The 252,582-nt window shown below is 45.5% G+C and overlaps 3 protein-coding genes, 1 long non-coding RNA gene, 3 other non-coding genes and 1 pseudogene across 15 annotated transcripts; 2 read left to right on the top strand and 6 right to left on the bottom strand.

Annotated features, from left to right (window-relative positions):
* Positions 1-64,185: 64,185 nt before the first annotated feature.
* Positions 64,186-75,029, bottom strand: LOC129021680 (uncharacterized). Its single transcript, XR_008496115.2, has 5 exons — positions 74,706-75,029; positions 74,236-74,340; positions 72,894-72,971; positions 72,506-72,565; positions 64,186-64,404 (listed from the first exon to the last, which is right to left on the bottom strand). It is a non-coding gene; the product is annotated as an uncharacterized LOC129021680 (long non-coding RNA).
* Positions 72,693-72,782, bottom strand: LOC129022185 (small nucleolar SNORD12/SNORD106). Its single transcript, XR_008496274.1, has one exon. It is a non-coding gene; the product is annotated as a small nucleolar SNORD12/SNORD106 (small nucleolar RNA).
* On the bottom strand, positions 73,039-73,129 carry LOC129022186 (small nucleolar SNORD12/SNORD106). The gene has a single exon (XR_008496275.1). It is a non-coding gene; the product is annotated as a small nucleolar SNORD12/SNORD106 (small nucleolar RNA).
* On the bottom strand, positions 74,416-74,504 carry LOC129022188 (small nucleolar SNORD12/SNORD106). The gene has a single exon (XR_008496276.1). It is a non-coding gene; the product is annotated as a small nucleolar SNORD12/SNORD106 (small nucleolar RNA).
* On the top strand, positions 74,765-107,427 carry ZNFX1 (zinc finger NFX1-type containing 1). 3 transcript variants are annotated; one of them, XM_054467466.2, is made up of 14 exons: positions 74,765-75,421; positions 77,565-77,673; positions 81,375-83,183; positions 86,846-86,977; positions 88,238-88,386; positions 89,843-89,992; positions 92,738-92,852; positions 95,631-95,878; positions 97,343-97,482; positions 98,682-98,836; positions 99,519-99,664; positions 100,509-100,619; positions 101,722-101,817; positions 103,614-107,427. In XM_054467466.2, the coding sequence occupies exons 2-14, from the start codon at positions 77,613-77,615 to the stop codon at positions 106,056-106,058; spliced, it is 5,757 nt and encodes a 1,918-aa protein (XP_054323441.1). In that variant the 5' UTR covers positions 74,765-75,421; positions 77,565-77,612; the 3' UTR covers positions 106,059-107,427. The 3 variants fall into 3 exon arrangements, with proteins under 3 accessions (XP_054323441.1, XP_054323442.1, XP_063515401.1); XM_054467467.2 differs by having other exon boundaries at positions 74,918-75,421; positions 77,573-77,673; XM_063659331.1 differs by lacking the exon at positions 74,765-75,421 and adding an exon at positions 76,719-76,977 and having other exon boundaries at positions 77,573-77,673.
* Positions 107,428-109,243: 1,816 nt separating this feature from the next.
* DDX27 (DEAD-box helicase 27) lies at positions 109,244-161,812 on the bottom strand. Its single transcript, XM_054467463.2, has 23 exons — positions 161,534-161,812; positions 141,721-141,833; positions 134,405-134,833; positions 131,524-131,670; positions 129,970-130,029; positions 129,553-129,718; positions 128,011-128,057; positions 127,803-127,889; positions 126,467-126,572; positions 124,439-124,612; positions 122,982-123,132; positions 119,886-119,985; positions 119,584-119,725; positions 118,207-118,360; positions 117,068-117,149; positions 116,785-116,962; positions 114,258-114,364; positions 113,975-114,077; positions 111,323-111,417; positions 111,104-111,227; positions 110,627-110,714; positions 109,600-109,674; positions 109,244-109,487 (listed from the first exon to the last, which is right to left on the bottom strand). The coding sequence occupies exons 3-23, from the start codon at positions 134,495-134,497 to the stop codon at positions 109,469-109,471; spliced, it is 2,298 nt and encodes a 765-aa protein (XP_054323438.1). The 5' UTR covers positions 134,498-134,833; positions 141,721-141,833; positions 161,534-161,812; the 3' UTR covers positions 109,244-109,468.
* Positions 161,813-161,992: 180 nt separating this feature from the next.
* Positions 161,993-236,760, top strand: STAU1 (staufen double-stranded RNA binding protein 1). 7 transcript variants are annotated; one of them, XM_063659328.1, is made up of 14 exons: positions 162,024-162,285; positions 191,015-191,222; positions 191,661-191,721; positions 196,087-196,225; positions 198,368-198,533; positions 214,229-214,324; positions 225,490-225,720; positions 226,867-227,010; positions 229,966-230,112; positions 231,690-231,765; positions 232,002-232,321; positions 232,851-232,973; positions 234,230-234,315; positions 235,204-236,760. In XM_063659328.1, the coding sequence occupies exons 2-14, from the start codon at positions 191,127-191,129 to the stop codon at positions 235,217-235,219; spliced, it is 1,701 nt and encodes a 566-aa protein (XP_063515398.1). In that variant the 5' UTR covers positions 162,024-162,285; positions 191,015-191,126; the 3' UTR covers positions 235,220-236,760. The 7 variants fall into 7 exon arrangements, with proteins under 7 accessions (XP_054323437.1, XP_063515396.1, XP_054323436.1 ...); XM_063659329.1 differs by having other exon boundaries at positions 162,039-162,285; positions 225,508-225,720; XM_063659326.1 differs by lacking the exons at positions 191,015-191,222; positions 191,661-191,721 and adding an exon at positions 183,888-184,176 and having other exon boundaries at positions 161,999-162,285.
* Positions 214,912-215,668, bottom strand: LOC129021677 (actin-related protein 2/3 complex subunit 3-like; annotated as a pseudogene).
* Positions 236,761-252,582: the final 15,822 nt, after the last annotated feature.

Here is a 252,582-nt window from a genome sequence, read left to right as displayed (position 1 = left end):
GGGAGGCTGAGGCAGGAGAATCACTTGAACTCGGGAGGCGGAGGTTGCAGTGAGCCCAGATCATGCCATTGCACTCCAGCCTGGGTGACAAGAGCAAGACTCTGTCTCAGAAAAAAAGGGGGGAGGGGAATCTATTGTTCAGGCTCAGCATCTCACAGTGCCAGAAATAACAAAGAACATATAATCAAACCAGTTAACATTTACTCAGCATCTACTGGGTGCCAGACACTGCTCCAAGCACAAATTAGCATTTGCTAATTTCTTAGCAACAACCCTATGAAATACAACCTATGAAGTCATCATCAAAGCAGTCATCATGAAATTACCATCATCAATGACACTGTGAAATTACCACAATATTTAGTTTACAGATGAAGAACTGTATTCATTACCTATTGCTGTGTAACAAATTATCCCAACACTTAGTAGCTTAAAACAACAATTGTCACTTACACTTCACATGGTTTCTGTGGCTCAGGTATTTGAGAGTGGCTTAGCTGGATGGTTCCTACACAGACTCTCTTGTGAAGTTGCAGTCAAGACAGACGTCAGCCAGGGCCAGGCGCAGTGGCTCATGCCTGTAATCCCAGCACTTTGGGAGGCTGAGGCAGGAGGATCACTTGAGGCCAGGAGTTTGAGACCAACCTGGGCAACATAGTGAGACCCTGTCTCTACAAAAATAACACTAAAAATAGCCGGGCATGGTGGTACACGCCTGGAGTCCCAGCTACTTGGAAGGCAGAGGTGGAAGGATGGCTTGAGCCCAGGAGTTCAAACCTGCAGTGAGCTATGATCGTGCCACTGCACTCCAGCTTGGGCAACAGGGCAAGATCCCATCTCTTACAAAAAAAAAAAAAAGTCAGCCAGGGCTGACATCCTCTGGGGGCTTAGTGGTCTGCAGGGTCTGCCTGTAAGATGGCTCCCTCACATGCTGGCATATTGATGTGGAGCTACTGGCAGGAGGCCTCACTTCTTCAGCACATGAATCTCTCCATAGAGTTTCTTGAGTGTCCTTACAACGTAGGTGCTGGCTTCCCCCAGAATGAGTGATCCAAGAGAAAGGCAGAAGCCATAATGTCTTTTTTCCCCCAAATATTTTTATTGCAGTAAAATACACATAACATAAAATTTACCATTTTAACCACTTTTAACTGTACACTTCCATGATATTGAGTATGTTGACTTTTTTGTGCAACGAGCAGCACCATCTATTTCCAGAACTTTTTTATCTTCCCAAACTGAAACTTCATACCCATTAAACAGTAACTCTCCACTCCTCCCCCCAGCCCCTGGCAACCACTTCTCCATTTTCTGTTTCTATGAACTTGATTATTCTGGGTATCTCATATAAATGGAATCATATAATATGTAACCTTTTGTGTCTGGCTTATTTCACGGGGCACAATGTCCTCCAAGTTCATCTATGTTGTAGCATACTCCAGAATGTCCTTGTGAAGCTTCAGTCAAGACAGACGTCAGCCAGGGCCAGGCGCAGTGGCTCACGCCTGTAATCCCAGCATTTTGTGAGGCTGAGACAGGAGGATCACTTGACGCCAGGAGTTTGAGACCAACCTGGGCAACATAGTGAGACCTTGTCTCTACAAAAATAAAAATAAAACTAGCCGGGCATGGTGGTACACACCTGGAGTCCCAGCTACTTGGAAGGCTGAGGTGGGAGGATGGCTTGAGCCCAGGAGCTGAATAATATTCCATTGTTAGAATATCCTTTATTATCTAGCTGTGAAAGTCACACACACTGTCACTTCCAAAATACCCTGTTGGTCCCACAGGTCAGCCGTATTCACTGCCAAGGAGGGCCACACAAAAGAGTGAGCGCTGGAAGGTAAGAGTCACTGGAGCCATCTTGGAGCCCAGCTATCACAGAGCCAAGGCCCAAGAGGTTTTGTGATTTACCTAAGGTCATGCAGCAGGCCAGGGACAGCCCCAGGATTTGAGCCCAGATTGTGTAACACCGGTGTGACGTGTGACCACCCTACTGTAGGTGATGACTACAGAGGTATCATCGCCCCTCTGTGCACACCTCGGCATGGCTTCCGCTGGTAAAGGAAGAGGTACCTGGAGAAGTGGAGACCCCCTGGACAGGTCAGAAGGCCTGGAGTAGAGTCTCAATTCTTTTGTTTGTTTGGGATACAGTCTCGCTGTGTCACCCAGGCTGGAGTGCAGTGGCACGATCTCGGCTCACTGCAACCTCCGTCACCCAGATTCATGTGATTATCCTGCCTCAGCTTCCCAAGTAGCTGGGACTACAGATGCATGCCACCACATCTAGCTAACTGTTGTATTTTTTATTTTAGTAGAAACAGGGTCTCACCATGTTGCCCAGGCTGGTCTCAAACTCCTGGGCTCAAGCGATCTATCTGCCTCAGCCTCTCAAATTACTGAGATTATAGGCGTGGGCCACTGCACCCAGTGGAATCTCAGTTCTGGCACTAATTCACCATGTGACCTTGGGCAAGGCACAGCCCATCTCCAGTCCTCAGTTTTTTTGTTGTTGTTGTTGTCAGGCAGAGGCAATAATAGCTACTTCCCACATTTGAGGTAAATAAAGAGAATGAATGCATCATATAAAGCTTAGTCCACAGACTGATATGCAGAAATAATACATTAACTTCTTCTATGTTTTTTAAAAAAATTTTTTTTAACTCGGTAATAATTTCACATGGTGCCCAATGGGAAAGGTATAAAAGGATCTGCAAAGAAAATCTCTTTTTTTTTTTTTCTTTGAGACAGGGTCTCTGTCACCCAGGCTGGAGTGCAGTGGTGCAACTACAGCTCATTGGAGCCTCAAACTCTCAGGCTTAGGTTATCCTCCAACCTCAGCCTCCTAGGTAGCTGGGACTATAGGTATGCACCACCAGACCCAGCTAATTTTGAAGGGCTTTTTTGTAGAGACAGGATTTGGCCATGTTGTCCAGGCTGGTCTCGAACTCCTGGACTCAGTTCAAGGGATCCCCTCTCCTCAGCCTCCCAAAGTGCTGGGATTACAGGTGTGAGCCACCGCACCTGGCCCAAAAATTTCCCTCTTACCCCATCCTTTGGCCACCCAGTTTCCCTCTGCAGAGGCAACCGCTGTTCCTAGTGTCTTGTTGAAATATCACATTTCTTTATTTCCTTAAAACAACCTAATTTCCAAGGACCTGCTGAGCTGGAGATAATGTAAGCTCAGCCCTTCTTGGGGCAGAGGAGCCTGGATCTCACCTGGCATCAAGGCAAGGATGGTGGAGGGGGCAGGCACTTCTAGTTATCCATTATCTAGCCACGTTAGTGACTTTGGAGATGTCCCTTGTTCCAAGCAGGTAGAATCCTCAGAGCCAAGTAAAGGGAGGAGCCGAAACCTGAGCGCTACATTACTCCAGTAAGTCCGGGGTGTTGGTCCTCAAAGCATTAAAGAGAAACTCAAAATTGCAATATGAAACTCCCCAACAATGATGGATGGTGCTGCCTCTCACTGGAATAATATGCATTACTTAAAATTTTAACTGTGGACAGCATGGAGATGTTAAAAGTTCTTAAGCTATAATGTAAAGTTAAAAATAAATAAATTCTAGACACAGCTAAGGTACTGCATCTTTCAGGAGGCTTTGCTCATCTTTTCTCCTATGAAAAGCTATTAGGTTGTGAAAAGCAATTGCAGTTCTTGCCATCACTTTCAATGGCAAGAACCGCAATTACTTTTGCACCAACCTAATAGGTCAGGTGCTTTTTCTGGGCTCCCACAGCCTCCAGAGCCTCCCCCATCACAGGTTTCACAGCACAAGGCTTTAACTCCCAGTGGCTTCAGTGAGCTCATTAAACCAGCAGAGTGGGGAGCCGGATGGCCTGGCCACAATCTTGGCTCCTCTGTTTTCTAACTGTATGGCCTTGAGCAAGCTATTTCACCCCTCTGTGCCTCATGAACTGGTACAAATAATAGTTCCGAGGGCTGTAGTTAGGATTAAATGTGATGTCTCTTTGTAAAATCCTTGTCACACTCAATAAATGTTCGTTACTATGGTGTTTTCCTCTCTGCGCCAGACCACGAGTTCCATGCAGGCAACAGTCTTGTCTTGTTTTTTTTTTTTTTTTTAATTGAGACAGAGTCTCACTGTGTTGCCTAGGCTGGAGTGCGGTGGCACGATCTCGGCTCACTGTAACCTCCACCTCCCAGGTTCAAGCAATTCTTGTACCTCAGCCTCCTGAGTAGCTGGGATTACAGGCACATGCCACCACACCTGGCTAATTTTTGCATCCTTAGTAGAGACAGGGTTTCACCACGTTGGCCAGGCTGGTCTTGAACTTCTGACCTCAAGTGATCCACCCGCCTTGGCCTCCCAAATTGCTGGGATTACAGGCGTGAGCCACCATGCCCTGCCTCTTGTCTTTTTCTTAGCTGTGTTCCCAGCACCTAGAATAGAGCCTGGCACCAGGCAGGCACTCGGAAAGGGTTTGCTGAATGAGTGCAGGCATTCATTCCACAAATATTTATTAAGGTGCTTAAGAAATCTGTCTCTCTGAGCCAGATCCTAGGGGGACAAAGCTGAAGGAGACATGTAGTCTGTGCTCTAATGGGGTTTATACTCTCATGGGAAAGACAGCCAATAAATAAATAGGCAAATGAGTAAACAAGAAAATACAAACTATTGCTCAGTGTAATGGAGAAAATGAAATGGGTGTGATACAGAGTAACTGGAGAGTGTTTCTCCAGATGGGCAATCAAGGAAGGCCTCCCTGAGGTGGTGTCTCTGAGACAAGACATGGAAGGAGCTAGCCACGGGATGAACTAGGAGAACAACCTTTCAGGCAGAGAGCACGGCAAGTGCAAAGGCCCTGAGGCAGGAATGCTCTCAGGAGGCCAGCCAGACTGAAGAAGGATGAGGGAGGAGAGTGGTGGGCAGGAGCAGGGAGGTTAGCAGGGGTCCATCACGCAGCCCCTTGTCAAGCAGGATAAGCAGACTGGAGTTCCCTCTGAGAGAGTGAGCAGCCATTGGGAAGTTTCAGTGGGGGAGGGGTGCCAACACCACCCTTGCATCCAGGAGCCCCCCACACAATGGGAACGGTCCCAGCCTAAATCTGGAGGCATCTGCTTCTCGAGGCAGCGTCTGAGCTCAGCCTGGAGGGCTGGGCCTAGGAGATGCTGCCATCCATCCCTGTCTCTGCCACGTCTCAAGTCAGGCTCGAGTCCCCATTAATATAAATGAGGCCCTTTGCTGACTCGATTTCCAAATGAGTCCAGACGTTCAAGCTCTCTATTCCAGGAAATGTGAAATTTATGTAACGAAAATTAAAAGAGAAACCGGGGAAGCGCCTCCTTAAGTGCCTGCTTCCCGGGTAAGCGAGCCAGTTCTGTGTGTCTGGCAGAAGATGGATGAAGGTGCCATCAAGGGCTGCTGGGAGCCTGTGGCCATCAGGGAGGATGGGAGCAGGGTAGCCAGAGAGCCCCCTGGGTCCACTTTCTTCCCTCAAAGAGGGAGCTATGGTAGGAATGGAAAACCGACATTATCTTCTCACTCATAAGCGGGAGCTAAGCTATGAGGATGCAAAGGCATAAGAATGATACAATGAACTTTGGGAACCTGGGGGGACAAGGTGGGAAGTGGGTGAGGGATGGAAAACTATAAATTGGGTTCAGTGTATACTGCTCTGGTGAAGTGTATACCACCCGGGTGATGGGTGCACCAACATTTCACAAATCACCACTAAAGATGTAACCAAATACCACCTACTCCCCAAAAACCTATGAAATTTAAAAAAAAAAATTCTAAAAAAAAAAAGAGAGCCATGGTAATAATAGCTTACGTTCATTGCTGCATGTCTAGCCCTGTTCTGAGTACTTTACTTACATGGATCATCTCATGACAGCATGATGGGGTAAGCGCTACCATTTTTCCAGATGGGAAACTGAGGCTCATATTGGAGAAATGACTTGATCAAGGTCACAGAGCAAAACAGTGGCCATAACAGGACTCGGGTCTATGTCACTAATACTCACACAAACCCTCTTGTCCAGAGCTCAGACCATGTGGAATGGCAGAAAGGCTCAGGAGTAGAGACCTGGGCTTGAATTCAAGCTCCAACTACCAACCTGCTGTGTGACCTTGGATATGTCACCTCCCTCCCTGAGGATCAGTTCTTGTGCAATCAGAGTGCCTTCCCCACAGGATTCATCTCTGAATTAAAGGAGATAATGTACAAAGATGCCAAGCACAGGATTTCAGCTTCCCTCTCAAACTGGCTTTTAAAAGGAAAAACAAGTATAGGCTCATAGAATTGAAAAAATCTTAGGGTAACTGACTTCAGATGTGGCTGGATCCAGGGGCTCTAAAGATGTCATAAGGGATGAGTTTTTCCTCTCTCTCTCCATGTAGTAGACTCTCACTGGGAATTCCAGGGTTACAGAATTCTTACAGCTAGAAATCCTGATGGAAAGAGAGCTCTTTTTCCCAACAGGGCAGCAAAAATCCCAGGATTCACTCTGATTGGACCAACTTGGGTTAGATACTCATCCTATAACTAATCTCTAGAGCAAAAGGGATGGAGTATGCTGATTGGGTCGCCTGGATCACACCCCCACCCCTGGAGTCTGAGGGAGGGGTACAGAAAGCCCAGGTGAAACCACTTGGACATTAAAGGGAAGAGGGTAGGTTCCCTAAAGGAAAACTGGGGTGCTTTTACCAGAAAAATCGGGAGTGGCTGCCAGACCAGCACAAATGCCAGCTTATACTCTTGGCATATAGTATGCCCTAAGCAAATGTCTGTTCAATGGAATGAGCAAATATCTACCCCCAGAGATGGTGGTAAGGATAAAATAAAATAATGTATGCAGAGTCCCTGGCGCACAGTCAGCACTCAATAAATCTTGTTTTAAAGGAACAAAATGTGTTCAGATTAGGTTTGGATTCTAGTCATGTGCTGATGAGCCCAGATGCTGGAAGGAGCCAGAAGGAGAGGCTTCCCTTGCCTCATCCCTGCCTCCCGCACATTCATTGCCCAACTCCAAGGCAGGGCGAGGACCAGCATAAAGAGAATGAGGCACTTGCCTCTGATGCAAATGTAAGATGCACCCAAAAACTGAGTAATCAAGAGAAATAATATCTTAATGCAATATTTTTAAAAAATCAATACTCAAGCAAAATTCCATGAGGAATGAAATATCAACATCTTAAAGACATTCATATACACATATTTGCATATCATTATATTTAAATATCCAGAAACATACACATATGAACATTTTCACAGACATTTTACATTGATTTACTTATATATATGCTCAGGGCCACTGCGCTGCACAACACCAGGAGGTTCCATTTCATGGCAATCAGTGTGAATGCCACTCCCTGAATTGTGCAGGCACAGCCTCTATGACTGAACACAGCAGCTCTGTACATGAACAAACATGTATGTGCATTGCCACCCAAGTGGACAGGCATAACTATCTATATGCCACCAATGTGTGCCACATAACATCACACACACAGACATGCCAAGAGATATGACTACACGATACAGTCACATACATGTTCATGCTCCTGCCTCAGGGTCTTTGCACTTGCTGTTCCCTCTGCCCGGAATGCTCTTGCAAATAACCTGTGACTCCCTCTTTTACCTCCTTCAAGTTGTACTCAAAGGTTACTCTCTCAGTGAGGCCTTCCCTGACACACTCACATCCCCTTTCATCAATTTTTCTAAAATTGCAACAGTTCCCCTACAGTTGGAATCCTCTAGCCCTGCTTTCTTTTTCTTCTTATTGTCATCTGATATAATATCTATTTTCCTTTTTGTCATATTTAATGTCTATCTATCCCCACTAGAATGTTAGCTCTACTCTGCCAGGGATTTTTGTTTGCTTTGTTCACTGCTGTGGTCTCAGCCTCTAGAACAATACCTGGCATGCAGTAGGTGCTCAATAAGTATTTGTTGAATGAATGAAAAAAGCCAGGGAAGTGGGGATCCCTGAGGATGATTGAGACCAAATTTCCCACTACCACAGCAAGAAGGCAACCTAGAGTCAGATGTAGATTGATGTCAAGAATTAAGGAACAATGCAAGGTGCGTTGTAAGTGCTGTGAGAGTATTATCTCATTTAACCTCATAACAGTCCTATGAGGTACTACTGTCCACTTCATCTTACATTAGACGGAACTAAGGCACTGAGATGTTAACTCACTTGCCCAAAATGCCACGGCACAGAAGAGGCAAAGCTGAGACTCAAACCCAGGCAGCCTGGCTCCACACAGCCCAGACACTACACACACACACATACACACACACACACACATACACACACTTAGGTAGCATCACCAGGCCCTCCCAGGCTTCAAGCAACTCTCAGAAATGAGAACTCCCGGCCGGGCACGGTGGCTAATACCTGTAATCCCAGCACTTCGGGAGGCTGAGGTAGTCAGATCACTTGAGGTCAAGAGTTCCAGACCAGCCTGGGCAACATGGTGAAACCCCATCTCTACTACAACTACAAAAATTAGCCAGGCATGGTAGCACACGCCTGTAATTCCAGCTACTCAGGAGGCTGAGGCAGGAAAATCACTTGAACCCGGGAGGCGGAGGTTGCAGTGAGCCGAGATCACACCACTGCACTCCGGCTTGGGCAACAGAGCGAGACTCCATCTCAAAAAAAAAAAAAAAAACAACAACAGAAATGAGAACTGCCTCCCCTCAGACTGAGTGTTTAGGGTCCCCCCGTTTCCCAGCCCCCACTCCATTGTCCCCACTGCTTCCTAGCCAAGAGCAAACCTGCGTCCCTGGTGACGCAGGAAGCTGTAGGCTGTCCGGTTGTCATGGCGACAGCCGCTAGCCCCTGTAAACAGTCTTGCCTCCTGGCTGCCTGGGTGAATCGCTCTCACCACCCTCAGACGCTGTGCCCTGGGTCTTGCTGCACACTTGACCCGTTCTGGGTGGCTGGGTGAGCCAAAGATCCAAATGTCCCTGCTGCTTCCCACCTGGGGGGTTGGGGGGACAGTGGGTGTAGAAGCAGAAAACCTAGGTCCTCATCAGCCTTTCTGCCCCTTCTGGGCTGTGCGACCTTGAGGAGTCCCTTCTCTTCTCCATGACTCAGGTCTCTTGTCCCTGCTTTACAGGGTGGTCATGAGGAGTTGAGGAATTCTTTTCTTCCTTCCTTCATTCATTCAACAAATAATTATCAAACACCTACCATGAGCCAGGCAATGGCCTAAGTGGTAGGGATATAGCAGTGACCAAGGCAGACCTGGTCCTCTGGGAGATACACAACAAACCAGTTCTGGGAAGAAAATAATACAGGCGAATGTGTATGGTGGGGGAAAGAAGACAGGGCTACTTTTCTTAGGCGATCAGGAAAAGCCTCCCTGAGGAAGTACCATTTGAGCTAGACCAAAGTGAGAAGATGGCCAAGCAAAGCGATGGGAAAAGAAGTATTCTAGGAAGCAAGTGCAGCCTGTGCAAATGCCCTGAGGCAGAGATGACTCAGCCTATTTACAGGACAGAAGGCCCTTCCCTCAAAATAATGCTACGGGGACGGGGACGGGCCCAAGGTGTGAACTCTGGTGCTGCAGGTGGAGGCAGAGAAAGTGGACATTGACAAGGGCTGCTGCATGGGACAGCAGAAAGAGACGCTCTCATAGCCAGCTGCCACAGGTGCAGCTTCCAGCTCCTGGAGGGGCAGCCCTCAGACTGGGGGTCTGAGCTTCTGCACCAGGATAAAGCAGAAAAGTAGCAATAACAGTACAACATATTCCAGATGCTTTGCATATATTAACTAGTTTAATCCTTACTACCCTAAGAGAGAGGTTACTGTAATGATTAACAGTAAAGCTGAACACATACCTGGCTGCAAAGCCCATGATCCCAGCTATCGTGCTGGAAGCTCTATAGATGAGCAAAGAGACTCAGTCCAAAGCCTCCAGGAGTGGTGGGGACAGTGGCGGATGTGGCCTGTATAGAGGACTCCAGCTCCAGCCCATGTGGCAGTGTGTGGGAATGCAGACTCACAGTGGCAAGATGTTCTAATTTTCTAAAATAAGCCAAACTGTTGTGTGAACTCTCCTGATTTTAAAACGTTGACTCCATTGTTATTTTAAATATCAGACGGTCAAATAAGACATAGCATCTTTCTAGACCTCCAGATGAGACTGGCTACATAATTTGTGGGGTCCAGTACGAAATGAAAATACAGGGCCCCTTGTTCAAAAATCAAGAATGTCAAGCCAGCGACAGCAGAACACTAAACCAAGCTCAGCATGCTTGTGAGTGTGGGGCCCTGTGCAAATGGCTGTGCATGTGCATGATGCCAGCTCTGCCTAAAATGTGGGCACTTCCTAAGAACTTGTTGAATTAAATGGAAGGAAGGGGCCGGGCACGGTGGCTCACGCCTGTAATCCCAGCACTTTGGGAAGCCAAGGCTGATGGATCACTTGAGATCAGGAGTTCCCGACCAGCCTGGCCAACATGATGAAACCCCGTCTCTACCAAAAAAAAATACAAAAATTTAGTCAGGCGTGGTGGCGCATGCCTGTAGTTCCAGCTACTCAGGGAGCTGAAGTGGGAGAATTTCTTGAACCTGGGAGGTGAAGGCTGCAGTGAGCCGAGATCGCACCACTGTGCTCCAGCCTAGGCAACAGAGCGAGACCCTGTCTCTAAATAAATAAATAAAGGGAAGGGAAAAAGGAAGGAAAATGAACATGTGTCAGCACCTACTATGCATCAGACATAGCTTTATAAAATAGCAATACTTTATAAAGCACTCACCACGTGCCAGGCACCGTAGGCATTAATGCATTTAAACCTCACGAGATGGTGCTCTTGTGAATCCCACTTTCCAGATGAGGAAATTGGGACTCAGGGAAGTGAAGCCACTTGGTCACTGCTAATACTGGGGTAGCAAGGGGTGAGGGAGAACAAACAGAAAAAATAAGAGGAAGACCAAGGCAAGAGGAAGAGAAGCCACCCCAAGCCTGTCTCCCAAGCTGGGCTGCACTCAGGTCTCTGCCAAGACCGCGTGGAATTTGGGGAGGCCGCCACACCCCGGAGAAGGGCCCGTGGCATTTCTGAATCACGGTGCCATCCGCCCCGGTTTGGCTTCTCTCCGGCGATCCAATTACTAAATGTAGCCGCATTCTTTAAAAATGTCTTTCCTCTTATGTAATGCAATAGTGACAAACGCCAAACAGATGGTGCTGTGACAAGCTTTTTAAAAGTTGATTAGGAGCTCATCTTTCAAAATTCATGTATGGGCATTTAAACAAGCTTCAGCCGGCCACAAAACTCAACCGAGAATCCATATGGGACAAATCGCTTGATGGACTGGCTACGTTGACCACCTTCCCAGCCAGGGTTTGATGTGAAAAGTTTGGGGAATGGTAATAGCATGGGTCACGTTGACTTGTGAGCAATGGGCAAAAGATACCTGGTTTGGGCAGAGGGGAAAAATGCCTTGGGCCTCCCGAGAGCCCAGGAGGCTGAAGCCTCCTCAATCTATTTACCAAGACTTTTTTTTCAAAATTGTACATTGTCTTCGAGAGAGCGGACAGTCTCTCCCTGCCTCGGGAGGGAAGCGGGTTAGTCATAAACTATGTCAGATGCTGCCAGCGAGCAGCTTCACCCCCACCCTTTCTTCCTCAGTGTTCAGGGATGAGATCATTTCATTTGGAGCCAATTATAGACGGAGAATGCTGGGGATGTGCAAAGAAACCTCCTCAGAACCCTTCCCTCCCACATCACAGGCTGTACCCTGCCAGGATGGGCAAGAACAAGAGGCCAGGTGCCCAGTCCCAGGTTCGACTCTAGGGTTTCTGAAGGCCATGAATTCCTAAGCCTTAGCTTAGCTTGGACCTGTCAAGCTAGGATACCAGGCTGTTGGCTAGACAAAACCTGTTGGCCTCAGAAGTTCAGGGCTGTATGGGCCCTTAAAGATCATCGCTGTTCAGATGAGGAAACTGAGGCTCAGAGAAGGGAAGTGGCTTGCTCAAGGTCCCATGGCAAGTTGGCAGCAAAGCCACAGAGATAAATGGTGGCTTCTCTGCCACCCACGAGGAGGATGTCTGTGGCCTGCAACATTCCCAGCATCCATTCCCATTGCTTCTGATATAAGGGTCCCGAGTTTTCCTTCTTGGTTCACGTGGCTCAAGTAGGACTGACCATGCCTCCACTTCCAAGGATATGCACCTGACCCAGCACCGGCCAATCAAAACAGTGCATTCCCCCACCCTCCCCCAACCCATTGATTCAGGAATATGAACCAGGGGTGTGAGATGAGCCTGGTCAATAAGCAGCAACTCCAGAACTGTAGCTGAGACTGAGACTATTGGAAGTGAGATGCTGTCTTCACCTTCGTGATGCAGAACAGGGAGGAAGAAAGCCTAGAGCTGCTGGCAGCTGTTAGTGCCAACACAGGATGCCTACCTAAGTACAAAGTCAACAGAGAGGAGAGCAAGGCCAAAAGAAAGTGAGGCAGTGGCTTCAACCTTTAAACCCCTGGATCCAGCCATACCTGAAGGCAGTCTTATCCTGGATATTTTCTTTACATGAGTCAATAAATTAACCTTGCTCAAGCTGGTTGAGTTGAGTTCTTTCACTCATTTCCCAAAGGGCCTTGACTGATAGAAAGACTTGGAGGTCCTCAGGTGTAGGGCAAGGCTCCAAAACATAACACTGAGTATTCCTTGTCTCCATCCCCAACACATTGCTGGCCTCTTCCCCAGAAGATTTCCTAAGTCCCTGCACAAGTTCCAGCAACACACTCCAAAGGGAGTACTCAAGGTAAATGTCCCATTTTATGGTACGCAAAAAACGGCTCTGCCTTCTGGGTAACCATAACCAAGCTGCTCCCCACCACAGCCTCTGCCTTCCTATTTCGTCAAGAGCACAAGCTTTGCAGTCCAGTTCAAAGCCCAGCTCCAACGTTTCCTAATCATGAGACCTTGGACAAGTCATGTGACTATCCTGAGGCTCAGTTTCCCATCTGCGAATGGGGAAAAGATTACCTACTTTACACGATCCGTGAGGGGATTAAAACAGGCACCACCACTATTTAGAGGCTGAAAAAATGGGTAGCTACCAAGAGCTACAAAAAGTCTATCCTGCAGAGCTGGGGCAATTGTCGAGCACAGTGTGTTTGGGAAGACAGCACCTACACACATCAAACGATTTCCACCTAAAACAGCTTCCTGCAGCCAAAACAAGTGTACGGGTAGAGGCAGGGAATGCTGGCTGCGGGGTACGAGTCGGACAGCCCCTTGCTGGCCTCGTGGCCGTCTGCTTCTTTCTCCCCTCCGCTGCCCCTTGGCCCAGGATTCTCGCCCCAGAGCAACACACACAGGTGCTGCTGACATTCTCACCCAGTGATTCATTCACACTCCCAGAGAGCAGGAACAGTGATTCCCAGGAGTGTCCAGAGTCCTGATTTAGGAAGGAGGATAGAGTAGCAGTAACATTTGAACAAGCTCCTGCCCAGTCCCAAGGACAGCTGAAAGATAAACCTCCTGCTCCAACCCCACCGCAGGGAAGCCTGAACCTGCCCGCTTAGAACCAGGAAGAGATTGAGCTATGATTTCCCCCAGAATGTTCTTTATTCATTACAGCGGCGCTTCCTGAAGCGGGGGACTCACATTTTAGGTCGTTTTACCCGAACCCAGGATGCAGCATTAAATAACTGACTCCAGTACTGATCCAGGATACAAGATGGGAGAACCTTGAAAACATTCTGCCAAGTGAAAGCAGCTAGTCACGAAAGACCACATATTGTGTGATTCCATTTATATGAAATGTCCGGAATAGGCAAATCCATAAAGACAGAAAAAGATTAGTGATTGCTGAGGGCTAGAGGGGTCGGAGGAAGGAGAAGCTGCTAATGAGTACAGGGTTTCTTTCAGAGGGGGATAAAAATGCTCTAAACTGGACTGTGGCGATGGTTGTACAATTTTTTCTATATACTGAAAAGAATTGAACTGCACACTTTAAATGGGTGAATGGCATGGTATGTGAATTCTCTGTTAAAAATGTTTCTATCAACTGACTCCTAAAGGAAGAAAATTAGCCCCCTTTTAAGCCTTTTTTTAAATTAATTAATTAATTTATTTATTTATTTATTTTGAGACAGGGTTTCCCTCTATTGCTCAGGCTGGAGTGCAGTGGCCCGATCTCGGCTCACTGCAACCTCTGCCTCCCAGGCTCAGGTGATCCTCCCACCTCAGCCCCCTGAGTAGCTGAGACTATAGGCACCCACCACTATACCCAGTTAATTTTTGTATTATTTTTTTTTTTTTAGAGATGGGGTTTTGCCGTGTTGCCCAGGCTGGTCTCAAACTCCTGGGCTTAAGCAATCCTCCCATCTAGGCCTCCCAAAGTGCCAAGATTCCAGTATAATTTTTCTGATTTGTCAAGGAGCGAGTTTCCATTGGCTATGAGTGTGTTCTTCCTGTCACTCCACACTTGCTAATTTTTTGTTTGAATCAGGAGAGCAGGCTTCATGCTCAGCATCTTGAGCAGGCAACAGTGGACTTCTTTGGTTTCCATTGTATTTATTTTTGATTGTCTTTTTTTTTTTTTTTTTTTTTTTGGGACAGAGTCCCATGCTGTCACCCAGGCTGGAGTGCAGTGGTGCCATCTCGGCTCACTGCAACCTCCATCTCACGGGTGCAAGTGATTCTCCTGCCTCAGCCTCCCGAGTAGCTGGGATTACAGGTGCCCACAACCATGCCTGGCTCATTTTTGTATATTTAGTAGAGATGGAGTTTCAGCATGTTAGCCAGGCTGGTCTCAAACTCCTGACCTCAGGTGATCCACCTGCCTCGGCCTCCCAAAGTGCTGGGATTATTGGCATGAGCCACCGCGCCCAGCCTGATTATCTTCTTAGTATAGCAACTTATCATTCATTTATTCATTTGTTTTTATCAACAAGTATTTATTGAGCATTATTGTGTGTCAGGCACTATTTTAGGCCGAGGGACACAGAAACCAAAACCCTGCCCTCATGAGGCTGATATACTGTGCAGGGAACCTAAGCAGTAGGTGCAACTCCTGAGTTCGAATCCCCACTCTGCCACTCACTAATTGTGCAACTTCCAGCAAAGTGGCCAAACCTCTCTGAGCCTCAGTTTTCTCACATGTAAAATGGGGATAATCATTGCATCTAACTCAGAATGCAATGAGTCAGTATGTGTAAAAGGCTGAGACAGTGCTTGGCACTCTTATGGGTACTTAATAAATGTTTGCTATTATTGTTTATTTTCTTTTATAATTGTGATAAAATGTTTCCTCTTTAAACATATATTTAAGTAGAAGTTTTCTTTTAAAATAAATTTATTTAAGTAAAGAAAAGAAGGCTAGGCATGGTGGCTCATGCCTATCATCCCAGCACTTTGGGAGGCCAAGATGGGTGGATCACTTGAGGTCAGGAGTTCGAGACCAGCCTGGCCAACATTGTGAAACTCCATCTCTACTAAAAATACAAAAATTAGCTGGGCATGGTGGTGTGCACCTGTAGTCCCAGCTACTAGGGAGGCTGAGGTGAGAGAATCACTTGAACCTGGGAGGCTGAGGTTGCAGCAAGCAGAGATTGTGCCACTGCACTCCAGCCTGGGTGACAGAGGGAGATTCTGTCAAGAAGGAAGGAAGGAAGGAAGGAAGGAAGGAAGGAAGGAAGGAAGGAAGGACGGACGGACGGGAGGGAGGAAGGAAGGGAGGGGGGAGGGAGGGAGGGGCTGGGCGTGGTGGCTCATGCCGGTAATCCCAGCACTTTGGGAGGCCGAGGTGGGCACATTACCTGAGGTCAGGAGTTCAAGACCAGCCTGGTCAAATGGTGAAACCCCGTCTCTACTAAAAATACAAAAATTAGCCAGGCATGTTGGTGCACTCCCAGCTACTCGGGAGGCTGAGGCAGGAGAATCACTTGAACCCCAGGAGGTGAAGTTCCAGTGAGCTAAGATCGCGCCACTGTACTCCAACCTGGGTGACAAGAGTGAAACTCCATCCAAAAAAGAGAAAAGAAAGAAAGAGAGAGAGAGAGAGAGGGAAGGAAAGGGAAGGGAAAGGAGAGAGTTGATTAAAAATTTAAGCATACAATAAGGAGAATAGGGCAAAGGCCAGGAGAGTGTGTTTGGGAGATGAAATGTGGGAAGCCCTGAACGGGCAGGAGATGTCGGTAGGACTGTGACTCAGCTGGCACTGAGTGGAAGCATAAAGCTATTTTCAGTGTCAACATAACGACAAGGCTTGTTCCTTCAGTCTCAGAATTGCAGACTTCTCCCAACTCTTTGGTCCTGCGGGATCCCAAGCCCTGCAGTTTCCCTGCCATCCACGAGGCTTTGGAAAGAGGGGTTCTGGACAGTTAGGGGGTGCAGACGCTAGATGAAGACGAGTCTGTGGACCTCAGGGCAGGAACAATGCCGGAGCTGCCCTAGCTTCTCCCAGGTCCCTCAGCACCGGGGGTGGCCAGCCGCTTGCCACAGCAACATCTTGTTCCTGCAAGAGATGGGGCTGGCTCAGTCGAATGATGGCTTTCCTGGGCTCCAGGGATGTTTGCTTTCAGGGACCCTCCCTCTAGCTTGTGACTGCACTGTATAAAGACGAGTAAAATCCAGGCTGGATTTGTAATCCACTAATATTATTATTATATTATTATTATTATTATTATATCATCAGTTTTTTTCTTCTGGTTTTAAAAGAAATTAAAATTAAAATGTCTTTGTGGGCCCTAAAAGTGTATGGGCACTGGGCCCTCGTAAGTCACCCTGGGGATGGCCACAGAGCCAGCGACCCTCAGAGGCCACAAGGGCATTCCAGAGTCAGTTCTGAGGGTCTGGGGAGGTGGCTCGATCACGTCCCTGCTGGGAAAGGCTGGGCAAGTTGCTTAACTGCTCTGTGCCCCCTTTTCCTCCCCTGTTGAGGGGCCACACCGTGGAGTGGCTAAGAGCACAGGCTCTGGAATCAGGTGGAGTTTGGGACCTGGCTCCTAGGAGCCTCTCTCTCCTCAGTGGAAGACGGAGATATCAATAATCTTTGCCCCTCTGAGGTGTTGGCGGGGAGGTCATCTGAGATGCTGTGTGCAAAGAAAATAAAAATGATCATAATAATAGCTAACCGGCTGGGCATGGTGGCTCATGCCTGTAATCCCAGCACTTTGGGAGGCTGAGGTGGATAGATTGCTTGAGGTCAGGAGTTCAAGACCATCCTGGCCAACGTAGTGAAACCTCGCCTCTACTAAAAATACAAAAATTAGCTGGGCATGGTGGCACTTGCCTGTAATCCCAGCTACTCAGGAGGCTGAGGCATAAGAATCTCTTGAACCCGGGAGGTGGAGTTTGCAGTGAACTGAATCCGTGCCACTGCACTCCAACATGGGCGACAGAGCCAGACTCTGTCTCAAAATAATAATAATAATAGCTAACTATTTCAGCAACAAGAATGAACCAGCTAATGCTGCAAGTGCAACCACGTGGATGAACCTTGGAAACCTCATGTGGAACAAAGGCAGTCAAATTCCAAAGAGCACATCCTGCGTGGTTTCACTGATGTAAAGTTGGAAAGAAACAAAACAAAACGAAATGAAATGGAACTATAGTGTTGAGGGCTCCACATCAAGTTCCTAAAGCTGGCAAGGATGTCACAAAATGGATCACCAGAGAAGTCAGGGCAGAGGCCTCCTTTATGGGGAGGGAGGGACTGAGGGAGGGGGCAGGTCTGGGGGGCTGGCCAGGCTCTGTTCCTTGCCTGGGCAGTGTCTACCTAGGTGTGTGACCTTCCCAAATGTTTGTGAACCTGTTCATATATTTTTAAGCCAATTTTCTGTAGGTGTAATCCAAATCTTTAAAAAAAAATGCAAAATAATATCAATAATGAAAAACACTGGGCCTGGTGCAGTGGCTCACACCTGTAATCCCCACACTTTAAGCCAAGGCAGGCGGATCGCTTGAGCTCAGGAATTCCAGACCAGCCTGGGCAACATGGCAGAACCATGTTGCTACAAAAATACAAAAATTAACCCGGCATGGTGGCATGCACTGTAGTCCCAGCTACTTGGGAGGCTGAGGCAGGAGGATGGCTTGAACCCAGGAGGTGGAGGTTGCAGTGAGTCGAGATCGTGCCACTGCACTCCAGCCTGGGCAACAGAGCAAGACCTCCGTCAAAAAAATAGAAAGAAAACAAAACAAAACAAAAAAAACACTGATTGAACGCCTCCCACATGGTGCCAGGCACCGTTGTAAGCTTCTAAGCCCAGTACGTAGCAGATAATAGGTGTTTTACAAATGATAGCATTTAAAGTTACTATTATTATTGCCATCATCATTATATAAAATGGAGTCATGCCCCTTGTCTAAAAGTGCCCCTAAGGCCTAACTGTGAACACACGTATGAAGCACCTGCTTGGTGCGTGCCCAGCACGCAGTAGGTGAGTGGCTCATGGCAGGTGTTCCTTATGCTTGACCCAAACTCAGGGATACTTCTTAAGCTAAATAAACTCTCCAAAAATTCCCAACTGACAGGCTAATCCCTCTCCAGGCCCATGCCCTTGGCACGCCCGCTCTCACAGCTGCCCGTGGAAAGAATTCGGCTGACGGCTCATGCCTCTCCTCTCTTGGATCCCCCTCCTCTGCCAGTCCTTCCTGGTGAGCTCATGCCCCCATCAGACCTTCCGTCACCTGCTCTGCCAGCCTGGCTCCAGGTGGGGAGTGTGGAGAGATGCCTGTCTTGGACACAGCCCTGGCTCTCCTTTCTGTCCCTTCCCATTCCTGGTGGGGACTGTGGCCCCTGGGACCCACATCTCAGCCTTGCCAAAGTGCCATGTTTCACATCCCAGAGTATTTGTGTCCAAAAAGAGAAATTTGGGATTAATCAGAGTCTTAAGACTAGAAAGGGTTTCCAAAAATTGATGAATAAACTGAAGCTCTAAAAAGTGAGCGCCTATCCCAAAGAATGAATCTCTAACAGTGGAATCTCAGGTCTAGGACAGGTAAGCGGGAGGGAGGTTGGAAGGGAGGCTGGCAGGAAGGGCCACCCTATAGTGTGATAATATTGTTGGACATGTATTTACTGGGCACCTACTATGTGCCAGGTTCATCACATCCATTACATCTCATTTTCACAAAATAGGTCTTATTATATCCATTCTGCAGATTAGAGATAATGACAGCAGCCCCCACTAGTGGGTATCTACAAGGGGGCAGGTGCTGTGCAAAAGGCTCAGGATCCTCCCCACAATCATACGTGGTAGTGACTGTCAGAGTCACGTGCAGGCCTTGCCCAGAGTCACATAGCCAATCAGGGCCAGAGGTGGAATCTGAACCCAGATCTGTGTGATCCAATGCCTCCTGTCTAAATGTGTTTGTCTCTAACACCATAACTGGCCTTGGCATTCCATGTTCTAAGTTTACAGTGAGCAGGGCTGCTTAATTTTTAAAAGAAGGAAATTAACACCCTTGGAAATGGTAGAACTCCCTGTACAGACCCCAGAAAGAGCTCATGTTCCAACAGTGTAATAATCTCTGCACTGGAAAAGCATGTTCAGTAAGAAACAGTCTAGACTAGAGTTTAGAGCTTGGCTTGGGGGTCTGAGCAGTTCAGGGTCAAATCTCATTTCTGCAATTTGCTAGGTGTGTGACCTTGGACACCTCTTTGTATCTCAGTCAACTCATCTGGAAAGCAGAGATCCTAAAGTATCCATGTTAGATTCTTGCAATGTTTCATTGGCATACTGTGTGTGTGTGACTTCACCTCCTTCTAAGCTCTCCCTCACTCACTCTGCTCCTGCCCAATGGCCTCTGTTGCTCCTCAGTACAGCAGGCATGCTCTACCTCAGGGCTTTTGCACTCGCAGTCCCTCTGCCTGGAAAGCTGTTCCTCCAGAGATCCACATGGTTCCTCCCTAGATCCACATGGTTCCTCCCTCATTTCCTTTGGGTGTCCATCCAAATATCACCTCCTTTCAGTTACCCTCCTTGATCAGGCTTTTAAAAATAATGGCCGGTCACGGTGCCTCACACCCATAATCCCAGCACTTTGGGAGGTTGAGGCCAGCAGATCGCTTGAGCCAAGGTGTTCAAGACCAGCCTAGGTAACATGGCGAAACCCTGTCTCTACAAAAAATACAAAATTTAGCCAAGCATGGTGGCTCATCCTGTAGTCCCAGCTACTCGGGAGGCTGAGGTGAGAGGATCACCTGAGCCCGGGAGGTTGAGGCTGCAATGAGCTGGGATTATACCACTGTACTTCAGCCTGGGCAACAGGGCAAGACCCAGAAAAGAAAAAAAAATTAACAACCCCCAGGACATCATCCTCACTCTGCTTTCTCTCCTAACATTCATCTCCCATCTGACAAATTATAGATTTACTTGCCTAATGTCTACCTCCTCCCAGTAGAAGGGAAGGGACCTTACTGTCTGCATAAGGGAAGGGACCTCAGCTGTTTTGTTCACTGCAGAATCCCTAGTGCCCAGAACAATGCCTAGCACATGCTCAACACTGAGAGAATGAAGAAATACAAAGAGCTTGGAATAATTCTCAGCTCACAGGAAGCGCTCAATCAATGTAAGCCAGTATTATAATTAGTATGTGTGAAGTGCTTTCCAAGATACCCTGACCCCACGGGAGGCAGTCTAGAGGGATAACGTAAGCCAAATCTGGGTCAAACCCTGCTGTGTGACCTTGACTAAGTCACACTGCCTCTCTGAGTTGGTTTGCCCATCTATAAAATGAGAGTAACCAAATTTGGCCTTTAAGGGACTCATGAGGGTTCAACGACCATGCAAGCTCCCTTTTCTTGGATACTTTCTGGATGTCAGAAACTGTCCTAGGTCCTCACCTTGCACAATCTCACTGAGCCCCCACCCCTGTCTGATGGGGAAATCTTCTCATTATCTGTATCTTCAGATGAGGCAATTAGTGATCCAAGAGGTGATGAGATTTGCCCAAGTTTACACCACCGGAAGTGGCAGGAGCCCGGCTTCTAACTGGCTGGTCTCTTTGGACCCTGGGATTGGGACCCTGCTGGCCCCCCGCCTGGCCAGGAAGCGGCATCTCTCTCCCGGGGTGCTATCTCAGGCAGCAGAGATTCCCTGGGCTCTACAGCCACACCTGCCCATGCCCGAGTCCTGTCGCTCACCCTTTGGCCCCACCACCGTCCCCGTAGCAGCGCCGGCTCCTGGTGTCCTGGGCAGGCCATTCACACCTCACACAGACCGTGTGGCCCTGGCTCAGATACCTTGTCCACTGGGCATGGGGTGCCCTTGCCTGCCCACAGCTCCCTGGAATGGACCCCAACTGGAACTGGACACAGTACCCGCAGCTACACAGGGAGATACCACCCCAAGAACCCATGAGCATTTATGAAGCACCTACTGTACACCCAGCCCTATCTTAGGCCCAGGTTGGTACAATTTCTCTCTGATACAGGAATCTTTTCTGCAACCCAATTGGCCTCAACAGGTTGCATACAACAAGATTCAACTTCTGCTTTTCAAATTAACATTATTCAGGGTTTACCGTGTACAAGGCAGACCCTATTCTAAGCACTTTATCCAAAAGACTGAGTGTTTTATTTTTCATCTGTTTTCCCCATTAGAACGCTGGCTCCACAATGCCAGGAATGTTCATTTGTTTTGTTTACTGTTGGGTCCAACTCCTAGAATTATATCCAGCTCAATTTTTAAAATGTTAAATAAGTCACTGGGGCCGATGGAATATGGAACTCCTGCAAGGTAGGTGTTTCCCCTAGTTTACAGATAAGGAAACTGAAGATCAGAGAGAAAACTCGCCCAAGGCCACATAGCTAATAAGCAGTGGAACCTAAAATGGAACCATCTCTGCTGAAAATAAGCCTAAATGGATACTCTTAAGCACTCCACTGCGTTTTTTCTTTTCTTTTTGTTTGTTTATTTGTTTGTTTGAGACGGAGTTTTGCTGGTGTTGCCCGGGCTGGAGTGCAATGGCGCGATCTCGGCTCACCGCAACAAACTCCACCTCCCTGGTTCAAGTGATTCTCCTGCCTCAGCTTCCCGAGTAGCTGGATTTACAGGCATGCGCCACCACGCCTGGCTAATTTTGTATTTTTAGTAGAGACAGGGTTTCTCCATATTAGTCAGGCTGGTCTTGAACTCCCGATCTCAGGTGATCCACCCACCTCAGCCTCCCAAAGTGCTGGGATTACAAGCGTGAGCCACCGCGCCCGGCACGTTCTTTCAAAAGATCCTATTTTATTTAAAAGATTTGCCAAAAAAAAAAAGAAAGAAAAGAAAAGAAAAAGATTTGCCTCAAAAAAAAGAGAGGGGAAAAAAAAAAAAAAGGCCAGGCGCGGTGACTCACCGCAGTGGCCAACTTGATGAAACCCTGTCTCTACTAAAAATACAAAAATTAACCAGGCGTGGTGGCTCACGCCTGTAGTCCCAGCTACTTGGTAGGCTGAGACAGGAGAACGGCTTGAACCCCGGGGGCAGAGGTTGCAGTGAGCTGAGATGGCGCCACTGAACTCCAGCCTGGTCAACAGAGTGAGACTCGGTCTCAAAAAAAAAAAGAAAAAAAGATTTGCAATGAGAATTGTTTAAAAGGAAAGCCCCCCATTCAAGGGTATCTGAAATAAGACCCAGAATTTGCCAAATTTTACTTCTACCCAACTTTTTCTACAAGGAGCAGTAAATAGCACCCCCTGCTGGAGGAGACGCCGCGTGTCAAGGACTCGTGAGTGACTCTGTGTGAAGCTGCTGCCCCCTGGTGGTCAGAGGAGCACACGATTTTCTTTCAGGTGCAGCCAAAGCCCATCTCCAGTCCTTTCCTCTCTGATCTGCCCGTCATATCCCCTCGGGAATCTGTCCCCTACCAGAAGTCTGTGATAACTAGAAATTGCGTCTTCCCCATACAATTTCTCTTCCCCTTTTGGCAGTTTGTTTGGAAATTTCTTGCCCTCGCCTTATGGTCTTGGAGGGGCCATCACTCAGCCGGCCTGGCCGTGGCTCCCACAGCTGCCACTAAGGCAGGTGCGTGATTGGAGTTGACCGACCAGAGTTCCCCATCTTCCTGGCCACGAAGACTGGTTCCGGGATGGGCCCAGGATCCAAGCAGGCCCAATCGGGGTCTCCTCCAGATATGATCCACTGAGACTTCCAAGAGGACACCTTTGGGGTTACCGATCTGGGAGGATGTGGGGCTGCTGCTTATCCCCACAATCTCTGCAAGATGCCCATCTTGACCACCACAAGGAAAGAGTCTGCTTGAGAATAAAGCCAACCCATGGAGCGAGTGACAGAAAGAGAGGGGACGAGAGCCAGCCCTGATGGCCTTACACACACCGTTGGTGCCAGCTCTGCTTGAAGTAATGTTATTTCAGAACTTCCCTCCCGGTTATCTAAACCAATACTTCTCCTTTTCACTTGATGCAGTCTGAGCTAAGTTTCTGTCACTTGCGATCAAAAGAATCCTAAGTCTTTTAGTTCTCCTGTCCATCTCTATCGCCGCTGACTTAGTTCAGACCTTATTCTTTCAACTGATATTTACTGAGTACCTATCATGAGCCAGGCACTGTCCTGGAAGTTTGACCTCAGCTCTACGATCCTGCAACACGCTGATCTGTCGCCAGTCCCCACAATCCATCCTTCACAAGGTACGCCGAAACCACCCTGGTCCAAACCACCTTCTTCCCTCGCCTGGACCACTGCAATTGCCTCCTCATTGGTCTCCCGAGTTACCCCCTTGCTTCTCCTCTATCCATTCTCCAAGTAGGATCCCAAGGAATCCTGTGAAGACTTAAGTCAGATCATGTCACTCCTCTGCTAAAAACCCTACCATGACTCCCACCTCATGAGAGAAAGTGCCCAACTCCTCAACACAGCCTACCCCGTTATCTTTTCAACCTCATTTCCTACTCTCCCTGCACTCCAACTATACCTGCCTTCTTGCTGATCCTTGAACACACTAGGCATGCCCTGCCCCAGGACTTTTGCACTTGCTGTTTCCCTCTTCCAGGCATACTTTTCCCCCAGATCTCCTCCTCCAGATCTTAGTTCAAACGTTACCTTCTCAGGGCACCCCTACCCCCTTCCCTGCTTTATCTTCTCCATGGCACTTAGGCTCCAACATGTTGTTTGTTTGTTTGTTTGTTTGTCTCTCTCCTCCCTCTAGACTGTCCACTCAATGAGAACCAAGTATTTCTGTCTTTTTTGTTCCTTGCCATAACCCAAGGCCTAGCACAGTACCTGTCACATAGTAGGCACTCAATCAAAGTTGAATGAATGGGTGAATGAATGAAGTTGAATGGAGACCAATTATTGGGGACTTTTAAATCCATGTTAATGAGCTTGCAGGTGTAACAAGGTGAGAAACGGGGAGATATGGATGATGCCAAAGTAAGAGAAACACGTGATAAATGAAATTTTGGGCCAGGCACGGTGGCTCACGCCTGTAATCCCAGCAATCTGGGAGGCTGAGGCAGGCAGATCACCTGAGGTTAGGAGTTCGAGACCAGTCTGCCAACATGATGAAACCCCGTCTCTACTAAAAATACAAAAATTAGCTTGGCGTGGTGGTGTGTGCCTGTAATCCCAGCTACTCAAGAGGCTGAGGCACAAGAATGGCTTGAACCCGGGTGGCGGATGTTGCAGTGAGCTGAGATCACACCACTGAGCTCCAGCCTGAGCAACAGAGCAAGACTCCATCTCCAAAAAAAAAAGAAAAAGAAAAAGATAAAAAGAAACTTAGTTCAAGGAAACATGTTCACAAATTTTAGTTTGACTTTAGGTTCATTGGTTTTCACTTACCCTGCTGTTGCCTGTTTCTTGGGACTATCTCACTTTTCCCGCTCTTTCCCATAGCTGCCTGTGGTTATCAAAGCAAGGACTGTGGGTCAAGGAGAAAACAGAGTTAGGACGGACCGCATCCCAGGCTATGGCACCATAGGGACACTGAGCTTGGTACCTCTGGTATTCAAGTCACTTACAAGACAGCCCTAAGGAGACTGTAGGATCTTTGAACTGGGTAGATGATCCCTACCAGTGCCCTTTATAGTGCTGGAAGAAGGATCATAGTTATCTCTGAGACTCCAGGGCCTGGTGTATAATGGTCTCAAAAATTCTTTTTGAATGAATGATTTGCTGAATGAATAAGTGAATGATTTTTTTTAAATAGTAGATAAAATAGTTAGTTAGCCAGGAGCAATGTCTCATGCCTGTAATCCCAGCACTTTGGGAGGCCGAGGCAGGAGGATTGCCAGAGCCCAGAAATTCGAGACCAGCCTGGGCAACATGGTGAAACCTCATCCAGCAAAAATTAGCCAGATGTGATGACGTGCACCTGTAGTCTCAGCCACCTGGGAGGCTGAAAGGGGAGGATCACCCGAGCTCAGAAGATCAAGGCTGCAGGGAGCCATGATTGCATCACTGTTCTCCAGCCTGGGCAACAGAGCAAGACCTTTTCTCAAAAAAAAAAAAAAAAAAAAAAAGGAAAGAAAAAAGAGTCAATAACTATCAGCACCATAGGAAAGGCAAAAAATTAATTAAATAATTTTAAAAGAAGAAAATAAAATGTTTAAAGTCAATGACTACATGAATAAATGGATAGATAGCTGAAATGATGGCAGAAAGAAAGAATGGATGTATAATAGGTAGATAAATGGGAAGATGAGAGGCTGGAAGAAAAGGAGAGACAGAGAGATGAGTAGAAGGATGGATGGGCGGAAGAGAGGATGAATGGAAAGGATGGATGGAGAGTTGACAGGTGGATGGATAGGTGAATGAATAAAAAATGGATGGGTAGATGGATGGATGGATAGCTGGATGGATGGATGGATGGATGGATGGGAAGATAGAAGAATGGAAGAAGGGATATGCAGAGAGATGAGTGGAAATGGCTAGATGAACAAGTGGATGGATGGATGGATGGGAGAATAGATGAATGAGTGAATGGAACAATGGAAGGATGGAAGAAAGGAGGTATAGGGGGATGGATTGATAGAAAGACGAATGAATAAAATTATTTTACTTGGCCAGCTTCCAAGTTTCTTCCTTTCTAGATCAAACAGAGGAGAACATAGAAGAGAATTGATAATCAATTCACAAGAGGTTGGTGATTCCTTAGGAATCCCTAACACACAGCCTCCCTTCCCTCTTCCAACAGCTGTAGTTGTACTTTCGGTGTCACCTAGAGCAGTAAGGACAGCCCCAGCTAAGCCCAGGCTAGTCCCAACTCCCCTTGTTATAGCTGAGTGACCTTGGTCAAGTTACTGCACCTCTCTGAGCCTCATTCTTCTTAACAGCAAAATGGGGATAATATCAGTATCTACATCCTGGTGTTATTGTCAGAATGTAATGTAACATTGGTCGAGGGTCTGGCACAAGGCAGGTACTCAGTGAATGTTTCTTCCCTTTGTAATTTGCTTGACATTGTTAGCTACTGTGATGCAGCTGTTACTCTCATGCTATGGTGAAGGGACAAGCCCTCAAATACAGAGGTGAGATGTTTTGAAAGAAGATTCAAGGGATCAGTCATAAAGATCAGAGCCTCATGGCTGTAACGGTGAGCAAAGAAAATAATTCAGCTGCTGTTTATTGAGCACTTATGTCATAGGTGCTCATCATATATCATCTTATTACATTCTGACAGCATTTGGGGAGGCCGAGGCAGGTGGACCACCTGAGGTCAGGAGTTCGAGATCAGCCTGGCCAACATGGTGAAACCCCGTCTCTACAAAAAATACAAAAAATTAGCCAGGTGTGGTGGCGGGTGCCTGTAATCCCAGCTACTCGGGAGGCTGAGGCAGGAGAATGGCTTGGACCCAGGAGGAGGAGGTTGCAGTCAGCTGAGATTGCACCATTGCACTCCAGCCTGGGCAACAAGAGCAAAATCTTGTCTCAAAAAAAAAAACAGTACAATGAAAAGATTGTAGGTGGGTGATATCAAGGGTCAGAATGGGAGGGTCCTGGTCCTATAGTCAATAGCCATGTGACTTGGACAAGCTTTGTCGCCTCCTTGAGCCTTGGTTTCCCTGTCTGTAAGAAGAGAATAGTAACACTGACCTCACAGAGTCAGGTCATGTGGTGAGGCACTTGGCACATATTAGCAAGTCAAAATGATCTTCCCGATCTTCCTCAGGGAAACTGACATCTTTACAGGAAGTGATGACCCAGGAATGGCTGGATGGGGCTGGGCTGGGGGTAAGGAGAAGGATTTCAAGCAGAGGAAACAACACTCCCACTTTTCATCACCTCACTGCCACCTCCCTGGTCCAGCCACCATAGTTTCTTGCCTGAACCATTGCAGCCACCTCTTCCCTATGCTCCCTGATTCCCTCTGACCCCTCTCAGTCTGCTGTCCACATAACAGTCAGAACGACCTTTTGATTGATTGATTGATTGATTGATTGATTGATTTCTAGAGACAGGGTCTTGTAGTGCAATCAATTCACTACAACCTCAAACTTCTGGGCTCAAGTGATCCTCCCGCCTCAGCTTCCCGAGTAGCTGGGACTGCAGGTGTGCTCACCACCACAAATATCCTAGGATATTTGCTGGAACTATGGGGAAAGAGGCCTTCTCTTCAGCTGCTAGGCTGGTTGGAGGGAAGCCTGAAGCTGTCAAAGACCATTACGGGAAAAGCCTGCCTGAGAATGAGGCCAACTGAGCGGAAAACAGAGCTGAGACATGGAGAGAGATTCCTGGCAACATTGCTTGAGCTCCTGGATCCAGCCATGCCTGAATGCAGCCCCTGGAATTTTAGTTACAGGAGCCACACAGTTTTGCTCAGTTCAGGTTAAGTTGGGTCTCCTATCACCTGCATATAAAATCCTGACTGATTCACTCAGGGAGAGGAGCAGAAAGAAGACTGAGAAGCCCAGTGGAGTTCAGAGCTTCTGAACTCATTCGCAAGATGAGAAGGGGGATCAGGGCAAAGGAAGGCAAAGCCCCACTCCAAACTCAGACCCCACCCAAGAACTCACGGAGGGCCCTACAGTCCAGCCTGACTGTTCCCACTGAGAGCCACCCCTGGGGCCCACCCCCACTCATGCAAGGACTGCTGGCACTCCACTCCCTGGTGGCTCCAGTACTCCACACAGCCAGCCCGCTCTTCCAGCGGGGGGCAGGGGACACCCCCATTCCTCGGCTCCTGCAGGACACGCCTCTGGCGTATATGGCAGGAGACCTGGCAGGGCTTCACACAGCGACTGCAGCCACTCCACTGTGCCACAGTGCAGGAGACCGCTAGAAGAGAAGGTGGTGTCTGCAAGGGAGATCTCTGTGGGGTTTAGCTAGCCAGCATCCAGGTCTTCTCCACCTTCCCCAAAATCTGAACCCCCAAAACACCACACCAAGTGCTAGAACTCTTGCAAACCTCAGTCTATGCCTTCCTTGAAAGTTTCCCTATGACAACTGTTCGTATGTCCACCTAAACTTAGAATTCCACCTTTATCTAATCATCCTATTGATGATCACTTAGGTTGTCTCCATCACTCAATCCTTCAATAAACATTTCCTAAGCACTTAGGGCAACTGATGCCTCAATTTCTTCTTTTGTCAAATGGGAATAAGAACAGTATCTAATTGATAGGGTGGCCTTAAGGGTTCAACCAAATATGAAATATAAAGCATTTGCTCCCAGCACATAGCAGGTGTTTAATAAGCACTAACTATTCCTCTACATCAGTGAAAATGAGCCACAGCTACACTGTCAGTAACCTGAAGGGGAAATAAATTACTTGCAAAAGGATTCACATGTCTAATGTGATACTTTTTATATACAGTCTTGTTTGTTTGTTTGTTTGTTTGAGATGGTGTCTAGCTCTGTTGCCCAGGCTGAAGTGCAGTGGTGTGATCTCGGCTCACTGCTACGTCCGCCTCCCAGGTTCAAGCGATTCTCCTGTCTCAGCCTCCTGAGGAGCTGGGATTACAGACACCCACCACCAGGCCTGTCTAATTTTTTGTATTTTTAGCAGAGAAAGGGTTTCTCCATGCTAGCCAGACTGATCTCAAACTCCTCACCTCAAGTGATCTGCCCACCTCGGCCTCCCAAAGTGCTGGGATTACAGGCATGAGCCACCGCGCCTGGCCTGTATAGTTTTTTAAACCTGCAAAAGGGTACTATAAAGTATTTAGGCATTCATACAGGTATAGTAAATACATATATATGCAGCCAGTCCTCATGATTTACAGATTCTGTACTTGCTACTTTGCTTATTTGCTAAAATTATTTTTAACCCTAAAATCAATACTTGCAGCACATTTGTAGTTACTCACAGACAAGAGAAGATTAGTGAAAAATTTGAGTCACTCAATGTGCAGGTTCCAAGCTGAAGTCAAACAGGGCCCCACTCTGTCTTCTTGTTTCAGCTTCATACAGATGTTACCAGAGGACAGAGACGGTAGGGACAGGTCTATGTAGTGCAAGAAGCTCCAGCCCTGGGCCAGTTGTGTGGGGTTTGAATCCCAACTCCAGCAACTGTTAGGGAGGCAGCCTCAGGCGAGTCTCTTAACACTTCCTAACACTCTTTTGTAAAATGAAGAAAATGGAATTGACCAGGATGAGGTGTTTTTAGGATCTAAAGTATAAACTAAGTGAGATATGTGTGTACATATTTCCCCTAGGGGCCACTGGTTAATTCAGTATTGGTTAATTCAGTCTTTGTGGCAACTTTACAGAACATAACTAGTGTGAATCACAAGAATGTCCTGTAGCCAGGCGCCATTACTCACACCTGTAATCCCAGCACTTTGGGAGGCCAAGGCAGGAGGATCACTTGAGCCCAGGAGTTTCAGACCAGCCTGGGCAACATGGTGAAATCCCATCTCTACCAAAAAAGAAAAATACAAAGACAAGCCAGGCATGGTGGTGTACGCCTGTAGTCCCAGCTACTGGGGAAAGTGAGGCAGAAGGATCACTTGAGCCTGGGAGGTGGAGGTTGCAGTGAGCCAAGATTGCGCCACTGCATTCCAGCCTGGGCGACAGATCGAGATTCTGTTTCAAAAAAAAAAAAAAAAAAAGTACGGTGTATATTTATGTACATAAACACGCACACACACCCATATATGCATGGGAATTTTAAATGTCAAATTCAGCATTGTGATAATCTCTGGGGAGAGTGGGAAAGCAGGTGACTGCAGGAGGGAAACAGACACTGCGGTAGCAATTGTCAAGGTTTGTTTCTTAGCTTTTCCCGAGGGTTTGTTGTATTATCTCTCTACATTGGTGGTGTATGTCGGAAATATTTCATCATCACAAAAGGAATGTGCTGGGTTCCCCCGTCCTTGAGGTGCTTCACATGTCTACCACAGGTGGTATTTCTAATGATATCCTCCCAGGACCGACACTTCTTCATTCCAAGTCCACACTCCCAGATCAGGACCAGAGCAAATCAGACAGGGAAAGGCAGTCTAGCAGAAATGGAATCTGGGCACTTCCCCAGCGAGAGACTTTCTACGGATGTGCCAGCAAGTTTTGTCAGCGGCACACACAGATTTGCTGCACATGCAAGGCGGCTACCACTGTCAGAATTAATTCACTCATTCCCCAAATATTTACCGAGCATCTGCAGCGAGCCCAGAACTGCCTTGGGTGCTGGAGACACGGTGTTTAACAAGAAAGATGAGGTCGGTCTTCAGGAAAAGCCCTCCCAGCTATGAGACATGTCCTAATTCAGCAATGTGAAAATGTGAAGGGGGAAAAAAATCGTGTGCATCCTTGATGAAGGAATGGCGTTATTGTGCTGAAGACAAGCAGCAGTGCCTCTGGCAGGTCAGGAAGTCACATATTCTTTGCATAAATCTCAGAAGTTTAAAATTTTTTTCTTGGAGCAAACAATCCTTCAATCTGCCCATCTTAGCAGAGTTGAAAAGTTCAGAGGGAAGGAAGGAAAAAGAAAGAAAGGAAGGTAAACAAGAGAAGAAAGGAAACAGAAAGAGGGAGGGCAAGAAGGAGGAGGGAGGGGAGAAACCCGGTGTGACAACCTAAGACTGATCAAGTGCTTTCATCATTCATCTAATAACCCCGTTCATTGTGCTTTGGATGCTAAACCAAGCAAGTCCCATACATGAATTCATTTAATTCTCACAACATCCATCTAATAACCCCGTTCATTGTGCTTTGGATGCTAAACCAAGCAAGTCCCATACATGACTTCATTTAATTCTCACAACATCCATCTAATAACCCCGTTCATTGGGCTTTGGATGCTAAACCAAGCAAATCCCATACATGACTTCATTTAATTCTCAAAACAGTCTCCTGAAACTCTGTACTCCCTCTCCATACTCAGCCTCCAGCAAGCCTGTGCATCTCCCAGCCTCTCCCTGGCTGCCAGTAGAGTTGAACCAGCGGGGAACACCAGCAGAGATGAGAGGGGCAGGGGGCAGGAGGAGAGTGCACCCAAGATGTTTATTGTCCCCCATTTTGGGGAAAGGGGCCCTTGGCTGCGGATCCTACTCTTACAGGCTCCAATAACACCATTTCCTCCTGTCCTGTACTGCTGCCCCCACCTCTGTGAATAGAGCCCTTGTTTTCTATTATACCCTTCTGGGGGTACCATCTGTCACTTGCCAGGTCCCCAACTCCTAATGTGTTTGCACTATTGTCAAACCCAACTCAGGGATGAGGCCACTCGGGCTTAAGAGGCAGAATCCCTAAGTTGAGCCAAGGATGTAGAGTCAGACAAACCTGGATTTGAACCACAGTCTCGGGTTTGTTGCAATGGCAAATGCAAAGCACTGGCCATATTGTAAATGCCCAGTTCAAAGGTCTTTATGCATTCTTTCGGCAACAATTTAGGACCTAATGTGTGCAGAGCACTGGGCTGGGTGCTGGGAACACAGATGAGCAAAGCAGGTACAGCCCTGCTCTCGAGGAGCTGACGTTCAGTGGGGGAAACAGACAATGAACAAAAACACGCAACCGTGTAATTTCAACTAGTGATCTGTGCTTTGAGAAAAAACAGCAGGTCAAGAGTGGCCAGGGTTGGGGGAGACACAGGGAAAAAAAGAAAGAGTGCCAAGGGTGGTGTAACAAGAAACTATTTTAGGCAGGAGTCAAGGAAGTCCTCCAAGACAAGGACATCTGAACAGAGTCCCCAAGGAAGTGATGAAGGGAGCTGTGTAGGAATCTCGGGGAAAGTATTCCAGGCACAAAACAGGCAGTGCAAAGTCACTGCGGCAGGGTAAAGGTAGGATATCAGAGGGACAGTGAGGAGACCAGTGTCGCTGCAGGAAAATAAGCCAGAAGGAAAGTGGTAGGAGGTGACATCAGAGAGGGAGGGGACAAAGATAGCATATAGGGCCTTGAGGACAGTTGTAAGGAGTTCAGATTTTATTCTAGGCATATGAAAAGCCATTGCCGAGTTCTGAGCAGAGATGTGACGTGGTGACGCCGAAGGTTTCAAAAGGATGACTGCCCATCTCTCTGGGTGGCGGTGAGGGCAGAAGCATGATGGCTCCTGCGGTTTCCCAGGAGAGAAAGGATTCTCTACAGTAGAAGAAGCTACTAGAAGAATGAGTTTTGTGTCACTGAAAGTATTCACAACGTGGCTAAAAAACCAGGCAGGAAGACTGCAGACCAGATTCAGGCACTGGCTGGACAGCTGGACTAAGGGGGATCCCCAAAGTCCACCACAATCTCCTGCCCTGCCTGCCAGGCAGGTGAGAGATTTTGCAGAAAATTAGGCAGGCACCACCCTGCACATGTTCTACCCGTCTCGCTGGCAGCACACACACAAGAGGGAACCATCATCACCCCTCGCATAGGCTCAGGATCACAAACTCAGTACATCTGTGGTTATTCTCGTAGCGCCTGCCTCCTCCACTAGAGTGTCAGCTCCACAGCAATAGGGTCCTCATTTGTCATGTTCCCTGCTGTATCCCATCACCAAGCACAGGGCCTGGCACACAGCAACTCAGGAAGTGATGTGCCACTGAACACTGAGTGAGCAAATCTTGCCTTAGCAACAACAAAGGAAATACAACCACAGGCTGACATTGCAAAAAGGCACCACCAGATAGCGGTGTTTCTCAAAGCAAAGCCCAGCCCACTTTTCCTGACTAAAGGAGAAATTCTAGCTTCCCAGCCTTACAGAAAGGGGGAGGGCGGTGGTAAGGCTGCTCACTGAGTCCTGGATACCCAGATAACGTCGTGCCAGCTGAGCCTGCCATGGCCAGACCACATTTCCCACAGATCCCTTAGAATTGCTGCACCCCACCCTTACAGGCCCAGGCTCATGAAGGAACATCTTTTTTTTTTTTTAAGATGGAGTCTTGCTCTGTCGCCCAGGCTGGAGTGCAGTGGCGCCATCTCAGCTCCCTGCAACCTCCGCCTCCCAGGTTCAAACGATCCTCCTGCCTCAGCCTCCAGAGTAGCTGGGACTATAGGCACGTGCCACCACACCCAGCTAATTTTTGTATTTTTAGTAGAGACAGGGTTTCACTATGTTGGCCAGGCTGGTCTCAAACTCCTGACCTTGTGATCCACCCGCCTCAGCCTCTCAAAATGCTGGCATGAGCCACGGGGCCCAGCCAAGGAACGTCTTTCTGCATTATCCAAACCCCGCTTTCTCCGCTGAACCTCACTTCCCAGCCTCCTTACCATCTGCCCTCCTTATTGTCTACCAAAAGGATTTTCTAGAATACAGTTCTGACCTGTTCCCTGAAATCCCTCAGTGGTTCCCATCTCCTATTGAGGAGGTTCACGAAGGATCTTTTTTGACAGTGGATCATAGATGGAGACCCCCAAGCTCAGAGGCTAAAAATCTACATTTTCCTGCAACTCATCCACAGTCATTTACTGCGCCCTCCTCCTATTCAACATCTCAGCACACTTTACCCAAAGTTTCCCAAAGCATGTGGTCTCCCACAGCTGAGTAGTACCCTCCCAGCCTCCTTTCTCCCATCTTCTGGGAACACCACCTCAGTTTTCTTCTGAGAAACCAAAACTCCCCACTCTCAATCCACATGGTTTGGACAGGGCTGATCTCACCCTCTCGTTCCTGGTGTGAGGCAGGTGACCCCAACATGGCCAGTTGATATATTCCTTCTCCCTAGGCTCAGTGATTGATTGGGTCAGCAATGATCATTTAATCCAAACTGGGCCCCTGAGAACCAGCCCTGGGATTTTGGCTGGAACTGGGGAAAAATGGTCTCAATCCATTAAGGATGGCAGTTTACAGCTACTGTCTTTGACCACTACTTTGCTACCACTTGGTGACAGCATGCCTGTGAATGAAGTTAACACAAGAAAAGCCGAAGAATGGAAAGAGATAGAGTCCTGATAACATCCTTGGAGCCCCTGGATCCAGTCATGCCTGAAGCTCCAGAATCCCTGGGTTGTTCTTTAGTTACCTAAGCCAATAAATGTCCTTGTTAACTTAAGTTAAATTGTGTCACAACCCTAAGAGTACTAGCCCTACAGGAAACACATAAGTGTATATGCAGGGACATCAACCGATACAGGGTTGAGATGATATTTAAGAAGTATAGAATACATGGAAACATTCTGTAAATAACTTGGAAAATGTAGTGGTGTCTATCTGTCAAGGCCTTACTAATCACTCCGGCCCCACTCTCTCCCCGCCTCCACGCCATCCTCACCAATCATTTCCAAGCTTCACCTTGCTCAGACTGAAATTATTTATTCCTTTCCCAACTACCTTGTCTCTCAAAAATAGACAATAAGCTTGAGGGGTACCAGAACTCCAGCCTTGCTTCCATCCCCCAGTGCTTCTAGCTGAATTGGGCACATAGAAGGTGACCACCAATTTTAATTGAGGCTGGGTATGGAGGCTCACATTGGTAATTCCAGCACTTTGGGAGGCCAAGGCTGGAGGATAGCTTGAGCCCAGGAATTTGAGACCAGCCTGGAAAAGATGGTAAAACTCCATCTCTACAAAAAATACCAAAAAAAAAAAAAAAAAAAAAGCTGGGTGTGGTGGCCCACACCTGTAGTCCCAGCGACTCAGGAGACTGAGGTAGGAGGATCACTTGAGCCTGGGAGGCAGAGGTTGCAGTGAGCCATGATTGCACCACTGCACTCCAGCCTGGGTGACACAGTGAAACCCTGAAAAAAAAAAAAAAAGAAAGAAAGAAAGGAAGAAAGAGAGAGAGAAAAAGAAAAGAAAAGAGAGAAGGAAGGAAGGAAGGAAGGAAAGAAAGAAAGAAAAAGAAAGAAAGAAAGAGAAAGAAAGAAAGAAAGTAAAGAAAATTTTAATTGAACTAAATGGGGAAGATGTCAAGGGGTCTCCTTACACCTGTAGACTCAAGCTTCCCTCTCCTAACATTCTTAAGTCTCTGCCACCCTTGAGCTGCTATACAATATTGAGGTCTGGAGTCAGACTGCTGGAGTGCAAATCCCAGATCTGCTGTTTAAGAGCTGTGCAACCCAGAACACGTCACTTAACCTCTCTGTGCCTTAGTTCCTCATCTGTCAAACAGACATGATAACACTGTTCCATAGCGTTATTATGAGGCTTAAATGAGACAATTTACTTAAAGCACTTAAAATAGTACCTTCCTGACATTTGGTATTTAGTAAATGTTAGATTTGTTGTTAGGGGATTTTGTTTGTTTGTTTTTTAAGTCATCCTCAACATCTCCCTCTATTACAATCAATCACTTAAGGCAGTTGACTCTATCTCCTAAAAATAGCCCATGAAAAAAGCAAATACTTCTCTCCATCTTTTGCCTCCTAACTACTCCCCTCCTGCCTGCTCCCCTGGGAGGTGGAAAGCGAACTTTTCCCTGTGTCTCTTCACAAGACCCTGCCCCAGATAAGGAGGCAGATCCCAAAAGAGCAAAACAAAGGTGAAAGCAAAGCTTTGAGGCTCCTGGTTCCTCCAGCCCCCACTCCGTATAGAAAGGACATCTCTTGGGAGGGGCTAACATCGTGTGATTCTGTGGGCGTCGGTCAGACCATGAGAAAGTATCACTGATGCCTTTGCCTGGAGCCCTCCTGGGCCCCCACTCCTGCGCTGTGGCAGGGGAGCCCCTGTGGGTGGTGCTAACCTGGGACTTCAGCTCCAATCTGTACAGACCCGCAGCTGCATGAACTCTCTACATGGAAAGCCAACCAGTACAAAAGCACTCCCAGGCAGTCCTTCCCCAAATTTAATCTGGAAGGAGTTCTCATTTGCCTATGGCTTGAGAAGACACCACATCCAAAATTACTTTCTCATCTCACTGCTGCCTGAATTTCCAACCTTGGCCACTCCTGGCAGCAAGGAGCTAGAAGACTCAGAATCACACCCAGCTCCTCCACTGGCTGGGAATCCTTGACTGCCCAAAGCCCTCTCCTCTCTGAGCCTTGCTTTTCTTGACTGCTAAACAGGGACGTTATTCCATACCTGAACCCCAGAGGTCAGGGAGAATGTATTCAGGTTCAAGGGAGCATCCAGCCCAGCTCCTGGGCACAGAGGGATAGGTGCTGGGCTCCCTTCCTCCGCGCATCCCCCTCCCCAGCTCCCCTCCGCTCCGAGCGTTCCGCTAGTGCCTTGCCCTTCCCCGGGCGCACCTGGGCAGACCCGCGTGTAGTCTGCGCAGCAGTCCCGCGCCGTGCCGCACGCTTGCTTGGTCGCAGAAGCAGCGCGGGGGCCCGCGGGCGACGCACATCGGGTCACGGCCGGGACAGCAGCGGCCCAGCGCGGCTCAGCCCTGCCAGGGCAAGAACACGCCCAGCGGCCCCCGCTCCCAGGCCCCCGTGGCCACAGCGGCCAGGACCAGCGACAGGGACAGAGACAGGATCCGCGCCACGCCACGCAGGCCCATGGTCGGGCTCAAGCTAGGTACCGGGACGCCAGCGGGGACAGATCCTGTGCAGCCTGCCTTGAGTTGGGGGCGGAGGCTCCCAGACCCGACCCCTCCTCGGACCCACCTCCTACCTGTCACCAAACTGATAACCACCTCGATTCGTACCGTCCAAACTTTGCGCAGCTCTTTGTAGTGGTGAAATACCCAGATATGGTCATAATAACCTCAACAACTTTGCAGAGCTCCTCATTGCCTCCAGGTTCCAGGAAGACAGGGGCGATACAGCCCCTATGCCATTAATTATAATAGCAAAAATACCAACCATAACTGCTAATATTATTAAAATAGTAGTAACCACCATAATAATTGCCAGGGAACCAGGCTCTATGTGTCATCTGTATTGCCCAAACCTGAGTCTCTTGGGTGCCCTTTCATTTTTTCACCATACTCTACCACCTTTGCTATTACCTCCTGGGTGTTTCTCTTTAAATGGACTTGCTTTTTAAACTTAAAGTAATTTTATTTTTTTAAATGCCACATCACTCAAGAGAATGAGAAGACAAACCCACCAAACCCACAGAATGGGAAAAATTATTTGCAAAAGACACGCCTGATAAAGAACTGCCGTCCAAAATATATAAAGAACTTTTAGAACTCAATAACAAGAAGACAAAAGACCTCATTAAAAAATAGGCAAAGGAGACCAGGCACCATGGCTCGCATCTGTAATCTCAGCCTTTGAGAGGCCAAGGCGGGTGGATCACCTGAGGTCAGGAGTTCGAGATCAGCCTGACCAACATGGTGAAACCCCATCTCTACTAAAAATACAAAAAATTAGTCAGGTGTGGTGGCAGGTGCCTGTAATCCCAGCTACTCAGGAGGCTGAGGCAGGAGAATGGCTTGAACCCAGGAGGGGGAGGTAGCAGTGAGCCAAGATTGCACCATTGCACTCCAGCCTGGGCAACAAGAGCAAAACTCCGTCTCAAAAAAAAAAAATAGGCAAAAGAACTAAGCAGATACCTCAACCAAAGAAGATATACAGATGGCAAATAAACATGAAACGATGCTCAACATCACATGTCATTAGGAGACCGCAAATGAAAATACTAATGAGATACCACTACATGCCTATTCAAAGGATTAAAATCCTAAATGCTGGTGAGGACATGGAGCACCGGGAACTCTTATTCATTTCTGGTAGGAGAACAAAATGGTATAGCCATTGTGGGAGACAGTTTGGCAGTTTCTTACAAAATGAAATGTACTCTTACCATATGATCCAATATTCATGCTCCTTGGTATTTACCCAAATGAGCTGAAAATTTATGTCCATACAAAGACCTGCACACAGATGTTCCTAGAAGTTTTATTAATGATTCCCCAAACTTGGGAGCAACCATGATTTCCTTCAGGAGGTGAATGGATAAATATACTGTGGTAAATCCAGGCAATGGAATATTATTCAGCACTAAAAAGAAATAAGCTATCAAGCCACGAAAAGACGTGGAAGAAACTTAAGTGCATTTTATTAACTGAAGGAAGACAATCTGAAAAAGACTACATACTGTATGATTCCAACTACATGACATTGTGGAAAAAGCAAAACCATGAAGACGTAAAATTATCAGCGGTTTTCTGGGGTTAGGCTTGAGGGAGGGATGAATGGGTGGAGCACAGAGGATTTTTAGGGCAGTTAAACTATTCTGCGTGATACTATAATGGTGGATACATGTCATTGTACATTTGTCCAAACCCATAGAATGTGCAGCACCAAGAGTGAACCCTAAGGCAAACTATGGGCTTTGGATGGTAAGGATGTATCAGTGCAGGTTCATCGATTGTAACAAATGTACCACTGGTGTAGGACCTTGGTAGTGGGAAAAACTGAGGGGTGGGGGGAGCAGGGAATATATGAGAACTCTGTACTTTCTGTTCAATTTTGCTGTGAACCAAAAACTTCTCTAAAAAATAGTCTATTTTAATAAGAAAAGGAAAGAAAAAAATATATCACTACCATAAATGGAAAACCAGCAAAATTTTTCATAAAGAGAAGAGACCAGGCACGGTGGCTCACGCCTGTAATCCCAGCACTTTGGGAGGACGAAGTGGGTGCATCACCTGAGGTCAGGAGTTCAAGACCAGCCTGGCCAATGTGATGAAACCCCATCTTTACTAAAAATACAAAAATTAGCTGGGCTTGGCAGCGGGCGCCTGTAATCCCAACTACTTGGGAGGCTGTGGTAGGAGAATCGCTTGAACCTGGGAGGCAGAGGTTGCAGTGAACCAAGATTGCGCCACTGTACTCTTCCCTGGGCAGCAAGCAAGACTCTGTCTCAAAAAAAATGAAAATAAAAAAGAGAGAAGGAAGGAAGGGTAGAAAGATAGAGGAGGTGCAAGGATGACACTGTAAGTGAGCTAAATCCTCATGTATTGGAGCAAAAATCAATAGATAACGTCTAAAGCTGATAAATCAATGAATGGCTACATTCAAACATTATTTAGCTCTATGAAAATAAATAGCTAGAAGAAATCGCTACAAAGGCTAGAAGTGGTTGCCATGACAATTAAGCATATGAAGATGCTCAACCTTCTAACAATATATTTCAAATGTAAAAGTACAGAGATACATTTCTCACCAATTCTACAGCAGAGATAAAAAATGTTGATGTTTATTTGGATAGAATTGGGGAAGGTGTAGGGAAAGGGGCACTTAAATATGAAGTCTGCAAACAAGAACATCAATACAGTCTCATTTTGTCAATACCTATTAAAAGTACAAAAGCACAGCCTATAATCCCAGTATTTTGGGAGGCTGAGGCGGGAGGATTGCTTGAGCCCAGACGTTTGAGACCAGCCTGGGCAACATAGGAAGACCCTGTCTCTACTAAAAATAAAATTTAAATATTAGCCAGGCATGGTGGCACACACCTGTGGTCCCAGCTACTCGGGAGGCTGAGACAGGAGGATCACTTCAGCCCGGGAAGTCAAGCTACAGTGAGCCATGATCATGCCACTGCAATCCAGCCTGGGTGACAGAGCGAGACCCTGTCTCAAAAATAAATGAATAAATAAAAATTTAAAAAATGACAAAAGCACATATCTTTTGATTCAGGAATCTTTACTGAGAGAGGCATACATGTGCAAGAAAACATGAGTACAAGATTATTTGCTGTTTCACTGTAATATCAAAAGATTGGCATCAACCTCAGTGTCCCTCAGTAGGGGCTGGTTACATGAATTACGGTCCATCCCTACAGTGGAATATTGTGCAGTCCCCTAAAATAATAAAGCAGTTATTTACCTACTGATATGGAAGACCTCCAAAATATATTGTTAAGTGGAAAAGCAAGGTGCAGAACAATATTCGTAGCAAGTTGCCCTTTCTGGGTTGGTGGTGGTGGTGGTGGTTGTTTTTGAGACGGTGTTTCCCTCTTGTTGCCCAGGCTGGAGTGCAATGGCACAACCTCAGCTCCCTGCAACCTCCGCCTCCCAAGTTCAAGCAATTCTCCTGCCTCAGCCTCCCAAGTAGGTGGGATTACAGGCATAAGCCACCATGCCCAGCTAATTTTGTAGTTTTAGTAGAGACAAGGGTTTCATCATGTTGGTCAGGCTGGTCTTGAACTCCTGACCTCAGGTGATGCACCCACCTTGGCCTCCCAAAATGCTGGGATTACAGGCATGAACCACCATTCCCAGCCCTTTCTGTTTTATTTTTTAAGGCTGTTTATATTATATGCTGACATATGCATAGCATATCTCTGGAAGGAGATGTAATACACTGGTAAAAGTGGTTGTCTTTAGGGAGATGAGCTGGGTGGGGAGATGGAAGGAGGGGGACTTAATCTCTTTACCTTTTTTGTACCTTTTGAAATTTTTAGCACACACCTTGTATTACCTATTCCAATAAATGTGAAAGAAATGTTAAGCAATTGCCTCTGGGGAACTGAACAGGGAGTGGGAGAAAAGGACAGGTTTTTTTCTGTTGTTTTGTTTTGTTTTATTTAAGACGAGATCTCACTCTGTTACTCAGGCTGGAGTGTAGTGGCACAATCACGGCTCACTGCAGCCTGGACCTCCCAAGCTCAGGTGATCCTCCCACTTCAGCTTCTCCAGTAGCTGGGACTACAGGCATGTGCCACCATATCCAGCTAATTTTTGTATTTTTTGTAGAGATGGGGTTTCACCATGTTTGCCAGGCTGGTCTCGAACTCCTGGCCTCAAGTGATCTGCCCGCTTCAAACTCCCAAAGTGCTGGGATTACAGATGTGATCTCAGCTCACTGCAACCTCTTTCTCCTGGGTTCAAGTGATTATCCTGCCTCACCCTCCCGAGTAGCTGGGATTACAGATGCCCACCACCATGCCTGGCTAATTTTTCTATTTTTAGTAGAGATAAGGTTTCACCATGTTGGCCAAGCTGGTCTTGAACTCCTGACCTCAAGTGATCTGCCCGCCTCAGCCTCCCAAAGTGCTGGGATTAAACGCAGGAGCCATCGTGCCTGGCCTGATTAATGCGTACTTTCCAAAATGTTTACAAAGAAAGATTTACAAACATTTACAAAGAAAGAGAGAGCTCTCTAGAAGAGAGGAGGTCCCTATGGCATAAGGGTCCAGAGAGGGCAGGCAGCCACTCCCAACCACGGTGTGTCCCCATGAAAAGGACCAGCGGCTTCCTATGAAGTTCCCAGTCTCCTTTATCTGATGTTTCTCTGTTCTGCCAGGTTTGAAGCATCCAAGTAACCAGTGACCCAGTTCTCAGAAAAATCTCCCCTGCAGTCCTTTTGTAAGGGCCCTGGGGACAGCAGGGCACTTGGCAGTTGCCAGCTCTCTGGGCACAAAGAGAAAATTATTCTTCTTGCCACTAAGGCAGGAAAGGGGGAGCCTTCAGAGTGTGGAGGGCTGCCCAGCTGAGGTCTGCTCAGCCACCTCTCCATGGGTCTGAGTGAAGAGGGCTGTGCTCTGTTGCGGGCAGGGGACTGGTCAGTCTCCCTTTGCAATGAACTCCTGTCTCCATTATCCACTGTAGAATGAGCCACCCCAGAACGTAGAGCCTTAAAACAACAGTGCGTCACTATCTCTCCTAGTCCTGTGGGTTTCTCCCTCGGGGTTTCTTATGCTGGTGCAGCTGTAGCCAAAGTCATGGCAAGGTTTGATTGCACTGGATGTCTAAAACAAATTCCTCACTCTCGTGGCTGGTGCCTCAGCTGAAATGGCTGGAACAACCATGGCCCTGGTTGGCCATCTTTTCCCTCCATACTGGGCTTCCCACATGCTTAGCCTGGGCTTCCTCACATCGCAGTGGCTCAGAGTAGTCAAACTTCTTTGATGGCAACTGGCTTATCCCAGAGCAGCATTCAAAAACACTAAGGTAGAAGCTGCAAGGTTTCCTGTGACCTGGCCTCAGAAGGCAGGCTGCCACTTCTGCTGCTTTTTATTGGTTCTATGGTGCCAGCCCAGAGGAAAGTGGCTGGGGCCGAGCAAGAGTGTGAACCGCAGTGTGCAGTTCTTGGCGGGCCATTTCCCACGGCCAGCTACCATGATGCTGCTTGTCACTCAGCACTTTCTTCTCTTAGTTCTCTTCCTACCTCACTGTCCACAACTTCTTAGTCTTCTCAGGTGGTTCTTCCTCATCTTGTGGCTTTGAATTAATCAAGTGTCCAAAGCTCAGGCTTGGGCCTCTTCTCTCTCTCCCATCTCAACCAGACTCATGGCTCGAAACACTAATAAGCTGACAACTTCTGAGTTTACATCCCCAGCCTGGACCTCTCCCCTGAAGTCTAGACTCTAGTCTCCAACTGCCAACTTGGCACCTCTGCTCAGATGTCTCACAGGGACTTTGATGTTAGCAGCGCCAAAGCCACCTTTCAGCCGGGTGTGGTGGCTCACGCCTGTAATCCCAGCACTTTGGGAGGCCAAAATGGGAGGATCACTTCAAGCCAAGAGTTTGGGACCTGCCTGAGCAACATAGGGAGATCCTGCCTCTACAAAAAAATTTAAAAATTAGCCAGCTGTGGTGGCATGCATCTATAGTCCCAACTACTCAGGAGGCTAAGGGAGGTGGACCTCTTGAGCCTGGGAAGTCAAGGCTGCAGTGAACCATGATTGCGCCACCACACTCCAGCCTGGGTGACAGAGAAAGACCCTGTCTCAAAACAAAACAAAACAAACGACACACATACATGCACACACACACAAATAAAATAAAATAAAAATAAAATAAAATAAAGGGGACTTTCATCCTTTGCTCCCAGTCAATGTTTGCCTTACAAAGTTTCCCCAAATCAGTTACTAACAGCTCCATCTTTCCAGTTGTTCAGGTCGAATATCTTGGAGTTGGCCTGGATTCCTCTGTGTTGTCACCCTTAGCAAATTCTTCAAATATCCATCATGGCTCACTTGAACCAGGTAAAAAAAACCTCATAATTTGTTTTCTTTCACCTTTGTCTCCCAAGGTCTGTCTTCCAACCAGCAGCCAGGGACTCTATTAAATTTAAGTCAGATCACATCCCTTCTCTGCTCAAAAACCTCTAATGTTTTCTCATCTCACTCAGTGGCCCTACAAGAGCCTACATGACCCGACGCCCTGTTATCGCTTTTTTTTTTTTGAGACACAGTCTCTCTGTGTCACCCAGGCTGGAGTGTAGTGGTGCGATCTCAACTCAATGTAACCTCCGCCTTTTGGGTTCAAGCAATTCTCGTGCCTCAGCCTCCTGAGTAGCTGGGACTACAGGCACCCACCACCACACCCAGCTAATTTTTGTATTTTTAGTAAAGACCAGGTTTCACCGTGTTGGCCAGGCTGGTCTCGAACTCCTGACCTCGGCCTCCCAAAGTGGTGGGATTACAGGTGTGAGCCACCATGCCCAGCCGCCCTGTTATCTCTCTAACCCCGTGACTTGGTACTCCCTCTCTTGCCGTCATCACTGGAGCCATACTGACCTTGGCTGTTCTTAGAACACTTCAGGCAGGTTTATGCCGCGGGGCCTTTGCTCCTGCTGTTCTTGCTGCTGGAATGCTGTTTCCCGTATCCTCTTGGCTTGTTGTTTCATTTCCTTCAGCTCTCTATTCAGAGTCTCCCTCTCACCAAGGTCTCTACAGACCACCTGATATAAAGTAAGAATGCTTAGTCTCCTCCTGCCCCCAGCCCTCCATAACCTCCTCCACATGATTTTCTGCAAGCATTTTAGCATCATCTGATGTGTTATATTTTTATTTATTTGTTTGCTTTTTGTGCACTTCCCCTGACCAGAAGTCAAGCTACATGAGCAAGAGACTTAGTTTAAGTGGTAGGCAGGCTTCTCAGATGACTCCCACTGACCTGGGCATTCACACCCTTGTTTTCACTTATGTAATTTCCTTCCCTGAAGTGTGGATTGGACCTAGTGACTCACTTTCAATGAATAGAACAAGGCAAACATGATGGGATGTCACTTCCATGATGAGGCTACAAGATACCATGACTTCCTTTCTGCTCACTTTTTCCCACTCGCTTACTCCTTTGATAAAACCAGGTGCCATGCTGTGAGCTGCCCAAGAGAGAGGCCCATGTGGCAAGGAATGGACCTCAACCAAGAACCCTCAGAACTGAATCGCTCCAACAAAAAAGAGAGAGAGTTGGAAGCAAATCCTTCCCTAAGCAGATCCTTCCCCAGTCAAGCCTTAAGATGAGAATGCAGCCCCAGCCAACACCTGGACTGTGGCCTATGAGAGGGCCCAAAGCAGAGGACCTAGCTAAGCCACACCTGGATCCCAACCTACAGAAATCATGAGTTAATAAATGTTGTTTCAAGTCACTAAGATTGGGAAGTAATTTGTTGTGAAGCAATAGATAACTAACACAGTTTATTTCAGAGGTATCTGCCATGCCTAAGCAGTGTTTGTTGTGGAAAAGTTATGTTCAGTTTGCAAGGAAGCACTTAGGGTGGTGAGGAAGAGCACAAGCTCTGAAGTTGGACAGCCCCGAATTCACATTCCAGCTCTGCTCCTGACTTGCTGTGCGATTTGGGGAGAGTCATTTCACCTCTCTGGACCTCAGTTTTCTCATGTACAAATGTAGCTTCCCACATTCACTCAACAAGTATTTATTAAGTCTCAAGTTTCTATTTCTCCCACATCCAGCATGCATCCAATTCCTCAGCAAATCCTGTCATCTTCCCCTTCAAAATATACGGATAGGCTATACCAATGCTGGGGACTCAAGAGTGAACAAAAGAGATGCAGCCCCCAGTTTCATGGAGCTTGCAGTCTAGAGGGCAGAAATTTATTACACAGATAATCACACAAATATTTAGTTAATAGCTGTGATAAGTGCTGCGCATGAAAGATCAGCAAGCTAACTGAGCATATCAGAGGTGCCTCATCTCTTCTGCAAGTCAGGGAGGGCTTCTCTGAGGAGGTGCCTGAGGAAGGAGGTGGCTGAGGAGGAAGCTGAGACCAATACAAAGAGTCACTCCAGCAAAAGTCCAAAAGTTGAATCCCACTGGATCCGTCTGAGTTACATGCACATTATGGAGCCAGGAAGATGAAAATGCTGATTGGCCAGGCCAAAGTCATACCTCTCCCCAGGAGCCAGGGTTTAGGGTCAGCTTCACCCAAACCGCAGGTACTAAAAATGGTGGAAGAATGATTCTCCCTCAGAAACATTGGGGTGAGTTGTTATCAGAAAAGGTGTAAATGCTGGGCAGAAAGAAACAACAGCCATCCACAGCAGGACTTAAAATTTTATCTAGAGTTTTTATCTTACAGTTTGAACCTCACCTTCCCCATGGATGGGCTTCCAGAGCACAACTCCTCCCCTGACCATGATAAAATTAGATAAAATTCATCACTCCCACTTTGAGGACACCACTACATTAGAATGTGGCATTTTAGACATTTAACATATATAAAGAACCCTTATTACTCAACAGTAAGAAAACAGCCCAATAAAAGAAAGAGCAACAAAATTTTCAACAGACACTTCACAAAATAATACAGGCAAATGGCCAATAAGCGTATAAAAAGATACTCAATAGCGTTAGGCATTAGGGAAATGCATGTTACAATCATAATGAGATACCGCTTCACACTCATTAGAATGGCAAATATTAGAAAGACTGATCATCACAGGGTTGGTGAGGATGTGGAGCGCATAAAACTCTCACCCAGGGCTGGTGGGAACACAAAATGAGATAAACCACTTTGGAAAACAGTTCGGTAGTTTCTTGAAAAGTTAAATGTACCTACCATGTGACATGACTCAGTCATTCCACTCCTAGGTGTCTGCCCAAGAGAAGCTAAAATATCTGTCCACACAAAGATTTGTACACAAATGTTCAGAGCAGCTTTATTTGTAATCACCATAAATTAGAAGCAACTTAAAAAGTCCATCCACAGATGAATGGATAGACAAATTGTGATATATCCATACCATGGGATATACTCAGCAATAAAAAGTAACAAATTGTTGATTTCTACAACATAGATGAATCTCAAAATCATTATGTTGAGTGAAAGAAGCCAGGCAAAAGCATATATGCATGCCGCACAATTCCATTTCCATAAAATCTAGAAAATGCAAACTAATTTACAGTGACAGAAGTTGTTCAGTAGTGGAGGGGATGCAGGTAGGAAGGAATCTCAAAGGGACACATGGAAACTTTTGGGGGTGATGGATATGTGCTCTATCCTGGTTGGGGAGATGGTTTAATGGGTCTACGTCAAGAGTAATCAGGAGAGTGGCGTGAACCAGGGAGGTGGAGTTTGCAGTGAGCCAACATCGCGCCACTGCACTCCAGCCTGGGAGACAGCGAGACTCCATCTCAAAAAATAATAATAATAGGCCAGGCGCAGTGGCTCAACCCCAGCACTTTGAGAGGCCCAGGCAGGCAGATCATGAGGTCAGGAGATCGAGACCCTCCTGGCTAACACGGTGAAACCCCGTCTCTACTAAAAATATTAAAAAAGAAAAAAAAAAGTAGCCGGGCATGGTGGGCGCCTGTAGTCCCAGCTACTGAGGAGGCTGAGGCAGGAGAATGGCGTGAACCGGGGAGGCGGAGCTTGCAGTGAGCCAAGATCGCACCACCATACTCCAGCCTGGGCGACAGAGCGGGACTCCATCTCAAAAAAAAAAAAAAAGAGTAATCAAATTGGGGTTGGGCTTGGAGGTTCATGTCTATAATCCCAACACCTTGGGAGGCCAAGGCAGGAGGACTACTTGAGCCCAGGAGTTCCAGTCCAGCCCTAGGCAACAAAGTGAGGAAGGAAGATTGTTTTATTTATTAAGGAAGATTTATTATCTCTGCAAATAATAAAATAAAAAAATTTTAAAGACCAATCAAGTTATGTACTTTAAATATGTGCCACCATCCAGGCACAGTGTCTCAAGGCCTGTAATCCCAACACTTTGGGAGGCCGAGGAGGGCTGATCACTTGAGGTCAGGAGTTCAAGACCAGCCTGGCCAACATGGTGAAACATCATCTTTACTAAAAATACAAAAATTAGCCGGGCGTGGTGGCAGCTGCCTGTAATCCCAGCTACTCGGGAGGCTGAGTCAGGAGAATCACTTGAACCCAGCAGGTGAAGGTTGCAGTGAGCCAAGATTGTGCCACTGTGCTCCAGCCTGAGCGACAGAGTGACTCCATCTCAAATAAATAAATAAATAAATAAATGTACTATACTTTAATTATGCCCCAATAAAATTTTGGGGGGAAACTTTATCTGGAGAAGAAAACAAACAGAAAAATAAATATATTTGGAAGACTATACGCCAAAGAGTTAAGTATAATAGTTACCTTCAAAGAGTGGGAAAGGAGACAAGAGCTGTCACTTTAAGTTGTTTACAACAGGCACGTATTACTTAATGAGTTTAAGGAAACAAGCAATACTGGTTTTTCCAGCAAGCCTTGGCCCAGCCTTTAGGAGACCTGTCACATGCCCACAAACGACCAGGTTATTCTACCAAACAAAGATACTTCCCGAATTTGAGTCAAGGGTTTCTGGGGGCAAATTCCCATCTGAAGACAATGAGAAACGTCTTCCCTCAGAACCAGGACTTTATTTACACCTTATATCTACATTCCAGACTGGGGCCGGCATGGGATGATAGCCTAGGAAGATAATGGACTCATTAATCTCTGTCAAGGTTAGGCTCCACCTGCCAGCTTCCCATCTGGGTAATTAAACCAGCTGGCAGCCCTGTTATCAGTCTCCGTGGTATCTGCAGTGCAGAGGAGGAGGGCACCTCTGGACATGGCACTGGCTTCTCCAGAAAGACAGGTTCCCGAATAACCTCAGGAGAAGCAAACTAAGCCCATGCTGGGTATTCAGGCCTGACTCTGGCTAGGAAGTAGAGCCAAAACCTAGGCAAACATGGCCCTCCTGGCACATCAGGGAGTTGGGAACAGTTGTCTGAGCTTTTGCATTTGTGTGGTTGCCCAGGTGTAAGCTTCTAACTTCACCCTAACCTTTAATTCTTTGAATGCCACGGGAGTTGCCTACCCCACAGCTAGTCCCCAGTGAGCCCCACTTTCTTCCTTCCTCACTAAGACCACCAAGATGTTTCAGGGGCGCGCCCCTCTGCCTGCCCCAGCAGGTAAACGTTAACCAGGCCTGGCCCTCGCTCCCTAGAGCATGGTCCAGCATCAGCATCCCCTGGGAGTGTGGTGGAAATGCACAATTTCAGGCCCACCCAGACCTGCTGAATCGGAACCTTCACTTTAACTCCCTGGAGATTTGATCGTATTCATTCACAAATCTGGCTGAACGTGAGAAACGCCTGGAGAGTATTTCATGATACCAATGCCTGAGATCTTCTGCTAGAGATTTTGACTTAATCAATCTGGAATACAACCTGGACATCAGTATTTTTTTAAGTTGTGATGTACACTTAGTAGTATGTGTAAGGTGCACCAACTTTAAACAGATAGCTTGATTTTTTTTTTTAAAAAACAGTCTCACTCTGTTGTCCAGGCTGAAGCACAGTGGCACGATCATGGCTCACTGCAGCCTCTACTTCCTGGGCTCAAACGATCCTCCTGCCTCAGCCTCCCTAGTAGCTGGGACTACAGGCATACATCACCATGCCTGGCTAATGCTAAAGTTTTTTTTAAATTTATTTTTAGTACAGATGGGGTCTTGCCATGTTGCCCAGGCAGGCTGATCTCAAACTCCTGAGCTCAAACAATCCTCCTGCCTTGTCCTCCCAAAGTGCTGGGATTACAGGCTCGAGCCACAGTGCCCAGCTCAGCTTGATATTTTTTACACATGCGTACACACATGCGACCACCACCCAGATGATGGGATAGAACATTTTCAGCACCCCAGAAAGTTCCCTCTTGCTGCATCAAGGTAAGGTGACAAACCATCCTAATTTGCCCAGGATTGAGGGGATTATCCGAGACAGAGGACTTTCAGTACTAAAACCAAGAAACTCCCAAGCAAACCAAAAGTTGGTAGCACTATTTCAGGGTCTATACTCCAGTGCGGCCTGCAGAGGTAACCACCATTCTGACGTCTATCTAGCAGTAGCTTTAAGAGTTCCCTGGATAATTCCAATGCGCAGCCAGGGCCAATTCTAGTGTGTATCACAATTATCTGGAGCCCTTGTTAGAATCCATTGCTGGGCCTCACCCCTAGACTTTCTAATTCAGTAGCTCTGGGGTGCAGCCCCAAAATATGTTTATGTTTTTGTTTTTGTTTTGAGACAGAGTCTCACTCTGTTGCCCAGGCTGGAGTGCAGTGGCATGATCTTGGCTCGCCACAACCTCTGCCTCCCAGGTTCAAACAATTCTTCTGCCTCAGCCTCCCGAGTAGCTGAGACTACAGGCATGCATCACCATGCCCGGCTAACTTTTGTATTTTTAGTAGAGACAGGGTTTCACTATGTTGGCCAGGCTGGTCTTGAACTCCAGACCTTGTGATCCACCCGCCTCGGCCTCCCAAAGTGCTGGGATTACAGGCGTGAGCCACCATGCCCAGCCCAAAATATGTATTTCTAACAAGCTTCCCAGGCGATGTGATGCAGGTACAGCTGGTCCCAGCACCTCACTTTGAGACTTCTGGCCTGAGCCAGTCACAGTCATTCTACTCTCCTTGCCAATGACTGGCTTAAGCTTGAAGCACATGACACACATCTGGCCGATGAGATGTGAGGAGAAGGCTGCTACAACTTCTGGGACAACATTCCCAGAGAGTCTATTAAAATGGTACTCCTGGCTTGTGCCACACGGCAGCCATTGGCTGGGGTGAGGGGTGGGGGTCGGAAGAATGGGCTCCTGGGAAAGATTTCTCCACTGATAGAGAGATGCCTGGAAGGGTACGTTCTCCTCTTCCTTTGAAAGCTCAGTCATGTCTGGGTGTGGTCGCTGGCATTGTGTCCTTGACCTTGTGACCTTCATGCAACAAGCCTGGGGACAGCACACCAACCATCCAGGATGGCAGGGAGAAAAATGGGAGAGATCTTGGGCCCTTGAAGAACTTGTTGAAATGGTGGATCAGCCAATCCTAAATGGTCCTCCTTAGGAACATCTCTCAAGCTCCACCACAGACCTACTGAACCAGAATCTGCATTTTAGCTGAGAAGCATCCAAAAGCACTGCTCCAACTTATACAGCAGCACACATGCTTTGGATTTTCTGGGCCTTTCTATTTAGCCCCATGTACTTTTTTTTTTTTTTTTTTTTTTGAGACAGAGTCTCACTCTGTCCCCCAGGCTGGAGTGCAGTGGCGTGATCTCAGGTCACTGCAACCTCCACCTCTCAGGCACAAGCAATTCTCCTGCCTCAGCCTCCTGAGCAGCTGGGATTACAAGCATGTGCCACCATGCCCAGCTAATTTTTGTATTTTTAGTAGAAATGGGGTTTCACCATGTTGCCCAGGGTGGTCTTGAACTCCTGACCTCAGGTGATTCGCCTGCCTCGGCCTCTCAAAGTGCCAGGGTTACAGGCACGAGCCACCATGCCTGGCCCCATCTACTAATAGCTGCATGAAATCATATTATTAATCATGTGAAAACAAAAAATCACAGGCACTGCATACAGAAGCTCCCTAGACAATTTTTCCATGCATCTCATTGGCCAGAACTAGGCTGCATTCATCAGTTGCAGAGGAGGTTGGGAAGGTGAAGGTCTGGCCTCATCTGCTTCTGTCATGGGAGAAGGAAGCAAAGACCCAGGAGGGGAAAACAACTGTTGGGTAGAAACCATCAGTGTCTACCACAAATAAGTATTGTTAATGCCCATTTTCAGAGGTAAGACAAGGCTCGGAGGTGTGAACTCATTTGCCTAAGGTCACACAGCTAAAAAGTACCTGCCACTTTATAAGAAACTGGTGTAAATTTTTACAAATGAGAGGGCTGAGTCAGTTAGTGCATGAAATGGGCCTTGAACCCAGATTCTGTGAAGTTCAATATGGTGATCTAGCCACTTCCTCAAGTTGCCTTCCTTTTGCCTTTTGTGTGTGTTTATATCTTAAGAAAGATTTTTTTGGCCGAGCACAGTGGCTCATGCCTGTAATCCCAGCACTTTGGGAGGCCGAGGCGGGTGGATCACCTGAGGTCAGGAGTTCAAGACCAGCCTGGCCAACATGGTGAAACCCCACCTTTACTAAAAAAATACAAAAAATTAGCTGAGCATGGTGGTGGGTGCCTGTAGTCCCAGCTACTTGGGAAGCTGAGGCAGGAGAATCGCTTGAACCCGAGAGGCAGAGGTTGCAGTGAGCCAAGATGGCACCATCGCACTCCAGCCTGGGCAACAAGAGCAAGACTCCATCTCAAAAAAAAAAAAACCTTTTTATATATATTTTTAAAGACAGAGCTAAATCAAGGAGCAGTAAGGTACCCATGTGACTTCCTGAGTGGCTAGCCACAGAGAGAAGAGATGAATGCCTGATACAACTGGAATTTTCCCAGCTGCTTCTGGGCGCCACCCAACCCAAAATGCATATGGAACCATTAGACACACAGGCAAATGTTATTTTCACCGTTTTCTGCCAAATGTCTAGCTGGCTCCACTGATAAATGATAAAGCTCAGGGTGGAGCCGGGTGCTTAACTTTCTCTGATGGTTCACTTTCCAGCTCAATTTCCCTTCCTGGCAGAGAGTTTAGATTTAGAGATGAGGAAAATTCCTCCTAAGCAAATGAAGCATGTTCAGTGTTTATGGAAATGTCTGGAGTTTGACATTTTTATTCTACTTTAACATGAGTCCAGCTCTGATAAGTGTTTAACTGATGTCTGTTATATGTGTCTGGGGCCCAAGTTTATCATGAACAAGTTTTTCAGCAGCTGAAGAATGTTGGACACAATTCTGAGTAGTGTTGCCAAGTTCATTCTCGTCTCTGAGCCTTTGCACTTTCTGTCTCCGCTCCCAGAATGCTCTTCCCTTTCAGATTTTCTTGTGCCCAGCTCTTATTCATCCTTCAGATCTTGGCTCACATGTCACATCCTCAGAGAAACCTTCCCTGAATACTGTAATCAAAGTAACCCTCTAGTAATTTTCAGTTTTCTTTCCCATCCCTTTTTTTTTTTTTTTGAGACAGGATCTTGCTTTGTTGCCCAGGCTGGAGTGCATTGGTGCAATCTCAGCTCACTGCAACCTCTGCCTCCCAGGTCCAAGCGATTCTCATGCCTCAGCCTCCCACGTAGCTGGGATTACAGGTGTGTGTCACCACGCCCAGCTAATTTTTGTATTTTTCATAGAGATGAGCTTTCACCATATTGGCCAGGCTGGTCTCGAACTTCTGGCCTCAAGCGATCCACCCGCCTCGGCCTCCCAAAGTGCTGGGATTACAGGTGTGAGCCACTGTGCCTGGCCTGTAAATCTCTTTAATGTCTGGGAGGCTGAAACACAAGAATTGCTTGAACCCGGGAGGCAGAGGTTGCAGTGAGCTGAGATCACACCACCGCACTACAGCCTGGGCAACAGAGTGAGACTGTCTTAGAAACAGTCTCAGCCGAGCATGGTAGCTCACGCCTGAAATCCCAGCACTTTGGGAGGCCGAGGCAGGCGGAGATCACTTGAGCCCAGGAGTTCAAGATCAGCCTGGGCAACTTGGCAAAACCCATCTCTACAAAAAAATACAAAAATTAGCCAGGCGTAGTGGTGCATGCCTGTAGTCCCAGCTACTTGGGAGGCTGAAGTGGGAGGATCACCTGAGCCCAGGAGGCAGAATTGCAGTGAGCCGGGATCATCCTGGGCCACAGAGTAAGACTGTCTCCAAAAAAAAAAGGAAACAAACAAAACCAGAATCTCACTCTGTTGCCCAGGCTGGAAGATATCATTTCTATGTGGCATCTACACATATAAGTCAAAGTCATAGGAGAGAAGCAGAGAAAATTGTTTTCAGGAGATATTGATCAAAGGATACAAATTTCCAGTTAAACAAGAGGAATAACTTCAAGAGCTCTATTGTACATCATGGTGACTATAGTCAATAAGAATATACTGTACTTAAAAATTGCTCAAGAGATTTTGTGTTCTCATCACAAAAAATATGTGAAGTATCATGCCTGTAATCACAGCACTTTGGGAGGCCGAGGTGGGCAGATCACCTGAAGTCAGGAGTTTGAGACCAGCCTGAGCAAAATGGTGAAACCCGTCTTTACTAAATACAAAAAATTAGCCGGGCATGGTGGCAGATGTCTGTAATCCCAGCTACTTGGGAGGCTGAAGCAGAAGAATCGCTTGAACCCTGGAGGCAGAGGATGCAGTGAGCCGAGATCGCGCCACTGTACTCCAACCTGGGTAACAAGAGCAAAACTCTGTCTCTTAAAAAAAAAAAAAAGTGAAGTAATGCATATTTTAATTAGCTTGATTTAGCCATTTCACAATGTATACAAATTTCAAAACATCGTGTTGTATACCGGAAATATATACAACTTTTATTTGTCCATTAAATATAAAATGTGATGTCACCTGATGTGCCCAGCGTCATCATGTATGACGCTTTCTTGCCAAAATATTTAACTTGATCTTATCAAAACTTTAGATTGACTCTCCAATTTACAGGGGATGCAGGATACAGAGGAACAAATGAAATGACATCCCCAGAAGGCAACACTCAGATGAATCCAGAAGGTGAGACGTTCTCCAGGACAAGCCCCTATGGTAAAGGGGAAGAAAGGGTGGTGCTAGGCTGGAAGAACCTGAAGGACCTAATGGCCTCCAGTCACGCATATCCTCTGCCAGCTGTACAGGACTTTTGTGGACAAATGGGAAATTTATTGATGTGAAAAAATGGAGATGGTTAACTGACAGAGGTTACAAAACAGTATTATAGGCCGGGCATGGTGGCTCACACCTGTAATCCCAGCACTTTGGGAGGCCAAGGCAGGTGGATCACTTGAGGTTGGGAATTCGAGACCAGTGTGGCCAACATAGCGAAACCCCGTCCCTACCAAAAATACAAAAATTAGCTGGGCGTGGTGGTGGCCACTTGTAGTCCCAGCTACTCAGGAGGCTGAGGCAGGAGAATCACTTGAACCTGGGAGGCAGAGATTGCAGTGAGCCGAGATCACACCACTGCATTCCAGCCTGGGCCACAGAGTAAGACTGTCTTAAAAACAAAAACAAAAAACAAAACAACAACAAAAAACAGCATTATGGTATGATCCCACTTTGGTAAAGAATACATACAGTGTATATATAGACATGTAGAAAAAGACCTAGAAGTGGCCTGACGCAGTGGCTCACACCTGTAATCCCAGCACTTTGGGAGGCCAAGGCGGGCGAATCACCTGAATCAGGAGTTCGAGACCAGCCTGTACAACATGGTGAAACCCCGTCTCTACTAAAAATACAAAAATTAGCCAGGCATGGTGGCAGGCGCCTGTAATCCCAGCTACTCAGGAGGCTGAGGCAGAAGAATCGCTTGAAGCCGGGAGGCAGAGGTTGCAGTGAGCTGAGACTCTTCTCAAAAAAAAAAAAAAAAAAAACAAAGACCTAGAAGTATATAAAATAAAATAAGGTTCAACAGTGGAGTCTGAGTTGTGTCACTATTTTCTTGTTTTTATCCTTCTGTACTTCCATCAACAGTGCACCACATATTCTGCTTTGGTTTTTTGTTTGTTTGTTTTCTGATTTAGTAATAAAGTTTTTTTTAACATTTTATTTGGAAATAACTATTGATTCACAGAGAACTGCAAAAATAGTATGTAGAATATCAAGTACACTTCAACCAGCTTCCCCCAAGTGTGACATCTTTTTTTTTTCTGTTTTGTAATTTTAATTGAAGAAATTGCTTTTTGTGTTGTTGCTTTGTTTTTAACAGGGTCACCAGCCTGGCAGTCACAGAAAACGCATTTGGCAACTTCCTGCAGCTGTTGTGGAAATGACAGCAGACCACGGTCCAAGCCAAAATGGAGAAGCCGGGCCTGGCAGAAGAAACCAGCAGGCAGCTCTGGGAGGCCATTTGCACAGAGCTTATTTTGAAGTCCTGGGGTTCAAATCCCAACTCCGCCTCTGGATAGTCACAACCCACTGGATAGAGAATAGTTCAAGCAGAGTGTAATCTGAGAATAACAAAGGTGGGCCCAGGATATAAGGAAACCACATAAGTTAATGTTGACCCATGAAGCACCCCCTACACCTGACGGGGCGGGCAGGAAGCGGTTACCAGAGCCCAGAAAGTCAGGTGGGGAAGCACTTGAGGGCCTGTGGCCTTAGACAGAGGCAGCCAGGCTGAGGCATGTGCCTTAGGGGAACACACATCTCAGCCTCACCCTCCCTGCCTCCTGGGGAACCTTGAGGCCACCAAACAAGGAGCCATTAATGCAGTTCATGCTCCCAGGAGCATTGAGCAGAGAGAAGCAGAGAGGACAAGGGTGAGAAGGGGATCGGAGGCACTAAGGAAGACACTGGCAGAGCCATTTATTGTGCATCTGAGGCAAGTCACTTCCCCTGCCCAATCTGTTTCCTTATCTGTAAAATTGGGATGTTACCTCACTCACTTGAGGTGAGGAATAAATTATTTAAAACATATAATGGTGGCTCACACCAGTAATCCCAATACCTTGGGAGGTTGAGGCAGGAGGATCGCTTGAGCCCAGGAGAGATCAGCCTGGGCAACAAAGGGAGACACTGTCTCTACAAAAAAATAGAAAAATTAGCCGGGTGCAGTAGCACAAACCTGTAGCCCTAGCTATTCAGGAGGCTGAGGCAGGAGGCTCGCTTGAGCCCAGGAGTTTGAGGCCGCAGTGAGCTGCGTGGGGGACAGAGTGGGGGACAGAGTGAGACTCTGTCTCAAAAAATAAATAAATAAAAATAAAACGTGGAAAGTACCTAGCATGAAGCCCAGTAGGAAATTTTTTAAAAGGCAGTTGTTGTTATTATTATTATAACTCATGTGGGGAGAAATCAGGCTGAGAGAGGTACGTTAGAGTTGGCTGAAAGGTACAACAGCGAGGGATGTTTGAGGCAGCCTAACATACACTATGATAAATACCACCACACTCAACAAGCAGCCTCTCTCCCTGTAAAAACATCAGGTCAACCTGGGCAGAGGCAGAAGACTGCACATGCTGCCATTTTAACAACAAGGCAAAAAAAAAAATTCTCGCTCACTTGGCCCACTCCCACTCAACCCTTCCTACCCACACAGTGGGGCCAGTCTATTTTAGCAAAAGACCATTTAGTTAAAGGAGGCTGACAAGGAAAGGATCCAGATTTCTCCTTTTCTGTCTTTTAAAAAAATCCACAGATATAAATAAGCCCAAGACAGTCTGTTTCTGCCACCTTCTAAACAGACCTGTGATGAATTAATATCAGGACCATGGGAGACTGTGACCGAAGGATGGGTTAGGCTGGCCGCAGACCCAGCCAATTCCACAAGCCCAGGCTTTGAAGCCAGTTTGGAAACTAGCCATCAGGAAACTCCACAAACCTCAATTTCTCCCAGACAATTTTGGAGGAAAAACCCAAGTCAGCAAAGAATATGGAAATTACTGAGAAGGTATGAGGTCCATGGAGGCTCCATCTTAAAGAATGAATGCCATCGGCTGGGCACGGTGGTTCACACCTGTAATCCCAGCACTTTGGTAGGCCAAGGCAGGCAGATCATGAGGTTAGGAGATCAAGTCCATCCTGGCCAACATGGTGAAACTCTGCCTCTACTAAAAATACAAAAATTAGCTGGGTGTGGTGGTGCATGCCTGTAATCCCAGCTACTTGGGAGGCTGAGGCAGGAGAATCGCTTGAACTAGGGAGGTGGAGGTTGCAGTGAGCCGAGATCACGCCACTGCACTCCAGCCTGGCAACAGAGCAAGACTCCATTTCAAAGAAAAAAAAAAAAAGAAATTCAAATTTAACTGAGCATCCTATGTTTCAGCTGGCATCCCAGCTCAGGAATGACAAGAACAGTGCTGAAAGGGACACAGCTCAAGCTACAGAGGTCTCCAACTGGTGGCCTCCAGGCCATATGAGGCCCATGCATGTGTGTTGCTCAGTCTTCACAGTTTATAAAATTGGAACAGGCTACAAACATTTTCAAGAACTTTAAAGGATTTCTTGCCTCTTTAAAAATGGGAAGCTCCAACCATGCAGGTAGAAGCTGCCCCACTATGGGAACATAATGGGGACAGAAGGGAACGTGGAAAAGTGAAAACTGATCACGGACTTGTTAGGATGGAGAGATTGTGAATAAATCTGTTTAGGGGTTGTTTATTGCATGAGGAGTCTGGAAGTGACAGTGTCAATAGCCCATGCCTGGGGAACTGGCCCTCTGCAGGCTCCACTGCTGCGGTCCCAGAAGTGCTGGCTGCAGTGTCTGAAAAACCTGCCCATCTGCACCATCTCTGCCAGACGAACTTGTACTTCCCTCTTTCCAGGCACAAGATGAAGGCCTCTTGCCATGGGCTGGAGAAATCAGCCCCTACAGCACCCCCTGCAGACACAGGCTGGAGTTGCAAGTCCTGGGAGAGACCTGCTCTATCTTCTCTGGCAATTGTGGCCACTACTAGAGGAACTCAGGCAGGCAAAATCTAGGAAAAGAAAAAGAAGATTCAGCCAACGGCTAATACATAGCAGAGCCGGGATTTGAACCCAAGTCTAGCTCTAGAGCCTATGTTTGTTTTTAACATTTTTAAAAAGCACTTTCAGAGGGTGAGGCAGGAGGATCACTTGAGACCAGGAGCTTGAGATCAACTCCAGCAACATAGTGAGACCCCTATCTCTACAAAAAATTTAAAAATTAGATGAGTGTGGTAGCACGCACCTGTAGTCACAGCTACTCAGGAGGCTGAGGTGGGAGGATTGCTTGAACCTGGAAGGTGGAGGCTGCAGTGAGCTAAGATCGCACCATTGCACTCCAGCCTGGGTGACAGAGCAAGACCCTGTCTCAAAAATAAATAATAAAAAAATTGTCATACAATAAAACTATTTTTTTATTTTGCTGTACAGTTCTATAAATCTGGGTTTTTGTTTTGAGACGGAGTCTCACTCTATTGCCCAGGCTGGAGTGCAATGGTGCAATCTCAGCTCACTGCAGCCTCCACTTTCCAGGTTCAAGCGATTCTCCTGCCTCAGCCTCCCAAGTACCTGGGATTACAGGCACGCGCCACCACGCCCAGCTAATTTTTGTATTTTTAGTAGAGATGAGAGATGGGGTTTCACAATGTTGGCCAGGGTGGTCTCAAATTCCTAACCTCAGGTGATCCACCCACCTTGGCCTCCCAAAGTGCTGGGATTACAGGCATGAGCCACCATGCCTGGCTCAGTACTATGAATCTTAACACATGTACACATTCATGTAACCACTACCGTAATCATGAGACCCCAAACACTTCCTTGTGCGATCCCTTTACATCCACATCCGCCACCCATCCTAACTTCTGGCAACACCATCATCTCTTCCCTTCATCATACCTTTGTCTTTTCCAGAATGTCAAATAAAAGGAATCACACAGCATGTAACCATTTGAGGCTGGCTTCCCTCAGTCAGCACCACATCTCTGAGGTTCATCCAAGTTGTTGCACAATCACTAGTTTATTCCTTTTCACTCGGATGAAGATGACTATTACTTATCGGGGGACCTGCACCAATAATCACGTAGGTTCTTTTCTATTTTCCTAAGCGTCGGCTGGCTTGAGAAATAAAGCGACAGAGTACAAAAGAGAGACATTTTAAAGCTGGGCGTCCGGGGGAGATATTACACATTGGTAGGATCCGTGATGCCCCACAAGCCACAAAAACCAGCAAGTTTTTATTAGGGATTTTCAAAAGGGGGGGGAGTGTGCGAATAGGTGTGGGTGACAGACATCAAGTACTTAACAGGGTAATAGAATTCACAAGGCAAGTGGAGGCAGGGCGAGATCACAGGACCACAGGACCGAGGTGAAATTAAAATTGCTAATGAAGTTTCGGGCACCATTGTCATTGATAACGTCTTATCAGGAGACAGGGTTTTGAGATCAACCGGTCTGACCAAAATTTATTAGGCAGGAATTTCCTCTTCCTAATAAGCCTGGGAGCCCTATGGGAGACTGGAGTTTATCTCACCTCTGCAATCTCGACCATAAGAGACAGGTACGCCCCGGGGGGGGGGCCAGTTCAGAGACCTACCCCTAGGTGCGCATTCTTTCTCAGGGACGTTCCATGCTGAGAAAAAGAATTCAGCAATATTTCTCCCATTTGCTTTTGAAAGAAGAGAAATATGACTCTGTTCTGCCCGGCTCACCGGCGGTCAGAGTTTAAGGTTCTCTCTCTTATTCCCCGAACAACTGCTGTTATCCTGTTCTTTTTTCAGGGTGCCCACATTTCATACTGCTCAAACACACATGCTGTACAATTTTTGTAGTTAACGCAATTATTACAGGGTCCTGGAATGATATACATCCTCCTCAACTGACAGGATTAAGAGATTAAAGTAAAGACAGGCATAGGAAATCACAAGGGTATTGACTGGGGAAGTCCGTGAAATCTTTACAATTTATGTTTAGAGATTGCAGTAAAGACAGGTGTAAGAAATTATGAAAGTATTAATTTGGGGAACTAATAAATGTCCATAAAATCTTGACAATCCAAGTTCTTCTGTCATGGCTTCAGCCGGTCCCTCCGTTTGGGGTCCCTGACTTCCCGCAACAATTACTGACCTAACCCTGTGGCCAAGCATTTAGAGGACACATTGTCTCACTTGATCCTCACAGTAACTCCAGGAGGAAAGACATGTTATGCCTACTTTGTAGATAGGAGATCTGGGGAAGTTACTGCTGTCTGCCAGGAGCTGGGAATAAACCCAAGCTCCAAACCGTTTGTAAAACTGCTCTGTTCCCAGAAAATGAGTAGTGAGGTATGGGGGAGATAATACCACCACCTCTCAGCTAAAATTCTGGAAGACATTGTGAATCTCGTATTTTTTCCCACAGCTTCCCAGAAATGCTTGTGTGGGTTTTTCTTTGTTTTTGTTTTGTTTTTATTTTGAGATGGAGTCTCACTCCGTTGTCAGACTGGAGTGCAGTGGTGCAATCTCGGCTCACTGTAACCTCCACCTCCAGGGTTCAAGTGAGTCTCCTGCCTCAGCCTGCCAAGTAGCTGGGACTACAGGCGCGTGCCACCATACCCAGCTAATTTTTGTATTTTTAGTAGAGACGGGTTTTCACCATGTTGGCCAGGATGGTCTCGATCTCTTGACCTCGTGATCTGCCCGCCTCGGCCTCCCAAAGTGCTGGGATTACAGGCGTGAGCCACCACACCTGGCCATGCTTGTGCTTTTACCCATGCAGTTGGTGAGGGTCTTAAGCAAAGGCCCTTGGAAATTAGGGGCCTAGGATAGTACTGGTTCACATCCCAGCTTTCAAGAACCATCTTCAAGGTATATGAACTCACCAAACCTCCCTGAGCCTGTTTTGCTATCTATAAAATAGGGTAATAACAGAGTTGGGGTATAGATTAAATGAGATAATAGCACAATATCAGCACGTGGCAAGCACCCAATAAACCTCATTTCACAGATGAGGAAACTGAAGCTTATAGAAGGAAAGGACTCCTCAGTCAAGAAGACAAAGAGGTAAAACGAGACTGAAGCATCAAATGTTTGGTGGGGGCCGGGCGCGGTGGCTCATGCCTGTAATCCCAGCACTTTGGGAGGCCAAGGCGGGCGGATCACAAGGTCAGGAGATCGAGACCATCCTGGCTAACACGGTGAAACCCCGTCTCTCTAAAAAATACAAAAAATTAGCCGGGCGTCGTGGTGGGCGCCTGTAGTCCCAGCTGCTCGGGAGGCTGAGGCAGGAGAAGGGCGTGAACCTGGGAGGTGGAGCTGGCAGTCAGCCGAGATCGCGCCACTGCACTCCAGCCTGGGCGACAGACCGAGACGCTGTCTCAAAAAAAAAAAAAAAAAAAATCTTTGGTGGGACTGGTGGGAGCTAAAGCTAGAGACGGGTTGCAAATAGTTTGATCATTAAAGGCCTACAACTGCCTTGGAGCTCAGAGAAGCAACAGCAAAGCTGAGACTATGGGTGTGGCTGGGAGTTCTCCAGGAAGCTTCTCTGGCCCCTGGCTGGCAGGTATTTGGGGCCATTTCTGACCTCAGTGGTATCTCATCAACACAGAAGTCCAGCAAAAGCATTTGAGCTTCTAAGAGCCAGAAATTATCTCCTTCCTGTATCCATTAGACTGCATTTAAGTAACATGTTGCAATTAAGCCAAGGGTTACAAATACAAGTGCCAGGCCAGGCACAGTGGGTCATGCCTGTAATCCCAGCACTTTGGGAGGCCTACGCAGGTGGATCACTTGAGGTCAGGAGTTCGAGACCCCGCCTGGCCAACATGGTGAAACCCTACCTCTACTAAAAATACAAAAATTAAGGGGCACCGTGCAGGCATCTGTAATCCCGGCTACTCAGGAGGCTGAAACAGGAGAATCGCTCGAACCCAAGAGGCGAAGGTTGCAGGGAGCCGAGATTGCACTCCAGCCTGGGGGACACAGCAAGACTCCGTCTCAAAAAACAAAACAAAACAAAAACCCCACAAATACAAGAGCCAGACTGACAGAATCAAATGCATGCTCTGCCACTTACCAACTGTATGACACACTATATATATACATATACATAGATGTACATACACATGCATGTATATAGTATGCGCATAGGCAGTACCTGTTAGGCAGTAAGTAAAAACATGGCCAGGCATGGTGGCTCATGCCTGTAATTCTAGCACTTTGGGAGGCCAAATAGGGAGGATCCCTCAAGCCCAAGAGTTTGAGACCAGCCTGAGCAACATAGAGTTTCTATTTAAAAAAATAAAAAACAAGGTAAGGGAATAGAAAGTGATAGTGAAGATGATTAGATAGTTCCCCAGAGGGGATATGTGAGCAAATACCTGCATGACACAAGGCAGAGGGTCGTGCAAAGCTCTGGGGGTCTAGGGCTGGTCATTCCATGCAGTGGGAAAAACAAATGCTAAGATACTGAGGTTGGAGTAATCCTAAAGGAATGGAGAAGTCAGGGGGCCCATGTGGCTAAGATCGGAAGGGAAGAGATGAAGTTAGAGGTTAAGGGAAGGGGAAGATCATGTAGGCCCTGATGGACTTTGGCTTTTACTGTGTGAAGTGGGGAAGACACTGGAGGCTTCTGAGCAGAGAGCTCCATACCTAATTCCGGTTTTCACAGATCGCTCTGGTTGCATCTGAATTGACTGTAGGAAGCAAAGGTTGAAGTAGATACCAGTATATTCCAACCTTGTTTCATGGTTTGTACCAAGGTGGTAGCAATGAAGATGCTACGAGGGGGTGGGTTTCAGATGTATTTTGAAGGTAGAACCAATAGGATTTGTCAAGGGATTCACATGGTACATGAGGTTGATTCCACAGCTCCTAACCAACTGGACTGCTGGTGTTGCCAATACCTGGGAAGGGAAGATTGTAGGAAGCACAGACTTGCAGGGAATGGGGTTAGGGGAGTGAAGCATCAGGCATTTAGTTTTGGACGTGTTAAGTCAAATGCACAAATAAGTCTGAAAATGTAGGCTGGGGCCAGACATAAACGCTTCAAATGCTGTGCAGAGAAATTGAAGTAGCGTCAGTTGACTTAGGTAATGGAGATGCCCATGTCAGGACCTTTAGAGTGGGCATTATAGAGTTGTGAATTTACTGCTTTGTAGCAAGTTATCTCAAAACCTAGTGGCTTGAAATACATTTCCCATAGGTCAGAAATCCAAGCACAATCTGGGTGGGTCCTGTCTCAGGGTTTCTCACAAGCATCTCTGAGAGGTCTGCTGGGGTGGTAGTCAAGCCTCCACTGTAGAAAGACGTGCTTACAAACTCACATGGTTGTTGGGTAACTCCTCCCACACTAATGGTTCACCCTCAGTTGATTGCTACACTGGCCTCTCCCAACATGGCAGCTTATTTAAAAGTGAGCAAGCTACACCAGGCGTGGTGGCTCACGTCTATAATCCCAACACTTTGGGAGGCAGAGGTGGGCAGACCAATTGAGGTCAGGAGTTCAAGACCAGCCTGGCCAACATGGTGAACCCCCTCTACTAAATATACAAAAATTAGCCAGGCGTGGTAATCCAAGCTACTTGGGAGGGTGAGGCAGGAGAATTCGCTTAAACCCAGGGGATGGAGGTTGCAGTGAGCTGAGATCGCAAAAAAAAAAAAAAAAAAAAAAAAAGTGAGCAAGCCAAGGAGAATGAGAAAAAGAGCTAGCAAGTCTCAGAAGTTACACTAGGTCCAGCCTAGTCAAGGGGAGGGGATTCTGAGTCAATACCAGGAGCCATTTTAGAAATCTAGAGGTCCCAGGCTGGGCGCGGTGGCTCATGCCTGTAATCCCAGCACTTTGGGAGGCCGAGGCGGGCGGATCACAAGGTCAGGAGATCAAGACCATCCTGGCTAAAACGGTGAAAACCCGTCTCTACTAAAAATACAAAAAATTAGCCAGGCGTGGTGACAGGCACCTGTAGTCCCAGCTACTCGGGAGGCTGAGGCAGGAGAATATGAACCCAGGAGGCAGAGCTTGCAGTGAGCTGAGATCACGCCACTGCACTCCAGTCTGGGTGACACAGCGAGACTCCACCTCAGAAAAAAAAAAAAAAAAGAAAAGAAATCTAGGGGTCCCATCTTTGAGGTGAGATTTTAAGATACTTAAAAAATTATTCAGTGTGTATTTAAAAAGAAAAAAAAATTCATCACATTGATAAATGATGCAGCCTACTTTTGCAATTTTCTATGAAGTTTATAAACACAAATACCATAGCCCAAATCATCCTTACTCATCTCATGAAACCATTAAGGCCTAATACCCACGGTTTAACATACACAATCTTGTGCAGGTGTAAGCATACAAGTGATACCTCTGTACTGACCCTCTGCTTCAAACTCTGGCCCAAGTGTGCTTGCTTATTCTTAGGTTTCCAATGCAGAAGCCAATCACAAGGCACAATATCTGTGGAAAGCCATGCTTTGCCCACAGATACCAGCTGCCCACTAGGGTGATTCTCTCCTCAAAAAACTAAAACCAAATGAAACTGCAAATACCCAACTACTACTTGTTATCCCTGTTCAATGGTTATCTCCAGTGGCCAAACAAAACAGCATTTTGATTTAAAAGATTTTATTTTCTTTATCCAGGTAGGCAGTTAGAAATTTCACCAAAGTCTAACAATGACATTCTTCAAATGGGCACAGCCTTTTAAACTCAGGCTATGTATACAGTAACCTTGTGGAACTGGTTCAGCCAGATCTTCACTTTCATGAAAGCACAGGGTCTGTCCTTTTCTTTCCAGAGGGCTCCTCTCATATACCATCGCCAGTTTCTAAGAAAGAAGGTGGATTACAATCAGTGCTCCATTCTGGTCTATAGTGCTTCTTGTTTAGGGTATGAAAATACGTATGTGACTAAGACCTGGTCACTCCAAGTCCATCCCCTTTACCAGTACAGCCAAGTACCGATAAAGGGAGCTGGGAAACTTCCCAATCTCTCTAATAAGACAACTTTAATTCTGTACTTTTATTGAATCCCATATTGTACCTGTGTTGGCAAAATGTTTAACCTTCATCTAAAAATGACTTCATGTCACAGTAAACACAGAAGACAGAAACCCAGAATGAAGACACCAGTAAAAATCTTTTAAAGGATGAGAAGCTGAGCAGTGGGGGGTATGGCTGTAGTTGCAGCTACTAAGGATATTGAGGTGGGAGTTTCCCTTGAGGCCTTGAGTTTCAAGCAATCATGCCTGTGAATAGCTACTACACTCCAGCCTGGGTCACGTAGCAAGGCTGCAACTCTACAAAATATTAAAACATTAGCCAAGGATGGCAGTGTGTGCTTTTAGTCCCATCTTGGGAGGCTGAGGCAGGAGGATCATGGATGCAGTAAGCCATGATTGCACCACTGCACTCCAGCCTGGGTGACTGAGCAAGACCCCATTCTCTTAAAAAAAAAAGACATTGGGATACCTGTATGTTCATTCAAGAGACAACCCAAGTAATGTGTATTAAAGACATTTTAGGGGCAAATAAGGATACTTGAATAAAGTTGTATCAGGCTTAGGATCTATTTAACATCTTAGACATAAGGGTCATTGTTATATGCAAGATGTCTTATTACATGAATGTTGGACTTTAGGAACTATGCACATTCATACATCCATAAACAAAATACTTCTAAGATGAATCATCACTGACTGACATGAACTACAATTTTTGAGGTTTTGGTTTTTTTATATAAAAGTCGGAGAATTATCAGGAGCCACATCTATGATGGCAAGCAATAACACTATACTCAAAAGGTGTAAGAAAACTCAGTTTGCTTACTCCCTTCCCATTGATTAAGGACACTAGGCAAATTGCAGGATGATGCAACACACGTATTTGGTAAAAAAGCTTCCCCGTGTTAGCGCAATTTATTGAGGGATTGTAAAAGTCAGCGGAAGGAAAGCATACAATCATGGTCTCAGGCCATGGTATGCTTATCTGCTGTAAAGTCCAGCCATATGACCAGACATAGAGGTAGTGTCCCCAAAGGATACAGAAAAGGAGTGGTATTTATCTCTTTAAAGGGGGTGGAAGGTATAGACTTCAAACATCCGTCTCTGCTATGTCTGTCCCTCCTGGGTTTGCTCATTGACAAAGCTGCCATGTTAACAGGCCCATGTGACAAGTTGCTGAGGATGGCCCATGTGACAAGTTGCTGAGGATGGCTCATGGTAGTAGTATGATGAATCTTACACCTGAACCTCACAAGAATTAAGTAAAATCAATTGACTCCCAACTTAAATATAACTTGGAACTCTTTATCTTACTAAGTGAATTGGCCAAGGAAAATTAGCTCCACCCAATGTTCAATCACTTTGTCATCCTTTCTTACAAGACTGTTAGGTATGATGGGTTTCTCTTCAAAGTTTAACTTCCTTGTTGTTTGTTCTTAAGGTCAACTTCCTCATACCTTCCCACTCCTAATTACCCATTCTGTAAACATTTCTCCCACCAATCCCAATCTGCAACCCGCATCTGTTCCTTATTTGGAAAAGTCCCCCTCCCTCATAGCAACCTGCTCTGTAAACTGCTCTTCCCACCGCTGTAACCCACACCCCTCCTGTTTAAAATAGCCAATCAGGACTAGTTTAGATTGGACTCTAGCCAATGGGGATAGGACACAGAAGCAGGAACTAGCTGTGTTAGGAATAAAAATCCCTTCCCCTCCTTTGTTCGGGGTGCTTTCACTGTGACCAGGAGTGCAAGCAGCACCATTCTGCAGAAGTAAATCTGCCTTGCTGACAAATATTTTGGAGATCATTTTCTTTGCAACTCTGAGCTCTTATTGCCAACAATTTGGGAGCTCGTCTGGGATTACCATTCTCCTTCGGGATGAGCCCACAATCACCTCTCTTGAGAGGCATCCCACCGCCTCTTTGCGGTGGCCTCACAAACAAGATTGGGTCCCACCCAGAGTGACAAATAAACCCGGACTCTCAGCAACACAGGCGGAAAGGATCCTCACATACTGCGGCGACCAGGTAACTGCACAGACCAAGGTAGGAAAAGTCGCAGGGGCAACAAAGTATTTCCTTGGTGGACGGGGCATTTTGGAGGTTGAATGTGTCAATGAGACGCACAACTGAGTGCAAAGCGAGCAATGATTCCGGATCTGTGATTCCATGGTCACCTCATACAGCTTATGGTGGATTCTTGTCGTGGGGCTTATACTGACACATCAATGCTAAGGAGGACCTGAAATATTCCCTCCTGGGAAGCAGCCAGAGAAGGATGAAGCGAAAGGAGAAGAGTGCAAGAAATCTCCAGTAGCCAGGGGTTGACCCTCTAGAGAAAGGAATGGCAAGAAATCTCTCATTTTGGGCCTCACACCAAACCATTATGGGAAACATGTCAAGAAAGACAGTAAATAGAAAGGATCAAATTAATGACAGTAACATCCCCTCTGATAGTCCCCCAGGTTCTCATGCTAAAAGGAGGATAGTGAAAGGACTAAACTACAGGAAGCAAGCCAGAAGCCAACTCCTCTGAAAGGAGTAAGGTCCCTACCCCCGAACAGCCTACTAACATGGGACCCACTAGACCACCTGCCTCTGCCAAACCCCCTGCATCAAGCCGGTGCACAGGATCCCCCCACTCATCAGTCCCTCCCCCATATAATCCTGAATCAAAACCCCATGGTCCCCCTAGCCACACACTTGAGCCCTACAGCATGAAATAGAACAATGTAAAAAGGATACTCAGAACTTCCCTTTCCACCTCCAAAGAATCGCCCCAACTTTCTTCCCCTTGAAGGAAGTGCCCCTTGGGAGAGGAGCCATCAGCTTTGTAAATGCCCCCTTAACCAGCTCAGAAGTCCCAAATCTAAAAAAAAAAAACCTCAAACCCTTGTTAGATGACCCTTATGGGTTAGCAGATCAAATCATTTTTTAGGACCCCAGTTGTATGGGCCGAGCTTATGTCCATTTTAGGCATTCCCTTCTTGGGAGAAGAACCATGATCCATAGGGCTGCTATGGTAGTCTGGGAACATTAACACCCTACCGGTCAAAATGTTCTGTCAGTATCCCGAACTGAGAGTATTTCCCGAGCAATCAACATACAAGGCATGGATGAAGGACCCACGAATTCCTGAATAGGCTTAAAGAACAGATGAGAAAACATGCAGGTTTAGAAATGGAAGACCCACTGGGGCAAGGGATGCTAAAGCTTCATTTTGTTACTAAGACTTGGCCAAACACCTCTAAAAACAACTACAAAAGATAGAGAATTGGAAAGATTGTCCCAGAGACTAACTTCTTAGAGAAGCACATAAATAGGGATGAAGAGCAGCAGAAACAAAAGGCAAAAATCATGCTGTCTACCTTACAACAGCGAACTCTGCAATAGAAGACACAAGGAAGTAAAACTTATAAACCCTCTAGGCCACCAGCGACCAAACTGTATACAAGCAGTAAAGGAATAAAACCTGGAAGATACACTGCAGGACAGGGAAGAGGAGAAAACAAATGTTTCAAACGTGGAAGAGTAGGTCACTTCAAAAGAGAATGCCCCGAATGGGAAAAAGAGAAAAAATATCATTCCACTTATGGCCTTCCAGGAAAATATGGAGGTCAGGGGCTCTGTCTCTTTTACCTTGAGTCCCACCAAGAGCCCTTGATAAATTTAGAGGTGGGATCCAAATGTGAACTTAAAACCTTCTTACAGATTCAGCGGCAGCTCGCTCCTGTTCCCTCCCATCTGGTATCTATCACCTGTTCTTCAGAAGAACTTTCTATCTCAGGGATAAAAGATTTAAAGCAAAAATCTTAAAAGACAGAGGTCTAGTACAAAAATTGATCAGCCCATGTTAAATTCCTGTTAATCCCTGAGGCAGGAACGAACTTATTAGGAAGAGACTTACCACCGCAGAAGAAAAATACATTCATACTGATGTATGGGCAGGAAAAAGAAATCAGGGAGGCTGGGCGTGCTGGCTCACGCTTGAAATACCAGCACTTTGGGAGGCCAAGGTGGGTGGATCACAAGGTCAGGAGTTTGAGACCAGCCTGGCCAATATGGTGAAACCCCACCTCTACTAAAAATACCAAAATTAGCTGGGCGCAGTGGCAGGCGCCTGTAATCCCAGCTACTCAGGAGGCTGAGGCAGAAGAATTGTTTGAACCCAGGAGGCAGAGGTTGCAGTGGCTTAAGATCACACCATTGCACTCCAGCTTGGGTGACAGAGACTCCAACTCAAAAAAAAAAAAAAAATCAGGGAAGACTTCAAGTCACTCCAATCCATACAAAGTTAAAGACCCCAGGTGAAATAGTAAGAAAAAGGCAATATCCCATTTCCCCTAGAGGGCAGAATAGGCTTAAAGCCTGTAGTTGAAGTTCTCACTCAGGACTGATTCCCTGAACCCTGTTATGTCCGCCTATTAACAACCCGGTATTACCTGTAAAGAAATCAGACAGGTCTTATCAACTAGTACAAGATCTCCAGGCTATCAACCAAATAGTCCAGGCTACCCACCCTGTTGTCCCCAATCCTTATACCATCCTCAGCAGAATTCCATGACAATGGTTCAGAGTAACAGATTTAAAAGATGCCTTCTGGGCATGTCCCTTGGCTGAAGACAAGAGACGCATTTGCTTTTGAGTGGGAAAATCCTCATTCTGGATGGAAGCAGCAGTACCAATGGGGAGTCCTACCCCAAGGGTTTACAGATTCACCTAATTAAGTCAGGACTGCCCCTCAGAAAGATACTGGCCTATCTCTCTATGAGATGTTATGTGGACTGCCTTATTTACACTCTACTACTAACATTCCTACCTTTGAAACAAAGGATCAAATTATATACTTGGTCTATCTTTCACTTTCTCTTCCCTCAGAACTAAAGGTCTTTTAGCACAGATGCCACCCCTGCCGTTCCTGGTACATCAATACCAGCCTAGAGATCACATCCTTATCAAAAGCTGGAAGGAGGGAAAACTTGAGCCAGCTTGGGAAGGACCATACCTAGTACTCCTAACAACTGAAACAGCAGGCCGAACCGCCGAAAAGGGGTGGACCCATCATACCCTAGTCAAGAGCATCACCATCTTCAGAGTCATGGGCTATTGTTCCAGGGCCAATTTCTACCGTCAGCTACCTTATCATTAATATAACTACATCAAGCTCACCTCAATCATATTTGATGCCTGTCTTATCACACCCTGTGGGGATCTCCAAAACCAGAGGCAGCTGGCCTCCTCAGAAAAATATCTCTGCCCTTCCAAGATAAATTCTAAATCCTCACACAATGCTTGCCTAATCGAAATTAAATCCGTTACATTCTTTGCAGTTTGGGAATGAGAAGGGTTTGAGGAGAGGTTCTGCCCATCCTGGAATGATGTCCTATGGAATACCGATCCTCAAGGGCAGACTTCCCCCAAAAAATGCATCTCTCTACAACCCTACTTTCGTTTCAAAGGGGAGGCCCCCTCTAATTGCCAATATCACCAAAGTAACCCAGTGTAAATTCCTATTCTTACCTCTACCTCCATCAATCCTAATCCCACTTTGAGTAGCTTCTACGGCATGGGAGCCACAACATTAGGGATAGACCCTATAGGATCTTTCGAAATGTGCTTCATTGCTCCCCTACCCCCTTCATCCCCTTCTAAACAAACACCCAATGACAATACCAAAGTGACCATTGTAGAGGTTAAAGATCTAAAGCAAACTCTACCAATTGAAACAGGGTACCAACATGCAAATGCCTGGCTGGAATGGATTAAACATTCTGTCCACTCTCTAAACAAAGCGATTGTTATGCTTATGCACGTGGTAAGCCAGAGCCCCAGATTGTTCCCTTTCCACTCGGATCGTCCTCCAGCCGATCAGGCATGAGTTGTATGGTAGCTCTCTTCCAAGACCCCACAACCTGGGGCAATAAGCTATGCCAAACTCTCTCACTGCTGTTCCCTGAAGTCCGACACCCTGCGGGTCAGCCCCCGAGGGCCATCCAGCATCCATCTTCCAATGCCAATTGTACCTCGTGTCTCTCACAGGGGGAAAACTTGAATTTGCTTGGAGACCTAACGAGATGCAGTGAGCTTAAGCCCTTCCAGGAGCTTACCAATCAGTCGTCCCTTATTCATTCCCAAGCAGATGTATGGTGGTATTGTGGTGCACCATCACTAAATACTCTGCCAAGTGACTTGGAGTGGCACTTGAGCTCTAATCCAATTGGCTATCTCCCTTTCACCCTGGTATTTCATCCAGAAAACATAAAGCATAAAAACAAAACATCATAAAACAACAGATGCCCCTCGTGACTCTCATGTTTATATAGATGCCATTGGAGTCCCACGAGGAGTGCCAGATAGATTTAAGGCTCAAAATCAAATAGCTGTAAGTCTGAATCCATGTTGTTCTGGTGGTCAACTCTAAATAAAAATGTAAATTGGGCTGGGAGTGGTGGCACACGCCTGTAATCCCAGCACGTTAGGAGGCTGAGGCGGGTGGATCACAAAGTCAGGAGGAGTTTGAGACCAGCCTGACCAACATGGTGACACCCCATGTCTACTAAAAATACAAAAAATTAGCCAGGCGTGATGGCACATGCCTGTAGCCCAGCTACTCAGGAGGCTGAGGAAGGAGAGTAGGTTGAACCCAGGAGGTGGTGGTTGCAGTGCACCACTGCACCATTGCACTGCAGCCTGGGCGACAGAGTGAGTGAGACTCCATCTCAAAAAAAAAAAAAAAATGTAACCCAGCAACGATTTATTAATTATACTAGGGATGCTATTAAGGAAATAGTTTAACCATTAGGGCCCACCAGTCAAATGGCCTGGGAAAATACAATAGCATTAGACATGATACTAGCAGAGAAAGGTGTAGTTTGTGTCATGATTGGAACCCAGTGTTGTACTTTCATCCCTAATAATACTGCTCCCGATGGAACCGTAACAAAGGCCCAAGGACTTACTGCTTTATCCAATGAGCTAGCTAGAAATTCTGGAATAAACGACCCTTTCACGATTTTAATGGAAAAATAGTTCGGCAAACGGAAAGGACTTATGGCCACCATCATCACCTCTCTTGCCATCAGAATAGGTTTGCTCATTCTTGTAGGATGCTGTATCATACCCTGTATCTGAGGATTAATACAAAAGCTTATTTTAACAGCTCTCACCAAAATCTTCCTCAATCCTCCCTCGCATTATTCAGTTAAGCTTCTAATTTTAGAGGACCAAGAGGGACAAAGTCAAGACATGCTAAAAAAAAGTCTGAAGAGAAATAATTATAAAAATCAAAAGGGGGAAATTGTTAGATATAATGGATTTCTCCTCAAAGTTGTAACTTCCTTGTTCTTTGCTCTTAAGGTCAACTTCCTCATACCTTCCTGCTCCTAGTTATCCATTCTATAAACAACTTCTCTGGCCAATCTCAACCTGTAACCTGTTCCTTATTTGGAAAAGTCCCCCTCACTCCTAGCAAGCAGCTCTGTAAACAACTTTCCTGCCCTTCCCACAGCTGTAACCCACCCCCCTCCTGTTTAACATAGCCAATCGGGACTAGTTTAGATTGTGCCGGCAACTCCAGCCAATGGGGATAGGACACAGAAGCAGGGACTACTTTAGTAATAAAAACCCCTTCTCTCTTTTGTTTAAACCCCTTCTCTCGTTGGGTGTGCTCTTGCCAGGAATGCCAGCAGCAGCACCCTCCGGCATAAGTAAATTTGCCTTGCTGAGAAATCTTTTGTTCGAGTGCTCGTTTTCTTTGCGACTCCAAGCTCTTATTTCCAACAAAGACCTATCAATACCAACAGGCCAATGTCAGTCCTAATGACTGTCCAGTCCAGTTTTATACCCAACTTGGAAATGGGTCCTGAGGTTAGGCCCAGTTGGACAAATTTTGCTGTGGGGTTTGACAGCTAGAAAGCAGAAACCTCACCTGTTACTAGGCAGACTGAATCAAGCCAAGATCAACACACTGGTACACGTGGCTCCCAACCTATAGAAAGTTAACAGGTCAAAATAAGCCATCTGAATGCTGGAAAAAATAGAGTAAGCCCAGTTCCCATGAACAAGCAATAGTCTCTGATAAAGATAAGAAAACAAAGACAGGAGTTACTACTGGGGCCAATGCATCAGACAAAACTGGCCAATAGTGTAGAGATCAACAGGGTCGATCTGATGGGGAAAGAAGTTGTATCATCAGCTGCAAAGGCCACATTTGAGTCGTACAGAAGTAGGGTGACAAACTCACACTGAAAAGCAGCTACTACCCCCTCCAGAGCCTGTGTCTACTCAGCCAAGGAAGACGTGTTGGCACCACTTACCAATTTTATATGTATATATATATATATTCTACTTCCAACGCCCGCCTTCATCCTGGTTGGTTTTAGCCAACAATAAACCTGAAATGAAAAAAACAGAAAAATGAGCTCCCATCAGCTAGATGCCCAGGACAGCTGGGACAAAGGAGCTGGCATATCAGACAGAAACTGGCTTAGAAAAGTTAGATCAACATAGTCGATCTGTCGGGGAAAAAAGCTAAGTCATCACATATGCCAGCAGGAAGTTCTTGAGTGAGGAGTAAGATTTGAAAGCCATGAGGAGTAAGATTTGGTTGGTATGCTTCGTATTTGCAAATTTGCATTCAGTGTTTGAGCACTTCTGTATTGTATCCTGTAGCTGGCAATAATTTAGTGGCCAAACCAAACACCCCTGTCTTCGGTGCTTACTTCGGTGTACTCTGAGTACAGGCCCATGATAGAAGCCAGTGTGGCTGGAAGAGTTGAGGAAGTAGTTGGCATTTACTGAGTTGGGAAGTGAACAAGTACCAAGAGGTTGCATTTTAACACAAGTTACCTGACAAAAGAACAATCTGGAACAATAAGCTTCACATGTGTTCCCAATGAAGCCCAGACTTTATAAATGCCTCAGTCCTGGACTCTAGCAAAAATATTAGTTATGTAGTAGGGCACTGGTTTGAGTGGCTAGTTAAACAGAAAAACACATTTGGCTTTCCAAAATATGTCAACAAATCATCCCTCCACTTGGAAATTTAAGCGCCCAAACACACAGGAAGAATGGAATCCAAAAATATGTTTAAGTGGCATTAAAATGTTAAACGCCTCTTCACTAACAAGGTTCTTCCACTTTAGGCATTTCTCTTAAACCTGTTTCTTCATCAGAAACCTAGGTCCAATAGGTAAACTGTGAGAATAAAACATTCAGAACATGTGTTGTTTTTTTTTTTTTTGAGACGGAGTCTGGCTCTGTTGCCCCGGCTGTAGCGCAATGGCGCAATCTCGGCTCACTACAACCTCCGCCGCCCGGGTTCAGGCAATTCTCCTGCCTCAGCCTTTCGAGTTGCTGGGATTACAGGCGCGTACCACCACGCCCAGCTAATTTCTGTATTTTTAATAGAGTCAGAGTTTCACCATGTTGGCCAGGCTGGTCTCGAAATCTTGACCTCAGGTGACCCACCTGCCTTGGCCTCCCCAAGTGCTGGGGTTACAGGCGTGAGCCACAGCGCCCGGCCATCAGAACACTTTTTTAACTACCTGATAAATGCTCGATAGAAAGTGCTTTGTGAAATCCCACGTTTTCCTAGGAAACTAAAGCTTCTTAAAGCACGTGTTTTCTACAGTAGGCCCATAGGAGACAAAGGCTTACTCGTCAAGAGATCGAAGGTTGTAGATGTCTGCACGTGGCTTCCTTGGAGGTCCAGTGGTGACTCCCTCCTCCAAAATCCATTCTGTACCCGCTGGCTGCTCTAACCTGTGAACCAACAAATAAAGGGAGTCAACCGCCATCTTCCCACGGTCAGAAACGAACAAGGCCGGGCCTTTTGAGGCCGATGTATCAGAACTAACTGGCAAAATATAAGACGTCAGCATTGTCGATCTGATGGGGAAAAAAGCGAAGTCATCATTTACATCAACCAAGGGCTTCTCAGGCCCGTGCAGAAGGCACTGGCTTTTCCAGCTCTAGAAACTCATTTCTCCCACGCCCTTAAGGCCTATCTGGGGTCAGAGCCGGAGAAGCCACGAGAAAGAGATTAGAGCTGGCCGCAGAGACGACGGCACAAAGAACGGAAGGGAGGACCAGAGGTCTCCAACGAAGAACATGAAGTTTCCACTCACCACACACAAAACGGGAACTCACGGGAAGGACAACAGCGTACGAAGCCTGACTGCAACCTGCGGAACCACCACACTCACAGCGCCGCGGACGCGAAAGAACGAATGGCCTCCTGAACCTCCCTTATATAACCAAAGATGGCTTTCGCACCTGCGCACTGGACCCGAAACGCTCTCTTTTCCGCCCGCTCCGCGCGGGGCCCCCTGGGAAATGTAGTCTCGAGCCGCACAGCCCGAGGCGCTCTACTAGTTGTCAAGGCCGCGTCTAGTCCCGCCCCCTTCCCTGTAGACGCCAGGCCACCCGGCCTTGTCCGCTTCCCCGCCATGTCGCGCTTCACACGCACCGAACCGCTCGACGGGTCCCCCTTCCTCTGGGGCCGGCTGAGGCCCGCAAAGGCCTTGGGCGCAGTCATCCCGCCCCACGCGGTCCGCTCCCCTCAGCCGCGCCCGCCTGAGCCCACCGGCTCCGCCGCCGGGGGGAGCTGAGGTGACGCCCTCCTCGAGGGCTGAGGCGCCGGCCGTGCCTGGGCCAGGCCCTCGCGCTCTCCACTCTGGGCCCCCGCCTCCTCCTTCTCCTCCTCTGGGCCGCCCGCCCGGCTCCGCCCAGGGTCTGCGGGCAACGGAAACCGAAAGTGCGCGGCGCCGGGCGGGGCCACCGACCTGCCTGGGCCGAAGCCCCAGCACTCGCCGGCGGCAGTGAAAGGACGCGCCGGAGCCGGGTGAGTGGCCCCGCAACTGCCCCTGCCCCTGCCTCTTCCTTGCCTCGCCGCGAACCCCGGCGCCCGCGCCGCCCCGCCACTGCCTCTGCCCCGAAGACCTGTCACCCTCTCAAGCCCCCAGCGCACCCGTCACCCGCTCAGAGCCCCTGGCCCCTCAGCGCCCCGTCGCCCCCTCAACCCCCAGACCCCCATCACCCACTGAGAGCCTTGTCACCTCCTTGGCCCCCAGCGGCTTTAGCACCCACTCAGAGCGCCTCTCAGCACCCCGTCGCCCCCTCAGACCCCAGACCCCAGACCTCCATCACTCACTCAGCGCCCCGTCACCCACTCAGCCCCTGGCCCATCTCAGCGCCCCGTCGCCCCTTCGGCTCCCCTATACTCTCTTTAGTGTCCCCATCCCCTCAGCTGGCCCGTCGCTCTCCCCAGCACCCCCGACACTATCACCGCTTCTGCCCTCAGCACTTCGATCTCCTCTGCCCCTGCCCCTGTCTGTGCCCTCCCTTCTGCCACTCGCACCCCCCTCATTTCTCTGGCCTCACCTCCTGTCACCTTATCAATCCCCCTCTTCTACAAAGCACCTCGGCACCCCCTTCAGCCTGCTCCCTGCCCCACCCCCCGCCTCCGTCCTCAGCAAGCACCCCCAGATGCTCGCTGCCACCCTCTCCGGGAGGCCCCCATAACCCAGCCACCTCACAGCCTTGGCGCTCCCTGACCCCATAACATTTCCATCAGGGACAGTGGGCCCCCTGGGTCAGGGATTCCCCAGGACCCTGGAGACTTCCCCCAAACCCAGCTCTGCCTCCGGCCTCAGCCTCCTGCGTCCCACCCTGGTGATGACGAGCCCCTCTCATTCTGACTCCAGGCCAGCTTGATCATCACTGATTTTCTTCTTCGTGCCCTTTAGGCCTTGATTCCCCCCACCAAATAAAACACTTCAGTCTGTTTTCGATCCCAGCATTTCCTGTTCATGTCTACTCCTCCCTTCCTTTCCTTGCCTTTTTTTTTTTTTTAAACATCTTTTCTTGTTTTTTTCCGTTTCTTTTAAATGTTCTGGAGTTTCTATTTTAGCATTTGTCAACAAGGGGAAGAAGGAATTTTCCCCTCGGAGAATTGAAAATAAACAAACAAACTCTAAATACTGAGCCTGCGCCAGGAGGGCTGGGTTTGATAAGATGAGGGAGGGGACTCACTAGAGATATTCCCAGGGGGAAGAAAAGAGACTCCTTTTTCAGATGAGGAAAAAAGCTGCCCCTCATATAATGCCAAATGTAGTCACAGTTTCCAATTATGAATATTTTAAAACTCAGTGAAGACAGTCTCAAAAATCCCTTTGCTGAGGACTCTGAGTCACCCACTCTTTCCTTAGCCCCAGCCCACACAATGTGTATGAGTTGGGTTGAGAAGCTCCTTTAAAGGGGCTTCCTCTTCCTCTTACAGGACGAGTGTCAAAAATCATCAAGGTAGAAGAATGAGGAGGAAGAAAGAATATCAGATTTCTAACTGGTCCTGAGGAAACAGCACCTCGTAGTTGCCAAACCTCCTGGTTATTGAAACATGTAACTTCTTTCTCTTGATTCAGTAGAGCGGAGAGCTTAATCATTTGGCTCCATTCCAAAGAGTAGGCTAAGGGGATAACTGCTCACTAATTATTTATAAACTGTAGGGTACTGCAAGCTATTGGGTACTATGTAAGTGGCAGATATGTAAATGCCAGATAAGGTGGTGAGCACATGGTTTTGGATTAACAAAAATGTACTCCTTTTTGCCCTGGCAACAATATTGGCTGCTTCTTAGGAAACGAAAATGAAACCTAGCAACTGATTAAGTAACTTGGCTAAAGGCATAAACCAAACAGCAGTTTTGGATGGAAATTGATGACATTCCCTCTACCCCAAGAAAGTGCAAGGGTAAAAGAAAGGGGAATTCTATCCTTGAAATCAGCTAAATTGTGAATTTAATATTTTATATCATAATTGGGCATTCACAGAGTCGAGCACTTGTGCTCTAGATTAAAATCTGTATTTAACCCTTAGTTAACAAATCATTAAAATGTTAACAAAGGCAGAAGGACTGGCTTGATGGTGTTTGGGTTTTTGCTGCTAGATGCTATGTTTCGAGGACACTGATAACTCAACATGTGCAGTTTTCCAGATAACAGAAAGTAACGTGAAGGAGTTCAGGTGACTCAGACATGGAGGAGAGAAGACCTCATCTGGATGCCAGGCCCAGGAATTCCCATACCAACCACAGAGGTAAGCAAGGTTTCCTACCTAATGAGAAGGAAATTCTAGTAATAAGAGAAGGAAATAGGGCTCTCTATGAATGAGCAGGCCTACCTAAGATTGTCTGCATCTCTCAAGTAAAGAATGACTATGGCTGGATGCAGTGGCTCAAGCCTATAATCCTAGCACTTGGGAGCCCGAGGCGGGAGGATTGTTTATGCCCAGGAGATTGAGACCAGCCTGGGCAACATGGCAATAGCCTTTCTCTACAAAAAAATGTATAAATTAGCCGGGCGTGGTGCTGCATGCCTGTAGTCCCAGCTACTTAGGCTACTTGAGAGGCTGAAGTGGGAGGATCCCTTGAACCTCAGGAAGGGGTGGGTGCAGAAGGCAGAGGTTGCTCTGCACTGTTATCTGGCCCCTGCACTCCAGCCTGGGTGACAGAAAGACCTTGTCTCAAAAAAAAAAGAATAACTTATTTCTTAATTATGTCATGAATTACTCTGAAAAACAGCCAACCCTCCACTTTTCCTAAGAGAGCTGATGAATGGGTGAAGTTCACTTTAACAAAAACAGTGATAGAGTTTCAGAAAAGGAAATAACGTTTGGGGTAGAGTAGCATCCAATAGAAACAATGTAAGCCAAGAGCATAATTTTTTATTTTCTAGAAACATCATTTTAAAATGTAAGAAGAAACAGATGAAATTTATTTATTTATTTATTTATTTTGAGATGGAGTCTCGCTCTGTTGCCCAGGCTGGAGTGCCGTGGCACGATCTTGGCTCACTGCAACCTCCACCTCCCAGGTTCAAGCGATTCTCCTGCCTCAGCCTCCTGAGTAGCTGGGATTACAGGCGCCTGCCACCATGCCCAGCTAATTTTTGTATTTTTAGTAGAGACAGGGTTTCACTATGTTGGACCAGGATGGTCTCAAACTCCTAACCTCAGGTGATCCACCCGCCTTGGCCTCCCAAAGTGCTAGCATTACAGGCGTGAGCCACCGTGCCCGGCCTTGAAATTTATTTTTTCAATTTGATGACAATTTAATAAAATTTAGGAGTTTAATAATGTCTTATTTAACCCAGTATAACCAAAATGTTATTTGATTATAATAATTGACTATAGTTTATTATCATACTTTAATAATTCACATATATTTATTTCCCTCAAATACTCATTTTAAGATATTATCAACATAAAAATTTTTAACGTAATGCTTAACAGTCTTTGGTACTAGCCTTCAAAATTTCGTGTGTTTTACACGTCTTAATTGAAAGTAGTTACATTTCACAAACATAGCAGCCACATGTGGCTAATGGCTTTGTATTGGATAGTGCAGATCGTGAATCCTAGCCACCAAAGCTAAATTAGTTCCAAGAGCATCACTCTACTAAAGGAATTATTCTGCTTGCTCAGCACTTTCTAAAACTAAACAACCAAATGGATTCCTGCTTTTCCATAAGTTTGCAATGTGTCTTCCAAAGAGTTTTAGCTGTGGAACAAATGAGAAGAACTATGGGCTCTTATGAGCTATGTGAATGGTTTCTTTTTTGTTTTGAGATAGGGTCTTGCTCTGTTGCCCAGGCTGGAGTGCCATGGCATGATCTTGGCTTAATGTAGCCCCGACCTCCGGGGCTCAAGCAATCATCCCACCTCAGCCTCCCAAGTAGCTGGGACCACAGGCATGCACCATCACGTGTGGCTCATTTTTGTATTTTTAGTAGAGACAGGGTTTCTCCGTGTTGCCCAGGCTGGTCTGAAACTCCTGAGCTCAAGCGATCTGCCTGCCTTAGCCTCCCAAAGTGCTGGGATTACAGGCATGAGCCACCACACCCGGCCATGAGTGTTGAAAGAATACGAAATGATACGATTTTCCATTCTTCCAAGACATAGAGTCTTCTAATCAGATAAAAATATTAAAAGTAGTACTTTCTTCTGATTTCAGAGGTAGTTTGAAAAGTAAATATGTAAGTAACAATTATAAAAATTTAGAGTTCAGTTGTAGATCATTTATATTTTACCAAATGTGCCTTTATGTTGCCACATTAAAGTCTCGGCCGGGCACGGTGGCTCACACCTATAATCCCAGCACTTTGGGAGGCCGAGGCAGGCAGATTACGAGGTCAGGAGATTGAGACCATCCAGGCTAACACGGTAAAACCCCGTCTCTCCTAAAAATACAAAAAATTAGCCAGGTGTGGCAGCAGGTGCCTGTAGTCCCAGCTACTCAGGAGGCTGAGTCAGGAGAATTGCTTGAACCCGGGAGGCGGAGGTTGCAGTGAGCCAAGATCATGCCACTGGACTCCAGCCTGGGCGACAGAGCCAGACTCTCTCTCAAAAAATAAAAAATAAAAATTTTCTACAAAACGCAAAACAAGGAAAGGTGTGCATAAATGGATTTAGTATCTGATGTCAGGAAATGGTATAATCATCTCAAATATAACATGCATTTGAAGCTTTTACAACTTTTTTATCAAATCATTGTATACAGTCATAGTTTATTTGTTTTTAAAATCTTCATGTCATTCTGCTAAGTTAGATCAGCCCCAGAATCAGTTTTAGCAAAAAGGAAGTGAACAAAACTGGACTTTGGGTATGTTAGGCTTCCTGTATAAGGGTTGGTAATTGGTAAGTACTATGAGGGTGGAGTTCATGCTACAGAAAAGAGGAAAACTTGAGTTTCATTTTTCAGTTTCTTTCATAGTCTGTTAGCTCAAAAACATCTTGGTAAAGGAAACCCCACCTTTCTCTTTCCCATTCACTGCATTTGCTGATGCTGGACAGCATTTAGGTAGTACTTCCCTTTGTAATATTATTTCACTTGATGTCTCTGTTGGCTGTGATAATTGTTTAGTGGTAGAACCAGTGGCCCCCTTAGAATCAATAGGATATTCCCAATTACTGCTACTAGTAATAACTAACATTTATTGAGAGTTTTTAATGTGTCCAGTACTATACTAAGCACTTTATGAAAATTTAATCTTTATAAAAACCCCGCCAGGCACGGTGGCTTACGCCTACAATCCCAGCACTTCCAGCACTTTGGGAGGCCGAGGCGGGTGGATCACAATGTCAGGAGTTCAAGACCAGCCTGGCCAAGATGGTGAAACCCCATCTCTACTAAAAATATAAAAATTAGCCGGGCGCGGTGGCGGGCGTCTGTAATCCCAGCTGCTCAGGAGCCAAGGCAGGAGAATCACTTGAACCTGGGAGGCAGAGGTTGCAGTGAGCTGAGATCGCACCACTGCACTCCAGCCTGGGAGACAGAGCAAGACTCCATCTCAAAAAAAAAAAAAAAAAAAAACACGCAGAAACTGAGACTTAGAAAAATTATACAACTTGGCCAAGGTTATATAGTAAGGCAGTGGCCAGGCCAATGTTTGAACCAAGTCAGTTTGGCCTTTAAACTCATGTTCTGACTGTTATTTGGTACTGGCATGAGATTAGAAGCAATGAGACATACTGTATGTATTTATTCTCTAACACACATCAGGTACTCAACAAATGTTTATTCCTTTTCCCTTTTGCATCCTTTGGAAACATAATATTTTCCTAACCTCTACAGCAACAGTAATTATCTTTCATTTATCATATGACTTGGTAGAAACCATTTTTCTCATCATATAAAACCTGAGCTCTTTAGTTATTTTGGAAAATGAAAGCACGTTCATTGTTGTTCTGTTGGAACAGAACTTGGTTCTTGTGGTTACTCAGTATTTCATTGTGTTTAGGCCCTGTGGATGGAGAGTTACCACCAAGAGCTAGAAATCAGGCCAGTAACCCACCAGCCAATGCTCTCCGAGGAGGAGCCAGCCATCCTGGAAGGCATCCTAGGGCCAACAACCATCCTGCTGCTTACTGGCAGAGGGAAGAGAGATTTAGGGCCATGGGCAGGAACCCACATCAAGGAAGGAGGAACCAGGAGGGGCATGCCAGCGATGAAGCTAGAGACCAAAGACATGATCAGGAGAATGACACCAGGTGGAGAAATGGCAACCAGGACTGTAGGAACCGCAGACCACCATGGTCCAATGACAACTTCCAGCAGTGGCGGACTCCCCACCAGAAGCCTGCAGAACAGCCACAGCAGGCGAAGAAACTGGGCTACAAGTTCTTAGAAAGTCTTCTGCAGAAAGACCCTTCTGAGGTGGTCATCACACTTGCCACAAGTTTAGGGCTGAAAGAGCTCCTTTCTCATTCTTCCATGAAATCTAACTTCCTTGAGCTCATCTGTCAGGTTCTTCGGAAGGCTTGTAGCTCCAAAATGGATCGCCAGAGTGTTCTCCATGTACTGGGCATATTGAAAAACTCCAAATTTCTCAAAGTCTGCCTGCCTGCTTATGTGGTAGGGATGATCACTGAACCCATCCCTGACATCCGAAACCAGTATCCAGAACACATAAGCAACATCATCTCCCTCCTCCAGGACCTTGTAAGTGTCTTCCCTGCCAGCTCTGTGCAGGAAACTTCCATGCTGGTTTCCCTCCTGCCAACCTCTCTTAATGCTCTGAGAGCCTCTGGTGTTGACATAGAAGAGGAGATGGAGAAGAACCTGGAAAAGGTACAGACTATCATTGAACATCTGCAGGAAAAGAGGCGAGAGGGCACTTTGAGAGTGGATACCTACACTCTAGTGCAGCCTGAGGCAGAAGACCATGTTGAGAGCTACCGAACCATGCCCATTTACCCTACCTACAATGAAGTGCACTTGGATGAGAGGCCCTTCCTTCGCCCCAATATCATTTCTGGAAAATACGACAGCACTGCTGTCTATCTGGATACCCACTTCCGGCTCCTGCGAGAAGATTTTGTCAGACCTTTACGGGAAGGTATTTTGGAACTTCTCCAAAGCTTTGAAGACCAGGGCCTGAGGAAGAGAAAGTTCGATGACATCCGAATCTACTTTGACACCAGGATTATCACCCCCATGTGTTCATCATCAGGCATAGTCTACAAGGTGCAGTTTGACACAAAACCACTGAAGTTTGTTCGCTGGCAGAATTCCAAACGATTGCTCTATGGGTCTTTGGTATGCATGTCCAAGGACAACTTCGAGACATTTCTTTTTGCCACCGTATCTAACAGGGAGCAGGAAGATCTCTGCCGAGGAATTGTCCAGCTCTGCTTCAATGAGCAAAGCCAACAGCTGCTAGCAGAGGTCCAGCCCTCTGACTCTTTCCTCATGGTGGAGACAACTGCATACTTTGAGGCCTACAGGCACGTCCTGGAAGGACTCCAGGAGGTCCAGGAAGAAGATGTCCCCTTCCAGAGGAATATCGTGGAGTGTGACTCTCATGTGAAGGAGCCAAGGTACTTGCTAATGGGGGGCAGATATGACTTTACCCCCTTAATAGAGAATCCCTCAGCCACTGGGGAATTTCTAAGAAATGTCGAGGGCTTGAGACATCCCAGAATTAATGTCTTAGATCCTGGCCAGTGGCCCTCAAAAGAAGCCCTGAAGCTGGATGACTCCCAGATGGAAGCCTTGCAGTTTGCTCTCACAAGGGAACTGGCTATTATTCAAGGACCTCCTGGAACAGGTAAGACAAAATTTTTTAGAGTACATAAGATCTGCTTTGTAAGATAAGCAAGGGACGGAGCCTTGACTCTAGGTTTCTAGAATGTCTTCTTTATTTTCCAACTTTTATTTTAGGTTAGGGGTACATGTGCAGGTTTGTTACATGTGTAAATTGCATGTTGCAGAGGTTTGGTGTATAGATTATTTTATCATCCAGGTAATGAGCATAGTACCTGATAGGTAGTTTTTTGTTGTTGTTGTTTTTGGAGACAGAGTCTTACTCTGTCACCCAGGCTGGAGTGCAGTGGCACGATTCCGGCTCACTGCAACCTCTGTCTCCTGGGTTCAAGCAATTCTCCTGCCTCAGCCTCCCAAGTAGCTGGGATTAAAGCATGTGCCACCACGCCCAGCTAATTTTGTATTTTTAGTAGAGACAGGGTTTCACCATGTTAGGCAGGCTGATCTCGAACTCCCGACCTCAGGTGATCCACCCGCCTTGGCCTCCCAAAGTGCTGGGATTACAGGTGTGAGCCGCTGCACTCAGCCCTTGATAGGTAGTTTTTAGATCCTCACCCTCCTCGCACTCTCCTGAAGTAGGCCCTGGTGTCTGTTCCCTTTTTGTGTCCATGTGTACTCAATGTTTAGCTCCCACTTATGAGTTAGAACTTGTGGTATTTAGTTTTCTGTTCCTGCATTAATTTGCTTTGGATAATGGCCTCCAACTCCATCCACTTTGCTGCAAAGGACATGATTTTCTTTTTTTTCATAGCTGCATAGTATTGCGTGGTGTATATATGCCACATTTTCTTCATTCAGTCCACCATTGTTGGGCATCTAGATTGAGTCCATATCTTTGCTATTGTGAATAGTGCTACGATGAACATGCATATGCATGTGTCTTTATGGGAGAATGATTTATATTTCTTCCCGTTATATACCCAATAACGGGACTGCTAGGTCAACTGGCATTTCTGTTTTAAGCTGTTTGAGAAATCTCCGAACTACTTTCCACAGTGGCTGAACATTAATAATGTACATTCCCACCAACAGTGTATAAACTTTCCCTTTGCTCTGCAACCTCACCAGCATCTGTTATTTTTTGACTTTTTTTTGACTATGTATTAATAGCCATTCTGACTAGTGTGAGGTGGAATCTCATTGATTTGCATTTCTCTAATGATTAGTGATGTTGATGTTGGGCATTTTTTTCCTCTGCTTGTTGGCAATGTGTATGTCTTCTTCTGAGAAGTGTCTGTTCATGTCCTTTGCTCATTTTTTAATGGGGTTGTTTAATTGCAGATATTAGACCTTAGATGGATACAGAGTTTGCAAATATTTTCTCTCATTTTGTAGGTTGTCTGTTTATTCTGTTGATAGTTTCTTTTGCTGTGCAAAAGCTCTTTAGTTTAATTAGGTACCACTTGTCAATTTTTGGTTTTGTTGCAATAGAATGTTTAGTTAATAACATTCCTCCCGAAATGGGCATAAAAGTTGTTTATAAAGTAGCTGCTCATAGGGATTTTCCAATAGGAACCCATTGTCATGCATAGTAATAGATACAATATTGTTAGAGGTCAAATGTAGTGAGATGTGTGATTTCTGCTTTATATAATTGGTTCAATTTTATATTATTTTAAATTAACTAGTATCAAATATATAATAGCACTATGTGTGAAGCAACATTTTACTTACTTTACATACATTAATTAATTGCATCCTCACAACCTTGTGAAATAGAAACCATTACTAAAACCATTATACAGTTGGCTGCGCATGGTGGCTCATGCCTGTAATCTCAGCACTTTGGGAGGCTGAGGCGGTAGATCACAAGGTCAGGAGATCAAGACCATCCTGGCTAACACGACGAAACCCTGTCTCTGCTAAAAAATATTAAAAAATTAGCCGGGCGTGGTGGCAGGCGCCTGTAGTCCCAGCTACTCGGGAGGCTGAGGCAGGAGAATGGCGTGAACCCAGGAGGCGGAGCTTGCAGTGAGCTGAGATAGCTCCACTGCACTCCAGCCTGGGCAACAGAGCAAGAGTCCACCTCAAAAAAAAAAAAAAAAGAAAAAAAAAACCATTATACAGATGAAAAAAGCTAAAGCAAAGAAGGGTTAAATAACCTCTTAAGAGATGGGAAGTATGTACTGAAGCTCACACAGATGTTAAGTGACAAGTTTAGGAATTGAATTCAGGCAGTCTAGCTGTAGAATCCTGGCTCCTATCTGCCACATTGTACTTCTCGTGGAACTATACCTTCCTATACCCTTCTCCTCATGTGCCACTCTCTAATTCTACTCTGGGATCATAACTATTATTAGAAGTGGGAATTTACATTAACAGTTAAAATAGCTACTGCTAAATTACTCTCCGAAAGGAAGTACCAAAAAAAAAAAACAAAACCCCAAACAGGAAGAAGTCTTTAAAAGATACCAGTGAAGTAATGGCAACTCATGACTTAAAAAGAAAAAAAAAAAAACTTTATGTAACAAAGCTGGGCGTCTTGACGAGTACCTGTAGTACCAAGTACTTGGGAGGCTGAGATGGGAGGATCCCTTGAAAACAGATGTTCAGGCTGCAATACACATAGCCCCTGCACTCCAGTCTGGGCAACATAGGGCCTTAAAAAAGAAGGAAGAAGTTGTTACTTATCCTGCTATAGTGAAATCTTTGATTATCTTATATCACTCCCTCCCTCAACTTTGAGATTTTTGAGGACAGTGTCTACCTTACCAGCCTGACACAATGTAAGAATTTAGCAGGCCAGGCACGGTGGCTTACGCCTGTAATCCCCACACTTTGGGAGGCCAAGGCAGGCAGATCACAAGGGTCAAGAGATCAAGACCATCCTGCCCAACATGGTGAAACCCCATCTCTACTAAAAATACAAAAATTAGCTGGGCATGGTGGCGTGCACCTGTGGTCCCAGCTACTTGGGAGGCTAAGGCAGGAGAATCGCTTGAACCCAGGAGGCAGAGGTTGTGGTGAGCCAAGATCACACCATTGCATTCCAGGCTTGGCAACAAGAGCGAAACTCCATCTCAAAAAAAAAAAAAGAATTTAGCAGTTTTTAGCCTAATTAATTAATTAATTAATGGCCATTTACTAATGAGCCTATAACTCTTATTCCAATGTTGATTTCTACAAGTTTTCCCCTCCCATCACAAAAGCAAATCTACCATGTATATAAAAAGTATTTATAATTTGCCACAAGATTGGAAACAATATATATGGCATCAATAGAAAACTGGCTAAAAAATACCTTACAGCTGTAAAAAGAAAACGGGGCGGGGGGGGGATTCTCCTATGTATTGATAGAGAACGACCTTCAAGATACATTAAGTGAAAAAAAATCAAGATGTAGAATGGTAAAAAATAGTCTGTTACTATTCATATTTTAAGGAGAAAAGGGGAAGTCTAGAAAAAGAATATACATTTGTATTGTTTGTATATGCATGGATATACTGTCTCTGTAAAGTTACAAAAGAAACTGGTAACATTGGTTGCTTCCACCCAGAGAACTGGGTGACAGAGTGCAAGAGGGACTTTTCACAATATACCATGTATGCTTCTTAGATTTTAAACTATCTTAATGTATTATATTAAATTAAAAAAAAATTTTGCTCTAAGTAATTACTTTATTTAGAAAGTGTCTACATTGTTAATTCCTTTTTCCTTATTTTCTAGGCAAAACCTATGTGGGTCTAAAAATTGTTCAGGCCCTCCTAACCAACGAGTCTGTTTGGCAAATTAGCCTCCAGAAGTTCCCCATCTTGGTTGTGTGTTATACTAATCATGCTTTGGACCAGTTTCTGGAAGGTAATATTTATAGGCAAATTTGTTCTCTATCAAGATGTTGATGATTGAACCATCAGCAACTTCAGTAGCTTTCTATTGCTCTTTGAACAAAGTCGACAGTCCTTATCATTACTTCCATGGCCGTTTGTGATCTGTCCCAGCTGGACTGTGAACCGCAGCTCCTACTTCTTAACCTTGTTCTCCCTAACTCCAGCAACACTGGTTATCTTCAGTTCCTTGAAAGCCTCTACGTCCTCCATTGGCCCATGCCATCCTCTGGCCTGGAATAGTTTTTTCCCTCTCCATCTTGAGCTTATTCAACCTGGCTGGCCCTACTCATTCTTCTAGTCCCACTTTAAATCTCTCTTCTCAGGTGGACTTTTTCTATAGCCCCAAAGTGAAGTCTCTTTTGCATTTTTTATTTTTTTATAATCTATTTTATGTATCTCTACCCTAGATGAGGATTGGTCCTTTTCTTGCTGTATTCACATATCCTGGCACATATTAGGCACTCAAAAAATACTAAATAACGTTAATGGATGAATAAATATATGCTTTTCCTTTATTTTTCATTCTTCTATACCTCCCTTTCACCTAGATAAATCTTTATTCTTAGAGTCTGAGTTTAAATATTAGATTCTTAAAAATAGATCCCTACCCCACCCAGACTAGGTAATGTCCCCTGCTACCAGTACTCACTACATTTATTGCTGTCGTATTAATTATTTAATGAGTAACTTCCTGCCAGAGACAAAGAAATGATAACAAATCAGAAACTGGGCCTATGTTTCTACTGCTATATCTTCAGAACTTGGCACATGCCTAAAACATATGAGCAATCAGTAAATCTGCAGAGTGAAAAATATGTAACATCTCCTGGGTGCTTGCTTTGTGCTGGGCCCTAGCTAGGAGATTTAAAGATTTTCTTTCATTTATCCAGACTGTAGCCCTGTATGGGAGATATTGCCATCTCTAAATCACAGACAGAGAAACTGAGACTCAAGTCACTTGCCCCAGGTTACACAGCAATAAGTGGTAGAGCTAAGAGTTGGATCCCTAGTTGTCTGATTCCAGAACCTGTACTCTTTCAGTGCTACACATTACTGCTCTGCAGGTCACATCTTCTCAGGGACCTTCTCACTCATTAATGGGGTAAATTTCCTTTAAGCACAAGTTTATTCTCTAAGGGACCAGACTAGATCCCAAATACACACAGCTCTCACCTGAGAGAACCTAGCATAAGCTCCTCTCAACCCTGCCATGCTCCACTGTGCTCCACAGGCATCTACAATTGTCAGAAGACCAGCATTGTGCGGGTGGGTGGAAGGAGCAACAGTGAAATCCTGAAGCAGTTCACCCTAAGGGAGCTGAGGAACAAGCGGGAATTCCGCCGCAACCTCCCCATGCACCTCCGAAGGGCCTACATGAGTGTAAGTCCCAGCTCTGAAATATCTGGGGTAGTTCAAGAGGGACCTAAACAAGATAGCAGTGGCTTTCTGGGTAGGCAGCCCAGGGTAGATGTGGAGGCTCCTCAAAGCTCTGGAGGACCCAGGTTCCTTTCGGCATTCTATTCTGCCAATCCCTTGGTATGACCTTTGCCTTCACAATCCAAGATGGAGAAAAGACAAGGAAACACTGCCCATCCCCACCCTACCTTAATGCTCTTTCCCCCATACCACCCACAGCACCTCTATGTACAGCCAACTGACCAGGGAAATGTCATCTTTTAGCTGGGCAGCAATGTGCCCAATCAAAAATCTGAGTTCTTATTACTAAGGAAAAGAGAGAGAGCAGATATTGTGAGGCTTGAAGTCTCTGCCACAGTATTCTTGGCCTGTTTGTTTTTCTGTTGTGTAGGTTGAGCATCTCAAATCAGAAAATCCAAAATCCAAAACTTTCTGAGTGCCAACATTATTTCTTCTTTTTTTTTTTTTTTTTTTGAGACAGGGTCTCGCTCAGTTGCCCAGGCTGGAGTACAGTGGCACAATCTCGGCTCACTGCAACCTCCACCTCCTGGGTTCAAGCGATTCTCTTGCCTCAGCCTCCTGAGTAGCTGGGATTACAGGCACCCGCCATCACACTTGGCTAATTTTTGTATTTTTAGTAGAGACAAGATTTCACCATGTTGGCCAGGCTGGTCTCCATCTCTTGACCTCATGATCAACCCACCTCGGCCTCCCAAAGTGCTGGGATTACAGGCGTGAGCCACCGCGCCCAGCCCAACATTATTTCACATTTTGGATTTCCAGATTTGGGATGCTCAACCAGTAAGTATAAACGCAAATATTCCAAAATCTGAAACACTTCTAGTCCCAAGCATTTTGGATAAGGGATATAAGGGATAGTCAACCTGCATTACTTGTTTTCTTTTCTTACTGATTGGTAGGAGTCTTTTCGACATTTTGATTTTTTTTTTTTTAGAGACAGAGTCTCACTCTGTCACCTAGGCTGGAGTGCAGGGGCAACATCTCAGCTCATTGCAACCTCTGCTTCCCAGGTTAAAGCAATTCTCGTGCCTCAGCCACCCAAGTAACTGGGATTACAGGTGCTCACCACCACGCCTGGCTAATTTTTGCATTTTTAGTAGAGACAGTGTTTTGCCATGTTGGCCAGGCTGGTCTTGAACTCCAGGCCTCAAGTGATCCACCTGCCTTGGCCTCCTAAAGTGCTGGTATTACAGGCATGAGCCACCACACCCAACCGATACTAGTTCTTTGGTTTCAAGACCACAATAATGTGCCTTGGGAAATTGGTTTGTTGACTAGTCTATTTATTTATTCTCCCTCCTTACTGTTTCTGTCTTAGCTTTGTTCTCCCTCAAGGTGAGGACTGAGTTTGGGGGATGATGATATTTCCTCATCATTTCTTTCCCTCTGTTCTTGGCAGATCATGACACAGATGAAGGAGTCAGAGCAAGAGCTTCATGAAGGAGCCAAGACCCTGGAGTGCACCATGCGTGGTGTCCTACGGGAACAGTACCTGCAGAAGTACATCTCACCCCAGCACTGGGAGAGTCTCATGAATGGACCAGTGCAGGTAGGGGTCATCCTGGGGGACACAAATATGTCTCTGGCCTCAGTACTTTGAGGTAGCCTCCAGGAGAAGCATCAGTCCAAAACTTTAGCTGTTTGATAATCTGATGCTGCCACAATGTGCAAAGTTCCCTTTTGTGATGAGAGGCAGCTGAATATGCTGGTCAGGAACAAAACTCCAACCCAGCCTGCTGGGTTTTAGTCTGGGCTTGGCTCTGGACAAGTTACTTAACTTTCTGTGGCTGTATCCTCTTTTATAAAATGGGGATAATAATAAGCATTAAGTTGAACCATATGAAATTGCCAATGTCTGTAATATTGATTTGCAAAAAAGGCAATTTCTTACAGATCTTTGTTCTTACAGGATTATTATTTAGATGAGCAAGGTAGTATTTGTAAACTTATTAATTTAGTAACTGTACTATAAGTGTTTGTTAAATGAAATGAAGAAATTCATAACCAGAGGCAAACTAGCACAGATAAAGAACTTGGGAGTTGATAGATATAGTCATGCAGACTGACTATGTGACTTGGGTTCATGTGATCCTCAGCGATCAAACATGGATAATAATAATGCCTACCTTCAAAAGATACTGTAAGAAATAACTGAGACAGTCTCTGTAAAGTGGCGGGCTAGGAACCCAGTGAAATGGTAGCTTTATTATCATTAGGTTGCTGATTTACAGGATTACAAACCAAAAGCTTACAGAGGTCATTCAGGTCTTAGAAATAAGTGAAGCAATCTAGATTTGAAATATTAAGAAGCGGAGGGGACTGTGGCAAACTGGAACAGATGTGGTAGCAACCCAGCTCCAGCCATTTGTTGCCATTCAGTAATAAAGAGTCATTGCTGCCATAGCTCCTGATTTTGTCAAAATAGGCTGGAAAATTTTTTTAATTCTTTTTTTTTTCTTCTTTTTTTTTTTTTTTTTTTTTTTGAGACAGAGTTCTCACTCTCTCACCCCAGGCTGGAGTGCAATGGCGCGATCTTGGCTCACTACAACGTCCACCTCCCGGGTTCAAGCAATTCTCCTGCCTTGACCTCTTGAGTAGCTAGGATTACAGGCACCTGCCATCATGTCTGGCTAATTTTTGTAGAGACAGGGTTTCACCACGTTGGCCAGGCTGGTCTTGAACTCCTGACCTCAGGTGACTCGCCCACCTCGGCCCTCCAAAGTGCTGGGATTATAGGCATGAGCCACCGTGCCCAGCCCTTTGATTTTTAAAATTCCATACAAGTCATGTTAAATGTTCCAGTTGCCCAAGGAGATGCCAGTTCACAGCCTCTGAACTTTTTTTTTTTTAACAATATAATGTTTCTTTTTTAATTTTTTTTTAACTTTTAAGTTCAGGGGTACATGTGCAGGTTTGTTACGTAGGTAAACTTGTGTCATGAGGCCGAGCGCGGTGGCTCACGCCTGTAATCCCAGCACTTTGGGAGGCTGAGGCGGGTGGATCACGAGGTCAGGAGATCGAGACCATCCTGGCTAACATGGTGAAACCCCGTCTCTACTAAAAAAAATAAAAAAATTAGCTGGGCGTGGTGGCGGGTGCCTGTAGTCCCAGCTACTCAGGAGGCTGAGGCAGGAGAATGGTGTGAACCCTGGAGGCGGAGCTTGCAGTGAGCCGAGATCGTGCCACTGCACTCCAGCCTGGGCGACAGAGCAAGACTCTGTCTCAAAAAAAAAAAAAACTTGTGTCATGGCGGTTTGTTGTACATCACCTAGATATTAAGCCTAGTACTCATCAGTTATTTTTCCTGCTCCTCTCCCTCCTCCCACCCTCCACCCTTCAATAGGCCCCAGTGTGTTGATCCCCTCTATGTGACCATGTGTTCTCATCATTTAACTTATAAGTGAGAACATGCAGTATTTGGTTTTCTGTTCTTGTGTTAGTTTGCTAAAGATAATGCCCTCAAACTCCATTCATGTCCTCGCAAAAGACACGATCTATTCTTTTTTATGGCTGCATAGTATTCCATGGTATATATGTACTACGTTTTCTTTATCCAGTCCTTCATTGATGCGCATTTAGGTTGATTAGATGTCTTTGCTGTTGCGAATAGTACAGCCTATAAACTTTAAGGGAATTACTTTTGATTCTTTTTTCTTTTGAGATAGGGTCTTGAGCCCAGGCTGGAGGGTGGTGGCATAATCATAGCTCACTGCAGCCTTGGCCTCCTGGGCTCAAGCAGTCCTCCCACCTCAGCCTCCTGAGTAACTGGGATTATATGCGCATGCCATCACACCCAGCTTTTTTGAGACAGAATCTTTCTTTGTCACCCAGGCCGGAGTGTAGTGGCACAATCTCTACTCACTGCAACCTCTGCGTGAACTTCCCGGGTTCAAGCAGTTCTCCTGCCTCAACCTCCTGAGTAGCTGGGACTACAGGCATGCACCACTATGCCTGGCTAATTTTTGTATTTTTAATAGAGACAGGGTTTCACCATGTTGGGCAGGCTGGTCTCGAACTCGTGACCTCAGGTGATCCGCCTGCCTCAGCCTCCCAAGCCACCACGCCCAGTCTTTTTTTTTTTTTTTTTTTTTTTTAAGACATAGGGTCTCACCGTATTGCCTAGGCTGGTCTTGAATTTCTGGGCTCAGGCAGTCTTTCTGCCTTGGCCTTCCAAATTGCTGGGATTACAGGCATGAGCTACCATGCCCCAATCTGCTTTTGATTCTTTGAGGAGACCCTGCCTTCACATTGGTTGTCATAGAATCCTCACAAATGATCATTCTTCTTTCCTTAGGATAGTGAATGGATTTGCTTCCAGCACTGGAAGCATTCCATGATGCTGGAGTGGCTAGGTCTTGGTGTTGGTTCTTTCACCCAAAGTGTTTCTCCAGCAGGACCTGAGAATACAGGTAAGAAGTGCATGTCTTCCTAGAATCAAATCTTAAGGTAGAATATAGTAAATACCAGAACAGTGAGACTTAAAAATAATTCCCAGAATAAATAAAGAGCTATGGGTCAATCAGAGAAAGACAAATAGCTTAATATAAGGAAAAGAGATAAAATACTATTTTTTTTTTTTTGAGATGGAGTTTCACTCTTGTTGCCCAGGCTGGAGTGCAGTGGCGTGATCTCGGCTCACTGCAACCTCCACCTCCCAGGTTCAAGCGATTCCCCTCTCCTGCCTTAGCCTCCCAAGTAGCTGGCATTACAGGCATGTGCCACCACGCCCAGCTAATGAGATAAAAGACTTTTAACAGTCACATCACAAAATAGGAAATCTTATTGTTCACTAGATATATGAAAAGTGCTCATTAAAAACTAGAGGAATTAAAACCACAATGAGATAACTATTACTTACCCTCCAGTTTGGCAACAATTAAAGTTTGATATAACCCCATGTTGATGAGAATTTGAAGCAATGGAAACTCTGATGCACTGCTGCTGGGGATATTTAAATTTACATAACCACTTTATCATAGCAGAAAATCAGAAAGAACTCAAATGTTCATCAACATTTCTTCAATGGATGGATCAATTAAGTCAACTCAGATAATGAAATACTGTACAACAGTGAAAAGGAATGAAACACAGCATATACAGTAACACATACGAATCTCAAAAACATGCTGAATGAAAAAGGCAAGTTAGCCGGGCGTGGTGGCCCATGCCTGTAATCCCAGCACTTTGCAAGTGCAAGGCAGGAGGATCGTTTGAGCCCAGAAGTTGGAGACCAGCCTGGGCAACATAATGAGACCCTGTCTTTACCAAAAAAAAAAAAAATTAGCTGGGTGTGGTGGTGAGTGCCTGTAGTCCCAGCTACTTAGGTGGCTGAGACGAGAGGATGGCTTGAGCTCAGGAGGTTGAGGCTGCACTGCAGCCTGAGTGACAGACATGGTCTCAAAAAAAAAAAAAAGGCAAGTTATGGAAACATATACTAGACAGTGTGTTACTTAGATACAGTATAAATGTGGTAACATTATTATCTTTTAAAAAGGAAATGAGTAATATAAAATTCGGGTTAGGAAGGTTAACAAAGGTCTTCAAAAAATTTGGCAGTTTTCTACTTAAATTGGGTGGAAGGTACTTGGGTATTCATTTTATATATTTTTATTATCCTTTATATTACATATTTACATTGTATGCCCTCCATTGTATATGTATTTGGTACAAGTAAAACCTTTATTTATTTATTTATTTTGTATTTATTTATTTATTTTTTTTTTTTTTTTTTTTTTTTTTTTGAGACCAAGTCTCGCAGTCTCACTCTGTCCACCAGGCTGCAGTGCAATGATGTGATCTCGGCTCACTGCAACCTCTGCCTCCTAGGTTTGAGCAATTCTCCTGCCTCAGCTTCCCAAGTAGCTGGGATTACAGGCACACTCACCACGCCCAGCTTATTTTGTATTTTTAGTGAAGATGGGGTTTCCCCATGTTGGCCAGGCTGGTCTCGAGCTCCTGACCTCAGGTGATCTGCCCACCTCGGCCTCCCAGAGTGCTGGGATTACAGGCATGAGCCACCACACCCAACCTTATTTATTTATTTTTGAGATGAGTCTCGCTGTGTTGCCCAGGCTGGAGCGCAATGGCACGATCTTGGCTCACTGCAACTTCCACCCCCTGGGTTCAAGTGATTCTCTTGCCTCAGTCTCCCAAGTAGCTATAAATACAGGCATGCGCCACCACACTTGGCTAATTTTTGTATTTTTAGTAAAGACGGGGTTTCACCGTGTTGTCCAGGCTGGTCTCGAACTCCTGACATCAGGTGATCCACCCACCTCAGCCTCCCAGAGCGCTGGGATACAGGCATAAGCCCCATGCACAGCCAAAACCTTTCTTTAAAAGGCATATATTCATATGATTTTTTTAATGTAAAACGTGTAACAAAAAGTATATAAGGAGACCTAAGCCTTTCCTAACTCTCCTCTCATTCCTTCTAGTTTCTCTTCTCAAAAATAATCACATAGGGCTGGGTGCGGTGGCTCACACCTGTAATCCCAGCACTTTGGGAGGCTGAGGCGGGCCTGAGGTCAGGAGTTCGAGACCAGCCTGACCAACATGGAGAAACCCTGTCTCTACTAAAAATACAAAATTAGCTGGGCGTGGTGGTGCATGCCTGTAATCCCAACTACTCGGAAGGCTGAGGCAGGAGAATCGCTTGAACCTGGGAGGTGGAGGTTGTGATGAGCCGAGATTGCGCCATTGCACTCCAGCCTGGGCAACGAGTCAAACTCCGTCTCAAAAAAAAAAAAAAAAAAAAAAAAATCACATAAACCCTTGATAATGTCTTCATGCATCTGAGCTCTTGTAGGTGCCATTTTCTGTCCCTTAGCTTCAAGAGTTTCCATCTCTGGCCAGGCACGGTGGCTCACGTCTGTAACCCTGCACTTTGGGAAGCCGAGGCGGGCAGACCACGAGGTCAGGAGTTCGAGACCAGCCTGACCAACATGGTGAAACCCCATCTCTACTAAAAATATAAAATTAGCCAGGCGTGGTGGTGGGTGCCTGTAATCCCAGCTACTCAGGAGGCTGAGGCTGGAGAATCACTTGAACCCAGGAGGCAGAGGTTGCAGTGAGCCAAGATCGCACCCCCGCACTCCACCCTGGGCAACAGAGTGAGACTCCGTATCAAAAAAAAAAAAAAAAAAAGAAGAGTTTTCATCTCTCTCCTGCCCGTTTCTCTCTCTTAGCCCAGGCAGAAGGGGATGAGGAGGAAGAAGGGGAGGAGGAGAGTTCGCTGATAGAAATCGCAGAGGAAGCTGACCTGATTCAAGCAGACCGGGTGATTGAGGAGGAAGAGGTGGTGAGGCCCCAGCGGCGGAAGAAGGAAGAAAGTGGGGCAGACCAGGAGTTGGCTAAAATGCTTCTGGCCATGAGGCTAGACCATTGTGGCCCTGGGACAGCAGCTGGACAGGAGCAAGCCACAGGAGAGTGGCAGGTACTCACTTCCTTGGGTTGAAACAGGCCTGAGAGTGTTCTGACCACTTGTTTTCCCCCACTTCTGATACAGTATATTCACTTCACCATTGCAATTAGCTAAGCACCCATATTACAGCCTACCCCTGGTATGAGATGGGTGTAGTAATTCCCAAGGATATAAATACAACAGTTCTTCAGAGGGCCTCTGGCAAGAAATGCCAACCTAGAAAGACAGGAAGCAGGTAGCCAAATGCTTCTGTAAAACTTGTGGAAGAATGTAGCACATATGAGTCAGGTCAAACACGGTCTCAGTACTTAATGCCTTCAGGAGTGTTGTCTTCTCTATTTCAAATGAGTTTGTGAAAGTGTACTAAGATTTTAGAGGATTAAAGTAAGCAATGAAGCGAGACCTCCAGGCTGGATGGAATATTCCTTCTTCATTCACCCTAGAATTTGACACTTCTCTTAAAGCCAGAATTGTATGAAAGCCCAGGTGTCTTCATGTAGCCTTCCCTCTGCTCCTTTTGGTGGAGGCTAGTAGTCCTCACTGTTTACCATGCATAACTATGATGATCGAGGATTAGATACTCAAAATAAGAATTTGTAAACCTTACCAATGATTTGAGAACTTTCAAGGGCAACTTTGGATGCAGTTTTCATCTGAGTGCTGGCTTTGCACTTGATCTAGTTCAGTTCAGTATCACTATATGTGGTGAGTGGAGTCATGATCTCAATTCTTAGAAGCATGGATTCAGCATCTCTCCCAGGAGGCATCAGGAAAGGTTGATTTGTTTCGTTTTGAAGTAGCGGGAAGATCTTTATTTAGTGACATCTGTCTGACTTGCGAGCCTTCTAAAGGCTCATAGCCTCAGACTCAGTGACGGCCAGAAGAGAGCACTTTCTCATAAACAGTGCTTTCCACCACTTGTTAAAGGTACTGTGTTGATACGATGGCAGTAGGACCGTTTTAGCAGGCACTGTGCCAAGTCCTGTGTGAAGCACCAGTTGCTAGGCACTGGTTGTACAGCATTCAACAAGAAAGTACCACCCCCATGACTTTCATGGCATACATTTTAGGAACAAGAAACAGGCTATGGTCAAAGATGTTTAATGATAACTAGTGCTAGTACTAGTATAAATGCTTTCCACGTATTTACTCCTGACAAGCCAACAATCCTATAAAGAGATACCATTATTATTCCCATTTTATAGAAGGTGATACTGAGGGACACAGAGGTTAGGTCATTTACCTTAGGTCCCACGACCTACTAAGAGATAGAGTAGGGCTTTGAAGCCGGGCAAACTGGCTCCAGAGCCCTTGTTTAGCCACTCTACAGTGGAAGAGCTGTTGGGAGAATGTAAGACACTTGACATTAATCAGCGATGCCAGCCCTTTTTCTTATGTGCTGTGGCCCCTGCCTTGGGCTTAAAATCAAGCCTGCCTCTGCTCAGACAGTACCCTGCCTGGTATTGATGTCTGCAGACCCAGCGCAACCAAAAAAAGAAAATGAAAAAAAGAGTGAAGGATGAGCTTCGCAAACTGAACACCATGACTGCAGCCAAGGCCAATGAGATCGAGGATGTTTGGCAGCTGGACCTCAGTTCTCGCTGGCAGCTTTATAGGTACTGTGTTCCACACCCAGCCAACCCATGTAATTTCTCCAGGGAGTTCCTTTTCTGTTCCTAGAACATTCTCCACCTCCAAGACCTTAAACGATGTTAACTAATAATTGATTGAGCACCACCACTGAGCTGAGTGATAGGGATACAGCCATGGGATAGAATAGACACTTTGCTCTACTTTCATGGAGCTTATGGAGTCTATCCAGGGTAACAAATTAATTATTACCTTCGTGGAGCCTATGGAGTCTATCCAGGGTAACAAATTAATCACATAATTGCACAAATAAAAAGTTAAAAATGGGTATGAAAACTCAGAAAGAAAAGAACAGAGAGGTAACAGGCACAATGACTCACACCTGTAGTCTCAGCACTTTGGGAGGCTGAGGTTAGAGGATCACTTAAGGCCCAGGGTTCAAGACCAGCCTGGGCAACATAGTGAGACTTCATCCCTACAGGAAAAAAAAAAAAAAAAAAAAGTAGTAGAGGCCAGGCGCAGTGGCTCACGCCTTTAATCCCAGCACTTTGGGAGGCCGAGACGGGCGGATCACAAGGTCAGGAGATCAAGACCATCCTGGCTAACACAGTGAAACCCTGTCTCTACTAAAAACACAAAAAACTAGCTGGGCGTGGTGGCCGGCGCCTATAATCCCAGCTACTCGGGAGGCTGAGGCAGGAGAATCTCTTGAACCTGGAAGATGGAGGTTGTAGTGATCCGAGATCATGCCACTGCACTCCAGCCTGGGTGAAAGAGCAAGACTCTGTCTTTTAAAAAAAAAAAAAAAAAAAAAAAAAAAGGTAGTAGAAAGCCATTGGAAAGTTTTACAGCAATTAGTGACATCATCAGTTTTACTAATAAAATAAATACTCTATGGAGAATTAGAGGATGGGAGGGAAATTAGGCAGGGATGCTGCAGCTGGGAGAATTTATGAGAAATTCTTCCCAAAGATTTTAAAGTCTCTTATTTTCTTCCCACAGTTAACCTTTGTTCTTTATCTCACTCCTTTCCTTAGCTCCTGACCACTCTGCACATCTTTTTGTTGGGCATTTTGGATTCTTAGGTCCCTGAATGTATCTCTCTGTTTGTCACTATGCTCCAAGGGTCCAAGGTTCACTTCATACACTGGGCACACTGAAGGGCGTTCTTCCACCTTCTCAAAGAGCATGTGGCTTTCTTTCCTTGGTTCTTCCCATTCTCCAGGCTCTGGCTACAGTTGTACCAGGCTGACACCCGCCGGAAGATCCTCAGCTATGAACGCCAGTACCGCACATCAGCAGAAAGAATGGCCGAGCTGAGACTCCAGGAAGACCTGCACATTCTTAAAGATGCCCAGGTTGTAGGAATGACAACCACAGGTAAGCAACTGTGGAGAAATTTACCTGTTGCATCTAAGTTCACTTCTGGTGCCAGATTATCTAAGGACAGGTAAAGAGGAGCTGCTTTGGTAGGAAAATACCATGAAAAGCTACTGAAAGCACCCATATTTTGAGAACTCCTGGTGAAATTCACTCACTTTCGCCAGGCGCAGTGGCTCACACCTGTAATCCCAACACTTTGGGAGGCCAAGGCAGGTGGATCACCTGAGGTCATAAGTTTGCAATCAGCCTGGCCAACATGGTGAAATCTCGTCTCTACTAAAAATACAAAAATTAGCCGGGTGTAGTGGTGGGCGCCTGTAATCCTAGCTACTCGGGAGGCTGGGGCACAAGAATCACTTGAACCTGGGAGGCGGAGGTTGCAGTGAGCCGAGATCGCACCACTGCACTCCAGCCTGGGTGACAGAGTGAGACTTTGTCTCAAAGAAAAAAAAAAAAAAGAAAAGAAAAGAAATTCACTCACTTTCTCCTGCTGGGTTTGAAACTCCAACAGTGACCAACACGGTTTTAATGTTCTGGAGACCACCCAGAACACTATAAGGACTAGTTGTCGCTGATCCAGGTTCAGGGAAGATACAGAAGTGGATTCCCAGAGGCCCAGTAGCCCTGTGGGTCCTGTGCCTCAGCTCAGAGGAGCCTTTCTCTTCTTTCCTCACTTGAGGTGCTGCCAAATACCGCCAGATCCTACAGAAGGTGGAGCCGAGGATTGTCATAGTGGAAGAAGCTGCGGAAGTCCTTGAGGCCCATACCATTGCCACATTGAGCAAAGCTTGCCAGCACCTCATTCTGATTGGGGACCACCAGCAGGTAAAACAGGAGCCCCCCTAGAAGATGGGCTGGCTCTCCGTGGGGGTGAGATCATAAAGGAAGACCCTGGCCTCTGCTTCAACAGTCCTCAAGCTTATTAGTAGCTTTTTGTGATTCCTCTTATCTTCACCTCCCATGTTCAGGCTAAGAGCAGGTGCTGTTAGATTTGGGGTATATTTTAGTGGCAACGTCATTTATTTCATCCATTCCCTCTGCTATTTACCTAGTCCACCATGGCCTCTTGAGTGGACTGTATTATAATAGCATGCTCCTCGGTCTCCCTGCTTCCACTTTTGCTACCCTCTAATGCACTCTGCATAAAGGAGCCAAAGTGAATAAAAAAAAAAAAAAAAAAAGTAGATAGATAATATCACTTTCCAGCTGAAAACCCTCCAGTGGTTTCCCATTGCACTTGCATAAAAATCAAGCTTCTTAAAGTAGCCCACAAAGGCTTATGTGATCTGATCAGGTTTCAGCTTATTTCTCTGACTTCATCCCATTTGCTCATGGTGTCCCACTGTGTCCTTTCCGCTCCCCATTATGGATCTTGCTTTTCAAATGACTGAAGAACTGGCAACTTCTGCCATGCTAGTGTCTACTCAGATGTCACTGTTCAGAGGCCTAGCTAGAAAAAACCCACCATAGGGCACTCTGTCATATCACCTTTAGTTCTACTAATCCTTAACCCTTGTCATTATTAATCCTTAAACTGTGAGTACGTAGAATAGTGCCTGGCACGTAGTCAGCACTTGAAAAACATTTGATGGTTGGTTGGATGGATGGAAGTATGGATGGTTAAATGACTTTATCAGTAGAGAATCCTGAGCCATGTTTCTCTTCTCAGCTGCGCCCCAGTGCCAACGTGTATGATCTGGCCAAGAACTTCAACCTTGAGGTGTCCCTTTTTGAACGGCTAGTGAAAGTAAACATTCCCTTTGTCCGTCTGAATTACCAGGTGAGAAGCTGGGCCTCTGTTATTACCAAATGCCCAGGAGAAAGCTCCTGGGAAGCTGCCAGTTGCCAGCAAAAGAGGTCTCATATAAATAAAAGTAATTTAATACTGAAATGACTCTGTCAACCTTACATTTTCTGTTTTAAAACACCACAAGATCACCGTGTTGAGTTTTTGTTGGACAAAGGAGCTATTTATGTTATGCCTTCTCATTTTTTTCAAATGATAATCTCTATCTCTCTAGATTTTCTTTCCTTTCTTTTTTTTTTTTTTTAAGAAAAATAGAGGCCAGGTGCGGTGGCTCATGCCTGTAATCCCAGCACTTTGGGAGGCCAACGCGGGCAGATCACCTGAGGTCAGGACTTCGAGACCAGCCTGGCCAACATGGTGAAAGCCTGTCTCTACTAAGAATACAAAAATTAGCTGGGCGTGGTGGTGGGCGCCTGTAATCCCAGCTACTCAGGAGGCTGAGGCAGGAGAATCGCTTGAACCTGGGAGGTGGAGGTTGCAGTGATCCGAGATCATGCCACTGTACTCCAGCCTGGCAATAGAGCTAGATTCCGTCTCAGAAAAAAAAAGAAAAGAAAAATAGAGGCTGGGTGTGGTGGCTCACACCTGTAATCCTAGCACTTTGGGAGGCCAAGGTGGACGGATTACCTGAGTTCAGGAGTTCGTGACCAGCCTCGCCAACATGGCGAAACACTGTCTCTGCTAAAAATACAAAAAATTAGCCAAGCGTGGTGCCTCATGCCTGTAGTCCCAGCTACTTTTGGAAGGCTGAGGCAGGAGAATCACTAGAACCTGGGAGGCAGAGGTTGCAATGAGCTGAGATTATGCCACTGCACCCCAGCCTTGGTGACACATCTCAAAAAAAAAAAAAAAGAAAGAAAGAAAAATAGAGACGAGGGCTCACTGTGTTGCCAGGCTGGTCTCAAAACTCCTGAGCTGAAGTGATCCTCCTGCCTTGGCCTCCCAAAGTGATGGGATTACAGATACGAGCCATCACAACTGGCCCTCCCTAAATTTTCTAACAGCAACTTTATCTTTAAAGAAATTGTCTGTGTGCTCTTCCCATGTTTCTAATGACATGCATGTGTTTTTTCAGCACCGTATGTGCCCTGAAATTGCCCGCCTTTTGACCCCCCACATTTACCAGGATCTGGAGAATCATCCATCTGTTCTTAAGTATGAGAAGATTAAGGTGAGTCTGTCTTACCTGATCTTTCTTGGATGGTGTCAGCAACCTAAAAAAGCTATAATTTCCTCAAGATGAAAAAGCTTTTCAGTGGCCGGGTGCAGTGGCTCACACCTGTAATCCCAGCACTTTGGGAAGCTGAGGTGGGCAGATCACTTGACGTCAGAGTTCAAGACCAGCCTAACTAACATGGTGAAACCCTGTCTCTACTGAAATACAAAAATTAGCTGAGCATGGTGGCAAGCACCTGTAATCCCAGCTACTCAGAAGGCTGAGGCAGGAGAATTGCTTGAACCCGGGTGGTGGAGGTTGCAGTGAGCTGAGATCATGCCACGCCACTGCACTCCAGGCTGGGCAGCGGAGAGAGACTCCCTGTCAAAAACAAAAAAAGAAAGCCTTTCAGAAGGGAGTAGAGCCAACTTTTTAAAAGTTGGCTTAAGTTAACCTTAAGTTAAAAAGTTAAAAAAAAGTTAAAAAGTTTAAAAGTTAACCTTAAGCAAGTTACATAAGAATTCTGGCCAGGCGTGGTGGCTCACGCCTGTAATCCTAGAACTTTGTGAGGCCAAGGTGGGCAAATCACAAGGTCAAGAGATCGAGACCATCCTGGCCAACATGGTGAAACCTCGTCTCTACTAAAAATACAAAAATTAGCTGGGTGTGGTGGTGTGTGCCTGGCTGGGTGTGGTGGCTCATGCCTATAATCCCAGCACTTTGGGAGGCCAAGATGGGCGGATCACCTGAGGTCAGGAGTTCGAGACTAGCCTGGCCAACATGGTGAAACCCCATCTCTACTAAAAATACAAAAATTAACTGGGCATGGTGGTGGGTGCCTGTAATCCCAGCTACTTGGGAGGCTGAGGCAAGAGGATCGCTTGAACCTGGGAAGTGGAGGTTGTGGTGAGCCAAGACCATGCCACTGTACTTCAGCCTACGCAACAAGAGTGAAACTCCATATCAAAAAAAAAATTGTCAGCTGAGGCCAAGAGTTCAAAACCAGCCTGGGGAACATGGCAAGACTGTCTCTTTTTTAAAAATAAATAAATAAATTCTGAGTATCAGGTTCTTCCGGACAATAAGAATAATGGCTCCTGCCATATCCCATTACTATATGGAAGGAGGTAATGTATATAAAGCAGTCAGCACAGTGGAGTGCTCAGTAAGTTAGCTGCTCTGTCATCATCATCATCCTCACAGCACTGCTTGTTCTCTCAGCTATAATGGTTGGATTGTGGATGGCTGTTTTATTTTTTATTTTTTTTGAGACAGAGTCTCACTCTGTCACCCAGGCTGGAGTGCAGTGGCATGATCTCAGCTCACTGCAATCTCTGCATCCTGGGTTCAAACTATTCTCCCGTCTCAGCCTCCTGAATAGCTGGGATTATAGGTGCCCACTACCACGCCCAGCTAATTTTTGTATTTTTAGTAGAGACGGGGTTTCACCATGTGGGCCAGGCTGGTCTCAAACTCCTGACCTCAGGTGATCCACGCACCTCGGCCTCTCAAAGTGCTGGGATTACAGGCGTAAGCCACTGCACCCGGCCAGCTTTTTTAAATATTAACATCAAACAAGTATCTTGAAAACTGAAAGAGACATAATCTTTTATTTTTATAACTTGCTGTGGCCCCAAAACGAAGCACACAATGACTAACTAAAGAACTAAAGATAGTGATGTTGAGGGGACAGAAAGCTTTCCAAGGTCTCTTTCTGGAGCAGATTAAGTGGCCAGTGCATGTCAAAAGAGGAAGAAAAAAACAAGTGCCATGAATGAACCTTTTAACATGTCACTTCTTTTCCCTGTCAGGGGGTGTCTTCCAACCTTTTCTTTGTAGAACACAACTTTCCTGAACAGGAAATCCAAGAGGGCAAAAGCCATCAGAACCAGCATGAGGCTCACTTTGTGGTAGAGCTGTGCAAGTACTTCCTGTGCCAGGAATATCTGCCTTCCCAGATCACCATCCTCACTACCTATACCGGGCAGCTCTTCTGCCTGCGCAAACTGATGCCTGCCAAGACATTTGCTGGTGTCAGGGTCCATGTTGTGGACAAATACCAAGGGGAAGAGAATGACATCATCCTCCTCTCCCTAGTGCGGAGCAACCAAGAAGGCAAGGTGGGTTTTCTGCAGATATCCAACCGCATCTGTGTGGCCTTGTCCCGAGCCAAGAAGGGAATGTACTGCATCGGAAACATGCAGATGCTGGCCAAGGTGCCCCTGTGGAGCAAGATCATTCATACACTTCGAGAGAACAATCAAATAGGCCCCATGCTCCGGCTGTGCTGCCAGAACCACCCTGAAACCCACACCTTAGTATCCAAAGCTTCTGACTTCCAAAAAGTACCCGAAGGAGGCTGCAGCCTGCCCTGTGAGTTCCGCCTGGGATGTGGGCATGTCTGCACCCGTGCCTGCCACCCTTATGACTCTTCACACAAGGAGTTCCAGTGCATGAAGCCATGCCAGAAGGTCATCTGTCAGGAAGGGCACCGGTGTCCCCTTGTTTGCTTCCAGGAGTGTCAGCCTTGTCAGGTGAAGGTGCCCAAAACCATTCCTCAGTGCGGCCATGAACAAATGGTCCCTTGTTCCGTGCCTGAGTCAGATTTCTGCTGCCAGGAGCCTTGCTCCAAGTCTCTGAGATGTGGGCACAGATGCAGCCATCCATGTGGTGAGGACTGTGTGCAGCTGTGTTCAGAAATGGTCACCGTAAAACTCAAGTGTGGGCACAGTCAACCGGTAAAATGTGGTCATGTGGAAGGCCTCCTCTATGGTGGTCTGCTAGTCAAGTGTACCACAAAGTGTGGCACTATCTTGGACTGCGGGCATCCTTGCCCAGGCTCCTGCCACAGCTGCTTCGAAGGGCGTTTCCATGAACGCTGTCAGCAGCCCTGCAAGCGCCTGCTTATCTGCTCACACAAGTGCCAGGAACCGTGCATTGGCGAGTGCCCACCCTGCCAGCGGACCTGTCAGAACCGCTGTGTCCACAGCCAGTGCAAGAAGAAATGTGGGGAGCTGTGTAGTCCCTGCGTGGAACCCTGCGTCTGGCGTTGCCAGCACTACCAGTGCACCAAACTCTGCTCTGAGCCCTGCAACCGACCCCCATGCTATGTGCCTTGTACTAAGCTGCTAGTTTGTGGCCACCCCTGCATTGGTCTCTGTGGGGAGCCATGCCCCAAGAAATGCCGGATCTGCCACATGGATGAGGTCACCCAAATATTCTTTGGCTTTGAGGATGAGCCTGATGCCCGCTTTGTGCAGCTAGAAGACTGCAGCCACATTTTTGAGGTGCAAGCCCTAGACCGCTACATGAATGAACAGAAGGATGAGGAAGTCGCCATCAGGTTGAAAGTCTGCCCTATCTGCCAGGTGCCCATCCGCAAAAACCTGAGGTATGGAACTAGCATAAAACAGCGGCTAGAAGAGATTGAAATCATCAAGGAAAAGATCCAGGGCTCAGCAGGGGAAATAGCAACCAGCCAGGAACGGCTTAAGGCCCTGCTGGAGAGGAAGAGCCTCCTCCACCAGCTGCTTCCTAAAGACTTCCTGATGTTAAAGGAGAAGCTGGCCCAGAAAAATCTGTCAGTGAAGGACCTGGGTCTGGTTGAGAATTACATCAGCTTCTATGACCACCTGGCCAGCCTGTGGGATTCCCTGAAAAAGATGCATGTCTTAGAACAGAAAAGAGTGAGGACTCGACTAGACCAGGTCCATGAGTGGCTGGCCAAGAAGCGCTTGAGCTTCACTAGCCAGGAACTAAGTGACCTCCGAAGTGAAATCCAGAGGCTCACATACCTGGTGAACCTTCTGACCCGCTACAAGATAGCAGAGAAGAAGGTGAAAGATAGCATAGCAGTAGAGGTCTATAGTGTCCAGAATATCCTCGAGAAAACATGTAAGTTCACCCAAGAGGATGAACAACTTGTGCAGGAAAAGATGGAAGCTCTAAAAGCCACCCTTCCCTGCTCTGGCCTGGGCATCTCAGAAGAAGAGCGAGTGCAGATTGTCAGTGCCATAGGTTATCCTCGTGGTCACTGGTTCAAGTGCCGCAATGGCCATATCTATGTGATTGGCGATTGTGGGGGAGCCATGGAGAGGGGCACATGTCCTGACTGTAAGGAAGTGATTGGTGGCACAAATCATACTCTGGAAAGAAGCAACCAGCTTGCTTCTGAAATGGATGGAGCCCAGCATGCTGCCTGGTCTGACATGGCCAACAACCTGATGAACTTTGAGGAGATGCAGGGGATGATGTAGGAAGATGGTACACCACTGCCTTTTGCCCTCGCCATTGAATAACTGGGGCCAGCTCCCTAATGAAGGAACTGAAGTTTGTTTTTTATTATCATCCTTTTTAGGCTGGGCGCAGTGGCTTATGCCTGTAATCCCAGCACTTTGGGAGGCCAAGGCAGGCGGATCATGAGGTCAGGAGTTCGAGACCAGCCTGACCAACATGGTGAAACCCCGTCTCTTCTAAAAATACAAAAATTAGCTGGGCGTTGTGGCGGGCGCCTGTAATCCCAGCTACTTGAGAGGCTGAGGCAGAAGAATTGCTTAAACTTGGGAGGCGAAGGTTGCAGTGAGCTGAGATCATGCCATTGCACTCCAGTCTGGGCGAAAGGAGCAAGACTCTGTCTCAAAAAAAAAAAAAAAAATCATTCTTTTTAGTCTTAGCACCTATTTAAGGATCCACTTTTAGGGCTCACCCACATTTGTTTCTAGATTTACCCCTGAGCTAGAGTAAGCACTTTATCTCCAGAGCTGAGAGCAAAGTTAACAAATCTCACCCCTTCTTCTCTCCTGCAAATTAGTGGACAGACTCCCTGGAACATGTTTGGGGCTTCCACCTAGGGCCACCTAGTGGTATCTCTGGGTCTTTACTTGGTCAATTGTTTATTCTACATTGTTCCCCAGGAACAGAGTATGAGCTCATTGATGCAGACCGATTCTAATTGCCAGGCCCTAATTTGCAGACTAACTCTCATAATAAACAGAGGCCCATCATTGTTTATGAACTGCTTATCCCTTAAAGGAGCACAAGAACCCCTCCTGCCCTCCTTGGGCACCCTGCCTCCAGGAGATGGAGGCACGTGATAAGACAAAGACTGCACCAACTCACCCTGACACAGTTACATAGTCACTGAGAGTGGGCAAGATGGGACAGCCCACATGCTGCATAAGATGGGCCTTATGCAGCAGGCCCAGGTCGTCATTAAGGAGTGACCTCTTTCCTGTAACCTGCACTTTGGGATGGTAGAAGTTTCTTTACCTGCTGACAGGTTTGGTGGCACTGCTGGTTACCCCTGGGCCCTGAATGGAGCTAAAATCACATTTGGTACCAGCAGCACCTATCCCAAGTGTGATCCTTCATCCCAACACTCCCTCTTGGAGCTGTTGCCTGGGTAGGGCTAGCAAGCCAGCAGCTTCTGCAGGCTGCAAACTCAGGCCAGAAGCCAGACCCAGGCCTGCTGCCTGCATCTGCATTCCCTCCTTCCAGTGTTCCTTAGAACAGACATTTAGGTATCTCAGGTCCTTTCTAAGTGTCCCTTTCCTATGTATGCATTTCCTTTTTTTGTCTTTACTATGCACTTTAGCTTATAAAGCCAATTAAAAATGATTGAGAAAATCAGTGGTCCACGTGTATCCTCAATTTTCAGAAGCAACTCAGACAGCCAAAGACAGTGAAGACGGGGACAGGGAAGGCACTGTCTACAATGAGGCTGTGATTTTGTTTTTGTGATACAGGATTTTTATTTAGCTGGTGAATGAATCATTTTTACCCACGGTAAAAAGAACATTTTTTCAGCCTGTACAAAAGGGTATACCTGAAGTTTCTTTCTCCAGAGGCAAACCCTGTTCAGTTCCTGAGTCCTCCCAGAGAGAACTTATGCACACGCAATACATATCCCTTAGGCCAGGCATGGTGGCTCACATCTGTAATCCCAGCACTTTGGGAGGCCACATTGGGCAGACAGCCTGAGCCCAGGAGTTCAAGACCAGCCTGGCAACAGGGTGAAACCATCTCCACAAAAAAAATACAAACATAAGCCAGGTGTGGTTGCTTGCACCTGTAGTCCTAGCTACTCCAAAGGCTGAGGTAGGAGGATCACCTGAGCCTGGGGAGGTCGAGGTTGCAGTGAGCAGTGAAGCCACTGCACTCCAGCCTGGGCAAGAGTGAGACCCTGCTTCAAAAAAAAGGAAAAGAAAAAGTACACAGTTCTGCACTTGGGTTTTTTAGCCTAATAACCTACTTTCTGTAAAATCCAGTAAGACAGTAGTCTGAACTGTACTCCATCACACAGTTGTGCCATCATTTTCTGAATTGGACCCTCTGTTGGTGACTTAGGTGCAGCCTGAATGAATGGCTTTGAACACACTCTTCAGTATCTAGGGTATGTGCTACTGGATAACTTATAATTTTTAAGCTGGGGGTAGGGTGGTAAGTACTCCCTGAAATTATAACAAACTATACAGTTTTCCCAGGTGGGGCCCCACAGCTTTCATCTCATTCTGAGTCAGAAAAGGATGAGAACCGACGTTCTTACAGGATCAAAACTGGTTTTTGGCCAGGTACGGTGGTTCATGCCTGTAATTCCAGCACTTTGGGAGGCTGAGGTGGGTGGATCACCTGAGGTCAGGAGTTCAAGACCAGCCTGGCCAACATGGTGAAACCCTGTCTCTCCTAAAAATACAAAAATTAGTCAGGCGTGGTAGCGGGCACCTGTAATCACAGGTATTTGGGAGGCTGAGGCAGGAGACTCGCTTGAACCCGGGAGGTGGAGGTTGCAGTGAGCCAAGATTGTGTCATTGCAAGCCAGCCTGGAGGACAAGAGACTCTGGTTTTTGCAGCAAGTAACTAATTTATGGTGTCAAGGCTCCTTCTGTCCTTTTTGGGCTTCCATTTCTCCAGCAGCATTTCCACAGCACAGCAGCAAGAGGTAAGGTGTGGGTTCAAGTAGATGTTGGTTGAAAACCTGAATTCCCAGCTGTGCAACTCTGGAAAGTTAGTCTTTCCAAGCCTCTGTTTGTTGGAAAATGAGGATATCACTGCCTGCCTCACAGGAGTGCAGTGAGTTGACTGGATTCTATTCAGCACACAGAATATCTGGTGCATGGTTGGCATTCATGCTAAAGTTCTCTCCTGTTGATGTTTTAGAACTAAGAGTTACCATTTAGCTATCTTCTTCAGCTATCATTTAGCTCTTAGTTCTAGAATATCAACAGAAGAGAACTTTTTTGTTTTTTTTTTTTAAAAGACAGTCTTGTTATGTTCCCCAGGCTAGAAGAGAACTTCTACCAAGAATTTCCTCACTCCATACCCAGTTCCTCTATAAGCATAAAGATTATGCATTCCAACTGTATGTGGTGATACCAAGCTAGTAGACTGTGGGCACATTTTGCCATTGAGGAAGAGATAGTAATAAGATAGACACTTGGATTGGTTTCTTTCTCCCAAAAATACTTCCATTTAATATAGTCATATGAAAGCTAATCAGCAAGAAGGGAGATTGACAGACATGCTTAGGAAAATAGCTACATACCATACCACCACACCAAACTTTTTTTTTTTTTTTAAACAAATAGAGAAAAGACAGACCAGCCAGGATGACTTCCCACAGGGAAGGGATTTAAGGGCTGCCCCCATGAATTTCTTCAGGCCACAACAGCTACTTCCTCCTCTTGTATCTGTAAGAAAATCAGAGTTAAGACCAGAATGAGGATGGAGAAGCTCCTTTTCCATGAAAGGTTTTTATCTCTAATCCCAAAACCTATGCCCCTCCAAAACAGCCAGTATCACCTGGATTTAGATTTAAAGTTTCCTCCTCGTCTCTGGTGGGGCAAGCCCAACTGTTTCCTTTCTTCAAAGGAAGGGCTGTGAGAGAAGATGACATGCTGAAATGAGCAAACTGTTGAACAAATGGGTGTTGTCTCACCCCCACCCTACCCAGCTCCTACATGAAGCAGTAGCATCTCTGGGATGCATCATTTTCAGGCCCTAAGTTCTAAGCCTTTATGTGTTTCCACCTGATAACATGTTTCTGGAAGTCAGGGCCCAACTTTAAAACAAGGTTGGAAGAGGCCCTTCTTAGGTATATACAACTACTTGGGAAGCTTAGTCTGCCCCTACCCCATACCCTGGGCTGGGGAAAATGGTGTGGGACAACATATTCCTAAGAGCAAGCCAGGATTCTCTGGGGTTCTGCAGGATGGAACTTGGGATGAAAGAGTTATCACTCCCCTGAAGGAAAGCTCCATTTCTGAACCCAACGATGTACTATTTCACCTCCAAGGCAGGAACAGTGCTAACTGAACACCCCTCTCCTGTTCTCACCTTGGGATCCTCAGGTGGCCCTGAGAGGGGTGGGGGGTGGAGGACAGGTACCCTTGAATTTACATAGTATAAAGCTATAGGTGTGCAAGAACTGGGAATGGGGAAGGACGCAGAAGACTCATAGCTTCCATTAGAATACCAAGGGCTCGCCGGGCACAGTGGCTCAAGCCTGTAATCCCAGCACTTTGGGAGGCCGAGGCGGGTGGATCACAAGGTCAAGAGATCGAGACCATCCTGGCAAACATGGTGAAACCCCATCTCTACTAAAAATACAAAAATTAGTTGGGCGTGGTGGCGTGCGCCTGTAGTCCCAGCTTCTTGGGAGGCTGAGGCAGGAGAATTGCTTGAACCCAGCAGGTGGAGGTTGCAGTGAGCTAAGATGCACCACTGCACTCCACCCTGGGTGACACAGCGAGACTCCGTCTCAAAAAGAAAAAAAAAAAAAAAAAAAAAAAAAGAATACCAAGGGCTCCATGATGACTTAAAATCCTACCCAGCTCGATACTGTTTCAGGGCCTTCTTGCTTGTGTTGGTGAGTTCTTCATCAAATACAGATTTCTTCCACTGCTTTTGCTTCTTGGCTGTGCACAGAGAGAATGGGTTACACATGGTTGTCTTTGGCCCAGGCTCCTAAATCCCCTTAAGTTCAAGGTAATGATTCCAAGTTCAGTGGATGCTCTGGCATCCAAAGACTATCTTCATTCTGTCCTCACCAGCTCCTCCAAGTAGCAGCTGGTGAGGCCTTAGGCTCCGGAGTCAGAAAAGCTGGCATTCAAATCCTAGTTCTCACCAACCACAAGGTCACTGCGCCCCTCAGACCAATGGAGGGATAGCTGTACACATTGGTACATACTAATTACTCAAATAATGTGGGCTACTGTCATCATCCCTCAGATTTTCTCCCTGACCCAAAGCACAGGTTTCAGGGAAAACCTTCCTACAAGCTCCTTTGGGCTCCCCATTCACCTACCAGGACCTCTCACTGGCTCCTCCTCGGGCATTGCTCGGGCCCGCTTGGCTCTGCGATTCCTCTTTGCTAGCCGTTCAGCAAACATCTGCGCCTTGAGGATTTCAAACTGGGACCTTTCCTCTGCCTAGGGGGAGTGGGGAGGTGTGACTGTGGAACACACCAGGCCACTCTGACCCACCCCACCGAGTGGGCCCAAACTCCAAAAGGGAGGCCACTCACTGTCATCTCCCCCTTTTTTTTGGCATCCTTCATAAACTTCTTCCTTTTCTTCTTTCCTCTTAAGGCCAAGTCAAATTCCTGCAGAGCTTTGGCAACTGGGATGAGAAGAAAGCATAAGATTTCAGGGATGATTTTATCTTTTTTTAAGCTTACGATATAAGAAGTACACGTTTTCAATTGGTAAGTTAACAGATTAAAATGAAAAGCGGCAAGCACTTCTTGGCCGAGTGCAGTAGCTCGTGCCTGTAGTCTCAGCACTTTGGGAGGCTGAGGTGGGTGGATCACCTGAGGTCAGGAGTTTGGGACCAGCCTGGCCAACATGAAACCCCGACTACTAAAAATACAAAAATTAGCTGGGCATGGTGGTGCGCCTGTAATCCCAGCTACTCGGGAGGCTGAGGTGAGAGAATTGCTTGAACCTAGGAGGGGGAGGCTGCAGCGAGCTGAGATCGCGCCATTGCACTCCAGCCTGGGCGACAGAGCGAGACCCTGCCTCAAAAAAAAAAAAAAAAGAAAAGCCGCAAGCACTTCTTCCACTGATTACCTCCATCTCACTAAATAACATGCTTTTTTGACTATTTCTCAATCCATTTAAGATACTCATTACAAACCTCCTGCTATGAAGGATGAAGATTTAGGTCACTTATACTAATTTACCCACCAATACAGTTATAACTCTATTTTTATCAGAAATTTAACTTATATACACCCTTATTTTGTCCCATCAAATATAGACAGCATTTCTAAAACTGCTGGTATACCCTCTAGGAGGGTAATTTTGCAACCTCTAACAAAACTAGAAATACAAACATCCTCTGACCCACTATTCCACTTTTAGGAATGAATCCTGCAAGCCAAATATACACTTGCTTAATTGTAAAAAGGCATATGTGCAAGGTTATTCCCTACATCACTTGTTTGTAATGACAAATGATTATTTTTTGGGTTTTTTGTTGGTGGTGGTGGTGGTGGTTTCTTTTGAGACGGGGTCTCATTCTGCTGCCCAGGCTGCAGTTCAGTGGCAGAATCTTAGCTCACTGCAACCTTGACCTCCCCAGGCTCAGGTGATCCTCCTACTTCAACCTCTCAAGTAGTTGGACTATAGGCATGCGCCACCATGTCCGGCTAATTTTTTTATTTTTAGTAGAGATGGGGTTTTGCCATGCTGCCCAGGCTGGATGGCAAATGATTGTAAACAACCTCAATGTCCCTCAACAATCTATTCATATGATGGAAGAACATGAAGCCATTAAAAAAAACAAAAAGGGGGCCGGGTGCGGTGGCTCACACCTGTAATCCCAGCACTTTGGGAGGCCAAGGCAGGCGGATCACGAGGTCAGGAGATCGATACCATCCTGGCTAACATGGTGAAATCCCGTCTCTACTAAAAATACAAAAAATTAGCCAGGTGTGGTGGCAGGCACCTGTAGTCCCAGCTACTCGGGAGGCTGAGGCAGGAGAATGGGGTGAACCCAGGAGGCGGAGCTTGCAGTGAGCCGAGATTGCGCCACTGCACTCCAGCCTGGGTGACAGAGCAAGACTCCGTCTGAAAACAAAAAACAAAAAGGGCAGCCATATGTGGGCCTATATAAAACATACCTCTAAGCTTCAAAATTAAGTGAAAAGGCAAGGCATAGAACAATGTGAACTTATAAGTGTTTTGGGTCTTTTTTAAAGGGAGATGGAGAGGAAATCTGTATTAAATATCTCCTGACTTTTTAAAAATTATGTTTATTGTGGTTATATATACACATATAAAACAAAGGTTGCCATTTTACCCAATCTTAATATACAATTCAGTGGCATTACTTAAATTCACAACATTCTACAACCATCACCACTATCTGTTTCCAAAACTCCTACCAGGAGGCTACTCACTGACGTCATCGAAAACAGAAGCTCTGCAACCACTAATGATTTCCTATTACCTCCCTTCCCCTAGCCCTAAGTAATGTATAATCTATTTCTGTCTCTGTGAATTTGCCCAGCTAGGTATCTCAGGTAAGTGGAATCAGACAGTATTTGTCCCTTTGTGTCTGGATTATTTCATTCAGCTTAATATTTTCAAGGTTCATCCTTATGGCATGTATCAGAACTTCATGACTGAATAATATTCCATTGTGTGTATATATACACACACCCCAAATTTTATCCATTCATTTGTTGATGAACATAGTTTGTTTCCACCTTTTTGCTATTATGAACAGTAATTCAAAGAACACTGGCATCTAAGTATCTGTTTGAGTCCCTGTTTACATCCTTTACAACAATGGTCCCCAACCCCCAGGCTGCATACCGGTTCCAGTCCATGGCATATTAGGAATCAGGATGCACAGCAGGAGGTGAGCGCTGGGCAACCAAGCATTGCCACCTGCGCTTGGCCTCCTGTCAGATCAGCAGCAGCATTAAATTCTCATAGGAGCACGAACCCTATTGTGAAGTGCGCATGCGAGGGATCTAGGGTGTGCACTCCTTATGGGAATCTAATGCACCCCCCATACCCCAAATGTGGAAACATTGTCTTCCACGATACTGGTCCTTGGTGTCGAAAGGTTAGGGACCGCTGCTTTACAGTATAGAACTAGGAATGGAACTGCTGAGTCCTGTGGGGTAATTCTGTATTTAGATTTCTGCGGAACCTCCCTGACTTACTTTTCTCCTTCTTCCTCTCTTCTTTGGTCTGGAACCAGCCCCTCTCTGGCTCTTGGACCACTGCCTCCTTCCCCTTCTCCAGGAGCCGCTTTGCTGTATTGATCTGTAGAGATAACAAAAGGATGCCTGCCGTGAAACCTGTATCTACTAACACAGGAAGCCACGGCCTACAAATGCCTGGGGCTCTGATGGGAGAAACATTTCAGAAGGGCAGCACCAGCAGGGATGCAGCAGCTTGCTTACTGAGCAGCCTTGTGAACAAGATCCCGCCTCGCAGCCTCACCTGGGCTTCCGACTGCTGCATCTCTTTTTCCTCTGCCTCTAGCTGCAGAACTGCATACACATCTTTCTCCATTTTCTCAATCTTGTCCCGGAATTTGAGGATGACATCTCAACGGGAGAAAATAAAAAGGATTTACAAATAAGGGTAGGCCAGGCATGGTGGCTCACACCTGTAACCCAGCACTCGGGGAGACTGAGGTGGGAGGATTGCTTGAGCCCAGGAATTTGAGGCCAGCCTGGGCAACATGGCCAGACTCTGCCTCTACAAAAAAAAAAAAAAAAACGCCAGGCGCAGTGGCTCACGCCTGTAATCCCATGCTTTGGGAGGCCAAGGCAGGTGGATCATCTGAGGTGAGGAGTTCAAGACCAGCTTGGCCAACACTGTGAAACCCTGTCTCTATTAAAAATACAAAAATCAGCTGGGTGTGGGGGCACACGACTGTAATCCCAGCTACTACTCAGAAGGCTGAGGCAGGAGAATTGCTTGAACTCACAAGGCGGAGGTTGCAGTAAGCCAAGATGACACCACTACACTCCTGCCTGGGCAAAAGAGCGAGACTCCATCTAAAAAAAAAAAACTAGCTATCATGGTGGCACACACCTGTAGTCCCACCGACTCAGGAGGCTGAGGAGAACTGCTTGAACCCAGGAGTTTGAGGCAACAGTAAGCTATGATCGCACCACTGTACCCCAACCCGGGCAACAAAGCAAGACCTTATCTTAAAAAAACAAAATAAGGCAGTGGCTCAAGCCTGTAATCCCAGCACTTTGGGAGGCCAAGGCGGGTGGATCACGAGGTCAAGAGATCGAGACCATCCTGGACAACATGGTGAAACCCCATCTGTACTAAAAATATAAAAATTAGCTGGGCGTGGTGACACGCGCCTGTAGTCCCAGCTACTTGGGAGGCTGAAGCAGGAGAATCACTTGAACCCAGGACGCAGAGGTTGCAATGGGCCGAGATCGCACCACTGCACTCCAGCCTGGCGACAGAGTGAGGCTCCATCTCAAAAATAAATAAATAAAATAAAATAAAATAAGGGTGATTACTAATACTATGTAACTGATGAAAATAATTTAGCTGTGCATTTACTGACATAGGAAATGGTGTTTGTAATGTGTGCCTTCTCTGCTTCATATCCCCCAGACTCAGAGTGGCCCCTGCCTACCGCTCTGATCTTCTGTGTGTCCCTGCTCACCACGCCTGAGCCTCCTGACCTTTCTCTCTTGTTCTCACACACTGAGCTCGTTCCTACCTCACAGCCTCTGCCCTTGTTCTCTCAACTCAGCACTTTGCCGTCAGACCTCTCATGGCTGCCTCATTCCGATCATCCAGGACTCAGCTCCAATGCCAGCTGTGCACAGGCCTTTCCTTAACAGCTTAATGAGGCAGTCTCCTCCTGCTGTTCTCAATCACATCTACTGTTAGCTTATTTATTGCCTCTTTCTCCCAGAACCACAGCTCTGCTTTGTTCCCTGCTGTATCCCCAGCACCTAGAACAGAATCAATAGCACTAGGCCCACAGCAGGACTCAGTAACTAGTTGCTGATTAAATGAAGACAGTGAAAATGAAAAAAATAAAAGGGACATTTAAGAAAGGAAAAATGGTTCGAAAAGACATACACCTAAATGCTACCAGTGGTGAGCTCTTTGACACAGAATTACATTTTTTTTATTTACTAATTTCCAACAATAAATATGTACTTTTTATCTCATTTTTTAGAGACAGGGTCTTGCACTTTTGCCCAGGCTGCAGTGCAGTGGTGCAATCATAGCTCACTGCAGCCTCAACCTCCTGGATTTAAGCGATCTCCTGCCTCAGCCTCCTGAATAGCTGGGACTACAGGCACACACCACCACGCCCTGCTATTTTTTTTTTTAGACAGGCATCTCACTATATTGCTCAGGTTGGTCTTGAACTCCTGGCCTCTAGCAATCCTCCTGCCTTGGCCTCCCAAAGTGCTGGGTTATAGGCAAGAGCTACCATGCTCAGGCTAAATATGTATTATTTTTATAACTTTAAAATTTTTTAAGGCTGGGCATGGTGGCTCATTACTGTTAATCCCAGGCAGAAGGTGGGTGGATTGCTTGAGCCTAGGAATTCAAGAACAAAACAAAACAAAAAAAGACTTTAAAGAGGATGTATTTTATAGGACCCCTACAGATCAGAGGAACAAAATCAATGAAAGAACCCGAAAAGAATGAGTACTGATCTCTCTCTTCCCCACCACCAATAGTAAGGGAAAGAGGAGTTTAGTGAGAATTTTGCCCCAAGCGACCTTCTCTTCCCAATTTTCCACCTAAATGGGACACTGTGTTTACAATTCTGTCTTAATTGCCTTCTACACACAGGAGGCAAGCTCAGAGAGGTGAGGCGAAACCTGCACATGGTCACTCGGCAAGGAAGCAGCAGGGCTGGAATTCAAATCTGGCTCTGAACTGCAAAGTACCTGCTCTCAGCTGTTACACTCTGTCCTTGCCCCGCCCACCCGAGCCATTCTGCACTGCCACAGGTGTGCCCGCTCACCTTGGGGAAGTATCCTGGCCTTCACAGGGGCCTTGGCAGCTTTTACAATCTCCTTCAGCATCTTCCGCTCATCTTCTCCCACCAGAGAGACTGAGCGCCCAGCCCTGCCAGCACGTGCTGTTCGCCCCACCCGGTGGACATAATGTTTGATGGTATTAGGCATTGTGAAGTTGATTACCTAGAAGGTCAAAAATGAACATCAGTCAGGCCTGGCAAGGGAAGCGGGGCGCGAAGAGGCAAAAAGATTTCCATCAAAAGTCCAAGGAAGATAGGGTCTGCTCACCGTTTTGACCCCCTCAATGTCAAGTCCACGGGCTGCCACATCAGTGGCCACGAGGATGTCAATCTGTTCATCCTTAAAACGCCTAAAACAGTCACAAACAGCTGTTCATCCAGACACCCTCCCCTAATAATGCTCCACAAGAGCCTGAGCCAGCAGAGGACAGAACAGGGCAATAAAATGGGGATAGAGGCCGGGCACAGTGGCTCACACCTGTAATCCAGCACTTTGGGAGGCTGAGGTGGGCGGATCACGAGGTCAGGAGATCGAGACCACCCTGGCTAACACGGTGAAACCCCGTCTCTACTAAAAATACAAAAAATTAGCCGGGCATGGTGGCGGGCGCCTGTAGTCCCAGCTACTTGGGAGGCTGAGGCAGGAGAATGGCATGAACCTGGGAGGCGGAGCTTGCAGTAAGCCAAGATTGCGCCACTGCACTCCAGCCTGGGCGACAGAGCGAGACTCCGTCTCAAAAAAAAAAAAAAATGGGGATAGATTCTAAATGTGAGCACATGGGATATTTACACCCACCCTTCAACAACCCATCATACAGAGCAAACGTAGTTCTGTGTCTGCTAACAGCATAGGCAATTGTCTCAGTTTAAATCAGCCTATCTTTAACAAACACCTTTCAGCACCCTCTGATGAACAGGGTTAGGTGGAGAGTTCTAAAGGGTTCCTCCTTGCCAACCACTTTGATGCCACTCTCTGAGGATTAAACAAGAAATCACATGGAAAGCACGCAGCACAGTGCCTGGCAAAGTAGATGCTCAAGTAATGGCTGCTAACTTTGACTCTAAATCTTGTTCAGTCAGACCCAGGAATGTTCACCACTCTCAGAAAGCTTCCAAGAAGAGGCCATGTGTTGCCTTTCCAAGCCGGCTTCCTCTGTCACCCCACACAACAGCTCCCATGCTAGGGACAAGCATCCAAGGACATGAGGGTCATCTCTGACTATGAAGTCAGAGTCCTAAATGCATCTAAGACATAACCTCACAGTGGTTAGTTTAAAATGTTCAAGGCCAAGATCATCCTGTGTCCCCTGCTAATGCTCTAATAGAATGCTCAGGGTCCTCTTCTTCCTTCTATCTGCTCTGTCCCAGAAGGATGGTGGGAGCCTCAGTCCCCACCCCAAATGTTACCGGAGGGCCTCCAGCCGCTGCGTCTGTGACAAGTTGCCATGGAGCTCGCCCACCTGCAGCCCCATGAGCCCCAGGAGGATGTGCATGCGGTGGGCCTGCTTCTTGGTCTGCGTGAACAGCATCACATGGTCAGTGAAGGTCCTCGTCAACAAAGCTGGCAGGAAGAGAGGATTGAGCTGGCAGCTGTTTCTAGGCTCTTATTCAACATGTACCCCCTCCTCATCTACAAAGTATGGTCACTGTGCCTGGCACTGGATAGACAGGCACTGTCCCTGTCCTATGGAACTCAAATTCCAGGATGGATACAGAGAAGCCAATTCCTGGGGGGTGAAAAATGTTGTAAGAGAGAGTGCAGGGACAAGGGGGAAGCAGCTAAGGGCTGGCCTCTCTGAAGAGGTGACATTAGGTTGAATGACAAGGCAGATGATCCATGGGAAGATCCAGGGGAAGATTCTAGACAGAGGAAATGGCAAACATGAAGGCCCGGAGGCAGGAACCAGCTTATAATGAGAAGTGCAAGCAGGCGGCTGGATATAGTGGCTCATGCCCGTAATCTCAGCACTTTGGGAGACCAAGGAGGACAGATCACTTGAAACCAGGAGTTCAAGACCAGCCTGGCAAACATGGTGAAATCCCGTCTCTACTGAAAATACAAAAATTAGCCAGAAGTGGTGGCAAGTGCCTGTAATCCCAGCAACTCGGGAGGCTGAGGCACAAGAATCGTTTGAACCCAGGAGGCAAAGGCTGCATTGAGCCAAGATCGTGCCAGTGTACTCCAGCCTGGGCGACAGAGCAAGACTTTGCCTCAAAGAAAAAAAAAAGTGCAAGCAGGCGAATGTGGCTGGAGCCATGAGCAAGCATCCACGGCTGGGATCCTGGGCAGGCAAGGGCCAGGCCCGAAGAGTCCTAAAAGACTAAGATGTTTGGATTTTAGTCTAAGACCAATGGAAGCCACCGCAGGGTGTTCAAATAAGGATGTAACAAGTACGAATGTCTTCTGCAAGCAATCATTGTAAATGCTCTGAAATGCAGAGAGTCACAAAGAGCCGAGTGGAAGCGGGGAGCTCGAGCAAGAGGCTGCGCAACGATCCAGGCAACAGAGAACAGTGGTCTGGACTGACGGGTACAACCGCAGCTGATGCCAAGTGGTTGGGAGTTGAACAGGACACGAAGAGGACTGGTGAGGCAATAAAGCAAAGGGAGGAAGGACCCATGGAGAAGTGAGGCAGCGGATCATCGTTAGTGCAGTGCAGCCTCTGTGCTGGGGAAGGTTGGACAGCAGAGGCGCAGGGGAAAAACCAAGCACTTCAGCATGGATACCACGAGCTCAAGGAAGCTGACCAGCCCACCCTGCCCAGACTTGCCCTGGGCTGCCACCTGCCACGATGGCTTCCCGGTCTCCTTCCCGATTAGGCCGGATCCGTATGAACTCCTGCCGCAGGAAGGGAGCCACATCTGTGTTGCTGTTCACAAATATCCGGACAGGATTCTTCAAGGAGACAGAAGCCAGATCTTTCACCTGCCAAGCACAAAGCCGGGTTTCCTCAGCTCTCTGCAAGGTGGTGGGGAAGGAGGCAGCAGTGCTCACCCCAGGCAAACCCCCTCAAGCCCAGCCAGGGTCCTCTGCATGGCCCCCTCTGCGCACACCTGCCACCCGCCAGAGAAGTCCCTCGGCCCACCTCGTCTGTCATGGTGGCCGAGAAGAGCATGGTCTGGCGGTGGTGGGAACACATTCGGATGATCTCCTTCATCTGCTCCTCAAAGTACTCATCCAGCATCCTGGGAGTAGAGAAAGACATGGCAGAAATGGAGAGAGTGCTCTTCGGTCACAGTGAGGGACACGGGATTGCATACCGGCTGCTGTTTGTTGTCATTGGTTACATTTAGGACTCATCTATTTTATTATTTTATCTTTTCACCAAGAATTATCATTTTGCCACATTTGCTTTGTCTTTTTGTGGCAAGTCAGTCACAGATGTCATAACACCTTACCCCAAATATTTCAGCACACAACTCCTAAGCACTAGGACCTTCTCTTACAGAAACACAACTTCATCAACACACCCAAGACTTTCGAATGAGTGAATATCTAAAGTACAGGCCACATTCAAATTCCTTCAGCTGCCTCCAAGTTCCAAGTGTCTTTTTTTTTTTTTTGAGACAGAGTTTCACTCTTGTTGCCCAGGCTGGAGTGCAATGGCGCAATCTCAGCTCACTGCAACCTCTGCCTCTGGGTTCAAGCGATTCTCCTGCCTCAGCCTCCTGAATAGCTGGGATTACAGGCATGCACCACCACGCCCACCTAATTTTGGTTTTTTTGGGTTTTTTTTTTGTTTTTTTTTGAGACAGAGTCTCGCTCTGTCGCCCAGGATGGAGTGCAGTGGCACAATCTCTGCTCACTGCAAGCTCCGCCCCCCAGGTTCACGCCATTCTCCTGCCTCAGCCTCCGGAGTAGCTGGGACCACAGGCGCCCGCCACCACGCCTGGCTAATTTTTTTGTATTTTTAGTAGAGATGGGGTTTCACCATGTTAGCCAGAATGGTCTCGATCTCCTGACCTCGTGATCCGCCCGCCTTGGCCTCCCAAAGTGCTGGGATTACAGGCGTGAGCCACCGCGCCCGGCTAATTTTTTATTTTTAGTAGAGATGGGGTTTCTCCATGTTGGTCAGGCTGGTCTCAAACTCCCTACCTCAGGGGATCCGCCTGCCTCGGCCTCCCAAAGTGCTGGGGTTATAGGCATGAACCACTATGCCAGGCCAAGTTTTATTTTATAGTTACCTTTTGTTTTAGTGCAAGAACCAAAGTTCCTGCCTTGCAACTGGCTGCCATGTCTCTAGTCTTCCTGCATCTAGAAAAGCCCCCTCAGCCTGGGCAGCATAGCAAAACCTCATCTCCACAAAAAATACAAAAATGAGCTGGGGCTGGGCAAGGTGGCTCATGCCTATAATCCCAAAACTTTGGGAGGTCGAGGCAGGAGGGTCTCTTAAGCCCAGGAGTTCAAGACCAGCCTTGACAACATAGTGAGACCTCGTCTCTATTTATTTAATATAAAATAAGCCAGGCATGGTAGCGTGTGCCTGTAGTACTAGCTACGTCGGGGGACTGAGATGGGAGGATCACCTGAGTCTAGGAAGTAGAGGCTGCAATGAGCTGGTGTTCATACCATGGCACTCCAGCCCGGGTGACAAAGCGAGACCCTGACTCAAAAAAAAAAAAAAGGGGGAACGAAAAGGCCCCTCATCCTTCTCACAGTCTGGATTCGTATAATTATTTCTCAGTAACTGGATTCAGAGAAATCCTCATGGGGACAGCGCTGCTAGGCATTCATGCTCCATCATGAATGTGCCCTGCATTCATGCTCCATCATGAGATACTGACGGCCGGTTTGTTCCAGAACTGTGGATGTGAGGTTGGTCACTTGGCTATAGTGTCTGCCAGATCACGCCACTGTAAAGGATCCTTTTTCTCTTTATACATAATAGTAATCTGCGAGATTCCTTGGATTCCATGTTTTCAGCAAGCCCAACCCCTTACAGCATTTCTTTCCCCAGTGCAGGCTACGGTCTAGGTCCAGGTATCACACAGAGCTGTCTCCTGATCTTCTAAATCTCAAACACTTCCTCCGCCTTTTTTGGTCTTTTGAGATACATACTTGAATAGTTTCCCTCCCCCTTTAAAACCTAAACCAGATCACATCCCCTTGGCTTAAAATGAACTCTTTTTTATCCTTTAGGCCTCAGGAATGGGTCTTTTGTTCTGGGGGAGTCAGCCAATCGGTTATTCAACAAGTATTTACTGAGTGCCTGCTATATACTAGACATGCCCCTGTGCAAGGGGGTACAGCAGTAGCCCCTTCATGAATACCGTATCCTAGGGAGAGAGGGGAGACTCGGCACTCCATGAGCCCTCAGTGACAATGCAGGCAGGATGGGAGGAGCAAGTCAGGGCAGGACCGTCACAGGGCGGCCAGCAAAGGCCCCACTAACAAGATGACAACTGGAACAGAAACCTGAAGGGGCAGGAGATGGCTCCAGGCTGAGGAAATGGCAAATGCAGAAGCCACAAAGTGGGGGCGTGTGGACAGGCTGTGCCGACAGGCAGGCTGTGGGATGTGAAAACAGGAGGACACGCTAAGAATTCAGAACAGCTGGAAGGATGGAGCTGCCATTCACCAAGCTGGTGAAGAGTCAGGGATTAAGGGCCTGCAACCTTAGCATGCCCTGGGGCTGTGTGCGAGCTCCTTCCCCTGCTCCACCTCCAGCCTCAGTCCAGAGTTCAGGAAGAGTTCCTTCTGTTCAGTCCCAGAGCAAAGAGGTGAGCAGATGGCACAGAGAGGAACAGAGAGCTGGGGGGCGGGGTGGGGGGAGAGGGAGTCCCCGCTGCAGTCACAGAGGCCCTGTGGGAGCCACGCTGGCACTTCCTCTTCCTCCCTCCTCAGCTCCTCAACACTATGATGTGCGTATGTCCTTATCTCCCATTTACAAACGAGAAAAGATTTGTTTTGAGAATCTAAATGTTTCCACATCTCCCTTAGGAAGTGGCAGGACCAACATTTGACCAGCCTTATCACTTAACCACCATAATAGAGAAAGAGAAAAAACACAAAAACATGGGCTAAGGCTGGGCAGAGGCCCCAGCACAAGTGGCTGATTTGGCATCGTACACCAACAGCCATGGCCCAGAGCCACAAAGAATAACGCAGTGTGGCAGGTCCACATCCAGGCTGTGGGCCTTGGAACCCCACAGTGCCCTGGGCCTCACACTGTGAGAAGCACCTGTCAGCCTCGTCCAGGATGAGCACCTCGATGCTGCTCAGATGGAAGGAAGGGCAGTTGTGGAGGTGATCGATGAGCCGGCCTGGGGTGGCGATGAGGATGTCAGGAGCTGCCCGAAGAGCTGCTTCCTGAGACTTCACGTCCAAGCCACCTGCAAAAAGGAGAGAGCCCCACCAGGCAGCCAGGTCAGCTGCTCATGGGTGTTGACTGAGCACCAGCCACTCACCAGGCCTCAGGCCAGATGCAGAGGAAACCACTGAGAGAGTAAGACTAACAAAGGCCCAAGCACATGGGTTTCCCAGAAACACACTGGGAAAGACAGATCATGTCATTAAAATTGTGCTAAGTGCAAAAATCAACAATGAAGATGACACAAAAGCACTTCAGAAGAGAATGTATGGGCTGGGCGAGGTGGCTCATGCCTGTAATCAATCCCAGCACTTTGGGAGGCCAAGGCAGGTGGATCACCTCAGGTCAGGAATTCGAGACCAGCCCACCCAACATGGCAAAACCCCGTCTCTATTAAAAATACATAAATTAGCTGGGCATGGTGGTGTACACCTGTAATTCCAGCTACTTGGAAAGCAGTAGGAGAATCACTTGAACCCAGAAGGTGGAGGTTGCAGTGAGCCGAGATCATGCCATTGCATTCCCACCTGGGCAACAGAATGAGACTTCCTCTCAAAAAAAAAAAAAGAGAATGCCTGAAACATCCAAGGACTAAGAGAAGCAGCTGCGGAAAGTGATGAAGTCTCTGTTACAGGGAGACAAAGATCACTTCTGACTTCCAATAGCACAAGGAGGGCAAAATGCAGGCTAGATAACACTATCATATAACTTCATTGGAAAAATGCTGCCCAAAGTAATATTTGATTCATTATTCTCACAGAGCAGAAATTGTATCCCAAATTTGTTCAGTACCAAGAAAAAAATGTTCATAGTTTTCAGGTTTCATTTGTGAAGGTTGGTTAAGTCTCAATCAAATCCCACCCACCTAAAGCACTATGAAAACATGTCGGCTGGGTGCAGTGGCTCACACCTGTAATTCCAGCACTTTGGGAGGCCAAGGCAGGCGGATCACGAGGTCAGGAGATCGAGACCATCCTGGCTAACACGGTGAAAACCCATCTCTACTAAAAATACAAAAAATTAGCCAGGCGTGGTGGCGGTAGTCCCAGCTACTTGGGAGGCCGAGGCAGAAGAATGGCGTGAACCCGGGAGGCGGAGCTTGCAGTGAGCCAAAATTGTGCCACTGCACTCCAGCCTGGGTGACAGAGCGAGACTCTTCCGTCTCAAAAAAAAAAAAAAAAAAAAAGTCTTCCAGTTTTTAAGTGGATTCAATCAACACAAAGGCCTCTCCTGGCACCTGTCACCAACACCAACAGATGGCAGGGCACATCCATCCTCCACCCCACCACAGTCTCTCAGGGGCTGGCAGCCCTTGGCCAGAAACTCACCCACAGCCAGGCAGGTGGTAATGTTGCAGAACTGGGCCAGCTGTCTGGTGACAGAGTGCACCTGGATGCCCAGCTCTCGGGTGGGCACCAGCACCAGCACGCGGGTGACTGGAGCCTGGCGGGGTTTGTAAATCAGACGCTCCAAAACAGGCAGGGCAAAGGCAGCAGTTTTACCTGGAGGGAGGGGCAGCAAGGAAGCAATGAGAAGACGTTCAGTTCCCTCCAGGGTTAGGTTTTCACCAGAGCACAGAAAAACTACGTCTGGTTGGGGAAAATAAAGGAACTTATTTTTCATAGAATATTTTTTCTGCTTTCAAATCACATGGTCAGGCTCACATATGTAATCCCAGCAGTTTGGGACGCCGAGGCAGGCGGATCACCTGAGGTCAGGAGTTCAAGACCAGCCTGGCCAACATAGTGAAGCCCCAATTCTACTAAAAATACAAAAAACTTAGCTGGGCATGGTGGCGGGAGCCTGTAATCTCGGCACTTTGTGAGGCTAAGGCAGGCGAATCACCTGAGGTCAGGAGTTCGAGACCAGCCTGGCCAATATGGTGAAATCCCGTCTCTACTAAATACATAAAAATTAGCCAGGCTTGGTGGTGGGCACCTGTAATCCCAGCTACTCAGGAGGCTGAGGAAGGAGATTCACTTGAAGGCAGAGGTTGCAGTGAGCTGAGAACGTGCCACTGCACTCTAGCCTGGGTGACAACAGCAAAACTCTGTCTCAAAAAGAAATAGAAAAAATACGGCCGGGCACAGTGGCTCATGCCTGTAATCCCAGCACTTTGGAAGGCTGAGGCAGGTGGATCATGAGGTCAGGGGTTCAAGACCAGCCTAACCAAGATAGTAAAACCCTGTCTCTACTAAAAATACAAAAATTAGCCAGGCATGGTGGCGCATACCTGTAATCCCAGCTACTCAGCAGACTGAAGCAGGAGAATCGCTTGAACCCGGGAGGCGGAGGTTGCAGTGAGCCAAGATTGTGCCACTGCACTCCAGCCTGGGCAACAGAGTGAGACTCGGTCTCAAAAAAAAAAATCTTTCCCCCTCTGATATGGCAGGGCCAGGAGGCCATAGTCACAGAGATCAGGGATACCCCAAGAGGATTAAATGAAAATCACCTTCATCAGACCCTTTGAAACTTGTGGCCCATTACTAGACCGGACATCCTCTCATGCACTGTTTATCTTACAAAATTAATCCTTCAGTAGGCCAGGCACGGTGGCTCACACCTGTAATCCCAGCACTCTGAGAGGCTGAGGCAGGTGGATCACTTGAGGTCAGGAATTCGAGACCAGCCTGGCCAACATGGTGAAACCCTGTCTCTACTAAAAATACAAAAATCAGCCGGGTGTGATGGCGGGCACCTGTAAACCCAGCTACTGGGGAGGCTGAGGCAGGAGAATCACCTGAACACAGGAGGCAGAGGTTGCAGTGAGCCGAGATTGCACCACTGCACTCCAGCCTGGGTGACAGAGTGAGACTCCATCTCAAAACAAAAAATTAATCCTTCAGTAAACTGAGTAAGCTCTGCAGTCTAGGAAACACTGTTGTATCAAGTGCCAATTTCCTGGTTTTGATTTTGTCCTACAGTTATGTGGGATGTCACCATTGATGAAGGATTCGAGAGACCCTATGCATTATTTTTGCAACTTGCCACTGATCTACAAATACTTCCAAATAAAGTGGTTAAAAATTTAAAAGTCCTTTACTCTCTCAATTGCACCAATATCTTTTTTGTGTTACAAAAATTTTATGGCCAGGCACAGTGGCTCATGCCTGTAATCCCAGAACTTTGGGAGGCCAAGATAGGAAAATCGATCGCTTGATCCTGAACCTAGGAATTCAAGACCAGCCTGGACAACAAAGTGAGACCCCTATCTCTACAAAATAAAAAATAAAAACAAAATAGTTCAAAACACCAAGAATATTTATTTAGCAAACCAGCCTTTTGGTAAGTCAACCTAGAGCCCAGCCCTGGCCGTTAACACCCTTCTGCCCACCCTGGGTCCCTATCCTTTTCACCTGTCCCAGTGGCTGCACAGGCACAGATGTCCTTCCCCAATAGACCCACAGGTATGCACGCCTTCTGGATCGGGGTGGGCTGCTTGAAGCCCATGGCTGTAATGGCCTGAGGAAAAAAGAAATGGGTCAGACAGGGTTGAGCGGGGGAAGTCTCAGCACAACACAAACAGGGCAGGTTTCCAGACAGGTGGGGACCACACCAATCCCCACCAATCATTCATTCCACAAACATTCACTGAGCGCCTACTATGTGTGAGGTGGTGCTCTAGACACTGAGGACACAGCAGTAAATAAAAGAAATAAAAACCCTGCCCTCAGTAATCTTACAGTCTGGTAGAAACAGACCAAAAAACAAACACAAGTCATATGGAGATATGCTGCGGAAAACAATGCAGTGGCCAGACGGGCAGCGGGGGGAGTGCTATTCATAGTAGGACTGCCAGGGAAGGTCTCACTGAGCAAGGGATACTGAGTTGAATCCTGAAGGAAGCTAGAGAGCACCAGAAAAGATTTCTGGAAGAGTCTTCCAGGCAGAGGGAACAGCAAGTGCAAGGGCCCTGAGGAAGAGGAGGCCTAACCTATTTGAGGGCCAGCAAGGAGGCCAGTGTGGCCGGAGCAGAATGAGTGCCAGGAGGTGTCATCAGAGAGGGCCAGAAGGGGCAGAGCCTTGTAGGTCAATATAAGGACTCGGGCTTTTAAGACGAGTGAGACTGGGAAGTACTGAAGGACTTAGAGAAGAAAAGGAGGGACACGATGGAACTCATTGCTTAAGAGAGTTCTCAGCCGGGCGTGGTGGCTCACGCCTGTAATTCCAGCACTTTGGGAGGCTGAGGTGGGCAGATCACGAGGTCAGGAGATCAAGACCATCCTGGCTAACACGGTGAAACCCCATCTCTACTAAAAATACAAAAAATTAGCAGGGCGTGGCAGCATGTGCCTGTAGTCCCAGCTGCTGGGGAGGCTGAGGCAGGAGAATGGCATGAACCCGGGAGGTGGAGTTTGCAGTGAGCCGAGATTGTGCCACTGCACTCCATCCTGGGCGACAGAGTGAGATTCCGTCTCAAAAAAAAAAAAAAAAGAGAGAGAGTTCTCTGGCAACTGTGTGGATAAGAGTTGAGGGAGGTAAAGAGAGAAGCAGAAAGTCCAGTTAGGGGTGGCTGCAATAATCCCATGGTTGCCAAAATAAGCCACTACTGGCCAGGCGCAGTGGCTCAAATCCCAGCACTCTGGGAGATCGAGGCAAGAGGATTGCTTGATGCCAGGAATTTGAGACCAGCTTGGACAACATAGCAAGACCATGCTTCTACAAAGAAAATTTTTGACAAGAAGCTGCTACCTTCAGAAGAGGGCGGGAAAGGTTCATGTCCTGGAACGAGAGATTTTCATCGTACTGAGATGCATCTTCAAAAAATCCTCCTGCTTCCTACACCAGAAAACCAAAAGAGAGAAGAGAATTCAACAAAAAGGGCCAAGAAACCCAAATGACCTTAAACTCCTTTCGGTTTGCCAACGAGCTGCTTTCTGTCTCGCAGCCCCAAGCTCACCTGTCCTTTCTTCTTCTTCTTCTTCCCATCCTTTACTTTGAGTGTATCTATGGAGAAAAACTTAGCTGATGACCACAGCTCAGATTGACAAAGCACTTGCATCCTGCTGGACACTGTCCTAAGCGCCAATGCCACACATCAGCCTCTGAGGGGTGACCATCATCAACCTCGTTTCACAGATGAGGACACTTTGTGGCAGCATGGTGAAGTAACTTACCTAAGGTCAGAGAGAAAGCTAACCCAGTGACTCTGGTCCAGAGACCAGGCTCTCGACCACTACACTGTATTATGATGCTTTAGCACACATTTCTGCAAGAAATACTTATTGAGGGCGGAAGCAGTGGCTCACGCCTAAAATCCCAGCACTTTAGGAGGCCAAGGCAGGTGGATCACCTGAAGTCAGGAGTTTAGGACCAGCCTGACCAACATGGTGAAACCCTATCTCTACTAAAAATACAAAAATTAGCCAGGTGTGTTGGTGTGTGCCTGTAGTCCCAGCTACTTGGGAGGCTGAGACAGGAGAGTTGCTTGCACCCGGGAGGCAGAGGTTGCAGTGAGTTGAAATTGTACCGCTGCACTCCAGCCTGAGTGACAGAGTGAGACTCCATCTCAAAAAAAAAAAAAAAGAAATACTTATTGAGCATCCACTATGTGGCTGGACCCATCTGAGTATGTCACCCCAAATGAGTTTGTATCACAGTGGCATCCGGCAGCCGCATGCGGCTAGATGGGAAAAGAGTAAACTACCTACGAATTACAACAACCCAAACAAAATCCCAAGAGAAAAGAAAACCTAAAAGAAAGGATTCAGTGGGCACAGTGGCTCACGCCTGTAATCCCAGCACTTTTAGAGGTCAAGGCGGGAGGACTGCTTGAGCCTAGAAATTTGAGACTAGCCTGAGCAACAAAGCAAGACCCCGTCCCCAAAAAAAAAAAATTAGCCAAGCGCAGGGGCATGCACCTGTAGGCCCAGCTACTTAGGAAGCTAAGGCAGGAGGATCACTTAAGCCAGTGAGTTCAAGCCTTCCAGTGAGGTATGACTGCACTACTGCACTCCAGCCTGTGGATGGAGTGAGACCACATCTCTTTTGTTTTGTTTTTTGAGACAGGGTCTCATTCTGTGGCCCAGGGTTAAGTACAGTGGGACAATCTCAGCTCACTGCAACCTCTGCCTCCCAGTTTCAAGTGATTCTCGTACCTCAGCCACCTGAGTGGCTGGGATTACAGGTGCATGCCACTACACCAAGCTAATTTTTGTATTTTCAGTAGAGATGGGGTTTTACCATGTTGCCCAGGTTGGTCTCAAACTCCTGGCTTCAAGCGATACACCCACCTCAGCCTCCCAAAGTACTGGGATTACAGGCATAAGCCACCGCGCCCAGCCAACATCTCTTAAAAAAAAAAAAAGAAAGGAGTTCAATGTAGTAGGCAGAATAGCTTAAAGATAAACTGTGCAGAAGAGTGGAGGAAACCCTACAAAGTAAAGGAGGATGCCTTCTGATCTTCTGTCCCCGTTACTGACACCTCCGCCGTAACGTCTACCTGCTTTGGTGAGGATGTTCTCATCAGCTGATGAGTAGTCGGTCTCTGAGGCTTCATCTTCTGGGCCTTCCTCATCATTCCCTTGAAGGTCTTCCTGCTCCTTTAGTTCAGAACCTTCCTTTGCTTCTTTCTCCTTCTCCAACTTCCCAGACTTGGCTTCTTTATCCTGGGAAAAAAATTAAAGCGAGGGTGATGAGAAACTTCTAGAAATCCAGAACCTAAGTAGAGCGATAGGAAGCTCTCCGGCCTGAACAGACGGCTGTGGGGATTCTCAGTACAGATTCACAGCAAACACACAGAAGAGCGTGCCTGCCCCAGCCATGCCCCGCTCTGTAAGGGCTTCCAGAGAGATGCTGGGGTCGCGGCGAGAGTAAAGTGTGGGGCCTAAGAACGAGAAATAGCCACTTTTCTTCTCACCTCTGTTTTCCTTTTCTTTCGAACTTTCTCAATCTTCTCATCTAATGTAGTGGCTGCCCTCTGCAGATAAAAATAAAGAGGTGAAAAAGCAATTTTCATTGAAACATCAAATAAGAAAACAAACTCTTCATAATTAACTTGAAAAAGAAAAAATTTTGGCCTTCTCTGAAAATACATATACATATATATATAAAAATTTTAGGCCGGGCGCGGTGGCTCACGCCTGTAATCCCAGCACTTTGGGAGGCCGAGGCGGGCAGATCACCTGAGGTCTGGAGTCCGAGACCAGCCTCAACATGGAGAAACCCCATCTCTACTAAAAAAATACAAGATTAGCCAGGTGTGGTGGTGCATGTCTATAATCCCAGCTACTGGGGAGGCTGAGACAGGAGAACTGCTTGAACCTGGAAGGCGGAGGTTGCGGTGAGCCGAGATCGCGCCATTGCCATCCAGCCTGGGCAACAAGAGCAAAACTCTGTCTCAAAAAAAAAAAAAAAAATTTTTTAATCCTCTCCAGATGATCTTGAAAAGGCAATGCTAGTACGGCTGAGCGCAGTGGCTCACGCCTGTAATCCCAGCACTTTGGGAGGCTGAGGCAGGTGGATCACCTGAGGTCAGGAGTTCGACACCAGCCTGACCAACATGGAGAAAACCCATCTCTACTATAAATACAAAATTGCCAGGCATGGTGGCACATGCCTGTAATCCCAGCTACTCAGGAGGCTGAGGCAGGAGAATCGCTTGAACCCAGGAGGCAGAGGTTGCAGTGAGCCAAGATCGTACCATTGCACTCCAGCCTGGGTGACAGAGTGAGACTCCATCTCAAAAGCAAAAAAAAAAAAAACTACACAAAATTAGCTGGGCATGGTGGTGGGCACCTGTAATCCCAGCGACTCAGGAGGCTAAGGTACAAGAATCACTTAAACTCAGGAGGCAGAGGTTGCAGTGAGCCGAGATGGCGCCACTACACTCCAGCCTGAGCAACGAAGAGAGACTCTGTCTCAAAAAAAAAAGAAAAGGCAATGCTGGTTTACTTCAATCAGAATAAGGACCAGCAAAGCCTGGATTAAACTGTTCTGGACAGGCAATATTTCTCTTTGAAGCACATGAAATGGAAAATAACTTAGATGCATCTTCTAGTTTAACCAGATTCACAGAAAGGCATGGGATCTTGGCAAACAAGCAGATGACGATGACATCTGTGGTAGCTTTGGCTGTGCTGTGTGGGAACCAGGGATGCTGCACAGTGACACCACAGGAGACCACCTGGCAAGTGCTCATACTTTGTTTGGTATTAAAAACGAGTCTTCCCCAGCAAGCAGACTCAGAAAAAAAAAAAAAAAAAGACACTGAGTCATTTGTGAACCCTGTGCCCATCTCATCAAAAGTATATCAGGTATTTTCTTCTGTCTTTTTTAACCAGTTATTTTCAAAGGAGTTCTAGTATCTGCTGAATGTAAACAGATGGTCAGTCAGGTCAGGGCTAGGCCCTGAAACCCACAGTCCAATCTTAATAGCCCAAAGTCTGGAGCTGTCCATCACTGTTAGTCTCACCTTCTTCTTGAGTTGGCTCATGACATCAGCCAGGGCCCAGCTGCCATCATACGTCCCCTCCTTCTCAGTGAAAACGAAATCAGGGTTGAAATCAGCACTGCGGTTCTTCCCCAAGGCTTTTTGTCGTCTGCCCAGCACAATGGGCCCCTGGGGAGAGTAAGAGACAGAGTGACTTTGGGGCTGAGATGAAGAGTGATAGAAAGCAAGGAAGGGGCCAGGCACCAGCGGCTCACACCTGTAATCCCAGCACTTTAGGAGGCCAAGGCATGCAGACAAGGTCAGGAGTTCAAGACCAGCCTGACCAACATGATGAAACACAGTCTCTACTAAAAATACAAAAAAGACGGGCGTGGTGGCTCATGCCTGTAATCCCAGCACTTTGGGAGGCCGAGGTGGGTGGATCACGAGGTCAGGAGTTCAAGACCAGCCTGGCCACTATGGTGAAACCCTGTCTCTACTAAAAATATAAAAATTAGCCAGGTGTGGTGGCAGGCGCCTATAGTCCCAGCTACTTGAGAGGCTGAGGCAGGAGAATTGCTTGAACATGGGAGGCGGAGGGTGCAGTGAGCCGAGACCACATCATTGAACTCCTGCCTGGGCAACAGAGTGAAACTCCATCTCAAAAAAAAGAAGAAATACAAAAAAATTAGCTGGGCATGCTAGCGTATGCCTGTAATCCCAGCTACTCAGGAGGCCAAGGCAGGAGAATTGCTTGAACCCAGGAGGCAGAGGTTGTGGTGAGCCGAGATTGCGCCACTGTACCCCAGCCTGCGTGACAGAGCAAGACACGGCCTCAAAAAAAATAGAAACGAAGAAGGAAATGAGGGTCACACCTCTCTCAGCAACTGATAGATCAAGCAGACCAAAAATGAGTAAGTCTGTAGAAAATTTGAACAGCACAATTAAAAAGCTTCATCCCAATGAACGTATACAGAACACTGCATTTCTCATTACAGAATGCATACGGAATCAAAAAAAGTGAAATCCATAGAAACAGAGAGTAGAATGGCAGTTGCCAAGGGCTGGGGTGTGGTGGAAATGGAGAGATGTTGGTCACAGGGTACACACTCTTCAGTTTTGCAATGTACAAGTTCTGGGGATCCAACGTACAGTATGGTGACTACAGTCAATAACAATGTATTGGGCCGGGCAGGGTGGCTCACACCTGTTATCCCAGCACTTTAGGAGGCTGACACGGGTGGATCAGCTGAGGTCAGGAGTTTGAGGCCAGCTTAGCCAACATGGTGAAACCCCGTCTCTACTAAAAATACAAAAAATTAGCCGGGAGTGGTGGTGCATGCCTGTAGTCCCAGCTACTAGGGAGGCTGAGGCAGGAGGATTGCCTGAACCTGGGAGATGGAGGCTGCAGTGAGCCGAGATCACACCACTGCACTCCACCCTGGGCGACCGAACAAGACTCTGTCTCAAAAAAAAATGAAGTGAATGAGACTGGAGCGTTGGTCATGAAGAAGAGAGCTGTGAGAGATGAAAGTCAAGGCGGAAAGGACAAGATCGTGAGGACCTTGAAAGCCACGTGAAAGCAGGCTGGAGAGATTTTTTTGTTTTGTTTTGTTTTTAGCAATTTGAATCATTTCTTGAAAAACAAACACAGACAAACACCAAACACTGAGTTGGTGCCCGGCGCGGTCTGCAGGGTTGGAGGCCAGCCCCGCATCACGGGTGTGACCGGGCACTGTGCAGGGGCCCGGCTCCTCAGGGAATGGCCCATGACCTCCCACGCAGCGGGCTGAGCCAAGGCATGTCCGGGAGGGGGCCGCAGCCAGCAGGCCTGGTGGCCGCCCGCGCCCGCAGGGGACATCGGGGAAATGGGGACAGTGTGCGGGACCCAGACGCTGCCTGAGGAGTCTTTGCAAGGTGGACAGGCCCTGGGGTCTCTACCAGCAGGCTGGAGAGTTTTAAGCAAGGGAGGTCTCTAACGTGACTGTATCGCAAAGAGATCCCTCTGCTGCTAAGCGAAGAATACACTGGGAAGTGCTCAAGATAAAGAGATGAAGATGAAGTATGTTTGGACTGCAGGTGTGCTGGTGTGCAAGCATGAGACAGCAGTAGCCGGAGCTAGGGTGGGTACAGTGTGAATGGAGAGAGGCGGGAGAAGCTTAAGAGAGATTCATGAGCTAGCTTGCAGAGCACTGGCGGCGGTGAGGAAGAAAAAACTGTCAAGAATAACTCTAAGGTTTCTGGCTTGAGAAGGTAACACGATGAGAGTGAACACAAGTTCAGCTTTGGAGGAGTTGAATTTGTAGAGGCCATGGGACATCTGAATAAACGTATCAAGCAGACAGATGAGAGTGCAGAGGGGACAACATCTGGGCTGAATGTTTGAAGGGCAAGCATCCTTTTCAGAACAGCAATCCCTCTTTAATTGCCATACTGCTTAATGTCTACAAGCCCCCACACCACCATACGCTTCAGGAGAGTGGCACTCACCTTGTTCATTGCTACGTCCCCAACGCTTAACACTAAGTCTAGCACGCGTTAAGTATTCAATAAACACTGGCTCGATGAACATACGAAAGGACAGCTAACCATGGCTCCTTGAGCAGGAACCATGGCTCACTTCACCTCTTACAAGGTGTAAGAAACCCGCTGTCTCTTACACAGGGCGTGGTTAAGTATCAGTTCAGTGAATGGATACTGAGTTCAGCAAGGAGACAGGGAACGACACGGCTAAAGAAGCAGGCGGACGTAGAGAAAACCTAGTGGCGGGGAAACTCAGGAAGATCTTGGGGTCCTGGTGAGATCCTTTTGGGGAAACTTCCGGGGCTGGCAGGGGATGATCAGGATTCGGGGACAGGGACCTGAGGAATCGCGAGGAAGGGAAGCAGTCAAGGAAACCCAAAGACCAGAACCGTGCGCATACCTCCTCTTCCTCGTCCCCGGAGTCAGACTCGGGCTCCACCGGCACCTCGTCATCCTCGCCTATGGTCCCGATTAAGCCGAGGTCCGCAAGCATGTTGTCGCAGAAGCCACTTCCGGAAGCGAGCACAGCGTGCAGTCCGGCCCTTAACTTTTCGCAGCCTTCTCGTTGTCCTTGCGGAAGTACTATGCGTCACTTCCGTTCCAGAGCCCCTGCCGGCCTCCCCGTTCGACCTCTTAAGAGTGCGCATGCGGTAATATGGGGCGTGTTTGGTTTCGTGTGACGACATCAAGGGGCGGGGCTTTTTAGGTAAGCAAATTCCATTGTCTCCGGCCTCAAAACGGTGGGAGTATTTGAGGAGGGTGCAAGGGTGAGAGAGTCTAAAGAGTTGCATTTATAAACTCTAGATGTGTATATTTAGATACAAAAAAGCTGTGGAAGAAAATACAATAAGCTGTTAGCTGTGATTGCTTCTGGGTGGTAAAATTGTAAAATTCTAAGTAATTTTTTGTCTTTTTTTTTTTTTTTTTTTTTGAGGCAGGGTTTGGCTCTGTCGCCCAGGCTGGAGTGCAGTGGAGATCATGGCTCACTGCAACCCCGACTTCCCGGGCTCAAGCGATCCTCCCGCCTCAGCCTTCTGAGTAACTGGAAATTACAGGCGCCACCACCACGCCCGGCGGAGTTTCACCATGTTGCCCAGGCTGGTGTCGAACTCCTGGGCTCAAGCAATCCTCCTGCCTCGGCAATTTGGGAAACTGCTGGGATTACAGGTGTGAGCCACTGCGCACAGCCCCGAAACTTTTTAATTAAAATTAATGTTTATTGTAGGGGAAAAAAAATCTCAGAAGAAAATAAAAATCAAGACCAGGCAAGGTAGCTCACACCTTTAGTCACGGCACTTTCGGAGGCCAGGTGGGTGCATCGCTTGTGTTCAGGAGTTCCAGACAATCCTGGGCAACATGGCAAGACCCCATCACATATATATACACACACATATATACGTATATATGTGTGTGTATATATATATATATTTTTTTTTTTTTAATTAAAAACGTTTTGGCTGGGCGTGGTGGCTCACGCCTGTAATCCCAACACTTTGAGAGGCCGAGGCGGGCAGATCACGAGGTCAGGAGATCGAGACCATCCTGGCTAACACGGTGAAACCCCGTCTCTACTAAAAATACAAAAAATTAGCCGGGCGTGGTGGCGGGCGCCTGTAGTCCCAGCTACTCAGGAGGCTGAGGCAGGAGAATGGCGTGAACCCGGGAGGCAGAGCTTGCAGTGAGCCGAGATTGGGCCACTGCACTCCAGCCTGGGCGACAGAGCAAGACTCCGTCTCAAAAAAAAAAAAAGATTGGGCTTTGTAGGGAGTGATGGAAAATGTGAATTAAAAAATATATATATTGCTAGCTGGGCGCGGTGACTCGCGCCTGTAATCCCAGCACTTTGGGAGGCCAAGGCAGGTGGATCACCTGAGATCAGGAGTTTAAGACCAGCCTGACCAACATGGTGAAACTCCGTCTGTACTAAAAATACAAAAAATTAGCCAGGCATGGTGGTGTGTGCCTGTAATCCCAGCTACTCGGGAGGCTAAGGCAGGAGAATCGCTTGAACCCAGGAGGCGGAAGTTGCGGTGAGCTGAGATCACACCATTGCACTCCGGCCTGGGCAACAAGAGCGAAACTCCGTTTCAAAAAAAATTTTTATTTTATTTTATTTTATTTTTTTTTTTTGAGACAGGGTCTCACTCTGTCGCCCAGGTGAGAGTGTAGTGGCGCGATCTCGGCTTACTGCAGCCTCCACCTCCTGGGTTCAAGCGACTCTCCTGCCTCAGCCTCCCAAGTAGCTGGGATTACAGCCACCGCGCCTGGCCTAAAAATATATATATATATTTTAAAAAGAAAAAAAAAAGGATGGGCTTTGGAGCCACACAGCCTTGATTCAAATCCTGCTTCTGCTGCTTACTGTGTGGCCTTGGGTAACTTCCTAGTTATTTATAAAATAAGGACACTGTTAGGAAGGATATACAACAGCTAAAGAAAAACTCCGGATACAAAGGATGCAAATGGTATTGGGGAACACAAGTTTTTGTTCTTGGTTCTTTGCGTAGTTTCATCTAATAGTTTTCAAATTAATAAGCTGTGCCCGTTATTACGGTACTGTCAGCTTCAAACTAACCCTTCTATACCTGGCTCATGTACCTGCGGTGGGACTCCGGGAACCATGTTTGTACTTTGCCATCAAGTTCCTTGTTAGGATGTGCCAGCAGGGGGCGCGTGTGAGAGAGAACGGAGAGCTGGAGGAGGAAGCGGGAACTTGGTCTTGTTCTATTTCGCATTCCTGTGTCACTCCAGCAGCATTTCTCCCTAGAAGCAGCAATTTCATTCCGTTTGACAGCGCAGGGGGGGTTTTGCTTGTTTTTCTTTTTAATACTCACAGAACCAGCTTTTCTGTACCCAGCCAGAGCACCAGCAACAGCTGAGCAGCACCTCATTCTCCAAGGTTTGGGTCCCAGCCCCATGTGAGCCTCTGGGCTCAGAGACATCAGCACCATCTCTTTGGAGATCTGTGCCCCGTGGGTTGCAATCTTATTACCTCTTTATTTGATGGGGCCAAATCCTGGCTGCCTTCACATCCTAATTCCCCAGAATGATTTGCAATGGATAAGATGTAGGCAGATGTGAAGATCTTGAAAGCTTTGCCCAAGAATGAGCAAGTCTTCTGAGATCCTTGGAGGTCAAAGATGTTGGGAGCTTCAGAGATCTGCTTCACCTTCCTATGAAATCGATCTCAACTTTCACCCCAGCCTACTTCCTTGCCACATCAATGTCATTTTTTTATCTCCCTCCCAAACCCAAGTCTAAAAGGAACAGACTGGGAAAAAGGAAAAAAAAAAATTCTTATTTTTCTCTTTGGGGGTTTCACATCAGTCCTAGAACATTAGCTATGCTCAGGAGAATGAAGTTTTCTCCCCTCAATTCGTTTTTTTTATTTTGAGAGTTTTTAATTTTTTTTAATTAATTACTTATTTTTTGAGATGAGTCTCACTTTGTCACCCAGGCTGGAGTGCAGGGGCATGATCTCAGCTCACTGCAACCTCCGCCTCCTGGCTCCAAGCGACTCTTGTGCCTCAGCCTCCTGAGTAGCTGGGATTACAGGCACCCGCCACCATGCCCAGCTAACTTTTTTGTATTTTTAGTAGAGATGGGGTTACACCATGTTAGCCAGGTTGGTCTCGAGCTCCTGACCTCAAGGGATCCACCTGCCTTGGCCTCCCAAAATGCTAGGATTACAGGCGTGAGCCACCGCACCCAGCCTTGAGGGATTTATTTTAAAAGATAAGGGTCTCGCCATGTTGCCCACACTGAACTGGAACTCCTGGGCTCAAGTGATCCTCCAGCCTCAGCCTCTTGCATAGCTGGAACTATAGGTGTGGGCCACTGCACCCAGCTGTGCCCCCCAATTCAAAGCAAAGAGTTTTCTTCTTCTTCTTCTTCTTTTTCTCTTCTTCTTTTTCTTTTCTTTTCTTTTTTTTTTTTTTTTTTTTGAGACATAGTCTTGCTATATCACCCAGGCTGGAGTACAGTGGTGCAACCTTGGCTCACTGCAACCTCTGCCTCCCGGGTTCAAATGATTCTCCTGCCTCAGCCTTCCAAGTACCTGGGATTATAGGCATGTGCCACCACACCCAGCTAATTTTTGTATTTTTAGAAGAAACTCGGGTCTCACCATGTTGGCCAGTCTGGTCTCGAACTCCTGGCCTCAATCAATCCACCCACCTCAGACTCCCACAGTGCTGGAATTACAGGCATCAGCCACTGCATCCAGCAAAGCAGGGAGTTTTCTACTGATTTTATTCTCAGAGAGTCAAAGTGGATGTTACTCAGTAATCAATGTTGAGCAATATTCTACTGTTGAGTAGTGGTACCAACTGAAGATGAGTTTATTAACATAACATTTTCCTTAATTCCACAAATGTTATTGAGATCCTACTTTGTTCCAAGCTCTGTTGTGGACACTGTAGATATCACCGTCTCATTTCTCCCCAGCACTCAAGAGCCAACCACTCTCATGAATCTAAAGTATAAGTTTCCTATGGGTGCTGTTATATCCCCATTTTACAGGTGAAGAAATTGAGGCTCTGGGAAATTAAGGAAATTGCCCAAGGTCAGAAGGTTGGTAGGTCTCAGAACCACGTGATACATACAGGTGATAAGTGAGATGAAGAATAAAAGGCAGGTCAACAAGAGGGGCCTGAGGCATGTGGTCAGGGGAGCCCTCTCTGAGACAGTGACCACGTTCCAAAGCTGAGACTCAAAGGCACATAAAGAGGCACCAGATGAAGATTTCTAGGAAAAAAAACAGCAAGTGCAAAAGCCCCAAAGTGGGAACAGATTTGGATGGAGTGGCTGTCACTCTCTTTCCCATCTTGGGCCAGGAGGATGAGGATGGTGGATCAGAGAGCTGGAAGGAGCCTGCGCTTCTAAGGTCTTTAGGGAGCACAGCCATGTAAGCCTTGGACTAGCAACCTCAGACTTCCTCAGCCTTCATTTATGTGAGGTCAAATTGTCTGCTATGTTGTTGAAACCACTGTTGTTTTGTTTTGTTGTCACATGCAACTGAATCTAATCCTAATTGATCCCATGTTCCTTCTGTTATGGACTAAATGTTTGTGTCCCCCACAAATTCATGTGTTGAAATTCTAATCCCAACTGATGCATTAGGAGGTGGGAGCTTTGGGAAGTAATTAGGTCATGAGGCTGAACTTGATTAGCAATGTGGAATCAGAGGAAAAGCAAGAGAGCTAAATTCATGCCTGCTGCTTCACAAGCGTGATCTCATTTAATCCTCATGACTCTATGAGCTATTCCCATTGGACAGATGAGGAACCCAAGCCCAGAAAGTGAGCAGCTTACCTTCTATACAGTAAGGGGGGTGGCAGACATTTGACTGTAGGTCTGTTTGAGACCTAGACATTATCTCTTAGACATGGACCCAAATCTTCTTGTTGTTATTGTTGGTGGGTTTTTTTTTTTTTTTTTTTTTTTTTTGAGACAGAATCTCACTCTGTCACCCAGGCTGGAGTGCAATGGCACAATCTCAGCTCACTACAACTTCTGCCTCCCGGGTTCAAGTGGTTCTCCTGCCTCAGCCTCCCAAGTAGCTGGGACTACAGGCGCATGTCACCATGCCTGGCTAATTTTTGTATGTTTAGTCGTGACGGGTTTTCGCCTTGTTGGCTGGGCTGGTCTTGAACTCCTGACCTCAGGTGATCCACCCACCTTGGCCTCCCAAAGTGCTGGAATTACAAGCATGAGCCACTATGCCCAGTCCTTCTTTTTGTTTTGTTTTGTTTTGTTTTATGATAGAGTTTAGCTCTGTTGCCCAGGCTGGAAGGCAGTGGCACGATCTTGGCTCACTGCAACCTCCATCTCCTGGGTTCAAGCTATTCCCCTGCCTCAGCCTCCCAAGAAACTGGGATTACAGGGGTGCATCACCATGCCCAGCTAATTTTTTGTACTTTCATTAGGAACAACATTTCACCAGGTTGGCGAGGCTGGTCTTGAACTCCTGACCTCAGTGACCCACCCGCCTCGGCCTCCCAAAGTGCTGGGATTACAGGCATGAGCCACCCACCTGGCCATGGCCCCAAATCTTCCGATTCAAGCATAGAATGATTATCACTTGGACGTTATCTGTGTTCCATGGGCAAGCCTTGATCTTTTCGTGGTTTTCAGTTTTCCATCTCCATTTTACTTGATTGCTTATACCTCACCTTTTGAAAACAGAGCTTGAAAGAGACAGTAGTGATATTTTTTATCTACTTTATATGGCTGTTGGGAGGACTAAATAGGGTGGTGTTGGTGAGGTTGGATTTATTTTCTACAGCCCATTTACCTGCTTCCTGAAACTGAATTGTGACTCATCTTAACCATCTTTAAAATTTTCCAATGGGAATTAATTAACCGGATAAGTAAGCATCTTTTAAAATGCAAGAGTGTTCTTTTCAGCGTTGATTATAATCTCGCCACATTAAAAGCAAATAGGCCAGGCGCGGTTCCTCACGTCTGTAATCCCAGCACTTTGGGAGCCCGAGGCGGGTGGATCACGAGGTCAGGAGTTTGAGACTAGCCTGACCAACATGGTGAAACCCCATCTCTACTAAAAATACAAAAATTAGCCGGATTGGTGGCCCACACCTGTAATACCAGCTGCTCAGGAGGCTGAGACAGGAGAATTGTTTGAATCCAGGAGGCAGAGTTTGCAGTGAGCCAAGATTGTGCCACGGCACTCCAGCCTGGGTGACAGAGAGAGACTCTGTCTAAAACAAAAAAAAAAAAATTGAGAAATGAGCCTGGGCAACATAGTGAGACCCCCATCTCTACAAAAAATACAAACAAAAAGTAGCCAAACATGGTAGTGTGCGCCTATAATCCCAGCTACTCAGGAGTCTGAGGCAGGAGGATTGCCTGAGCCCAGGAGGTGGAGGCTGCCGTGAACCAGGATCATGCCACTGCACTCTAGCCTGGATGACAGAGCGAGACGCTGTCTCAAAAATAAATAAATAAATAAAATAAAATAAAAAAGTTGGAGAAATGGCTATTGTTAAGCAACAAATTGTTGCTCCCACATTGGGTAACACATATTACCCGATATTACAACAGTAAAAATTCCAGTAGGCCGGGCGCGATGGCTCAAGCCTTTAATCCCAGCACTTTGGGAGGCCAAAGTGGGCGGATCACCTGAGGTCAGGAGTTCGAGACCAGCCTGACCAACATGGAGAAACCCCATCTCTATTAAAAATACAAAAAATTAGCCGGATGTGGTGTCGCATGCCTGTAATCCCAGCTACTCGGGAGGCTGAGGCAGGAAAATTGCTTGAACTTGGGAGGCGGAGGTTGTGGTGAGCTGAGATGACGCCATTGCACTCCAGTCTGGGCAACAACAGTAAAACTCTGCCTCAAAAAAAAAAAAAAAAAAAAAAAAAAATTCCAATAGCTTCCGTTTTTGAGGGAAATATCCAGAAAATATAAACAACTTTAACAACTCAACAACTACAAACCAAACAACTCAATGAAAAAACAGAGAAAGGACTTGAATAAGCCTTTATCCAAAAGATGGTAACTACGTGTGGTGATAAGTATGTTAATTTGATTGTGGCAACCATTTCTCAATGAATACATATATTCAATCATGACATTGTATACCCTGAATTATGCAAAATTTGTTAATTATACCTCAATAAAGCTGGAAAAATAAACAAAGTTTCTCGAAAGAAGGTATACAAGTGGCCAAAAAGCACACAAAAAGGTGCTCACCTGGGCATGGTGACTCACGCCTGTAATCCCAGAACTTTGGGAGGCCAAGGAAGGGGCATCACTTGAGCTCAGGAGTTGGAGACCAGCCTGGGCAACGTGGCAAAACCCTGTCTCTGCAAAAAATACAAAATTAGCCAGGCCTGGTGGTATGCACCTGTAGTCCCAGCTACTCAGGAGGCTGAGATGGGAGCATCACTTGAGTCTGGGGAGGTTGAAGCTGCACTGAGCCATGAGCGTGCCACTGCACTCCAGCCTGGATGACAGAGAAAGACCCTGTCTCGAAACAAAACAAAAAAACCAACTGTTCATGAAGATATGAACATTTTGAACCCTTGTATATTGCCAGTGGGGATGTAAAATGGTTAGCTGGTGTGGAAAACAGTTTGGTAGTTCTTCAAAAAAGTGAACATAGAATTAGCATATGACAGCCAGGTACTGTGGCACATGCCATAGTCCCAGCTACTCAGGAGGCTGAGGCAGAGTGGGAGCAGAGGCACACACCTATAATCTCAGCACTTTGGGAGGCTGAGGTGGGCGGATCACTTGAGGCCAGGAGTTCAAGATCAGCCTGGCCAACATGGTGAAACCCCGTCTCTACTAAAAATACAAAAATTAATGGGGTGTGGTGTCTTGTGCCTCTAATCCCAGCTACTCAGGAGGCTGAGACAGGAGAATCACTTGAACCCGAGAGGTGGAGGGTGCAGTGAGCCTAGATCGCACCATTGCACTCCAGCCTGGGCAACAGAACTAGATTACGTTTCCAAAAAAGAAAAGGAAAAAAAGCAGGCTGAGGCAGGAGGATCACTTGAGGAGAGGAGCTCAAGACTGCATTGTGCTATGATTGTGCCTATGAATAGCCACTACACTCCAGCCTGGGTAACATAGAGAGACCCTGTCTCTATTAAAAAAAAAAAAAAAAAAGAATTACTATATGAACCAGCAATTCAACTCCTAAGTATATACCCAAAAGAAGTGAAAACAAGGATTCAAACAAATCCTTGTACACGAGTGTTCACAGCAGCACTATTCACAACAGACAAAAGGTAGAAACAACTCAAATGTCCATTAATACATGAATGGATAAACAATTTGTGATATATCCATATAATGGCTTATTATTCAGTTATAAAAATGAATGAAATGAGATACATGCTACATTGAGGATGAACCTCAAAAACATTATACTAAGTAGAAGAAGCCAGATACCAAAGGTTACATATTATTTTATTCCATTCATACTGATTATCTAGAATAGGTAAATCCTATTTAGGTAAACAGGAAGCAGATTGGTAGTTGCCAGAAATGTGGGGGATTAGGGAATTGGGGGATGGGGACTAACTGCTTAATGAATGCCAGGTTTCCTTTTGGAGTGATTAAAATGTTTTGGAACTACATAGAGATTATGGTTGCATAACATTATGAATGTACTAAATGTCACTGAATTGTTCACTGTGAAATGGCTAATTTTATATTATGTGAATTCACTTCAATATATAATTTCTAAAAAGAAAAAATTAAAAGGAAGAGTTGCAGTATGGGGGATGATAGAAAAGTCATTTTTACCATTTATGAAGATACAAGAACAAGTTTTTCAACCAAGAAAAGCCAGACATGATTACATAAGCCTGCTCTCCCTGTTAACAGTAATTCAAACAATATGCAAAGTGTAAGTGCCAAGTCCTTTTTCTGCTATGTAAATAAAGTCTGTGTTAGGAAAACAGCTGTGTGCTTTTTGACAGCTCTAGAGTTTGAAAACCTAGTGATGTAGAATTTCCCCCCACCACTACCAGAAACAAGGAGGAGAAGGAGGGAAAAAGGGAGAGAGAAGAGGAGGAAGAAAACAGTTGGTTTCTCATCCACGTGTAAAGTAGCTAAGAAACACACTTGCCCCCTGGAATGAGAAAGAACTCCATTCCTGAAGGACAATGATTTCTAACCTAGCATTGTATACCCAGCTAAATTATCCATGAAGTGTGAGAACGGAAAGACATTTCCAGATATGTAGTGTCCACCCCTTTGACAGGAAGTAGGTGGAGCATGAGGCAGAAAACTATGCAAAAGGAACTCATGGAATTCAGGAAACAGGAGATCCAGCCCATGAAAAAGGTTAAAGCAAGACACAGTGCCACAGCTGCCCAACTGGTCTGGAGAGGAACTCACGCCTATCAGAGATAAGTATACAGAAAACTAAGCGTAGCCAATTTATTTATTTTTTTGATGATGATTATTATTATTATTTGAGACAGAGTGTCGCCGTGTCACCGTGTCGCCCAGGCTGGAGTGCAATGGCGCTATCTCAGCTCACTGCAACCTCTGCCTCCCGGGTTCAAGGGATTCTCCTGCCTCAGCCTCCTGAGTAGCTAGGACTACAGGTGCCTGCCACCACGCCTGGCTAATTATTTTGTATTTTTAGTAGAGATGGGGTTTCACCATGTTGGCTAGGACAGTCTTGATCTCCTGACCTCGTGATCCACCCGCCTCGGCCTCACAAAGTGCTGGGATTACAGGCATGAGCCACCACACCTGGCCAATTATCATGATATATATTTTTTGGGACAGAGTTTTGCTCTTGTTGCCCAGGCTGTAGTGCAATGGTATGATCTCAGCTCACTGCAACCTCCGCCTCTTGGGTTCAAGTGATTCTCCTGCCTCAGCCTTCAAGTAGCTGGGATTACAGGCATCCACCACCCTGCCCAGCTAAATTTTGTGCTTTTAGTAGTGACAGGGTTTCACCATGTTGGTCAGGCTGGTCTTGAACTCCTGACCTCATGTGTTCCACCCGACTTGGCCTTGCAAAGTGTGAGATTACAGGTGGGAGGCACCATGTCTGGCCTTCCTTTTTTTTTTTTTTTTTTTTTTAAGATGCGGTTTCACTATGTTGTCCAGCCAATTTATTTATCAGGTGGTGGGACTCATGCATAGGGTGTAGACAGAAAACAAGTTCATTCTTTGCATGTTCAGTTTGTCTCTGGGAAGCCAGTTCTTCCCCATACCTTGAATGAAATCCAGGGTAAGTCCCATGGCTTTTTTTTTTTTTCTTTTTAGATAGAGACAGGGGTGTGGCACGGCGGCTCACACCTGTAATCCCAGCACTTTGGGAGGCCGAGACAGGCAAATCACCTGAGCCAAGGAGTTTGACACCAGCCTGGCCAACATGATGAAACCCGTCTCTTCTAAAAATACAAAAATTAGCTGGGCGTGGTGGTATGTGCCTGTAATCCCAGCTTCTCGGGAGGCTGAGGTAGGAGAATCACTTGAACCTGGGAGGCAGAGGTTGCAGTGAGCCGAGATTGTGCCACTGCACTCCAGCATGGGTGACAGAGTAAGACACTTTCTCTAACTAAATGAATAAAAAAAAGACAGGATCGGCCGGGCGCAGTGGCTTACGCCTGTAATCCCAGCACTTTGGGAGGCCGAGGCAGGTGGATCAGGAGGTCAGGAGATCGAGACCATCCTGGCTAACACGTTGAAACCCCGTCTCTATTAACAAAATACAAAAAAATTAGCCGGGCATGGTGACGGGCACCTGTAGTCCCAGCTACTTGGGAGGCTGAGGCAGGAGAATGGCATGAACCCGGGAGGCGGAGCTTGCAGTGAGCCAAGATCACGCCACTGTACTCCAATCTGGGTGACAGAGCGAGACTCCGTCTCAAAAAAAAAGAGACAGGATCTCACTATGTTGCCCAGGTTGGTTTTGAACTCCTAGCCTCAAGCAATCCTCCTGCCTCGGCCTCCCAAAGCCATTGCTTTCTTAGTGACTCTCAGGCAATACAGTTTCCTTGTGCCAGGCATGGTGGCTCACGCCTGTAATCCCAGCACTTTGAGAGGCCAAGGCAGGCAGATCACTTGAGGTCAGGAATTCAAGACCAGCCTGGCCAACATGGTGAAACCCCATCTCTACTAAAAATACAAAAAAAAAAAATAGGCCACGTGCAGTGGCTCACACGTGTAATCCTAGCACTTTGGGTCACCGAGGCGGGCAGATCACCAGGTCAAGAGATCGAGACCATCCTGGACAACATGGTGAAACCCCGTCTCTACTAAAAATACAAAAATTAGCTGGGCTTGGTGGCACATGCCTGTAGTCCCAGCTACTTGGAAGGCTGAGGCAGGAGAATCACTTGAACCCGGGAAGCAGAGGTTGCAGTGAGCTGAGATGGCGCCACTGCACTCCAGCCTGGAGACAGAGTGAGACTCCATCTCAAAACAAACAAACAAACAAAAAATTAGCTGGGTGTGGTGGTGTGCACCTGTAATCCCAGCTACTCGGGAGGCTGAGGTGGGAGAATCACTTGAACCCAGGAGGCAGCGGTTACAGTGAGCCGAGATCATGCCACCGCACTCCAGCCTGGGTGACAGAGCGAGACTCCATCTCAAAATAAATAAAATAAAATTATCTTGGTCACTTACAACCCCCAAACAGTCTCGGTTCAGTAATGTAAAAGTGCATTTGGAGCCGGGCGTGGTGGCTCACGCCTATAATCCCAGCACTCTGGGAGGCCAAGACGGGTGGCTCACGAGGTCAGATGTTTGAGACCAGCCTGGCCAACATAGTGAAACCCTGTCTCTACTAAAAATACAAAAAATTACCCAGGTGGGCGCCTGTAATGCCAGCTACTCGGAAGGGTGAGGCAGGAGAATTGCTTGAGCCTGGGAGGCGGAGGTTGCAGTGAGCCGAGATCACATCACTGCTCTCCAACCCAGGCAACAGTGCGAGACTCCGTCTCAAAAACAAACCAACCAAACAAAAAAAATTCAAAATTCATTTAAATTTAATTAAATTCCCTTCTTCCACTTCAGCCTGCTTGGACTGGCCACATGAAGACAGAAAAAGAGGCCTGCCTGGAGGACTTCTCTATTTCTTCCACCCAAGCCTTCCACTAACCCTGCTCCACTCACAAGTCAGCCCCTGGCTCCTCCAGGACAGAAGGGGGCAGTGGAGGCGAGAGAAAAGTGGCATGGTGGACACTCTGACTTGGCAGGTGCTTATAAGGGACTACTCCTATCCCAGGGAACTTTTGACTTCTTTTTTTTTTTTTTTTTTGCTGAGGCTGCAGCGAGCTATGATTACACCTAGGCTGGAATGCAGGGGCGTAATCATAGCTCGCTGCAGCCTCAAATTCTTGGGCTCAAGTGGTCCTCCCACCTCAGCCTCCTAAGTAGCTGGGACTACAGGTGCATGCACCACCGTGCCTAGCTAATTTTTAAAAAATTATTTTTTTGGCCAGGCGCAGTGGCTCACGCCTGTAATCCCAGCACTTTGGGAGGCCAAGGTGGGTGGATCACAAGGTCAGAAAATCAAGACTATCCTGGCCAACATGGTGAAACCCCGTCTCTACTAAAAATACAAAAATTAGCTGGGTGTGGTGATGCACGCCTGTAATCCCAGCTACTTGGGAGGCTGAGGCAGGAGAATCGCTAGAACCCGGGAGGTGAAGATTTCAGTGAGCTGAGATCATGCCACTGCACTCCAGCCTGGTGACAGAGCCAGTCTCTGTCTCAAAAAAAAAAAAAAATATATATATATATATAATTTCATTTAAAATATTTATTATTTTTTTAAAAATAGAGGCAGGGTCTTGCTATGTTGGCCAGGCACGGTGGCTCATGCCTATAATCTCAGTACTTTGGGCGGATCACTTGAGCCCAGGAGGTTGAGGCTACAGTAAACCATGACCATGCCACTGCACTCCAGTCTGGGTGACAGAGCGAGACCCTGTCTCAAAAAAAAAAGGAAGATGGCTGGGTGCGGTGGCCCAGGATCACACCACTGCACTCCAGCCTGGGCGACAGAGCAAGACTCTGCCTCAAAAAAAAAAAAAAAAAAAAAAACAGAAGGAAGATGCCAAGAGGAAGAGTTGAGTGGACATTGTTTTCATGATAAGCTTCTTAAAATTATTTGATTCTCTAAACTATGCACACACATTACTTTGATTAAAAAAATTAATTTTGGCTGGGTGCGGTGGCTCACGCCTGTAATCCCAGCACTTTGGGAGGCCAAGGCGGGTGGATCACTTGAGGTCAAGAGTTCCAGACCAGCCTAGCCAATATGGTGAAACCCCATACACACAAAAAATACAAAAAAAAAAAAAAATCAGCTGGGCGTGGTGGCAAGCGCCTGTAGTCCCAGCTACTTGGGAGGCTGAGGCACAAGAATCACTTGAACCCAGGAGGCAGAGATTACAGTGAGCTGAGATCATGCCACTGCACTCCAGCCTGGGTGACAGAGCTAGACTCGGTCTCAAAAAAAAAAAAGGAAAAAAGAAAAGAAAATTAGCCGGGCACGGTAGCTCGTGCCTGTAATCCCAGCACTTTGGGAGGCCGAGGTGGTCAGATCACCTGAGGTCAGGAGTTCGAGACCAGCTTGACCAACATGGAGAAATCTCGTCTCCACTAAAAATACAAAATTAGCTGGGTGTGGTGGTACATGCCTGTATTCCCAGCTACTCGTGAGGCTGAGGCAGGAGAATCGCTTGAACCCGGGAGGCGGAGCTTGTGATGAGCCGAGCCTGTGCGCCATTGCACTCCAGCCTGGGTAACAAGAGCAAAACTCCGTCTCAAAAAAAAAAAAGAAAATTAATTTTGGCCGGGTATGGTGGCTCACGCCTGTAATCCCAGCACTTTGGGAGGCCGAGGTGGGTGGATCACGAGGTCAGGAGATCCAGACCATCCTGGCCAACAGGGTAAAACCCCATCTCCACTAAAAATACAAAAATTAGCTGGGCGTGGTGGCATGTGCCTGTGATCCTTGCTACTCAGGAGGCTGAAGCAGGAGAATCACTTGAACCCGGAAGGCAGAGGTTGCAGTTCAGTGAGTCAAGATGGCGTCACTGCACTCCAGTCTGGCGACAGAGCTAGGCTCCATCTCAAAAAAAAAAAAAAGAAAATTAATTTTTAAAACTGTCATAAAGCAGGCCGGGCACGGTGGCTCATGCCTGTAATCCCAGCACTTTGGGAGGCCGAGGCGGGCAGATCACGAGGTCAGAAGTTCGAGACCAGCCTGACCAACATGGTGAAACCCCGTCTCTACTAAAAATGCAAAAATTAGCTGGGCATGGAGGCGCGTGCCTGTAATCCCAGCTACTCGGGAGGATGGGGCAGGAGAATCTCTTGAACCTGGGAGGCGGAGGTTGCAGTGAGCCGAGATCGCACCACTGCACTCCAGCCTGGGCCACAGGGCAAGACTCCGTCTCAAAAAAAAAAAAAAAAAAAACTGTCACAAAGCATAGAAACTATCTAGAGACCAGGCAATATGTGGATATAACAAGAGCACTTGTGTGCATAATGAGAAGTAACTTGCACAAGGCCACCAAAAGCTATTTTGCATAACCAAAACGCTCTCCATCATTAGGAAGAGAATGACTCCCTTTAGCCTTCTGCCTCCAGTATAATATGAAAATACGTTTTAAATTTATATAGCACGGGATTTGCTTTTCCCATTGGGTTACTTAGTATTAAATTTGAGAAATAACCAGGTCAGCTAAGCCAACAGGGGCTATCTTGTTGACCTAAAATGAACTCATGATCACTGCTTCTCTCCTCAATTACCCTCAAGCCCATAATATTTCTGTACAAAATCTTGTGAATTTTTTTTATGACAGTGGGTGGAGAAAAAGACCAGGAGTGGGCCAGGCACAGTGGCTCACACCTGTAATCCCAACACTTTGGGAGGCTGAGGCAGGTGGATCACCTGAGGTCAGGAGTTTGAGACCAGCCTGGCCAAAATGGCGAAACCCTGTCTCTACTAAAAATACAAAAAATTAGCCAGGCATGGTGGCGGGTGCCTGTAATCCCAGCTACTCGAGAGGCTGAGGCAGGAGAATGGCTTAAACCTGGGAGGCAGAGGTTGCAGTGAACTGAGATTGCACCACTGCACTCCAGCCTGGGTGGCAGAGTGAGACTCCATCTCAAAAGAAAAAAAAAAAATATATATATATATATATATATATATATAAAATGTAAAATCCACCAATTGCATGAGGAGATATACAAGAATGTTGACAGCAGCAATGTTTACTATAGCAACAAAGGACACCAACCTAAGTGACCCTCAGAACAAGCCTGGGTGAATATAAAATAACATATCCATTTGTTGGAATACTGTACAGCACTGAAAATGAAAAAATAGAACTATGCATGTAAATATAGGTGAACCATTCAGAATGTAATGTTGAAGGGTAAAACGCAAGTCATAGAAGAATTCAAATAACATGATGCCATTTACATAAAATTTTAAAGTACACAATAAAAAATACAAAAAATAGGGTGTGGTGGTGCGGGCCTGTGGCCCCAGCTACTCGGGAGGCTGAGGTGGGAGGATTGCTTGAGCCTGGGATTGGGAGGTTTCAGTGAGCAGAGATCATGCCACCACACTCCAGCTTGGGTGACAGAGTGACAGAGTGAGACTCTAAAAAAAAAAAAAGTAAATACACAAAACAATATTGTTTTAGAAAACCTTCATTTGCAGTACTCTGTAAGTATAAAAAAAGTGTAAGTATTATAGAAATAATAAACACCAATTATTAAATGAATGGATAAATATACCTTTTAAAACTACTACCCCCTGGCCAGGCGAGGAGGCCCTTGCTTGTTATCCCAGCACTTGGGAGGCCAAGGCGGCGGATCACGAGGTCAGGATTTCGAGACCAGTCTGGCCAACATGGTAAAACCCCATCTCTACTAAAAATGCAAAAGTTAGCCAGGCGTGGTGGCGCACGCCTGTAATCCCAGCTACTCAGGAAGCTGAAGCAGGGGATTTGCTTGAACCAGGGAGGTGGAGGTTGCAGTGAGCTGAGATTGTGCCATTGCATTCCATCCTGGGCAACAGAGCAAGACTCCGTCTCAAAAAAATAAATAAAATAAAAATATATAGCATTTTATTTGTGAATAATTATTGCATATGTAATTCTATATGCAAATTTAAAAGAATACTAAAAGGTATTTCAATGAAAGGGCTCTTTCTTCTCTTATCCGCAAGATTTCCTCTCGAATCGTCACCTTAAAATCCAGAGAAGCTATGTTCATTACAAAGCATATATGTATGTTCTGGACCTGTCACAAATATTCTGGCTTTTTTTATTGATCATCCTGGTTAGAAACTTATCAATTTTATTGATTTTCCCTCCTCAAAGAGATCGCTTTTGGTTTCACAGATTTTCTCTATTGTTCTTGGTTCGCTGCAACCTCTGCCTCCCTGGGTCAAGCGATCTTCCTGCTTTAGCCTCCTTAATAGCTGGGACTAAAGGCATGCACCACCACACCTGGGTAAGTTTTGTATTTTTGGTAGAGATGGGGTTTCACCATGTTGGCCAGGTTGATCTCAAACTCCTGACCTCAGGTGATCTGCCGGCCTTGGGCTCCTAAAGTATTGGGATTACAGGTGTGAGCCACCATGCCCGCCCCTCATTGATATGTACTCTTGTCTTTTATTATTTATTTTCTTACACTTACTTTGGGTTTAATTTGATCTTATTCTAATTTCTCTTTCCTTTTTTCTTTTTTTGAGACAGAGCATCCCTCTGTCATCCAGGCTGGAGTGCAGTGGCGTGATCTCAGCTCACTGCAAGCTCCACCTCCTGGGTTCAAGCAATTCTCATGCCTCAGCCTCCCAAGTAGCTGGGGCTACAGGCAGGCATACCACCTTGCTGGCTAATGTTTGTATTTTTAGTAGAGACAGGATTTCACCATGTTGGCCAGGCTGGTCTCAAACTCCTGGCCTCAAGCAATCCACCCACCTCAGCCTCCCAAAAGTGCTGGGACTACAGGTGTTGAGCCACGGAGCCTGGCCTCCTTCTTCTCCTTCTTTTTTTTTTGTAGAGACAGGGTTTCCCTATGTTGTTGAGGCTGGCCTTGAATTACTGAGCTGAGCTAAAGCAATCTTCCTGCCTCAGCCTCCCAAAGTGCTAGAAATACAGGTGCAAGCCACTACTTTCAGCCTATTGTATTATTTATTTATTTATTTATTTTTTAATTTTTTGAGATGGAGTCTTGCTCTGTCACCCAGGCTGGAGTGCAGTGGTGCGATCTTGGCTCACTGCAACTTCCACCTCCCGGGTTCAAGCAAGTCTCCTGCCTCAGCCTCCCCAGTAGCTGGGATTACAGGTGTGCGCCACCAAGTCCGGCTAATTTTTATGTTTTTTTAGTGGAGACCGAGTTTTACCATGTTGGCCAGGCTGGTCTCGAACTCCTGACCTCAAGAGATCTGCCCAGCTCGGCCTCCTAAAGTGCTGGGATTACAATGTGAGCCATCACGCCCAGTGTCCCAGCCTATTCTAGTTGATTCTTTCTTTCTTTCTTTTTTTTTTTTTTTGAGATGGAGTCTCGCTCTGTCGCCCAGGCTGCAGTGCAGTGGCACGATGTCGGCTCACTGCAAGCTCTGCCTCCTGGGTTAACGCCATTCTCCTGCCTCAGCCTCCTGAGTAGCTGGGACTACAGGTGCCCGCCACCATGCCCTGCTAATTTTTTGTATTTTTAGTAGAGATGGGGTTTCACCGTGTTAGCCAGGATGGTCTCGATCTCCTGGCCTCGTGATCTGCCCACCTCAGCCTCCCAAAGTGCTGGGATTACAGGCGTGAACCACCGCGCCGGGCCTCTAGTTTCTTAAGGTAGAAAATTAGATTACTGATTTGAGGCATTTCTTATTTTCTAATACAAACATTTAATGCTACAACTTTCCCTCTAAGTATTTCTTTAGCTGCATCCCCATATTTCTGACATGTAATTTTGTCTTCATTCAGTTCACAATATTTTAATATTCCGCCCTCCCCTTTTTTTTTTTTTTTTTTTTTTTTTGAGACAGAGTCTTGCCCTGTCGCTCAGGCTGGAGTGCAGTGGTGTGATCTTGACTCACCGCAACCTCTGCATCCGGGATTCAAGTGATTCTACTGCGTCAGCCTCCTGAGTAGCTGGAATTACAGGTGCCTGCCACCACGCCCGGCTAATTTTTATATTTTTAGTAGAGATGGTGTTTCGCCATATTGGCCAGAGTGGTCTTGAACTCCTGATCTCAGGTGATCCTCCCACCTCAGCCCCACAAGGTGCTGGGATTACAAGCATTAGCCACCATGCCCAGGCCAATATTCCCCATTTTTGTGAGAGACAAATTTACCAACTAGAGTACAGTGTCAATGTGCAGTTCTTTTGGCTTTTGCCTTAGCCAGTCAAAACACATTTTCCAAAGTTAATTAAGTCAGTGACTTTTTTTCTCCCTTCCTCATCAATGACATTAGTTTGTCACAGTTTTCATTCCATCCTCGTATCCTCAGACATCCTTGTTGATTCTTAAATATTTGTGTACAATAAAGGTTACTGCATAAGGGTTTTGAAATATTCAGTCATATATCTACCATTTTAGTAGCATAGAGAACAGTTCCATCAAATTCCTTTCCCTTCCCCAGCCCTTGACAACCACTGATCTCACTGATCTGTTTTCTTTTCTTTTCTTCTTCTTCTTTTTTTTTTTTTTTTGAGACTAGGTCTTACTCTGTGCCCAGGCTGAAGTGCAGAGTGCAGTGGCATGATCACGGCTCACTGTGGCTTCAATCCCCTAGGCTTAAGTGATCCTCCTGCCTCAGCCTCCTGAGCAGCTGAGACTACAGGCGTGCACCACCATACCTGGCTACTTTTTGTGAGTTTTTTTGGTAGAGACGGCATCTCACTATATTGCCCAGGCTGGTCTCAAACTCCTGGGCTCAGGTGATCCTCCCTCCTGGGCTTCCCAAAGTGCCACTGCACCCAAAGTGCCACTGCACTGGGCCTGATGTATTTGCTGTCCCTGTAATTTTACCTTTTCCAGAATGTCATAGAAATGGAAGCAAACAATATGGGGGCTTTTGGGTCTAATTTTTTTCCACCTAGAGAGATGCAATTAGAGCTTATCCATGTTGTTTCATGGACACAGCTCCTGTTTTTTTTTTGTTTTTTTTTTTTTTTTTGAGATGGAGTCTTGCTCTGTCGCCCAGGCTGGAGTGCAGTGGTGTGATCTTGGCTCACTGCAAGCTCCGCCTCCCAGGTTCATGCCATTCTCCTGCCTCAGCCTCCCAAGTAGCTGGGACTACAGGTGCCCGCCACCATGCCCAGCTAATTTTTTTTTTTGTATTTTTAGTAGAGATGGTGTTTCACCGTGTTAGCCAGGATGGTCCCGATCTCCTGAACTTGTGATCCGCCCGCCTCGGCCTCCCAAAGTGCTGGATTACAGGCGTGAGCTGCCACACCTGGCCTCATGTTGCTATTTCTTTTCTTTTTTTTCTTTCTTTTTCTTTTTTTTTTTTTTTTTTGAGATGGAGTCTCGCTGTCGCCCAGGCTGGAGTGCAGTGGCGCGATCTCAGTTCACTGCAGGCTCCGCCCCCCGGGGTTCACGCCATTCTCCAGCCTCAGCCTCCCGAGTAGCTGGGACTACAGGCGCCTGCCACCAAGCCCGGCTAATTTTTTGTATTTTTAGTAGAGACGGGGTTTCACTGTATTAGCCAGGATGGTCTCGATCTCCTGACCTCGTGATCCGCCCGCCTCGGCCTCCCAAAGTGTTGGGATTAAAGGCGTCAGCCACCGCGCCCGGCCTCTTTTTTTCTCCCTTTCTTTCTTTCTTTTTTTTTTTTTTTTAGATGGAGTCTTGCTTTGTCCCCCAGGCTGGAGTGCAGTGGTGTGATCTCGGCTCACTGCAACCTCCGCCTCCTTGGGTTCAGGCTATTCTCCTGACCTCAAGTGATCCACCCGCCTCGGCCTCCCAAAGTGCCAGGACTACAGGCATGAGCCAGCGGCCCAGCCATTACGTTGTTGTTTCTTTGGTTTTTTTTTTTCCTCTTTTCTTTTCTTTTTTTTTTTGAGAGGGAGTTTCACTCTTGTTGCCCAGGCTGGAGTGCAATGGCGCTATCTCTGCTCACTGCAACCTCCGCCTCCTGGGTCCAAGCGATTCTCCTGCCTCAGCCTCCCAAGTAGCTGGGATTACAGGCACGCGCCACCACGCCTGGCTAATTTTGTATTTTTAGTAGAGATGGGGTTTTTCCATGTTGGTCAGGCTGGTATCAAACTCCCAGCCTCGGGTGATCTGCCCACCTTGGGCTCCCAAAGTGTTGGGATTATAGGCGTGAGCCACCGCGCCCAGCCTACATTGTTATTTCTAAGAACCACTTGTTTTTCCTTTCCCATGAACTGTTGCTATCTTTTTTTTGAGACGGAGTCTTGCTCTGTCGCCCAGGCTGGAGTGCAGTGGCACGATCTCGGCTCACTGCAAGCTCCGCCTCCCGGGTTCACGCCATTCTCTTGCCTCAGCCTCCCGAGCAGCTGGGACTACAGGCACCTGCCACCACACCCGGCTAATTTTTTTGTATTTTTAGTAGAGACGGGGTTTCACCGTGTTAGCCCGGATGGTCTCAATCTCTTGACTTCGTGATCCGCCTGCCTCGGCCTCCCAAAGTGCTGGGATTACAGGCGTGAGCCACCGCGCCTGGCCTGTTGCTATCTTTTAATCATTTTTCATTGGGTTGTTAATCATTCTGTTATTCAAAGTAATTCCTTACATGTCATGAAATTTGTGAAATCATCCTCTCTGAGATGCAAATTTTTTCCAGTTTATCATTTGTCTTTGTATTGCCTCTTATCACATTTTTTATTTTCCTGAGTCAATGAATTGATCTTTTCCTTTAAGGATTCCGAAATTTTGTGTTATAGTTAAAAGAGTCTTCTCCACTTCAGAGTGATACAAACATTCTTGCAGGAATTCTTCTGGTACTTTTATGGTTTCCCGTTTTTTTTTTTTTTTTTTTCACTTTGACACAGGGTTTCACTGTTGCCCAGGCTGGAGTGCAGTGGTGAGATCATAGCTCATTACAAGCTGACAGGGTGGCTATGCCTGTAATTCCAACACTTTGGGAGGCTGAGGTGGGCAGATCACTTGAGGTCAAGAGTTGGAGACCAGCCTGGCCAACAGAGTGAAACCCCATCTCTGCTGAAAATGCAAAAATAAGCCAGGTGTAGTGGTGTGCGCCTGTAATCCCAGCTACTTGGGCTGCTGAGGCACAAGGAATTGCTTGAACCCAGGAGGTGGAGGTTGCAGTGAGTTGAGATCGTGACACTGCACTGCAGTCTGGGTGACAGAGCGAGACTCTGTCTCAAAATAATAATAGTAATAATAATAATTTTAAAAGATCATAGTTCTCTGCAGCCTCGAACTCCTGGGCTCAAGCAATCCTCCTGCCTTGGCCTCCCACAGTGCTGGGATTATAGACATGGGTGACCATGCCTGGCCAATTTCCTTTCTTTTTTCTTTCTTTTTTTTTTGAGACAGAGTTTCGCTCTTGTTGCCCTGGCTGGAGTGCAATGGCACGATCTCGGCTCACTGCAACCTCTGTCTCCCAGGTTCAAGTGATTCTCCTGCCTCAGCCTCCTGAGTAGCTGGGATTACAGGCGTGCGCCACCGTGCCCAGCTAATTTTGTATTTTTAGTAGAGACGGGGTTTCTGCATGTTTCTCAGGCTGGTCTCCAAGTCCCAACCTCAGGTGATCTGCCCGCCTTGGCCTCCCAAAGTGCTGGGATTACAGGTGGGAGCCACCGTGCCCAGCCCAGTTTCCTTTCTTCTATTTAAATATTTGATCAATTTGGTATGTTCCCTGGTATGTAATATGAAGTACACATTTAATTCCCCCTGCCCCAGAAGCTACCTTGTTGTCTCAAAGCATTTATAAAATGAAATCTATCTTTTCCTCACCAATTTGAAATACCACTTTTTCTTTTTCTCTTTTTTCTGAGATGGAGTCTCTGTTGCCCACAGTGGAGTGCATTGTCGCGATCTGGGCTCACTGCAAGCTCTGCCTGCCTGGTTCACGCCATTCTCCTGCCTCAGCCTCCTGAGTAGCTGGGACTACAGCCACCCGCCACCACGCCTGGCTAAGTTTTTGGATTTTTTAGTAGAGACGTTGTTTCACCGTGTTAGCCAGGATGGTCTTGATCTCCTGACTTTGTGATCCGCCTGCCTTGGACTCCCAAAGTGCTGGGATTACAGGGCATGAGCCACCGCGCCCGGCCCCTTTTTTTTGAGACGGATTCTTGCTCTGTTGCCAGGCCTAGGCTGGAGTTGCAGTGGTATGATCTTGGCTCAGTGCAACCTCCACCTCCCGCGTTCAAGCAATTCTCCTGCCTCAACCTCCTGAGTAGCTGGGACTACAGGTGGGCACCATCACGCCCAGCTACTTTTTGTATTTTTAGTAGAGATGGGGTTTCACCATGTTTGCCAGGATGGTCTCTATCTCTTGACCTTGTGATCCCCTGGAATTAGCCTCCCAAAGTGCTCGGATTACAGGTGTGAGCTACCAGCCCGGCCTTTTTTTTTTTTTTTTTTTAGAGACAGAGTCTTGCTCTGCTGTCCAGGCTGCAGTGCAGTGGTGTGATCTCGGCTCACTGCAACCTCCACTTCCTGGGTTCAAGCGATTCTTGTGCCTCAACCTCCCCAGTAGCTGGGATTACAGGCGCCTGCCACCATGCCCAGCTAATTTTTCTATTTTTAGTAACGACGGGATTTCACTATGTTGGCCTGGCTGATCTTGAACTCCTGACCTCAAGTGATCCACCCACCTTGGCCTCCCAAAGTGCTGGGATTACAGGCGTGAGTCACCGCGCCCAGCCTTGAAATACCACTTTTACTGAGTATTAAATTCATACATGTGTTTGTGTCTATCTGGAAATTTCTATTGATTGTGGAACTAATCAGGCACTAGCATCTAACTATTTTAATTGGTAATGCTTTATAGCATGTTTGCTATTTGGTCAGGAGTTTTCAGAAAGTTCTTGGTTATTTTTCGTATTAATTTTTCCAGAAGACTTTAGACATGGCTCATAGAGATCCAAAACAAAATCCTGTTTGTTATTTTTCTTGGGATCTCATTCAATGTCTTTTTAAATTTTAACGTATTTTTTGAGTCAGGGTCTCACTCTAAGCCTGGAGTGCAGTGGTGCAATCACAGCTCACCGCAGCCTCAACCTCCTGGGCTCATGCGATTCTCCCACTTCAGCCTCCCAAGTAGCTGGGGCCACAGGCACATGCCACCACACCCGGCTAATTATTTTTGTACTTTTTTTGTAGAGTTGGGATTTTGCCACGTTGGCCAGGCTGTCCTTCAATGTCTTGATCAACTGATATCTTAATGATCTGGATGGAACCTTCCTAGCCAATACCATAGCCTGTATTTCTCTTTGTTCAAGTCTTTTTCTGTATTCTTTTGCAGAATTAAACATTTTTTCTTCACACAGATTGTGCATATGTCTTGTAAAGTTTATTTCTAGGTATTTTTATTTTTCCACTGCTTTGTAAATGGGATCTTCCATTATATCTTTTTTCTCTTTTTTTTTTTTTTTTTTGAGATGGAGTCCCACTCTGTTGCCCAGGCTGGAGTGCAGTGACTCGATCTCAGCTCACTGCAGGCTCTGCCTCCTGGGTTCACGCCATTCTCCTGCCTCAGCCTCCCAAGTAGCTGGGACTACAGGTGCCCGCCACCACACCCAGCTAATTTTTTGTATTTTTAGTAGAGACGGGGTTTCACCATGTTAGCCAGGATGGTCTCGATCTCCTGACCTCATGATCCGCCCTCCTTGGCCTCCCAAAGTGCTGGGATTACAGGCGTGAACCACCGTGCCCAGCCTCGTTTTGTTTTTTGAGATGGAGTCTCGCTCTCTTGCCTAGGTTGGAGTACAGTGGCGTGATCTCAGCTCACTGAAACCTCTGCCTCCCAGGTTCAAGTGATTCTCCTGCCTTTCATGCCCGAGTAGCTGGGACTAAAGTTGCATACCACCACGCCTGGCTAACTTCTGTATGTTTAGTAGCGATGGGGGTTTCACTCTGTTGGCCAGGCTGGTCTCGAACTCCTGACCTCAAGAGATCTGCCCGCCTTGGCCTCCCAAAGTGCTGGGATTACAGGCGTGAGCCACTGCGCCCAGCCCCATTATATTTTTATGTCTTCTGACTGTTGCTCTTAGATTCTGATATATCCCTAGGAGTGCAGGCTACCTCAAATAAGCTTGGGAATTACTTATTTAGGCCAGCAAGTAGTTCTCAACCTTGTTCTCCTGTGCTACACATACCACAGGTGACCCTGACATACACCAATCAGCTCTACAGGTGTTCCCTGTTTCTTAGGGACTTTCGCAGAGATAAGCAAGGCTGTAATTTTTCAGCAGTCTATGGAAATTTATCATGTACCTATTGTGTCCCCGGCACTGTATTAGGGGCCAGGGACCATCATGACTACTAAGACAGGCTGAGTCTCTGCTGTCATGGAAGTTGATCACTTAGTTCTAGCCTAATAGATATACTCAACAGATAATTAAAAATTATAAGGGTGCAAAGTTCTACTAAGAGGCTATGAGAGTGGAACAGAGATAATTCATCAGAGGCTAACATTCACACTTGTAATCCCAGCACCTTGGGAGGCTGAGGCGGGTGGATCACCTGAGGTCAGGAGTTCAAGACCAGCCTGGCCAACATGGCAAAGCCCCGTCTGTACTAAAAACACAAAAATTACAGGGCATGATGGCACGTGCCTGTAGTCTCAGCTACTCGGGAGGCTGAGGCAGGAGAATTGCTTGAGCCCGGGAGGTGGAGGTTGCATTGAGCCGAGATCACGCTACTGCACTCTAGCCTGGGTGACTGAGTGAGACTCTGTCTCAAAAAAAATAATAATAATTAAAAATAAAAATCAATGTCTCACAGGGCTTTTATGAGCTTTGCATCAGAAAGCCGAGATCACGCCATTGCACTTCAGCTTGGGCAACAGAGTTAGACTCTGTCTCAAAAAAAAAAAAAAAAAAAAAAAAAAAAATTCAACATCTCACAGGGCTTTTATGAGTTTTGCATGTTCCCATTCCTTAGTACAAATGCATATAATTTATCTTGTGAGAAGGAACACACAGAATTTATCGTAACATACTTAATGCTCACAGTTTCTTGTGAACCAAGAACACACAGCTTCCATCTTTTTATCAAGATAAAGAAAAATAATTCCTTAATTACTTAGCAAGAGTCAAGAGGTCTTCAGGACCTTGGAAGAGAACTTGACTGATAGTTCCTAGGTACAAACAGAAGAAAACAAATCTAGGTGACCTACTCCTGGTCAGGTACGGTGGCCCACACCTGGAATAATCCCCCCAGTACTTTGGAAGATCGAGGCAAGAGGATTGCTTTAGCCTAGAAGTTTGAGACCAGCCTGGTCAACTTAGTAACTTAGTAAGACCCTGGGCAACTTAGTAAAACTCTGTCACTATAAAAAATTAAAAAATTAGCCGGGAGTGCTGGCGCATGCCTGTGGTCTCAGCTACTCAGGAGGCTGAGGTAGGAGGATTTCTTGAGCTCAGGAGGTTGAGGCTGCAGTTAGCTGTGCTCATGCCACTGCGCTCTAGTTAGGTGACAGAGCGAGACTCTGTCTCAAGGAAAAAAAAAAGATGTGGAAGGAGGGAAGAGGGAAGAAAATTGAGACTGGAAGTCATAGACCCACCACTTTTGTCCCTATGGGTGATAGCAAAATCACCTTTGACGAGATTGTCTGATTGTGTGCAGGTTTGGGTTTAGGGAGACCTCTCTGCATCTGCTCGTTTACCCAGGGAGGTATGGGATCCACACTGCTTGGAAGTTAGAAAGAAAAGAAAGATCACTTTTAGCAGAGGGCTGGACAATATCTGAATGTTGCTTACTACTGTCTTGGATGGGCACTAAAGGAACGGTGAAAGTCCTTTGACTATTTTTGGTGTTCTGAAATTCAGTGTCATTGCACTTCACAAGAAGCAATGTAAGGAGGCCTTGTCTAGAGAAAATTGTCCTCCCAGGTTTGGGTAAGGCTCCAAAGCCTTGTTTGGAGGGGCGCTTCAGACACAGCAGCTCATATTTTGAATTTATATTCCCTTGGCAAGAGAGATTGAGCAATTGTTAGATTGAGAGATATTTAAGAGAGAGAGAATTATTTTTAAATACTGGGGAAGCAGTCCCAGAGTGAGCAGGAGAGAGAAGTTCTGTGCACCTGCAGTTCCTTCACTCATTCAGTTTCCTGGACCTCTCACAACGCGAGCATAATTTTCACTGAGTGTGATCTCAGAAGTTCAAGATTCTTTTTTTTTTTGAGACAGAGTCTCACTGTTGCCCAGGTTGGAGTGCAATGGCGTGATCTCGGCTCACTGCAACCTCCGTCTCCCGGGTTCAAGAGATTCTCCTGCCTCAGCCTCCCAAGTTGCTGTGATTACAGGCGCCCACCACTGCACCCGGCTAGTAGAGACGGGGTTTCACCATGTTAGTCAGGCTGGTCTCGAACTCCTGACCTCAGGTGATCCGCCCACCTCGGCCTCCAAAGTGCTGGGATTACAGGTGTGAGCCACCAAGCCTGGCCGATTCTTTACTGGCCACCCTACCTCCAACCTCGCATACAATACGGCTGCTAAAAACCACTTAGTTTATCTAGATCTGGGTGAAATAAATAGTAATCCGGCACTTCTTTTTTTATTTTTATTTTTGAGACCAGTATCGCTCTGTCGCCAAGGCTGAAGTGCAGTGGCGCGATCTCGGCTCACTGCAATCTCCGCCTCCCGGGTTCAAGCGATTCTCCTGCCTCAGCCTCCCGAGTAGCTGTTTAACTACAGGCGCCCGCCACCACGCCCGGCTATTTTCAGTAGAGACTGGGTTTCACCGTGGTAGCCAGGATGGTCTCCATCTCTTGACCTAGTGATCCGCCCGCCTCGGCGTCCTCAAGCGCTGGGATTACAGGCGTGAGCCACCGCGCCCGGGCCATTGTCTTTTATCTCACTATAAAATTTTCTAATTTTATTTATTGTGTATTTTACTCACACAAGAATGTAAGCTCCACGAGGGCAGGGATTTTTGTCTGTTCACCACTACATTCTTGGCTGTTGGAGCAACGCCTTGCATACGGCAAGCATTTAATGAACATTTACAGATGGAGGAAGAAACAACTGCAGGAAGGAGAGAAAGCAGGGCCAGAGGCAGGACAAGAGGAAGGAGCGAGAGAAGGAAGGAAAAAAGGAAGTGGAGGAGGAAAGAAGGTAGGCTGGGTTCTCCCAGACCCGCTTCGAGTCCAGCAGGCAGCGCGAAACTCCCACCAGAACTACAACTCCCGGCAGGCCCCGGGGCCCAGGGCGGGCCGCGGCGGCCCAGGCGGGACAGGGCGCCCCTCCCGCTGGGCTCCCGGCGTGCCTTGCGAGCGCAGGCTCCGCCGCAGCGCCAGCCGGTACTTGTGGTTCGGACCGTGGGTGGGGGTGGGGCCGGGGCCGGGGCCGGGCCTGGAGGCGGGCGGGGGCCGGGGGCGGGCGCCTGCCCCTCCCCCGTCACTTCCTGCCGGGCTGCGGGCGCCGGAGCGGCTCTTCAGGGTTTGCGCCGGCGGCCGCCGCGTCTCTCTCGGCTGCCGCTTCCTTTGACCGCCGCCCCCCCCCCCGGCCCGGCGGCGCCCGCCTCCTCCACTGCCACTCCGCCTCTTCCCTCTCTTCGTCCCTTCTTCCTCTCCCTTTTTCCTTCCTCCTTCCCCTCCTCGCCGCCACCGCCCAGGACCGCCGGCCGGGGGACGAGCTCGGGGCAGCAGCCAGGTGAGGGCGGCCGGGCCGGGCCTGGCCTGGCCGGGCCCTCGCGGGCGCCGCCGCGGTGGGGAGGTGGGCGGCGGGTGGGGCCTAGGCCTCGGCGAGCCCGCGCGCCCCTCCGCCTTCCCCCGGGCCTCTCTCTAGCCCGCGGGGCCTTCCCGGAGGAGGCGGGTCCTTTTGCGTCCTCCCGCCTCAGGGCGCCTTGAGGCCTGGCCCCGGGCGCCCCCATCCCCTCCAGCCCTCGCCGGTGCCACAAACAGGTGCCGGGGCCGCCTTTCCTCGTCCTGCATGGCGCGCGCGGGGATGCCGAAGTTATTCCCGGGGCTGGGGCGCGGGGAGGGGGGCGTCCCCGCTTCAGGTCCCCGAGGGCTGGAGCCTCTCAATGTCGCCGGCCCAGGTCTGTAGCTTAGTGGTTAAGAGCACGGCCCAGGTGTCCAAAACGGGTGCCAAACCCGGCTCTGCCCAATTAGGCAAGACACTTAAAAACTCTTTGTGTCTTGGTTGGAAGAGGGGCTGCTAATACCGTCCCTGCCTCTTAAGGCTGTTAGGGTTCAGTGAAATGGGGCGTGTAAAGCGCTTATCAGAGTGCCAGACCCACAGCGTGTCCCAATAAACCGTCTGCATAATTTATTAGCGTGATATGAAGGTATAATTTAATGGGCAGAGTGGATAGAAGTTGACTTACCTATCCGTTTGGGTTTCTTAGAGGCTACAGCGTTCCGCGTGCCCGTGTCCAGAGCCAGGGCATTGTTTTGAGTTGTTAACATCTGAAAGGGGCGTACGCTTAATTGAGACACTGTAGTTGACAGTCTGTAAACGATGGATGCTATTTCTTTCCATCTACGCTTAGGCAACCGCAGGATATTCACCATCTCCCGCAGGATGAGCAACCTGTCCATTTCCCCCCGCCCCGCCATCATCCAGCTTCTTGTTGTCATTCCATTTCTGGGAAAGTTGCTGGCAGAAGCTTCCCTTGAGTTGAGCAAACCTATCTGGAGCACTTGCTGTGTGTCGGGCTCTGAAGGGGGGTGTACGGAGATGGAAAAATTTGTCTTGTCTTGCTCTACACCTCGATAAGTTTTTTTTCACGGAAGCTTTGCTTATATTCCCCCCTCCCTGTTGGCTGACTTTCCTTTTAAGCGCTTGCCCCGCCTCCGTGTTGCAGTATTGCTTGTGTGGAAGTTTTCTTCTGTTCGCGAAGATACGTGCTTCAGTTTGTTCTGCCACTGTTCTTCGGCTGTGTGGAAGTTTTTAAGGTCACACTTCTCTTCTGCTTGTAGCTTTCATTGTTAAGAGCGTGGTGGAGTTAAATCAGGTTCCCGGTTGATTTTGGCCTTTCAGGAATCTGTGCTTAACAAATGTAAATTACATTGCTACTTGTTGAGGTAAAAACTAAAAATACAGTTGGAGTGTAGAGGGAGCAGTTTCGGTTATCCTGGTGACAGGTGGGATTTTTAGAACAGCAACTTTATTAAAACATACTGGGTTTTTAAAAATTCTGTACTTAGTTTTATAGGTGTACTCTAAGGAAATGCAACTTATGGGTGTTCAATTTTATATGAGTAAGGAGTGTGTGTTTACCTGAGTGATCCTCCTGTATCTTAGGATTGTTTTAGGCATTAAATTTCCTTAGTGAACTGAAACTATTTTGATTTATACCCATCTCTTAACACACATGCGGCAAAGTGGCCTCCTTGTTTTTGACATTTTCCTAGAATTTTCTGACAGTCTTACCATTGTTTCTAATTTAAAATGTTTGTTTGAATTTTTTTTTTTTTTTGAGAGTCTCACGCTGTCACCCAGGCTGGAGTGCAGTGGCGCGATTTCGGCTCATTTCAACCTCTGCCACCCTGGTTCAAGCGATACTCCTGTCTCAGCCTCCCGAGTAGCTGGGATTACAGACGCCCGCCACCGCGCCGTGTTAATTTTTGTGGTTTTCGTAGAGACGGGGTTTTGCCATGTTGGCCAGACTGGTCTCGAACTCCTAACCTCGTGATCCACCCTCCTAGGCCTCCATAAGCAGGTTAGGTGCGGTGGCTCACACCTGTAATCCCAGCACTTTTGGGAGGCCGAGGCGGATGGATCACGAGGTCAGGAGATGGAGACTATCTCTTGAGCCGGGTGTGGTGGCGGGCGCCTGTAGTCCCAGCTACTCCTGAGGCTGAGGCAGGAGAATCGCTTGAACCCGGGAGGTGGAGGTTGCCTGGGCTACAGAGAGAGACTGTCTCCAAAAAAAAAAAAAACAAAAACAAAAAAACACATAAGCAAACAACTATACAAGCAGTATAAAGCATGTCTAATACTGCCATATCACAATGGCATATTGCAATAGGGAAATGGTATTTTAAATACCATTTTTAAAAACTTTTTATTCTGGAAAACATGCGAAACTCGAATAGTATGGAGAACCCCATGTGTTAGTCACTCACTTAGCTTTGACAATTATTAACTCATAGCCAAGGTCGGTTTTGTTTCATGTTGTATCCCCCCACACAAATTAGATTATTTTGAAACAAATCTTAAACATTGTGTCACAACATTAGCGATTTTGACTTTTACCAGATTGCCCCAGATTAATGTCACAAAATTTACTTTTAGTAGAATAATAGTTCTCATTTTTGTTTGTTGGGCTTCCCTTCTCTGTTTTTACATGATTTCTGTACAGCAGAAAAGAAGAAAATTAACTCTTAATCCAATGCCTTCAGCTCCTCAAAATCAAAATACAACCTTGCTGCTTTATTGTGTACAAAAGCAAAAATTCTTGAGCTATTAATGACTATAATTGAAAAGCAAACAAATACAGATTTCCTCAGTCCTGTTTTGGCAGAGACCTGCCTTTTAACCCACTTTAATAGAGATAACTTTGTGTCAAAGTTAAACTATAGTTAATAATTCATAATGAAAACTTAAAAAGTTTCTTTACAGTAGTTGTGTAAAGATACTGCTGTTACCTTAAGTTAAGAATTAAGCAAAAGATAATCTTCTATCATAGAATTGTTTTCCAAAGAGCCCCCATCTGCTCTATTTCCAAATAACAAATTTAGCAGATATGAATGAAACCTTAATTTTTGTGAATAGTTTGAAATCACAGCTTAAGTGTTCACGTTTTTCTTTCTTGTGTCTAAAAGATCTCTCTTAAAATGGAAGTTGACAGGAATATTATAAATATTATAAATGTCTTTGTTGCATAACTTTCAAATTTCTAGTCGTGAATAGTTTTCAGCTTTTAGGTCTGTTATTTGAGTTTTGTAGGTTTACTTTTGAGCTTGATCAGGCACAATGGAAATGTTACATGTTATGTTTTAGTTATGACTACCTGGAAGATGGGGAAAGATACACCTCTTAAAATTGATTTAGGAAAGAAACACCAATTTAGTATTGGGGAAAAGGACACAACACATTTTTAAAAATGTGTAGTGTTTCCCATTAAGCTTAACGTAAAACTTTTAAACATTGAGAATTGTTACCGTAAATATAGTTTCTTGAGAATAAGTTGCTCTCTTTTATGTTTCAGCCAGAAAGCCCATGTATATACAGATTACAGCAGGTCCTTGAATAATGTTGTTTCAAGATAATGTTGATGAGAAAAAAACTGTCTGTGGAGTTTACACGTTCTCCCTATCCCTGCGTGGGTTTTCTCTGGGTACTCTTGATTTCCTCCCACATCCCAAAGCTGTGCACGTGAGGTTCACTGGAGTGTGGAGCAGTGTGTGTATGTGTGAGTGCTTTCTGCAGTGGATGTCCTGTCCAGGGCTGGTTCCGGCCTTGCACCCTGAGCTGCTGAGATAGGCTCCAGCCACCCCAACCCTGAACTGGAATAAGTGGTAAAATTTTTTTTTTTTTTTTTGAGATGGAGTTTCGCTCTTGTCGCCCAGGCTGCAGTGCAATGGTGCAATCTCGGCTTACTGCAACCCCACGCCTGTAATCCCAGCACTTTTGGAGGGCGAGGCGGGCAGATCACCTGAGATCAGGAGTTGGAGACCAGCCTGGCCACCATGATGAAACCCTGTCTCTACTAAAAATACAAAAAATTAGCCGGGCTTGGTGGTGGGCACCTATAATCCCAGCTACTCAGGAGGCTGAGGCAGAAGAGTTGCTTGAACCTGGGAAGCAGAGGTTGCAGTGAGCGATTATCGTGCCATTGCACTCCAGCCGGGGCAACAAGAGCGAAAGTACTTCTCAAAAAAAAAAAAAAGGCATGTATACTTCACATTTATTTCAGTGTTTAATATTTGAAGTGTTTGGTCTTTATTTAAAAGTTTGGTGATATTTTTCTGATGAGAAATATGCCCTAGAACCTAACTCTTGTTTGTATCAATTAGTGTGTGTTAGTCAGAAGTCTCAGTTTCCAAGAACCTATCCCTTAGTTAAGAGAGGATTTACTGTATTTTAAGTTTAGAAATGGCCATGACTCATGGAACTCTCCTCCACCCCCATTCTAAAGTCCAGATCGTTAATATCATTCTGAGTGTTATCAAAATGGATGCTGCTTCATCCAGTCTCTCTCCCCAATACCACAAGGTAGTCTCAGTTTGTGGGGCAACTGTCTTTGAGCCTTTTTACTGGATTGAGTAAGAGTGTAATTCAGTATAAAGATGGAACTTTCATGAAAAAGGTATCTTTTCGTGGGATTCCACAAGCCAATTCCAGAGTTTGTTGCCCAGGCTGGTCTTGAACTCCTGAGCTCAAGTGATCCTCCCACCTCAGCCTCCTTAGTAGCTGGGATTATAGGCAGAGGCCTTGTTTTCATGAGCCTCTAAATTGGATCATCATATTTGTTGTCATACCCAGTGACACAGAATTGTTCAATTTGAGGAAATATAAATTCCTCCCCTCTCAAATAAGAGCTTTGGAGTTGCTTTTCTCTTAGAATGGGATTTTAGAGCTTTCAAAAATGTTTAGAGAATTTTATGACAGATTTATTTCACACTAGACCTATAACAGGTTATTTTACATTGACTTCTGGTGATGGAGACATTTGTGGTTGAAATGCTTCTCGTGTAACTTTCTACATGAGCTTTTCTTTAAATAAAACTTCACCAGTCAAGGCTGTATACCATTTGTGCTGTTCCAAAAAATATAAATTGCCAGTTATCGGTTGAACTATGAGAGGACATGTTAGTTGCTATGGTTATTTACCCCCACCATTTTATTATGAAAAATTTCAAACATATAATAAAGTTTATGAAGTTTTATTGTACATCTCTTTAGATACCATCTACTTTCTATTTTTGCCTCCCTGTTTCGTGGTGCTGAATACCATCTAGTTTTTTTTTTTTTTTTTTGAGACGGAGTCTGGCTCTGTTGCCCAGGCTGGAGTGCAGTGGTGCGATCTCAGCTCACTGCAAGCTCCACCTCCTGGGTTCATGCCATTCTCCTGCCTCAGCCTCCCGAGTAGCTGGGACTCCAGGTGCCCGCCACCATGCCCGGCTAATTTTTTTGTGTTTTTAGTAGAGACGGGGTTTCACCATGTTAACTAGGATGGTCTCGATCTCCTGACCTTGTGATCCACCCGCCTCGGCCTCCCGAAGTGCTGGGATTACAGGCCTGAGCCACTGCGCCTGGCATACCATCTGCTCTTTATCATGAACATTTTACCATACAGTGTTATGAAGCTTGAATAATGTTGGCCAAATCCATTGTTCTCACCTGCTAAGGAGATAATAGGATTATAAATATATAGCTGTGTTGATCTTATCAAATGCCACGGGTTGGATGGGCTTGGATATCTGTCTTGTTGACAGCTTAATGCTCTGAACTAGAAAACCTTACTGCAGAGAAAAGTAATATTTTTAAAGTGGTAAAATGGGAATTACTGCAAATAGCTTAATTTGTTTTTTAAGTGTTTACATTCCCATACTAGTGAATAAGGTTGATGTAACAGTGATTTATGTCACCAGATAAATGGAAGTAGAGAAAAATTTCTGCAGGCTGTTAATTGCTGTATATTTTCTGGGATTACATATGTTTATTTGTTAAAGAAGTAGACTCAGGGAGCTCCCTCAAAGTATATTTACTGGAAGCAAAAGTGGAAAAATCTATTTGAGAAAGTGTTTGCTTTCGATTAAAAATTAGTCTTCTAAATATCAAATCTGTAACCCATCTGGCATCTGTTTAATCTGGAATCTAATTTGGGAAAGAAGTGTGATGACTATGTGGGTTTATAACAGTAATGGAAGCAAAACTGGCCATTTTATTATGGTAGAAATTTTGTGTCATGTCTCCCAGACAATAAAGGCTAAGAAAATCTATTTAAATACATTGGGGTCTTTTCCCGTGAATGAAAATGATTGCTGAGGGTTAAACCTTCATTAGATTGCCTCTGCTTTTTTTTTTTTTTTTTTTTTTTTTGGAGACAGTCTTGCTCTGTTGCACAGGCTAGAATGCAGAGGTGTGATCTCGGCTCACTGTAGCCTCCACCTCCTGAGTTCAAGCAATTCTCCTGCCTTAGCCTCCCGAGTAGCTGAGACTACAATTGAGCATCACCACGCCTGGCTAATTTTTTGTATTTTTAGTAGAGATGGGGTTTTGCCATGTTGCCTAGGCTGGTCTCGAACTCCTGAGCTCAGGCAGTCTGCCCGCCTCAGCCTCACAAAGTGCTAGGATTACAGGCTTGAGCCACTGTGCCCGGCCTTGCCCCTGTACTTGATGTAGCTACAGAACTGGTTGCTCAGTGAGTGGGTTGGTTTTAGTCAGCATATTCTCTGATCCTATTTAAAATTTTTTTACAAGTAGAGTGTCGCTGTAAGTTTTATAGATGTTTATGTGTAAGGACAGGTTTAGTGAATTTGCTGGATAATAATAATTGCTGCTGTTGAGCTGTTGCCATGTGCCAGGTTAGAATTACAGGGTGAAAGTTATTTTATGCAGAAAAGGAATTAAAAGGTCAGGTTGAATTTACCTAATAATATAAAAGTTGCAGTTCATTTAGCTCTTTCCTTGAACCAAAGAAAAGGGTTTCTTAGACCCTTTATGTTGTATTTCTAATACTCACAAACATCTTTGCAGCGTAAAGTTCATAATAATTGCTGAGGATACTGATGCACTTCCCAGAGGCCAGATAACTGGCTTAGAGTCCTGAGGCACCAAGTATTAGTTCTAGAGCACAGGCTGGTCTGGCTCCAAAGTCAGTGCTCTTTCCACTGAACCATGCTTTGTCTCTAAATTATGCTTAGGTGCTTTTTGTTTAGGATAATTGATTCTGCTTGTCACTGGTGGCCCTCCCCTGACTCTCCCCACCACAGCAGCTAGGATGAATTTTGCTCATTAGAACCTTAGATCAATTTGAAAGAAAGTCTGGTTAAGTAATAGTCTTTTAAATAGACCCTTGAAATAGCTTTCCAGTTTACTTTTATTTGTTATGTCAAATTAAGCTAAAACTTAAAGCTGATCCACAGGTTTGTGTGTGGGGAGGGGCTGTCTTATTAACCCTTGTGTTAAAGGAGGCCAGCTCCTAAATTACTGCTATCATGTGTCATCAAGTTTGTTAAAAATTGCTGGCACGGTGGCCCACGCCTGTAATTCCATCACTTTGGGAGGCCAAGGCAGGTGCATCACCTGAGGTCAGGAGTTCGAGACCAGCCTGGCCAAGATGGTGAAACCCCATCTCTACTAAAAATACAAAAATTAGCTGGGTGTGGTGGTGCGTGCCTGTAATCCCAGCTACCCGGGGGGCTGAGGCAGGAGAATGGCTTGAACCCGGGAGGCGGGGGTTGCAGTGACCTGACATCGTGCCACTGCACTCCAGCCTGGGCAACAGAGCAAGACTCTGTATCCAGAAAAAAAAAAAAGAAAAAGAACTATAGTCCAGGTTGTTGCTAAAAAAAAATTCATTTCTTCTGAATTCTAACATTCTGCTTTAGTGGAAATGAGTTAACTAAGCTTCCAATTAACTTTATAGGATAGGTGCTGGTTGTCCTCTTTGCTTCCTAGCCCTTTCTAACATCCCTTTTGTGGCTAATACTGTTGAGAGTATTTAATGCAGCTTCCTGTTTGGAATTGAACTGCTTCGTGAACAATTTTGTTTTACTTTTGTTTGAAATGGTGATCTGAATTAGAAGCTTCTTTGGTATTCCACCTGGGCAGTAGTCTTCTCTTATGGCTAGTCTTGTAAGGCTGGATCAATGAAATTAAATCTGCCTTTGGATGTGAGCTTTTAGTGAGATGGTGTCTGAAGTTCCATTTTGTGTTTAACCTCAACTGAGGCTACCCTGTAGTCTGTAATGACATAGCATGTCTCACTAATCACTAATAGGTGTTGGAAATACCCCTTGGGATGAAGTGAGGAGATAATGCTGCTTACATTGTTACTATATTAGCTCCCTTCAGAGATGAGCTTTAGGATCTAACTAGATCTTGTCTGATTCTCTCCTATCTTTGCTGTTTTGAAGTCCATGCCTTCTATAGATTACAATTAACTGAGGCATGAATTTTCTACCCTTGCAGATTCCACCCCGATACAAATAGCGCTATTGTCTGCTGAAGCCATTGTGATTTTATGCAGAATGCTGGGCAGTCCTTTCCTCTGTCAGAAAGAACAATTTATATGTAATAAGTCTAATTATGCTTGGAAGCTTATTTTCCTTGTTGCACAATTGAACCAACCTGCTCATGAAAACTCCATGACCCTTTACCTAGATGACAGTCAAATATAGTTAGGCAAATAAGTTTCCTTTTGGTTTGTCATTGAGTAAACCTTTGCAACCTGTAATGTTTAGCAAGTGACTACTTCTATATAGTAATTTTCCTTTTAGTTGAGAATTTATTCAAGCACCAAACATAAAAAAGAATAAAAGTGAAATAAGCTTTCTTTTGCATGAGGGACTTTCTATAATTTGCTACTTTTTATCTTCTTTTTTTTTTTTTTTTTTTTTGAGATGGAGTTTTGCTCTTGTCGCCCAGGCTGGAGTGCAGTGGCGTGATCTCGGCTCATTGCAACCTCCACCTCCCAGGTTCAAGCAATTTTCCCACTTCAGCCTTCCGAGAAGCTGAGATTACAGGCGCATACCACCATGCCTGGCTAATTTTGTTTGTTTGTTTGTTTGTTTTTTTGAGACGGAGTCTTGCTCTGTCGCCCAGGCTGGAGTGCAGTGGCGTGATCTCGATTCACTGCAAGCTCTGCCTCCCGGGTTCATGCCATTCTCCTGCCTCAGCCTCTGGAGTAGCTGGGACTACAGGTGCCCACCACTATGCCCGGTTATTTTTTTTTTATTTTTTATTTTTTTAGTGGACACGGTGTTTCACTGTGTTAGCCAGGATGGTTTTGATCTCCTGACCTTGTGATCCACTCGCCTTGGCCTCCCAAAGTGCTGGGATTACAAGCGTGAGCCCCTGCGCCTGGCCATGCCTGGGTAATTTTTATATTTTTATTTTATTTTATTTTTGAGGCAGAGTCTCGCTCTGTTACCCAGGCTGGAGTGCAGTGACCCAATCTCAATTCACTGCAACCTCTGCCTTCCGGGTTCAAGTGATTGTTCAGCCTCAGCCTCCCAAGTAGCTGGGATTACAGGCATGCGCCACCATGCCAGACTAATTTTTTTTATTTTTAGTAGAGACAGTGTTTCACCATGTTAGCCAGGCTGGTCTTGAACTCCTGATCTCAGGTGATCCACCTGCCTTGGCCTCCCAAAGTGTTGGGATTACAGGCGTGAGTCACCGTGCCAGCCTAATTTTTGTATTTTTAGTAGAGATGGGATTTCACCATGTTGGCCAGCCTAGCCTCGAACTCCTGACTTCAGGTGATCAACCCACCTTGGCCTCCCAAAGTGCTGGGATTACAGGCGTGAGCCACTGTGCCCGGCTTAATATGCATTCTTAACGGGAAAATTGCAGTGGTAAGTGTGCACTATATAGATATATTGATAATGATCATGATGGCTTTGGATTATCTTTTGAAATTGGAGGATTTCAAAAAATAGATTTGCATATGGAAATGTGAATTTTTGTTGGTTTTTTGAGATGGAGTCTCACTTCATTGCCTAGGCTGGGGTGCAGTGATGCGCTCAGGGCTCACTGCAGCCTCAATCTTCTGGTCTCAAGCAGTCCTCCCATCTCAGCCTTTCAAGTAGCTGAGACTACAGGTGCATGCCATCATGCCTAGCTAGTTTTAAAATTTTTTGTAAAGATGGGGTCTCCCTCTGTTTCCTAGGCTGGCCTTGAACTCCTGGGCTCAAGCAGTTCTGTGTTGGCCTCTCAAAGTGTTGGGATTACAAGCATGAGCCACCACACCTGGCCAATATGTGAATGTTTGTATGAATCTCAGCTGTCACTGTGTAAAAGTATTTGAGATCCAAATGACTGCTGTATTTCTCCTCTCTCTCTTTCTTCTTTCTTTGCTAAGTTGAAGATGGTTATTTTTTAGCATCGTCTTTATGTCTGACTCTAACAGCTCCTTTTTCTGTTCTTATATTTAGCTTTTTGTGTGTGTGTTTTAAATTTTTTTTTGTTTTTGAGACGGAGTCTCACTCTGTCGTCTAGGCTGGAGTGCAGTGGCGTGATCTCGGCTCACTGCAAGCTCTGCCTCCTGGATTCATGCCAGTCTCCTGCGTCAGCCTCCCGAGTAGCTGAGACTACAGGTGCCCGCCACCATGCCTGGCTAATTATTTTGTATTTTTAGTAGAGACGGGGTTTCACCGCGTTAGCCAGGATGGTCTCGATCTCCTGACTTCGGGATCTGCCAGCCTCGGCCTCCCAAAGTGCTGGGATTATCGGCGTGAGTCAACGCGCCCGACCCTTAAATTTTTAAATTTTATTTTAATAGAGACAGGGTCTCGCCATGTTGCCCAGCATGGTCTCAAACACCTGAGCTCAAGCCATCCACCTGCCTTGGCCTCCCAAAGTGCTGGGGTTACAAGCATGAGCCATCACACCTGGCCTTTATTTTTTACTTCTGCTTTGGGCTAGAAAACTAGACACGCTGGGCCAGGTATGGTGGCTCACGCCTGTAATCCCAGCACTTTGGGAGGCTGAGGTGGGCGGATCACGAGGTCAGGAGATCGAGACCAGCCTGGCTGACACGGTGAGACCCCCATCTCTACTAAAAATACAAAAAATTAGCCAGGCATGGTGGCACGCACCTGTAATCCCAGCTACTCGGGAGGCTGAGGCAGGAGAATCGCTTGAACCCGGGAGGCGGAGGTTGCAGTGAGCGGAGATCATGCCATTGCACTCCAGCCTGGGCAACAGAGTGAGACTCTGTCTCAACAAACAAACAAACAAACAAACAAAAAACTAGACACCCTGCTTCTCAGAATAGGGGATAGGGGATTTGGAAACAAAACAAAAACTAGACACCCAAACTTACAATAATTGTTCAACATAGAAAAGCTTGGCTTGGGTGAGGCCCCTGTTGGTAAAAGGCATGGGCTATGTTAGAAGGTCTTAGGTATTTGGGCTGCTCAGAGGACTTTTTCAGTTCCCATTCATGCCAGTCTTTGAATAGCTGAGATATTAGAACAACTGGGCTCTAGACTGGAAAGTTGTTAGTATAATATACTATCTACGAAAAGAACCTGAGCTGTTAAAATAGCAAAAAATAAACTAGAGCTCATGATTTATTTCTGGAATCAATTAGACAGTGAACAGCAATTTTTTATTGCCTGTTAAGCCATAGTAGCAGTGAGAAACTGAAACAAGCAAAAACACTTTGTAAGAATGTATAAAAGCATCTCAAGTTAAGAGATTCTGTGTTACTACTGACGACTACCATTTAAGTTGAGGGACCTCTAGATAAATCAGACTGCAGAATTTGAGAATTAAACTCGAATTCTGTCATGTAAAGTTCACTTCTAAAAATGATTATGATTTGGACTTATTAGAGATAATGTGCTTTTTTCATATTCTGCAATTTAATATGCCACTATTTATGTACCCAGTGCCTTTTGGTAAAATTTTCCATGAAATTGTATTTGGGTCACCAAGCATATGCCAACGACATTTATGAATAAAGTGGTAGGTATAAAGGGAAAGAACACACAGGTTTGAAAATCAGTCTTATGTGATTGGACAATATGTAATGTACAGTTCCTTTTAAAAAGCATTATGAGGCTGGGTGTGGTGGCTCATGCCTGTAATCCCAGCACTTTTGGAGGCTGAGGTGGGTGGATCACCTGAGGTCAGGTGTTCGAGACCAGCCTGGCCAACTTGGCAAAACCCCGCCACTTCTACTAAAAAAAAAAAAAAAAAAAAATTAGCCGGGCATGGTAGCAGGCACCTGTAACCCCAGCTACTCAGGAGTCTGAGGCAGGAGAATTGCTTGAACCCAGGAGGCGGAGGTGGCAGGGAGCCGACATCACACCACTGCACTCCATGCTGGGGGACAGAGTGAGACTCCATCTCAAAAAAAACCCGAACAGACAAAACCTAAACATTATGAGATATTCACATTACTCTCATCAGGAAATAATTGGGACTGGAGAAGGAAAGTTCTGCTGTCTCTTATAAATGTGTCTCTGCAAAATATTCTTCACCCAGCTTCCAGGCAATCGTGTCTTTTTTTTTTTTTTTTTTCCCCCCGAAAGAGTCTCACTCTGTGGCCCAGGCTGGAGTGCAGTGGTGCGATCTTGGCTCACTGCAACCTCTGCCTCCCGCATTCAAGCCATTTTTGTGCCGCAGCCTCCCAAGTAGCTGGGATTACAGGCCTGCGCCACCATGCCTGGCTAATTTTTGTATTATTTATTTATTTTGAGACAGAGTCTCGCTCTTTTGCCAGGCTGGAGTGCAGTGGCGCGATCCTGAGCCACTGCAACCTCCGCCTCCCAGGTTCAAGCGATTCTCCTGCTTCAGCCTGCCAAGTAGCTGGGACTACAGGTGTGCCATCACACCCAGCTTATTTTTGTATTTTTAGTAGAGATGCGTTTTCCCCATGTTGGCCAGGATGGTCTCAATCTCTTTTTTTTTTTTTTTTTTTTTTTTTGAGACGAAGTCTCTGTTACCCAGGCTGGAGTGCAGTGGTGCGATCTCTGCTCACTGCAAGCTCCGTCTCCCGGGTTTACACCATTCTCCTGCCTCAGCCTCCCAAGTAGCTGGGACTACAGGCACCCACCATCACGCCTGGCTAATTTTTTGTACATTTAGTAGAGACGGGGTTTCACCATGTTAGCCAGAATGGTCTCGATCTCCTGACCTTGTGATCCACCCGCCTCGGCCTCCCAAAGTGCTGGGATTACAGGCGTGAGCCACCATGCCCGGCAGTCTTAATCTCTTAATCTCGTAATTTCCCACCTCGGCCTCCCAAAGTGCTGGGATTACAGGCATGAGCCACCATGCCCAGCCTAATTTTTGTATTTTTAGTAGAGATGGGGTTTCATCATGTTGGCCAGGCTGGTCTCGAACTCCTGGTCTCAGGTGATCCGCCCGCCTCGGCCTCCCAAAGCGTTGGGATTACAGGCCATGAGCCACCACGTCTGGCCGCTTGTGTCTTTTGAAGACTCTACTGCGTGCTGCCTCAAACCATGACATGCCTTCAGTCTTCCCTACTCGTAAATTATAGGTTTCCCCAAAAACTTGAGCAGTATGTCTTCAGTTTCAGAAAAAAGACCTACCCTACTAAATTATTATTATTTTTTATTTTCCAGAGTTTATTAACCACTTAACCTCTCAGAACTGAACAAAAACAACATTGTTCTTGGAACGCCCTCTTTTTAAAAAAGGTGCATATAATTTGGCTTTATAATTTCTGGCCTGTTGATAATCAGTGGTACTTTTGAACTCTTTAATGAGTTGTGTGGAGAATGATTTTTACTTCTGGCTGTAATATTAGAGAAACAAAATAAATTTTATGCAGTTTGAATTTCATCTTTACTCTTGATTTAATTAGAAAGTAAGTACAGGAAAAGTTATTGGCAAGAATGTAAAGCCTATGTTCTTTAAATATAGAGACATGAGAATTGATGACTGAAGCTGTCATTAAACATGACTGGCTCAATAAGCTTCTTGGTCATAGTATCTTTTGTGGTTTGCTTTTTTTAAAAAACCCTTTGATTTCTCAGATTGTTTATGTTAAACATGATTTTCAAACTCGTAGAATGAATTTAGCATTGTTTTCTATTGTGAGATAGGGTTATGAATCAAGCTTCGTTTACCACTAGCAGCTTGTGAACATTCAGATAAAAAAGGAGTTTTCTAAGAGTGTTCAAGATTTTCTGGTCTTTTGTCAGGGCAATGCAAAATACACTATGTGGATTAATACTGCTTCCTGCTTTTAACACTTTCCCTCTAAAAGTTGAAAGCACATTGCTGTACCATATCTCTGAGGTAGTAATTGGTAGACAACCCATTTTGAGAATGAGGAAATGGAAGCATAAGGAAATTATCGAAGTTGTACAAAGCTCAGTGAATGGTTTTAAACTCGCCACACTGGATTTGTATAATACTTTTCTTTTCTTTCTTTTTTTTTTTTTTTTTTTTTTTCCTGAAACGGAGTTTCGCTCTCGTTGCCCAGGCTGGAGTGCAATGGCGCCATGTTGGCTCACCTTGGCCTCCTGGGTTCAAGCAGTTCTCCTGCCTCAGCCTCCCAAGTAGCTGGGGTTACAGGCATGTGCCACCACACCTGGCTAATTTTGTATTTTTAGTAGAGACGGGGTTTCACCGTGTTGGTCAGGCTGGTCTCGAACTCCTGACATGAGGTGATCCACCCACCTTGGCCTCCCAAAGTGTTGGGATTACAGGCATGAGCCACCGTGCCCGGCCTAATGCTTTTCTTTTTTAAGAATTGTATTATCGGCTGGGCACGGTGGCTCATGCCTGTAATCCCAGCACTTTGGGAGGCCAAGGTGGGCGGATCACAAGGTCAGGAGATCGAGACCCTCCTGGCTAACACGGTGAAACCCCGTCTTTACTAAAAATACAAAAAAAAAATTAGTTGGGCGTGGTGGCGGGCACCTGGAGTCCCAGCTACTTGGGAGGGGGAGGCAGGAGAATGGTGTGAACCCGGGAGGCAGAGCTTGCAGTGAGCCGAGATTGTTCCACTGCACTCTCGCCTGGGCAACAGAGCGAGACTCCATCTCAAAAAAAAAAAAATGTATTATCATGCCTCAGGATTCCTTTAGTGTGTTGACTCTGTGATTGCTACAAGTGAGGCTTTGTCGAATATCCTATTATAAAGTTTTGGGAAGCTGAGGCACAGGGGAGTGGGTTGCCAAGATCTGGGAGTGGAATTGAAAGCTACAACTCAGAAGTTTGATCTGATTTAACATCGTTGGTTGCTACTTAGCAGCAAGGGTGGTTTCTTAGAAACTGAGTCTTGGCACTGGTCTGTTTTGCATGAAGATGGTGGTGAATGCAGTTGTGTTTCTAGGTAGATGGCACATGGTTACAGATTACAGTTTCCCTTTTCTGAAAGGAAAAGCCTGTTAACCATTATGTTGAACCAAGCCCCTTCATAGTCAAGAAAATGTCACACAGTACTACTTTTAAAAGTCTCCAGCAGATCATGAACAGGTATTCATTTTTATTGCGTTAAAAGTTTTCTATGTTTGTATAAGTTTAGATTAAAAACTTTATAAATATATGTGCTTGAATTTTGTTATTTTTGAGAATGTCTCCTAGAGAAGGAGAGACAGAAACTTGATAAAGTTTTAAAACTAGAAAAGAAAATAAGGCTTATAGTTTTTTAGGCTATAGAGGTAAATTGTTTTTCACTTTAGCATGGTGTGATGGGTTTTCTAGGATGAAAATTAATAATGAAAATCTGTTTTAGGAAGTGTTTCTTTAAGCAGACCATCTGACCTCCCAACTGTTACATTTGTGTGGAAAGAAAGTCCTCCATTGCCAATGGCATTGGGCCAAGTGTGAGACAGGGACCACATTCAGTCTCACTTGTATTGCAGGTGCAAAGATCCTGAACAGCCTGGGTTGTTTCCAGGCATTATTTTTGGTTAATTTTATTGTCTTTCAAGTGAGTGTGCCTCCTCAGGGCTAATCTCCTCTTTGTCTTGAGCATCAGGTACATAGTGATTTGTTTCTTCTTTTTTTTTTTTTTTTTTTTTTTTAAAGTAGTTTGGTCATATTTCTTTTAAAAAACGTTTTATTATTGGGTGATTTAGTATATATAGGCCTGCTATTGAACATTATTTGCTTGACATTGACCTTAAAGCGGTCATTTTGGAAATGATCATATAAGACGATAGTGATTGACATGCTTCTGTACTAGCGTCTGGCCTGCCTGCAGGTATTTGGATAATGTTTGGAGTCAATGAATTACTATTTTGGGGGGCTGGGAGGGAGAAGTAATGGTGGAGAGTGAATTTACTTTCAGAAAACATTCAACCATATTGCAACAAGAAAGATGTGTCAGAAAAGAATCTTAGAAATAACTGGTATAGGCCGGGCGTGGTGGCTAATGCTTGTAATCCCAGCACTTTGGGAGGCTGAAGCGGGCAGATCACGATCGAGACCACGGTGAAACCGTGTCTAAAAATACAAAAAAAAATTAGCCGAGCGTGGTGGCGGGCGCCTGTAGTCCCAGCTACTTGGAGAGGCTGAGGCAGGAGAATGGCGTGAACCCGGCTGGCGGAGCTTGCAGTGAGCCGAGATCGTGCCACTGCACTCCAGCCTGGTCGACAGAGCGAGACTCCGTCTCAATAAAAAAAAAAAGAAAAGAAATAACTGGTATAAGGAATGATGTGGGTATTAATAGGTGTATTTAAAGGCTATTGAAAAGGACTTTATATTGTAGAAAAAGTGGTTTATTCCTTGATGTTTTTTAATTGACCAAGTTTCTCTTGGAGTGGAGACTGTCAACAAACTAAAGAGAACAGAATAATAGATTTACACGTGATTGCTTAAAGATGTCGGCTTGTGTCTTTGAGGAAGAGTTTAACACACAGATCCTTTCCAGCATTTAAGAATGTGCAATCTGCCATTTATGGGTTCACATGTAATAGATGCTTAATAAGTTTTTATAGACTATTGAGTGAATATATTTTAGAATTGCTATTGCTTTATAACAGCGAGGCACAGGAGTGCTCCTTTGTATCTGTATATCCATCTTACATCAGATTTACCAAAGGAATTGCAAGGGGAGACATTTAGTGAAATGTTTGTGACGATCTGAAAAGGAGGCTTCTCCAGAATTGGGATGACTTCTTTCCTTCTGTTTTTTTTTTTTCAGACACATCTTGTTTGGAAATATCACTTATTATGAAGGAGAATGATATGTTGATTAAACAAAAGTATAGCTATTGCATTATAAGTTGTGTTAATCCAGTTTAAAAATTGATTATTAAAAATGTTTTTCTGGCTGGGCACGGTGGCTCATGTCTGTAATCCCAGCACTTTGTTGAGGCCGAGGCAGGCGGATCACTTGAGCCAGGAGTTAAAGACCAGCCTGACCAACATGGTGAAACCCCGTTTCTACTAAAAACACAAAATAATTAGCCAGGTGTGGTGGTACACACCTGTAGTTCCTGCTACTCGGGAGGCTGACACAGGAGAATCACTTGAACCTGGGAGGCAGAGGTTATGGTGAGCCAAGATCGTGCCACTGCACTCCAACCTGGACGACAGAGTGAGACTGTCTGCAGAAAAAAAATGTTTTTCCATAATTGCTTAAGTATTTCATAGTGCAAAGATTTAACAGTCTGTAAGTTGAAAGTGGATAAGACTAACCATGTGTTAGCAGTAGCACAAGATAATTTAAAAAAGACTAAGCACGGATTGCAGATAGTTCTGTAAACCATTTCTAGAAGGGTCTGCCTTGTATATTAAATCACTCGGACTGTGCTCAGTATGGTCTAGTCTTGGTAGGTTCACTGCTGAGTGCTGAATACTCATTTTGTGACCACTTTTTAGTACATCATGTATAATTAAAAAAAAATTTTCGTAGCGCTCATGTGCCCAGATTCTCCTTCACCACAACCCATAGAAACTATTTGGCACTTGTAAAACGGTAACTGCCAGCCAAGGCAAGATTCTGTTTTTATAAGAAGATTTTTGTGTTACCAAGCCAATCTTAAGAACCAGGAGGACATGGAATTAAGGAATCTTCTCAAAGAAACACCCATAACTCTATCATTTTGCACCTTTTATTATGGTGCTTATGTATGCTATCTAAAATTAGGGCTTGAGACTAAGATAAGTATGTTTTGTTGATCTGGTGTCTAAAGCCCTTCAAATAGGGAAAGAACCAGGAGATGAAAGGTCCTCATCTGTGTGGGAGGCAGAAAGGCAGGAAAATGGCAGCACAACACAATTCACAGTAAGAGGTATTTTCCAGCACCAGCGAGATCTGAAGAATCTTTGCGTTTCAAACTTCTCAACCTAATTTTACTGTGTATAAAATAGTGTTTGTCTCTAAGAAGACTCTAACAAAGCATTTTGATTTCTCGAGTCCTTAATTTACCTGGTGGAAAACAATCCTTAAAGACAGGTTTAAAGGAAAAGACTTATTTGCATTTAAGGACTTAGTCTTCAGGACAGTACTGTTGAGCAACAGGTTCAGAATTTACACAGAAGTTGTATTTCCAAAGTTCCACAGTTCCTTGAAGGCTGGTGTGAACTATATCAGTAATGAAAAACTTAATTTGTTTTTTGAGTTATGTGGCAAATGATATATTTTCCCCCATTCATCACCGTGATGTCTGTCCCGGCTTTTCTTTGGGAGAGGAGCATCTGTTTGGGTGTTAAAATATTAGCGTCAGGCCGAGCGTGGTGGCTCATGCCTGTAATCCTAGCATTTTGGGAGGCCGAGGCGGGAGGATCACTTGAGGTCAGGAGTTCAAGATCAGCCTGGCCAGCATGGTGAAACGCTGTCTCTACTAAAAATACAAAATTAGCTGGGTGTGGTGGTACATGCCTGTAATCTTAAGTACTCGGGAGACTGAGGCAGGAAAATCGGTTGAACCCAGAAGGCGGAGTTTGCAGTGAGCGGAGATCACACCACTGCACTCCACCCTGGGCAACAGAGTGAGACTCTGTCTCAAAAAAAAAAAAAAAGATTAGCATCTATTTTTTAGGGCCTTTTGAGATAGAAAGGGGATTTTCTTTTCCTGTCTAAGAATATAAGCTACTTGTTACATTAGTAAGATTGTATTTTGTGGGTTGGTATATGTGTGCTTGAAACAGTATCCCTGGCTCCTCTATCCACTAAATATCGGTAGGTTCCCCATTCTGCACACTGGTTGTGACAACCAAAAAATGTCTCCAGACATTGGCAGATGTCTCCTGGGGGAACAAAATTGCTCCCTCTTGAGAATCACTGCCTTAGATTCTCTGTTCAGGCTTAAATAAGACACATAAAAATTTTAAATTAGCAGGTGACTAATAATTTGTGAGTATTGTTTGTTGCATTTTCATATTTATCATGTTGGAAATTTAAATTTACCTAGTCTTATTTGGAGAGTTTAGCTTTTTTTTTTTTTGGTTTGTTTTGAACTACGTTTCAACCAACTGTTAGACGTAACTCCTTTAGGTGAATTTAAGGGTAACATTTTTGAGGCAGTCTTAATTTAAAAAGCCTGTTCCTTTCTCAGCCTCTAGAAAACTTACATATCTGTGACTGACTTGAGCCGAGTGCGGTGCCTCACACTTGTAATCCCAGGACTTTGGGAGGCCGAGGTGGGCAGATCACCTGAGGTCAGGAGTTTGAGAGCAGCCTGGCCAACCTGGCGAAATGCTGTCTCTACTAAAAATACAAAAACTAGCCAGGCATGGTGGCTCATGCCTGTAATCCTAGCTACTTGGGAGACTGAGGCAGGAGAATTGCTTGAGCCCAGGAGGCAGAGGTTGCAGTGAGCTAAGTTTGTACCACTGCACTCCAGCCTGGGCAACAGAGTGCTGTCTTGGGGAAAAAAAAAAAAAAAAAAATTAAAAATTTATGACTGACTTGAAATCCTGGCAGTCAGCCTGCTTTAGAAAACATTAACCAAAAATCCCTTGGTCCACACCCTTTCTAAATTTAGGCATTCATTCAGAATCTTAAACTCTAAGAGCCACTCAGGACACAGTTGGATTGCTCTTTCTGGGATGGGAGTAGGTTCTGGAGCAGATACTTTACTCCTAGCTCATTTTTTGACCTTGAGACCTGTGGTTGGTGTTGTGAAGTCATACATACACTACAAGTGACTTTTTTGTTGTAAAAAGTGCTCTCAAGATAGTTTACAAAAAGCAGGAAAAGGAGAAGGAGTGAGTGAGTAAATGAAGAGAGGGGAAGAGAGGAGGAAAAAAGTGTTTCTATTTTAGCAGCTGACGGAAAAAAAACCCAATGAAATAAGGTCATAGCTGACTTCTGAATGGTTCTGGACTTGTTTCTTGACACTGGCGACTTGTCTTCTAAGACCATTATGTAGATCTTCAATGGAACTCCTCTGTTATTTTGTTCTGATTCTGAAAGTAAAAAAGAACAACTGCACTCTTGGGGAATTTTGTTGAGTAAGGTAATACTTATGCCTCTGCTATCCAGAGTCACATTTCGGCTGAGTTTCTTTTGAGTTTTGCAGTCCTTTTTGCTCTCAGTAAGAGAGAATGTGTTAGGACTCCTCAAGTAGCTTAATTGCTCTGGTCATTCATCTCTTTCTTGAGGACCAGCTTTAAAAATCATTTTGATATTAAAAAAAAATTAAAGTAACTGTTTCTTTATAATAGAACTTTTAATTAGTTGGTTTGCTGGTTTCTGCATTGGTTGGCTATTTCCTGAGAGACCTGTCATTTCTGTTCTTTGTTGCCACTGGTTATTTTTAAGTACTTTGACTCATTAAAAACATTTTCAGCTTTTAAAGGATGGCCATGAAAATGAGCACACCTGTCCTTATTTTTGTCTCGTGAAGAAATTTAATGTATTTAGAAGTAATGCCTTCATTATTCTCTTAATTTACAATATGAAGTAAACAAGTTCCAGTGCTCCCCACCCCACCACCACACCAGTAAAATTGCCAGTCTAAAATCCATTCCTGTCTTCTTCATCTCCACTTTTGCTTTTAATAGTAAAAATTCTCTAGTATGGTCTTTGTTACTCACATCACTTCTCAGGATCTGTGAGCCTGGGTAGGAGTGTGATAGTTTTCTTGTTTGGGGTCTGTAATTAAATAAGACCTCAAACAAGCCTTTTAGGAAAACAATACATCTCTCATCACCATAGGGAAAAAGAAACAGCAGAAGTATTCTACCTGCCTTCTGTCAACTGAAGGCCCTAAGGTTGTCAGTCTGAACCTTGGTCCTTAAGAGGAAGCAGTGTTCACGTTCACCTGTTCCTGGTATTATAAACCTAGTTTGCTTTCAGTTTCTTGTAAATTTGAGACCAGAAAGAAACCTTACTATGCCCCAATTACTATAGAAACCTCTCCATACTTTCAAATTTGCATTTTTGCATGTAAGCTATAGTTTGCAATTCTTAATATTCACCAATAAATATTATACCCTACTGATTCTCTTTGTATAATGAATATGCAGAGCACACGGGTATTGTAAATCATTTTAAAAACACTGTGGGAAAGTCACAAGGCCAAGAAACTTACTGTATACCAAGGAGAAACATATTTCGAATAAATCAACATAGCTACATGCTAAGTGGAGCTATTTTCATAACTCAGTAGGTGACACCATTTTGACTGAATATTGGCAATTACATATCTCCTCTATAATTTACCTTTTTATTTTCTTTCCCTTATAACTTTTAGGTAGAACTTTAGACTTCATAGCACTGAATTAACCTGCACTGAAAGCTGTTTACCTGCATTTATTCACTTTTGTTGAAAGTGACCATGTCTCAAGTTCAAGTGCAAGTTCAGAACCCATCTGCTGCTCTCTCAGGGAGCCAAATACTGAACAAGAACCAGTCTCTTCTCTCACAGCCTTTGATGAGTATTCCTTCTACTACTAGCTCTCTGCCCTCTGAAAATGCAGGTAGACCCATTCAAAACTCTGCTTTACCCTCTGCATCTATTACATCCACCAGTGCAGCTGCAGGTAAGCATATGAATCCAAGTGTCTTCTATTTCAAATGTTTTCTTACCCTGTTTTCTGATCTGATAGGTTGCAGATTTAGGGAGCTCTCACATTTACCTTCAAAAAGCAAAAGAAAGTATCACCACCCACACTTCTTTATCCCAGATATAGAACACTGGTTGTGTAGGGGGTTGACAGGGGCCTCAGTTGACAGACCATTGTAGGTTGTGAGAAAGAGAATTGAAAGCTGAAAACTACTCACACTATAAAGCCTCATCTGTTAAAGAGTGGTGGCTGGCAGAAAGAATTGAGCAGTAAATACCACCTTGGATATTCATCGTTGTATGGGATAATTCTGCATTTAAAATTATTTCCCAGAACAAGCCAGGTGCCGTGGCTCACGCTTGTAATCCCAGCGCTTTGGGAGGTTGAGGCAGGTGGATCAGCAGAGGTCAGGAGTTTGAGACCAGCCTGGCCAACATGGTGAAACCCTGCCTCTACAAAAAATACACAAACTAGCTAGGCTTGGTGATGCACGCCCATAACAGCTACTCAGGAGGCTGAGGCAAGAGAATTGCTTGAACCCGGGAGGTGGAGGTTGCAGTGAGCTGAGACTGTGCCACTTTACTCCAGCCTGGGCAAGAGGGAGACTCTGTCTCAAAAAAAGAAAAAATAGGCCAGGCGCGGTGGCTCACGCCTGTAATCCCAGCACTTTGGGAGTCCAAGGCGGGCAGATCACGAGGTCATGAGTTCGAGACCAGCCTGGCCAATATGGTGAGACTCCGTCTCTACTAAAAATACAAAAAATAGCCAGGCATGGTGGTGCGCGCCTGTAGTCCCAGCTATTCGGGAGGCTGATGCAGAAGAATCGCTTGAACCCAGGAGGCAGAGGTTGTAATGAGCCGAGATCATGGCACTGCACTCCAGCCTGGGCAACAAGGCAAGACTCCGTCTCAAAAATAAATAAAAAATAAATAAGTTTCCCACAACTGACGAAGAGCTCTTATATCTGCATAAGCCTTCTTTTTGAATGGCCGTAAGATTTTATCCCAAGCAAGGGGGCAGCCAGATTTACTAGAAAGCAAAAAAGTACATTGACATTTATTTATTTTTGTTTTGAACAAGTAAGTTTAAGTCTGGAAGGTTCCAGAAGTAGTTTAGAAATCATAATGACGATCAATTGGAAATGGAATAAAGAAGCAGAGTTTTTTTCCCTTCTTTCCTTTCTTTTCTCTCGTTTGTTTCACAGGATTTCTATTGCCTAGGCTGGAGTACGGTAGTGTGATTATGGTTCACTGCAGCATCAACCTCCTGGGCTCAAGTGGATCCTCCTGCATCAGCCTCCTGAATAGCTGGATTATAGGTGTGAGCTACAATGCCCAAATTTATTTTCTTGTGAAAATTTTCTGCGTCATGGCCAGGCGTGGTGGTTCACACCTGTAATCCCAGTACTTTGGGAGGCCGAGTGGGGAGATTGCTTGAGCCCAGGAGTTGGAGACCAGCCTGGGCAACATGGTGAAATCCCATCTATACAAAAAAAATACAAAAATTGGCTGAGCTGTGGTCCCAGCTACTCCAGAGGCTGAGGCAGGAGGGTCACTTGAGTCCAGGAGGTCGAGGCTGCCATAAGCTGTAATTATACCACTGTATTCCATCCAGCCTGAGAGACAGAGCAAGACCCTGTCTCAAAAAAAAAAAAAGTCTCCTTCTTGGCTGGCCAGGGTGGTTCACACCTGTAATTTCAGTGTTTTGGGATGCCTATTTATTTATTTATGAGACAGAGTCTCACTTTGTTGCTTAGGCTGGAGTGCAATGGCGTGATCTCGGCTCACTGCAACCTCTGGCTCCTGGGTTCAAGTGATTCTCTTGCCTCAGCCTCCCGAGTAGCTGGGATTACAGGTGCCTGCCACTACAATTGGCTGTTTTGTATTTTTAGTAGAGATGGGGTTTCACTGTGTTGCCCAGGCTCGTCTCCAACTCCTGACCTCAAGTGATCAGCTTGCCTTGGCCTCCCAAATTGCTAGAATTACAGGTGTGAGTCATTGTGCCAGGCTGCGAGGCCAGTTTAAAAATTAGCTGGGCTTGATGGTGTGCACCTGTAGTCCCAGCTACTTGGGAGGCTGAGGCAGGAGGATTGGTTGAGCCCAGAAGTTTGAGGCTGCAGTGAACTGTGATCGTGCTGTCTTACTCCAGCCTGGGCAACAGACTGAGACTGACTTAAAACAAAGTATAGAAACATTCAAATCTGATTATTAGGAAAATGAACTAAAGGTACTTTGCCGGACACAGTGGCTCATGCCCATAATCCCAGCACTTGGGAGGCCAAGGCAGGTGGATCACCTGAGGTCTGGAGTTTGAGACCAGCCTGGCCAACATGGTGAAACCCTGTCTCTATTAAAAATACAAAAATTAGCCAGGTGTAGCGGTGTGTGCCTATATTCCCAGCTACTTGGGAGGGTGAGGCAGGAAAATCGCTTGAACCTGGGAGGCAGAGGCTGTGGCGAGCCGAGATCATGTCACCGCACTCCAGCCTGGGCAACAGAGCGAGATTCCATCTCAAAAAAAAAAAAAAAGATTTAAAACACTTGAAAAATACCTAAAAATATTATAGACAAGAAACTAAGGCTAAAGAAAGAAAACCTAAAACCAATATTCTTATGAATAGGAGACAGGGTCTGACTAAGAAAAAAAAAAGGGAGTGGGGATAATAAATAAAAACAGTATTCTGCTTCCCAGCACCCTCCCTGCAACATGGCAAGACCAGTGAAATAAATGGGGTGTCAGTGTCGATATATTTTTTTTTTTTTTGAGATGGAGTCTCGCTCTGTCGCCAGGCTAGAGTGCAGTGGCACGATCTTGGCTCACTGCAACTTCCTCCTCCCGGGTTCAAGTGATTCTCCTGCCTCAGCCTCCTGAGTAGCTGGGACTATAGGCACACGCCACCATGCCCAGCTAATTTTTGTATTTTTAGTAGAGACGGGTTTCACCATGTTGGCCAGGATGGTCTCAATCTCTTGACCTCGTGATCCGTCCGCCTTGGCCTCCCAAAGTGCTGGGATTACAGATGTGAGCTACCACACCCAGCCTAGTATGTGGGTATTTCTATGCCAGAGTCACCTTATAACAGTCTTTTCATCCCCTTCCTTGTGCCTGTTTCCTTTCAGTTTCCTCCTTTGTCTTCTCATTTCCTTTACTTTATAAATCTGGTTTTTTTGTTTTTTTTTTTGAGATGGAGTCTCGCTCTGTCGCCCAGGCTGGAGTGCAGTGGCACAATCTCGGCTCACTGCAAGCTCCGCCTCCCGGGTTCACACCATTCTCCTGCCTCAGTCTCCCGAGTAGCTGGGACTACAGGCGCCCCCCACCACGCCTGGCTAATGTTTTTGGTATTTTTAGTAGAGATGGGGTTTCACCTTGTTAGCCAGGATGGTTTCGATCTTCTGACCTCGTGATCCGCCTGCTTCGGCCTCCCAAAGTGCTAGGATTACAGGCGTGAGCCACCATGTCTGGCCTATAAATCTGTTCTTAGAGTGTTTGCTTCTCCCACTCAGCTGCGTGGCATCTTCCATGCCACCCCCACAATTCCTTGGACTGGTTCACCAGATAGCATTCTTGATTTTTCGTAGTCCTGGAGAGAGGTTATTTTCCCCATATTTGCCATATGAGACTCTTAAAAGGAAAAGGCACAGACTGTTTCCGTCCTCTGGGATTTATTGCTTTTTCTTCTAATGAATTCTGGTGTCCAAATCCTATTGACTTTGTAAAACTTCTGCCCACCAATATCATTTTATTTTATTTATATAATTGTTAGAAATAGATAAGGTCTGAGGATGGCAGCCTTTGGAGAAAAGACTAGAGGATGCCCAGGAATGAGAGTTTCACTGTATGGAAGATGACAACTGTTGTTTGAGAGATGGTAGTGGCATGTTGAGTTTAGCGAAATAATGGGCAGGGTACAGCTGGCAGCTGTTTCAGTAACCAGTGTCTGCTCAGAAGACCTTGTATTCCAGTTGGTTTTAATAACAGTGCTTCATCTGATTTCAAATCTTGCTTGCCTGCCGTGGGTTAGTTACTCCCCTGACTTCACTCTCTTTTGAAGACACACCCTCTCCTGGATTACCTGGCTTCAACTGGTTCAGAAAAGACCCCAGTTGCGTCTTCTCTGGGAGCGTACTCCTGGAATGATTTGCAGTTTTGTATCATGGCTGCCTACATTTGTAGGCCTTCCATTTGTTTTTCCTCTATTTTCATATCCCTAGGAGAATAGTAGTCTTACATACTGCTAGTTGACTTCAGTGCTCTTAACGTTATTTTTCACTTCCTTCTCATGTGGCGAACCCCATAGAGAAAAATCCCAGTTGTGTCTTGTGAATGAGTTAGTTTGTTTCAGCAAGATCCAGCTTGAGTATAAGCTTTTGTGTGAGCAAGGTCCAGCTCACTGTAAGGTAAATATTGTCCCTACTGCTTGTGCATTTATAACCCACCTGGAATGTTTTCTATTTTTTTATACTCTTGAAAGTGGTGCTGTGATTCAAAATACATATTTTCAAACTGATGAGGTTGTCTTAAACAAAAACTATACTTAGACAAGATTATAGACTTTTGAAGTTGCTTCTTTTTTCATCCTTGCCAATGGGTCAAAGAAAATATGTGCTTCTTTTTGGAATATTTGGGTTTTAGTTTTTTTAGAGTCTTTTTTTGCCGCCTAGGCTGGAGTGAGGGGTGTGATCATGTCTCACTGCAGCCTCGACCTCCCAGGCTTAAGCAATCCTCCCACCTTGTCATCCTGAGTAGCTGGGACCTCAGGTGCATGCCACCACGCCCAGCTAGTTTGTTTTTTTATTCTTTGTGGCGATGAAGTCTCACTATGTTGCCCAGGCTTGTTTTGAGTTGCTGGGCTCAAACAATCTGCCTGCCTTGGCCTCCCAAAATGCTGGGATTACAGGTGTTAGCCACCCTGCCTGGCCATATTTTGCTTTTAAAACTCCAAATAGTGTATGGTGGTTTGGGATTCTGAACAGAGACAATTCTCAAGCACCTGTGATTGATTGCCCGTAAGTTTTCCCGCTCTGGGCTGCCTCTTGTCTGCAGCTTACTTCTGGCTCCTCTCCTGCTTGTTTGCACAAGGACCTTAAGGCAGGGATAAGAGGTAATGGGAAGACAGTTTTTTCACTTGTAAGCAATCCAGGCAAAAGGTTTGAAGGTGCAATTGCCTGGCTAATTTTGCATTTTAGTAGAGACAGGGTTTCACCATGTAGTCTCAAAGTGAGTATTTTGTATTGTCTCTGGTTTCAGTTATCCTTGTCGTTCCCCTTATCTTAGAGAATTAAAGTCTGACTATAATTTTAAAATTGGCTAATCATTATTCAAGAATTCAGTCTTTTTAGAACGTGGAAAAAAAGGAAAAAAATAATTCAGTCTTTGAAACTTGTTTGTTATCTGTATTAACAGCACATTCTGGAACTTAATTCTTGCATATCTGGAGTTAACTTTTTTCCCAACCATCTAAGGACACGGAGATACGGAGTTGCCTTTTGCAGCTGTAGCGTAAGATGATATAATATGAGAGATAAGGAATTGACGCGGTCTGTTTCTGATCCTAACCTTGCAGCAAAGATAATATAATTAAGGATGAGTTATTTATCTCATTAGGCCTCATTTTCCTTCACATGCAGACCTCAAGCCTTGAATAAATCAAGTGTTTCTTTTCATTTGACTGAAAGTAACATCAGGCACAAACACGAATAGTCACTGTAGCATAACACGGTTCAGTTGCCTTTGAAGTCAGACACATCTGGGTTTGAATCTCAGCGTGTTACTAGCTGTGTGATCTTGTGCAAGTTACTACTTTTTTGTTGTCATTGTTTCCTCATCTGTAAAACAGGGATAATACCCACCAAATAGGTTTACTGTGAGAATTAAATGAGAGCATATATGTTAACGTGTGGAGCATAATGCCTGGCACCTAGTAAATGCTTGAGAAATGGTAGCTGTAATTCTGGCTACTTGGGTAGCTGAGGCAGGATTAAGCATTTAGTTAAGCATTTAAGAAAAACAGTATTTCCCACTCACACAAAACTAGCTTAAAAATGTTGTTTTAAAGCATAATTCTATTTGAAATGTGTCTTTATAAGATACATTTAGGCAACTAGGGACTGGGAGCAGTGGCTCATGCCTGTATTCACAGCACTTTGGAAGGCCAAGGCCGACAGATCACTTGAGGTCAGGAGTTTGAGACCAGACTGGCCAACATGGTGAAACCCCATATCTACCAAGAAATACAAAAATTAGCTGGATGTGGTGGTGCTTACCTGTAGTCCCAGCTACTCAGGAGGCTGAGGCAGGAGAATCACCTGAACCTGGGAGGCAGGGGCTGTGATGAGCTGAGATGGCACCACTGCATTCCAGCCTGGGTGACAGAGTGAGACCCTTTATCAAAAAATAATTAATTAAAATAAAAATAGAAGTCAGTCCTTTTTCTATAACTGTTGTATTTCCTCTACAGGATTTTTTTGCAGACCTTAACTTTGGGATTCCCTTTATTAACTTTTTATTATATTTTGGCTAATGCACTTTCTCACTTGAACTTTTAATAATTTAGGTAGTTTGGCTGTGTGTTCATCTCTAACGCGTATTTTCTTTTTACCCACAAGTTGTTCAAAGAGAAGTTGTTCTCTCTTGGGTGATTTAGATTATTTGAAAAATCAAGAGATGTGGTATACTTTTCGTTCTATCAAAACCAAGATTCTAACCTTGCTACCAAGAGAATGCAGCAGAGTGGCAGGTAGCGCCGGATGGGGAAAGTCCTCAAGAAAAGCAAGACAGTTCATGAGAATAACTTTGTGTGTGTGTTTTTTTTTAGCATTTTCCCCTTCAGCATTTATCCATGAGACAATCACCAAGATGACCCAGGGATTGTACTGCGTTGCAGGCTTCTGCCGTTTGACCTTCCTGCCTGCCAGGGTTTTGAGTTCATGCTGTTGTTTATACTTAAATGGGTAGCCTGGTGGACTGCAGAACATATAATAAAGGAGACCCCTGATGTCCTGATGTGTCAAGTGTCACGGGGGGTAAAGGATTTTTTATTTATTTGTTTATTTTTGAGATGGAGTCTTGTTCTGTGGCCCAGGCTGGAGTGCAGTGGCACAATCTGCTGGGATTACAGGCATGAGCCACCGCGCCCGGCTTTTTTTTATTTTGAGATGGAGTCTCTGTTGCCCATACTGGAGTGCAGTGGTGCAATCTTGGCGCACTGCAACCTCTGCCTCCTGGGTTCAAGTGATTCTCCTGCCTCCGCTACCCAAGTAGCCGGAACTACAGGCACATGCCAACCATGCCTGGCTAATTTTTGCATTTTTAGTAGAGATGGGATTTCACCATGTAGGCCAGGCTGGTCTCGAACTCCTGACCTCAAGTGATCTGCCTGCCTTGGCCTCCCAAAGTGCTAGGATTACAGGCATAAGCCACTGCACCTGGCCAATAAAGGATTCTTTGTTTTTGTCCTTTAGTGGAAGCTGCTCACTGAGGGAATCCTAAAAGTAAGACCTACAAGAAAAATCAGCTATGAAGGCAAGTTGCCTCACCCCTTAAGGCACCAAATTTAAATGACCTAGACATACTGAAATCCAGGTTTCCCTTGTAAATTATTTGTAAGTGAGATAAAGTGATATTCAGTGATAACATCAGAAGAGTAAAAGCTTCAATTAGTTTTTTTTTTTTTTTTTGAGATGGAGTCTTACTCCGTCATCACCCAGGCTGGAGTGCCATAGCGTGTTCTCGGCTCACTGCAACCTCCACCTCCCGGGTTCAAGTGATTCTCTTGCCTCAGCCTCCTGAGTAGCTGGGATTACAGACACATGCTACCACACCTGGCTAATTTTTGTATTTTTAGTAGAGGCAGGGTCTCACCATGTTGGCCAGGCGAGTCTCGAACTCCTGACCTCAGGTGATCTGCCTGCCTCGGCCTCCCAAAGTGCTGGGATTACAGTTGTGAGCCACCACACCCGGCCGTTTCAATTGATTTGTTAAATTCCGAACTAGTGAATCTCAAATCTTTGGGGTGTATCAGAATTACTTTGGGAACTTAATAAAAATAGAAACGCTCATGCCTTAAATCCTATCACTTTGGAAGGCTGAGGCGAGAAGATCACTGGAGCCCAGGAGTTTAAAACCAGCCTAGGCAACATAGGGAGACGCTGCCTCTGCAAAAATTAAAAAATTACCCAGGTATGGGTCGGGCATGGTGGCTCACCCCTGTAATCCCAGCACTTTGAGAGTCCGAGGTGGGCAGATCGCAAGGTCAAGAGACCGAGACCATCCTGGCCATCATGGTGAAACCCCATCCCTACTAAAAATTCAAAAATTAGCTGGGCGTGGTGGCGCATGCCTGTAGTCCCAGCTACTCAGGAGGCTGAGGCAGGAGAATCGCTTGAACCTGGGAGGCAGAGGTTGCAGTGAGCTGAGATCGTGCCACTACACTCCACCCTGGTGACAGACCAAGACTGTCTCAAAAAAAAAAAAAAAAAATTAGGTGTGGTGGTGTGTGCCTGTAGTCCCAGCTACTCAGGAGGTTGAGGTGGGAGGATTGTTTCAACTCAGGAGGCTGCAGTGAGCTATGATTGTGCCACTTGAGCTCCAGCCTGGACAGCAGAGCAAGACCCCATCCCAAAAACTGAAAAAAAGGGTGGTTATGTTTTCAAACAGGAGCCCATAAACACATTGCAGCATCAAAACAAACATTGTCTTAATTTATGTGAAGTACTGCTGTGTGTTTCAATCAAGTTTGCAAAATATCTTTCATGAGAAGTAATTGGAAGAGAATTTTGAGGCTGGACATGGTGGGTCATGCCTGTAATCCCAGCACTTTGGGAGACTGAGGCAGGTGGATCATTTGAGGTCAGGAGTTCGAGACCAGCCTGGCCAACATGGTGAAACCCTGTCTCTACTAAAAGTACAAAAATTAGCCGGGCATGGTGGCAGGTGCCTGTAATCCCAGCTACTCGGGAGACTGAGGCAGGATAATTTCTTGAACCCAGGAGGTGGAGGTTGCATTGAGCCAAGATCACACCACTGCACTCTAACCTGGGGACAGAGTGAGACTGTGTCTCTTAAAAAAAAAAAAAAAATTTCGGTGCATACACACACAATCTCTTTTTTTTGTTTGTTTATAAAAAACAACAAAAAATGATAAGAAGGGGATGACAGGATGAATTATCAAGATAAGACCAGGCCTCTTAAACCATGACCATAGAAAGTGTTCAAGGTTCAAGTGACATATTACAGTTGATGTCAGGTTTCATGAATTTGAGAGCTCACACTTTTCATTTCTAGGAATTTACAGTACTGCTGACACTTGGAGATCAGCAATGGGGAGCTGAGTGAACTGGTATTAAAAAGGTCAAACACACAGCTGCTGCTAAAGCTTTGGAGGGAACAAAATTTCCTAAGCCCATAGTCTGCCCTTTTGGTAGCAAAGGAAGGAATCCAGGTCTTATGCATGGGCCAAACAGGTACCTTTCAAAAGTGTGTCTAGAGGTACCATGTAGTATGTATATGAATGGTTTCTTAACAAACTTGTTGATTTTGAAAGCACAGATTCTACACTACCAGTGACAAATGCTTATTTTTTGGGAATCCTTAACCTCATTGTAAAGCAGTGGTTTCCAATCTATGATGCTTCAATGCCTGACAAACTGGAAAGGCGGTCATAGGAAGGATGGCGGGTGTCCAGATAATTTAAAAGATTTCCTAAAAGTTTAATGAAAATATATTTTTGATAAGAGTGTATAGATTAGCAAGAATATAAGTTTTATTTAGAGTCACATCAAGTCAGTGTGGTAATATTGATTGTAATTTTGTTGGTCAGAAGTGCTTATTGCCAGTTGTATGTCTCTTAGTTATTAAAAAGAATGAGAAAAATGTAAATATTACTTAAATACAAGCCAGCAGGTAGTATCTCCTCAGACAAGGAACCCATTCAGGGAGCATACTAATCAAGAAGGCATGGCTGGTGAAGGGTTGGGGATCAGTGACCTGGAGGCTGTGTCATTAATGGCTGTTTTAGCAGAGACCCCCTCACATGCATGAAGTCATCCCAGGTCTTCGTATGTAGGAAGGAATCTGGGAAGTTACCAGTCACATCTTTCTTGTTACTTTTGATTTCTTTGCAGTATACTTTCTTCATGTTTGTTCTCTATTGCAGACAAATTCTGTGGGTCAGAGCTGCTCTTAAAATGATTCAGACTGTACTTAAAATGCAATTATATGAATTTTGTAAAAAATATAATTCTAATGCAAGGAAGAGAGAGATCTGTAATTCATGTGGCCCTCTGTGCAAACCCCAAAGATATTCTTATAGATTTGATTCATGCATTAAATTTAGTTGAACCAGTTATAGTACAGAATCAGGTCTTTTTTATTTCTCTCTATATACATCCTAAAGAGGCATTTTAAAGTGGATTTTTATGTGCATTTAGATTTTGCCATTTCTAGTGTTCTGTTTTTGATATGAAAGTGTTGTTTTTAAATATTGTGCACTGACACTAATCTTTCCAGGCTAGTTTTCTTTTTAAATGGTTTTTAAAGGATTATGGATTGGATGAATTGAAAGAAAAAAAATTGGAAAATGAATAGCATGTATTTTCTGAAGTTGATAATTTTGAGATAACTTGTTGTGTATGAAAATGGAACTCATTTTCGTAGCAAGTATGACCACAGGTCAAATTCATTAGAAATGTCAAGAATGGAAATACCTGAATATTTTGTGGGCCTTGTGTGACTCCTGCGAAGAGAATTGGGTTGCCGCCTCCTCACTGATTTTTCACCTTTCTTTAAGTTGCACATGATGTTGTATTATAGCTCTTTGAATGTGCTTTGTGTTTTTTGAAATCCTCTGGGGCAGGAATTGTGTTTCTTTTTTTTTTTTTAGACAGAGTTTTGCTCTTGTTGCCTCATCTGGAGTGCAGTGACGCAATCTCGACTCACTGCAACCTCCGCTTCCTGGGTTCAGGCGATTCTCCTGCCTCAGCCTCCCGAGTATATGGGATTAGAGGCGTGCGCCACCATGCCTGGCTAATTTTTTGTATTTTTAGTAGAAACGGGGTTTCACCATGTTAGCCAGGCTGGTCTCGAACTCCTGACCTCAGGTGATCCACCCGCCTCGGCCTTCCAAAGTGCTGGGATTACAGGTGGGAGCCACCCTCACTGCAAGGTCCACCTCCCGGGTTCACACCATTCTTCTGCCTCAGCTTCCTGAGTAGCTGGGACTACAGGCACCCGCCACCACACCTGGCTAATTTTTTGTATTTTTTAATAGAGACGGGGTTTCACCATGTTAGCCAAGATGGTCTCGATACCCTGACCTCGTGATCCGCCTGCCTTGGCCTCCCAAAGTGCTGGGATTACAGGCATGAGCCACCACGCCTGGCCAGGAATTGTGTTTCTTAAGCTTAGCACAGTGCTTTGCATCCAGTTAGTAATGTAATAAATGCATCGTTCAATACTGTGTACAGACATACTTCTGAGTGCAAGCCAATAATCCTGTAAATCAGTACAACCAAGGTATATTGATTTAAGTAGTCTCAAACAGTAAAACAATTTGGACATTAACTTGGGATTTTTTAATCGTGAAATTTGATGTGTTTTGGGACTCATTTCTGACAGCTGTACCATATAGCTTTCACTGATAATGTCTTGGGTTAAATTGTGGTTCCTCTGGTAGCCCTCAGAGTAGATTTTGTGCTGTCGACTGTGTATAAATATCTAGAAATCACAGCATATTCTTGGATTTCCTTGTCTGATGCCTAGCAGTGAGCCATCCAGGTCCTTTTATGTAAAGTATCATGAATCCAATTAGCAGAAAGCATGCTATTACATTTTATTTTAGTGAGTATCATTCCCATATCAAAAAAAACAGTTGTCAATTCTTTCTTACAGAAAGCGTAACCCCTACTGTAGAACTAAATGCACTGTGCATGAAACTTGGAAAAAAACCAATGTATAAGCCTGTTGACCCTTACTCTCGGATGCAGTCCACCTATAACTACAACATGAGAGGAGGTGCTTATCCCCCGAGGTATGTGTGAGGTTTTTTTTTTGTAAAATACAGAAGAAAATGTGACTGATCTTTTACATAAACTAGTACCTGTAGATTGTGGAGGGAGTAATGATTTGGTTTGGGCCTACCAAGTGTTGAAGTTGGTCTTAATTACTCTTGGGCCTTTGTGCCCCTCCCCCGCCTTTTCTTTTTTTTTTTTTTTTTTTTTTGAGACAGAGTCTTGCTTTGTCACCCAGGCTGGAGTGCAGTGGCGCAGTCTCGGCTCACTGTATCCTCTGCCTCCTGGGTTCAAGTGATTCTCCCTGTCTCAGCCTCCCGAGTAGCTGGGATTACAGGCACCTGCCACCACGCCTGGCTGATTTTTTTTGTATTTTTTAGTGGAGATGGGGTTTTGCCATGTTGGCTGGGGTGGTCTTGAACTCCCGACCTCAGATGATCTGCCCACCTTGGCCTCCCAAAGTGCTGGGATTACAGGCGTGAGCCACCACACCTAGCTGCCCCTCTTTTTTTTTTTTTTTTTTTTTTAATTCATTGAGATAGGGTCTCCATATGTTGCCCAGACTGGTCTTGAACTCCTGGGCTCAAGGAGTCCTCCTGTCTTGCCCTCCCACAGTGCTAGGATTAAAGGTGTGAGCCACCACACCCGGCCCTTTGTGCTTCTTTTTTTTTTTTTTTTTTTGAGACAGAGTCTCGCTCTTGTCGCCCAGGCTGGAGTGCAGTGGCACGATCTCGGCTCACTGCGAGCTCTGCCTCCTGGGTTCATGCTGTTCTCCTGCCTCAGCCTCCCAAGTAGCTGGGACTACAGGCGCCTGCCACCACGCCCGGCTAATTTTTTGTATTTTTAGTAGAGACGGGGTTTCACCGTGTTAGCCAGGACAGTCTCGATCTCCTGACCTCATGACCCACCCACCTCGGCCTCCCAAAGTGTTGGGATTACAGGCGTGAGTCACCGCGCCTGGCCCCTTTGTGCTTTAACTACTGCTCTTGGGTAGGGCCTGAGCATATTTCTTGCTGGCAGTGTAGCTTGTGCCCTCAAGCAGCCTGGCTAAAGATAACCCTTGTAACTGCTTTGTGTAACTGAATCATATTTAAACATGATTCCCATAGCATCATGATTCCTGCAAGACAATGATTCCCAGCATTTGTAGATTACCTGATTATTGGGTACTTTTTGACTTTTGAACTTGTGCGCTTTGTAAATAGCTTTGGTGCAGTAAAATATTAATTGAAACCTGAAAATGCCATGGATTAAAAATCTTCTGCTGGCAGTAATAAGACATTAGTGGAGGCCAGGTGCGGTGGCTCACGCCTGTAATCCCAGCTCTTTGGGAGGCCGAGGCAGGTGGATCACGAGGTCAGGAGTTTGAGACCAGCCTGGCCAACATGGTGAAACCCTGTCTTTACTAAAAATACAGGCATGGTGGCAGGCACCTGTAATCCTAGCTACTCAGGAGGCTGAGGCAGGAGAATCGCTTGAACCCAGGAGGCGGAGGTTGCAGTGAGCCGAGATCGCACCACTGCACTCCAGCCTGGGCAACGAGAGAAACTCCATCTCAAAAAAAAAGACATTAGTGGATAGATGATGAGCAAAATGGAATTCTTCATTTCCCTGCTCTCTGTTGGGGGATAAAGTCATTTTAAAAATATAAGCTATGAAATGGATAAGAAACTGGGTTCTGCTAGGGAAATGGATAAGAAACTGGGTTCTGCTAGGTAGGCTACAGCTTATTGGGATTTCTTGAAATGAGGGTCCTTTCTAAAAGACTTGTGCATTAAAATTCCTAGCCTCCTATTGGAGACATGCAAATTTAAAGCTAAGGTTTGAGAAGGCAGAGCAAGCCAAGTTTTTGTCTCAGCCAAAGCCTAATTCATTTTAGATTTTGTCAGTGCAGGTTAGCGTGATAAACTCATAATTTATAAGCCATTGTATTTTGTGAGATGTAAGTTTGGATTGCTAAACACTCTTTGCTTATACTGTGTAGCAATTCTAATCCAGTTTAAGCTTTTATGAAATCTCTGCATATATTGATGAAGAGTGATTAGCATCAAACACTAATGTGAGTAGGATCGTGATGAAGGAAATACTTGCATTTTCCAGAGAGCGTATAGGTGACTTATCAACTTGAGACTGTAATTTGCCTAACCTCCTTTTATTTCTAGGTACTTTTACCCATTTCCAGTTCCACCTTTACTTTATCAAGTGGAACTTTCTGTGGGAGGACAGCAATTTAATGGGAAAGGAAAGACAAGACAGGCTGCGAAACACGATGCTGCTGCCAAAGCATTGAGGATCCTGCAGAATGAGCCCCCACCGGAGAGGCTGGAGGTGAGGAGTGGAGCCCAGGCTCCCTGACGCTTCGACAGGATAGGAGGGTAGTGGGGAGATGTCACCACACGTTATCTTTTCTAAGAAGGCACGTTGACAGCTGTCCATAATTTTTATTTGAATGCTTCCAAGATTTTATGCTCTGTAGCTTTCTTGCTTTTTACTCCTTTTTTCCTTTTAAAATTTCTTAACAAGAAAGTCAGTTGCCTTCTTTTTCAGTCTATAGCATGGTTTTGAGTGACATGATATGGTGTGAACACGTTAGAAAGTTGGTGATTCAATTGAGTTGTGAAGAACATGTATGGATGAAGTTTTCAGTGCTCAAGATTATGCTTGCCAGAATCTACTGTGATATATGGGTACCAGGTTAGAGAATTTTCTGAAGCTGTTTTTGACCAGCCACTCTTGATTATATAGAAGCACCGGTTACCTTTTGCCTCATAACAAACCATCATAGAATTTAGTGATGGTTTAAACATCTCCAGGCATTGGTTTTGCTCATGAGTCTGTGATTGAGGCCGGGCTTGGCAAGGGTGTAGCTTGTCTTCGTTCCACACAGCTTTGGTTGAGGTGGATCTGCAGGGGGCTGGAGGATCTGCTTTTAAGGTGGCTCACTCATGTGGCTGGTAAATTGGTGCTTGCTGTCAGCTAGGAGCTCAGCTGGGGTTCTGGCCCCAGGACCTCAGTTCATCCCTGGGTGACCTATGGAAGGGTTGCTTATAATTCCTTACATTATGGTGGCTGGTTGCCAAGAGTAAGCATCCTAGAAGATGGAAAATGGAAGCAGCTGCCAGTTTCTTAAGGCTTAGGCTCAGAAATCACAGCATCGTGTCTGCCATATTCTACAGGTCAAGCAGGCATGGAGCCCAGATTCAAAGGAAGGAGATATAGAATGTCACTTAGAAAAAAAAATTGAGGTGACTGGGCGCAGTGGCTCACGCCTGTAATCCCAGCACTTTGGGAGGCCAAGGCGGGTGGATCATGAGGTCAGGAAATCGAGACCATCCTGGCTAAGACGGTGAAACCCCGTCTCTACTAAAAATACAAAAAATTCGCCGGGCGTGGTGGTGGGCGCCTGTAGTCCCAGCTATTCAAGAGGCTGAGGCAGGAGAATGGCATGAACCCGGGAGGCGGAGCTTGCAGTGAGCCAAGATTGTGCCACTGCACTCCAGCCTCAGGGACAGAGCGAGACTCCGTCTCAAAAAAAAAAAAAAAAAAAAAATGGAGGTAAAAATTATATAACCTAAATTGACTGGTGTAAGTGTACAATTCAGCGGATTTTAGTACGTTCACAATATGGAGAATCCCGTTTCCGGATGGTGAAAGGATTGTCAAAGAATTAGGGGCCATGTTTTAAAACCACCATGATAGGAAAAGGATTTTAACATTTTTGTGACTAAATAGCAACATAATTCTTAGGGAATCAGTAACTCCATGCCATTGAGGGGTCAAAGCATTAGTGAATATCTTTGGCCAGGCAGAATCTTATCACAGATAGAGTCACAAAGTCCAGAAGAAGCCCAGTGAATTGAAAACATTGAGATTTCATAATTCTGTTTAATCACAGCAGGAAATGCCACCTGAAAATATCTCTGGGTAGCATTTGACTTTTCCTCACCAGGAAACATGTTCACAAAGAACAAGAGGATCCTGCACAGAACAGTGGGCTAAGTATGTGATGAGAGGTGTAGACCCGAGTGGACCTTGGGCAGGGTGCCTGCTGAGTCTATTGTATCCAGCTGCCACCCAGGGTGACCCAACTCTGGCTTCATGGCTGGCCGCACAGGAGCGATTTGTTTTTCTTTTGTTACGCTGTGTTTCCATTTTCCGCTATAATCACCTATTCTAACAGATGATCTGTTTCCAGGGCTCACTAAGGACCAAATCAAAGAAAATCAGGCTGTAGCTAAAAGAGGAGGATTTAGTGAAGTTAAAAGAATGAGCTTTTCAGTGATGAGATTTGTTAAAACACCAAAAAGGTAGTGTAATTTGAGTTATTTTGGAGGCTTTTCAGCTTTTTACTTGACTGTTGCTAATCTAATTGGAGTCAGATGGAGTAGGTATTTCTAGTTCTTCCAGCCAATAGTTGATAAACAATTGCTGGACACTGCTATATGGCTTTTCTGCATCACAATCACTTGAGAAGTTAAAAAAAGAAATTCTAGGCCCGACCCCGGGATTCTAATGCAATAGGTCTAGGGTAAGACCCAGGAATCTGGCTTTTGCTTTTGTTGTTCTTGCTGTTTTGTGTGTGTGTGTGTGTGTGTGTGTGTGTGTTTTGAGACAGTCTCTACCTGCCTTTTGTTGTTCTTGGTGTGTGTGTGTGTGTGTGTGTGTGTGTGTTTTTTGAGACAGTCTCTCCCTGTCACCCAGGCTGGAGTTTAGTGGCATGATCTTGGCTCACTGCAACCTCCACCTCCCGGGTTCAAGCAATTCTCGTGCTTCAGCTTCCTGAGTAGCTGGGACTACGGGTGCTCACCACCACGCCCAGCTAATTTTTGTATTTTTAGTAGAGATGGGGTTTCACACTGTACTGCCCAGGCTGGTCCCAAGCTCCTGAGCTCAGGTGATCTGACCACCTTGGCTTTCCAAAGTGCTGGATTACGGGCATGAGCCACCATACCTGGCCATATTGTTGTTAATGAGCTCTTGGAGTGATTCTGAGGTATGGTCAAGGTTGGGGAACCACAGATCTAAGTGCTGTCAGCACTTCCCCAGCAGTTCCTCCCCTTGAGTCCTCCATGAGAGTGATCACAGTATTGCTACAAAGGATAAGTGCCTGTTGGTGTTTCTGAGTCTCCCGCCTTCACTCACTAGAGCAGCGTTGGTTGGCACAGTCCTGAGGGCAGCGGCTGTCGTAGACATGTTCTCCTGGGCTGAGTTTTCACTGGGTCTTGTGAAATCTCTGAGGAGCTTTGCTGGGAGTGGTGTTTAAATCTACTTGTGCCCTTTGGCGTTTCTCCTCTGTGCGCCTTTTCTAGCTCTGTAGAGTTTGAAGTAGAGACTGTGCCTTTCAGAAATGGCTTAAAGAGTGGCCTTAGCCAGTGAAGTGAAGAGTCATTAATTCAGAAAAGACTTATTTGAAGTACTAGATGAATATCCCTTACCCTAAATGCTTGCGACTAGAAGTGTTTTGGATTTCAGAGCTTTTTTTGATTTTGGAATATTTCCATTATACGTAATGAGATACCTTGGGAATGGGACCCAAGTCTAAACATGAAATTTATTTGTGTTTCATATACACCTTATACACAAAGCCTGAATGTAATTTTGTTTTTTTCTTGAGGGTATTGAATAAACTGTTTTGACTGCGACACGTTGCATGAGGTCATGTACGGAATTTCCACTTGTGGCGTTGTGTTGGTGTTCAAAAAGTTGGATTTTTGGAGCATTTTAGATTTTGGATTTTTGAATTAGGAATGCTCAGCCTGCAATAAGTGAAACACTTGGCCTCTTTTGTAAATGTGCTGCCCTTGATTTTACCAGGCCCTCTGATAGCGGGCAGTAGGGGAATAAAGAGAGGCAGTTTTAAAAGATAACTTTTTTTTTCTTAAAAATAGTGCATATGGACTATAAAAAATTTTAAATTCAAAAACAAGGAACAATGAATGATTTATACATTTACCACTTGCGGATAATCACTAACCATTTGGTGTATATTCACTGACAAGCACATATACAAGTAAATACAGATGCCTATCTATTTCATAAAAATGGCATGACAGTGTACAGTAACCACCTTTTTCCACTGATGTGTGTATCTTGAATATGTTACATCATTTACTTAAAATTCCTTGGAGGACCCAAATTCAGCACACACCTAAGCACTTTTTAATGGCTACAAAATGTTCCAGTATGTGAATGCACTGCTTTATTTTCCAACAGGGACTTGATTATTTAGGTTGTTTGCAGTTTTCCCTCTTATAAAATGGGTCGGGAAGAACGTCGTTGCAGTAAAGTCTTTGTCCACGGTCCTAGAAGTGGAATTGCTGAACCAGCAGGTGTGCACGGTGGTACATATGGCCAGGTTCTCCACAGAAAGAGGGTGCCATTTTACAACCTGCTGACAGGCCATAAGCAGCCCGTCTGTCTACAGCCTGCCAGCATTGGAAATGATCATTTTAAACAAATTGTCGGTTTAGCTGTGGCAGATTTGTGTAGCATGTGATTGTGTGGTGGATCAGTGCATCTTCTCTAGAAGATATGCAGTAAAGCCAGTGCTTGCTGTCTACAGGGCAGGTATAGTCTGGGCCCTCCATGCCAGGCGCTGTGCTAGACCCTGAGTTGAAACAGTCAGCGCCATCCCTTTTCCTGTGAACTTAGTCAAATGGAGCTGCCAGACATTAACATTAATATCAGCAAAAAGTGCAGTTAGTGCAAGGATGGAAAAATGGCAAGGATTAGAAGAACGTAAAGTATCTCATTTAGGTTGGAATAATGGTGGTGAGTTTAGAGCAGTCTTTTCAGAGGAAGAGACATTTCGGCTGATACTAAAGATCAGCAAAGGGCAGGGACAGTGTATGCCCAGAGAGGGAGCAGCAGTTGCAAAGGCCCCAAGTTAAGAAAGTGCATGGGTTATTTGTTTATTTAATCTAAGGTTTGTGCTAATGAAGTATGAGTTTTACTCAGTGTCTGAGCTATTAGGAGCAGTATGGTCATAGCTGCAGTATCTGTAATAGAGAAAAACGGGGGCTAGCTTAAATGTCCGTTACTAGGGAAGTGGTTAAAAACATGGCTACGTTTATCCCCTGAGTACCAGAGTGAGGTATCTCGTATACACAGGCATGAAAAGGGATGAAGATGCAGAGCTGTTACTGTGCATACAGTGTGATCCTGTTGGTGTTTCAGTGTGTATGTATTTTTGTTTCTTGTTTCTTTCTTTCTTTCCTTTTTTTTTCTTTTTGGAGATAGGGTCTCATTCTGTTGCCCAGGCTGGAGTGCGGAGGCCCTCCATGCAAGCTCACTGCAGCCTTGACCTCTCTGGGCTTAGGTGATCCTCCCATCTCAGCCTTCTAAGTAGCTGGGACTATAGATTCATGCCACCACACCCTGTTAATTTTTGTATTTTTTGTAGAGATGGGGTTTCGCCATATTGCCCTGGCTGGTCTTAAACTCCTAGGCTTAAATGCTCTGCCCAGCTTGGCCTCCCAAAATACTGGGATTACAGGCATGAGCCACCGTAAACAGCCTGAAGTTTTTAAAATACTTTTTTATACTTTTGTAAAAATGAATAAATGCAGCTCTTTCTGGTTTTGAGTCTTTATCTTCACTTGGGATAGGTGCATACTTAATTAGGAGTAAAGTTAAAATTAGAGACCCATTTGTTTATTTATTTATTTTCTTGAGATGGGGTCTCACTCTGTCACTCAGGCTGGAGTGCAGTGGTGTGATTTTGGCTCACTGCAGCCTCCGTCTCCTGGACTCAAGCAGTCCTTCCACCTCAGCCTCCCAAGTAGCTAGGACCACAGGTGCATGCCACCACATCTGTCTAATTTTTGTATCTTTGGTAGAGAAGAGGTTTCACCATGTTTCCCAGGCTGGTGTCGAACTCCTGAGCTCAAGTGACCACCCACCTGCCTCGGCCTCCCAAAATGCTGGGATTACTGGCATGAGCCATAGCGCCTGGCCTGAAATTGGAGACTTTAACCCTTCTTATTTCCTCAGTGTTCATTGGACCTAGTTTTCTTTTTATTCTTTTTTTTTTCTAACAGAGATGGGTTTCACTATTGTTGCCCAGGCTGGAGTGCAGTGGCTGTACACAGACATGATCATAGTACCCTGTGGCCTTGAAGTCCTGGCTTCAAGTGATCCTTTTGCCTCTTGATTATCTGGTACTGCAGGCATGCTTGTGCCTGGCTCAGGTTTTCTTATCTTTTTTTTTTTTTTTTTTTTTTTTAAGACGGAGTCTCGCTCTGTTGCCAGGCTGGAGTGCAGTGGTGCGATCTCGACTCACTGCAACCTCCGACTCCCTGATTCAAGCTATTCTCCTGCCATAGCCTCCCGAGTAGCTGGGATTACAGGCATGTGCCACCACACCCAGCTAATTTTGTATTTTTCGTAGAGACGGGGTTTCACCATGTTGGCCGGGATGGTCTCGATCTCCTGACCTTGTGATCCACCTGCCTTGGCCTCCCAAAGTGCTAGGATTACAGACCTGAGCCACCATGCTTGGCCTCTTTCTTTTTTTTGAGATGGAGTCTCGCTCTGTTGCCCAGGCTGGAGTGCAGTGGTGTAATCTCGGCTCACTGCAACCTCCACCTCCCAGCTTGAAGCTATTCTTCTGCCTCAGCCTCCCAAGTAGCTGGGACTACAGGTGTGCGCCACTACCCCCGGCTAATTTTTGTGTTTTTAGTGGAGACGGGGTTTCACCATGTTGGCCAGGCTGGTCTTGAACTCCTGACCTCGTGATCCACCCGCCTCAGCCTCCTAAAGTGCTGGGATTACAGGTGTGAGCCACCGCACCCAGCCAAGTTTTCATTTTTTAAGCTGCTTTTTCAAGCTCTTTAAGGAATGATATTGCATGAGTTGTATTCTTTTTTAGAGGTATTACAAAGAACTGAGAGAAAGTATACTTATTTTTTAAAATAGTGCAAAACTCATTCTGTCTTACAATTATCATAGGGGCCTTTTGGATCTTTTTAAAAGTCTTTACATGATGGGATCTTAGGGATCTTAATTTTCCTGTGTTTTGAACGTTTTGCTATTTGTTATTCCACATAATTATTTCAATACTATTCATCATCTACTCCCAAATATGCCAGATGAGATGAAAATCATAAGAAAATGGAAGAATGATAAAGCCTCTGGGGTGGATATACAATAGTGAAATAATTGTCATGATGACACCTTCTTTTATTGTTCCTATGGCCTTGCCTAGGCTATTGCATTGTCTTCCAAGAGGTTGAAAAAAGAAGACTAGAGACACCATCTTTTGAGTCTCCTTTTTGCTTTCATTGAACCCAGGTGAGAATCCAGAATTTTTCTATTTTTCATCTGTAATGTCAAGGAGAAGAGAATTGACAGAGGAAGACATTTCTGATGATTAACAAATCAGAAGATGAACACAAAAAGACAGATAGATGGCAGCACTCCAGACTGTAATGATGATGGTGAGATTGTCTAAGCAAAATCACAGACTGTGAGTCTTCAGATGCTAGCATAGACGAATTTCCCCAAACTCAAGAATCAGCTAGTGATTATTTATCTGATGTATGGAAAGGAAATGTGGTATATTCTCATCTAGTCATTCAACAGAAAGGACTTCATCATGCAACATTTTTCGACAAGAACCTGCCCCATCTGTTTGCGTTTTAAAAAAAAAGTACGTGTGACAACATTCTTTTATCTTTTATGTTTGGCTGCCAACATTTATTTCTTACCACTTATTGTCAACAAAATAACTGGACAAATGCACAAGGAGGTGTGTGTCCAAAGGTGTTTGGAAGAAAATAGATATAAAAATGACAAAAATCACTGGATTGATCCTTCTGTTGGTGTTTATAATCCAAAAATGAAAGCATTTTGCACTTAATGGAGCAAAGGAGTGGCTGCTTTCTCTTCAACAGAATTATGAGTCTGTTTCAAAAGTAGTGTGTTTGACAGTGCCAGTACATGAGGAATCTGAAGTCCTGATAAGTTAGAACCTGTTGGAGATGGACTTGGAATCTGACATCGCTACAGGTGGGCTGTGCCCCAGCTGCAGGTGCATCAGGTGATGAGCAGTTAGTTGCGTATAGAGGACCTTGCTTTTTTTCAGGTATATATGCCTTCCAAATTAGAAACATTGGGATAAGAAGCTGGGTTTGCTGTGTTTAAGTTCTTATTAAAATGTCTAATAAAATGGTTTTTGTCATCCTTTTATTTGGTAAATTATTTGTAAAATGACTTTAGATATAGAAAAATAAAAGAGTCTGTTGGAGCCAGATAATAAATGGTGATGGCTAATTTTCCTAGCATACTGTGAGGGTTAAGTGTGGTTCAGAGCATTTCTTTCTTTTCTGTTGTTTTGTTTTGTTTTGAAATAGGGTCTTCCTCTGTCGCCCTAGCTGGAGTGCAGTAGCACGATTGTGGCTCACTGCAGCCTTGACCTCTTGGCCTCAAGTGATCTTCCCATCTCAGCCTCCCTCGTAGCTGGGACTACAGGCTTGTGCCACCACACCTGGCTAGTTTTTGTGTTTTTTGTAGAGATGCGGGTTTTGCCATGTTGCCCAGGCTGGTTTTGAACTCCTGGGCTCAAGTGATTCACCCACCGTGGCCTCTCAAAGTGCAGAGATTATAGGGATGAGCTGTCACACCTGGCCTCTTTCTTAATGTTGCCTAGATTTTATTGCTGAACTATACACTATGGAATCAGTGTTAACAGTAATTCCTACGTTGTGAAGATAAGACTAAGTGCCCACTAAACTTTCCTCATTTTACTGGGAATGGTTTTTCTGGATTAGTTTTGAACCATTTGCTGCCTCCCTACTTGGAACATTTTGTCAGTCTGGATAATGGGAAATTTTTAATGAGCCAGGCGTGGTGGCTCACTCCTATAATTCTAGCACTTTGGGAGGCTGAGGTGGGAGGATCACTTGAGCCCAGGAGTTTGAGACCATCCTGGACAAGATGGAGAGACCTCATCTCTACCAAAAATATTTGGAAAAAAAAAATGGTGGTATGTACCTGTAGTCTCAGCTAATGAGGAGGCTGAGGCAGGAGAATTGCTTGAGCCTGGGAGATCAAGGCTGCAGTGAGCTCTGATTATGCCATTGCACTGCAGCTGGGAGGGCAGAGCTGAGGCCCTGTCTCAAAAAAAAAAAAATTGTGTAAAAGCAATATAATTTCATTTTCAAATATGTTTTTTTGCATTTTTATTTTACTGGCTGCTTTGTTCCTAATGATACTCCTCTGGAAGCAATGGCTTAGAGCAGTGAATCGCAACTCCAGTCACCTGGGGACTTATTTAAAAAAATAAACAAATACTATAAATAAAACTGCTACCCAGGCCATGCCCTCAAAAATTTGAGTTCAGTTGTCTGGAGTGGACTCCAGAATCTGAACTTGTGACGCTCCCAAGTGATTGTAGTGCTGCTCTGGTTGAGAACCACTGGCTTAGGGTGTAGAAAGGAGCAGTAGACCCATTGTTTTCTATCAGTCTTATGTGGAACCTTGATACATGTATATAAAATAGAAAAGGAGCATTTCATTAGTATAAATTGTTATTAAAAAAATTTTTTTTTTGGCTGGGCACGGTGGCTCATGCCTGTAATTCCAGCACTTTGGGAGGCCGAGGTGGGTGCGTCACCTGAGGTCAGGAGTTTGAGACCAGCCTGGCCAACATGATGAAACCCTATCTCTACTAAAAATACAAAAAATTAGCCAGGCATGGTGGCTTGTGCCTGTAGTCCCAGCTGCTTGGGAGGCTGAGGCAGGAGAATCACTGGAACCCAGGAGGTGGAGGTTGCAGTGAGCTGAGATTGCACCACTGCACTCCAGTCTGGGCAACAGAGCGAGACTTCATCTCAAAAACAAAATAAAAAATAAATATTTGTTGTTGTTGTTGTTGAGATGAGGTCTTATTATGTTGCCCAGGCTGGTCTCAAACTCCAGGGCTCAAGTGACCCTCCCGCCTTGGCCTCCCAAAGTGCTGGGATTACAGTTATTAGTATAAACTTATAAGTTTGGATTTATAATAATGATAAAGGCAATTTCTGAGAATGAGATATATGTTTTCAAAACACAAAATTATATTCATTTAAAAACACGGCTGGGAAAGATACAGTCCCACTTTAGGATAGTGATTAACTGCCCTGGGAATGATAGTGAGATGGACTTCATTGCCTCTTTTTTTGAGACAGAGTCTCACCTGGCTACGTTCTGTATTTTTAGTAGAGACGGGGTTTCATCATGTTGGCCAGGCTGGTCTCGAACTCCTGACTTCAAGTGATCCGCCTGCCTTGGCCTTCCAGAGTGCTGGGATTACAGGCATGAGCCACCTCACCCGGCCCGTTGCCTTGTTTTTTAAGAGGTGGAGTCTTGCTCTGCCACCCAGGCTGGAGTGCAGTGGCACAATCATAGCTCACTGCAGCCTTAAACTCCTGGGCAATCAATCAAGTAATCTTTTTGTCTCAGCCACCCCAGTAGCTGGGACTATAGGCACACTCCACTGCACCTGGGTAATTTTAAAATTTTTTTGTAGAGATTAAGGTCTCACTTTGTTGCCTAGGCTGATCTTGAACTCCTGGCTTCAAACAAACCATCCATCTCAGCCTCCAGAAGTGTTGGGACTACAGGCGTGAGCCACTGTGTATGGCTCATTGTTTTTCTTAAAACAGAAAAAAACAGTCCGATGTCAGTAGTACTTAATTGTTGACGTTGGATAAATCCAGGAAATTGCCTGTTATGTTATTATCTGTACTTTTCTGTATGTTTGAAATAGGTTGTAAATAAAAATAAAAGTTAAACCTAATTGGGCTGATAGAATGAATAAAACATTGAAAATTGGGGCATGTACGTGGCATTCAAAGTCTTATGACAGTCTGAGCACCTAGTTTATTTCCAAATTGTGTTCTGGCTGCACATAAAGAGAGCATTCTCATTGGCACAGTGCTTAGCATGTGGACCTTTTTTTTTTTTTTAAACAGATCATCTATTAAAAAAAAAACTCTGGATGCTCTTCAGGGAAACAGCTGTCAAGCTTTATTCTGTTGTGCACAAAAATGAGTTAATCTGGGGTTAGCACAAGTTACTGTGTTGATGATTTCTAGTATCTTAATATTTGGTGTGAAACATTTTTGTTGCTGCTTTTTAAAAAATTCAGGCAAAATATACATCTAAAATTATTAAACATTTTTAAGTGCACCAGTGGCATTAAAATACATTCTTGGTTTTGCACAACTATCACTACTACTCATTTTCAGAACCTTTCCATCATTCCAAATAGAAATTCTGGACTCATTCAAGAGTTATTCCTCACTCCCTTGCTCGCAGCCCCTGGTAACCTCTACTTTACTTTCTGTTTCTATGCATTTGCCTAGTCTAGGCACTTCATAAAAATGGATTCTTTTTTTATGTCTGGCTTATGTTACTGTAATGTTTTCAAGGTTCATCTCTGTTATAGCATGTTTCAGAATTTCATTTCTTTTTTAAGGGTGAATGTTTTATGGTATGAATAGTAAATATTTGTTTTTCCAGTCATCTGTTGATGGACATTTGGGTTGTTTTTACCTTCTGGCTATTGTGAATGCTGCTATGAACCCTGGTGTATAAAAATGTGTTCAAGTTGCTACTTTCAGGTCTTTTGGGTGTGTATCTAGAAGTGGAATTCCTGGATCATATAATAATTATATGTTTAATTTTTTGAGGAACTACCAAGCTGTTTTCCATAGCAACTGTACCATTTTACATTTTCTATTAAATTAATTAACTTACTTTTTTTTTTTTTGAGACGGAGTCTCACTGGACTGGAATGCAGTGGTGTGATCTCGGCTCACTGCAACCTCCGCCTCCTGGGTTCAAGCGATTCTCCTGCCTCAACCTACCGTAGCTGGGGCTACAGGTGCACGTCACCACGCTCAGCTAATTTTTGTACTTTTAGTAGAGATGGGGTTTCACCATGTTGGCCAGGCTGGTCTCGAACTCCTGACCTCAGTTGATCCGCCCACCTTGGCCTCCCAAAGTGCTGGGATTACAGGTGTGAGCCACTCCACGCCCTGCCCATTTTCTATTTTATTTTTAATAAAATCCAAATCTGGTACAACCATTTTACATTTTCATAAGTGACTGGAAGCTTCTCATTTCTCCATATCCAAAAACTTGTTATTTCCATTTCTTTTGATAGCAGCCATCCTTATGGGTGTGAGTGGTATCTTACTGTGTTTTTTTTTGTTTTGTTTTTGGAAATAGAGTTTCGCTCTTGTTGCCCAAGCTGGAGTGCAATGGCATAATCTCAGCTCACTGCAATCTCTGCCTTCTGGGTTCAAGTGATTCTCCTGCCTTAGCCTTCCAAATAGCTGGGATTACAGGCGTCTGCTACCACACCCGGCTAGTTTTTTATTTTTAGTAGAGATGGTGTTTCACCATGTTGGCCAGGCTGGTCTCGAACCTCTGTCCTCAGGTGATCCACCTGCTTCGGCCTCCCAAAGTGCTGGGATTACGGGCATGAGACACTGTGCCCAGCTGGCTATTTGTATTTCTTTAGAGAAATGCCTGTGTAAGTTCTTTGCCCATTTTCTAGTTGGGTTGTTTTATTGTTGAGTTGTAGTTCTTTATATATGCTGGATATTAATCCCTTATGAGATAAATGATTTGCAAATCCCATTCTGTGGGTTTTCTTCAGTCTCTTGATAGTGTCCTTTGATGCGTGAATGTTTTAAATTTTGATGAAGTCTAATATTAATCTGTTTCTTTTGTTGTCTGCGGTTTTCATGTCATATGTAAGAAATCATCACCAAATAGTGTTATGACACTTTTCCCTATGTTTTCATCTAGGAGCTTTACTGTTTTAGCTCTTATGTTTAAGTATTTGATCCATTTTGAGTTTTTAGTGGTGTGGGGTAAGGGTCCTGCCTTATTATTTTGCATGTGGATATCTAGTTTTGCTAGCACCATTTGTTGACCAATCTTACAGTATTTTTTTTTAAGTTTAATATCTATTTAACTATTAGATTGGTAATTACTTTTGCACCAACCTGTAAATTTCAAGCCAAACCTCTGTAGAACCCCAGCCTTTAAGGCACCTTGCTTGCAAATTGCCAGTTTTAAGGATTCACTCATAAAAAAGTAGACTCTTTTTCTCCTTAGGATTTAAACAAAAATACAAGTGTGGGCTGGGTATGGTGGCTCACACCTATAAATCGCAACATTTTGGGAGGTTGAGGTGGGAGGATTGCTTGAGCCCAGTTCAAGACCAGCCTGGACAACATAGCGAGACCCCATCTCTACAAAACATTAAAAAAAAAAATAGCTGGGAGTGGTGCCTATGCCAGTAGTCCCAGCTACTCAGGAGGGTGAGATGGGAATATTGCTTGAGGTCAGGAGTTTGAAGCTGCAGTGAGCTATGTTTGTACCACTGTCCTTCAGCCTGGGCAACAGAGTGAGACACTGTCTCAAAAAAAAAAAAAGTATGTGTAGGTTAACAAACCACCACAAGTGCTATGAAAATAGTTTTGACTAAGGTGAGATACATTGAAACCAGATTGGAAAGAAAAGATTATGGAAGGATAGAAGGAATTACAAAAAGCATCTGGAATAAATTTATTTGTCCAGGATTATACCCTTGGTTATATATATATATATTTTTAACCTGGAGTTTGTTTTATTTTAATTATAGCTTTTTTTGGTGGGTGTGACACGGTCTTACACTGTCACTGAGGCTAGAATGCAGTGGCGTAATCATAGCTCACCTCAGCCTCAACACCCTAGGCTCAGGTGATCCTCCCGCCTCAGCCTCCCGAGTAGCTGGGACCACAGATGTGCGACACCACACCTGCTAATATTTGTATTTTTTTATAAAGATGGGGTTTTGCCATGTTGCCCAGGCTGGTCTCGAACTGGGCATAAGCAATCCGCCCACTTTGTCCTTAAAAAGTTTTGGGATCACAGGCGCTAGCCACTGTGCCCAGCCAATTACAGCTTTTAATATTCAGTGGCCAGACGCGGTGGCTCGTGTCTGTAATCCCAGCACTTCAGGAGGCCAAGATGGGCGGATCACCTGAAGTCAGGAGTTCGAGAATAGCCTGGCCAAGATGGTGAAACCCCATCTCTGCTAAAAATACAAAAAAAAAAAAAAAAAAAATAGCTGGGTGTGGTGGTGGGTGCCTGTAATCCCACCTACTTGGGAGGCTGAGGCAGGAGAATCGCTTGAACCCAGGAGGCAGAGGTTGCAGTGATCCAAGGTCACGCCATTGCACTCCAGCCTGGGCAACACAAGAGCAAAACTCCATCTCAAAAAAAAAAAAAAAAAGTTGAGTGTAGGTGGAATATACCTGATAAACATAAGGAAATGCACACCAGATAAAATCTTGGATGGTCCTATACCTTGCCTATTTAGCAGTTTCAGCCATGGTTTCCTGTTCAGATAGTTCTAATCTCAGAAGCAGGACTTTATAAATTGACAAAATAAGCAATAATGTGAACAAAAACAGCTCTTTTGACATGTTTTGGGGGACTTTGCTAGATAAGCTTTGAGCTTATCTAGTTCCTCTTCTTATCACTACAGCACAGTATAAAATCCATGTTATCAGCACACAGAAGTAAGATCCTTGCTCCTCTTTAGTTTCATCCCTGATTGGAAGACTCTTAAGTGAACCTTGTTCCAAAGATGGAATCTCTGCCTTTGTTGAGGAGACTTTATTAGTTTGCGCCTTGTATTTTTTTGCCAACAGCAGTTGAGTATGAGATACATGGCAGTTTTGTAATGTGTTTCATCGCATCCTTATTTATTTCTTTATTTTTAATTATAGTGATAGAGACTCTTTGTTGCCCATGCTGGAGTTCAGTGGTTGTTTACAGGCATGATCACAGCTTGCTGTAGCCTTGAACTATTGGGCTCAACTGATCCTCAACTGTCACTTTGCTGAGTACTGGGGCAATAGTCGTGTGCTGCCATGCCTGGCTACATTCTCTTAAAAGTGGTTTCCCGCCAGGCACGGTGGCTCACACCTTAATCCCAGCACTTTGGGAGCCGAGGTGGGTGGATCATGAGGTCGGGAGTTCGAGACCAGCCTGACCAACATGGTGAAACCCGTATCTACTAAAAATACAAAAATTAGCTGGGTGTGGTGGCGCATGCCTGCAATCCCAGCTACTCAGGAGGCTGAGGCAGGAGAATCGCTTGAACCCAGGAGGCGGAGGTAGCAGTGAGCCAAAATCGCGCCACTGCACTCCAGCCTGGGCAACAGAGTGACACTCCGTCTCAAAAAAAAAAAAAAAAAAAGTGGTTTCCAGGGAATTTATGTTCAAATAAGCCTGCATACTCTTGTGGACAGACTTAACCTGAATTTGCCACGTCCCACATATATCTGTCTATTTTGACTTTTCCAAAATGTGGCTTCCCACTACTTGAGAAGGACTTTTGGAAGTCACTGTTCCGAGCAGCAGTGACATCTTGCTGAACCACAGTCAGGCTGACTCATATCCAAAGGTCTGTTATGTGCGGATTGTTTTTGGTGAACTTACGAGGTACAATTGGACTCAAACTTGACAGGACATGTATCTTTTTAACCTCTTAAATTCAGTGACCCTTGGTATGTGTGTGGCCTTGCTTAAATTCATAAAGCCAAGGCTCAGTGCTTTTAAGGTTTACCATTGCAGCTAGGATGTTGATGGGTGTTTTTTTGGGGGGGACAGGGTCTCGCTCTGTTACCCAGGCTGGAGTGCAGTGGCGCGCGATCATGGCTTACTGCAGCCTCGACCTCCTGGGCTCAAGCAATGCTCCTGCCTCAGCCTTCCAAGTAGTTGGAACTACAGGCATGTACCACCACCACATCCACCTAAGTTTTGTTTTTTTGTTTTTGTTTTTGTTTTTGTTTTAGAGACAAGGTTTCTCAGGCTGGTCTCAAACTGCCATGTTGCTCAGGCTGGTCTCAAACTCCTGGGCTCAAGCTATCCTCCTGCCTTAGCCTTCCAAAGTGCTGGGATTACAAGCATGAACCACCTCACCCGGCCATTGACGATTTTAATAAGAGCTAACTGCTAAACAATTATTCTTACAGAATGGAAGAGAATCCGAAGAAGAAAATCTCAATAAATCTGAAATAAGTCAAGTGTTTGAGATTGCACTTAAACGGAACTTGCCTGTGAATTTTGAGGTAAGCTAATTTTACATGTAGGACTTTGTATTATAAAATCCTGTTAGCATTCATCATAAGAGTGATTTTTTTCCCTAAATATCATTGGAATAATCTTCACATAATGTGAACCTCCAAATTTAAGATTCATACTTTAGTGAAGCAGTGTTTATTCTCTTCTGGGAGTCCCTAACTAAGGGGCATTCATGGATGTGTAGAGAGTTCATGATGGCTTCAGTTGGTGTGTGGACCTCCTGAAGCGGTCTGAAGTTGGTTGTGTTAGTGTTCATATGTGTTTTCTTCTGGATAGGGAAGGGTGGAGGGGCTAGTTCATCGCTTACATCAGTCTCAGAAGCATTTGTGGTCCCTAAAGGTCTCTTCAGAGTAATTTTGAAAAGGACTCAGTTTTTGTCATTGTCTAGCGTCTGCCCTCAATTCCTGTTTAATAACTTCATTTGTTGTTGAGACCTTGTATTCTAAAAACAATAATCAATGAATTGTCTGCTCAAAGTGGGAAATAAGGTATATTTTAATATATATTGCCTTAAAAGACAATATAGGCCATCCAAATGGACGAGGGAGGTAAGGGAGAATTTTTTTTTATTACTTATTAAGCAGCAGCTTAATGCTGCAGAAAATTTCAAATCACCCTTGATAACCCACTTTCTTTTCTCCCACCCAAATTCTTGATCAAGAGTTTTTCAAGTAAAGACATGCTCTTCTCTCTTCTGTATAAAACTTTACGAATAAAGGCAAAAGATTGTGTACATCTTGCTGGAAAATGCTGCCCAGGGCTCTGGAGACAGTGGCTGCCCAGGCTCCCTTCACTGTCCAGGTCTTGAAAGACTCTTGTTCATGAACTGTCTCTTCACAAAGCAAGTCCACCACGTGCTGGGTTTATCATTCTGAGAGTCGAAAACTTCCTCACAAAGTCTCAGTCCAGTCTCTTGCCTTAGCTGTTGTAAATAGGCTCTCATCACTTCATCTTCTGATTTGTTTGCAGGTTTGGTATAAATTGCGTTAAGTGGAAAACCAGGCTCTCCAGGAATGGGAAAACTAGTGATTCCCAGTGTATACATTTCTTTCTCACCTTGGCTTTTGGAATTGCACTTTTGGAGTTCTTTCAGACATTCAGAAATGTAGAGAGTTATATATATCAAGGTCCTATCAGCTTCATTCTTAATTTCATAGTTTTTGAAGAAGACATTGGCCTTGAAGTAATAGATGGCTTCATCCACAGTATCTGTATCTTTTGTCTCTCTGGGGGCAGGTCCTTTGAATTGACTTCTGATAGGTAACAGTGATGTTTCCGATGAGTCTGGTGTCAGGATCTATGAGAGAAGAGTGATAAGCCGGCATCTTGGCGGCGCTCAGGTTTCAACTCAGAGCTTTTTTTTTTTTTTTTTTTTCCTGAGATGAGTTCCACTCTTGTTGCCCAGGCTAGAGTGCAATGGCGTGTTCTTGGCTCACCGCAACCTCCACCTCCCAGGTTCAAGCAATTCTCCTGCCTCAGCCTCCTGAGTAGCTGGGATTACAGGCATGCACCACCATGCCGAGCTAATTTTGTATTTTTAGTAGAAACGGGGTTTCTGCATATTGGTCAGGCTGGTCTCGAACTCCAAAGCTCAGGTGATCCGCCCATCTCGGCCTCCCAAGTGCTGGGATTACAGGCGTGAGCCACCATGCCCGGCCCAGTAAGGGAGAATTTTTAATGTTTACCTTAGAAATAAGGTCTGACCCACAGCAGATTCTTTGCAGATTCTTTTGATTTATGTGCTTGATTATGGCTTAGTTCTTAAAAAGCCTATCTGAAGCTTATATTCCTGTAAAATATCTTTGAAGTATTCTTTACAGTTACAGGTGATGTATACCTTCTCCTCCTATGTGCTAGCACCCTAAACTTACCCAGCTTCAGTGCTCCATCCTTCGGCTGAGTGATGATGATTTCTCACCTCACCCTGCTGATGCCTCTCTGACTGCCATGGGCCAGAGGTGGGATGGTAGTTGCCAGGGCTCCCTACTGTGGCCCACCTGGGTATGAGGGCTTGTTTGTTCCTCTCCATTCCTCTGACACTCATTCCTGCCTCTCCACCCTCAGCAGGCAAGAGCAGGTTTACACTGTTCTCTTGGAGTCCAGAGCCCCCACATGGATCTAGGGCTGGAATCTTCTCACCTGGCCCTACATTCCCTCCCTGGCCTTTCTCCCTCCATCAGTGGAGGCTGGGATGTACTTGGGGAAGGAATGAGACAGGGAGACATTCAGAATGCCTGTTTGGGCTCACTGTTGAGTGGGAAAAAGATGGGAGCTGCATCCCAAGGAGTCATGAGGTCTCCCCCGGCACCTGTTTGAGGAAAGGGGAGAAGTGTTGCTTTTCTCCCCTGCTGACAGATAGTCTGTCATGAGAGTGGATTTTTGCAGGTTGTAGGGGAGGGGTACCAAGACCATGAGGAGTGGGAGATGCCTGGCTGGCTTCCCGGGTCACCTCATGTTCAGAGTTGACGGCTTGGGCCAGAGCCTTGGATTCCTGAGAAGCTTATTACCACCTGCTCACTCTTGCTGCTACCCAGAGTCACTGAGATTTCTGGAAACTTAAGAGATTGCTATTTTATGTTTTTGTTCTGTGGGATTTGGGGTCAGATTGCTTCCTTTCCACCTTCACTTTTGTTAAGGTTTCAGATTTGGCTGTGTTCAGGATTAACAGTAGTCACATAAAAGAATTGTAGGAGTGCCCTCTGGTGGTGATCTTTTAAAGTAATTTATCACAGCTTGCATGTAGTTGGTGGCATGAGTACTTATATTCATTAACTCACATATCAGGAATTTTTCACTAGCTTGCATTATGTTGAGCAAGGTCTTTCCTTTCTTTTGCTGCTGGAAGATTGCCTGGCATGTATTAGATGTTTAGGAAATAGTTATTGAATAAATGAACAGAATAATTTTTGATTAAGTAATTAAATCTGTCACATAGGAAGCTTCGTTAGGTGTTTTAATAGGGGAAGACAGGAACAGTTTTTTGGAAGAATATATACAGCTTGACTTTTTTTTTTTTTGGGGGGGGGGAGATGGAGTTTTGCTCTTGTTGCCCAGGCATGATCTTGGCTTATGGCAACCTCCGCCTCCTGGGTTCAAGCAATTCTCCTGCCTCAGCCCCCTGAGTATCTGGGATTACAGGTGCACACCAGCATGCCTGACTAATTTTTGTATTTTTAGTAGAGACAGGGTTTCACCATGTTAGCCAGGCTGGTCTTGAACTCCTGACCTCAGGTGATCCACTCACCTTGACCTTCTAAAGTGATGGGATTACAGGCACGAGCCACCGTGCCCAGCCAGTTTGACTTCTGATAAAACATACAGTTTTAGTTAGAAAATATGATGGTGCTGATGGATACGGTCATCGGGAGGCAATTGTGACATGCTCACACCACATGCAATCCAGGTGATCCTTCAGATTTAGATTGGAGGGATCTTGATGTGGGCAGACAATGCAAGCCATTGGAGAGGGCCAGGGTGGGCTGCGAATTTGGAGTGAGCCATCAGGGTGGCTGACCTGTCCCTCCAAAGTCTAACCTGAGGACAGGGAAAGCACTGTTGTGGGAAGAAGTGTTTCAGAATCTCTGCCTTTGGGTGTCGGCGGCACCTATGGGAGTTCTTTAAAATCAGTCCACAGGTGCCTAAGCAGGCCAGGTCCTTCCCACATCTCTTCTCCTGGCCGCTGTGCTGAATTCCTACCCCAATTCCCCGCTACCTCCTTCCCCCACACCAAAAAAAAAAAAAAAAAAAAAAGTACATCCATTTTGGAGGCACACTTATCTTACCTAGACAGTTTTTCAATTTTTTACTTCAAAAATTTCAAATCTATCTAAAAGTTACAAGAATAGGACAATGAATATAACTTTCACTTAGATTAACCAGTGGTTAACATTTTACCATATTTGCTCGCTCCTTCCTTCCTTTTGGTTTTTTTGAGATGGAGCCTCACTCTGTTGCCCAGGCTAGAGAACAGTGGCATGATCTTGGCTCACTGCAACCTCCGCCTCCCAGATTCAAGCAATTCTCTTGCCTCAGCCTCCTGAGTAGCTGGGATTACAGGTGCACGCCACCACACTCGGCTGATTTTTGTATTTTTAGTAGAGATGGGATTTCATCATGTTGGCCAGGCTGGTCTTCAACTCCTGACCTCAAGTGATCTGCCTGCCTTGGCCTCCCAAAGTGTTGGGATTACAGGCGTGAGCCACTGCACCCAGCCTGCTTTTTCTTTTTCCATAAATACACATATTATTTTATTTTCTGTTTTTTACTTTGCTGGATTGACAGAAAGTGGCAGATATCATACCCTTTAACTCCTAATATTTCAGCATGTATCTCTTAAGAGCAAAGACATTCTCTTAAATAACCACAATCTATTAAGTAGAGGAAATTTAGCATTGCTATAGTACTGTTACCTAATACACATCCTACATTCACATTTCACCAGTTGTCTCAATGATGTCCTTTATAGAAATGTTTCTTCTGCTCTAGTGTCTGATGCAGACTCACACCTTGCATTTAGCTGACCTTTCTCTTTAGTCTCTGCAGTATCTTTAGTATCTGCAGTACATTCTCAGCCTTTCTCTGTGTTTCATGACATTGACATGTTTAAAGATCAGTTATTTTTGTACAGTGGCCCTTAATTTGGGTGTTTCTGATGGATTACTTATGATTAGGTCTGGTTATGTGTTTTTTGGCAGGATCACCATGGGAATGATATTGATCCTTCTCAGAGCATCACTTCCTGTCACTTTGTAATTAACTCCTAACATCTGAGGAGATGTTTGAAGGCTGGGCCCTCACAGGTCTCCCTGGTGGTTCCAGCAATCTTTTTTTTTTTTTTTGGGGGGACGGAGTCTCGCTCTGTTGCCCAGGCTGGGGTGCAGTGATGTGATCTCAGCTCACTGCAACCTCTGCCTCCCGGGTTCAAATGATTCTCCTGCCTCAGCCTCCCAAGTAGCTAGGATTAGGAATGCACCTTGGCCTCCCAGAGTGCTGGGATTACAGGCGTGAGCCACCACACCCAGCCCTAGGGATCTTGATGATTCTTGCTGGCATTGATTATCACTGTGGTAGATGTCAAAATGATGATTTTTTGCATTTCCAAGCTGGCATTCTACAGTAAAGAAAAAGTTTCCTTCCTCCCCTCTTATAGTAATTATATCAGTATAGATGCATTGCTGCTTTTTTTTTACCCAAAGTATTACTCCATTGTTATCGTCACCCATTTTGATGTCCAAATTGTCCTTTAAATTGGCCCTTGTGCCCTTTAATATGCCCCCATCAGTTATTTTTTGGATGAAGGGGTGGTCAGGCTTCTTGAGGTATAATTTACAATGAAAGTCACCCTGTGTAAGCGCACAGTTCGATGTGTTTTGATAAGTGTATATGGTTCTGTAACCAGCACCATAGTCAAAACAGAACATCTCCCACCCAGTAAAGTTCCCTGTGTCCCTTTGCAGTCAGTCTCTCCCCTCTATCCTCAGGCTCTGGCAAGCATTGATCTCATTCTGTCCCTATAGTGTTGCCTTTTTAAGAATATTACATAAATGGAAAATAGAGTACATTGCCTTTTGTCTGACTTCTTTAACTTAGCTTGGAGTCATTATTCATGCTGTTGTGTGTTTCAGTAGTTTGTTCCTTTTTATCACCAAGAGTGTTACATAGTGTGTACACACTATAGTGTATTTATTTATTTACCAGTTGAAGATTTGTATTGTTGTGAGTTTTTGGTGATTATTAATAAATCTACTGTAAACATTTATATACATCTGTGGAGACATGTTTTCATTTTTCTTGAATAAATACTTGAGTGGATTTGCTGAGTTGCATGATAAATAAATAACTTTATAAGAAGTTGACTGGGCTCATGGGCTCACGCCTGTAATCCCAACACTTTGGGAAGCCAAGGTGGGCGGATCACTTGAGGTCAGGAGTTCGAGACCAGTCTGGCCAACATGGTGAAACCTCGTCTCTACTAAAAATACAAAAAATTAGCCAGGCATGTGCTTGTAATCCCAGCTACTCAGTAGACTGAGGCGTGAGAATCGCTTGAACCTGGGAGTCAGAGGTTACAGTGAGCCGAGATCATGCTACTGCACTCCAGCCTGGGCGACAGAGCGAGACTTTGTCTCCAAAAAAAAAAAAAAAAAAAAAAAAAAGTTGCCAAACTGTTTTCTAAACCAGATGTATCATTGTGCGTTTCACCTGCAATATATGAGAGAGTCTGAGTTGCTCTACATCCTCGCCAACACTTGGGTATTGTCAGCTTTTAAAATTTTAGTTATTCCAGCCTGGCCAACATGGTGTAACCCCTTCTCTACTAAAAATACAAAAATTAGGTGGGCATGGTTGCGCGCACCTGTGGTCCCAGGTACTCGGGGGGGCTGAGGGAGGAGAATCGCTTGAACCCAGGAGGCAGAGGTTGCAGTGAGCCAAGATCGTGCCACTGCGTTCCACCCTGGGTGACAGAGTGAGACTCCGTCTCAAAAACAAAAAAATTTTTTTTTTTGTCATTCTAGCAGGTAGTCAGTAGTATCTTGTTGTGGTTTTAATTTATATATCTCCATGAAGACTAGCAATACTGAGCTTCTTTTCATGTTTTTATTTTACTATTTTCTTTGATGAAATATAGGTTTATATCTTGTCAGTTTTTTTGAGTGTCTTTTTATTATTGAGTTTTGGAGGTTCTATATATATTCTGAATTCAAGTTTTTTCTCAGATAAGTATTTTGCAGATATTTTGTCTTAAGTCTATGGCTTGTCGTTTGATTTTAAGTGACTTTCAAAAAGAGCAGAAGTATTGAATTTTGGTGAGGTGTAGTTTGTTAAATTTTTTATAGTTAATAATTTTTGTGTAAGCTGAGATACATTTGGCTAATCTAAAGTCACTTTCCTTAGAAATTTTAGTTTTAGCTCTTACGTTTAGGTTTATAATTCATTTCGAGTTAGTTTTCATATATACCATGACGTAAGGGATGTTTTTGTCTTTTTTTTTTTTTGTATTTGGATGTCTAATTGTGCCTGCACTGTTTGTTGAAGAGACAGTCCTTTATTTTTTTATTTTTTGAGACAGAGTTTTGCTCTTGTCGCCCAGGCTGGGATTACAGGCTTGAGCCACTACGCCTGGCTGAGACAGTCCTTTATTAAATAACCTTTGTACCTCCCCTCTTCACATTTTGAGAACTTCCATGCTTTCTGATGCAACAAAATGTTTTAGCCTCACTTTGAACTTCCCCTGCTCTAGCTTTAGCCCCAATGGAAACATAAATTTCTAATAGAAATGGTCTTGGCCATTCCTCCAAGAAGTTCCGGTTCCTTCTAATTGGGAGTGGTGTGTAGAGACAGGACAGGGTGCTAGCATGCTTGTTCCTGCTGGAGAGCCATGGCTCCTAGGCCCTGTTAGGAGATAGAGCTAGGAAATATGTATATTTTGAAATCACAAGTTTATTTTATTTGATTTTAGAGAAAAGAACTCACTTTGTACCTGGGCTGTAGTGCAGTGGCACGATCTCACCTCACTGCAGCCTCGACCTCTTGAGCTCAAGTGATCCTGCTGTCTCAGCCTCCCAAGTAGCTGGGGCTACAGGCACATGCCACCACACTGGGCTAATTTTTGTATTTTTTTTTTCCTCTGAGACAGAGTTTCGCTCTTGTTGCCCAGGCTGGAGTGCAATGGCGTGATCTCAGCTCACCACAACCTCTGCCTCCTGGGTTCAAGCGATTCTCCTGCCTCAGCCTCCCGAGTTGCTGGGATTACAGGCATGCGCTACCACGCCCAGGTAATTTTGTATTTTTAGTAGCGATGGGGTTTCTCCATGTTGGTCAGGCTGGTCTCAAACTCCCGGCCTCAGGTGATCTGCCCACCTCAGCCTCCCAAAGTGCTGGGATTACAGGCATGAGCTACTGAGCCCGGCCAATTTTTGTATTTTTTTTTGTAGAGACGGGGTTTTGCCATGTTGCCCAGGCTAGTCTCAAACTCCGGGACTCAAGCCATCCACCTGCCTTGGCCTTCTCAAAGTGCTGGCATTATAAGAGTGAGCCAATGAGCCTGGCCCGTTTTTTACTTTTTTTTTTTTTTTTTTTAGACAAAGTCTTGCTCTGTCACCTGGGCTGGAATGCAATGGCGCGATCTCAGCTTACTGCAACCTCCGCCTCCGGGGTTCAAGCAATTCTCCTGTGTTAGCCTCTTAAGTAGCTGGGATTACAGTCACGTGCCACCACACTCAGCTAATTTTTGTATTTTTAGTAGAGATGGGGTTTCACCATGTTGGCCAAGCTGGTCTCAAACTCCTGACCTCAGGTGATCCACCTGTTGGCCTCCCAAAGTGGTGGTATTACAGGCATGAGCCACCGGGCCCGGCCCCCTTTTTTACTTTTTAAATGTCTTTTGATGAGCAGTTTATTTTATTTTATTTATTTATTTATTTATTTATTTTTGAGATGGCATTTCGCTCTTGTTGCCCAGGCTGGAGTGCAGTGGTGCCATCTCGGCTCACTGCAACCTCCGTCTACCGGGTTCAAGCAATTCTCCTGTCTCAGCCTCCTAAGTAGCTGGGATTACAGGTGCCTGCCACCACGCCCAGCTAATTTTTTATATTGTTAGTAGAGATGGGGTTTCACTATGTTAGCCAGGCTGATCTCGAACTCCTGACTTCGTGATCTGCCCGCCTTGGCCTCCCAAAGTGCTGGGATTACAGGCGTGAGCCACCTCGCCCGGCTAGTGGTTTTTAATTTTGAGGAATTTCTTTTTTCTTTATGGTGGATATCTTTTGTGTTCAACTCTTTGCCAACCTTACAGTCTGGAGGCTTTCTTCTGTTATAAAATCTTTGTAGTTTTAGTTTAGATCACATTTAAGTGATCCTAGGTCTAATTTTTGTTTGTGGTATGAGTTAGAGATCCTGGTTTGATTTTTTTTCTTTTTCCCCCCGCTCCATGCAGATACCTAGTTAGTTGCTCTGGTACTATTTTTTTAAGAGAGATTTTTAATTTGTTTTGGTGTGTTTGCCAAAAATCTAGTGACCTTATATGTGCGGGTCTTTTTCATGCTGTTCTGTTGATCTGTTTATCCTTACACAAAACCATATCCTAGTTGTTGTGACTTTATAGGAAGTTTTAAAATCTGGTAGTGTAAGTCTTCTAACTTTATTTTTCTTTTTGAGTGTCTTGGCTAATGTCAGTTAGATTTTTAAGTTTTTTTTTTTTTTTTTTTTTACTTTTTGAGATGAGGTTTTGCTCTGTTGCCCAAGCTGGGGTGCAGTCGTGTGATCATAGCTCCCTGTAGCCTTGATCTCCTGGGCTCAAGTGATCCTCCTGCTCTAGCCTCCACGTAGCTAGGACTACATACAGGGGCACCCTACCACACCTGGCTAATTTTGTTTTTATTTTTGTAGAGTCAAGGTCTTGCTATGTTGGCCAGGCTGGTCTTGAACTTCTGAGCTCAAGTGATCCTCCCAACCTGGCCTCCCAGAGCGTTGGGATTACAGGCGTGAGCCACCCTGCCCAGCCTGATTTTCTATGTTATTGTAATCACTTTCTCGATAATGTCCATGATACACAGAAGTTTTAAAGTTTGATTAAGCATTTTTTTTCCCCTCTTGTTGATTGCTTTTAGTTTCATATCTTACAAACCAATTGCTAAACCCAAAGTCATGAAGATTTGCCCATTTTTGCTTCTGAGAGTTGTACATGTTAGCGCCTCTGTGTAGGTCTTTGGTCCATTTGGAGATTGTAATCACTTTAATATGCAGCTAAGTTTCTGTTCATGTTTAATTTTAGATTCTTTTCCCATCTTTGTTGACTTAATTTCTTTAATATGTAAAACAGTAAATGCTTCCAGAAGTCAAAATTATCATTCCATCTCATCCCGTCTATCTAATCCCTCACACCTGTTGTAGGTAACTAATTTCATTGCTTGCTTTTTGAGACGGAGTCCCGCTCTGTCACCCAGGCTGGAGTGCAGTGGCGCAATCTCAGCTCACTGCAAGCTCCGCCTCCCAGGTTCACGCCATTCTCCTGCCTCAGCCTCCCGAGTAGCTGGGACTACAGGTGCCTGCCACCACGCCCGGCTAATTTTTTTTGTATTTTTAGTAGAGACAGGGTTTCACCGTGTTAGCCAGGATGGTCTCGATCTCCTGATCTCGTGATCCACTGGCCTCGGCCTTCCAAAGTGCTGGGATTACAGGCGTGAGCCACCGTGCCTGGCCCATTGCTTGCTTTTTTTTTTCCCCCCCTTTGAGACAGGGTCTTACTCTATCGCTTAGGCTGGAGTGCAGTGTTGTGATCTTGGATCACTGCAACCTCCGCCTCTCAGGTTCAAGGGATTTTTGTGCCTCAGCCTGCGAAGTAGCTGGGATTACAGGTGTGCACTACCACCTCTAGCTAATTTTTGTATTTTTAGTAGAGACGGGGTTTCACCATGTTGGCCAGGCTGGTCTTGAACTCCTGACCTCAAGTGATCCACCCACTTCGGTCTCCCAAAGTGCTGGATTACAGCTGTGAGCCACCATGTCCAGCCCATTGATTTCTTTATCCTTCCTCTTTTTTTTTTTTTTTTTTTTTTTTGCAAAAATGAGCTTATAAATGTGTGTCTGTTTTTATATGTATAGATATTCGTATAAAATCCTTTTTTTCTTAAACTAAAGCTACCATACCATATACACTCTTTTGTGGTTTGATTTTTTTTTTTTTTTTACTTACTGTGTGCAGGGAATCCCTCTTTATCGGTGTTTAGAGATTTGTCTCGTTCTCTTTTGTGGCCACATAGCAGCCAGTATTTAGTAGGCCTAGTCCTGGCTGGAGGCTCAGAGCAGATACTAAACTTGAGCATTTGTGCTACATTTATTTCTGGACTTTGCTGGGCTAGCTTCCTTTTTGCCGGTTGCAGTGGACCACACTAAACTCAGGACAGCCTGTGAACCAGGGACATGGGAATAAAAAGGTCTCCCTATTTCATGCCTGACTGTTTGGGACTCACCAGACTCAAGAGCGTAAACCAGTTTGAGAAGTAAGAAGAAAGGCGAGAAAGCATTTGAAATGATCCCCGCTTCCTTTCATTTAGTAGGCCTTGTCCTTGATTCCCCTTCCCTGTGTCTGTGTGAAGTGTGCCAGCCAGTGTGCCTTGCAGCTTTTAATAAGTGTCTGTCCGCTTTCACTCAGTCTTTCCCTCTGAAACAGGTGGCCCGGGAGAGTGGCCCACCCCACATGAAGAACTTTGTGACCAAGGTTTCGGTTGGGGAGTTTGTGGGGGAAGGTGAAGGGAAAAGCAAGAAGATTTCAAAGAAAAATGCCGCCATAGCTGTTCTTGAGGAGCTGAAGAAGTTACCGCCCCTGCCTGCAGTTGAACGAGTAAAGCCTAGAATCAAAAAGAAAACAAAACCCATAGTCAAGGTGAGAACTTTTCTGAACACAGAAGGTGTTTTCATTACCTATAGATGGGTGGGGGGTTTAGAAGGCTGGTTGCTGTCCTCAAGGTGAAAGGGGATGAGACCAACATGCTGCACCCCAGGCCTGCCAGACCCCTTAGAGGTGCTGCAAGAGCCACCTGTTAGGTAAGATAAGGACATTGTGTCAGTTCAGTAGAGGTACCTGCAGACGGGCACACACATCTGTGCAGGAGGGCGCTCATCACAGCCCTGGCCATCACAGTGGGGTATTGGGCAGGAACGCCATGCCGGTCTGTGGGGCGCGTGGTGAAATAACAGTGCCTGTGTCTCAGTGACCATGTTGCTGTTCTGAAGGTGGAGGAGATTCGTGCCAGGCAGGAGGCCCATAGTGGGAGGGTGGGAGTGAGACATTTTGCTGTGTGCCTTTTCTTTTGGATTTTTGAGCCACACTAATGGATCTATCAAAGCATTATATTGACCCCTTCCCCAACTCCAGAAAGGGGACATAATTCCATGGGGGACTTTGTGATTTTCAGTATATGTAGTTTCATGCTGTATCAAGATCCAAATTTTTCTTACATAAAAGCATACTATGTATACCTTTTGTTTCCCTTTTTTGCTTAATATAGCCTGGAAGTCACTTCTGGTCAGTGAGTGAGTGAGTGAGGGTTCCTTGGCGCAAAAGGTGGGGGCCACAAGGACGTAGCTGGGATTCTGAGATTCTTCTTGCCATGTGGCATCAGCTTGAGCTTTTTTTAAAAATGGTTTCTGGATTTTGAGTTCTCTTCAAGAAAACTGGGAACCCATCATAGCTCAGACTTTTGGGGAGTTGTGGGAATAGTGTTTTATGTTTTTTCTGCGCATTTACTGTCATATGTTGAAATATGTTAAAAAGCAGCGGTCGCAGTCATAGTGATGTTTCATTTAGTGAAATGTTGATGTTGGTTTGCTAAGACCTTAAAATCACCTAGAACAATCATAAAAAAATAAAGCATCTTTTCATTTTTAAAATGTTAAATTAAAAAGAATCAAATTCTGAGCCATTAGGTCAACCCAAAATCTCTTATCTCCTCTCATATCCTGATCTCTGAATTGACCAGGTTCATGCAGTGAATAACATTACAGAGTTTCTGCCTTGTTTGTTCCTCAGCCACAGACAAGCCCAGAATATGGCCAGGGGATCAATCCGATTAGCAGACTGGCCCAGATCCAGCAGGCAAAAAAGGAGAAGGAGCCAGAGTACACGCTCCTCACAGAGCGAGGCCTCCCGCGCCGCAGGGAGTTTGTGATGCAGGTGGGTCAGCGTGGATGATGGGCACCCCTTCCTCTGACCATGTCCAGCCTTGGGGGCTGATGGCGGTTCAAGGCCTGGACACCTTCCTGGGGAGGCTGGATCCTGTGGGCCATGTTCTGCCAGCAACTGTGATCCTTATTTATTTATTTATTTATTTATTTATTTATTTATTTATTTATTTTTGAGATGGAGTCTCACTCTGTCACCCAGGCTGGAGTGCAGTGGTGCTGTCTCAGCTCACTGCAACCTCCGACTCCCTGATTCAAGCGATTCTCCTGCCTCAGCCTCCCGAGTAGCTGGGATTACAGGCACGTGCCACCATGCCCGGCTAATTTTTTGTATTGTTAGCAGACGGAGTTTCGCCATGTTGGCCAGGATGGTCTTGATCTCCTGACCTTGTGATCCTCCCACCTCAGCCTCCCAAAGTGCTGGGTTTACAGGCGTGAGCCACCGCGCCCAGCCAACTGTGATCCTTATTAAGACCTTGTGGCTTGCAATAATTTGACAGCTTAAACATACCACAGAAATCTGTAAAGGCTACATATCAAAGATTAAGTTGTTTATCTTAATGCTTAAAAAAATGAATGGAATGTCTGCACACCAGCACTACTGCTGGGTGCACTGGTGGGAATGTGGGTGTGATGCACCGAAATTTGGAAGAAAGAGTCCTGGGGTGGTGGGTGCTGGGCGAAGTTTTTCTTCATTACATCTCCTTGAAGGTTTATGACATTGCTCTTTACCAAAGGTAAATTTTGTAAGTAGTATCAAGAGATCTGTTCCTCTTCCTCCTAATTCTTGTGGAGTCTGGAATCTAGGGTTGCCTCTTGCTTAGATTGGGTGACACTTCAGATTAGTATGGAACATTTCTTTGTACTTAGCTGATTAAGTTCAAAGCTAAGTGGTCATTTCACGTAGGCAGCTTAACTTAATTGTGATTTGAATTGAAGTGCTTTCTGATGTAAGACAGAATCCTTATCTCTTGTATAGCAATTTATAACTTAGAAAGTTGACCTCGTATATTTTACCTATGCAGTCAAAAGGTAGGAAAAGAATGATCCTTTCATTCCACAAAAGGAAATTGCAGTTTGCTGAGAGGATCAGTAATTTGCCCAAGATGAAATGGCTGGTAGATGGCCAGGTTGGAATTTAGTCCAGGCCGGGGAATGGTTTCTTTGACTCTCTGAGTCTTGTGACCTGGGCTTTTGGTTTTAGCAGCCAGGTGCCTGTTATTACAATCAACTTGGAAGGGGGTTGTAAGCAGTGATGTGCTGGAACATGTTTAACAACCAACTCTTCTTCGGGGAGGGTGGTTTGGTGGAATGAGCTGAATATGTATGTTATATATACATGGGTGTTATATACATGTGTGTTATAAATTTTACTGACACAAAGGATATGCGTTATAAATTATACTGACATATATATGTGTGTTTTATAAATTTTACTGACAGGATGTGTAGTACAATTTATAAATATACACTTTATTGTAAATTTCATACATATTTCAGTGTGACAGTCACCAACGATAGTGTTATAAAATCAGACAACACATAATGGTTTATTACTATCCAGTTCAGCAAAGGTGTTGCTCATGTCATTGACAAATCCATACTGTAGATTTGAGATTTTGGTTCTAGCATGAATACTGGTTGAGATACATTTTTTTTTTGGGTAGAGGGGAATGGAGTCAACTTGCTCTGTTGCCCAGGCTGGAGGGCAGTGGCGTGATCTCGGCTCACTGCAGCTTCTGCCTCCCAGGTTCAAGTGATTCTCCTGCCTCGCGTCCCGAGTAGCTGGGATTCACGGGCGCCCACCATCACGCCTGGCTAATTTTTGTATTTTTAGTAGAGATGGGGTGTCATCATGTTGGCCAGGCTGGTCTCGAACTCCTGACCTCAGGTGATCTACCCACCTCAGCCTCCCATAGTGCTGGGATTACAGGTGTGAGCCACCACGCCCGGCTGGTTGATATTTTTTATTTATGTTAATAGGTAAGATGAAAGTAAAACAGGCCGGGCTTGATGGCTTACGCCTGTAATCCCAGCATGGCGGATCACTTGAGGTCAGGGGTTCGAGACCAGCCTGACCAACATGGTGAAACCTCATTTCTCCTAAAAATACAAAAGTTAGCCAGGCATGGTGGCACATGCCTGTAATCCCAGCTACTCGGGTGGCTGAGGCAGGAGAGTCGCTTGAACCTGGGAAGTGGAGGTTGCAGTGAGCTGAGATCATGCCACTGCACTCCGTCCTGGGTGACGAAGTGAGACCCTGTCTCCCCCAAAAAAGAAAAAGTGAAACAGTGAAGACATGTAACATCACTCATTTGTAAATGATATGAGTGGCTTCTCTGCTAAATTGGATAATTTTCAAAGACGGGAAGATATTTCAGTTTTTTGTGCTAGTTACAATGTAATGGCTGCAGACTTCTCATGCTTTTAAGATTAACCTGCTTTGTTAACCTTTTCATCATTGTAGGTTTAGAGTTAGACAATAAACAACTTATGATCTTTGATACGTAGCATTTGTATATTTCTGTGGTATAAATAGTCCCACCATGGCTGATTTCAAGCTCTCAAAGTGATACTTCTGATGGCAATGCTGGGAATAGATGTGCAGTAGTTCACCATCACAGACTGTTTCCATTGTACAAATGCAATAGCTGGACAGACCCTCAGAACACAGATGATTATAAAATGCAGTCAAAAATTACCTCTGTTAAAATAATTATCAGCTTATATAATTAAACGTTTAATACTGGCTGTGTTTAACAGCCAGCTTCCCAAACTCCTGACTATTTAATAATTAGCTCTCTCACAGACGAGGAGGCCAGGTTCGGGGCACTGCTGTTATCTTGCTTCTGACCATAATTGGGTTATTTTGCTGACACACCAATTCCTGCCTGGTTGTTATTCTGAAGGTTTAAGCACTGGTCTGTGCTTTGACTTCTTTGTGCAGGTAAAGGTTGGAAACCACACTGCAGAAGGAACGGGCACCAACAAGAAGGTGGCCAAGCGCAATGCAGCCGAGAACATGCTGGAGATCCTTGGTTTCAAAGTCCCGCAGGCGCAGCCCACCAAACCTGCACTCAAGTCAGAGGAGAAGGTGAGTGGTGTGGGCTCTCTGATTGCAAGATGGTCTCTCGCCTCACCCTAGGGAACTGGGGCACCTCCAGGGGCAGGCTTCAAGGGAAGGCTTTATCCTCCTGACAGATCAAGGAGTCCTGCTGAGCAGTGTCTCATCCATTTGGACCATAATGTGCTCAGTGGGGCCTCGCATGTCCACTGGCCCCAGGAGGCTCTGGGTTAGATCGTGATTGTGTCAGTATCTTTGTGGTCTGGGAACGCTTTGTGGAGGGCAGCTTGCTCCTCTCCATTTGTAGGATGAGAGGATGAAGGGTAATTAGGATTGAAATTACTAAGTGTGATTTGCACTCTAGAAATGAAGCCTGTGTGAAAGATTTATAACTGTTAGGCTTTCATTAGTTGTGGAACAGGCTTTGATTTTTCTGGCAAAATAAGTGTGACAGTAGAGACAGGCCAAATCCAAAGTTTAGGTTTGGGATTTCTTTTTTCCTATGTGAGTTAAACATCAGATGAAAATAATCCCTTATTGAAAAATTCACGGCCAGGTGTGGTGGCTCACACTTGTAATCCCAGCACTTTGGGAGGCTGAGGCCTTGAATCCAGGAGTTCAAGACCAGTCTGAGCAACATGATGAAACCCTGTCTCTACAAAAAATTAAAAAATCAGCCAGGTATGGTGGCTTGTGCCTGTAGCCTGAGCTACAAGGCTGAGATGGGAGGATTGAGCCTTGGAAGGTCAAGGCTGCAGTGAGCCGTGATTATGCCACTGCACTCAGCCTGGGCGACAGACCCTGTCTCAACAACAACAAAAAAGGAACGTAAAAAGAAAAATTCGTGTCTGCCAGAAGTGGTAAGCAGGACCTCAGCAAAAGCCATGACTGACCTTCTTCTTTCCCATCACTGAATGGTCCTGGTGAGATAAACTTGAAATCAGGCCTGATTCATTCATGTCTGCCAGTCATATTGACAGAAACAGCATCAGTCATGGCCAGTTAATAACTGACTGGGACCTCAGATACCACCAGTATAGATCTTAGACTTGGCTTTAGGGTTTTTCATTTCAGAATCTTGTAGGACATTCAGAGTGTCCTTTGTTACTTCTTAGAAAGGTGATGTTGTGTTTGACAAAATTCTTAGGTAATAACATTTTCCCCATAAGGGTGTTAATTTTGGAATGTCACCTTATTTTTTAATTGGATATCAGCTCCAGGAAATATTCTTGATTTATTTGTTTAGCTTCAGTCTGAAAGCTTCTTTCCCCACCTCGGTGGGCTCTACCGTCTAGCATCTCTGCTCTTTCTGGTTAAATGCTTCCCGTCTTCCTGTGGGTGCAGAGTGCAGCTCAGCATTCACAGGTTAGTGCACTTTGTTAGATGCTCTTTGTGGGCAGGGGTGTGGGCAGGAGGGTGCATTAGGAGAAGGAGGCAGGCTCTGCCCAGGTGTCTGTCAGGGTGCCAGTGGTCAGGTGGGGCAGGGTTTTTCTGCCGATTGCCACAGTTATTGCTGACTGGACTTTGTGTAGATTTAGACAGCAGGAGCTAATTTTTCAGTGATCTGATTTATGCTCATGGCCTTTTTTTTCTTCTTCTTTTTTAAGACACCCATAAAGAAACCAGGGGATGGAAGAAAAGTAACCTTTTTTGAACCTGGCTCTGGGGATGAAAATGGGACTAGTAAGTGTGATCTTAATATCGTCTTCCTCTGAACGTGATTCTGGGATTTGCATGGGTCCTGAATAACAGCAGGAGCCCAGCCAGTGAGGTCCCACATGCAAAGTGTCTTTATTATTCCCTGATTCCCTGCGCTGCCATGCATGCCAAGGGGAGGGCCAGCGTGGGGTTTGATGGTGTCATCGCGTTTTTCCAGGCTGTGGATGTGGATTCGTGTTTACCGTGTGTGTCCCTCCCAGGTAATAAAGAGGACGAGTTCAGGATGCCTTATCTAAGTCATCAGCAGCTGCCTGCTGGGATTCTTCCCATGGTGCCCGAGGTCGCCCAGGCTGTAGGAGTTAGTCAAGGACATCACACCAAAGATTTTACCAGGGCAGCTCCGAATCCTGCCAAGGCCACGGTAACTGCCATGATAGCCCGAGAGTTGTTGTATGGGGGCACCTCGCCCACAGCCGAGACCATTTTAAAGAATAACATCTCTTCAGGCCACGTACCCCATGGACCTCTCATGAGACCTTCTGAGCAACTGGACTATCTTTCCAGAGTCCAGGGATTCCAGGTAACTGTCTGGCCTGAGCTGTGATGGCTGTGCCTCAGGACAGTCATCTTTTGGCTTCTCTCAGAAAATGAACTTTGAACTTTGTACTTTTTTCTTAAATCAAGTTCTGTCCAGGGATGGGCTGGGGAGCAGTGGTGGAAGGGTAGGAGATATAGAAGTATTGTAAGCATATGTGGTAAGAGAAATATCTTTATCCTTTGGTAATAAGATTTCAAAATGCAAGCCAACCCTAAAAGCCTCTAACCACTAGCAGTGGTTGTAAATTTGGATTTCAAAGAACAGACTCATCGTGCTGACACCTTCTGTCTGGTAGGAAAGGATATGGCTTCTCCCAGTCTTGGGCTTCTGAGCAGACACCTAGGTTCCTGGAAGGTTCTGGGCTGACAGGGCAGGTGTTAGTATGGCCACAGTCGGGCTGAGTTGGAGAGAAGAGCTGGTGATCTTGGTTGTGGGGCCCGGAGCTGCAGCCCTCCAGCCCACTCATACTTGCTGTTCCCTACCCTAGCCTCAGCTCTCTTTTCCCCCTTAGGTTGAATACAAAGACTTCCCCAAAAACAACAAGAACGAATTTGTATCTCTTATCAATTGCTCCTCTCAGCCACCTCTGATCAGCCATGGTATCGGCAAGGATGTGGAGTCCTGCCATGATATGGTACGTCACACCTTGGGTGAGGGATTGGGGTGTTGTGTGTTTATGTGGAGCCTGCCTTGGTTCAGCTTGTTACTAGCCTGAGGAAGATGGGAGAAAGATTGTCCCATAGACCTTGAGAGCAATGAATCGTTTGATAGTGTTCATATTTTTGAAGACTTTTTGTCATAGCTGATTGGATCGATTTCTCACTCTTGATCAGAACTCATCAGCTTTAGCCCACCTTTCCCTTCCTTTTTTCTGCTGGCCTGGAGGGGCGACTGGGATCCTGCAGCTCACCCAGAGACTGCACTCACTTCATCTCTCACCAGAACAAGGAACTGCAGGTCCACGTTCTGGCAGCTGTGAAAACCACTTGCTTTGGTCTTCTGTTCAGATGAAATTATTGTTATAAGAAAACTGAGAAAATGAATTGATCAGATCAACAAATCTAAGTAAACTGCGGTGTATTCACTTGATGGGACATCATGCATGCATGAAATTAATGTCTCTGGGTGGGGCGCGGTGGCTCACGCTGTAATCCCAGCACTGCGGGAGGCTGAGGCAGGCGGATCACCTGAGCTCGGGAGCTCAAGACCAGCCTGGCCAACGTGGTGAAACCCCATCTCTACTAAAAATACAAAAAAAAATTAGCCAGGTGTGGTGGTGTGTGCCTGTAATCCCACCTACTTGGGAGGCCAAGGCAGGAGAGTCGCTTGAACCTGGGAGGTGGAGGTTGCAGTGAGCCAAGATTGCACTACTGCACTCCAGCCTGGGCAGGTGGGTGAGACTCCGTTTCAAAACAAAACAGTGTCTCCGAAGATAACGTAATAAGAAAAATACATGATAGGCCGGGTGTGGAGGCTCACACCTGTAATTCCAGCACTTTGGGAGGCCAAGGTGGGAGGATCGCTTGAGCCTAGGAGTTTGAGACCAGCCTGGGCAACTTAGTGAGACCCTGTATCTCTATAGAAAGAAAAATACATGATAGATTTTTGTTACAAAGCAGGATATAACATTTATACGGTCTGGTTACCACAAGGTTAAAAATACTAGAAGGAAAAATGTAACATTTTCAGAGGTTATGATTCAATGAGGTAACTGAATATTTTTTAATTTGTATTTTAAATTAAAAATTCAAAGTTTTATTTAGTAGTGCCAGAGTTGAAGTTGCCACCTGTTTGCTGGGCAGCAGGAACTCTCTTGCCTGCCTGACCAGTGTATTGTGCTGTGGTCCCAAGCGGTGGCTGTGGCTTTACCCTTCTTTCCATCCCCACTAGGCTGCGCTGAACATCTTAAAGTTGCTGTCTGAGTTGGACCAACAAAGTACAGAGATGCCAAGAACAGGAAACGGACCAATGTCTGTGTGAGTGCACTGATGAAGGGGAAGGCGCTGATGATGGGGAGGCTGCCCCTTGTTTGTGTTGAGTTCACACTATCTGCTGACTCAGCGGGGAAATATTTGCCTGAGTTACTTTCTGGCCCTTTTGCCTTAAAGTTTTCCAAATTCTCTGGGCAGAGAGCTCTACTTTTAAAAGACATTTTGAGGCTGGGCACAGTGGCTCACACCTGTAATCCCAGCACTTTGGGAGGCCAAGGCGGGTGGATCATGAGGTGTCAGGAGTTTAAGACCAGCCTGGCCAAGATGGTGAAACCCTGTCTGTACTAAAAATACAAAAATTAGCCAGGTGTGGTGGCAGGCACCTGTAATCCCAGCTACTTGGGAGGCCGAGGCAGAGAACTGCTTAAAACTTGGGAGGCGGAGGTTGCAGTGAGCCAACATAGCGCCACTGCACTCCAGCCGGGGCGACAGAGCAAGACTCCATCCCAACAAAAAAACAAAAAAACCTCTTTGAGTTGGTCATACCTTCACATGGTCAGAACTCTGTATTATTTTACAAGGTACAGTCTTCCCCTCGGACAGCCCCCATCCCATCCCTCCTGTTCTCCCCACCGCCTCCCCCATAGATCACATTTTTACTAGTTTCTCCTGTATCTTTCTTGTATGTTTCTTTATACAAATATAGACATATATTTCTTCCCTCATTTTCTTCCTTTCCCCCGCAGAGATAAGTACACACACCCTCCTTGCTTATTTTACTTGCTGGCATATCCTGGGAAAACTTTTGTTATCATAAACTGGGGCTTTTAGTATTGTACTTCCTGATGTTTGCCAATTTCTTTTCATTTTTAACAGTACTTTAATTCTCTTACGTTTCAAAACTAGCATCATTTTCATTTTTCTTCCTTAAAGGTGTGGGAGGTGCTGAACCTTTTCTGGCCATGAACCATTATAAAATCCCAACATATATACTGAATATACTGAAACTGCTTTGAAAATTTGGAATTTCTGATACCTCCAGTGGGCCGAGAGACACGGTGGGTAAAGGATGTGGGCAGCAGCAGGGAAGACAACAGAAACACGAGGAGGCGGCTGTGGCCGGGCTGGACTGTGCTGGGGTTTGTTGTGATGGCCACTCGGTGACCTGGCGGTCCCTACGCAATAGCAGCTGCCTGTGGGGAAGAAGGGCTGCCCAGCTAGCTGGTTCTCCCGGGACACCAGCAGATCCACACCCTGGGCACCTCCGTGTTTGGTCTTTTTTTTCCCCCTGTGTGAAAGAAGAAACGGCACGACCCCTTCTCAAGCTGGCTCACTCAGACACATTGGGACAAACCCTGGACAGCCATGCCAGAGAGAGGCCTTTGACCGGCCCCAGAGCTAAAAGCACCAGAGAAAATCAAATGCTTCCTACTCAGCGTGACCCAACTTTTCTAGTGTGCTATGGCCCCACCACCTCCTGCAGTACCCACACCATCACCACTGCTTTCTCTTCCAACAGTGATCTGTATTCTTAGTTTCATTATTTTCTTTTGATTGATATGACACTATATAAAATTTTCATTTGTGAATTTCTCAATTGTATCTAGTTATATAGCACAGTTTGGAAACTTGTCTGAGACTGACTTTATCAATAATCTAACCGACAAAGATCATATCCATGTGTATGTGGTTAGACATTTTTATTTCATTGACTAACCCAGGACAGTTTCAGTGATGCAAATTGTGTGCCCTCTGGTTCAGCTGAAACAGTCCTGGACTTTCAGAAACCTTGAATAAGTCTCCCACAGTTGTATAAATTGGACAATTTAGGAATTTTAAACTTTAGATGATCATTTGGTTCCATTTTTATTTCATTTTTATTTTTGTTAATGCAAACAGGACTTAAATGAACTTTGATCTCTGTTTTAAAGATTATTAAAAAAAACATTGTGTATCTATACATATGGCTCTTGAGGACTTAGCTTTCACTACACTACAGGATATGATCTCCATGTAGTCCATATAAACCTGCAGACTGATTTTCCAGAGTGCTCGATACTGTTAATTACATCTCCATTAGGGCTGAAAAGAATGACCTGCGTTTCTCTATACAGCTGTGTTGCTTTTGATGTTGTGTTACTGTACACAGAAGTGTGTGCACTGAGGCTCTGCGTGTGGTCCGTATGGAAAGCCTGGTAGCCCTGCGAGTTAAGTGCCGCTTCCATTCATTGTTTACGCTGGAATTTTTCTCCCCGTGGAATGTAAGTAAAACTTAGTGTTTCTCATCAATAAATGGTAATACTAAAGTTTTTTTGTTAATTTATTCTCAAATGCCACTACTGCTAGGTTGGTCCCCTCCCAACTTGCCCCTATCCTTTTTTTATTTTTAAGAAAAAACTTTGTAATGCTTGTGATTCCGTCTGGGCAAAAATCTGAAGATCTGAAATAACTTTATATCAAACCATTGATCAATAAACAGCTACTAATGAAGTGTTTGGTCCTGTTGAGCAGTAACTAAAATAAGGGAAGATGTGAGTAAGGGGATGGAAGCTCGTCGTGGGGGGACCAGGGCCAGCCCCTCTGGGAAGCGTTGCTGCCTCTGAGAGGCATGTTGGGCACCTGGATGTAGGGACTTGTGCCCCGTCCAGACCTGACATTGCTACCCAAAGAAATGACCCCAAGGAGCTGAGAGGAGACTGCCGGACACTTCCCAGGGCATCCTCATCTCTCACCATAACTGAGCACTGAGGAGGACATGTGTTCCAGCCTGGTTGAGGGTTGGGCTAGTTGGTTTTCATTTTTTAATTTTAGAAGAAGTGGAAGAAGATTATAAAGGTTTCACTGTAAAGCCAGCCTATGATTGTACTGCCGGAATAACTGAAAGTGATCAGAAGGTTATGGAAAACGCTAAAGGCGGAAGGAAATGCAACATTTTGAGGAGAAAAGCAGTAAAAGGAGAAAAAGTGTCTTTACGACTTTAAAAACAACAAAAAAAGAATTCTTGGACCTGTGACTCACATCACAACCCTCCCCCAGACTGAAGGTTCTTAGAGAAGCTGAGCCCAGGGCCCTGACTTGATGCGCTTTCGCAGGGAGTGTACTTGGTGGTGGCGACACTGGAAGCTGACCAGTGTGATCTTTTGTGTCTTTGACTATTTATAAAAATTCATCTTGGGCCGGGGCGCGGTGGCTCACGCCTGTAATCCCAGCACTTTGGGAGGCCGAGGCAGGCGGATCATGAGGTCAGGAGATTGAGACCATCCTGGCTAACACGGTGAAACCCTGTCTCTACTAAAAATAAAAATTAGCCGAGCATGGTGGCAGGCGCCTGTAGTCCCAGCTACTCGGGAGGCTGAGGCAGGAGAATGGCGTGAACCCGGGAGGCGGAGCTAGCAGTGAGCCGAGATCGCGCCACTGCACTCCAGCCTGGGTGACTGAGGGAGACTGCATTAAAAAAAAAAAAAAAAAAAAAAAACTCATTCTGGGTACTCCATTGAAAAAGGGGTGGCCTGGGGTAACTTTGGTAATACACTCAAGTAAGCATTAAGTGTTAAAAATATTACAGTAAAAAATTATAGTTCAAAACCAGAGTAGTAAGTTTTTCTTCTTTTTATTTTTATTTTTTGAGATGGAGTCTGGCTCTGTCGCCTAGGCTGGAGTGCAGTGGTGCAATCTCGAATCACTGCAACCTCCTCCTCTTGAGTTCAGGCAGTTCTCCTGTCTCAGCCTCCCTCCTGAGTAGCTTCGAGATCACAGGCATGTGCCACTGCGCTTGGCCAATTTTTGTATTTTTAGTAGAGATGGGATTTCACCATGTTGGCCAGGCTGGTCTTGAACTGACCTCAAGTGATCTGGCCACCTCGGCCTTCCAAAGTGCTGGGATTACAGGTGTGAGCCACTGCACCTGGCTTAAGTTTTTCATGAGTAGCTTTGCATAGTAAGACATTACAATATAGTTTTTTTTTTTTTTTTTTTTCCTTTTTGAGACAGTATCTTGCTCTGTTACCCAGGCTGGGTTGCAGTGGCCTCAGGCGATCCTCCTGCCTTGACTTCCCAGAGTGTTGGGATTACAGGTGTGAGCCACTGCACCCAGCAGTATATAGCCTTTCTTTACTACTTTTTCTTTCTTTTTTTTAAAGACAGGGTCCTGCTCTGTCGCCTACACTGGAGTGTAGTGGCATGATCACAGCTCACTGCAGCCTTGACTGGGCTCAGGTGTTTCTCCCACCTCAGTTTCCTGAGTAGCTGGGACTACAGGCACATGACACCATTCCTGGCTAATGAAATTTTTTTTTTTTTTTAAGAGAGAGACAGGGTCTCACTACATTGCCCAGGCCAGTCCAACTGGGTTCAAGCGATCCTGTCATCTCAGCCTCCCAAAATGCTGGGATTGCAGGTGTGAGTCACTGCACCTAGTCCTTTAACTTTTAAAATTTTATTTTAAAATAATTTCACAGAGAAAAGGCACATTTTACTGAAATTATATGTACATAATTTCACATGTACATGTCTCCCCCAGTCTCCCTCTCTCTTCAAAATTTAGATATTCCCCCAAGTCAGGGAGTGAACACTGCATCCAGTCCATGGACCCCATGCAGATCTCGCCAGCTGTCCCAACAGTGTCTTGTCCTTTCCTGGTCCAGGGTCCCTGTCAAGAGGTATGTGTTGCCTTTAGTTTTCTCCTGCTGTCTGCTTCAGTCCTCTCGGTGTCTGTGTTTCACGTCCTAGTGGGGTGAAGCCCGCAGACCTCTCTGTAGTACACCCTCAGCCTGGGTCTGGATGATGGTGACCAGACCTAGGCAGCACTTTTGTGGCAGGAAAGCCACAGAAATGGTGCGCTCTTCTCTGTATGTCACTCCAGGGGCATACAGTTTGTTAACCTTGGTGACCCAGGCAGATTGCTTCACTGTCAGGTCACACTATGTCTCTTGGTAATCAAGGAGTGTTTTGTGGGGAGGCATCCTCAAAGCACATGACCAGCCTGTTCCTCTTTAGACCTCTACCCTCCATCCTTGTCCTTCATTGACAATCCCATGTGACTCCACCACCACTGCCCATCCATGAGCCTCCATGTCCAATGTTCCTTCTGCTGACACCCTGCCCCTGCATGGAGGCGCCTTCCCTCCCCATTGAGGCGATATGTCAGCTAATGGACTCCTAGTCTGGGTCGCAATCCATTGCAACCATTTATTTGATGTTCAAATTACTTCAAATTTGGACATCAGAAGACCTGTCAAGGTGACTCTTGTATCCTTTTGGCATGTTTCCATCTTAAAATTGTAAAAAATTGTGGTAAGACACAGAAAATTTACCATCCTATTAACCACCTTTTTTTTTTAAAAAAAAAAACAACAGCATCCCAATCTGTCATCCAGGCTGGAGTACAGCAGTGTGATCCTGGCTCACTGCAACCTTGATCTCCTGGGCTTTCCTCCTACCTCAACCTCCTGAGTAGCTGGGACTACAGGTGTGCACATCCATGCCCAGCTAATTTTTTTATTTTTTGTACAGTCGAGGTCTTTCTATGTTGCCCAGACTGCTAACTACTTTTGAGTGTACAGTTTATTCATAATGTGTAGCCACCACAATCCAACTCCATAACTTTTCATTTTGTAAAACTTAAACTGTCCCCATGAAACACTAACTCCCCTTGCATGCTCCCTCCAGCCCCTGGAAACCACCACTTGTCTATGATTTTCACTCTAGGAACCTCCTATAAATGGAATCATACAGTATCTGCCCTTCTGTGGCTGGTTTATCTTACATAGCCTAATGTCGTTAAGGTTTATCCATGTTGTAATATGTCAGTTTCCCTCCTTTGTTAAGGCTGAGTAATATTCCATTGTGTGTATATATTCCACATTTTGATTATCAATACATTGTCAATAGGCACTTGGGGTTGGACACGGTGACTCACACCTGTAATCCCAGCACTTTGGGAGGCCGAGGCAAATGGATCCCCTGAGATCAGGAGTTCAAGACCAGCCTGGCCAACATAGTGAAACCCCGTAGCTACTAAAAATATGCAAATCAGCTGGGCGTGGTGGCGCGTGCCTGTAGTCCCAGCTACTCTCGAGGCTGAGGCAGAAGAATCACTTGAACCCAGGAGGTGGAGGTTGCAGTGAGCTGAGATTGCGCCACTGCACTCCATCTTGGGCAATAGAGTGAGACTCAGTCTTAAAAAAAAAAAAAAAAAAAAAAAGCACTTCAGTTGGTTCTACATGTGAATATTGGTGGGGTATGTACCCAGAAGTGGAATTGCTGCATATAATTTTTTTTTTTTTTTTTGAGATGGGAGTCTCCCTTTGCTGCCCAGGCTGGTGTCAGTGGCACGATCTCGGCTCACTGCAACCTCCACCTCCCAGGGTCAAGTGATTCTCCTGCCTCAGCCTCCCGAGTACCTGGGATTACGGGGGCCCACCACTACACCTGACTAATTTTTGTATTTTTAGTAGAGACGGGGTTTTACCATGTTGGCCAGGCTAGTCTTGAACTCCCGACCTCAAGTGATCTGCCCGCCTTGGCCTCCCAAAGTGTTGGGATTACAGGCGTGAGCCACTGCGTCCGGCCTATTATTTTTAGTATATTGAGGAACTGCCAGTTTCCCACTGCAGCCATCACTTTCCAACAGTGCATGATGGTTCCAGTTTCTCCACATTGTCGCCAATGTTTATTTTGTTTTGTTAAATAGTAGCTGTCCTAGTGGATGTGAGGTGGTATCTCATGGGGGTTTTGGTTTGCATTTCCCTAACGATGTTGAACTTCTTTTTGTATTTATTGGCCATTTGTCTATCTTCTTTGGATAAATGTCTGTCCAAGTCTTGCCCATTTTGTTTGAATCTTGTTGCTTGTTGTTGAATTTTAGGAGTATTCTATGTATTCCGGATATTAATCCCTTAACAGATGTGACTTGCAGTTTTTTTCTTCCCATTCTGTGAGTTGCTTTTTCATTCTGCAAAAGCTTTTTGCAGAAAAACTTTTGATGCAAAAAAGGTTTTAATTTTGATGAAGTCTAGTTTGTCTATTACTTTCTTTTGTTGCCTGTTTCTGGTGTCATACTTAAGAAAACATTGCTAAGTCCAACTCATGAAGATTTGCCTCATGTTTTAGTTTTAGTCTTAGATTTAGGTCTTTCATCTATTTTGAGCTAATTTTGTGTATGGTGTTAGGTAAGGGTCCAGTTTCATTCTTTGGCAAGTGGACACTGTTTTCCCAACAGTATTTGTGAAAAGACTGTCCCTCCCCCATTGAATGGTCTTGGCACCCTTGTCAAAAATTACATGGAAGGACTTACTTCTGGACTCTCTTCCTTTTTTTTTTTTTTTTTTTGAGACAGGGTCTTACTCTGTTGCCCAGACTGGAGTGCAGTGGCGCAGTCTTGGCTCACAGCCTCCCAGGTAGCTGGGACTATAGGCGTGTGTCACCATGTCATGTGTCACCATGTCACCATGACTGGCTAATTTTTTCTTTTTTTGTAGAGACAAGGTTTTACCAAGTTGCTCAGGCTGGTCTTGAACTCCTGGGCTCAAGTGATCCTGCCACCTCGGCCTCCCAAGTGCTGGGATTACAGGCGTGAACCACCACACCCAGCCTCCTATATGTCTGTCGTTGTGCTAGTACCACACTGATTTGATTACTGTAGTAAATTTTGAAATCTTAACCTATGAGTCCTTCAGCTAAGTTTTCAAGATTGTTTTTGGTTATTCAGGGTCCCTTAGGATTCCTTATAAATTGTAGGATGGGCTTTTCTATGTCCACAAAAACTGTCATTTGTCCCCATCATTTTTTGAAGACTAACTTTTGACACATTGAGATATTTGGGGTTCATCTTGTTCTTTTCCTTCCCCTAGTCCTGATTCAGCATTTTTTTTTTTTTTTTCCTGAGATGGAGTCTCACTCTGTCACCCAGGCTGGAGTGCAGTGGCACCATCTCAGCTCACTGCAACCTCCACCTCGCAGGTTCAAGCGATTCTCCTGCCTCAGCCTCCCAAGTAGCTGGGACTACAGGTGCGTGCACCACACCCGGCTAATTTTTGTATCTATTTTTAGTAGAGATGGGGTTTCACCATATTGGCCAGGCTGGTCTTGAACTTCTGACCTCATGATCCACCCGCCTCAGCCCCCCAAAGTGCTGAGATTACAGGCGTGACCCACCACGCCTGGCCTGATTCAGCCATTTTTCTAACGAGCCCTGGTTCCCTTTACTAGAAGACAGCATTCAGAAACCAAGATCTGGACGCTCTGAGGGCTTACTGCTACTGGGGTGTTATTGTTTCTAGACCTCTGTAGCGGACAGGAAATCTATGTGTATATATATCTGCACACATCTATCTGTGTGCATTTGTATACTCAGTGTTCTTTGTAGCCTTCTCCTCTATGTTCTCAGTGCATTCTCCAGCACTGAGATTGTCTCTGTCTTGGATCCTACAGTAGATAAGCTTGGGACTCAGTCACTTCCCACATTGGCATTGTTTTTTTTTTTTTCCCAAAAAGTGGGTGGTGACTGCATTGTCATGACTTTATCCTCACGGTCATTAAAGGGAAAACTTAATGGGTAATGGTTATTTCCTCATAGCTGTCTTTTCTTGAGTTTGTTGTTCTTGTCTCATCCTACCCATTATTTTTTCCTAAAGTATCTTAATGCTAATCCTAGACAAAAACATTCACCTGTAAGTATTTTCACCCATAGCTGGGTGTTTTTCTGGTTTTTCAGGCCTTCTTAAGCCAGAGTAATGTGGATAGGTCTTAAACAAGTATCACTTCTGAATCCAAGTTTCCTTCCAGGGCTCGCTGAGCTGTTTTAAGTGGCTTTGCTGGGTGAATGCTCAGTGACGGACACCATAGTCTGGATCCCTCCTGTTAGGAGGGCGCCTGGAATTGGTATGATCGACAGGAAAAGATATTGGCCTTTCCCAAAAGCGTGATGCTGCTGCTTGCTTTATAGGTATCAGTGTGAGTTCAGTAGAATAGGATCATCCCAGGAAGCAACCCTGAGGCCCGAGAGGTCTGGCTTTGTTTGCACGTAACATGTCAGAAGCATCCACTGGCTGGGCACGGTGGCTCATCCCTGTATTCCCAGCCTTTTGGGAAGCCACGGTGAGTGGACTGCTTGAGCCCTGGAGTTTGAAACCAGCCTGAGCAACAGAGAGACCCCCATCTCTACAAAACAAAAAAACAAAAAACTAGCCCGGCATGGTATCATGGTGGTACCATGGGCTTGTAGTCCTAGCTACTTGGGAGGCTGACGTGGAAGAATCACTTGAGCCCGAGGTCAAGGCTGCAGTGAGCTGAGATCACGCCACGGCAACTATAGCCTGGGTGTTGGAGACTCGGCCTCAATAGAAAGTAGCAGTATTTATCACTACTTCTGGTTTAAGGGCTTAAATGTCTGTGTGCTCTTAAAAACAAAACTTACTTGAAATTCCAAATCAATAAATACTGGATTTGTCAAGCACTTAATCAGAGCAGGATTGGCAGAGGAAGAGTGGAGGAGTTGGCCAATGTTCTTAAATAGGGCTTTTAAAGAGATACATTGTTTTCAGAAGCAATGGCTAACTCAGATAGGAGGCGGGAGTTTGTTAATGAGGCAGCATAGCCATTTTCTTGGATTTCTTGTAAACCTTTCCTGTGGTGCTGAGTTCGTGGAACTTGTTGCTTTGTGTACTGATGTGTTGAATGTCTGTATACAAAGCATGTAAGGACAGCATATGCATGTGAAACTAGTCTGTAGGACATTCTCCTCAGACTTCTTTGTAATCTAAATGGCATCCCAATTTTCATTAGCGAAAACTGTAGGAGATTTGTACTGCTTTATTATGTGCTTGTAACCTAAGTTTAATATTTAAAAAATGCATTCATCCGGCCGGGTGCAGTGGCTCAGCTGCGGTCAGGAGTTCGAGACCACCAGCCTGGCCAACATGATGGAACCCCGTCTCTACTAAAAATTAGCCGGGCGTGGTGGTGCACACCTGTAATCCCAGATACTGGGGAGGCTGAGGTTGCAGTGAACCGAGACTGCACCATGACACTCCAGCCTGGGTGACAAGAGCGAAACTCTGTCTCAAAAACGACAGCAAAACCGTTCATCCACACATTCTTTTACATTTTACATTCACTGAAACCTACAAACATCAGGTCTGCAATGACAACAGTAAAGCAGTCTATGTATAGTAGCAATTTTGTTTGTTTTGCTTTTTGAGACCGAGTTTCACTCTTGTCCCCCAGGCTGGAGTGCAATAGCACAATCTCAGTCACTGCAACCTCCGCCTCCCAGGTTCAAGTGATTCTCTTGCCTCAGCCTCCCAAGTAGCTGTGATTACAGGTGTGTGCCCTCACGCCAGGCTAATTTTGTATTTTTAGTAGAGACAGGGTTTCACCATGTTGGCCAGACTGGTCTCGAACTCCTGGCCTCAGGTAATCCACCTGCCTTGGCCTCCCAAAGCGTGGGATTATAGGTGTGAGCCACCATGCCCAGCCAGTAATTTTTAAAATTATTTTTTGTTTGGGGTTTTTTTGGAGACAGGGTCCCCCTGTCACCCAGACTCAGACCAGTGTGATCATGGCTGACTGCAGCCTTGACTTCCCAGGCTCAGGCTGATCTTCCTGCCTCAGCCTACTGAGTAGCTGGGACTACAGGTATATGCCATTATGCCCAGCTAATTACAAAAATTTTTTTTTGTAGAGATGTGGTCTCACTGTGAACCCAGGCTGGTCTCAAACTCGAGGTCAAGCAATCCTCCCACTTTTGGCTCCCAGAGTGCCGGGAGGCATGGGTCACCGTGCCTGGCCCAAAATGGTTTTTTAATTTAAAAGTAGATTATGAAAAATTTGGAAGCTGCCCACAAGCCCTGTATCCAATCATAAATTGTAGTGTGTCTTCCACCCTTTCCCAGGCAGCTCTACCATGACCTTACCTACAGTGCACACACAACGGCTCCTTCAGTTGTCAAGCGAGCTTTGAGGTGTGCCTGGAGCTCTGATTTTGCTTGGTCCCCAGAGCTCGATGGGGGTACAGGCAGGATCAGGTGACAGCCCCTCCTCTTCAGAGCTGGGCTGCTCCCGTCTGACTAGTGGTTGTCCCCACTCCTTAGACTGCAGTAGCGGCCTCACTAGGAGTCTCCTCCTGACCCTGGATGGATTAGCAGGCAGCTGATGCCCCTTTGGAATAAGGATCTCTACTAAGGGTCTGTCAGCATCCTGTGCGTCACTTCTTCAGACTGTTCTTTGTAGTAGTTGCCATATTTGTTATGGCTGCCAAAAAGACCTCCCAAGGCAGATGGCCTGAGATTCTCTGTAGTTTGGAAGTCGTTTGGCCCTTTTGCTGTGCCACCCTGACTGGTGTCTGTTCTGTATGCAGAGCTTATGTGCACCTGGTGGGTGGCTGAAAATGTGCTGGCAACTTTGTAATGTGTGCCTGAAAATTCTGAGTCTTAGTTACTGTTTCTTTCCTGGTTCCTTGGATTTATAAACAAGTACAATGTAAACACCATTGAAGGCTGAATCAAACTTCAGCTAAGAAAACTGGAAATGCTCAGAACTTCTGCAGCCCAGGGACCACACTGTTTTTGGCCCAGCGAGGCCCATGGCTCCCGGGGTGATGATGCTCAGCCCCATGGGCCCTAATTACCACAGCTGATCTTTTTTCTGCCACCTCTTGCACAAAAGTAAAGCTGTTAATTTCACATCTTTAAAATGTGGTCCCTTCTAATTTTTGTGGTCATGAAGCTTTAGACCACTGTTCCTCAAACCTGATCTTCACAATTTTTGCCACCATCTATGTCTTACTCACTTTTACTTAGCTTTATCCTAAGTCATGGCTCACCAAACTGAACATGCGTCCCATCACCTGGGTGGGTTGTTAAAAGGTTGGGTCTCATTTCCAGAGTTTTTGATGAAGTAGTTTCTGGTAAGCACTTAGGTGCTAAGTGATGTTGACGGTACTTTAAGAACCACTGTCCTAAGCAATATCACCCATGAATTCCTAGTGACTTTTTTCTAGTACAAAATATACAGCCATAAATGACTGCGGTTCCTCTGACAGCACTCCAAATCTTGTGAATCCTGGTGGGAACTGCGGCCTCGGGCAAAGTGCAGGGTGACTTTGGCCTGATGTGCCTCAGCTGGCTCTGGAGCACCTCTGGCCCATTCCGTGGCCAATCCATCCTTTAGTTTCCTAAGCACTCAGTTCCTAAGCACAGTGGGGAGGGCCAGGTGTTCACATGGCTGGGGTTTGGAAGGGCCAACCTGTGGCAGTTGGCTTAGGTTGCTGCTCCCTCCTGACTGGCCAGGATGCTGTGAAGGCACCACTTTAGAGACGTCTTCCCTGGTTCCCGCTTGAGATCAGTAGACATGGCAGAGGAGGCTCTTTGTGTGGGGCTGGCTCCACCTGGACATCGAACCTGTGCCAGGGGTTGCCTGGCCTTTCCAGGACACCAAGCCTTCCTCTGTCTTGGGTGGGGAGGACCTGGTGAGTGCTAGGCTTCTCCTCCCCGTGCCCTGCTGGACCCACTTAAGAGGGACTCGAGATCTGTCTTCTCTGCTATTTGCTGCAGAAGCACAGGTTGCTGGGAGCAGCGATCCCTTTCCCCTCTGGATCCAAAAGGGTTGCTTCTAACTGCTTACAAGGAGTTATGTTTCCAGTCCAAGGTGAATAAACGTCTTCTCGTTTTGCTTCTCACTTCTCCAAGAGGTCTCCTTTTCCATGAGGTCTGAGAAACAGTCCTGGGACTTACCTATTGTGGCTCTTTCTTGACATGAACACTGCGTCTATGTTGCCAGATTTCTATCTCACACCATCCGATGTGTAAGGGAAAAAACCCAGAAATCGGCACAGCTTCATAGTTTGTCTCCCTTCCGCAGCCACACAGTGAGCTGCTTTACCAGACACCTTCCGAGAATGGAGGGGCTGGAGGAACTGACCATCGGCCCACAGCAGTTCCTTATTATCAGGGGTTCTTAGCTCATTCAGAGAAGCCAGAGGAAAATGCCTCTAAATTATTTTCAAAGGGTCCATGAAACTCCTTTGCCCTATCAAAGAGCAGTCCTACTAAGAATACCTCAGGGTAGACCCTAAGGATGAGCCCTGCCTTGCAGTCACAAAGCTCAGCCACCATGTTTCTCAGACAAGGAGTAAGAGCAAGGACCAAGCAGGAGTAGGTTTGCAGAGCAAATGCTTAGGGTTTATGAAATGGAATAAATGGTCATGTCCAGCAGGCTGGATACAGGATTGTGCCTAGGGATTGGTGTGGGGGATGCTCCTATGAATAGGGACCCAAGAATTGTCACAACCAAAAAACACCCATAGTGTATATTTTAAAAACTTATTATCAAAATGCCTTGTGATCATGCCCTTATTAGCTGATTAGCTGTTTCTAACTTTTGCCAAACCATGGCATAAGTGGCTAAGCCAGAATGCTCTGGAAGCCAGACTGCCAGGGTTTCAATCCCGGCTTTATCCAGCTGTGTGATTCGGTAAGTTTCTGTACTCAGGAACGAGTGTGTGAACCTGTTTGATTCTCAAAGACTGCGTGAATAGTATTTAGGCACAGTTTTGGGGTGGGGGTCATTGAGGGGAAAGAAAAAGTACACTAGAAAAATAAACTACTTTAGAACAACAAGGCTAATAGGCAAAAGCAATGAATCAGGAAAACAAAAATCATGTGGTATTCTAGGCTGAGCACATGTTTATCTCCCACAATGAGAATCCATTAATGACAGCAAAGAGAGGGAGGTCAGCAGCAGGGAGTTTCTGACACAGCAAAGTGGATACACACGAATCCTGAAAGGTGACCTCGCAAAGTGGAAGCCAGGGCCCTGAACACCAGCAAGACAGGCCAGTGGGGATAGGAGCTCATCTGCCCCCTGGAACACTGGAATGGAGAGGGTCTAATGGGAGCCCTAGCAGCCTACCTCAAGAACTGTTGTGGCCCACAAGAGCCAGGGCTGTAAAAAGAACATCCAGGGGCAGAATGGAAGGCACGCCATGTAATACTCAGGATGAAAAAGAAAGCTAATAAAAGTCCAGAAAAACCACCACGAGAAAGTCAGGATCCAAACACAACACAAGCTAAAATGGGGAATACCTTTGAGCAACTGATGAAATATGAGGAGCAAACTCCATTCCATTTGACCTTAACCTTACTCTCTTGAGGGATGCAGAAGTCAAGACATGGGGAGGGGGAAATGTAATCTTTGCACACTGCTTGACACAGCACTAAGCCCAGTTTACACTGTCATAACAAGTGTTTATCAGCTTCAGCTTTTAAAAGGGAACTACAGAAAACAACTGGAAATACCATCTCCTTCAACAATGTAAAAGTGAAAGCAGAACCCACCAATTAGCAAGCCTGAGAGGCAGAGGGTGGGGACACATCTTCGTTGTCAACGCTGAGGATTCAAGAGACGTTGACAAAGATGATTAAATATTTTTAAAAAACAAAATGCTATTACAGATGCTCCTCAACTTACGATGGGGTCACATCCTGATAAACTCACCATAAACTGAAAATATCATGTTAAAATTTTTAATACACTTAACTGACCCACCATCCTAGCTTAGTCTAGCCTACTTCAAACACGCTCAGAACGCTTACATTCACCTACAGCTGGGCAAAATCACCTAACACAAAGCCAATTTAATAATGAAGAGCTGAGGCCATGTGTGGTGGCTCAAGCCAGTAATCCCAGCACTTTGTGAGACCCAGGTAGGCGGTTCACTTGAGGTCAGGAGTTTGAGACCAGCCTGACCAACATGGTGAAACCTCGTCTCTACTAAAAAATACGAAAAATTAGCTGGGTGTGGTGGTGCATACCTGTAGTCCCAGCTACTTGGGAGGCTGAGACAGGAGAATTGCTTGAACCTGGGAGGTGGAGGTTGCAGTGAGCTGAGATCACGCCACTGCACTACAGCCTGGGTAGGAGAGTGAGACTCCGCCTCAAAAAAAATAAAATAATCAAAATAATAATAATAAAGTAAATTGGAAAGCAGCTATGCTCGCCACTATACCACCAACGTGGCCAACATGGTGAAACCCCGTCTCTACTAAAAATACAAAAATTAGCCAAGCATGGTGGAAGCTGCCTGTAATCCCAGCTACTCAGGAAGCTGAGGCAGGAGAATTGCTTGAAACCAGGAGGCAGAGGATGCAGTGAGCTGAGATTGCACCACTGTACTCCAGCCTGGGCGGCAGAGCAAGACTCTCTCTCAACAACAACAAAGAAGTTAAATTAAAAAAAAAAATGAATTTTACCACATGTATTGTAATAGTTTGATTAAATGCCAATCTGATTATGCCTCAGAAGTAAGGAAAAGTACCATTTTTGCTTATCAAAATGGCAACCAAAGAAATAATGCCCAGTGTAGGTAAAGGTGTGTTAAAATTGACATGAACTTTGCACAAGAAAATTGGCTCAGTAATTCCACCTTCAGGAACTAAAAACTGATGCATAAAGATGTTCATCTCAAGAGTTGTCTACAAAATCAGAAAACCTCCAAGACATCCAACAATGGCTACAATTACATAATCTGATAATGATATATCTTAATGATAAATCACATATATCCACTGAATGTTTACCAAGTAAATATTGTTTAAAAAAATTACAAAACTATATACAAAATGATCTCAAATGAACCAAAATGCTTAATGTAGGCAGGAATATGAATTATTTTTAATCTTTAAATATTTTTTCTGTATTTTCCAAGTTTCCCACAAAGAAAATACATTTAAAATAAAAACTCGGTGGCCAGATACGGTGGCTCACGCCTGTACTCCCAGCACTTTGGGAGGCCGAGGCAGGCAGATCACTTGAGGTCAGGAGTTTGAGACCAGCCTGACAAACATGGTGAAACCCTGTCTCTACTAAAAATACAAAAGTTAGCTGGGCGTGGTGGCGCGTGCCTGTAATTTCAGCTACTCGGAAGGCTGAGGCTGGGGAATCACTTGAAACCAGGAGGCGGAGGTTGCAGTGAGCTGAGATCACGTCTCTGCACTCCAGCCTGAGCTGAGCAAGACTCCGTCTCAAAAAAATAAATAAATACATAAAAATAATTTAAAAACTCAATTATTTAAAAATCAGCTTGTTAAAAGACATGACTGAATACCATGGAGAATGAATGGACCTAGCAGGAAGCTCTGATGAGAAACTTGGCAATACTTCCCTTCTGTAAAAACACCCTGGGATGTGCGTGGGGCCGCCCATGCCAGGACTCTTCTCCACAAAGCCTTCCCGCCTTCCAGGTATGCAGCACATTGGTAAGTGTGCTCAGTAACAAACCCTTCCTCCCACCCAAGCCCTCTGCTTCCCCAGCAGGCTTTTCCTGATGCGTGCTTACTCTGCATAGGTTCTCTGCTTGAGTACTCTACATGCATCATCTCATTTTATTCTTACAACCACCTTGAAGGTAAATAATATGCTCATTTTTCAGAAGAGAAAAAAAAAGCATAGAGGTCAACTCATTTGCTCAAGGTCATAGTCAGTAGCAGTGCTGTAACTCAAACCCTGATCTTCATACCCACAGTGTGCATCACCACTGAGCTACAGTCACTAAGGCTTGTGAAGAAAAAAGAAAAAAACCACTCCAGCAGTTTCTGTCCATCATGTCCTAAAATCTTTAAAGCCAGATATAAAAACTGTCTTGGATGATTGAAAAGCAACTTCAATAGAAGGCATTTAAAAAAATTATCTGATAATTAATGAACTGTGCTAAAGTAAGTAAATGTACTAGTCTTGCTGTTCAGTAACTATTTCAAAAGGCACACCATCTACTACTCAGCCTTTTTAACTGAAGAAGGAAAACGTTTCAAACTCGATCTGAGTTTAAGATGTTGAATCAAGCAGCCTCCAGAATGGTATCTGCTGGGCACTGACTAACTGTTCACAAGCAGCTTCAGCAAGAGCAAAACCAAATAAATACTTAAGGAGCTCATGTGAGTGAAAAACATACAGAAACCATCACCAGCAATTCCCTGTTGTCCATCCCAGACTTTCCATATAAATTGTTTGTGGCTTAAAAATGGCTTCAGTAATATTTCAGTATCTTTCCACCAATGACCATTTAAGCCAAAGTAATAATGTAAAATGTAGTATTCCCATTACTGTGTCAAAACCAACAACAACAACAACAAAAAGCCCTTAAATGACTAGATGGTACAAATAGACTTAAGATAGCTTGAAATTTCTCACGCAACATTACAGAAACAAGTGGCTGGGCACAGTGGCTCAAGCCTCTAATCCCAGCACTTTGGGAGGCCGAGGCAGGCGGATCACGAGGTCAGGAGTTTGAAACCAGCTTGGCCAACATGGTGAAACCCTGTCTCTACTAAAAATACAAAAATTAGCCAGGCATGGTGATGCGTGCCTGTAATCCCAGCTACTCAGGAGGCTGAGGCAGGAGAATCACTTGAACCTGGGAGGCGGAGGTTGCAGTCAGCTGAGATTGTGCCACTGTACTCCAGCCTGGTCAACAGAACAAGACTCGTCTTGGGGGTAAAAAAACAAAACAAAATTAAAAAAAAAAGGATATCAATAACTACTGTGACAAATCACTTGAGCTGGGAAGACAAAAGTTCCAGTTTAACTACACTGAATGGACAATGAACAATTCCGGCATAAACTGTGCCTCACAAAATTTAGATATTCCGATTCTTCATTCCTCAGAAACGAATGCTATACAATTCCACAGGCCAGGCCAAGGGAGGGAGCCAGTGCAACCAACCTCACCAGGCATCCTTTGCCGGATCCACCACTGGACTTCACGGTTCTACCACTGGACTTCATGGTTCTAAGGTGTCAGGGTTTGAAAAGTTCCAAGTAACCTCCGCTCTCCAGAGATGAAAAAGATCAAAACATCCAGTCTCAAGTACTCTCGACTGCCACCCCATTAAGTGAGGCAGAGCATTTCTCCCAGAGGAGCCACCTACCCAAAACTCACACTGCCACCTAGGAACTGCTATAGAAAATTCTAGTAAATAAGCCCCAAATCTATATTAATGTCCCCTTCCCTCATATAAAAAAAAGACTAAATAATCTGAGTTTACATGATTTAGAAATTAGGATTTTATACAGTCCAGGAAAGGAAAAAGAAGAAATTTAAAGAAACTCTTCATTTTTATAAAAGCATGAGAAAGCACTGAAAACCTGTCCTTAAGATGCTCTTAGGTACATATTTTAGGATTTTTATTGCTGATTACAGATTTGAAACTATGAAATGTGCACTGCTTGGCAAGTAACACAAGTAATTCTTTACTTATTCACATTTCCAATAAAAGCGTAAACAGACAAAAAATATAAAAGACAAGAGAAATACAAATA

This window comes from Pongo pygmaeus, chromosome 21 (assembly GCF_028885625.2).
Source record: "Pongo pygmaeus isolate AG05252 chromosome 21, NHGRI_mPonPyg2-v2.0_pri, whole genome shotgun sequence".
Lineage (NCBI taxonomy): Eukaryota > Metazoa > Chordata > Mammalia > Primates > Hominidae > Pongo > Pongo pygmaeus.
Note: the sequence above shows the minus strand (reverse complement) of the source record. Positions and strands in the feature narration are given on the sequence as shown.

Excerpts from the sequence above, each read along its gene's own strand:
- DDX27 (XM_054467463.2), bottom strand. The coding sequence starts at position 134,497 with ATGCTTGCGGACCTCGGCTTAATCGGGACCATAGGCGAGGATGACGAG. Across the intron at positions 130,030-131,523 it reads TGAGCCAACTCAAGAAGAAG|AGGGCAGCCACTACATTAGA; the intron begins GTGAGACTAACA and ends TTTTATCTGCAG. Across the intron at positions 114,365-116,784 it reads GGCCAGGATACTTCCCCAAG|ATGTCATCCTCAAATTCCGG; the intron begins GTGAGCGGGCAC and ends TCTCCCGTTGAG.
- STAU1 (XM_063659326.1), top strand. The coding sequence starts at position 183,972 with ATGTCTCAAGTTCAAGTGCAAGTTCAGAACCCATCTGCTGCTCTCTCA. Across the intron at positions 196,226-198,367 it reads GGAGGTGCTTATCCCCCGAG|GTACTTTTACCCATTTCCAG; the intron begins GTATGTGTGAGG and ends TTTTATTTCTAG. Across the intron at positions 230,113-231,689 it reads CACTCAAGTCAGAGGAGAAG|ACACCCATAAAGAAACCAGG; the intron begins GTGAGTGGTGTG and ends TTCTTTTTTAAG.
- ZNFX1 (XM_054467466.2), top strand. The coding sequence starts at position 77,613 with ATGGAGGAGAGAAGACCTCATCTGGATGCCAGGCCCAGGAATTCCCAT. Across the intron at positions 83,184-86,845 it reads TCAAGGACCTCCTGGAACAG|GCAAAACCTATGTGGGTCTA; the intron begins GTAAGACAAAAT and ends CTTATTTTCTAG. Across the intron at positions 86,978-88,237 it reads TTTGGACCAGTTTCTGGAAG|GCATCTACAATTGTCAGAAG; the intron begins GTAATATTTATA and ends TGTGCTCCACAG.